Below are 265,816 nucleotides of genomic sequence, written 5' to 3'. Positions count from 1 at the left end.
CTGCTGACTCACCCACGTGGCCTGGCCACCACGGGGACCCCCTCCCACCACACACTCCTGTCCCTTCTGAAGCCTCGTCTGCCTGGAAGCACAAGTGTCATGCGCCCTCGTTCCTCTACAGCGGCCCCAGCCCACACTGCTCGGAAGCGGGTCCCTGTGGCAAGGGCAGGTCACAAGGGCAGCTCAGGGCAGCCCCTCTGCCCACCGGGCGGGAGCCCCCACCCGAGCAGGGCCCTCTAAGGCCTGAGCAGACCCCCCGGCTGGGTGAGCTGTCCACGGAGGCACGCCGGCCCACGGCTCAGGGCTCCCAAGGGGATGACCAGCACGGAGCGGGGCAGGGGCTGAAGGTGGCAGCTCGGAGGTACGTGAGGTCAGAGACCCTCAGTCAGTTGAACCCCTCACAGCTCAATGCCCTCTGTCCCCACACACGAGAAAAGTACTGGGCATGGCTGACCCCCAGAAAGGGCCTGGGACCGCAAGCCTGAGAAATCGAGGTCTGGTGGGATGTCCGCCAATAGCCCCGTCCTGTCCCCAGGCTCTCAGGCCCTCCCAGCCCCTGACTACAGGCTCAGTGAGACTCCAGATCCCCTGGCCACCTCTGCTCCGTCCCCCACAGCCAGCCCAGCTGGAGGTGATTCTCAGTGGACTCCTGTGTTCTCCCCCCGGCCCCTGCCCTAAGGGCTCGTCCTCAGATCTTCCCTCCCTACCAGGAACTCCGGTCCCCCCACCGGGCCCCTCCCAGGGGGTCTCACCCAGGCTCCACGCTCCTCACTTTGAATCCGTAGCCCAGACCCTCCGCTCCCTGCAAGAGCCCTCTTCCACGTACCCACGGGCCTCCCCATCGCTGAACACATCCCTCACATGCAGCCCCACCCCGGGGCCTGGTCCCTTCCACACCTGCCCTGGCAAGAGCCTGACCAAACCCTCTGTTCTCACCAAATCGCCCACCTCAAAAGCACTGAGTGGAAGCCAGCTAGCCACAAACGTTCCAAAATCATTTTATGGGCTTTTTTTCAACAAAGAAATGAAGCTAGGAGAAAAAGGCAACTCTATTTTAAAGTACATTAATGAGATTCTCATCACAAGTGTGTGTGTTTTCGGAGACTGAACGTTGTGGCAGGCACCCCCCAGCGGCCGGCTACAGGCTCCCAGCAGAGCACATTCTAATAGTTGGTTCACTTCTCGGTTTTCAAGGAAACGGCAGGAGCTGCGTTACTTCCCACAGGTGTGGTGAGCCCACAGGGCCCTGATGTGGTCAGTGCCTTCCGCAGAACAGCACCCGGTTCTCAGAAGTGAGATGCAGCAGTCACGTGGGACCCCACGCATGGGGGGCAGCCAGCCCGCAACTGCACCTCGGGACTCGGGCCCGCTCAAGCACATCTGTGACAAGCCTGGACCCACGGCTGTCGGGGCCGCGGGAGGGAGGGAGGCCTCCCGGAGGGGCCAGCTGGCCAAGGCGCATGGGGCAGGAGGCGCGGGCTCAGAACTCCTCGTGCACGTTGCGGGCGTAGTCCATCAGTTTGCTGCCTGTGAAGAACTCGCTGTACTTGAGGACCTCCTCGGGCTCCAGGTGGTGGTTCTGGTTCTCGTCGGCGATGGCGATCATCTGCTTGGCCTCATTAAGGGCGTTGTACTCGTTCATGGGGTCCATGTAGTCCTACAAGGGTTCCGGCCACTGGGTCAGCATGGATCCCTGGCTGCCACGGCCCTCCCCAGCGCACCCACCCCCCAGCAGCGCTGGGGCCCGTCGACCCCGGGTGTCATCCCCACTACAGCACCACGTCCGCACCTGGTGACTTGGCTGTGAGACATGGCCCCCCAGGGCAGACGCCCCCACCCCCACGGATGCCCCGTCAGCAAGGTCGGCACCTCCTGCCTCAGGAAAGTGGCTGCAGGTCTCTGACCCTGTCACCAGCTACAGAAAGCAACGCCTCATTTAAAATACCCCATGGGCTGACAGAACAGAAGCAGCAAGAAGGGGATATGGGCATGTTCTGGAATGTTCTGGAACACAGACACCAGGCTAGATGGGGCTCAGGGCCAGACAGCCTTTGCCTGCGTGGGCGCCTGAGACTCGCCGCCTCCCGTCCTCCTCAGGGCACCCCTGATGGAAGGAAGGGCCGGCCAGAGGGCAAACAGCCTTGAGTGGCCCCCGGGGGCCTGCCTATGGGTCACGTGACGCCCGGACACAGGCCCGGACACAGACCCAAGGAGCCGCTGTTCAATCCTTGAACCAGATGTGCCCACCAGCTATCAACAGGGATCAGAGAATTCTGGTGTAAAGACAATGAGTCACCCAGCAATGGGGAAAAACAAGCCCACACAGCACCTACACAAGACCAGCAAAAACACTTCAGGGGAAGATGGTGGATTCCAACCTAGCCTACAGCCCCCGGCGCCCAAGCCAGCTGCCAGGAGGGGCCGAGGCATCCCAGGCACCCTGACCGGGGGGCAGGCACAGGCGCCTCACTGCGCGCTGCCGGCTCTTCTGCTCGCATCTTGTCTGAGCGCCCCAGGTGACCACGCCGTCAGGCGAATCCCCCTCCCCTGCACGCAGGGAGCCCACCTCCAGGTGCTGTGAAGGGCCGCACCACCAACCACAGCTGGACCAACCAACGCTGCCTTCCTTTCCACCACAGCCCCTTGCCTCAGGCACCCCGGGAAGCCTGGGGACCTGGGCCGACCTCAGATGCCCCCCGGGCACTTGCGCTCACCTCCAGCTCCGCCATGGTCACAATCCCGTCATGGTTGGCGTCAATCAGTTCCTCAAACTCTTTTTTTCGGTCTCTGACCCAACTGTCATCGATATCCTGGCCCTGCTGGTTCTCCACCGTGCCCACAGGCAGAGAGATGAACTCGGGCAGCGAGAGCCGCTTGTCACCGTCCTGGTCTGCCAGACAGGGAAGTGGACGCTCAGAACTCAAGTAGACATGGGACCACCCAGGCCCACCCAGAAGAAAATAAACCAAACAGGATTGCTGCCAAATTTTCAGTGTGTTCAATTTTAGCCTAAAGCAAAACAGGTGCATCTCACCTGACCTGCTCGAGAGCCTGACGGAGGCCAGATGGCCCAGTACAAGGCCTGACCCTCCCTCACCACTGTGCAGCCAGACAGCCTCCAAGACCCCCGGGCCGACCCCTGCCAGGAGGACTGCTGCAGGTGCACATGGGCCCTGCCCTCCAGCCCAGCCTCCAGCAGGGAGGCACCACCCCCTAGAGACTGGGTCACGGGCCAGGCCTCACCCAGGTCCCGGACAATCTCCTTGACCATGAACTTGAGCATGCCACGGCTGTGCTCAGGGTGCAAGAATGACAGGAACTCGTCCTCAGTCAGAAGCAGGTCTGAGGGGGGGTTGTCTGCCTGGTACCAGCGGTCCTTGAGGTTCTCCAGGACTTCCTGTGCTGAGAGAGGCATACCCGTGAGGACCCAGGATCCCTGCATGCATCTGAAAAGTTCTGAGATGTGCTGCCTGGATGGGAAGGCTGGCTCAGGACACTGTGGTGAGTGAGGCCAAGGACCCTGCCGCTCAAAGGAGAGCTCAGCCCTCAGGGAGGCAGACGGTGCAGAGCCCCCCAGACAGACACAGACCCTCCCAAGACACAGGCACAGACTGCTCTCAGACGCAGACACAGACCTCACAAGATGCAAATACCCGTGGACACAGACCCCCCCAAATACAGGGGCCAAACCCCCTCCAGATTACAAACCCAGACCCCCCAAGACACAGATTTTCCCCCCTTGGACAACCCCCCCCCCCACAGACACCCGCCTCCTGCCCTCATACAGCCCCCACCCTCAGCTCACTGCTGCTCTTTGCTCCTCGGGAGAAATGGAAAGCAGGGTGTAGGCGGACTCACCCTCACCGTGCACCTACAGGAACAAAGCACGACCTTGTTCCTTTCCATCTCTTTCACGTGCACCGTATGCAGAGGGCAGGGCTCTGGAGGAAAACCCAGCTTCCAGATATGACTCAAGCGTCCCCCACAGACTCTCGCCGCAGCCCCCACTCTCCCTCCGTGAGAAGGCCCGGCATGGGGAGCGTGGCCCGGAGATTGCCCCCACAGCTTCACAGGCTCAGTGACCATTCACGGAGAGGAAGAGCTGAGGCACGGAGATCTGTCCACACCCTCACTACAGTCACTGGGAACGGGGATGCTCAGGCCTCGGCACATCGCAACGGGGACACAGCTGCATCCCACACAGTCCCCATCACCTCGAGTCTCAGTGCCTTCTGATGAACAGAAGATCCCGTGGTGACCTACTTTTAATGGCAAATCCACTTAGAGGAAGGTGGGAGTGAGAGGTTGCTCCTGCCTGCCACGTATGGGGACAGGCGCAGACTCGCTACATCCGCCTGCGGCCTGTCAACAGCGCCTGATGGAATCAAGTTTGTGGGGCTGCAACTACTCAAGGACCTCGACCCGAGGTCACTGGAGATTTAAGGTGGGCACCGAAGCCAACAGCAGCTGTCCGCACACAGACACATAAGCAGGGACGCTGGTGGCACCAGAAGCTGGAGGGAGGCCTGCCACCGACCCCTGCAAGCCCCTGTCTGCGGTGCCTGGGGCTCGCAGCCCCACAAGCCCCGAGGAGGCAGACTGCCACGTGGGGACTCTTAGCTCTCAGCCCCCACCTGTGCTCCCCTGGCCTCCCAGACCCTTGACACTGCTCTTCACTTCCGATGCCCCAGACCTGCTCACCCCACCCAAACTAAAGAAGGGAATGAGGGGCCTTGAACTCGAGCTGAGATGAAAGAGTCGACAGGCAGGCTGAGGTGACACAGTTCACGTCCCCGAAGGACAGGTCCTGATCCCAGGCACACCCGAAGGAAAGGTGCTAAAGACAGACTAGCTCCCGAGAGCAGGCAGGGAAAGAGGGCCAGCAGCCCGCAGCCCTGCAGCCACCCCAGACGCTGGTACCAAATCACCAATGCTGGCAGGAGGACCGAGGCCCCCCAGGACCCCCAGATGCCTCTAAATACCACCTTCAGGGGACAGCTGGAACCACAGGACAAACCATGGAAACGCAAAACAAACATATGAAAAAGGCAAACAACCATTTCAGGAAAAAAAAAATCACGTCCAAGGACAGAAGTGAGTGGCGCCTGGGTGGCTCAGTCGGCTAAGCCTCTGCCTTCGGCTCAGGGCTTGATCCCGGGGTCCTAGGATCGAGCTCCGCATCGGGCTCCCTGCTCAGCAGAGAGTCTGCTTCTCCCTCTCCCTCTGCCTGCCGCTCTGCCTACTTGTGCTCTCTCTCTCTCTCTGTCAAATAAATAAATAAAATCTTAAAAAAAAAAAAAAGGAAAGACAAGTGAAATCCTGGATGGTTCCCAGGGAACTGGGGAAGGCCGGCTGGCACCCGAGGGCATCCAGAAGCCTCCGTGCTGCTCAGGAAAGGGGTCTGGCGCTGCAAAGTCACACGTGCGCCACAGACCGACTGAGCCGGAGAAACAAAGGTGTGGGACATGGACGAGCTGCCCGTGACGGGCGGCCCCCACGGAGACAGCTGGAAGTCTGGGGACTCAGACCCTACAAGATGCTGCAAGAAAATGGAACTACAGACCAGTGTGTCTCATGCAAACGTGCCCCACAAAAGATCAGCAAATTAAATCCAAAAACACGTAAGAAGAATCCCAGACCACAACCAAGTGGGACTCATCCCAGGTGAGCAGGCTGGTTCGACATCTGAAAATCAGTTAACGTGAGCATCACATCAGGCCAAAGAAAAATCACACGATCATATCAACAGACACAGAAAAAGCATGACATAAAATCCAACAGCCATTCATGATCCAAACTCTGAGCAAACTAGGAATAGAGGAAAATTTCCTCCGCTGGACAAAGAACATCTACAAAAAACCTACAGCTCATATCAAGTTAATGGTGAGAAACCGGACGCTTTTCCTCTAAGATCAGAAGAAGAAAAAAGTGCCCCCCCTCCCCACTGCTTTCCAACACCGTACTGGAAGTCCCAGCCAACGCAGTAAGATAAGGAAAGGAAATCAGAGGCACACAGATTGGGAAGGAGGAAACAAACTGTCCGTGTTCACAGATATCACAGTCACCTGCGTAGAAAGTCTGAATCGTATCAAGACCGCAGGCCAGAAAGTTAGCACAGAAAGGCCAATCACTTCCCTGCATGCCAGCAAGGGAGGTGGGGAATCAGGATCAAGGACGAGCAAGAAAATACAAACAGAAAGAAGAAAGAAGGTATGACTGCAACCGACAGAGGACAGGAGCGCTGGCACGGACAGGAGCGCCCACAGCCCACCCTGCCGGCAGCCATCACGAAGCGGAGGAGAGGGTGCCGGCCCACTCACCACACAGACACATGACAAACAGGGGCTGTGTCATGGGCGCAAAGATGCCGCAGAGAAACTCCCGCACACCCGCGACCACCACAGGAGAAGACACAATGGGACAAGGGTGGGGATGGTGACCCACCACATGGAGGAAGGACAGGACATGACAGGCGGCACACCAAACCTGATGCCCGGCTTGGCAGGGGCCCCCAGGCGAGATCAGTGAAGGGTGTGAGTATCCTCCAGCCGCACTCGAGAAGCCAGCCAACACCCCAGTGCACCCGCACCCGGAGTTTCCCTCGCCCATGAGGCTTTAAAGGCTAAGGGGAGGGCGGAGCTCTGCCCTGCTGGTGGCCAGCCCTGCCCCACCTCCACGCCACCTGCCTCACCGTACTCCCCTCCCCAGGACCTTGTCCTGGCCCCCAGACCGGCCTGCCCCCCAGCTCGAGCCCACAGGAGGCCACCTGCTGCCCCAAGGCCCGCCCTGGCTACAGGCCCCCTCGCGGCGCACCACAGGGCCCAGGCGCTCACTCTCCTCGTCGACTTTCAGCTCCTCGCCATTCTTTATCTTCTCCACAACTTCTTGCTCGTTGTGGCCTTTGCTCACCAAAAACTTCACCTTATATTCGTCCCACGACACACGGCCTGGAAGAGATAACCGACCTGCTAGGCTGTTCCACGACGGATGGTTTTAGGAATAGAGATGTCATGTTTTCATACATCTGTCAATAACCCCGCACTACAGGCAAATGCAGAAGCAGAAGCACCAGAGTAGCTGCAGCCCAGCCCGCAGCCCGGCCCCCCTCCCAGCCCTGGGGCCCAGCCCCGCGGCCCAGCCCCCAGCCCAGCCAGTAGCAAAGCCCCCAAGCCCAGGCCCTCACTTCCTCTGCCCTCTGTGCACACCGCCCTCCTCCTGGCAGCCTCAGGCCCACGGGGTGAGGGTGAGACCGGCCATACCGTCGCCGTCGGGGTCCACTGCACGAAAGTGCACCTTGCTCTCCTCGATGGCCTCCCGGAAATGCTCTGCTGTCTTCTCCATGATCCAGTGCTGCATCTCCTTGGCGCTGATCCTCCGGTCAGTGTTCACGTCCACCCTGCGGGCAGATAAGCGACGTCAGACGAGGCCTCTAGAACGCGGGACAGGACAGACGGACTGACAGACCAAAGCATGGCCAGAGGGGCTCCACCGCCATGAACAGGGACACACTCTACCCAACGGTGACGCTGGGGTGGCTGGGAAGGCTGACGGTTTGCTCTGCAGGGCAGCTCAGCACCACTTCCCCCACAGTCTGGGGGCCGCTGGGGGAGGACGGACAGGCAGCCTCGTCACCCCAAATCCACACACCCAGACGCTTGGGACAGAACTGTGAAGCCAGAGCAGAGTCATGTTTCGTACGTGGGTACAGACGGCTAGATGGAGAAGCAAACGGAGATGCAAGTGTGCACATGCGAGTGAGCAGTGCTCTGTGGATGCGATGGCTCATACACACACGTGTGCAGACTAGTACGTGTGTGCCTGAGTCAACACACCTACGTACACCCATGTTCCTGCACACTCACACGTCATCTAGCCCCGCCCACCGGGGGACCTCAGGCCCGGACACCAGTGCCCAGATCCCAGCTTCTAAACACCATCCTCCAATGAAAGAAACCAGGGCTCCTTGGACAAATGGCTGATTTCAGGGCTGAGGCAGGCACACAAGATGAGCCTGGAGCATCTGGAAGCACCAACAAGAAAGGAAGTGCCCCCAAAACACACAAATGAAAGAGCAAAACCACGCAGGGCTGGATCGCACCCAAAGTACACGACAAACATCCAGGAGCCCCAGCTGACGGAAGGAAATGACCGATAAATCCACACATGGGGGACAGAGAAAGCCTCCTTACGGAATTCCAAATGATACGGTGGATCTCCCCTGCCACCCCCACACACGGGAGGCCCGGCTCATTCCCACCCCCTGCAGGGCGACTGCCTCGCTGAGTGGCCACCAGAGAAGACAGGAGGGAGAGAGGAGACACCTGGCACGCACCACCTGGACCAGGTGGCCAGGCCAACGGGCCCCGTGCTGTCCTACAGACGCCAGCACCCCCGACAGCATGTGATGAGAGGGCCACCTCACCACCGCTGGGGTGTTCTCTCCCAAACCCACGACACCACTCTAAGCACCAGAAAACACAGCAGACAAACCCAAAATGAGGGACATTCGACACAACACCTCTGCAGTCCTCCTCTAAACTGTCAGGGTCATGAAAAAGTAAGAGGGTCTGAGACACCAGCCCATCCTCGAGGGAACAAAGGAGCTGTCACACTCAATGCGGTGTGGGACCTGGACAGGGATGTTGGGAAACCGAGTGAAATCTCACATCTGCGGTGTAGACAATAGGAACATAGCACTGCTGTTTCTCAGTCTCCACAAATGCACCGTGGTGACCTAAACGTCGGTATTAGGGAAAACCGGCCATCTCTGCCACTCTTCTGTAAACCCGAAACTACTCCAAAATAAAAAGCTTATTTAACAAATGTGGTGGTGGGGCACCTGGGTGGTTCAGTCAGTTAAGCACCCAACTCAATTTCAGCTCCAGTCATGATTTCGGGGTCGTGGGATTGAGTCCCGCGTCGGGCTCTGCACTCAGCCGGCAGATTCTCTCCCTCTCCCTCTCCGTCTCCCCCTGCACACAGGCAGGCACGGGTGCGTGCGTGCTCTTTTTCTCTCTCTTTCTAGTAAATGAATAAATCTTAAAAAAAAAAAGAAATGTTGTTGCAACATTACTTTAATCAAAACCAGGTCCTGCGACCACGTGTGACTCGGGCAGGGAGCCAGGGAGGCGGCAGCTGCGCTGCGACGTCTTAAACCAGGAGTGGCTGTAGGCAGAAGTCGGCGTGGAAACCGCTGCGGCGAGGGGCGGCGAGCGGGGTTAGCTGCTCCCCGTGACCCCGCAAAACAGAGCAGGCCTAACAAAAGCGCCTCCCGTGGACAGACACGGCCACACCTGAGAGACTGAAGAGCAAGCAGCCTGGGAGCCAGCCCCGTGCGCCCGCTGGCCCCACTGTCTGCACTCCAGCCAACATGCTCCTAGCACCACAGCCCCGCTGAGCCAGCCCGCCCCTCTCCACCCTGCATGTAGGCCGGCAGGCGCCCAGGAAGAGCAGGCCCAGGTGTGGTCCGGAATTCAACCCTCCCCCCGCCCACGCACAGACATCTGCACACCCGGCCCTCAGAGCCCTGCCAGGTGGGAGATCCAGGGGGCTCGACCTAGAAGGGGCTCTGAGCCACGCCCCCAGCCCCCATGGTCCCAGTCTCACTGCTGAATTTCTGGCTCCATGCTCTGTCATGACACCCGGCTTTGTTCCAACCGGGTGAAGACCTAACCTTCAACAATGAAGATGTAAGCACAGCAGGAAGGTGTCCCGCCTCCCCAGTGCTCCCCCTGCTCCAGTGGGATGCACCTGCTCCTGGCACTGAGCCTCCGGGCCACAGCCCACCCTCTCTGGATTCTGCCCCTCTCCTATCACCTGTCCTAGGGGCCCTGCCTGGTCCCTCCCCTTCAACAGTGCCGGCCCCTCTGGGGACCCCTTCCTCCCAGAGCTCTGGGCCCGTCCGCTGGAACCCCCGTCCCCTGGCAACACACAAAAGTGCCAAGGAAGGCACAGAAGCAGCCCCAGGAAGAACCTGCTGTTGGCTCCAAAGCCGAGTTTGAATCTGTTTGACGGGAAGATCTTCTAACAGATAAGATATTCACAGGTTCAAGGTTCCACAGGGACCTTGGGGCCCCGGGTGAAGCCACCCTCTCTCCCGAGGATGCCCAGGGTAGTCTGGGTAGATCCTCTTGCCTGTGGGCACACACCTCGCCCCTGGCCCAGTGAGTGGTGCGGACCAGCCTCTGCAGGCTGCCAGGAAGGTGGCTCTCAGCGTGGGGATGGATACTCCCAGCAGAGTCCCGGGGAGAGCCAGTGCCCTGTACGTCAGCGGGCCCAGTCATGAGCAGATTATCAAGGCCAGTGTCCGTGCGCACAGCCCTGTGCTAGCACCCACCTGTCTCCTCAGCCGGTCTCGGCCGGCCCACCATCTGCAGACCTTCCTGCCCCCACCTCCTGCCTCCAGCTGGTGGCCCATCTGCTACTCCGCCCGGCCCCCCAGCACCCAGTGCACATAGCACCTCAAAAAGGCAGGCCTCTGGGATCGCCCTGTCTCGCCCACACCCACCCAGGGCAGCCCCGCTGCCCTCCATCTGTTCTCCACCCTCACCCCTGACCCTATGAGTAGACAGCACACAGCACACTTTATTCTCACCACGCCCAAGAAGCGGGGCTCTCGATACCCCCTTTCACAGATGAGGGCGAGGCTGGCGGGCTCAGGGAACAGAGCCCAGGCCCAGCTGCCAAGGGCCTCCTCCTGAGCTCATGCCCTGGCCATGAAGCCCCTCACCTCCCCAGAGGCTCCAAAGCCCCCAGGCCATGGGACCCGCGTGGGTGCTCACAGCCAGCACCACGACCTGTGCCTGAGTCCAAACCTGTGCGACACCTGGGTGCATTCAGGGCGGCTCCACAGGAAAGTCAGCCCCATGAACGAGCTCCTCTCAGTCCACTCCCTGGGACCGAGAGCCGTGAATCCTGGGTCCTGGCACATGGCTGGGCCACCATGTCACCAATACCCTGGGAGCCTGGACCCCACCAGGCCCATGCTGGGCAGAGAAGCTCCTAAGGCATGGGCCCCCTGAGACCTGTGGACCCTGCCCCGCCCCAGCACATGGCCTGTGTGAGGAAACTAGTTAGATTCTGGCAGCGCCCAGGCCTGGGCACCCACTTGGAAAAGATGACCATCAGCTTCCTCCTGCTTCTCCGTGGCTCTGCGTCCTCCTCAAACCCGTCTATGTCCTTCCCCAGGAAGACCTCCTGGTGGAAGTCCTTGTTGAGGTGCCCATCCATCTCCAGCTTCACCCCATTCAGGTGGTCTGGGGGCAGGATCTCACGCTCATCCTTGTTGCCGGCTCTCTCCCGAGCAGATGAGTGGTTGGCAGGCCGGGCAGAAACATCCATCAGAAGGATGACCCCCAAGAGCCAGAGGCAGTGAGGAACCAAGCCGCGGTGGGGGGTCTGCCTGGACGCCATGGCCACCTGGGTCCGGACTGTGGGATGGTCTGCAAGTGTGGCCAGGAGCTGGGGAGAGAGGGGCGGGGCAGGTGAGGAAGTGAGGCCTGGGGTCACAGCCTTCCCACCACCCCAGGCACTGCAGAAGGGCAACAGCCCGTGGCTGCCAGACCCCAGCATGCAGTTAAAGGTCTATAAAGAGGACACAGCCATCGTTCAATGGAGGGTCAGCAAATACTTCACTAAAGAGGCGTTTAGTTTACAACATGAAATGGAAGTTCTTGGTTTACAGGATACATACTAAACATACTACTTTTTCCTTTTCCAAAGATACCCACCTCAAAGGCTGCCCAACACCACTAAACCTACCCCTTTTCAATGCCCACAGTGGGCCTTCCCAGAACAGTCTCTCTCCATCCCTCCTGGCATCGAGACAGACCCCAGAGTCATGGTAACTCACTCTCCAAATCCCAGCTCAGCATTTGTGAGCTCTGTGACCCTGGCTAAGTCACCTGGCCTCCCCAGCTTCAGTGTCCCCCCTGAAACAGGAAGCTCCCTCCCCCACCCCAACGCTTTGTGAGGATGGGCCTGGTGCCAGCAGATGCCCAAACCCACCCAGCAGGGCACCAGCCCCTTCCTACCTTCCCACCTCGACGACGGCTGCAGGCGTGCACACACACATTCTGCAAGGACACACATGCACACAGGCACATACACCACACTCGAATGCACACGTACACACACATGTACGTATACAAATACACACATGTGCGTGGATATACACACCTGCGTGTGTATGCGCGTGCGCACACGCACACACACACACACACACCCTTGCTCGAGTTCACACAGGAGTACCAGGAAGTCTGTCATCCTTGGTATGCCTGGGCCCCGCATGAGGAAATGCCACAGTAAGGATCCCAGGGCCACAAGCACTCATGCCCAGCACTCAGCCATCCCAGCCTTCTCCCACATCTGGCTCCTTCCACCCAGGCCTACCTGCTTTCCCTCACACCTTCCAGGTTCCTCCAGATTCCCTTCTGAAATGGCCTGGAATTCCCTTCTGGCTGGTGCCAGAACAGGGCCCAGCTGCCTGCCCAGCTCCCTGCTCAGCTTCTTCTTTTTTTTTTAAGATTTTATTTATTTACTTGAGACAGAGAGAATGAGAGACAGAGAGCACGAGAGGGGGGAGCGGGAGAGGGAGGAGCAGACTCCCCGCCGAGCAGGGAGCCCGATGCGGGACTCGATCCCGGGACTCCAGGATCATGACCTGAGCCGAAGGCAGTCGCTCAACCGACTGAGCCACCCAGGCGCCCTCTCTGCTCAGCTTCTCACGGACCTTCATGCTCCACACTCCCCAAAAGGAACTCCAGCTCCTTCTTGCCCTTTACTTAACCTGTTCCTCTCACAGTCTGTCCACCTGGCACACACCTGGTGGTCCTCTCAGGTGCAGCTGAGGCCCTCCCCTCCTCTGGCAGTTGTTACAGGGAGGAGCAGCAGAGGGAAGCCCACCAGTACTCAGGGCCCAGGGGTGGTGGCCCTGGACACACTTGCCACAGGCCAGAGTGCCACCTGCAGCCAAGCTGGGGCATGGCAGGAAGCAGAGGGCCCTGCATCCGCAAAGCCGCACACCCACCGCAGCCTGAGGGCACACAGCGCCGGACAGGGGCTCCCGCTGACTGGTCTGGCGGCCTGGCGGCACTCACAGAGGCCACCGCTTATCTGATGCTTCCTTTTGTTTTTTTTGTTTTTGTTTTTTTGTTTTTTTTCAAAGATTTTATTTGACAGAGAGAGAGATAGCGAGAGAGGGAACACAAGCAGGGGGAGTGGGAGAGTGAGAAGTAGGCTTCCTGCAGAGTAGGGAGCCCGATGTGGGGCTCGATCCCAGGACCCCGGGATCATGACCTGAGCTGAAGGCAGACGCTTAACGACTGAGCCACCCAGGTGCCCCTCTGATGCTTCCTTTTGAACCTACCTGCTCCTGAATGGCATTATTCACCTGCCAGGTGACACCTTTATGCATTAGTCTTCTGAACCTGCGCACTCTCTGGGCCCCTCGACAAGACCCTGCTCTCTGAACTCATGTGTCCCATTCCTCTGAGGGAGTAATCCCCCTTTCCAGGTCTGCGGAGCCTGCAATCTCCCCACAAGCACCCGAGCCGTGGCACTCTCGGTGCTGGGACTGCCCTGAATCAGATCTACTGCAACGCCACACCCTTCTCTTCACCGTCCCAGCAGCTGTCACACCGTCCACGCAACCGAACATGTACAGGAGTCTCTGCCACACCGCGATATGCACGTTCCTGAAAACGACAGTGCTCTGCAAAAGTGCACAATAAAAAATACAGGGCCCATGGGAACAACACAAGGGACGTATCTCAAGACCAACACAACTCGATAAAACAGGCCAGGAGGAAACCAGTAAGTGGTGCCTGGCGAGGCACCCGCAGCCCCAGCAAGCAGCTCGGGGGCTATTAAACCGAGGGGAGATGCCGTGCGCAGGTGCCAAGGAGATGCCAGCGGGGCTGCCACTAAGGGGGGCCCAGGAGGAAAGGCAGCCTGCCGTAAGGCAAGGCTTGCACAAGCCTGCGGTCACCAAGGTTTCCTTCCCTGCTGGCGTGTAATTCTACCCTGCGTCCCAGCTCTCCCGCTAGGGAAGTGTTGCGCAAACCAGGATGACCTCCGCTGACATTAGTATCGCCCTCGCTGACCGCGGCCATAAAAACACGTATCACACCCACACAGACTGTACTTTGCTCCTGAAGAAACAAAGTCAATTCCTTACTTATCTTCAGGGGTGGCACGCTCCGTTCTGCGCAAAAGTAACCCCAAATAGCCGCACACACACCAGGAGCTCAAGGGAGACTGACACCAGTTACTCATCTCAGCGAGCGCAGAAGCCGCCGCGTGGCTCAACACGCCAATCAACCGCTCAGTTCCTCGGCCTCGGCCGGCCCCTCACCGCCCGCCCCGCCCGCGCGCCGCCACCCCTGGGCTGTCAAAGGGCAGCGCTCGGCCGGCCGGCCAGGGAATCCCCATCCTCTGCGACGTCAGTGCAGGGCGGCCCCACCACCCCGGGGCCCAGCTTAAGCGCCGGCGGCACTTCTTGGCCTCCCCGGGCATCCGTGCCGGCGAGCCTAATCTCTCGCCGCCAGAAGAGCAAGCGCTTCATCTAGAAGCGCTGCCACCGCTCCTGGGAGCCGCGTTCAGAGCGCCGGTAACGGCGGCCACCGGCCGAACCGGACACCAGAGGCTTTACACGCACGGCTTCAAATCTTCACCCAGTCCTGCCAATTCGGGCGCCTCTGACCGACGAGCGAGCGAGGTCATCTCGCCGGTAAATAGCGGGGCCCACCCGACTCCCCTGCCGCCCACACTCCCTCAGCCTCAGTTTCCCGGCGGCAGCCGTCGCTGAGGGCAGAGCGGACATGAGCCCCAGGCCCAGCGGCCCGAGGGAGCGTCGGCCTCGCGGCGCCCCCCGCCCCGGGGCCCCCACGCACCGGCTTCCCTCCCCTCGCCCAGGATCCGCTGCGGGGGCCCGAGCGCCCGTGACGCCTCCGACGGGCCTCGCCTAGGCCGCGGCCATCTTTCTTCCGGGAAGAGGCGGAGCTGGAACGGTGCGCGCGGGCGCGACGCCGGCGCGACGGCGCGGGCGCCGCCATATTTTGTCCGGGCGGAAGGGGACGCTCGGCCCCTCCAGGGCAACCAATGAGGAGGGCTCGCGTGCCCACGTGCCGTGCGGGCACGTGACGGGCACGTGACGGGCAGCGCCGGGCCCTCCGCCGCCGGTGGACGCGGCCTGCGCGCCGGCTTCGGGGCCTCGGGGGCGCTTCCCGCGCGCGCGCGCGCGCCATGAAGCTGCTGCGGCGCGCGTGGCGGCACCGGACGGCGCTGGGCCTGGGCGGCCTGGCGCTCTGCGGCGCTGGGCTGCTCTACCTGGCCCGCTGCGCCGCCGACGGCCCCCACCCGGCTCCCGGCCGCAGTCCCGCGCCCGCCGGGCCCGCGCGCGCCGCCGCCTTCCTGGCCGTGCTGGTGGCCAGCGCGCCGCGGGCGGCCGAGCGGCGCAGCGTGGTCCGCGGCACGTGGCTGGCGGCGGCGCGGCGCGGCCGCCCGGGCGACGTGTGGGCGCGCTTCGCGGTGGGCACGGGCGGCCTGGGCGCCGACGAGCGGCGCGCCCTGGAGCGCGAGCAGGCGCGGCACGGCGACCTGCTGCTGCTGCCCGCGCTGCGCGACGCGTACGAGAACCTCACGGCCAAGGTGCTGGCCATGCTGGCCTGGCTGGACGAGCACGTGGCCTTCGAGTTCGTGCTGAAGGCGGACGACGACTCGTTCGCGCGGCTGGACGCGCTGCTGGCCGAGCTGCGCGCGCGCGAGCCCGCGCGTCGCCGCCGCCTCTACTGGGGCTTCTTCTCGGGCCGCGGCCGCGTCAAGCCTGGGGGCCGCTGGCGCGAGGCCGCCTGGCAGCTCTGTGACTACTACCTCCCCTACGCACTGGGCGGCGGCTACGTGCTCTCGGCCGACCTGGTGCACTACCTGCGCCTCAGCCGGGAGTACCTGCGCGCGTGGCACAGCGAGGACGTGTCCCTGGGCGCCTGGCTGGCCCCGGTGGACGTCCAGCGCGAGCACGACCCGCGCTTCGACACCGAGTACAAGTCCCGCGGCTGCAGCAACCAGTACCTGGTGACGCACAAGCAGAGCCTGGAGGACATGCTGGAGAAGCAGCAGACGCTGACGCGCGAGGGCCGCCTGTGCAAGCGCGAGGTTCAGCTGCGCCTCTCCTACGTCTACGACTGGTCGGCGCCTCCGTCGCAGTGCTGCCAGAGGAAGGAGGGCATCCCCTGAGCTGCAAGCGCAGCCGACCCGCCACACGTCACGTGGCGCTGGAGGGAGGCCAGGACAGGTGCCTCAGGAGGGGGCCACCGCAGCGAGTCCCTCGGGGTCCTGTGGGGCCGCTGCTGAGGGGCCTCCCACTGGCCTTACACGGGCAAAGCTGGCCGGTTCGGCTGGTTACCCAGAATGAGTCCAGCCCTCGTGGGGGCCGGGTGCATTGGCGACCAGTGGGGTTTTCAGGCAGATGCCAAGCAGCAGTGGACAGCCGCTAGGTCCCAGCTCTGGTGGGCACCCAGGCCTGTGCACCCCCGTGGCCACCATGGGGCCTCACTCCAGACCCCGTCTTGTTCCGGGTCTGGGAGACCCGTGGGTCTTGCCAGGGCGGCACATAATGTCGGGGTAGCAGTGTTCTGTCCCTGGATCTCAGCCGGCATGGGCCTGGACTCGGAAGATGCCCAGCTTTGAGTGTGACGCAAACAGCAGTGGCTTGCAGCCCCGCCCCGCCTGCGCACCTGCTGTCTTCTCCCCAGGTGGAGGAGAGCAGCCAGAGGCTGGAGCCGACAGGCACTTGCGGCCCTGGCCCCAAAGAACGGATCTGGACTAGTTCGGGGGTGGGGGCTTCGTCTCGTCCTGCATCCTGTGTTGACCGTCCACCTAGGAAATCACCACACCAAGAGCTGTGGCTGCAGGGAAGTGACCCCTGGGCTCTTGCATGTTGCCGCTTGACTGTGGGTTGCACCCAGTGGCTTTTATCAAAATCACCGTGGATTTAGTGGGTTAGGTTACCTCTTATGTTCCATGTTGGTGTCATTTGTCACATGGCAGTCTAAGATTTAACTGTGTGTTTTGTTATTTAGCTCCAATGGTATTTTGGTCTGTGTTGCTTTAGAGTGAATCCATGGTAAATGTAATTCAGCGTTAGTCTGTGACTTATAAACATTGTAAATTTGTGTAGGTAAGTTAGGAGTGTGTGGGTCTCCGTATTTTTTAAATTATTTAAGGGAAGACTTTTCTATCAGAATTTGGGCTTTGTGGATTAATCTGTTTTTACAGCTTGAGTTACAGACTTGTTACCGCCTGTGTGTTTAAATGTGGAAGAATTCTAAAAGTGTCCATTTCTCTTTACAGTTTACACAAAAGTCAGTCCCATTGTCTCTTTCTGAAAAGACTTTCCTTTTAAGGCTTCCTCACGGCCATGCAGGGGCAAGTGTTTCTCACACACTCATCTGTTATGTTAGACTCTGGGCCCAAGTTCCAGGAATCTGAACCCTTGGAAGCATCGGTGAGGTTTCCCACATTCTGTCTTAAGAAAACAGGCTCTGCTGGTTGGCGTGACCTTTTGGAGACAGAAAGCATTCACGCGCACCCTCCTGGCTGATCACCTCTCATACCTAACACATCCTGAGAAGATCAGGGTTCTTTTCTCCCCATTAAATGTGAAAAGTGAGTGTTGTGGTCATCACAAAAGTCAAATAAAGAGGCTCCAGGACAGCCATGAGCCCTTCTGTCAGCCCAGTGGTGTGTGATGCTTCACGTTCTTATTCTGGAATCTGGGTTGGGTCGCCTGGCGATGCTGCTGGTGTCTATAGTCCACTTCGGGGCAATGCAGATGCAGGGAGCAAATCTCTTGACTTGCCTTTGCACTGCCTTTCCTTTGTGTTCTCAGGCCGTGGATTTTAGGAGCAGGTGTCCTGGTGCTCTTGGGCTGCCGTAACAACCCCGCAGACAAGCTGGCTTGAGCAGCAGACCTGTCTTCCTCGCGGTTCTGGAGGCTGGCAGTCAGGTCCGAGTGCTCGCAGGGCCGCGTGCTGGTGAGGACCCTCTTCCTGGTGCAGGTGGCCACTTTCTCGCTGCATCCTTAGCGCAAGAGAGAGCCAGAGCAAGCTCTCTGGTGTCCCTTTTTACAAGGACACTAATCCCACCAGAGGGCCCACCCTCGTGACCTCAGCTAACACCAGCTCCAAATACCATCACATTGGGGGTTAAAGCTTCAATCTAAGTTTTGGGGGACACAATCATCCTAGCAGCAGTCTGGGTTATTTGTGTTTAAAGGTAGAAGAGTACCCAGAATTTGGAGTCTTGGGCCAGAAGGAAGGGAGGATGGTCTTGTGGTTGCAATTCTCCTGCCTTTAGAAGGTAGAAGCTGGGCCAGAGAGGTCCCAAGATGTGACAAAGTTCTGATTATAAGGTGACTGTGGGCTTTCTGATCGGCCGCCTCGAGGCAGGCCTGACTGGCCCTGTGAACACATTTCCAAGACAAGGATTCATGAGAGGGTCCAGGTTTGGGGACACTGGGGTGAGCAGAATGGGACCCTGCCAACTGGGGTCAGGTTCCCAAGGGATACTGAGAACAGTGGGACCTGGTTCCTGCTGGCCATTTTCACCCGGATGTTTTGTCTGAACGTCGGGATCGTTGGAGTTGGCGTGTGCACGTCTCCGTTTTTCAGACGAGGAGACAGTGCTTGGACAGACAGCTTGCCGGGGCCACATGCCAGTGGCAGAGCCAGGATCCCACCCAAAGGCTGGACCTCCACATCCCTGCCCAGCATCTACAGTCCTGCTGTAGCTTCCGGGTTTCTCTGGAATGGACCCCATGGAAAGCATGGCACCAATGTCCAAGACCTCCTAGTAAAAAATCTAAAAATCGAGGGCATGTCTCTTTGGAGGAGTGGGGGAGGGTCCCTGAGCGTTAGCACTCACTTGAATCACATGGAAGTGCCCATATGCAGTCAGGTTTGACAAAAATGGAAAGTTCATATTGTTCAACGTAAATCATTAAATTTCAAAACAGAACAAACCAGACGCTGGGCTGACTGCGCATCATTACTGCGGTTGTGATGTCCGCATTCAGACCACACTTTGGGGCTAAAGGCCAGAGGCCCCTTCCTAGACTGACCCTCAGCCATCACCTTATCCGTGACCCCAGGGCCTGTGGATAGAGCCTGCCCTCCTCCAGTCCAGCTGGCAGGTTCTCCAGGTCGGGGTATCCCTCCCCAGACTGTACCTCCCACCCACTGAGGCATGCACTATGGGCTCCACACCATCTGGACACGTGTGCCCTATAGACCAGGGGCTGAGCTCAGGCTCTCCGTGAGCCCAGCACTGGCCCAGGGCCCAGGTGACAGTAGGCTCTTGGGAGATGGGGAATCAGACCACCAAACTGGTTTTTATGGGGGGGTTAGGATATAGGACCACTAACTCTTCTCCCAGCCAAACTAGTATCTCTCTTTAAGTGGCCCGTCAGAGCCCACCTCTGCAGGGCATCAGGACCAGATGGGCATGGGGCATCCGGCACCACCTCAAGGGATGCACCTCTCCTCGTGGAGGGCCCTGGTCCTGCCCCTCCCTCCCCTAAGGCCAATGTGGAGAGCCCTGGCAACAGCCCCTTCATGTTCCTGAGAAAGGAGGAAGAGACGGGGGGCATAAAGCCTGAGTGCCTTGGCCAAAGTCCCAGGGCTAGAAAATGGGAGAAACTTCAATACTGGCAGTAACAGGATGCATCTCCCAAGAATTACGTCAAGCAAGAAAAGTCCATCCCAAAAGGTTGCATACTGGGTACCTCCATTTCCATGACATTCTTGGACGATCATGGTTCTAGACATGGAGGGCAGATCAGTGCTGCCAGGGGTCAAGGAGGCGAGGTGGAAAGGGAGACGGCAGTTGGTTCTGGGACTGCCCCGCATCTGGCTTGGATGTCCACGTCCTGCTTGTGATGTTGTCCAGTAGTTTTGCAAGACTCTGCCACTGGGGGAGACTGGGTGAGGGGCACGGCACCTCTATTTGTCAAAACTGCATTGAATTTACAATCATCTCAAAATTTAAAATTTAAAAATATATACTACAACACTAATTCTAATACAAAAGAGAGAAACGTGGGACCCGAGAGAGACTCTGGAGGAGGCAGGGCGCCCTAGGATGGCCGGGCACCAAGAAGGGACCACACAGTCATGCTAGAGAGAGTAGTGCAACTCCCAGAGGCAAACCATGAGCCCTGTGGTGAATGGGAGTTGGTGTGGTACCCCACCATCTGCCCTGTCCCCCCCAGATCTGAGCCAAGACCTCCCCTGGCCCCTCACACCCCCCAAAAGCCTGGGTCCACCTGGTGGATCAGGGACATGGTAGGGACTGAAGGAGATGGGGCCTACAGTGTGGGGGAGGCTCCCCTGGACACACACCTGCTGGAGGAGACCATGTGCCAACCGGGCTGCAGGTTCATGGTTGAGCCCTAGACTAGCACAGCTCCTGATGCCCAGTGGCCCTCACCCCTCCCAGCTGCGTGGCATCCCTGACCCCTCGGCTCTGGCTGAGTGGGCCTCCCAGAGCTCAGCACAGACCCTGCCTCACAGGGGCAGGCCTCCCTCTGTCCCGCATCTGGGCTGGGAGGACTGGGTCCTGCAGTGGGAGGAAGGGGATGGCTGGGTCATGGCCAGAATCCGCAGGGTCTGACAGGGATGGCCAGTGCGCCCCTCAGCCCCCACCTGACCCAGGCACCTGGTCCCCATTGTGAGACCTTTCGCCGTCTGGGGCCAAGGGAGCACAGGGTCGATGGCCACAGACAGGCCTAAAGCAGGCCAAGCATCCAGCCCCGCTCAGGACCGCCGGAGGAACCACGGAGAACCGCGTTCAAAGGCCCCTGGGCTGCAGGTAGCCCAGTGAAGACCGTATTACACCTAATTTGCTCCTTGGTGCTTGCACTCGGTCCCAGGGGCTTGGAGAGAGGCTTGGGCTGTTTTTCCTCCTCCTAAGTATGCTCGGGGTTGAGCTGCGGGGCAGCTCAGAGCCTGCCCGGAGTCCAGGGAGCAGGCGGAAGGCCTCCTGTGTCTGTCCTAACACCAGGACCCGGCCTCAGAACCAACACTGGGCTCTTAAAGGGTTGCAGTCCAGGCCCTGGGGGTCTCCTCATTCCTGAGACCCTATGGCCCTCCACCCTTGGGTCTCCCCGCCAGGGGTTACACCCCCCCAGCCCCCACCCAGATGACCCTCCCCACAGCCTTGAGAGCTGAGATAACCCCTTCACCTGTCACCTGGCCTCTACGGGCAACCCCCTTCTTCAGGGCCAAGGTGGGCTCACTGCCAGCCGGGGTTACCCCCCGAGTTCCCCCCTCCCCTCACACAGCCGCTCCCACTCACCCCCAACGGTCTCCTCTGACCCAGCCCCATTCCCCGCCCTTCCTGACCCCCATCTCCCCTGTAGATGGTGCTCTTAGCTCCCCATCCTTCCCCAGGCCCCCTCTGAGACCCTCACAGCCTCCAGCAGAAGCCCCAGCACGAGCTTCCACGGGCACACTGCACTGACTGCTTCAGAGCTTTCCCAAAGCAACAGAATAACCCACCACCCACGTGTCCTGGGGCCCGCATGCCCCGGGCAGTGTCCTCTGCTGGGCATCTCTGGAGCCACCAGCCCTTCCTCCCCGAGGACCCTGAGCCTCCCCATTGCGGGGTCACATGGGAGGTTCTGCCGTGGGTGGGGCGGCCTGAGGGGTGGAAGCAGGTAAGGAGAGTGGGAGGGGGGACTGACAGCCTCAGGTGTTTGCTCAGCGCGCTGCTCTGCCCACGGCCTGGGGCTGGTGGGGCTCACAGAGGCTGATGGCCGTCAATGCAGGGCAGCCACCCCAGCTCCTGACCTTCCCCTAGACCCCTGAGGGGCCCAGAACAGGACATGGGAAATGAGTGAAAACAGGACAGATGAGCAGCTCCGTGAGGCTAGGGCAGGGCCCCAGCGCCGGGGGGCCTGTTCTGGGAGGTCCCAGGGATTTGGAAGGCCATTCTGGATGCTAGCCTCAGGTGCCCAAGTCCGAAGACCGGGCAGAGGTGTGGCCCTCGGTCTGAGCACCAGCAGGTGTCCAGGGGTCCATCGAGCCCCGTCCAACTGGTGGGGTCCTGGAGAGAGTACCAAGCCTGAGGGGGGACGGTGGTGTCAGCCAAGTTGCTCTCAGGAGACCCGGCCTCTGCGGAGATGGGGAGAGAGTAGCTCCTGCCCCTCCGCTTAACAGAGACTTGAAGGCTTCACCTGGCCCATCTCGGGAGCGGGGGCGTGGGGGGGACCCAGGAAGTGATGAGGGTCAGGGTCTCTACAGAGCGGTCTCCACCCCAGAACACACCCCCCATCCTAGGAAAGGGACCCTGGCAGCTGGGTGGGCAGCCAGAACTGGAATCTGGGGAGGCTTGGGCAGATGGGAGCGGCGGGGGAGGCAAGGGGCAGCAGCTCGGCGGGCCACTCAGCAGGACGGTCAGGGCCCCTCCCACACACATCCGTGGCCAGCAGGTGGGGGTGCCCAGAGTAGCCTCCACACACAGGTACCCCCGTCTCCCCTGGCCCCAGGTCCCCGCACTTCCCCTGCACATGGCCCCAGGCCCCTTCTGCTACAGCCAGCGGGGTCCACCAAGCAGAGCTCAGCCGGCTGTGGTGCTGGGTGTCGCTCCAGGCCAGGGCGGAGCCAGGGCCACGAGTGGCCTGGACAGCGCGTTGCTCTGTGCACGGGATGGAGGCTGCACCCTGGGCTGTTCTGTGCTCAGCACAGGCAGTGGCCGGCCAGACAGGAAGCCTGCAAAGACCCTCACCCAGCTCCCACCTCCACCGACCCAGGGCTGACCCAGCCTGGTGACCCGAGGAGAAGGAAATCCAAGCCCGGCCCGCTCCTTCCAGCGGCGTCCTTGGATCTCGGCGGCCCAGCCCCCATGCGGTTCTCCATGGTTCCTCCGGCGGTCCTGAGCGGGGCTGGATGCCTGGCCCGCTTTGGGCCTGTCTGTGGCCATCGACCCTGTGCTCCCTTGGCCCCGGACGGCGAAAGGTCTCACATGGGGACCAGGGGCCCCTGCACCCTGACGCAGGCACCCACTTGGTCCTACAAAGGGAGTGATGGAAAGAAGGCCGAGCCAGGCTCAAGCCCGCAAGAGCAAGGCCCCTGTGTCAGGCCCTCCCGCCACGGGAAGAAGGATCAGACAACCCCACGGTGAAGGCGCGTCCTGCTGTGAGCGACCCCAGGCTGCTGGGCCCGCCTGAAGGCGCGTCCTGCTGTGAGCGACCCCAGGCTGCTGGGCCCGCCTGGCGGGGAGGGATTCAGGCCCACAGCAGGGGGCCAGCAGGGGCCGGGAGGCAGGCAAGGGGCTCTAAGGAGGCTGAGTGCTTGCTTCTGGAGATGCTATACGTCAGAAGTGGAGTTTTGCTTGGCCCTCTGACACCCTTCCTGTTCGCTCCTGTTCGCGCTGCCACCCCCTCACATGCCCAGGTTCAGACAGAGCAGCCTGGAGGGGCCGCAAGTGCAGCTGGGGGTCCCTCCTACCCTCGAAGCCGCCTGGGTGTGTGTGACATGCCGGCTGTTGCAAAACTGACGTTATCACACCAGAGGAACCCATGAGTCACTGCCCCGGAGCAGGGGCTGCACCCCAAACCCTCCTGAACAAAGGCCTTTTGTCCCCAAGCTCCACCACCCCCGCCCCCAGGCCTGCCCGTGCACACGGCCAGACTCACGAGCGGGCAGACATGCCGACGGCAGCCGGAGGCAGGGTCAAGGGTAGGGCTGCGTTCTTGACACCTGGACATGCCTCCCAGCCCTCTTGGACCCAGCTGCACGGTCTGGGCTCTGGGAGACCCGGGGTGCTGAAGGCCTCCGCTCTTGGGTCAGCTCAGGTGCCCGGGGCTAGAGCCCCAGCAGCTGGCTGACCCTGGGGCAGGACCCTCAGGTCAGGGAGCGCTCAGAGCCCAGAGGGCGCAATGGCCAAGCCCAGTCAGTGAGCAAGACCCCAGGGAGGCAGCGCCCCCCCCTGCCCCCCAGCTCCTGTCTCAAGAGGGCTCCCTGGCCTTAGATCAGCGCTCTGTGTTCAGGACAGAGACCTCAGGCGAGGTAAGGCTCCCTGCTGCCCGCAGTGAGCTTCTGCCTCAGGGCAGTGTGCTCGGAGCTCCTCCTTGGGGGTGAGGAATCCCTGTCCCTAGCCACCATCCCCCAGAGTCCCCAGCCATCACAGTGAGCCCAGCTTGAGGTTCCCCACCTCAGGGTCCCGCGGTTTTGTGACCATCAGCATGGTCCAGCCAGCTGGCCTCCCTGATGCCAAAGACCCCAAGCACAGCCATTCCCGAGCTCAGTGACCGGCTGGCCAGGGGCTCCAGCCACTAGGTCCTGGACACCTGTCCTGTGTTTGCTCCCAAGGGTCCTGGCAATTCCAGCTTAACAAAGAAAGTCCTTGCCCCAGGCAGGGATAGAGGAGACACAGAGACCACCGCTCCAAGTCAGAGACACCATCCCAGCCACTGCCAGGACAGGGAGCCTGGGGACAGGCAGACCCAAAGAGAGAAGTACAGAAACTGCCCCCCAGACCCCCGCACCCCCAGGCCAAATCTCAGTCCCTGGCCCAGGTCACAGGAGTCAGGACGTCTGGTCTGGGAGTGAGCACCTCCCAGGTGTGCTCGGAGGAACCTGGCTGGGGATAGATAGCCACCCTTGGAACAGCCCCCGCTTACCAGCCACAGGCCCAACCTGAAGGGGTGAAGTCAGACCCAAAGCTGGGCCCTGGCCCGGCTATATGCTAACGTCCACACTTCTGGCAGGGACCCCAGGGCCCAGGTGAGGGTGGGGGGGCCTCTTCTGTAAGCCTCACCCCTACCCTGTCCCGTCCCTCAGCCCCACAGAGAATCATGGTGTGAGGGAACGGGCGGCCTTCTCGCTCAAAGCCTGGAACCGCGCCCCCACAACGCCCCTCCAGGCTCCAGCCCCGCAGACCTAGGGTGGGGCCCAGCTGCTAAGCTATAGCGGTTTCTCCTGGCCCCCGAGAGCACTTCCCAGCTGTCCTGAACCAGACAGCCACATTCCTGTCTGCACTCAAACCAGACAGCGCGCCCAGGGTGCTAGAAGGCCAGGCTATGGCCCGACACTGAGACACCCCAAGGCCTACCGTGGGGCCAAGAGGGGCCAGTCAGTGGCAGTGCAGGGCTAGGGGATCCCAGAGGAAGCGTGCTCCCTCCCACGAGCCCCTACCTAGTAGAGCAGAGCCCCGAGCCCTGCCTGGCAAGCCCCAGGGTCAGATGGAGGTTCTGGGAAGTGAGCCCTAGGGGAGGTCAGTGAGGTCAGCCCATTATTTCCCGCTGCTCCCGGGTAGGGTGCGGGGTCAAGGGTCAACCCAAGGCCATCCAGAGCTGTGCAGCCACTCTGCACAGACGCTCAGGCCCCAGCCAGACGCTCAGGCCACCCCAAAACACAGCTACAAATCCAGAGAGGCCAGGCCGGGGCAAGAACCCCATCTCCCAGGCTCTCCCACTCCCTGGAGACCCCGCTCAGGCTGGGCATCGCCACAAGGGCCCAGGGCCACCTAGGGGGCTCCAGACCCCTCCCCAGGCCACGGGAAGCTGGGCATCACCACAAGGGCCCAGGGCCACCTAGGGGGCTCCAGACCCCTCCCCAGGCCACGGGAAGCTTTTCAAACACCACAGTCTGGGTTGAGGACAACACGGCAGCACTGCTCCACTGAAGCAGGTCCCAGAGTCAGCTACTTGAGAATCTTCATCTTCTCCATGTGCAGAAGACTGCTTTCCCTTGTATCTGTGGGGCCGGTACCCCGGCCCTGGAAGGCAGGCTATGCCTTTGGGAGCCTCACTCTGCACCGGCCCCTTGCTCACACTGGGAGGCCAGGCTGTGTCCTTGGGGGCCTGTCTGAGCCTGGGGCCTGAACCCTGGGCCCCTCAGCTCACAGCCCTGGATGCTGTACAGTAGCCACCATGGCCCACCCCAGCCCCCCATGACTTTGCTCCCACACTCTCAGCCATGGAGGCTCAACCGGAGACAGCACATTCCAAGAGAATTACAGCTAAGTGGCTAATGACCTCTGATTAGGGTGGCAGAAACAGGGAGGAAGACCAGACAGACCTGGAGGCAGGTGCAATCAGGCGGCGGGCCCAGGGCCCTGGCTACCTGCCCACCGTGGGCCCCAAGGGGCTGGCCTGGTTTGTCCTTCTTGTCCTCGCCTCTCACCTGTCATCCCCTGTCTGTCACTCTCTGTGGGCCCTGGGCCCCATCTCTGGGTCTGGGTCTCCATCTCTGTCATCACAGTCCCCAAAGCCCATCTGGATACCATGAGACCTGTCCCCGCCTGGACCTGACCAGGGAGGGGACTGGCTGGCGTTGAAGGACCTGCAGGGGAGTGGGGAGCCCCTGGATGCAGTGAGGCCCCAGGCACAGCTGAGAGTCCGGCTGGGTGCTGGCCGTTATCTTTCAGCATCCCCGTCCCCTGTTTCCCTCTGTAAACGGGTGTCCGGCATGGACAGTGCCCACAGCCAAGCCTAGCGCAGGACCTCAATAATGGGAAGCGGGAGACAGTGGCCCCTCCTGAGTTTCTGCCTCCCCGGTGTGCCCCTCCTCTCCCAACCTCCCCAGAAAGGCACCCGTGCCCCGCCCCCCATCCCCGCAAGCGGCCAGAATATCCCGCTCAGACCGGGCCGGCGCCTGCAGCCACCGCGAAGCACAGACACCCCCAACTCGGCCCCCAGCCCCTGACGCCACCCTGGGGCGACCAGGGAGCGAGGTGAGGACGGGTCATCGGCCAAGTCTGTTGCTGTGGGGGCTGGCGCCAGCCCGGCACCAGCACTCTCCTGCCTCATTACTCAGCGGGCTGCAGGGAGGGTCCCCAAGGGGAGGGGAGGGATAATGGCTCTCGGCTCCGGTCTCTTCCGCCCTGCCTCCCCTCCCTGCCCCTTGAGCCAGCAGGCAGACCCGGGAGCCCTTGTCCTCCCCGCCCCCTGCCCATCCCCGCTCAGCCTTGGAGAGGGGGCTTCAGGCCCTGCCCCCCCTCCCAGGCATCTGTGGAGGGGCCAGGGGCCTGGCCTGGCCCCGGCCCCCAAGGTGGGGCTGCCTGCTGAGGGCCCAGGTGCCAACCAGAGATCGTATCTCCGCAGCTCTGCAGGGGCCCGGACATCCCAAGACCAATTTACATTCTTTGGTCTGGGTTCTCTGGAGCCAAAACAGGGTGGGGGTGGAGGGCCCCAAATCCACAGGAGCCGCAGGCACGGCCTTGGCCACCCCACCTGGGGTTTGTACGGGCCTCCGGGAGTGGAGAGGTGCCCTTGGCTCCGCCCCAGAAACGCATGCGCACTTAGCACACCGGGGGTGAGGCGCACCGCCCTCCGGGTTCACGTGCGCAGCCCTGTGCGTGGCCCCCACCCGCGTGCTCCCTGCGCCTGCCCCCCCCCCGACAAGGCCCTCTGAAGGGCTCCCCACCTTGCTCTTTGCACCCCAGACAGGGACCGCGCACGGTATCCGGCTGCCATCTGACTCACCAACTTCTGGGACTTCTGGTTCCCAGGCTGAATGGGTCTGGGCCCCTGGCCCTGCAGGTGTTAGGGGCCGCTGCCTCCAAGACTGGACATGAGACAGCACGTCCTTCCGGGGCTGCACCCCCACCCCCACCTCCACGATGACTCAGTAACCAGGCGACAGGGAGGGCTGAGAGCTCTTTATTGCTGTGACCACAGGTTTAACAGAGGACAGTGGGTGTGTGAGGGCCAGCAGGTGCTCTTGGCCCCTGTCTGGCCCTCACGTGCCCAGGAGCAGGCCGGAGAAACTGGAGCCACTCTGGATGGTGAGGGTGGTCCCGGAGCCGTTGTCCACAAAGACGGAGGCATACTGTCCGGCCTGCAGACACCCCACAGTGGGCATCACCACCCACGGCGCCCGCCTGCCCAGGGGGCAGCATATGGAGGAATGAAGCTCGAGCCCCACCAGGCAGCACCCACCCAGGGGGTCACGTGGCCGATGTCCGTCCACTCGCTGGGTTAAGCAGTGCCAGGCCAAGGCTCCAGGCGTAGGACCCCTCCCCACCCATCCAAGCCCTCCAGCCTCACCTGCAATTGCAGCAGCCCCTCCACATGCACGGTGAAGACCCTGCCGCGGCTCTCCAGGCCCGAGATGGCCTCCAGGGACCTGGACGCGGCGCCGCAGGGCGAGGGTGAGGGCACGTTGGCTGTGGGGCCAGCCCCCCCGCCACCGGGTACACAGCTCTGTGTCCTGCCCTCTGCCCAGGCAGGACAGTTCAGGCTTGGGCACCATCCCCCACGGCCCCCGCAGCATCAAAAGTGCCCGCAGGGAAGGCCCACTCACGTGTGTCGATGACACAGGGACTCAATGCAGATGAGCACCCGCACTGTGTCCCGAGCCCGCGGCCGCACCCTGCCCTGCAGCTCCCTGTGGTCTGTGGAGACAGGCCCAGCCTGCAGCAGCCCCCAGGGAGGACAGAGCAGAGAGGGGCGGTGGCTAGACTGCCAGGGGCGGGCCCGGGAGCTGCTGAGGGCTGGGGGAGAGTGGGCCCTGAGCGAGAACCCCCCTCCCCTGCGGGAGGTGGGGATGGAACAGGAGGCACCTCTTCAATGGGACCCAGGCCTGGGGGCTGGCCCCCACTCACCCACATGCAGGCTGGCAGAAAACTGGAAGATGGCGGTCACCGGGGCTGTGAACCGGCCTGACGCCAGGCTCAAGCCAGACCCCCGCAGGAAGGCGCCCTGGGCCGTGGGCTGGAGGGATAGCAGGTGAAGAGCCGGCTGCAGGGCCTGGGCCCTCATCTTGCACATCCAGCCTGGGGGAGGTGCCTGTGACCAACAGCTGCCCGCCCCCCCCACCAAGCAGGGCCCAGGTGGGCAGGATGGGGTGGGGGGGAACCTGTGTGTCTTCACCCACCTGGGCCTCTGGGCACAGGCTCCAGGCCCAAAGGGATGGGTGAACCCTCAAGAGCCCCCACCAGGGAGGGCATCCCTGGCTCCTGGCCACCTTGGACCCCACCCTAAGTCGTGGCACATGGGACCTGCTAACCCTGACCCAGGTCACCTCCTCCCTGCCACGCCTGGCTCCCCCAGGCGCCCCCTGGGTGTATGTGCTGGGTGTGAGACCTGCCCAGCGGTGGGGAGCCGACCCAGCACCCGCCCCCCCCCCCCCCCACCGCTGGCCGCTGCTGGCATTGAGGACGGCCTTCAGCAGATGCCCCGAGCAGACCAGGGCTCGCCCCGACGCGCACTCACGGCCTGGAAGCCATGCAGCTCCACCAGCGTCTTCTCGTCCACCACCATGGGGCCCTTCAGTGCACAGTGGAAAGCCTCGGCCACCAGCCGCCCACCAGTCCCCTCAGGCAGCAACGGGCCCAGCAGCCCCAAGAACCGGCGCTCGGTGGCCTCTGTGGGGAAAAGAGTGAGGGCAGCGTCTTGGGGTTGGGGCGGTCACCCCCAGGGCCCAGGCGGGAAGAGTCCAGGACAGCAGCCTCACCTTTCAGCATCTCCTGAAACTCTCGAAGCAGGGCCTCCTGGGTGACTGCGGCACCGGGGGGTCCGGGGGGTCCAGGAGGCCCGGGGGGCCCGGGGGGGCCAGAGAGGCCTCTCTGGGGGGAGGCAGGAGAAAGTGAGGGTCCCAGTGAGAACCACAGCCCCCCCTGCCCTGGGTTCAGACCCCGGGGCTCACCGACTTCTTATCCCGGCCCCGGCACCGTGTCTTCGAGGCCCCCTCATCTGGCCGCCGGACGAAGTTCAGCCATGTCATGTGGGCGTCTGAGAACTCAGACCCCAGGGCCTCAGGTGGCTGCAGGGCCAGGGACAGAGCTAGTGTGCTGGCCACGAGGCCCCCGTGAGTCCTGCCCTACTGCCCCCAGTGGGGAGTGGGGAAACTCAGGGCCCAGGCCACCTTGGGCAGGACTCAGGGCACGCACAAGATACGTGGCAGTGGGGCACCGCAGGCCACCCTGGGGACCCAGGCCTGGACGCATGCAGCAAGGGCTTCCTTTGTGGAAGCCAGGACCTGATGCCCGGGCACCTTGGTTTTGGATCTGTGTTGGAGCACTTGTGTCCCTTCCCGCTGTGCCGGGTTACCCCCAAGCAGACAGGCACACCCATGTACACATGGGGCCAGCCGCACACGCCCCAGCAGGTGGGCGGTAAAGAGCAGGAGCAAATTTCGGTGGGGCGGTGGGGGGGCTTCCCAAGAGCTTCAGAGCCACGCCAAGCTGGGGCGAGGATGGGCACAGGCTCTGCTTTGTGCTGGGCATCAGGGGTGCGAGCGGGCAGCCTTGGCACTCCCGCCGGCCCCGCCCCTCAGGCTCGGACCCAGGCCACAGCTGGCCAGCACACCTGGCTGTTCAAGCAAGGTCTGGGAGGGGCAGAGTGGAGCTGCCTAAGACCATGCCCCCCTCCACCCTCCCAACGACCCCCTCCTAAGCCCAGTTTCTGCACCAGGACAGGCAGGAGAGGCAGGAGCACCCTAAGCCCCAAGGTCAAAGAAGGAGCACATCATGCCAAGTAAGGGGGCGTGGGCTGGGGAGAGAGTCGGCCTGCCTCTGAGGAAGTCTGCATGCCAATAGGAAGCTCATGAAATGGGCAGGAACACAGCAGATGTTGGCCTGGCTGGGAGGGAGCCACGATCATGGGGCTAGCAGAGCCCTGGCCACTCTCGGAGAGCTGTTCCCGGCAGGGCAAGCTGAGAGGTCCTGACTCAGGCAGGTCCAGTCCAGCAGTCTGCCCTCAGTCCCAAACATGGCAAGAGCCAGGTTCCTGGGGCAGGTGCTGCCTCCCGACCCGGGGGGGCCAGGGCCTCTCAGCAGACCAGACAGGCCTCTATCCTGGGGGATGGGAGGGGCAGGAGGGTGGGGTGCCTCCCACCCCTGATCTGGGCCCCACCCAGAGAAGAGAGAGAAGCCAAGAATATTTGAATGTCCTGGTTCCTCGCATATCTGTTATCTGCCTGATCCCCTGGCTGCCACCCGCCCTAGCCACGCTTGAGGGACCCAGGAGCCTGGAGAGACAAGTCCATCAGTGGTGTCTAGGGGCCAAGGGGCAGGTGGAAGATGAGCCCACCCCTAGCAGGAAGAGCAGGGGTCCCAATGTCTGGGGAGGGCTGTCCTGGGATATGTGTCCCATGGCAGCCCCCCACCATGGAGGCCACTCCTGGAATAGAGATTTGCCTGATTGTCCCCAGATGGACCCGTGCCTGCCCCCAGAAGCTGTCGGTAGCCCACCCTTCTCTGGCTGGCAGGGCCCAAGGACTCATTCTCCTCAGCCTGCCCATCTGGAAGATGGGGCCTCGGGCTCCAATGGGCTGCGTGGGCTGAGAGCAGCCGGGCTGGCTGCCGCAGAGACGCCCTTGGGAGGCGGGAGGCCAGGATCAAAGGCATGAGGGCTTGGGGGTGGGGGGCCTGCCCCAGCAGCTGCCTCTCCCTTTCCAGGCCTGCGGCCCCCAGGTGGGCAGCTGTGTGAAACCACCAGGCCTGTGTGGGTGGGGTCAGCGCCTAGACCCCCTCAGGAGATGCTCAAGAGGGTGGAGGACCAGGGCTGAGGCAGCTGCAGGGATCTCTTGTCTCAGAGGGGGCCCCAGGGGCCGACTGAGGCCAGAGGGCTCCCAACGACCAGAACACAGCCCGCGCCAGAGGCCATGGGGTGCTGGCTACACAGTGGGGGTTAGGGCAAGGACCTCGGGCAAGCACAGAGCCCAGGCTAGCCTTAGCCTCTCCAGCCACTCAAGCTGTGGGACACCTGGGCTCCCAACAAGGGGTCTAGAGCTCCCCCCACCCCCCGCCCCACGCCTGAATTAGCAACTACACCCAAGGGCAGCTCGTGGGACCTGGGGCTTCAAAGGTTTCGCTGCAGCCCCTCTGGGAAGCCCCTCCCCTCCCCCACCCTTCCCCTGGGCCCGGGGGACCCAGTGGCTGCCCCAGGAGCCGCTGCTGCAAGTCCTGCCCAAAGCCCCGCTGCACCGAGACAGGATGGGGAGGCCCGGAGAGCCGGGCAGGGCAGAGCCTGCAAGTGGGAGGACGGCCCGGAGCCCAGGGGCCGCCTGAAGCCTGGGAGTGCGCGCACCCCCGCACCCGCGAGCAACCGGCCCGTGCGTACCTTGGGGGAGCGGAGCAGCCCCTCACTGTTGGACGCGGTGGCCGTGGGGGGCTCAGTGCGCTGGCTGGGCTGCCGTGGCCTCTTGGGCTCCCGCTGCGCCCCGACGCCCCCAAGGAGCATGACCTGCAGCCAGAGGGCCATGGCGGCGGCCCAAGCCCAGCGCATGGCGCCCAGCGGCTCCAGACCTTGGTGGCGGCTCAGCGCGGCGAGCGGGGACTCCCAGGTGTGCTCATGGGGGCGGCACTGCAGCCGGCACTCAGGGCCCCCGGGGGAAGACACAGCCCCAGGGGGCACCTAGCCGCCCCCCGTGCATGCGCAGGCAGGGCGAGCCTGGACAGCAGTAGGACGGGCACCACGACGGGCGGACGACACAAGGGACCCGGCAGAGGCAGACGCGCTCCTGAGCCCGCGGGCTGGGGCCGGCGCCGGCCTCCCCTCACACGCAGTGCCCGCCCGGGCTGCCCGCGCACGCCGCCAAATAAGCCTTCCCCTCCTCCCCAAAACTCCAAGGGGGAGGGCTCACACTCTGCTGGTCTGCCAGCCAACAAGGGCTCCCCCGCCAGCCCGGGGGCGTGGACGGGGGCGTTAGGCTGCTGCAAGGGGCTGCGCCTCCCCGGGGCGCTCCCTGCCTTTGGAAACAGCCCCCACCCTTCTCCAGGAGGGCCAGCTCACCCTGGAAACTGTTAACGTGAATTCACTCCACCCGCCTCCCAGCTAAGCTCCCCGCACCTCACACCCAGCCCCTTCAGGGTGGTGGCCCAGGAGGTCCCAGGGTAGGGACAAACTCCATCAGGACCCACAGCCCCATCTGCCCTTCCTACATATGACCCACCTCACTCAGCCCCTCCGGATCCTTCCAGCCCTACCACAGGCCCCCTCCAGGCCCTCTGACAGAGGCCCCCGACCCCAGGGTCCCGGTGATGCCCGGAAGCCTGGTTCCGACCCTGCTCCTGAGAAAGGCAGGACCTAGGAAGGACAGCTGACCTACTGGGCTCCCAGCCTTGTCCTGGCCTAGGTGACCCTGGGCACTGGCCCTCCACTGGGGGTGAGCATGGCTAGCGAGGGGAGGGACTGACTGACCTCAGAGAAAGGCATGGTGGGTGGCCTAGCTGAGGGTGCCTGAGTCCCTCTACCCACTCCTCTTCTTGGGGCACAGGCCAACCCTTACAGCCTGAGGGGGTGCCCTCACCCAACCAGGCCTCTCAGCTTCCTGCTGTCCTAAGCCAGCAGGGGAAAGGGACAGGTCCCCAGGCCTTTGCAATCCGGAGGTCCGCACGACGGTGAGCCCTGCCAGAGGAGCCTGCTGCCTCCACAGCTGTCCAGCCCAAGGAGAGGGAGCACAAGATTTCCCCCCAGCTGGACCTGAAAACCAGTGGGTGGGTCCCCAGGGAGAGTTAGGGCCCTTCCTTAACCACCTGCCCACTGCAGGCAACAGGATGACCCGGGCCAGCTCAAGCCAACAAAACCTTGCAGTCAGTCGCCACAAAACGGGGGCCCGGGGGGGCTGACCGCTGCCCCTCAGTGGACCAGGACTAGGAACGGTCGGAGCCGTGGCTAGCCCCCAGAGGAGCTGCTGCTTGCAGTCCAGTCTAGAGGAAGCGGGCACACTGGTCCTAGTGGACAGCGTAAGAGTCCTCCTCCCGGCACTCCTCAATTTCCAGACGTCCACTAGGAACGATGAAGGCAGACCCCAACCCCAGACCGTGTCCGTGGCCACTACAAGCAGAGCTGCCCCAGAGACAAGCCTGGTGGGGAAGATGTGAGGAGAGTCGGCCTGGGGTCATCCGTCCCCCCTCCCGGTTCAGGCAGAGGTGGTCGGGTCCAGGGACAACAGCGGGCGGTTATGGCAAAGTCTGAGCTCGCTGCTGGAGCCTCAGCTCTTTCGGGTGTCCAGCTGGTGAGCCGGCTCCCAATGCCTGGGTCTTGAAGGGGGCCACGCTGCAGAAGATCCCCTTGTGCTCTGCCCGGATAGAACACTGGATGTGACCTGCACCCACCACCAGGTCAGGAAGGTAGCCCAGGGACTCCCACTGAGCTGCTAGACCCCTCCTGCGGTGCCCAGGAGGCTGGGCACCTGATGGCCCGATCCGTCAGGGCTTCAGTGTGTCAGAGTGCGAGGGCCAGTGCACCATCTCCGACTGGCTGCTGTGTGGGTACCGCCAACTGGCCAGCCTCCAGCACGGTCCTACAGGCGGGTCGACCTACAGCAGACGACCTCTGAAGCTGGACGGGGGAGCCACACGGCAGTGGGCCTCAAACAGGCCCAGCCCCGGCTGAACCATGGGTTCTGCTCCCATCCCCAGGCACCTCGACCGTCAGCAGGAAGCAGGAGCCACTTCGCTGGCCCACTGGTCCATGAGTCTCAGCCAAGCTGTGCTCTGCAGGGGGACGCGGCCCCCTTGGGCTCGGGCCCAGTGTCAGGGAAGCAGCTCTCTGCTCTTCAGTGCCCCCTCCCCTTCTCCCCTGCATCCCATGGTTCCTTCCAGCGGCCCGGCTCCCCCCCGTGAGCACAGGAGCTGCCTGGAAAACCACCAAAGAGACCCTGCTCCCCAGTCCTCCACGCCCTCCCTACTGCCCCTGGAGGGGAGGCCCAGGCCAGCAGCCGCTTCTCTGTACCCAGACACTGGGCATTGTCCCCACAGCAGTCTGCCCCCCATGACGGTCACTCCAGCCTCAGACCCAGACCCAGACCCCTCGGCTGCATTTGCAGTTTCCAGTCTCAGACTTGGGCCTGGGGAAGCTTCCTGGGGGAGATGCTGGCAACGCCCTTTGCAAGACCACTCTCCACACCTCCAGGACTCCTTCACCTGTGTCCATGCAGCCCGAGTTTGGTCAGGGGCTTCCTCCCTGAATCAAGAGACTCCAAACACAGCTTGCACTCAGCGGTTCAGCTGGGACAACTACTGGGGACGTCCAACGTCCACCAGGGACTCCACATAAGAGGGAGGGGCCGGTGACCCCTCCGAGGGAGAGCAACATGGACACGGGGTCAGACGTGTAGACCCACAGGACAAGTTCACCTTTTTTTTAAGCAATCTCTACACCCAACGTGGGGCTCAAACTCACGACCACGAGATCAAGGGTCACCTGCTCTTCCGAATGGGCCAGCCAGGCGTCCCAAGGTCATCTTTCACCTTGGGTCACTGCAGACAGCTTGCCGCCTTGGACACTGGGTGAAGGCTTTGTACAGCACGGATCATTTCTACCGCTGACAAGGGTTTTTAATAGTTGAGATTTCACATACGGCGCGGAAATAACCCACATTAAGTAAAATATTTGCTATGTAATCTGCCTCCTCAAAACCTCAGGAAACATTAAGTGTTTGGATCAGATCCGGCCATGGACAGAGGGTAAGGCCCGGCATCCAGCACAGCAGAGGAGGCCCGGCGGAGCCCGCCCCCGCCTACCACCGCACGCAGGGGTCCAGGCCCAGCAGTGTGGCGCTGCTGCCGGGGCCCATGGCTAGTCACGGGGCGCCCCCCCACAGGCCAAGCCGCTGGCCTGCCCGTGGGCGAGCCTGGCACTGGGCCGAGATGGACTTGCACTTCCACCAAGAGACTCAAACAGCACAACATTTAGGAACAAAGATATAATGAAAGATTTTTTTCACAAGAGTGGGTTAAATACACACAAGTGGTAAATTATAGAGCAATTTTAAATAAACCGATCAAAAACCAAAGAATGTCGAAGATGTACAAGAGTGTGGCTGCACTTGAGGCTGCTGTGGCCCCTGGAGTTCTGAGATCACAGCCCCTCAGCCCGGCACCCACAGACACAGTGCTTTCGAATGACGTGCAAGTGAAATCATCAAACAGGCGCTTGATGGAAGACGTCGGCAGCCAGGGGTCCAGCTCCACCCCACCGGCCCTGCCCTTCCTGGGCAGCCTTCACTTCCCGTGATGCCCAGTCCGTGTGTGATCTTCCAGGGCAGAGCCCATAGCAGACATGGATCAGCTGCGAAAAGGAACATGTGAGCCTACCTTTAGGGTAAAGCAAAGATCTGGACCAAGTGTGAGGGGAGCCCCAAAGTGCACAGAACCTGCCTGTCAGGTGCAGATCCCCGGGGCGCTGCTAGGGTCAGAGGAAATGTCCTGCGGGCACCAGGGGCCACCCCCTGCAGCATCCGGGAACCTGGAGGTGGCAGTGGGGGGCCCAGCCTGGCACGGGTGTGGAGGCAAGGAGGTGGGGGGTGGTGAACTGGAAGCAGCCTTAGGGACCGCACAGGACATGGTGGCTCTTCAAGTAAAGGGTGCCACCTTGTGGTCAGACAGCAAGCAGCTGCTGGATTTCAACTTTAGCAAAACAAAGAACCCACTTTCCTACAAGAGACTGCTGCTTTCCAAGTGAACAAAACACATTTCAAATGCGGAGGCCAAGCCCCACGTCTCCTGGACCCAATCTGTGGCTGTCCTTGGCCAGCCCCTGGGCCCCACGGCCAGGCCCCCTGCCCCTGCCAGCTGGGCGCAGCTGTGGAAACTCCTCCTGCCTGCTGAGCCAGGGCTCCGCTGGACCAAGAATGCACGCAGAGTATTTGATAATCGAGTTTTGTATTTTTAAGTGACCAAATCTAATAAAATGAAAAACATGTTTACTAAAACAGGTCCAAAAGACGATACAGGAGATAAGCTATAAAACCAAAGCGTGAGGCCCCTCCTCCTCGACACCCAAGCTCCATGGTCCCCAACGACCCCAGAGCGAGGACAGGGAGCTGAGAATCTTGCATCTCCTCTAAATCCAAATTACACACTTTGGTTTTTGTTTTCCTTTTCAAGGTTTTTAAAAAGCTAACCCCAGGAGTCAGGCAGGTCCACCCTGCGCTCGGCGGCACGTCCAGCCAGCCCATGGCAAGCTCGGGCCCAGTGTCCCTCGTTTTTGACCACTTCTGCCGGCCGTGGCATGTGGCTCACTCCTGCGCTATGCTTCTCAGCACGTACTTGACCGTGTAGGCAAAAGCCGCAAACCCGACTATAACAAACAAGTTCGCCAGGGCGCCGCCCAGGAGTCCGTGGTGCCGGTTGGCCTGCTGGAGCCCCGCGAGGTGTGGCCCAGCCCCTGGCGCATGCCCATTGAGGAGCTGAAGCCCGTTCTGACCATGGTGTGTTTCCCCATCTGGAACCACATCTGGTAAGGGGAGAGCCTGGGGTCGGCTACTGAGTTCATCTTGGGCTTTCTGTTTTTGTTTAATTTCCTAAGATAAAAACAAAAAGAAACAACGGTTGGTCTAAACAAACGAGTTCCTTTAAGACTAGGGAGGGTTCTGGGGCGCCTGGGTGGCTCAGTTGGTTAAGCGACTGCCTTCGGCTCAGGTCATGATCCTGGAGTCCCGGGATCGAGTCCCTGGATCGAGTCCCGCATCGGGCTCCCTGCTCGGCGGGGAGTCTGCTTCTCCCTCTGACCCTCCTCCCTCTCATGCTCTCTGTTTCTCATTCTCTCTGTCAAATAAATAAATAAAATCTTAAAAAAAAAAGACTAGGGAGGATTCTAAGATCCACCACAAAGACTTGTGGGGCCGGCAGTCGCCAGCCCCATGTATTCGATCCTGATACCCACTGTCGGAGGTGGGGGCTGCTGCTAACTCTGTCTTACAGATGAGGGGGCCCAGGGACTTGTCAAAATCACCAAGCCTGCACCTCTCAGGGCCTAGACCAAGCAGGTCCAAGTGACACGGAATCACCGTGGCCTCAACCTTAGTGCAGCTCACCCTGCCCCTCCTGGCCAAGGGCCCTCCCTGCAGCTCAGCAGCCCACCTGAGGAGCTCCACGCCCTGACGTCCCGTTCCCTTTCCCTGGCCTCTCCAGCTCCAACCCCAGCATCCAAGCCCCCCTGACCCTGGGCACCTGGCGGAGGGGGGCGGGGCTGCGCCTGCCACTTAGCTCCTGCAGGTGCCCGTGGGCACAGGTGCCCTCCGTGCTGTGTGTCTGCAGCACAGAGACGCAGAGCAGCACCGTCTTCTCTTTGGAAGATTCCGGTGTGCAAGGGGGTAGAACTGACTGGCAGCCCCTGTTCCTTACCTCCACGACTTCAGGGAATAATTCACCAAAGACTTTGTCTTTCAAATTAAATGCTAAACTTTGTGCAGCCAGTTGTCTTTTCTAGGAAGAAAGAGAAGGGAAAGAATCAGCCCGAAGATAAACTTCAATTCTTTCAAATTCTAAAGACGGTTTTATCCTCAAAAGCCGCTATCTTCACATTGTTGAAAATACTCAATAAACTCACTCTTCACAACAAACTAATTTAGTCTTATCAAGGCTTATTTTTCTCTCCATTATCATCAATTAGTAACATTAAACTTGAGTCCTACTTAAACAATAGAAAAATAAAACCAGTGGTGTTGCCTGCCCCACCCAAGACCCCTGAGGAGGCTCGGCCTGTTCTTCCCGCTGCTGATGAGAACGAGGAAGCCCAGAGCAGCGGAGCAGCGAGTGTTCCTGGGGAGCAAGGACATGAGAGGGAGCCCCCCAACACGCGACCATGCCCTCCAGCCCTCACCGTGAAGTCCGACGTCTCTATGCTGCCCAGGGTGGGGCCCTTCTCCACCATGAAGCTAAGGAGCCCTGTCAGGATGGTGGAGACAGACCAGGCCGGGTTCCACGTGTCTGGGTGGAAATCCGTGATGGAAAGACACAGCCTGAAAAACAGGGACCCACTCAACAGAGCTCACCCCAATCCGGACCCCACTCAACACTTGAGAAGCAAAAATGCCTTACCTTGTATTGCACTTAAATCTTCCATTGGGCGTTATCATATAAATACTAGGAGGTTTAAAAGGAAATTCTCTGGGAAAAACTAGTTTTCCATGATAATAACCACCTATATCAAAACAGAGAAAGAGCCTTGTCATGGTCCACAGTGCAACTCCTGTGGGGGGAAACCCCTCCCACTCAGCCCCATGCCAGCCCTCAGGCTGGCATCAATACCCTTGGCCTCCCATCCCACCCCACCCGCTCTTCCCCATCTCTGTGCCCACCAGCTGACCACCCCTGGAACACAAGAGTCTTGCTGGAGGTCTCACTGGGGGCACAGGACATCCCCTCTCTCACTCAGAGCACAGCATCAGAAAAGAAGCTGCACCGAGCTCCTCACTGGCCCCCGCCTGCCGCCCTCCCCAGCATGTCAGCGGAGGTCACCCCTATTCGGATCCCCTCCCTCCTGCGCTACTCATTTCTCCTTCCCCACCAAACTACACCCAGCAGCAAGCAAACCTGCCATCATTTCTCCCACCGTAAAAACACAAAAGAACAAAACTCCAGCCACCCCCCCCTGGGATGCCTGCCAATGGCTCACTCTTCTTTCTGTGAAATTCCCGGAGAGCTATGCCCAAGTCCACCCTGCTGAGGCCATGCAGGCAACGCTGCCCAGACGGGTCCAAGAAAGAATTCCAGCTAGCTCCCCCAAACAGCAATTCCATCCTCTTGGGCGTTCAGACTAAAATCTGGGAGGCCCCACTGCCACCCACCCACCCCCCCGGCCCTGCCGCCATTTCACACCTATTCCATTAGCAAATCCTGTTGGCCACACCTTCAAACTGATCCGGACCAACACTCTGGGTGACCTTGCTAGCTTCATGGCCTTCAGCCCTGCCCGCTCAGCTCCCAGTCCCACTGGCCATGCCTACCTGAGGCCTCACACCCTCTCAGGGCTGCACCTGGGAGCCTTTTGGAAACGCAGAGCCTTGGGCCACCACGGGCACGTTAAGTAGAAGTAGGACACGCACTGACGCGATACCTGGGGATGTCTGTATGCCCACGTGCTTGCACAGTGAGGCCTCACGGGCTGCCCTCACCTCCACGTGGTCTCCCCGCTGCCCCCGGGACCCTGGGTGTGGTCCCACTTCAAGGACTGGGGCACACTAGTCCCAAAGAGTCACACATCACTGCTCCAAAGCCACTCTTGGGTAGCCCCCCCCCCCATCTGGGCTCCCCGCCCCCTCACAGGAGTGCGGTCTTCTACTCCAAGCTCTGCCAGTGGTGGACGGATGACATGAGCCAAGTGTCCCTCGTAAGGCCAACCCAACAGGCCAACAAGTCCACCAGTGACAAACTAACACTATAAATGACACTCAGTGCACACACTCAAAATCACTAAGAAAAGAAAACCAAACTGGGAACTAGGCAAGTGACACAAGCAAGGGCTTTTCCTAAGAGGAAGCAGGAAGAGTCAATGCGCGTTTGAAATGGTCTGGCTCAGCGCTACACCAGAAATGGCTGCCCCGTGTAGCTTCGGGGGTGGGGTAGTGGGAAGACACTGCCTCGAGGCACGGTGTGCACCTGCCGGGGAACAGAACTCTCAATACCTGCGCTGACCCGGCGGCTCGACCTCCTGCGATCTACTGGACAGATGCTAGGTGAAAACCTTCCACCGAGGGAAGGGCTCCATGCAGGAGCCAGGCAGAGGCAACACAGGGAGCAAACCAGAGAAGCGAACAGCAAGTTGCACGACATGCGGCAGGCGGCGCACGCAGAGCCACAGAAGCATGCCATCCTCCACATCTCGGTGCCCCTTACAGTGCAGAAGATGAATCCTGGGAGGATCTGTGCTGGAGGGGGGCCCAGGAGGGCTCATCCTGAGAGGTGAAGAGGCCAAGCAGGGAACATGGGAGGACAGAGCGTCCAGGGAGGGCAGGGAAGCAGTGCAAGGCCAGCAGCTCCCACATCCTTCATTCCAAGTGTCCACAGGGCACGGAGCGAGGAGCACAGCCTTGGCCAAGCCCTGGGGACAGAAACTACAGAGAGCACTGTGGCCCTGGAAGGAGGCCAGGGAGAGCACCCAGCACGATGCTGCCCTTCAACACTGCCCTTCCTCCACCGAACTACTTTTGTAACGAAGTGGGGAAAAAAGAAAAAAATCCCCAGGCCACAGCTGTGCCAGACCATTCCTGGGTTCTCTACTGTTCCACTGACCTGCATTTCCACATTTCCCTCCAGTCTGCTCACTGAAACTACACAAGTCTGAAAAATCAAGCAGAGTGACTCCTCCCACTTTATTCTTGTTTTAGCTATTCTAGATCCTCTGCCTTTCCGTGTATGCTCTAGAATAAAAATCTCAGAATAAATCTGTGTATGCCTACAAGAAACTTTTATTACGACTTTGAAAGGATTGTGTAAAATCTACAAATCAATCCAGGGAGAATCTTCAGTGACACCCACACTAGCAGGAGGCCGCTTCAGAACTGTTAGGGTTGGTGCACCTGGAGTGCACTGTGCCAAGCAGACAGGGACAGGGACAGGAGCCATGAGAGACTGAGAAGGAAGGGTCAGGACACCCAGAAGTCAGAGGAGCAAGTGAGGAGAAAGCCAGAGTCGATACCACTAGAGTCCACAGAACCCCAGACACTGAGGCCTGAGATCTGTCCCTCGGACTGGCAGTTCAGAGGGGTCCCTTACCGACCCAGGTGAGAGCGGTCAGCAGAAGGAAGGGCTGCAGGCTGCAGTGTAGCCCTGAACGGAGGAGGGGATGGGCAGCAGGGGAGGGCAGTGAAGGGAGAGGAGGCAGAGTACGAGGAGGAAGAAAGAAAGGGGAGGAGGGGCAGCAGGAAAAGCTCTGTGTCTGAAGGGAATCTTGCTGGCAGCCTGAGGGCCAGAACCAGCAGGGAAATGCACAGGGGAGTACCAGACACCAGGAAGCATTCGTGACAGGCTGGGGCCTGAAAAGAGGGCACCTCTTTCTGCAGAGACAGGAGACCCCATGCTAGCCAGGGCCTGGGGGGTATGGGGGTCTCCTGTAGTCCCAGCCCTGCATGCCTTCGCTCGGGGCCGGCCCTCTCCTCTCCCCGCTGCCTCCACCCCTGTCCAGGCTCATTTCCAGCAGCAAAAGGCCTGGATACAAAAATTAGTAAATGCTCACTATTTATCCGGAAAATACTAAAACTACAAAAAAATAAACTTAAAAACCAGGCACAATGCACTCATGTCCTAGTGTGTCAGAAACACATATTTAACAAGCATTCTTTTTTTTTTTTTTTTTTTAAGATTTTATTTATTTGATAGGGAGAGACACAGTGAGAGAGGGAACACAAGCAGGGGGAGTGAGAGAGGGAGAAGCAGGCTTCCCGCCGAGCAGGGAGCCCGATGTGGGGCTCGATCCCAGGACTCCGGGATCATGACCTGAGCTGAAGGCAGATGCTTAACGACTGAGCCACCCAGGCGCCCCTATTTAACAAGCGTTTTTTTTTTTTTTTAAGATTTTATTTATTTATTTGAGAGAGAGAATGAGAGACAGAGGGCATGAGAGGGAGGAGGGTCAGAGGGAGAAGCAGACTCCCTGCCGAGCAGGGAGCCCGATGCGGAACTCGATCCCGGGACTCCAGGATCATGACCTGAGCCGAAAGCAGTCGCTTAACCAACTGAGCCACCCAGGCGCCCCTTAACAAGCATTCTAACATGATCTGTCCAAACGGCCATAAAGCCCGTCTTTTGCTGCATTTCTAGGAAACCCACTGCAAGCCCATCAAGCCCACATGCCGCTGTTGGGCATTCGGGCAGTCCCCGGCATGTCACTATGAACACACCCAACCTACAAAGAGACTTCTGCACCTGTCTCCCTAGGACACATCTTCCCGTAACAGGGACTCCTGCATCAAAGGAGAGTTAGTGACATACAGGCCAAACATTCTCCTCCAGCAGCCGGGCTCTTTTCTAGTGAAATCTTATGCAAAAGCCCCATGTGGAGGGACATGTCACCTGAAGTGAGGACCCAGTGGCTAGAGAGCTGAAGGTACTGCCCACCTGGCCACAGCTCTGCCCTGGGCTTGTCCTGCCATGGCTCATCTCTCACCCTGGCCTAAACTCTGAGGCTGGTGCCAGGCTCCCTGCAGCCCCCCAATGTGCTGGCTAATCCCAGGTCTACTTTGTAAATGACACCAGAGGACCCTGAGTGGCATCACCGGATCAGCCTCAGCAGCAGTTAGGAGAGCAGAGGTGTCCAGCTGACCCAGAGCAGATCCTCCCTAAGCCTCAGTGCCCCATCCACAAAGGGGCCCAACCACTTAGCTCAGAGGGTGCAGCAGAGTGAGTGCTCCATAAATACACCTTTCCTTCCTCCGACAACATTCATGCTGGTCTGAACAAACCCCGGGAGAAACTGGCCGCACTGTCCTGCTCACCCGGTCTGTCTTCCAGCTCTGATCCTACTGATGTCAGAGGCTGGGTAAACCCTAAGACTTACAGATAGCCCCCAAAGACTGAACACAACGGCAAAACCAAACACTTCTAGGACCTGGAGAAATACTGGGATGGATTCCAAGGAAGTCCAATCTCACTAATGCACATCCAAAATAGGGCGTGATTCACAAATACCAAGTGTTTGACAGGTGAGGTCTATTCAGAAGGTAAAACGGCCTCTTGTTCCTCTCAGATTAAAGACTTACCTTCATAAGGGGTCATCTCTGGGCCTCGGACCACATAGTGCCTGAGGGAGAGAAGAAAATCAGCCAGCTCTGGGGATGACAAATTCTCCAAATTTAGAATCACTCCAAGGCTGGGGTTTGTAGGGTCCAGCCAACACCAGATATTCACAAATATTCAATAGGTGAACTTCTACTGTAGATGGTGTAGTCACTTTGTAACAGAATCTTAAAGACCGTACTTTGTGAGTTTTCCACAAAGTATTTTTATGTCTACAATATGCAAGAAAGGAACCCTCTCTAACCATTACAGCCAAATGACAATTTTTCCAATGTTAATTTCACATACATTCTTGAGGTGTACTTGGAAACCTGCATTTTTCGGTGTGCCCAAGTATTACGAAGCAAGCCAAGCAGGGAACAGCTGGTGACATGAGGTGGCTCTGTGCCCCCAACGTCGATGCTCTGGGAGAAGCAGGCCCGACCTCCGAGGGCTGACCTGCAGCAGGGGGAACAGGCACAGCCCATGCCCGTCACTGAGGTCCCCGCACAGAGACTCCACTTGCCCACGCAAACAAAGAGCTTCAGCTGTCCGTCAAGAGGTGTTTGAACTCAAAGATTTGCAAACAAAACAGAAAAGCACAAAGGAGAAAGTAGAACCAGCCAGAAATGCAAGACCAGACCATCCCTTCACAAACCCCTTGTCCCACAAACACCGTCTTACCGTTGTGGACCATGCAACACCCGCTATCTGCTGGCTGATAGTCTGACTCCAAAAACACTGTTAACCTATGTTGGCAGACCAGGAACAACCCTCAGAGCTAAGCACGTGACATACCCAGGAACATGGCCTTAATTTGTCACTGCTCCCAATTCCGGTGCCCGATTTGAGAACACTGGGTGGGGGCAGTGAGCAAGTGCACCTTTCCCAATGCCATGATGGGAGCCAGCAGAGAACCCAGGTGCCAGTCAGTGTCAGGTGAATGGCAATGCAGAGCCTTACCATTCAAGAATATTAGAAGGGAGGGGCTCAGCACAGATATAAGGCACCGGGTCCTTCTTAATTCGAAGATAGTCCTGTTTCAGCCGCTGGGTCGCTGTTGTTGGAGCTCTTTTATTGCTGTTGCTGCTCATCTATGGAAAACAAACATTTCTGTTTACAACAAAGGAAAAGGCACGCCACTACTTTCCTCACCCGCAGACAGCTTCAGCAGCCCCGCACTTTTGCTTTCATTTCTGCAGCCCATCATCATGCACAGTCAATCCCAGCCACCCAGAACCCAGGCCTGTGGGTTGTCCTGACTTGCCCACCCACTCAGACGCCTGCAGGACTTGCAGATTCTCCTTTCCTGTCTGCCCTGCACAACCTTCATTTGTGTAATATCAGATACAAAAAGTAAGGGAAAAAAAAAAACCCAAAGCCTCACTCCTGTCCTCAAAGAACCAAAATGGGAAGAAAAACATCTCTAATTTATTTCTTTTTAAAGATTTTATTTATTCATGGGCGCCTGGGTGGCTCAGTCGTTGAGCGTCTGCCTTCAGCTCAGGTCATGATCCCAGGGTCCTGGGATCGAGTCCCACATTGGGCTCCCTGCTCAGCGGGAAGCCTGCTTCTCCCTCTCCCACTACCCCTGCTTGTGTTCCCTCTCTCATTGTTGAAAAATAAATAAAATCTTTAAAAAAAAAAAAAAAAGATTTTATTTATTCATTTGAGACACAGACATAGAGAGAGACAGAGAGAGAGCATGAGCAGGGGGAGAGGCAGAGGGAGAGAGAGAAGCAGGCTCCCTGCTGAGCCAGGAGCCTGATGTGGGGCTCGATCCCAGGACCCTGGGACCATGACCTGAGCCGAGGGCAGACGCTTAACCATCTGAGCCACCCAGGCGCCACGAAAAAATCTTATTTAAAGGGTTCTAAGTAGAGGTGTGCTAAAGCCAGCCTGGACCAGTGCTCCTGGATGTGCATATCTCTCCAACTCTGTGCTAATGAAATGTTTATACCATGGAAATCAGGATGCACCCCAAACCAGCCCCCCGCGAAAGCCTGTTGTTAAACATTTTCCAACATATCTACCGCTGCACAAACGTGGATGGGAGGAACAGGGGAGCAGAGAAAGGGCCTCTCCCTGAGACTGGAGAGAGAGGGGACCCTTGAAAGTATGACACCCATGCTGGGAAGAGGGACAGAAGGAGCTACAGGGACTTGGGCAGCATCATGGGTCCGAGGAAGAGTACTGGGCCCCTGTGTACGGAGCCACAGCACAGTAAACGGCGCCTGACGAGGCTGGCCAGGGAGGCAAGGCCAGGCGGCCACGCCGCAGAGCAGAAAGGTTTTTAGGCCCAGGCCTTGAGGGAGATCAGACTTTCTGTTAGAAAGATCACTTGGACACGAGGCGCCTGGGTGGCTCAGTCGGTTAAGCATCTGCCTTCGGCTCAGGTCATGATCCCAGGGTCCCGCATCGGGCTTCCTGCTCATCGGGGAGTCAGCTTCTCCCTCTCTCTCTGCAACCCCATCCCCACCACTCATGTGTGTGGGCACTCTCTTCTCATATAAATTTAAAAAATCCTAAAAAAAAAAAGATCACTTGAACAGTTCAGTGAAGGTCGAATGGGACAGATGAGATGGCATGGGAGGGACAGGACAGCACTGAAGGCTAAGGACCAGGAGCGAGGCCTCAAGAGAAGAAACATGGCCTGGCTTAGGGGGCCCTGGGACACTTCAGCTATGCTCAGAGGCAGAGGGGAGGGATGGTGAGAGAAGACACAGAGCTCCCCACCCTCACAGACATCAGATCAGCTCCAACTCAAACTGCTATATACACTGAAGTTTCCCATAAGATAGCAAGGCAAAAAAGTTCTGCTGCTAAAAATAAAGTGTGAAAGCCACTGGTCTAAAATATGATAGAGACAGAGGACACGTAGGGGTACGCAGGAATGGAAAGGAGACAGTGGTGGCCAATCGGAGCCATACCTGTCCTGCTCTCCCCCGTGCTACGGACACAGCCACTCAGCAATCTCAGCCCATCTTGCCAACGCCCTGCACATCAGCGGTCAGGATCTCCACCCGGACCTCTGACCTGCACAACCCTGAAGTCACTCCACCCCCAACCCCCACCACAGTGCTTGGCCCTCCTCATCTTCACCTCAGGGCCTCTGTGTGCTCATTTCCCTAGCGACAGCTCCATCAGGTCAGAGGTCTGTGGACTCCCGCCCCTTTGCAGGCTGAATTCCCCTCAGAGCACTAAACCCCTAGGCGACAACCAGGGCTCAGTGTGCTCACTCTACACCCCAAGGCCTGCAGAGCAGTCCTCCACACACCACCGCACTTCTCTGGGGCCCCTAAACTTCAGGGTCTCTGTTCTCCTCCTTCTCCCATCCCCACTCCACTCACCCTAATGCAGGGTCCCACTATTGTTCCCATTAACCACCACAACAGCCTCCCAACTGGCCTCCCAGCTTCTAGTCTCACCCCATTTCTGTACACTTAAGTCAGATTAACTTTCTCCACCCACAGTTCTGATCACAGCATTTCAAGATTCCCCCAGAGCCAAGCCCTTGACAAAGAAGCCCCAGCTAGCCCCCTCCTAGTTCCCCACTCCCAAATCCCCTCCTCATCCTAACCAGATGGCTGCTTCTCAGCCTGGTCTCTACTCGCAAAAAATTCACTTAGGTTCCTCCTGGCCTAGCTCTTCTTGGCCTAGCCAAGCTAAGTCCCTCAAAAGCCTCCCTGATTTCCCTTGCCAAATGCCTCCACCAGCCTCCCTGCGATCCAGCTCCACACCACTCAGGTGCCTGCCAGGCCCCAGCAGAGATACTGGTGAACGCACAGCGGGGAAGGCTACAGAACAGCCTGGAGAGGGATGCTTTCCCGTACAGCACTGCCCCCAAGCTCCTGGCCAAGCCAAGTGGGCCAGGCGGCTCACCCGGGACCAACACGTAGTAATAAACAGCAACAACCCCAAAGCAGAACCACCACACTGGACTTGTTTCTTTTAAATGTTCATATAAAGTCAGCACTCCGCCATATACAGAACAATTCACTGGATAATTCAAATACCACTGTGTTGGCACTTAATTACGTGGCCAGGCTGGATGCTTAATGAAGGCTACTGGACAGCCACACAAAATAGATGGATCCTGCCTGGCCAGTCACAAACGTCTCCTCTCATTCTTGCTCCCAAAGGCATAAACTTTAAAGTCACATTTATGATTCAACTACTCAGTTCGTGGAAAGGAAGGGCTTCAGTCAGTGATCTCACAGCCCCTCTAGTCTACAGCACCTACACACAGTAGGAAGCATGTCTCAAGTTCCCTGCAAATCCTACAGACAAGGCCCACAAAAGTGCATTATGCTGAACGAAACAGAGTGCAGACATTTAAGAAAAAATGGCACGAGGGGCGCCTGGGTGGCTCAGTCGGTTAAGCGACTGCCTTCGGCTCGGGTCATGATCCTGGAGTCCCGGGATCGAGACCCGCGTCGGGCTCCCTGCGTGGCGGGGAGTCTGCTTCTCCCTCTGACCCTCCCCCCTCTCATGTGCTCTCTCTCTCCTCTCATCCTCTCTCTCAAATAAATAGATAAAATCTTAAAAAAAAAAAAAGAAAAAGAAAAAAATGGCACGAATAAAACATTTTCACATACAGAAGCTGAAGGAAAGCAGCCTGAACCATTATCACAGGGACGAGTCCCTTCAGCCTCATATGGACACAGGCTTGCCACCTGCCCAGCATCCATTCCCCGTTCCTTTCTTCTCCGCACATCTCTTCTGCTCCGTGTAAGCGTAAACTCAGGTGACAGTGTGGCAAGAGACCTTGGCCAGACTGACCCACTGGGCACGTGACACGTCCAAGCCCAAGACTTTCACGGAAGTTTGTGCACCGGCCTGGGCGGAGAGCTGCCCCAGAGGTCAACCCTTCAGAACAGTGCAGATGACGAACTGCAAGTTCCGTGCCTACTCGACACAGCCAGGCTTTCAAGCAGGCCTCCTTCCACCTAAGCCGGACTACGCTAAGCCCCCCCCACCTGGAATGGACAGAGCACCGCCCTCCCGCTGCTGGAGCGCCTTCTCACGCACTTACCAGCGCTACTCCCCCTAGGCTGTGGCCTTGCCTCGCTCTAGCTGCTCCTGCCTGGGCCCGGAAGATGTCGGGCACTGGATGCGAACTAAACAGACCAGCCAGGCGGTACCGACTGAAACGGGGGCTAGATGCCTGCACCTGGCTGGGCGCTGAGGCTGCAGGTAACCGGCAGACGTGCAAAGTGGGCGGGCACACACGAGCAGCGGCCGGGCCCAAGGGGAGCCACCCCGGCGCGGCTTCCCGCTCCTCCCGCCTGACTTTCCCCTCGGTTATTACCCAACAGGCACAACCCCACGCACGCCCATTCCTGCCGGGGCGCAGCTTAGGGGGCTGCTTCGGGCTGACATTTACAAACCAAGATCTACGCCGGCTAGTCCTGGACGAGCCCGCAAGCGCGCCACAGCGGGGGGCCTCTCCGCAGGAGCCCAGCCGTGGGGCCGACCAAGCCGCCAAGCTGGCCGAGGAGCTCCCCGGCCCGGAGCCCCGGGCGCCCCGCCGTAACCGACCGCAGCTTCCGCGCACGGAAGCTCCAGGCCGGGCCCCTCGAGCGGCAGATCGGCGGGGACAAGCCCTGCGACGGCCCCGTGCCCGGGCGCGGGCCGGCCCCGGCGGAGCGGCCGCGCGGCCGCAGCCCGGCTCGGCCCGCGCCGCCCCTCACCTCTCCCCGTCGCCGCGCGTGGGCCGCCGCCGCGCTCAGGCTCGCCGTGGTCGAGGCCGGAGCAGGGAGGGAAGAGCCTCACCGCGCCGGGACCGAGGCCACCGAACCGCCGCAGCGCCGCCGCCGCCTCAGCTTGCAAGATGGCTGTTCGCGGGGCGGGGGAGACGCATCCCCGCTTCCGATTCCGGTGCACGGCGCTCTGGGCGGCCGCTCTAGCCGGCCGGGCGGTCGTCGCCTGCGTCTCGCTGCCACCTCCCCCCTCTCGGCCCGGAACGCCCGCGCGTGCGCACTGGCGGGCAGCTCCGTGGGGCGGGGCCAAGGGCGGACGGTCGGCGCGTGCGCCCTGGCGGTCAGGGCCGTAGCGGGTGTGGGCGGTGTTGGAGCCCTGGTCTCCCAGGTGATCTGGTCAGGCGGTCAGGGCGCTGCGAAGCATCCTTCCGCCGTAATGCTGTCCGGCGGGCGGCCCCAGGGCTTGTCAGCGGCCGATGCGGTCCGTCCCAGAGCGGGGCGCGCCGTCCCGGGGAAGACAGACAAGCCCAGGCCCAGGGTGACCCCCGAGGTGCCGGCGTGAACTCTGCTTTGAGTTCACTGGGACCCCGACTGTCCCACCGGCTACCTTCCAAAGGATGGGGCCGATCCGGTCTGGGGGGCCCAGTCCTGGGCCATGTAAAGGAGAGCACCCGAGGCACTAGGGTCCCCCGGCCCCATCGGTGACTGAACCCCGCTCGGGCCCCTGAGGGTCACGTCCTGATTGGCCTTGTCTGGCCACCAGTGAGGCGCGGGGACGGGGAGCCCTGCGAGAACCTGTGCCAGGTGGGGGTCTGCCCTGGGCAAGCCTGTCCAGCCCCTGCCCGTGGGGGAGAGCCCGCCTCATAAAAATAGTTCCACTGTTTCCCCAACTGAATTTTCCACCCAGCCCATGAATAGGGTCATTATGCAACAGTGGACGCTGCACTGAGGCTTGCTTTCTGCTCCCACGGTCCCCTCCCTGGCCTAGGGGAGGGGGAGGCAGAGCTGGCCACCTGGCCATGGGAGTATGCCTGAAGCAGGCAGGTGGGGATACTGTTCCAAGGGCCAGTGTCCGTGGAAAGGACCCTGACTGCGGAGGCCTGGAGCTGGTCCCCTCCACCTCCTCAAGTCTGCCATGAGGGAAGGCTTGGAGGGACATGAGGATGACACACAGGAGATCGTAAAGTTGGTGTCTGAATGCGGGGTGGGCGAGGCGGCTGAGCAAGCCAGCATACTGCGAACAGCCCTCCCTGGAGAGAAAATCCAGGACAGGGCCAAGTGGGGTCCTGGAGTGTCCCCTCGTAGGTTATGTCAGGGGGAATGCTGCATATCGACTCTGAGGCAGGTGGTGGTCATCAGTCCAGACAGATCTGGGGAGGCCATTGCTGTGTTGGACTGTCTGGCCCTGTGGGACAGAGCTAGGGTTCTAGACCCTTCACCATTACCCCTGACTGCCTCTCGGCTTGGGCCACAGGTCAGCGAGGTGACTGGTCACACAACCATTGACAGTGGACACCGAGCACCGACAGGTCCAGCCGTGGCCACTGGCAGGAGACAGGCACCATGCTTACCCTTGAGTCTGGCCCACCCAGGGCATCTCAGGCAGGATCTGAGCAGCCCCAGGCCCTGGGCAGAACCCAGAAGGCGTGCTCATCGTCCATCCGCAGCCAGGTAAGTCAACCCGCGGGAATGCAGCCTGCTTCTGCCTCCTACCACATCACCCATTCCTGGCCTGCCTTCCTTCTGGGGGCTGTTAGTTTCCAGAGCTCAGCCGCCTGCTGCCACACTCAGCATGGTGCCTTCACTCCTCCACCTCCCCCAGGGGCTCCGCCATCCCCACACGGGGCGGGCCCGGCTGTTTTTAGCACATGGAAAGTTATGTAAGGGAGGCCACTCCAGGGCACCTGGGGTTCAAGCCCAGGTGCGTCTGACACAAACCCACACACACCTGCAGAGCCCAGGCAGTGACAGTGTGGGGCTGGGGCCTCAGGCAGGTAGAGGCCCTCTCCTGCCTCAGTTTGTCCCTGTGTAAAATGGGGGTGCCAACTCATGTGGGAGCATCTTGATGGGAAGACTCAGCTCAGAACCCCTCAGCATCAGCCCCCAACCTCCTGATCACCAAGCACCCCTGAGTCACACCTAAGGGAGAAGAAGGTGCCCAAGACAGATGTGGCCGGCAGGTGCTGCCAAGACCCTCACCCTACCGGCCCCGCATAGGCTGCCTTCCAGGTCAGCAAGGCCCAAGCTGCCCAGCCCTCTGGCCATAGAGCTGATGGCCTCAGCAGTCGAGACAGGAGTGGGCAGCTAGGCTGGCGGCAAATGACAACTGAGACCTTCTCCAACCCCAAAGCCACCCTTTTGGAGCAGAAGCTGGAGCTAGCGCTCTCTGCCAGACTTCCTTCCCACCCCTCCCACCGCTGCCAATGGCCAGGCTGCAGGAAGAGGATGGCTGTCTTCTCTCTTGAGCATCTTGGGTGGGGGGGCCCACGGCTCTGTGTCGGAAGAGCTATCAGGAAACCAAGAGTGTTAGAATCAAGAAAACATCTCCCTTACCAGTTGCTGCTACCCCCGCCCCAGGGCGGGACTTGAAGGCCTCAGTCACATCTGACTGGGAGGGACCGTCTGGCCAGGCTCAAGAGAGGGTCCCAAAGAGCCAGCCCGGAGGTGACCAGGCAGGAAGTGTGCACACACCCCAGCCCTTCCAGTGGGAGACACCTGGCCAGACCCTGAGCCCCACCGGCCCCCAGCTGGCTGGAGGCATCTCAGGGAGTCCCCTCTGTGCTCACTGGAGCTGCTGCTTAACCCTGTGGTCAGTGTTTGGAGGGGGGGAGAGGTTCCACATTTGCACCAAGAAGGCCCCTCACCCTCCTAGAAGCAGGTGGGCCAGCCTCCAGGCCCAGGGAGGACGACCCCCACCTGCCCACACCCACCAGGAATCCGGTACATACGCAGAGCCCACGGGCTCAGACTTCACTTCTGTCATACCAGAGTCCCCTAGGACCATCTCTAAGCTGCCTCTGAGGAGGGGGGGCCACCCACAGGTGAATAAGCTGAGCCTGGGGGCCCCATGAAACAGGACAGCCCCAGCCTGGAAGGGGATGCCTTGGCACCCCTAGGCCCAGCGTCATGAAGGCTCCCACTCAAAGTCCCAAAGAGGGGTTGTACTCGAGATTGGGGCCAGCCATCCTACTGTCCTTCTGGGGAGAGGGTGGAAGATGTGGGACCACCCACCTGTCCCTTCTCTGAGGCGTCCTCACATCCCTTCACTACAGCTATTGAGGAGCGACCACGTGGGCCTACACTGTGCCAGGAGCTGGGGTCACCCTGTCCTGCCCTAGCCTGCTCTTCCCAGGGCCAGTGAGGCCTGGGGAGGCAGGAGAAGGGATGCACCAGGAAGGGAGGAGGGGGCTGCCAACCTCAGTGCCGCTGGATGCAGTCTCTCTGTCCTGCTGAGGCAGCCAGAGACCTCTCTGCCCTCCCAGAGGTGGGCTCTGGGGTGACCTCCTCCCCTCCCCACTGGTCGCTGATCCCTGGCCCAGGCGCCTTATGCTGGCCCCTCGGCAGTTCTCAAGCTGTTTCCCCAGGAGGAGGGAAGGGAGGTTTGTGCCTTCTGCCTGGATGATCTGTGACTCAAGCCCCTCATCATCACAGGCATGCCTCTGCCCCTGGCCAGGGCTCCCTCTCCCACAGGAAGGTGGGGGCTCCTATTCCCTGTGAGCCGCCCTTGGCTGGAGGGGACTCTGGCCAGACCTGAGCTCCCCAAGCCCGGGGTCTCCAGGCCCCTCCTTCCTGGCAGCTCCCTTCTTCAACCTCCTGAGCTGGGAGCCACAGGTCACTCCTGTTCTCATTACCCAGAGCACCCGGGACCCTCTTCTGCTGCTCACAGGCCTCCCCCAGGACAGTGTGCCGCCCTATCCCACAGAGGAAAATTGCTCAGTGGCAGAGGCCTGAGACACCCCAGGCCTGTGCTGAGTCTGGAGGGTCTGATGCGGGGCTCAGGGAGGGGGTAGCCACACCAGTGATACCAGCTGGCCCCACCCCTGAGCCTTGAGCAGGAAGAGGAAAGTAAGGCCCATTTTGCACTTGAGCTAATGGACTCCGAGAGGTTAATTTGGGCAAGGTCACACGATAAGTGACAGAGCCACGATGCGCATCCACAGCCAGGTGAGCCCAGGGCCTGTTCTTCCCCAGGCGTATGACTTCCTCCTCCCAGACATCACCAGTGACCATCTGCCTCCTTCCAAAGCCACAGGCTGATGACCTCACCCCTCCTCAGAGCCAAGGCCCCACCAGCAGGGCCTACTGGAAGTGAGGCTCCCTCCCTCATCCCAGTCCAGGCCCTCTGCACTGATTTGGGGTGGGGTGTCAGAAACTAGAGCTTGCCCCGGGGGGGTGGGGGGCAGTAGGGCCTGAGCCACACCCTCAAACCTGGGACCAGGCTGAGGGTCTGCTTATTAGGGAGGGTGAGACCGCCGGGTCATCCTGGGGACATGCTGGATCCCCCACTGGGGCCAGAGGTGGTGGGTCATCCTGGGACTGGGGTTAACTGGGTGTCCTGCCTTCAGCCACACTGAGGCCAAGGACTTCAACCCCCAAGACGGTGTGATCCAGACCCTGAATGTGCTGTGTGTTCTTAGCACGTATATGGCCAAGACGTGGGTGTGTCATCTTTGCGGGCGGGGTGTTGTCTTAGTAAGTGGTGTGGTCAGCAGTGGCCTTCTCGTCTGCTGGGAAGAGTGAACTGTGGGCCACATGGCACCAGGTGTCCTCTCCACACCCCGGCCGAGTTGTTCCCACGGTCCGAGCCTGTCCCAGTGGCTGGCCCTACACACCTGGGTTCTGGGACCGGAGGCCCCTGCCCGGCGTCCCTTGGTCACAAACACCTGTGGTCCGCACAGACAGCGTGAGCCGGGCAGGCATCCCTCGCCGCCTGCCGGAAGGAGAGCAGGCAGAGAGGTGAGTGGCCAGGGCACACTGCTGGAGCAGGCAGAGCTGGTGTCGGACCCAGGAGAGGCCTGAGCTTCGGGAGGTGGGAGAGCAGAGGGTCTGCCCGGCGAGAAGCCGCTGAGCCGTGCAAGGGGGTCTCAGCCAACACAGGCCTCTCCTCTCCCTCTAGGAACCAGGAACCGCTCATCCCCAGGGCTCTGGGCAAGAAAATCTCACCCAGGGGCAGGACCCCATCCCTGTCCTCATGGCTTCCCCTTCCGGGTCCAGAGTGGGTGTGTCTGCCCCTGCCAGCCGGGCCCTGCCCTGCCCTGCCTCATCCCACGCCCGGCCAGCCTGTTATAAACAGGAGGCTGCCTGGCCAGTGTCGGCCACATCCCACTTTGTCTTGTCACCTGCTGGAGCTGCCTCACCACGGGAGAAAGGAGGCACCTGCAGAAGGAGGCTCCAGCTTCCAGGTACCAGAGGGCACCTGATGTGGGCTTCCTTTCACATGCTGGGGGCAAGGAGGGAAGGTCATGTCTCTCTCAGGGTCTCTTGGGCTCTCTCGAACCCGAAGTGCAGGGAGTTCTGTCCCACACGTCACCTTGAGCACAAAGGGTGAGAGAAGAGGGTCACGCGGTCCCCACTGACTGAGGGCTTGGTGACAGGAGTGCACCCCTGCTCCTGCTGTGTCTGAACCGAGGCACCTCGGATCCCTCGGTGTGTCTGGGGCCCTCTCTCCCAGGTGTCTGGACCCTGCCCTTCCCTCAGGAGGCCCTGGAGGCTCTCAGTGGTCCTCAAGATCCCCATCTGCAGGGCGTCCCCTTTTCCTACCCTGGTAGCCCCAGCCAGGGCAGGAGGGGGCTGGTCTGGGCTGCACGTCTGGAGGAGGGTAAACATGGTTACTGGAGTCAGAAAGAACCTTCTGGAACCCCTTTTGCCTAACCTATAACACACAGCCGAGGCCTGTCTCACCTCGGAGGCCCAGTGTGATCCTGGTGGACACACATGTGGGCAGAGCTCTGCGCAGTGTGAGACCCAACGTGGGCACCCCCTGCCAGTACCTGCTCCTGGCCAGGCAAGTGGGAGGCCCGCAGACCTGAAGCCGGGCAGGAAGGCCAACCCACCCTCGCCTTGTACCTGTGGCCCCACGCCGCCGGCTGGCCTGCTCCCACACAGTTTCCCAGAGCACGTGGGAGCCGGCTGCTCAGGTGTGCCAGGCTGGGCGTGGGCTGGCTGAGATGCAGCGGGGGCTCAGATGCACCCCCAGGCTCAGCCCCCTCCCCAGGTTCCTCAGGAGGGGGCCAGAGCTCAGGAAGCCCCACCCTGGGTGCAGGAAGGCCCAGTGATTCAGACCAAGAGGCAGACGGTGTGGGAAGTCTCCCGGAAGCCCGTGTGGTGACTCCACACGTATTCGGGAGAGCAGGCGTGGCCTAGTCAGGGTCCCATGTCCCTGTGTGCTGGAGGGACTGGGGGTCCGGGGGCCCTGGGTCTGTGGCTCTACTTCTCTAGGGCCCTCAGGTCCCCACCACTGGCTAGCCCACGGGCCCCCTGCCCACTTTTCCTAAAGCCCAAGGTCCACAAACAGGGCTTCCCTGGGGACAACCTCGGTAGATGATGCCTCACCGGGTGCCCAGAGCACTGAACAGTCCTCAGGCCCGACCCTTGGCCCAGACGTGGCCGGAGCAGCCTGGCTCCGTCAGTCCCAATCAAACGTGGCCATCGTGGCCACTAAGGGTTGGTAGAGGCCATTGAGGCCCAGAGTCTAGTCTTTGTGGGGCCCCTAGACCTTCAACATTGGCTCGAGGCCCAAGGACACAATACAGTCCCTACCCCAAGCAGGTCACCCACCTGGCCTGCCCTTCCCTAGAGTCCCCTGCCCCACTTGAGTGGACAGTAAGCCTGTGTCCAAACAGTACCGGGCAGGGCTTGGACACCGTATTTCCTGCTGTCCCTGTCCCCACCGGCAGACCCAGCTCTGGCTGCAATAAGACTCACGTGCGGAGGCTGCCCAGTGCCCGGCCCAGTGTGGTGTGGGGTGGCTGCAGGGCCGGTCCCAAGCCCCCGATAGGGCCTCTTTTGAACATCAGCGGGCTGGGCGGTGCCGTTGGTGGCCGGGGGACACGACCGTCCCTGGAGTTCCCAGGGACAGAGAGAATGGCAGTCCTACCAGCCCGAGGTGAGGAGGCCTGAGTGGGAGTCAGGCCGGGCAGCAGGCGGGGGCCACACGGCGGCTTGCTCCTTGGCCGCAGGTGGGAGCCACGGCCCATGCAGCCGGTGGCTGCCCGACGTTCCGTGAGGCCCAGCGGCCCCCGCCACCACTGCTGGAGGGCAGGCCCAGAGAGAGGCTGGTGGAGCTGCACACCTCCTTCGGGGAGCTGTTCACCTTCTTCTGCGCCAACGCCACCATCCACGGGGCCATCACCTCGTCTGCTCCAGCCAGAACGGCCTCCAGATGGCGTCCTGGGGGCTGCTGCTGGTGGGCGCCCTGGGGGTGTTCTGCTGGCAGTTCGGGCTCCTCTTAGCACAATACTGGCGTCACCCGGTCATCATGACCGTGTCCGTGCACTCGGAGCTGAGGCTCTTCCCAGCCGTCACTCTGTGCGACATGAACCCACACAGGTGAGTGGTGCTGCCTCCCCACCTGCGCAGCCTGGGGGCACCTCCCCGGTGTGGTCGCAGTGGAGGGCCCACCGGCTCGTTGATGACCCCACCCCACTGCACCCCTGCGCCCAGTCGGGAGCTCTGAGACCTCTGCTCTGGACGGTGGTGGTGGGGAGGGTGTTCAGGGACCAAGAAGAGCCAGCTGGAGCTTGGCGTGGTCAGTGCCCCCCAGACACCAGGTGCTGGGCAGCCTGGGAAGGGTGAGGGGAGGTGGGAGGGAGCTTTCCAGAAGGGCAGCCTGCAGCTAGGCTTCAGGTGGGGGGCGGGGGGCAGGAGAAGGGAGCAGGGCAGCGTTCCGGGTGGGGAGGCAACAGGAGCAAAGACAGAGGGAGCTGTGGCCAAGCCAGGAGGCTGGTGGAGTCCACACGGGGGGCGGGGGGCTTCTAGGCTTGACCGGCTGATTCTGGGGTCAGCACCGCGGGGATAGGCACTACCCTCCCCAGCAATACCTGGGGACTGATGTGGGGGCTCTGACTGAACCCACCCCTCTCCCTCGCCCTGCCACCCTCCAGGCCACGCTCAGCCCGCTCCCACCTGCAGGTACTCGATGAGTTTGCCCAGGAGAATATCCACTCTCTCTACAAATCCAACTTCAGCGAGAACAGGGACGTCCTCTTTGCTGACGCCCGGCTCCCACAGCCTGCCTTCTACCTGGACCGCGGGATCCGCCTACAGAGGCTGAGCCAACCAGGCGGCCAGAACAAAGTGGGTTTCCACCTGGTGAGTGTCCCTAGCCCTGCGAGGTCCCGGCACGCTGTCACCCGGCAGGGCTGTGAGTTGGGCGTGGACGGACGAGGAGGCCATGCTAAGCTGGCCCCGCTCCCCTCAGTGTAACAGCACCGGGGGAGACTGCTTCTACCGGGCCTTCTCGTCAGCCGTGACAGCCATCCAGCAGTGGTACCGCTTCCACTACGTGAACATCTTGGCCCTGACACCCCCCGCCTGCGAGGACGGAGGCCGCTTTGTCTTCTCCTGCCGATTCGACGACCAGGACTGCCAGGCCCGGTGAGTGGGCGCGGGGCAGCGGGCTGCTTCCCCACTGCGGGCGTGGGTGCCAACCCGGGGTCCGGCTGGCTGCACACGGCTTCGCCCAGAGGTAAGGCAGGCCGCAGTCCCTCAGGCCTCACGCGATGGGGTCATGGGCTGCTACGAGTGTGGCCCCTGGTTCCAGGCACTTCCGAACGTTCCACCACCCCACCTACAGTAGCTGCTACAGCTTCAGTGGCGTCTCAGCTGCGCGGCACCCGGGCATCACCCATGGTGAGTGCCAGCCCCAGGCTGAGTGGGGCAGGGGGCGTCCATGCCAGCCGGGCCTCACCCCCTTCCTCTCCCAGGGATCAGCCTGGTCCTCAGGGCTGGGCGGCAGGACCACCTCCCTCTGCTGTCCACGGAGGCTGGCATCAGGTCATGATTCATGGGCATGACCACACGCCCTTCCTGGAGCACCAGGGCTTCAGCGTCCGGCCGGGCACCGAGACCACAGTCGGCATCCGAGAAGTGGGTGGGCCCCTGGGAGCCAGGGCAGAGGAAGGGCCCCAGGCCTCCCACTCCCGACATCCCTGCCCAACTCTGGGGCCCCCAGGGCTGGGACGGTGGGACTGAAGCACGCCCCCTCCCCTCAGGACGAGGTGCACCGGCTGGGGGGCCCCTATGGCCGCTGCACCAAGGGTGTGGAGGGCGTGGACGTGCAGCTGCTCTACAAGGCCTCGTATGCCCTGCAGGTGAGTGTGGGGCCGTCGGGGGGGACAAAGGGAGCGTCTCAGGAGGGACCAGGGGAGGCCAGGAGAGAGGTGGTCAGGGGAGGGGGATCTGGAGTCTGGGGGGGGTGGCCCCGGGAGAGGGAGGCCAGGGGAGGTTTGGGGCAGGGCCCAGCGGAGGTGGAGGCCAGCGGAGATGGAGCTGGGGAATTGGGGGGCAGGAATGCCCAGGGGAAGGGGTGGCCGAGGGGGAGGGGAGTGGGGGAGGGTGTAGGGAGGGCAGGTGCAGTGCTGAGAGGGAGGTGAACCAGGCCCTCCTGCGAGCCCTGGAGGAGGGATGTCCGGCCCCAGGACCTTCAGCTCATGTCCCCCGCTGTCCCCCCAGGCCTGCCTCGTGTCCTGCTTTCAGCAGCTAATGGTGGAGACCTGCTCCTGCGGCTACTACTTCTACCCCCTGCCATCAGGGGCCGAGTACGGCAGCTACGCCAGGCACCCGGCCTGGGGTGAGACCCCCCGCCCCCGGCCACTGGGGTGGAGTGCGGCCAGGCACTGTCAACCTGCAACCTCTCCTCCACCCCACATCGGCCTAGTGGGTTCATCTGTGACACACAAACCCCGCCAGGTCATTGCTTCTACTGCCTCTACAAGGACCTGGGGACCCACCGGCTTCCCTGTACCTCACGCTGCCCCAGGCCCTGCAGGTGAGTGGCAAGTGTGGGGGCTCGGGGTCAGGGGTTACTGCCACAGCACCCCAGCAGGAGCGTAAGGGGGTCTGTCTCTCCCAGGGAGTCTTTCTACAAGCTCTCTGCCAGGACCTCCAGATGGCCTTCCTCCAAGTCAGCCGTGAGTGCCCCGAAGGGGTGGGTAAGGGGCAGGCAAGCAGGTGGGTCTCACAGGTCCCAAAGGCTCACCCTGGACCAGCTGTGCTCTGTGGTCCCTGCTCTTAACACTGGCTGCACAGCGCCCTGAGGGCTGCGAGAAGCTGCAGCCCCAGTGAGCCTTTTCTGTGCACAGGACTGGATCCTGGCCGTGCTGGGCAAGCGACGCCACAGGAGCCTGAGCCAGAGCCCAGGCCTCAGGTGGGTGCACTCCCCCTCCAGAGGCCCCTCCCTCTGCCAACCTTGTCCTCAGTACCCCAAAGAGGGGCCCTGCCGTGTGGGCCCAGGGCCCAGCCCCTCACACCTCTGCCTTGCCCGAGGAGCAACGTGGCCAAGGTGAACATCTTCTACCAGGAGCTCAACTACCGTACGGTGGACGAGACGCCCGTTTACTCGGTGAGCCAGCTGTGAGCCAGGGGCTGTGGTGGGGGCAGGACCGGCGGCTGGCCAGCCTGGGGCACAGCCCCGTGCACCTGCTGACCGCCCACTGGGGCCTGCAGGTGCCCCAGCTGCTTTCAGCCACGGGCAGCCTCTGGAGCCTGTGGTTCGGCTCATCGGTCCTCTCTGTCCTGGAGCTGCTGGAGCTGCTGCTCGACGCCATAGCCCTCATGCTCCTACAGGGCTGCCGCTGGCTCCGCAGAGCTCGGGGGTCCCAGCCAGGGGCAGCCACGGTGCCATCCCACGCCACGCCAGAAGCCAACCAGTTGCCCACTGACCGCAGGGATGACATTAATCATCTGGGGGGACCTGCTGGCCTCATCTCCCACGACGCTTCCCGGAGCTCTGGCAGGAGTCTTTGCTGAAGAGTTAGGCCAAGTGAGGGGCCCAGCCTCCCCACACCTGAGCCAGCCGGACTTGTTCTGATCCTGAGGGACATGGCAGCGGTGGGCTCTCCTGGCTGCCCAGGGTGAACCGGACCAGCCCCACAGAGCCACCCCAGCTAGCCAAGCCAAGCCCAGGGCCCAGGAAGCAGCACTGGGGTCTGCAGGCAGGCACCAGGGTGCCCAGCCACCTGCCCAGTGGCGGCCTCACTCAGGCACCAGGGCAGGGGGAGGGGAGCGAGTGTCCCTACCACTCTGGATTCCCGACTCTAGTCTGCTGCGTAGCTGTGTGTGCGCGTGCGAGGCGGGGGGGGGGGGGGCCTCCACAGGGGAGTGTGCCTGTTTGGTCGGTGTCGTGTAAACGCGTGTACGTTTCTAAGTGTGTCAACATACCTGTGTATACCTGTGTGTAGGTGTATGCAGGCATCTGGTGGAGCCTTCCTCAGCTCGGGGCAGCTGGGAAGAAGGGTCGGGCCAGGCCAAGGCACTTGGTGACCTTGGGCTGCTTTGTAATAAAACCAGCGATTCCACCTGGTGGCTACGGTATGTGTTCCTCCCCGGTTACCCTTCCTGCGTGAGCGGAAAGCCCCGGGCTGAACCTCCACACTCCTTGGAACCACAAACACACTGTGGGGGCTGGGGGGCTGGGGGACAGGAGGACACGGTGCCCACGGCCAGCTTGCAGGGTCAGGGCTTGCCCAGGAGACGGGACCAGCCCCAGACCACCCTCCCTGGTTAGCATCCACCTCTACTACTCCCTCCAAGGGGCACGCTCCAGGCCACAGAAAGGCAGAGGGGCGAGGGGCTGGGGGCTGGGGGTGTAGGGAGTCAGTTTCCATCAGAGAAGCCCCAGGGCCCTCCCAGGCCCCCCCCAGCCCAGCACGCAGGGGCCGGGTTCTGGCGTACTGCATCCTTTTGGGGCACTGGTGCTACCCTACTCAGGGCCACCCCTCAGGGAAGGCAAAGGACCCAGACACCCCCTCCCCAGCTGCGAGAGTGGAGTAAGGCGGGTGAGCCAACGACAGGCAGGAGTGCAAGCAGCAGTTTATTAACCGTGGTCTGGGGCAGGGGGCGGGTCCTGCCAGCCCGAGGCCCTGATGCAGGTAGTGGGGTGGGAGGCAGGGGCAGAGCTCAAGCAGGGAGAAAGGAGGGAGTTAATTCTGCTCTTTAGGGGTCACAGCCGACAGGCAAAGGAGTTGGAGGGGGCCTCAGTCAGCACCCACCTTGCCGCCCATGGAGCCTCCCTGGACAGCTTTTGCATAGTGACCAGCCAACTGGCCTTGGCCAGACCAAGGACGTAAGTTGGGGAGAGGCCCAGCCACTGCCCCAGGGCTCCAGGAAAGGGGACTGCAGAATGAACGCCTTGGTGGGCCCTGGGGAGTGAGCTGAGGGATGTGTGGACCCGCCCAAGGGCCCAGCGGAGAGGTGAGGCCGGCGACGGGCAGGCACACCTGCAGGAGCCTCCCCGGCAGCAGGCAGAGCCAGGGGTGTCAAGGTGGTCCTCGAGAGTCCACGGAGAAGAGACGCAGACAAAGTGAGAAAGAGGTCGTAGAAAATCTGCTCAGTCTGTGACCAAGAATGTCGGATGCAGGGGTGGAAAGTGCCAAAGTCCTTTATGCACCGGCTCGGGGCCAAGTGCCTCTGGAGGAGGCAGGGACAGGTCTCCGGCCGCCCAGCACTGGGGCCTGCGTGGCCAGCCACATGGCCTTGGGACGCCTGCGTCCAGCCAGGGCTGAGGCCCCAGGCCACAGCCCGCCCCCCAGCACCCGAGAAGCCCAGCCTGGATGCCGGTCACTAAGTGAGGTACACGGGTTGATTCCCTGGATGGGCTGCCCTTCTGCCCTCAAAAGGCGCTGGTGGCCAGCCACCAGCCCCAGGGCCTAGCAGAGGGGCTCTGGGGGTGTGTAGGAGGGACCCAACTAGCAGGTCAGTGTTCTACGGCAGTAAAGGTGGGGGCACGAGGTGACACAAGCCCTGAAGGCAGAGGACAGAAGTGACACAGGTCCTAGGATGGACGGAGGGGCACAAGGTGACACTGGGCCTTCAGAGTAGTTTGTGACATGAGCAACCCAGGTGCCCAAGAAAGGGGTCACCTGAAGACACGGGGTCCCCAGGTGTGGTGAGGGGCACCAGGCGACGCAGCACCTCCCAGGGGGGAAATGTGGGGCTTCTTAAGACTCAGTGCTGGGGTCTCTCCCAGCCCGAGGGGCCGGGGCAGCTCCGAGGAGGGCAGAGCAGGCAGCCAGGGCTCCAGGGCCACACAGGCCCTGGGGCTCTCAAGAAATGGGCCCGTGGCCACCACAGGCAGGGCAGGCAGGCGGGGGGACAGGGCGGTCCAGACCCGGGCCGCCCCGCCCTAGCTCTCCTCCAGGTGGAGGCTGATGAACTCCTGGATGCACCTGCGGTACTGGAGCTCCGTGGGGCTGCTACCCGCCAGGGGGCCTGGCTGGCCCGGGGGCGCCTCGGCCTCTCGCATCTCCTCAGCCATGCGCGCCAGACGGAGCCTGGGGGAGGTGCGGTTTGAGGCCGAGCCGGAGCCCCTTCGGCCCCCTTGCCCCGCACCGCCGCGCGCAGCCCCCGAGCCCCGCCCCCAGGGCCCCGCCCACGCTCACAGCGTGACTATGTCTGCGTTTGCCTCCTGGATCGCGATGCTCAGCGGGTCCTGCTGCTCGTGGTCCAAGGCATGCTGGTCAGCTCCCCGCTTCAAGAACAGGCAGACCTGACTGAAGGGTGGGGGGGACAAGTCGGGGCCGGCCCGGGGCGGGTGAGGCGAGCCCCCGCCCCCCACCCCAGGGCAGGAGGGGCGCCGGAGACTCACCCCGTGCGCCCCAGGAGTGTGGCGTGGTGCAAGGGCGCCCGGCCCCGGCTGTCTCTTTGGTTCACGTCTGCTCCGTTTTGCAGAAGGAATTCACAGACAATCAAGGAGCCCTGGGGAACCGAGGACAGTTCAGACTCACCTGGGAAATGGCCCCTCGCTGGTCTCCAGGAGGGGACAAGGGGTCCTCGCATTCGTGCCATAAGAAAGAGCCCTGAAGATGCATCTGTCCCGCGCAGCCCCCGCCCCCCGCGCCTGCTCACCCCTAGCACAGCCTGCACCAATGGCGTCTTGCCCTCGTCCTCCGTGTCCGCCCAGTTGACCTCCGCCCCGTGCGCCAGTGCCGTGGCCAGCGCAGGGAGGTCTCGGGTGCGCGCCGCACGGTGCGCCAGGAGCCCGGGGTGCAGCTCACGCACGTCTGCCAGGCCCCAGGCCTCAGGCTCTCCGTCCGCCTCACCGCTGGAGTCCTCAGACTCTGCACCCTCTACGGGGAGGGGAGGGGTACGGTCAGGGGCTGCGACATGGCCTGGAGTGGGGTTGGGGGAGGGCGGGGGCTGGGCTGCAGCGGAGGCAGGGAGGCGCGCACCCACCCTCCTCGGTGACGCTGTCCACCACGGAGCCTGCGCCGAAGGCCAGAACGTCCGAGCTGCCGTCAGAGCTGCCCCCTAAGCCACTGTCGCTGCTCAGACCTGCGGGGTCCAGGGACAGATGGAGACCCTTAGAGTCCCTGACTCCTCCCAGAGCTCTGCTGGAAGGCTAGAACTCCCATCCATCCTCCAGGGAATGCCCCAGGAACAGAATCAGCCCTCACTAGGGGAGGGGAGCCCTGCCTAGGATGGGGCAAAAGGGGAGAAAACAGCTCAAAGGAGCCAAAGTAATGCACCCAAGAGCCCAGCCCCCGGGGAAGCCCACCCTGTGGCAGGTCGGCCCTAGCAGGATGGATGGGCTGAAACAGAGCCATGCGTAGTCAGTGGGCATTCTGCTCTGTTTGTGGCGAGTGCATGCTGCAAGTTCACTGGGGACACCCCCAACCCCACCCCTCCCCCAAAACACTGAGCGGAATCTCAGATGGCTTACCCAAGGGTAGCCCCAGCCTCAGGAATGGTGAGGCAGCGCCCTCTGCTGCCGGAGGGCACCCCCTGGTCACCGCCCCCAGCCCTGTCAGTTCTTGGCCTGGGTCCATGCCTTCGGCCTACACTGCCCAGGGAGGTTCTACAGGTGCCCCAGACCACTGGGTGCCGATAAATCATTAACAGGAAGCCCTTGGTGGGAAACCCCGCTTGTCGCATTTGGCTCCCAACTCCAAGAGGAGCTGGGAGAGATGCACAATTGTCTCTCACAGGCTGGCTCCAGCACACAACCGTCCAGGCCCCCAGCATGCACGCGCACACATACACACGGGGCCCTCAGCACACACACCTACGTACATGCCTGTATGCACATTCAGCCACGTATCCATATACACCCACGTGCACTCACATACACATACTTACTCTGGTGGGCATACCACACACGCAATTCGCACACATCACTATTGAGGTTCATGGCCTCAGCCTCCAACTCAGTGGCCAAGTAACCCCAGACCCTCGAGATGCTATCTCAGCCTTAGCCCTGCTTGACCCCCAAACTCTCTCCAGCCCCGACCCAGTACTTCCTGCAAGGAACACCGGACCCTCCAGTCTGAGGAACTGAGCCAAGGGAAGAGGGCAGCGGGTGACTAGGGACCTCACAGCACTTACTACGTGGACCAGCTGCAGCAGCCCCTGCGTCGAAGTAGGAGAAGAGGGAGTCCAGCTCATCTGGGCAGAAGAGAGAGTCCCTCCGGAACTTGCGTTCCACAGCACCTGCTGCGGGAGGTGGGGAAACTGAGGCCCAAGGCAAAGTAGGGTGCCCAAGTCCTGCTGGGAGTCCCTGCCTCCCTCCTGCCCTGCCCCACCCTGATCTTCCTGGGGCCTGGGGTTTGGTGGCTCATGCACCTGCAGGAGCCCACTTCCCCACCCTGCACGGGTGTGTGAGCAGAGGGTACGGCCTGCGGGTACCTGAGGACAGAGCAGCCATGGAGGGCAGGACAGGCTCCAGGCGGACCTTGCGGCGTGCAGTGGGGGCTCGGGGGGAGCTGTGGTGGCGCTGGCACTTCTGTGCCCGCCAGTGCCGAGGGGCCTCCCGGGCTGGTGCGGAGGGCGGCTTCCGCAGGAACTTCTTTTCCACATACTTGTCCTTGATCCAGGCCTCCTTGTCCTGCCTGGACCAGGGGTGGACGTGAGGCTGCACTCATGTGCGGGGGCTCCCCTGGGCCCATCTAGGCCGCCCCCCCACCTCACCTGGGGCTGCTGGCTGTGGGCTTCCTGCTGCCTGGCCCCTCGCACTGAGCCTCGTAGATCTGGTTCACGGTGCTGTTTCCCAGCTCACACATCAGCTAGCAGGAGACAGGGGTGCGGGCATCAGCCCCAGCCTACAGTAGGCCCGCCGCCCCCCGGGGCTTGCAGACCTGGCCGCGGTGGCCTGGCAGCCTGTGATGGCCTCGTACACACCTTCAGCAGCTCTGGCTCCCACGAGTCCAGAGTCAGGGACCGTACCTTGGAGCAGTGGACACCCAGGCTCCTGGACAGGGAGGAGGCAGGGTGAGTCAGGGCGCGGCTGTACCCCAGCCCCCCGCCCCCCGGCGGGCCCACCTGTGGACGCCTGAGCACTCAATGCACAGCAGCACACCCAGGTTGATGCTGGCCCAGCGGGGGTCCGGCTGGCCACAGTCCCCACACCGGCTGTTGCCGGCCACACTCTGCACGCGCTGCAGCACGCTCTCGCCCTTGACACTGCGCTCCCGAGAGTCCGTAGCAGAGTCGATGCTGCTCGTGGATGGAGATGCCGTGCGGTCCAGCCTCTGGGGGTGGCGGGAGGGGCCGCTCAGCCCTCGGGAGCGCCAGCCCCCTCGCCCGGCGGGCCCCCCCACCCCCAGCCAGAGGTCCAGCACAGGCTAGGCTGGCTGAAGCATGAGGCCGCGTGCCCGTGTGTGCCTGCATACTCCCACGCGCGCAGTGGGCGCGCCCGCAGGCACACAGATGCTCACATTGCACACGCATCTGCACGCGAGCAGCCTGCAGGGACTGTCCCCCCGCCGCACACAGCCATGCGCTCACACTCGCGGAGGGTGTTGAGAGGGCCACACCTCACTGTAGCAGCTGTCTGGGCTCTCCCGGTAGGCAGAGGCAATGCTGGCTTGCACGGCTTGAACCCAGGCCTGCCGCAGCTTCTCTGAGTCAGCCTGCAGCATGCAGCTCCTGGAGGAAGGGGGCCATCAGGCCAGGCAGGCAGGGGCTCCCTCCCCCACCCTGCCGCGGGGTGGGCCTCCTCACTTGGTGGGTGACACGACCTCAAAGCAGAACCTCCGCTCTATGTCCTCACATGGCTTCACAGAGCACAGACGGAGGTCATCCACCACCACGGTCAGCACATCCTGCGGGCAGCACCACCGTGGCCCTTGTGCCCAGCACCTAGCCCTGGCCCCACACTGACCACCCATTGATTGCTCTACTTTATGGACTCAGACTGAGATCCAAACAGTCTCTGTCCCCTGACCATTGAGGTTCAGTGTCCTCGGCCCTGTCCGACCCCCCCCCGCCCCCACTGAGCAGCCCACCCCAGGGTCCAGGTGGGGAGGGTCCCAGCCGTCACTGACCCAGCCCCAGCAGCCCCGAAGCGCACCTTGAGTTTCTTCTGGTAGACCAGCTGGCTGTTCTGGATGGAGAACCAGCGCCTGGGCAGGTGGATGGGCCAGGAGGGGGTCAGGCAGGGCCAACCCCATGTCTGCCCCACAGACCCCCTGAGAAGGCCCCTCCCTCACCGGTTCCATGTCTTGAAGGCATTACTGGCCCTCTTGAAGAGGTAGCCCTCCATCACCACACCGCTGGGCGCGTCCACATCAAACTCCACTTTGGGCTCATCATAGGAGAAGTCCTGGGGGTGGTTGGAGCCCAGCCTCCAGTGAGTGTCCACCCCTGGTTGTGAGGACGCTGCCGCCCTGCCAGGCTCCCCCAGAGCCAACACTGAGGTGGGGCGCTGCTCTCCACAGCCTCTTCCTGACCCCAGCAGAGACCGTTGCCCCGAAACCCCACTGGGGGCAGACGCCTCACATTACAGCTGAGGGCCCCAAGAGCTCCATCCCCCGCCCCACACCCCCAGCCTTGCAGGGACAGCAGGCTCTGGGATCAGGAAGGAAGCTGCCCCCCCATCCTTAGTCCCCCATTCACAGTGCCAGCTGGGCCTGCTCCAGCCAGCCTGACAGAGCCCCATTCACAGGGACTGAGGAGACACTGAGTGCCGCCCTGTGTGTCCAGTGGTAGGACAGGAGGCCCAGCCACCTGCTCCCCTGGCTGAGCGGGGGCAGAAAGGAACAGCTGCTGCCGTTCCTGTGCCCGCGGGGGACGTGGTCCAGCTCAGCCCAAGTCCTGCTGGTGCCAGCCACCACGGACAGCAAAGGGGTCCCAGGTGCGGGGGGGGGGGGGGGGGCGCCGAGGCCAGGAGGTGTCCTTGGTGCTGAAGCTCTGCGGCGTGGGGCGGGGGGGGGGGGCAGAGGCCCCGCCCTGCCTAGTCCCTTCTCCCCTCACTCCCTCCCCCAGGGTACACGCCCACTCACCTGCAGCAGCGTCTGAGAGGGCCAGGAGCAGGAGGGGGTGTGAGGAGGGAGAGAGAGCCAGTGAGTGACCGCCCACCGCACCACCCGCCGCCAGGCTCCCAGTGCTCTGAAAATAGCCACTCCCACCTGCGGCCCACCTCTACCCTGGGGCTGTCTGGGCCTCTCCTGAGACCACTGCTAGTCTCGAAGGAAGGAAATCCCAGGTCCCAGCTCTAGCCCCAGCCCCAGCATCTGTGAGTTGAGGACGCTGGCCCCTCTGCCCACCCAGGGCTGACCTCTAAGTGACTGTCACAGGGCTGTCCCTCCCGCTCGGCCACGTTGAGGCTCCTAAGGATGGAGACCTCTACCCCTGAGTGCACATTTCAAAGAGAAGCAGCATCAGCCACTGCAGAGTGGGCAGGCCTAGAGAGGGAATAAGGGCGTAGTGGTCTCTTGGGGGCCCCCGAACGTGCAGAGAGGTCAGGAGCTGCAGGGCCTCACCCGCTGCTGGATGGCAGCGTGCTTCCGCTCCATGTCCCGCTTTTCCACTGCTGAGTCGATCACCAGCTGGTCTAGCTGTGGGGGAGGGGCGTCAGGGAGGGAGGTGACCACTCACCCGCTGAGACAGGTCTTGGGCCCCACCCCAGCCCGCAGGCTCACCTCAGCTGCCAACTTCTTCATGTAGGGGTCCAGCTGGTGCAGCAGGCTGTAGCCTTGCTGGAAGAAGCTGTACTGGGCATGCATGAAGGACAGCATCTGTAGGTGGGTGTGGCACAGGGGACGCCAGGCCCTCAGCAGCAGTGACCAGAGGACCCACCAGGTGTACTCACATCCCACATACCTCACAAGCCTGTACTCAAGGCCAGTGCCCCCACCCCAGCCCCTCACCAATCACTCACAGAATCCAAGATTTCAAACTTCTTCTTGGCCTGGAGGACGTTGATCTGCCAGGGGACAGGTGAACAGGTGAAGGGTGTTGGGGCGGAGGTAGCCCATGGCCTGTCCCTTACCACAGAGTCCTCTCGGGCTGTTTGTGGTTCCCTGAGACCCCCAGCTCATCTTCGGCTCCCTGCACCTCAACCGCCCATGGTCATGGAGTCCTTCCCCACGTCAGGACTTTGGGTTCCTCCCATGAGCAAAGACAGAAATTCTCACACCTGCTCCTAGGCCCCCCACGCCCCCCTCAGCCTACCCCCTGTGGTCTGCAGCCTCACGTTTGTCCCCAGCCCACCCCCACTGCTCTGCCTTTGCCTGGGCAACCCCCACCCCGGGCAACCCCCCCCCCCAACCACCACCACGTTCCTTCCCGAGATCTGGCATCTGAGGTTTTCTGGAGCCAGAGGGGCTCTCCCTCTGAAGGCCAGCTCGGTCTGCAGGAACTAAGAGCAGCTTCCCACCCCCTCCAGGCCTGACCACTCCTTGCCCAGTGGCTGACCTGGAGCACATAATCCAGTGCCAGGTGACGGAAGCACTTCCGGGTGAGGGTCAAGGCACCTGTGGCCTCCTCCACCTCATGAGGACGGTGCCGTGGGGCCTGGGCATTCCTCACGAGGGACAGCTCCATGTCCTCTCGAACTTTGTCAAACTGCTTCTTGGTCTCCTTGAACTTCCGCACGTCCCTGGGGGCCAGCAGGTGTCAGGTCGGGGTCTTGGGAAGTCTCCACCTTCATGAACTGCCCTCCCTTCCCTATGGCCCTGTCCCAGCACCCCCACCCCCCAGCCCAGCTCTCCTCCTTTTCCTTTTCCTCTCCCTCCTCCTCCTCCCCCCCCTCTTTCCCCTCCTCTTCCTCATTCTCCCCCTCCCTATCCCTCTTTCCCCTCCTCCCTCTTCTTCCTCTTTGTCCTCCCCCTCCTTTTCTTTCTCCTTCCCCCCTCCTCCCCTCCCCTCCTCCTCTTCCTTATTCCCCCCTCCCTATTCCTCTTCTTCCTCTTCCCCATTCCTCTTCTTCCTCTTCCCCCTCCTCCTCTTCCTCATTCTCCTCCTCCGTATTCCTTTTCCTCCTCCTCCCTCTTCTTCCTCTTTGTCCTCCCCCTCCTTTTCCTCCCCTTCTTCCTTCTCCCTGCTCCCCTACTTTTCTTCCTTCTCCGTTTCCTCCTTCTCCCTCTCCTTTTTCCCTTCCCCCTCCTCCTCTCCCTCTTCCTCCTTCTCCCTCCTCTTCCTTGTCCTCCTTCCCCATTCCTCCTCCACCTCTTCCCCCTCCTCCTCTTCCACCACTCCCCCTTCCCCCTGCCCTTCACCACCTCATTCCCAGGATCAATCCAGCCCAGGGAGACCCCCTACCTCACCCTGGACCCCAGACTCAGATTCAACTCAACATTACTCAGGGGTGAGTGCCACAAACACCCCAGCTGCACATGAGCTCAGACCTCCACCCAGCCCCCACCCTTCCCTCTGCCACCCTAAATCCTTCTACAGCACCCCCTAACCCTCACCCTTTGCCTGAGGCCCTGCTGGCTACCCTGTGTGCTCCCTGACCCCACACCCTGCCCTCCAGGCACTGTTTCCTTGACCCCAGCTCTGTCCCACCACCAAGCCTTTGTTCCTGCTAAGTCCTCCACCCAGAGTCTTGAGGCCTTTGGCCAAGGACGCCCCCCAGTCAAGCACAGCTGTGTCTGCCCCCCACTCCATCATGGGTGTCACCACCAACCCCTCCCAGGGCCTGTAGAGGCCAGGCCTCCCTCGGGGGTCTGAGGACCACTCACTCTTTGACAAAACTGTGGAGCTGCTGCCGCACGGACCTCTGGGCCTGGTCGAACAGGATCTGGGGGCCGAGGGAGGGAGGTGGTGTCAGGGTCTATTCCTCTGCAGCTCCAGGGGCCAAGCCCCTGTCCCTCCAAGTGAGGCCCAGGGAAAGCCCCACCCAGCCCTGCCTGGGCCCCAGCTGGTTGCCCCCACAGAGCCAGCCTCACAGGGCCTAGGGGCGTGGGTGTGGCCCCAGGCCTGGGTTGGTGCCCGGAGGCCACAGCTGTGACCACCTGCCCTCTCCCCTACCTGGCTCTCAGCCAAACGAGAGACCAGAGCTCTCCCAGACGGGTCCCTCTCCTACGGCACCACCCCATGCCGACTCACACGGGCTCCTGGGTGACACCCACCGCCTCCCGACCCTGGAGGCCACCTTAGCATGGCCAGGCCTACAGTAGAAAGATCGGGTCAGAACCCAGAGCTCCCAAGGGACTTGACCTAGGGGACAGGGGAGGGTGGTTTTCAGGAGCTGGAAGGGCCTCCCTACAGCGCTGATTGGGCCCAGAATCAGATGCCCCCATCACAGGAGGAGGGCTGGGCCCTAACTAGGAACAGATAGACAGACAGACGGACGGGGCAGAATGAGCTATCCTGAGCTGGTTTATTTCTAAACTTCCCCTGCAGGGGTGGGGCTCCTTGTTTAGTCTGGGGCTCTGGTTCCCAAGCCAGGGTCTGACCACCCACATGCGCCTTGGGCCCTATTCTGTGTGTTTGTGCTAGGGGCCCTGAGGGGCTCAAGGTCACCCAGATCCAGCCTGGGTAGCAGTGAGGTTGGCAGTCATCCAGGGGCCCAGGGGTCAGCCTGGGAGATACTCCTACTGCCTGGCCAGATACCTCTGCTTAACTGGGGGACCCTGGATGAGCCTCTGAGGTATCCCCCACCCTGAGACCCCAATGCCCTCAGACCTGGGCTATGACGCTCCCTCCTCCCACCCCCAGAATCCAAGTACCTCCCCACTGTCTGGCCCCCACCTGGGACACAGCAGAGCACCTCAGTGACATCCCCCCACCCCCACAGAGCGGAGGAATAGGAACGTGGCTTCCCCGGGGGACTCTGGATGAGCCTCTGAGGTATCCCCCACCCTGAGACCCCAGTGCCCTCAGAGCTGGGCTATGACGCTCCCTCCTCCCACCCCCAGAATCCAAGTACCTCCCCACTGTCTGGCCCCCACCTGGGACACAGCAGAGCACCTCAGTGACATCCCCCCACCCCCACAGAGTGGAGGAATAGGAACGTGGCTTCCCTGGGGGACCGTGGCTTCCCAGCAGTGGCCAGCTCAGCTCCCTCAGAGCCAGCTGAGAGCAGTTCCAGGCTGGGCGGGGCCTGAGGGGAGCCAGTGGGGGGGCTGCCTGCGATGGGAAGCCAGAGGGATGTGCCCTGGGTCAGGCCCCCACACGTCACCCCACTGTGGCCAGGGCTTACCATGTGGTAGTTGACCATCTCCTGCAGGCTGTCTCCAAATCTCTGCAGACATTCCTAGGGGGAGACATGGTAGGGAAGACCCCTTGCTCAGAGGAGACAGCTGTGTTCCCAGGGTGGTTGGCACCTCCTCGTCCACAGGTCTCAGAACCGCCTGCCCCTGCAGCCCAGCACAGACGCCCGCCTGTGCCCACCCCTGTCTAGAGGTCCGAGCTCAGTGCCCCCTCACCGAGATGACGGTGTCGCCCTGGCACTGCTGGGACAGGTCTCGGACACCACTCACGAAGAGTCTGTTGGTGGTGACATAGGCCTTGCCAGCCTCGATCATGCCACTGCACAGCTTGACCAGCTACGGGTGACAGAAGGAGCAACATTCGCGCCGCCTCCAAGTGGCAGCCCTCCCCTCCGAGAGACCAGGCCGCAGAGGGGGGAACCGCCCAGGGGCAGCCAGAATTCAGCTCAGGGCCCACCTGTGCCCAGGACACAGCTGTCCCTGAGGAGCCAGCCCACTCTTTGAAACCCGCCTGACCCACAGCAAGGTGCCGTGAGGGGCTTGGCTCCAGAGCAGAAGGCTGGAGCAGGACAGGGAAGCCCAAAGCGGGGGAACCGAGGGTGGGAGTGGGCACGTGGTCTTGGCCAAGGGCTGGCAGGACCGGCCAGCAAAGGCGCTCGGAGATGCTGCCCCTCCTTTCTCCCTCTTCTCCTCCCCGGCCCCTTCCCTTGGGCGCCCAACCCAGTCCCTGGGAAGCACCCTGGGCACGCCCTGGCCCCACCAAGGCCAACCCCCACTTCATGGGAGACTCACATGTGCAAGCAGCATGTGCACCCTGGGACAGGTATGGTAGGCCACAGCCGGGAGAACGAGGGACAGCCCCAGGTCCTGTGCACCGCACACAGAGGTGGCACGCCCTGCGCACACGCGCGCATGCACACTCTCGCACACACACATGCCTGTGCGTGCACCCAGTCGGGGCCAGGCATGGGGGCAGAGAGGCAGCCCTGGACCCTCCAGGCACCCCGGGCCCTGCCTTCACCTTGTCTAGTTTTGCCTCGATCTCCACCACGTCAGTTTCCACCTCATCAATGGTAGCCCTGCAACAGGAACGAAGGTGGCTGCAGACCAACCCACCGCAAGCCGCAGGGCCCGAGGGTCAGGTCAGGCTGGGGCTTCCTCGCCCCCCTCCCTATGAGGATGTGCAGTGGGTCTGGCTACCTGCTCTGGTCAGTCCCCCTGCTGTCCCATGCTCCTCAGACATGGAGGAAACGGAAGCTGGGAAAGGCAGATGCCCCCCTGGGCAGAGGGTGAGGGACTGGGACCCAGATCCAGCTGACTCCACAGCCACCCAGCACCCACCACCAGCCCAGGCAGGAAGAGGCCCAGTCAGCTGTGATGTCCCCATCTGGGGTCTGGCTGCTGTGGGCCCAGGGACAGGAGGTCAGACAAGCCCCTGAAGACAGAGGGAGGGGCTGCAACTTCCTGGCCACTCTCCTGGCTGAGCCACCACACTTCTCTGGGGCTGAGCTGACCCCAGACCCCACCTTGGGCCCGTGGACCCCGGGGGCAGACCAGTCCCAGGGCCCGTAAGCATGAGCCCGCTGCTTTCTCTGGTCTGGCAGCAGCGTGAGATCCCAGACTAACTGTGGAGGGGTGCCCCCTGGCACCTCCAACCTCAGAATGCTGAACAGCACAGTTTGCCCAAAGGGAACGGTGGGACAAGCTTCAGAGGCGCCCACTCCCACCACAACAGCCTGACAGTGGGGCTGCCTCAGGGAGTTAAGAGTTAAGGAATGACATCACCAGAGAGGCCACAGACGGGAGAATCCCCGGAAGGCGAGGCAGATGGATCGGGCACGTGACCCCCCTCCCTTGTTCTGGGAACAGGAAATAGGGAAAGAGGGCCAGGATCCCAGCGCCACCCCCCCACCCCCCCACCCCGCTCAGCTGGTGAACTGGGCCCATCTGGCCTCCTGGGGATGAAGGACAACTGGGCATGAGGGCCAGGGATGACAACGGGGGCCCAGGAGTAAGAGGCAGGCCTCCAGGGACAGGTCTTAGGTGGGGGTGGGGCAGAGGGAAGCCCATCCAGGTATAGTGGCCCCCCACTGCCCCCATGGCCCGCAGGGGGGCGCTGTGTTCCAGGGTTTCCCAGGCCTGCGGTCAGGGACCTGGTCCCTCACAAGAGATGTATAATTCTGCGTGCCCACAATTGGGAGCCATTGGGAGGGCACCGGGCCACCCCAGCCAGGGACTTTGGAAGCTTCCCACCACCCTCTCTGGCAGGACATGGGCTCCTTCCTGGGCAGCGCCCATCCCTTCCAGTGGAACTAAGGGAACTCTGAGTTCCAGAGAAGGGACAGACCACCCACCCAGGAGTAGAGGCGGCCCTGAGCAGCTGCTGCGCTTGGGCAAGGAGGGGGGTCCCCCCGCAAGGGTGGGGCCGCCCCGCACCAGATGCTGATGAACGTGCTCACGGGGGCAAGGTGGGTGCTCTGTAGAGAGCAAAGAACCAGCACTCTGTCCTGGGAGCCTCAGCCTCCAAGGACCTAAGGCCTTCTCTCCTGCCCTCCCTCCAGGATTTCTTCAGCGGCTTGGATGACAAGGAGGAGGGTGAGGCAGGCTTCCCCACCGAAGCCATGACTCAGCGCCTGAAGCCCCACCCAGGGGAGGGGGCACCAAGAACAAGGGGGCAGCACCTCCAGGCCTGTCTGGAAGAGTCTGGACTCTCCCACATGCCTCCCAAGGCTGTGGGGCTCTTCCCAGGCCAAGAGCATGTAGGCATGGTCCCTCTTCCCAGGGCTGGGGCCACCTGGCCCCACATCACTGCCTACAGCCTCCCAACCCGCCCCACTCTGGCTCACCCCAGGCCTGCCACCAGGAAGTCCCAGGTTACATTTCAGTGGCAGGGTGAGGGTGAGGAGACAGTGGGACCCCAGGAGAACCTCAAACCCCTGTTAAATCTCAGCCCAACCCCGAAACCCACACAGTGGGGCTTCTGTGGCCCAAGGTTCAGATGAATCTCCTCAGCCCCACCCCAGGCCCAGATGGGCACTTTCCTGGGGTAGCCCACCCCTGCCAGAGGAAGCATGGCAAAACCCAGGCAGCCACTGCACCCACTGTGGGCCACAGACAGACCAGGCTAGTATAGGAGGGAAGGCCTGGAGGTGAATGGGGTGCCATGCCCCCAATCCAACCAGGCAAGTTGGGCCTGGAACCCCCACTCAGGGGAAGAAGGACCGACCATGGGGCTTCTGAGCAGGGTCAGGGTGAGACTATGGTACCTCAGTCAGGACCGAGGCCCCAGCTGAGGCCCCAGCTACATCTTCCCCCACAGCCTGGGTCCTGGAGGACAGTGGGCAGTGGTGGGGGCCCGGGATTGTGGGTGGCTGAGTTGCTCACACCCCCTCCCTCAATCAGTCAGCAACAGCAGATGGGAGGAGGCAGAGAATTACCCCAAATCCTCTGCCCGGGGGCCCCTCCCTGGGCCAACCCTTGACCCCTCATCCCTAGTCTCCCCAAGCCTTTGCTGCTGACACCCCTGTGTGATGGTTGTGCAAGGGGCCCAGGGGTAAGGGCACCAATGCCTAGGCTCACCAGTGCATCCACACGCAGGTCCTCTTGCTGGCACACCACAGACTCAGCAGGCACACACACGCATGACCAAACACACGTGCTCGTGTGCAAGCAAGTGTACTCGCGTGTAGTGACACGGTGTACCCACAGACGTGTGCTCACGGAGAGGACATACACACAGGCGCACTGACATGTATGCACGGTGCCGGAACGTACGTGAACAAACTAACGTGGGTGTTTTGTGCTAAAGCGCCCGTGTGCATGATAAACACATAGTACAAGTATGCACCCACAAGAGGGGTTAGAAGTGACACGCACACGTGCACACATCAAGCACGCCAGCCCAGGGGTGCAGCCCACCCACACATTCAGGGTCTGGCCCCTCCAGGGAGGCTCCAGAGGAGCAGAGCTCACACCTATGCACCTGCTACACAGAAGGTGCTCCGTGGTGCACATGGATGAGCAAGCCTGTACTCCCACGAAGGACTAAAAAGACCAACCCAGGGCTGGGCACAGTGCACAGCCCCTACCCGGAACTCCCACCCAGCCTTGCTCAGCCTAGACCCCACCCTCAAGGCCCCTAGGTCACCCCTGCCAAGCAGCTGGCCCCAGGCTGAAAACGTGGCTCCGGCTGCCTGACCCCCATGCACTGCTCTGGTCACACGGATGAAGACATATCCCTGGGACAGACACCCCTCGCACCCAGACCACCCTGGCCAGAGCTGGCCTGCAGGGCCAGGAGGGTCTCAGCCCTGTGCAGGTGGCCAGCACGAAGGTGCGGACACAAAGCGGGGGTGGACACTCCCACGGAGAGGTGTCTATACTGCCGGCCACCCCACCCCCACGCGCACAACCTCCGCGCGAAGTGACCAGCAGAAGGGGCATCTTTTGTTTAAGGCCTTCGGGCCCGGGGCTGCGGGCTTTGTCCGAGGCGGGGTCCTCCAGCTCCCATCACCGGCTCCCGCGCCCGTCACAAAGGCGGCAACGACAGCCCTCCTCTGCGCCCACCCACGGCGGCCCCGGGTGCCCGGAGGGGGCGGCGACCCCCGACGACCACAAAGGGCCGCGCCGCCTCCGGGGGCGCACCTGAAGCGCGGCGAGTCCTTGATGCACTCCTCGAACTCCACCGTCATGGCTGCGGCGGCGGTGCGCTCACTGGCACGAGGACCGCGGCGCTCCGAGCGGCATGCCCGGCCGGCCCGCTCGTCCGTCAGCCGGCCCGCCCGCGCCGCGCTCGGCGCCCGCCCGCCCCGGATTGAGGCCGCCGCGCCGCCGCCCCGCCCCGCCTGTCACCGCCGGGGAATGTCGCCAAAGTCCGCCGCCCGCGCGCGCCGCCGGCTGTCACGGCCGGGGAGCGTCGCCAATGTTCGCCGCCCGCGCGCGCCTCCCGCTGTCACGGCCGGGGAGCGTCGCCAAACGCCTCTCCCTGCGGCTCAGCCACGCCTGGCTCCGGCCCGGACGCCCCGTCGTCCCAACCTCTAGTTCCCAGGCCACCGCGGCCTGGGAAGGAAGTCGGACCTAGCCGCAGTCGGCCCGTCCGCGGGGCGCGGGGAGGCCGCGAGACTGCTCGCTCCAGCGATGCGGCCGTTGCGCAACTCGGCGCATTTGCAAAAACCGCTTGCGCGGAACGTGGGGACGGACCCACTCCAGAACAGTGGGTCGTGGGTGAGCGGGTTGAGAGGATGGATGAATGAGTGCACAGCCGCGGGAGCCCCTCCTGGGCGCCGCTGTCGGAATCCGGCCCACGGGCTCTTCTGCGACTCAGCAGTTTGCACCCAATCCCTTAGTTCGGCCCCGCCCCCGCTCCCGCCCCTAGCAGCCGGAGGGCGGGTGAGGGCCGGACTGCCGAGGCGGGGACCAACGCTAAGGCGCAGGCGCGGGCGCGGGCGCAGCCGGGGGCGTGGCCACATCGCTTGCCCCGCGCGCGCAGGCGCGCGTGCTGGGCCCACGTGCGGCCCCGCTGAACCAGGCCGCGCTGAGCCCGGCCGCGGTGAGCCCGGCCGCGGTCCGCCGACTCCGGTCATGGGCCCTGCAGCAGGCTCGGTGACGGCGCGCTACCTCGTGTACTTCCAGTACTTGGGCACGGACTTTAAGTACGTCTTCCGGACCTCCCATCCGTGCCCGCGGCCCCGAACTGTATCCCGGCGCCCGACGTGGGAGGGGGCGGGAGCTAAATTTAGGACCCGCACGTCTGGTAGCCAGGCCCGACATCTGGGGGAGGGGACAGACACGGAGGGCCGCAGAGGGCGGGGCGGGGCCCAAACTCCGCCCTCTAACCTGAGCCGGTCTCTGCCCACAGCGGGGTCGCGGCCGTCAGAGGCTGCCAGCGCGCCGTCGGGGTCCAGAACTACCTGGAGGTGAGCTCTGCCCGCCAGCCGCCCGGAATGGAAAGAGGCAGACACGAGGGAGGGGCAGATGGGAGCCCCCGCGCCTCTGGGCCCCGGTCTTCGCCCCGCGCTGCCCAGCCCGCCCCAGGCGGCTCTGTCCCCCCAGGAGGCTGCAAAGCGGCTGAATTCGGTGGTGCCGGTCAAATTCACTATCTCCAGCCGCACGGATGCCGGGGTCCACGCCCTGTGTAACGCGGCTCACCTGGACGTCCAGCGCCGCTCAGGCCAGCCCCCCTTCTCCCCAGAGGTCCTGGCAGAGGCTCTCAACGCCCACCTGAAGCACCCGGCCATCCGGTGAGCACGCATCTGCTGTCTCCAGACTGGTCCGTGGTGGGTGGAGGCCGTAAGTCGGGAAGGACCTGGTGTCTGGACAAACTTTTTGGGAGTGATAGAGATACCAAGGTGTCACTTGGGTGAGTGGAGGTATCCTTCTGGTGTGCCTAATCCTGCTCCCACAGGATACTGCAGGCTTTCCGAGTACCCAGTGACTTCCATGCCCGCCATGCAGCCACATCCAGGACCTACCTGTACCGCCTGGTCACAGGCTGCCACCAGCCTGACCAGCTGTCAGTGTTTGAACGAAACCGATGCTGGGCACTGCGGGCAGGGTGAGTGTGGGTGTGCGTGAGTGGGAGAGGGTTGTCGGACCCACCTGGCTGGCTACTCCCTCCTGACCAGTCACCTGGTTCCTTGCAGCTGCTTGGATGTGGATGCCATGCGGGAAGCTGCCCAGCACCTCCTCGGGACACATGACTTCAGTGCCTTCCAGTCAGCTGGCAGCCCAGCCACCAGCTCGGTGCGCACGCTGCGCCGAGCCTCCGTGTCCCCTGACCCAGGCAGCCCCTTTGTCCTTGCCCAGGAGAACAGGTAAGGAAGGGCACCCTGCACACTGGCCAGAGGCTGGGGGAGCTGGATTTAGCACCTTCCCTGGCAAAGGAGGTGCAGAGGCAGGACACGGCTGGGGTTGGGGGCTCCCTGGGCACCCATCAGTCCTCATAAGGGGGGTACTGGTTAGCTGAGTGGCATGACCCCAACAACCATGAGTCTGCAGCTGTGCCCTCCCCCCAGGCTGGGTTCCCGCCCTGCCCAGCTCAGTGTTGGTTGCCTAGCTGCTGAAAAGGCTTTGCTGAAAGAGAAGCACCAGGCTAGCGGTTTGGGCCCTCCGTGGCAGGGGGTTGGTTCCACTGCCCGGGCACTGTCCCTGGCGCCTCTGGCCAGATGTCAGCTGTTGACTTCCAAAACCTTCCCAGTTCGAGCCAGCACTGAAAGGAGGATTTTCTGCATGGTCAGCTGCAGAGCCCCTCCCCTGAGGCTTGGGTCTCTGGTAGATAAACGCCATGCTCACCTCCCTCAGCTGCCCCAGAGCCTGCACCAGGACCTACACCTTAGCAGCACCTCCACCTGAGGGCCCTGTCCCCAGTGCCAAGGTCCCTAGAAGGCTCTGCTGCCCCTCCCACTCAGTGTTCCTCCCCTCAGCTTCACTTGAGGGTAGGGTGGTCAGTGGAAGCCCCTGTGGTGGCAGAGAGTGGGAACCAGTCTCCCCCAGACCCCTCCCCCTGCCCACCTCCTTGTCTGGGGCCACAGTGTGGACTCAGGGGCTGCTCTGGCCCAGGCATCACAAGTGCCTGTATTTCTAGGTTGCAATTCTGGAACCTGGAGTTTGAGAGCCAGTCCTTCCTGTACAGACAGGTGGGCTCTGCCCTAGGCCTCCAAGGGGTGGGGGTGGCCTCCAGGGTTTGGGCCCCTGTGGCACTCTTGGCTTTGGGTTGCAGGTGCGGCGAATGACATCTGTGCTGGTGGCTGTGGGGCTGGGGGCTTTGATGCCTGCTCAGGTGAAGGTGATCCTGGAAAGCCGGGACCCCCTGGGCAGGCACCAGGCACGTGTGGCCCCAGCCCATGGCTTATTCCTCAAGTCAGTGCTATACGGGAGCCTCGGTAAGAGTTCGCTGCCTGGAAAGGTGCCTGCGTGCATCCCACTGATTGACCCCTCCTAAGGCTGGGTGCTTGATGGAGGAGGGACTCTTGGCGACAGCACAGCTACAGCCCTCGTCTGTCCTGCTAGCAGGTGGGAATCCAGCCTCTGTTCAGTGGGAAGGCAAGGAAACCTCAGGTTGGCCAAAAAATCTCCAGCTGGAAACCAGCAAGCCAAAAACAGGAGGCCTGGAGTAAGGTACCTCTTCCCCTGGTTCCCTAGACCTGAGCCATACTCCCGACCTGGGCTCTAGGATCATGTTCCTAGTAGAGGAAGGGGATTGAGGGGGCTCCTCTCAGGGAGTAGGGAGCAGCTTGAAAAGCAGGGGCTCTGCAGCGCAGCTAAAGCTGTGGACCCAAGGCCAGGCCCAGCCTCTGTAGAAAACCTCCTGTGTCCTGCAGCGTTTACCGCACGGAAGCCACAGATCACCCCCAGATGCCCAGCTGAGGTCAGGGTGGCCATGACACACACAGCCCTGCCGCCGGACCCTGCCCAGCTCTGCATGCCACACAGGCCTCCTGCCTCCCGCCACCCCGGTCTGCTACCGGTGAACTGCAGGAAGAGGGTTTGCACGTCGAGAAGGGAACAGCCATGCAGCCTTTGGTGCAGTTTTTACTGGAAATTAATACCTCAGGAGCATCCACCCATCTCTTGGGGGCTCAGGAATAGAAATAAAGGGTGATCAAGTCCCCAGGCCTCTTTCTTTTCTCAGCCAAACAGGCACATGACACTGTGGTCCTGTCCTCACAGACAAGGGCTATGAGCAGCCGGGGGCTCCACATCTGGGGACAGAGGGAAGAGCTGAGGCACAGACATGGCCCTGGATGAAAGCCTAGGTCCCTTTGGTGACCAGCTGACCTCAGCTGGGGGCCTGGGGGAGGCCCTTCTTGAGCAGTGACGTGAGGTAACTTCCCAGCTCTTCATCCTACAACCAGATACAAAAGGAGGCAAGTCATCGCATCTTCCCCAACCACCACAGCTGGGCAGCCCCCGCCCATCCTGACCTGCCAGGAACAGGGCTCCCTGGGACCCACCACTCACCTGGTAGGTCCAGGAGACCAGCAGCACCTTGGTGCCTGGGTCCTCTGAGTGGGCAGCAGCCTGGATGAGGATGGACTCCACGGTCACAGACCCATCGGGAAGGTGCTGCACGCAGTGGTCCTTGAGGACGCTGCGGGGAGGCACAGTGAGACCCCACCTTGTGCCCCACTTCTTACCACCCCCAGAGCCAGGAGTGGGGGCACCCACCTCTTCAGGTGGCTGTAGACCCGCATGGCCGTCTCCTGCTCCTTGCGAGGGTCGTGGAGATGCACACGGCAGGTGAAGCGCAGCTGGTGCTCGGCCAGGCCCAGCTCCTTTAGGGCCTGCTCTGAGGACACGAGCCGGAAGTTCTGCGGGGCAGGGGCAGGTCAGGGGGCATCCGGGCACCCCTCACCCCCACCCAAGCACACACACACTCACACTGTCCTTCATGATCAGAGTGCCATGCAGGAGCCGGGGCTTTTTGGCGTCAGGAAGCAGCCCTACAGAGAAAGGGGCAGGGATGGGAGCTGCCCACCTGCTGCGCCGCTGCCCTCCCCTGCCCAGTGTGCCCTGCCTTGCATACCCTGTGCCATCTCCCGCTTTAGCAGCCCCAGCGAGATGCCCACGGGGATGCTGGGGCTTGTGGGCAGTGTCACCGTCTCACCGTTGGCTGGCATGTAGCAGTTGACCCCTGGGCAAGAGTGGGAGGAGCAGAGAGCCTCAGTCCAGGCCATTGGGCCCTGCCCATGCTGACCCCACGGGTAGACCCTGCACACATTCCCTGTATCAGCGAAGCCCACCCCATGCCTGGGCTGCCTACGGAATTCCTGCTCGATCTTCTGCTTCAGGAACTCCATCTTCTTGGCTTCCCCATGTACGAGCAGCACACTCTCGGGCTCTGCCTGGCCCACCAGCTGCATGATGCCCTTGGCGTCGGCATGGGCGCTGAAGGACATGTACTCCACCTGCATCTTGACCTCCAACTGCAGCATCACAGTGCACACAGGCCGTTACCACGAGCAGCAGGCTCCAAGGGCTCCCCACCAACCCAAAAGGGGCCCACCGAGCTGCTGGGGAAGCGGGGACTCACCACCTGCCGCCCCTCCATCTCCAGCTTGCGCTGCCCACTGAGGATCTTGTGGCCCACAGTGCCCTGCACGCAGTAGCCAGGCATGATGACCTGTGGGGGAGGGGGGACGGAGCTGGCAGCCACCCTGCAACACGGCCCCCCCCAAGTCCGGCTTCGGGGGGCTTCCTCCCTGTAGGTCTCTCCACCCTACCCTTCCTGCCTATCAGAACCTATACCCTGAACAGCCCCTTTCCTTTGCCAGCAGCTCCCTATCCCAGGCCCCACTACAGACCCAAGCAGTCTCGGGTCTTGGCACAAGCCCATCCAGGCCGAGTACCACATCAGCTCGGGGCCAGAAGACTTCACTGCCTGATGGAACAGGCTGACACAGCAAGAGTCTGAACCACGTGGATGAGACACTGGGCCCCAGGATACCGAGCCCTGTCCTGACAAACAGCAGTGTCCCCAAGCCAAGCAGAGCCCCTGTTCCCCCACCTCTGCCCAACCTCACAGGTCCTCCTGGGAGCTACACCTCTTACCATGTTCTTCTCGTTCCCTGCCCACTTCCGGAAGATCTGCAGGGACTGGCCAGCATGCAGCATGCCTGGTGTGGCAAACACGACCTGCAGGGGTGGGGTGGGGGTGGGGGTAGGGGCGGCACAGCACCCGTCTGTCAGGGAACCAGTATTGGCCATGGGTCCAGCCCCTCCTCTGCCCTCAGAGCCTTCTGACCCTGCACCCGCCACAGGCCCTACCTTCTGACCTCCCCTCGTCTTTTCCCCAGCACAGTGCACCCCGCTCCCTGAGGGAGACCTGCAGGCAAGGTCCCCCCGCATGTCCCAGACGTGGAGGAGGTACACACGTGTGGACACTCAGCACTGGCCCCAGATGCCCCAGCGTGGGGCAGGCATGACTTGGCTGCAGCAGGCACAGGATAGCCATCCCCAGCCCCTCCTGGCCAGGACCTCACCATCGGACCCGGGTTGTCCGCAAACGCTCGGTCGAAGGCTTTGATGTGCTTAAACTCAAACATGTTCCTCTGCACGAAGGTCTTACGGATCTTCTGGTTGGTCCAGGTTATGAAGAGCTTATAGTAGTGGTTGGCCTTCTCCGTCAGGCCCGTGGAGAAGTAAATGGGGGCCTTGAGGTTCATGCGCTCCCTGTGGACAGCGCAGGGACACAGTGGAGGAGGCTGCCAGGGAAGGAGCGGCCCATGTCAGCCCTCACACCCGCAGCCTGGGTTGTATCCGGTGGGAGGAACAACTCCCGCATGTCTCCCACCTCAGCCTACTTCCTTCTGTAACACGTTGGTTCTGATGAAGGGACACAGAGCATGGTTGGGGGCCGGGGGGAGGGGTGGAACAGCATGACACAGGCCTCCTGGCTTGGGTGGGCACCGGAGATCAGGCACCCTGACTGTACCTGACAGCTGCCAGGGCTTCAGCCTATGCTCTGCCCAGAGCTGGACTGAGGACCCGGACACCGGCATCCCACTGAAGCCCACTCAGGCCAGGGTTCCCAGAAACCAACCGGGCTGCACCTACCAGAACGTCTCCAGCAGGATGCAGAGCTCCTGAGCTCGGCCCAGCGCAAACACAGGGATCAGCACCTGCCGGGGGACGACAAGGCTGGCTCAGGCAGGAATCCCTGGCCATGCTGCCCACCCAAGTTGAGCCCACATCCGACCATAATGGGCAGGCAGCTGTGCCCTGTGGCTGGCTTCCCAGGGAGCAGCTGCTACAAAGACTGGCCCCGCTGGTCGCTCTGAGGGTCAGAGGCTGCGTCCACCGAGAGGGCATAGCCGGCATCCCTGAGAGCCAGAGGCCCTTTGTGAGCTACAGGTAAGGCGCCCACACTCTGCCCGCAAGTCCTGCTCCCAGCCACAGTCTGTCCCAAAATGACCATGGTGGATACTCCAGCCAGCCCTGGTCTGGGATCTGAGGTGAAGGGTGAATAAACACCCCTCTAGTCTTCGGAGAAGTTTTTCTTCCTAACGCTGAGCAAATCTTCCTCCCTGCATGCCCAGAACACAGAGCACCCATCTCCTGACATGCCGGAGGTTGCCGAAGGACTGTGTAGCATGGTCAGGGTGGGCACATGGCCCAGAGCCCTGCCTGGCACCCTGCCTGCACCAGTTACCTTCCCGCCATGTTCCACGGCCTCGTGGACCTTCTTGAGAAAGTCTCGCTCCCGGCAGCGTTTGGAGTCCCGGATGGTTGTGGCGTATGTAGACTCTGTGATGAGCAGGTTGGGGCGGCATCTGTCAATCCAGGCAGCTCTATAACAGAGGTGGGCGTGGCCGGAGGTGGACAGTCCCCGTGGCTGCAAGGCTAGGAGCAACACAACGGACCCCAGCCACAGCTTCCCTGGACCCTCTGTCAAGCAGCACACTAGGGGAGACAGGAGGAAGAGGCTCTGCCGTGCAGAGGACACGTGGCAGACACCAGTGCACAGACTGCTCAAGCACCCAGCACATCCACGAGCATCACTGCACTCCTGGGGCTACCCCGGGATGAAACAAACACGCCAGCCTACTCACCCCAAATGCCGGTCCGGGGTCATATTATAATCACCCTGGCAAAGAATGCAGCAGTAAAACGGGTGCCTCCTCTCCCCGGCCAAGCAGTACCCCTGTGCCCCAAGTGTTTCCACTGACCGTGTAGACCACAGACTCTGAGCCCACTTTAATCTGGAACATGGCTGCCCCCAGCACATGGCCTGCATAGTAGGCCTTGATTTCAAGTTCATCGTCCACCTACAGAGGAGAGGGCTCAAGTCAGGTCTTCAGGCTATGCTGGGTAGGTGGTCAGTTAGAGGATGGCAGAGGGACCAGGGAGGTGGACACTTGGGAGGCAGAGGGCAGAAAAGAAGAACATGGTTCCAAGCCTTTCATCATTTCCTGTTTCTGACACACAATGTCCAGTTCTCAACCAAAAGCAACCAGACATAAGAGATGAGACAACACCATGAAAAACAAGAGAAACAACAGTCTAGAGAAGCAGACTCAGGACTCCTAGAGTTTTCAGACACAGAGTTTAAGAGTGCTGTGATCAGGGACACCTGGGTGGCTCAGCTGGTTGGGCTCAGGTCATGATCCTGGAGTCCGGGATTGAGTCCTGCATTGGGATCCCTGCTCGGCGGGGAGTCTGCTTCTTCCTCCGACCCTCCCCCCTCTCATGTGCTCTCTCTCTCTCAAATAAATGGATAAAATCTTAAAAAAAAAAAAAAGTGCTGTGATTAATATATTCAGAAAATGGAATTAAGAATGTTAACCAAAAAACTAGAAATTATTTTAAAAAGTAGAAATTCTAAAGCCAGAAACTATAATACCCCAATAAAGAACTGAATGGATGAATTTAATAGCATGTTATATATAATTGAAGAGTATTAATGCACTAAAATATATAGAAAGGACTATCAAGCACAGAGCACAGAAAGACAAATGCATGAGAGAAGGTCTGGGGCCCTGGGTTGGAGGAGGACAACAGGCAGGAGCAACACTGGGAGAACCTGATGAAAGACATCAGGTCACAGATGCAAGAGGCTTCACACCTGGATAGGTTGAATAAGAACAACATGCAGGTCCATCATAGCATACCCACCAAAGAAAAGGGCATAATCCTACAAGCAGCCTAAGATTAAAGATTCTCTTTCAAACAGTGAAAAAAAAGACATATTCAAAGTACTGAGAAGAAGTAATTGCCAAACTAGAATTCCACACGTAAGGAAAAAAGTCCTTCAGGAATGAGGGTGAAGGGGTGCCTGGATGGCTCAGTCGGTTAAGCGGCTGCCTTAGGTTCAGGTCATGATCGCAGGGTCCTGGGATTGAACCCCTGCATCGGGCTCCCTGCTCAGTGGGGAGCCTGCTTCTCCCTCTCCCTGCCGCTCTGCCTACTTGTGCTCTGTCAAGTAAATAAAATCTTAAAAAAAAAAAAAAAGGAATGAGGGTGAAGCAGATCCATCTGCAGACAAAAGCAAATTCACTGCCTACAGATCTATACTGATGTTCTTCAGGAAGAAGGTAAATTATCTCAAATAAGTGAAGAACACAGGAAATAGGGTAAATATAGAGATGACGCCTAGCAAACCTGACTTTATTAGTATTAGTAATGATGTCCTGCTAGATATCACATATACTGAGCACATTAAAATAAGGGCAGATAATAGTCTAAGTCAGGGAAGGGATAAAAAGATTTTAAATGTTCTAAGACCTTTGCATTATTTAGAGGCAAAACCTCCAAATACCTTAGATTTTTGTTGTCATGGATGCATTTGTAAGCTCTACCACTATAAGAATTACAAGAGTATAAAATTACTAACCAAATAAAAGGAGAAATAGAGGGGCACCTGGGTGGCTCAGTCGGTTAAACATCTGCCTTCGGCTCAGGTCATGATCCCGAGGTCCTGAGATGGAGCCCCATGTCGGGCTCCCTGCTCACAAGGGGGGGGTCTCCTTCTCCCTCTCCCTCTGCCCTTCCCCCTGTTCATGTTCTCTCTCGCTCGCTCATTCTAATAAATAAATAAAATCTTTAAAAAAAGAGAGAAATAGAAATTGAAAAAATCAATCCAAAGAAAGCAATAAGAGAAAAAAAAAAACGGAGAACAGGCAAGACAAATAGGAAGCAAATGGTAAGAGAGTAGAGCTAAACTCAAAGTTTTCTTATTAAATGTAGAGTCCAAATGCTCCATCTGGACAAGTTATCAGAATAGATTAAAAACAACAACAACAAAACCCTCTTTTGCTCTGGCCCATGTCACTGGCAGGATGGGCAAGAGTTGCAGTCTTCACACTGCCAGGAAGCTCCGCAGCCACCGATGAGATCAGAAGGGACGTTATGAACAGTATGAGAAAACCCATTTAGGCACAGCCCTGAAGGCCAACCCTTTTGGAGGCGCTTCCCATGCAAAGGGAATTGTGCTGGAAGAAGTAGGAGTTGATGCCAAATAGCCAAATTCTGCCATCAGGAAGTGTGTCAGGGTCCAGCTGATCAAGAATGGCAAAAAAACTGCAGCCTTTGTACCCAAAGATGGCTGTTTGAATTTTATTGAGGAAAATGATGAAGCTGTAGTTCCTGGATTTGGTCACAAAGGTCATGCTGTCAGTGACATTCCTGGAGTCTGTTTTAGGACTGTCAAAACAGCCAACCCTTATAGCTAACCCTTATACAAAGGCAAGAAGGGAAAACCCAGATCCTAAGTTTGATGGTGAAAACATGACAATAATAAATTTTTATATGCCAAAAAACCCACAAAAAACAAGCAAACAAAAAAACAAATTATATGCCACTTAAAAGAGCTACATTTATTTATTTCTTTTTTTTTTTAAGATTTTATTTATTTGACAGAGAGAGACACAGCCAGAGAGGGAACACAAGCAGGGGGAGTGGGAGAGGGAGAAGCAGGCTTCCTGCTGAGCAGGGAGCCCGATGCGGGGCTCGATCCCAGGACCCTGGGATCATGACCTGAGCCGAAGGCAGACGCTTAACGACTGAGCCACCCAGGTGCCCCTTAGAAGAGCTACATTTAAAACATGACGCAGTAAAGTTGGAAGTAAAACAATGGAAAAAGACATACTACGCAAATAACCAAAGATGGGAAAGGTGAGAATGGTGTGATGTTACCAGAAACACAGACTTTGAAGTAAAAGGCATTATTAAGGATAAACACACATACTTCGTGTTGACAAGAAATTCAACCAGAAATAACTGAAAATACATAGATACCTGTTAACAAGCAATACCCGCTAACTCTAAGAAGAAACAGACAAATCTATAATCTTTGTGATAAATTTTACCCAATTTGATTGCATTTGCCTGCTTAAAACCCTTCACTTCCTTGCCGACCCATACACAACAGTTACTGAGACAAAACGCAAACTCCACAGCCCAGGACTGGCTGCCCTTTGGGGCTTGCCCACCTCACCGTCAGTCTCTGCCCCCCACTGCCCTGGCCAGCACACGCTCTTGGATGCACTCAGGCTCAGAGCTGGGTGAGCAGCAGAGGTTCCACATGGGCGCTTGTCAAGCTGCCCTGTGTGCACCTGAATCTGGGCTGGGACCTAGATTCTGGGCTGGGACCCCATGTGCTTGCCCAATGCTGCCTCCTGGTGGACGGTACCCGACAGAGAGCGAGATGGGGTCTGTTAGGACCCTGACCTGGACTGTCTGGTGGAGGTGGACAGCTACCACCTTCTTCATACAGTCCTTGATCATCTGGGAGGTGAAGAAGTTGGCCTCGCCCTTCTTGTCCACAGCAATCTTGCGGTAGTCCTCCAGCAGGATGGGGCAGATGGCCTGGGTGGGGTGGGTCATGTAGATGGGCCCATCATAGCCCACCATCTCGCTGAAGTAGGGAAGTGCCCCACAGTGGTCCAGGTGGAAGTGGCTGCAGGTGCAACACAGGTCAGTCCAAGGCCATTGCTCCCCGACAAGCCTGCCCCCCCACAGCTCCTCCACGCCAGCATAGGCTCGTGGTCATTCCACCCATTCATTCATTTGTACACTGATTGCCTGCTGTGTATCAGATGCCATCCTCAGTACACAGAGTGACGAGTGAGCAAAACAGATAAAAACTACTACCTCCCTGGAACTTAGAATCTAAATGTCCAATAAAGCAGGGAGTGTGGAAGGTAATGCTTGCATCAGACAGGCACATGTTCTGTAGAGTAACGAAAAACAGCTAAGAAGGGGACAGGGCACTGGGACAGTTACCATCTCTGGTGGATGGGCAGGAAGACCCCATGGCATGTGAGCCACAGCAGGAAGGCACGGGGGCAGAGGGAAGAGAGTGCTGTGTGTCCACGAATGGAGCAGACCCGCTGCATGCCAGCCCACGTCCAAGAAGGAACCGAGACCACAAGAGCCTCAGAGCAGCTGAGGATGGGGCTGCCTCATGTCAGCAGCTCCTCTGGTTTGCGGGATGCAGGGAGAAGACCAGCAGGAGGCTGCTGTGGTCATCTGGCCACATGGCAAGGGTCAGGGTCAGGGTCAGGAAAAAGACTGGACCCCACAAACTGTGGACTGTCTGGGTGGAGTGTGAGGAATAGGAGGAAGGCAGAAGCCCCATTCAGCCAGGTTGGGAAGGTCGACTGCCACCGGGGGGGCCAGACCATGAGTCTGGAGGTCAGGGGCAGGGTGGATGGGAATGTACAGGAATCTGGGAGGATCGAGGACCAAGAGGGTGTGGTCACTGCTGCCAAATGCTGTTGAGAGGTTGAGTGAGGAGGCCTGCGAAGTAGCCCAGGCGCTCACACATGAAATGCACCACCTCTGCATGGGTGGGGAGAGGGAGGAGTGGCCTCCCTGCCACAGGCCTGTTGCCCTAATACAGCCTCATCTTCCTGGGGTAGCTGCGGCTCTCATCCATGACACTCAGGGCAGAGCCAACAGGCGCATGCAGCACAGAGTGCCCCCTGGCTCCATGGTGCTGATCGAAGTCCACCAAGGAGCAACCGTGAATACCTACAACCTCATGTAAATATACGGCCTCCAGGACCACTGTCCAGAGGCAGGGAGGGCCAGCCCCAGGGGTGTGCCACGTCGACAACCTGGAACAAAACCCAGGCCTGCAACACCCCGCAGCTGCAGCCTCCCCGGGCCGTGAGTGGCTCTCCTAGGCTCCTGAGGGTCCTTCAGGTGGGGCTAGATGTGAGCCCACACAACACTCTCACTAACAGCCGACAGGTGCCCACCTGATGATCACACAGTCCAGGAAGTCGGTCAGCCGGCCGTTGCGGGTGATGTAGGAGAAGTCAGGGAAGCGCCTCTGACGAGCCAAGAGAAAGGGTCGGAATGCAGTTAGTTGCCCTGGGTCTGCCGGTGCTCTGGAGAACGGCTCTCAGGAGTGGGGAATGAGGGCAGAGGCTGAGCCTGGCCAGCCACACCGGGACCACTGACTGCTCACAGCCTCCGAGTACACAGGGAGGGGTCAAACTGCCAACACCAGTCACCAAGCCAGAGCCCTGCCTGGGGAGTGCCGAGCTGCCCCCTATGACTCTGCAGGAGCTGAGAGCCCTGCTCTGGTACAGACCAAGCCTTCCACAGAGGGCACCCCGTCTGTCAAGTGAGGTGGGGGGACTGCCAGGGAATGCAATGACCCCAGACCCACCTGCCTCCTACCACTGCCCACTTGCCCAGACTCCCTATGCCATGGGTCAGAGCCTGAGGCTCGGAAGCCTGGGATCCTGCTAAGAACAGCAACAAGGAGCAGGCTGAATGAGGTCCCTCCAGGCTACCTTCCCTCAGGACTCACATCATCATTGAAGCCCATGTGCATTCCGCAGTCCAGCATGACGTTCTTGCCCGCGATGGAGACCAGGATGCAGCTTCGGCCCACATCTTGGCCAGCCCCTGAAAAGGAAGATGGGATGAGGTGCTGCCACCCCCACATCCTTCTCCCTGCTGCCGCAAGTGATGGCCCCAGCCCCAAGACCAAGGCCCAGCCGCCTGCCTCGAAGCTCCACTGGGAACGCTGGGTCCCCGACGCTGCAGAGCCCTCAGTGGGCTGGGAAAAGTAGAGCCCCACGGCTGCTGTGCAGATGATGTGTGAGGCACCATCACCAGCCCCTCTACACACAGGCCAGGGAAATGTGCAGGGTAAGGGGCAAAGTGCCAAGACTGCCAAGCCAGTTCTAGGCCACATGCCCTCCCCCACTACACCTCCAGCCTCAGGCCCTGCTACTACCACCTAAGTCAGATGGAAAAAGACCCTCACCTCTTGAGGGAGCAGCCCACCTGCTGCGGCTGACCGGAGCCTTCAAAGGCCAAGGGCTGTGTAACAGGTGCTGGACTGTAGTCCTGGCACTTAATAGGGGTAAGCCAGCGCTCCACAGGGCATCACCAACCCTCTTGAAAACTCAACTGGGGTCGTATCTGCGCTATGGGGCCCTCTTCCCCAGGACCTACTCTCAGAAGGCATCACGCACCTCCAGGTGGCTTCACTGCAGACGGACTCCTGTGAGGCTTTAGACCGACCATGGCGAGAAACAGCCCCAGCGTCCAGCAATGACCAAATACAGTAGCCACAGTGCATATGGCCCACCACCACACCTCCTCAGGGCACCCACAGCCCAGAACTTAACCTGAGTCCTATCCATGTTCCGGACTTCAAGCCCTACCCATCTGCTTCAGCCCCAGCAGGGCATATCCCAGCCAGCTCCTCTAGCCATTTGTCACCTCCTCTGGGGTCTGGAGGCCCAAGAAGAAAGGGACACAGCCTTGTAGGGCCTGATGACAGCAAATGACCTGCTTTCCATCTTGATCCTACAAGCCTCCCTCTGCCAGCCACCCGAACCTTCTGTTAGCGCCACACACATCAAGGTGGCCCAGAACAGGACCCAGGCTGGTCCTTGAGAAGTTTCAGTCACCCGTGACAATAGTTGGTGATCCCAGCCAAGAGCTTCATCTGCGTGCTTCGGGCAGCCCAGCCACAGGCCCGGAGGTCTCTCATAAGCCTGCTCCTGCCCCACCAGGACAATGGCAGGGTCTCAGCTGTCTGCTCCCTACTGCACCTTTAGCCCTAAAGCTGAGCCCAGCGCAGAGGCCTCCAGACATTTATGGCGGGGAAAGGGGAGGGCTGCCCCTCTTTACAGAGGACGTGAAGGCACAGAAGTCATGGGATCAGCCCATGGACACATGGCTCCTAAGCATGGGGCCAGGGATGGTTTTCTGGACTCCAGAGCTCAGCTCTTAGGTGATGGCCCCTGCTCCCAACAGGACTCACAACCATCCCAGGGAGCAAGGAGAGTGGCCCACCCTAGGCAGCAGATATGGAAAACAGAGTCTAGAGCACACAAAAGGAGGCAGAACTCAGGAGAAAACAAAGGTGACTTCATATCCACAAGAGTTTATGTTTCAGGGCAAGGAGACAATGACCATGCAGGTAAGACACACACTGCGTCCATCAGGTAGAGTTTAGGCCCTGGAGAAGATTAAGGCAGGGGAGGGGACACAGAAACTTGCAGACCCACACCCGGCAAGTCCTCCTTAAAATGACTCCTGAGCAGGGTGGAAAGAGACAGCCAGGAGGTGGGAGGGGCAGCTGTGCAAAGGCTGTGTGGCAGGAGGGACCCAGGACTCTCTGTACCTGGCCCACATGACCAGGGAGCCCATAAGCCTGGCTCCCACGCCTCCCCGGACCCAGGGCCCCTGCTGAAGACAATAGAGAAGGAGTTCTGCTTTGATGGTGCTATGGCCTCGGGAGCATGCCCAGGTGCAGACTGGGGTAACAGAAGCGGCAGATAGAACTGTTCAGAGTGAGTGGTGAGAAAGTGGGCGAAATCGTGAAGGGGCAGGCTGCAAAGTGTGATCCAAGGAGGCCCCTGGAAGGGCGCCAAAGGCAGGGGAGTGTGGGGTCACAGCACCCAGAGGGGACCCCGTGCCAAAAGCTAGGAGAAGCTGTTGCAAGGGTGATCTGTATGGCACCGTGGAGATGTGTACCCTGACCTGGAAGGCCAGGAGCAGGGGTGTCCAACAGCTCAGTGTCCACCCTGGGAGCTGGGGGGCGGGGGGGAGGCTATGTGACGAAGAGCTCACACCAGGAGAAAGGATATGGAGTTGTGTGGAGCATCTGTATAGAAAATGCTCCCACACATGGCCCAGTGTAGGAGGCAGGTTCTGGGACAGCCCAGGGCACGAGTGCAGGAAGAGTGCCCAGAGAGCTCTAAGGGCTGGCCACCAGAATGCAAAATGATAACCCCAGTTGTTTCTGGGACCCTGGATTCTCAATGACCCTTCCTCCTTCAGTGTTCTGCACTCTCTGGGCTTTTAAAAGTGTGCATTTATATCTTTTACAAAATGCAATGTTTCTTTAAAAAAAAAAAAACCAACGTTGCCGAGATCCGGTAAGACAAGGCTGAACTGAGAGTGGATGGCTGGACTGGGCAGACGAAGCTGCAGGTAACGGGTGCGACACAGATGCAGGAGGGGGAAGGAAGCAGAGGCGGGGAGCGAAGGCCACCTAAGGCACCAGGCCATGCGGACCGACGCCGGCGCAGCGAGGCGAGACCCTGTGGCTCTCGGGACGGCGTCCGAAGGGCGGACCCCAGGAGCAGCGGCCCGCCTTCGGACCCACCCCCTTTCCACGGTGAGGAGAGCTGGGGACGCAGCAGCACAGCAGCGGGCCGACCCCCGAGCCCTCCCTCGGGAGGGGGAGGCCGGCCCGAGGCCTCCGCTGACGACAGCCGGGGGCTCCGCGGACCTGGCCAGCCCTCTGCGTCCCCGCGGCTCGTCCCCAGACCACCGCCCGGCCCCGCACCCGCGAGGCCGGCCGAGCGCGCCTCACTCACCCAGGGGAGTGACCCTGATCTCGGGCATGCTGCCGGGCGCGCTGCCGGGCCCCGTAGCCTCTGCCCTCACCGAGCCCGCAGAACCACGGCGGCCGGCCCCTGGCCCGCCGCGACGTACCGCGCAGGCGCAGCCCCAAAGGCGCCAGCTTCCGGTGCGCCCGCCGGAAACGCCGGCCCACGCGTCGAGCCTCCGGATTGGGCAGCCGGCAACCAATCCCGGGCGTCAGGGAGGCGGCCGGGGGCGGGGCAGAGAGTCCCCTGGCCGCGATCGCGGCCGCACAGGTGAGCGGGAGAGCGGCAGGCTCGGCCCCGGGGCCGGGGAGCAGAGCCCAACCGAACTGGGCAGGTGGGTCTGGGCATCGCCAAGGGGCCAGGCGCGGGAGGGGCGGCCGAGGGCCTGGCTCCCACAACTCCCCGGACCCGGGGCCCCTGCTCGATCCCTGGGCCTCAGCTGGAGCGGGACCCGCCCAGGACCGGGGCCCCACCCTACCCGAGCCCGGGGTCCGAGCCCGGCGCCACCTGGAGCTCCCTTCCCGAGCAAGACTTGCAGGGCTTCCTGGACAGGGCCTCACTCCTACCCGCTGGGCCTGGGGTGCCAGGGTGGGTGCCCTCTTCTGGGGGCCTTCAGCCTGCTGTCAGCCAGAGAGCTGCGGGGCTCAGGCAGCCCTCCTGCCAAGACTTGACCTTGGGGCTGTAGGCTGACCCTGGGGGAGCCTTGGTGGTGCCCTGCATCACCTCCCGAGAGCTGGCAGGCTGCCTGCCCTGGGCTGCACAGCCAGTGTCCTTCCTGTTGTTTGCAAGTTCTGAAAAGCTCCCAACAGCTCCTCTGCGCTGCTGGCTCAGGTTCTAGACAGGAAGTCCAGGCCCACAGGATGTCTGGTGTCCAGGAAGGTAGCCCTGAAGGCCTCGGAGGCCATCTGCTCAGTGGACGGAAGACAGGCCCCGAGAGAGGGCAGGGGCGTGCCGGAAGTCTCTGGAGCACCGTCTTCCTGAGGCCAGGCACGACTGTCCCCCACACCTGAAGACAGGGTGAGCTCACCTCTGGGAGCTCCGCCCAGTGCCGGGGCCTCCAGGGCCTCAGGAGCCACTAGGCCCCATCAGATGCTCCTGGCATCCTGGGTGGTGAAATGCTGCTGAGTCTCCAGGGACCGTCAAGAGCCCAACCCCAGTGCCCGCCCTGGGCACCCAGGAGGGCAGAGGCTGGGTTGCTCTGTGGCACCCATTCAGCGTGTGGGCCCTTGAATGTTTATGGAGTGACTGCATGAATATGAGCAGAATCCAGGGCAAGCCTCTGGCCTAGAGCACTTCCCGAAGGTTCCTTGGGGCTGGGGGAGGGCCTTGTGGCTATCTTCAGAGTGTAGAAGACCTTTGGCCCAGCCACCCTTTTCTGTGGCACCTGTTCAGTGCAGTAGGAGTGAAAAGATTGGTGTCTGTCAGGCCGTGCTGACCTTGCAGTCTCTGCTGTGGGCCCAGATGCAGCAGTAAAACTAGGAAGGGCCCAGCCCAGCTGGCCACCCTTCCTGGCCCTCCACCTCACTCTACTGTCTCTTTTTTCATAGTACTTATCTTTTTTTACCTACCATGTTGGACTTTCCTGGCTTTCTCCAAGAATAACGCCCTGATAGGCGGGGATGTTTGTCTCATAGGGCATCCACCCTGGAAGGGTGCTTGGCTCTGGGCAGAGACTCAGCAGATATTTCTCCAGCTGGTAAAAACACACACGCTCTGGTGAGAGAGGCAAACGATGAACAAGCAAGAAAACAGGAGTGGAGATGTCTGCCGTAGATCAGATAGAGCAGAGTGGTTTGACCAGGCTGAGTGACTGGGGGGCCGTGCTAAGATCTGTGGACGAGTGTTCCAGGCCCAGGGCACGGCAGCACCAGGTCATTGTGTCCGAGCATGTGGCCCTGGCAGAGTGAAGTAGGCTCCCGGGGAGAAGGGGCTGACCGGGGATGGGGCCCACTGTGGGCTTTCAGTTGCTTTGTGACTCTTCCCACCACCCTGAAATAGCGACCCAGGAAGGGAGCTGACTCAAGGGAGACAGCCCGCCAGCCTGACTTCCCGTGTGTTTCAGTACGAACTGAGAAATGGATGGCTTGGAGTCGGACTTCAACCTGAAAGTCGTCTTAGTCAGTTTCAAGCAGTGTCTCAATGAGAAGGAGGAGGTGCTGCTGGATCACTACCTCGCCGGCTGGAGGGGGCTGGTCAGGTGCTTTCGGGGGGCACTGCCTTGTGGGGTCCCCACGCTTCCCATGTGCCGTGCTAGGTGCCGTGCACACCCAGCTTCCGCCTGCTTGGGGCTGGTCAGCCGTTCTCACGCACAGCTTGGCCGGCAGCACCGAGCCTTCCTACCCCTGCCTGCAGGGAGACGTGTGCCCCAGGAGGTCAGGGGCGGTCTCCCCTGCACCTGGGCTGAACTCCTACTTCCCCTCGAGCAGGTTCCTGAACAGCCTGGGAGCCATCTTCTCCTTCATCTCTAAGGATGTCACCACGAAGCTGCAGATCATGGAGCATCTGCGCAGCGGCCCCCAGCGGGAGCACTACAGCAGTCTGCAGTCCATGGTGGCCTACGAGGTGGGCAACCAGCTGGTGGACCTGGAGCGGCGCTCCCGCCACCCTGACTCGGGCTGCCGGACGGTGCTTCGGCTGCACCGTGCCCTGCGCTGGCTGCAGCTCTTCCTGGAAGGCCTGCGCACCAGCCCCGAGGATGCCCGCACGGCCATCCTCTGCACGGACTCCTACAACGCCTCTCTGGCGGCCTACCACCCCTGGATCATCCGCCGGGCTGTCACCGTGGCCTTCTGTGCGTTGCCCACACGCAAGGTCTTCCTGGAGGCCATGAACGTGGGGTCCCCGGAGCAGGCTGTGGAGATGCTGGGCGAGGCCCTGCCCTTCATCGAGCATGTCTACAATGTCTCCCAGAAACTCTACGCTGAGCATTCCCTGCTGGATCTGCCCTAAGGGCCAGTGGGCCAGGTGGGGCAGGTTTCCCCTGCAGAGCTGGGCTGGGGCAGCCAGCACCCACCAGTCCCACCATTGAGATCTGTGAGTGCCCCAGGAATGGGAAGAACACTCTCCTCTGCCAGCCAAGCCCGATCAGAGCCACGGGCACAGCACGGCCCTCTCGGGCTGTGCTTCTGGCCTGTGGCATGTGGGCCCTGGCAATCTGCTCTGCCCTTATCACCTTGCTCTGCCCAGGGGCATCTTTGCTTTACCCTCAGCTGAGTTTCATATGTGTCCAATCAGGCCTCACCCAGACGGTGAGGTGCAGAAGGCAGGGCGGGGAAGGGGCAGGATCAGCATTCATGGAAAAGCCGGAGAAGCTGCCCGCTGCCTGTGAGCCAAGTCGTGAAATGGGACCAAGTCACAGGTCCCTGTGGCACAGAGACTTCATCCTGCTTGCCAGCAAGCACATTCAGCAGGTGCTTGTCCATCCCTGGCCCACCTCGGTGTCCATACCCAGGTACCCCCGGGCCCTTCCACCCAGGCTGGCCATCCCCAGGACAGGGATAGAACCCTTGGGCAGCCCTTGGCAGTGTAGGCTCTCTCCCTGTCCCTCACATCCTTACTAGCCAGGGGCCCACATGTCCTTGACAGCAACAGCCAGGAGCTGAAGCCCTGAGCAGAGGCCTGCCCTGCCTCTCTGCACTCTCATCAGCTGCCCCCCGCGGCCACACTGTCAGTCGGGTGCCCCCCCGCCCAGGGAGCTGCCTGCGAGTCTGCGCAGCACAGCCCAGAGCTCTACGGAGCCCACAGCTCTGCCGGTCCAGGGCTAGCCTCTCCCTCCCCACCACCCAGGGAGAGGCCGTGTTCCCTCCTGCCTGCCCCTTACTGCCCCAGCCCCACAGAGCTCAGGAGACCCAGGATGAGATGGCACATGGAGAGAGCCTGGACCAGATGCCCAGCTGACAGGCCAGCCGTCACCCAGCACGTGGGGGCCTGGCCTGTCCTACTGGCTCTCCACTGTGAGCTCAGGCCCCTCGATGCCAAGGGGACTGTATCCACTGTGCAGCAGATGTGCATACGTGTCAGCTTGCAGAGACCCTGGGAAAGTGTAACTGTTTTTCCAACATCAATAAATGCCACGGACAGAGCAAGCAGGGCACTCCGGCGGGGGAGCGGGGGCTATCGTGTGTGTCAGGCAGCTGCTTACTGCAGGGAGGAGGGGCGTGACCCCATGGGGCTGAGGCCCTACTGCCAGGCTCACAGGGCAGTGTCAACCACAGGGACGGGTGGCCTGTCCTGGCCAGCATGAGGCGGGGGGTGCTGCCTGTCTGTTTGTGTAGCCTTTAGCTTGGTCCCCCGAACCCCCACCAAGGTCCATGTCACTATCCCCATGTTATAGGTGAGAAAACAGAATTACCCAAGGGACTGGGTTGGAAGGGCAGGTCTGAGGCCAACCGCACAGCTTGTAGGGAGAAGAACGACCTGCAAAGCCTGTGCAGGGGAGCTGCTCAGCCACAGCAGTGGTTGGGACCGAAGGAGGATACGTGTCAGGCAGCGTGCTCTTGGACACCCCAATGTCAGACCCAAAGAGCAGAGTCCACTGCCAGGTCCCCTCCGCCGGCTCCAGGCCTGCCGCTTCGCCCGGTCCCACAGGGACCGCAGCCAGCCCGCCCGCTCTCCATCCTGCGGCTGGAGATGACCATGAGGGCTGCACACGTGTGCACCCAGGTGCATACAGATGTACAGGGGCCACGCACGGCATAGGTGTCATACGTGTGTGGTGTGCAGGTGCAGTGTGTCGAGTGTGTGTGTGGCACACGTATATGCATGCCCCGAGCGTGCCACGCAGCTTGGTCCCTCCCCACAGGCGGCAGAGATCAGATCCCAGACCACCTCCTATAAACATCTGCCAGGGTTAAGACCACCCAGAGCTCCCACTCCCCTCCAGGGGCATCGGTAGCCTCCCCCAGTTCCTCTGGGTGCCTACTGGGCACCCCCACACCTGAGCCCCGTGTCAGGTCCCCGGGGCACCCAGAGGCTAAGTAGGATCTGCTGCTGGCACATCTTTCGGGGCTCACCTGCACACACCTGGTGCTGACCCAGCTTCAGAGGCCCATTTGGTTGTAGCCTTTCCTCCCTGCATGCCCAACTGTGCCCTCTGTCCCCAGAGGGAGGCACCTGCTGGGTCAAGAGCCCAGGCAGGGTGTGGGCAGAACCAGCCTCAGGGTCCCTGAAGTTTCTAGGCAACAGCCCAGCCCTGTTCTCAGACAAGCTGGGAGGCCACAGCCCCCACCCTGGGGCCCTCCCCACCCCAGCCACAGGATGGAGAGCAGGCGGGCTGGCTGGCCGCTGTCCTCCTGGCTGGTCTGCCCCCTGAGCCTGCAGGTGGAGCCACCCCTGCGGCCCACCCCTCACCCCTAACCCCCGGCTACTAACAGTCCTCCCCAGGGCTGGAAGAGGTGTTTCTGTACCTACTCCTCGGGGCACTGGCACCTCCCCCACGCAGCTAGAGACCCCAGGATCCTCTGGCGGAGAAGTCCTGAGTGTCCCTCCTCCTTTCCAGGAATGGGGTGGGTGCAAAGGGGCTTGGGCACAGGCAGGTAACAAGATCATGGTCAGTGGCTGCTCAGAGCCTGCCTGCCCAGGTCACTGTCAGCCAGAGAGCCTGTGGGTGGGTGACATCAGGATAAAAGAGTCCAAGGAGCACAAACCTACAGGGCCCAGGAAAGCAAGGGTGTCCCCAGGGGCCCCTGGGCTTGGCAGATGAGGACAGGTGAGGATTTTGCTAAGCAAATCCTCTGCCCTCCCCTGCCCCAAGTCATCATATCAGGGCCCCCACCCGGTTCTCTCATTTGCCATCCCTGCTGGAAGCTGCCACCTGCCATGCCAGGCCTGACTCTCCCGGGCCTCGTGGCTCTCTCGGGCCTCGGAGCAGGCACCCCACCTTGACACCACAGTGATCCTTGGGCCTGCAGCATTCACCAGCTGCTTATCCCAGCAGCTCAGGATGCAAGGGGACTATGTGCTGGGCGGGCTCTTCCCCCTGGGCGCAGCCGAGGATGCAGGTCTCGGCGACAGGACTCAACCCAGTGCCACCGTGTGCACCAGGTAGGAATGCCAGGGGTGGGGAGTGAGGGGTGACGAGGGTGGAGGTGGCTCAGGTCCAGGGTGCTCCTGAGTGGGGACGAGGTGTCGGCCACCTGCAGCCCTGTGTGGCCCCAGGTTCTCGTCCCTTGGCCTGCTCTGGGCGCTGGCCATGAAGATGGCTGTGGAGGAGATCAACAACGGGTCTGCCCTGCTGCCGGGGCTGCACCTGGACTATGACCCCTTTGGCACGTGTTCAGAGCCCGTGGTGGCCATGAAGCCCAGCCTCATGTTCATGGCCAGAGCGGGCAGCTGCGATGTTGCCGCCCACTGCAATTACACGCAGTACCAGGCCCGTGTGCTGGCTGTCACCGGACCCCACTCATCCGAGCTCGCCCTCGTCCCCGGCATGTTCTTCAGCTTCTTCCTCATGCTGCAGGTGCACCCCCCACCCACCCCCACTGGCCCTGCCTACAGGAGCCCTGCATCAGGAGCTGCCTCCCGGTCACTGCAGGTCAGCTACGGTGCCAGCATTGACCGGCTGAGCAACTAGGAGATCTTCCCGTCCTTCTTCCGCACGGTGCCCAGGGACCGCGTGCAAGCAGTGGTGACGGTGGAGCTGCTGCAGGAGCTCGGCTGGAACTGGGCGGCCGCCGTGGCAGTGATGAGTACGGCCGCAGGGCCTGAGCGTCTTCTCCAGCCTGGCCAACGCCAGGGGCATCTGCATTGCGCACGAGAGCCTGGTGCCGCTGCCGCACACGGGCAGCCTGCGGCTGGGCACCGTCCAGGACCTGCTGCACCAGGTGAACCAGAGCAGTGTGCAGGTGGTGGTGCTGTTCTCCTCTGCCCATGCCGCCCGCACCCTCTTCAGCCACAGCATCCACTGCAGGCTCTCGCCCAAGGTGTGGGTGGCCAGTGAGGCCTGGCTGACCTCGGACCTGGTCACGACACTGCCCGGCATGGCTGAGGTGGGCACCGTGCTCGGCTTCCTACAGCAGGGCGCCCCGATGCCCGAGTTCCCATCCTACGTGTGGACCTGCCTGGCCCTGGCTGCCGACCCCACCTTCTGCGCCTCCCTGGACGCTGAGCAGCCTGGAAGAGCACGTGGTGGGGCCACGCTGCCCCCAGTGTGACCACATCACGCTGGAGAACATATCTGCGGGGCTGCTGCACCCCCAGACCTTCGCTGCCTACGCGGCCGTGGACGCCGTGGCCCAGGCCCTCCACAACACGCTGCTCTGTGCAGCCCTGGCAGGTAAGGGCGGGAGCCCCCGGCACTCCCGAGAAGGAGCTTCAGCGGGGAGTGTGCGCTGGAGGCAGCTACTGGCCCAGCGCCCCCACTGGCTCCAACCCACCCACCAGCTCCTGGGGAACATGTGCACTCGCGGCCTGGAGCTGCGGTTCGATACCAGCGGGAACGTGAACATGGACTATGACCTGAAACTGGGTGTGGCAGGACCCGACGCCCAAGCTGCACACTGCAGGAGCCTTCGATGGCCGCCTGGAGCTGCCCTGGCACACGCCTGGGGACCAGGTGAGCCCCAGCTGTGCTCCCCCCCGCCACGCACAAGTTCTGGCTCTGCCGGGGCAGGGGCTGCGGGGGGGACCATCCCCAGGTCTGGGCAGTGCACCCGGCTGAGCACAACCTGAGCCCCGAGGCCCCATGCCAGGCACCCGTATCCCAGTGCTCCCAGCAGGGCTGAGTGAAGGGCTTCCACTGCTGCTGTTACGACTGCGTGGACTGCAAGGCCGGCAGCTACCAGCGCAGCCCAGGTGAGCCCCTCTCCCAGGCCTGCACAAGTTGAGGACGGGGGGGCGGGCAGGGACCCACAGGGCCTCGTGTCCCGGCTCCAAGGCCAACTCTGAGGCCAGAGCAAGTGGGGTGGGAGTGAGGCCGAGGAGCCCGTGCCCCCCCCCCCCCAGTGTCCCCTCTTTGGTCCCACACCACAGATGACCTCCTCTGCACCCAGCGTGACCAGGACCAGTGGTCCCCAGACCAGAGCACACGCTGCTTCCCCCGCAGGCCCACGATCCCGGCGTGGGGGGAGCCGGCCGTGCTGGTACTGCTTATACTGCTGGGCCTGGTGCTGGGCCTGGCGCGGGCAGCCCTGGGGCTCTTCATCTGGCACTGGGACAGCCCGCTGGTTCAGGCCTCAGGCGGGCCACGGGCCTGCTTTGGCCTGGCCTGCCTGGGCCTCATCTGCCTCAGCATCCTCCTGTTCCCCGGCCAGCCAGGCCCGGCCAGCTGCCTGTCCCAGCAGCCCCTGCTCCACCTTTCCCTCGCTGGCTGCCTGAGCACACTCTTCCTGCAGGCGGCCCAGATATTTGTGGGTTCGGAGCTGCCACCCAGCTGGGCAGAGCAGCCGCGTGGCTGCCTGCAGGGGCCCCGGGCCTGGCTGATGGTGCTCTGCTGGCGGAAGCGGCACTGTGTACCTGGTACCTGGCGGTCTTCCCGCCGCAGGTGGTGACGGACTGGTGGGTGCTGCCCACAAGGCGCTGGTGCATGCTGCGTGCGCTCCTGGATCAGCTTCGGCCTGGGGCATGCCAATGCCACGCTGGCCCTCCTCTGCTTCCTGGGCACTTTCTTGGTGCAGAGCTGGCCAGACCACTACAATGGCGCCCGCGGCCTCACTTTTGCCATGCTGGCCTACTCCGTCACCTGCATCTCCTTTGTGCCCCTCTGCCAATGTGCACGTGCAGATGGGCGCCATCCTCCTCTGCGCCCTGGGCATCCTGGCCACCTTCCACCTGCCCAAGTGCTACCTGCTGTTGCGGGGGCTGGAGCTCAACACCCCTGAGTTCTTCCTGGGAGATGATGCTAGAGGGCAGGGCAGCAGTGTACTGAGGGAAAGGAGACTCGGGGCAAAAACAAGTGACCCCTGACCCAGTGACCTCACCCAGTGAACCCAGACTTAGTTGAGATTCCCCCAAACCAAGTTCCTATGAAGCAACCCCCAGACTGTACCCCAGCTGCTGAGACCACCCCAGCTCTAGATCCTGACTGCAGGCTGACTGCTGACCTTGACACCACAGTGATCCTTGGGCTTGCAGCATTCACGAAGGGCCTCACACCCACCTGGGGCCTGAGAGCAGCTCTATATCTGTCCTAGCCAAGCCTTGGCCAGGGCCAACCCAGGTGATCCAGCCCCACTGTTCCAGAAAGAGGCCCATAAAAAGGTTCCTTGGGGCTCCTGTAGCTCATGCCGAGAGCTCAGGAAAGCCCCCAGTCCGATCACTTGAAGTCCAAGCTGGGCATTACTTGCCTGGCCAGGCCCAGCCTGGAGCCTCCAGCCAGCACCCCATCCAAGCATCACAGGGAAGGGAGGTTGGTGGGTGATGGGAGCTGTTCTGACCCCTTTGCAGGGACATGTGACTGATCGTGGGCCCCAGAGTGGGACGGGAATGATGAACAGAGCAGAGGCCTACTTGCAGGGGGGAGGGGGGGAATGGGGCGCACACCCAAGCTCCTCCTCTCTCCGTGGCCCGGCCCGAGCGGGTAAAATGGGGTCAGGTGGCCACCAGCACCGTGGACAGAGTCCTGGGGGTCAGCACCAAGGCCAGCATCCACAGCCAAGACCCCTGGAGCCAGGAGCTAGCACCACGGACAGAGGACCAGCCGCCAAGGACCCTGCCAGCAGCCAGCACGGGGACAGAGCCTGGCGCTGACCAGGGACCCAGAGGACAGCCGCACCCCAGCCTTCTAAGGTACCCAGCAAAAGAGAAGAGACACAGGCCACACATCAGTCCCATAAAATTAAATGCTTTTTAGTCTTTAAAATAGCATTTACACAGAAGCAGCTCTATTAACTATCTGGACGGACACTCCGACTTGATACAGTATCTACAGCGCAAATGTGTGCAGGCCAGAAACGCCAGGAAGGAAGCGGCGTGAGTTGGTGGGCAATCACCCGAGGACAGCAAGGAGGGGTGGGCTGGCTACCCCCTCTTCCCCACACCCTGCCCCTGCAGCAGCTGTGTGCACCCGGGCCCCTTGCCCCTTGTCACATCCCCACCACCACTAGCTGAAGCACGTCCCCTCCCATCTTCCCCTCACCAACCCTTCCCACTTTCCGACAGGACCTGTGTCCCTGCGTTAAGTCTGAGACCCGGTGGGTGGGGGGACAGCTGACCTGGCCACCACCTCCCCCAGAGCACACAAGGCCAGGCAATAAATAAATAAATTAGATCCCTACCCCAGACGTCCACAGAGGGGCCTGGGGGCTCCGATTCCCCCTTCAGGAAGGGCCAACCCAGCCCAGGCAAAAGTGGTGGGGCCTATGACTTGGGCCAACAGGGGGCCCAGGCCCAGCAGCCTCTTCTCAGCTTAGTCTGGGGCCCTGTGCACAGCTCTGTAGGCATGTGGGGGTCCCTGAGGCACACCCCAAGGGCACAGGGTCTGCACAGACACAAGCTGCTCCAGACAGGAATGAACGGACTGCCAAACTGAGACCACAGTGGCCTGGGCTGCCCTCAGCTCCTCGCCCAGCCTGCTCCCACTCTCCCTCCAGGCCTGTGCCCTGACACGACCCCTTGTGTGCAGACACGCACAGGCTTGCTTGACCCAGGACAGCCGCCAGTAAGGCAAGCCCACAGAAGCCCCAGAGGCGGTGTGCCCTCCTGCAGGAGTGGGTAGGACCACCGGCTCCCCCACTGTGGGGCCGAGCTGAAGGCACTCTCTCCTCAGTCACATGATGTCAACGAAAAACTCACAGGGGTTCCCCATAGCCTTCTGGAAGGACTGGCGGCTGCCCGTCAGCTCTGGGGGGACAGCGGCCAGCTCCCGGACGGGCGGCCCCCCCGGCGGGCCCCCCCCCACCGAGTATGCCTTTGCTAAGGGATACGATGGGGGGAGCCCCGGGGCGGCCACCGAGCCCCGGCTGAGCTGACTAGCTGGACGATCCCGACAGCCACTGCCCCCAACCCCACCCGGTGCCGTGTGGTCTGACTCGCTGCCGCTGCCCCCGCCTCCAGCCGCCCGGCGCTCCTTCTCACGGCCCAGTGCCCGCCGGCTGCTCCCGCCGGCGCTCTGGGTGGACCCACTGCTTTTGCTTCCTGGAGTCAAGGACAGGGAGAGGAATGAGATGGTCAGTGTCAGGCCACGTCACTTCCAGGACGACCAGCCGTTGCCAGGGCAACCAGGGGCAGAACCTGGTAGTCTCAAGCAGGGCGGGTGAGGGGGAGGCAGCCATGCAGACAGGAGAGCAGGGCTGGCCCCACTCCGAGAAGCGAGAACAGCTGCAGCAGGCCGGGGGGCGGGGGCGGGCAGTGGCAGGCAGGCAGGGACACTCTGGGGCCAGCTCAGTGCCCCCCATCTCACCCCAATGCCTGATCTTGCAGCTGAGAGCCTGACGCACAAGTGAGGCCCTGTGTGCCCGGTGCTCCCGTCGGCCATCCTGGGCATCCCCCCCACCCCCAAGACCCACCTTCCGTCCAGCCCCAAGGCCCTGGCCAGCTACTCAGCTCAGCCCCCGTCCTGGGCTCCCAGGAAGAGCGGGGAGCCTGAGAAGGCCAGCTGGCTGGGAACATGCCGAGAGGGACGCCGGGCAGGACCCTAGCTTACCGGCCCGGAGGGTCCACTCCGCTAGTCCTTCAGTCTAAGGCTTGCTCAGCACAAAGCAAGGGATAGCACGAGTTACACAGCAGGCCCGGCCCGGACACCCATTCCCACCTACGGCGCACGCAGCCACCAGCGGGGCCTGTCCAGGGTCCACAGGCGCCCAGCAACAGCTTCCCCTGGGGCACCGCTGCCCTCTGACCTGCTCTCCTCTCTCTCCCATCCCTGTCTGGGTTTACTGGGCTAGCTGCCTGACCTCTGCCCCCTGGCCTCAGTGACACTGACAGCCTCAGGCCACTCCTCCAAGTCCCCTCCTCAGGGACGCCCCTCGATCCTCCTGCTCAGCTCTCCACACATCCCAGGGTGGGTCCACAGTTGTCTGTGGGACTGTCCACCTCCAGCTCCCAGCCGGGCTGCAGGTGCTGGGGGCAGTGTCTGTCCTCCACCGTGGCCTGGGACCTCTCTGCCGTCCTTCCCCATGCCATCTCCTGGCCTTTTGCTTCTGCTGCGCCTGGAACACCAGCACCCCCCAACACACACACACACACACACACACACACACACCCCAAAGTCTGCAGGGCTCTCCCCATCCCCCTGAACCACTCACCCCTTCCAGAAGGAGCTCACCCAGGGCCTCGACACAGAGCAGGGAGGAGCACATGGGGCAGAGGGGGTGGGCACACAGGGCAGAGCCAGGCGGCGGGGACAGCGGGGAGCTGGGCGCCCAGCAGGCTCTCACCTTCACTCTGCTGACTCCCAGCACTGCCGCTGCCATAGCTGAAGCCAGGGTCCTGGTATGCGGGTGGGAAGCAGGGCGGGGGGCCCGGGTACTGGTAGGGGTAGCCCTGACCCAGGGGCCAGGGGGCGGCCGGATGGGGCAGTGGGGCCAGCGTGTCCTGATCCGAGGCCCCACTGGAGCCGCTGTTGAGGTTCAGGGCTGCGAGATCTGGCGGGAGGGGAGGGTGGGTGAGGGCAGTGTGGGCAGGCCCTCTGGGGATCCCCGCCCCCAGCCCCCACTCACTGCTGCACAGGTCCCCGAAGACGTAGTAGCACTGCTCCGAGAAGGTGATCTTGTTGACCGTGTGCCGCAGGAAGCCGCGCTTCAGCATGCTGCTGGCGTACTTGCGAGCCTCGCGCCTTTCCTTGAAGCCTTCCACGTGTGCGTACAGCCAGTCCACCACGTCCGCCCCTGGCCCAGAGCACGCATCAGGGCACAGAGCCCGGGGGGCGCACCCGCCCGCCCGGAGCCAGCCCGGCGGGCCCCTCACCGATGACGGCATTGGCGATGGTGATCTTGAGCCACATGCGGTCCCGGATCTCCAGGCCCGAGTCTGGCAGCTGCATGACGCGCACCACGGCGCCCATGTCGCTCTTCACCGTCAGAGGTGCCTCTTCCAGCTCTGTAAGGCACAGCACCCCCCTCAGCCCTGAGCAGCCGAGGGCAGGCGGAGGCCTTGGGATGGGCTGCAGGCCCCGCTGTGGCAGCCCATCTCAGAGCCCCGGCTCCAGGTCGGGTCTGTGGTCCTGGAGCCCAGACCGTGAGGCCGTCCGGTGACTGCAGGGTCCAATCCCACCACAGGATGGACCCTCACAGCGGCGGGGAGCAGGGGTGGGTCGGGGGGGTTGAACCTTTGTCCCCTACCCCCGCAGATGCTTCATCAGGATCTTGGGCCCAAGCCCAGGTGAGGCCAGCCCCACCCTGAGCCCCACGGGGAGAGGCCTCTTCCCCCCTCCCCGTCCGCTAGCTCAGGGCTGTTAGTCATGTTAGCCGCAGGAAAGCCGGGTGGGGGTCACCCGCGTGCACTGCCTCTCCTCCCCAGGAGAGAGGGGCCCCAGGGCTGGCCTGGCCCGTCTGGGCAACTTCCAGTCCCACCACACAGACAGCCGGCTGGGAGGAGGGTGTGCGTGAGGGCAGACACGTGTGTCGGTGCTCGGTCCGACACACGCATGTCAGCAGCGTCCATCCACGTGTGCGCCCTGGCCACATGGCAGGACGGCCCTTGAGTGTGACCGTGCGGGGCGGGCACTTCGGCCAGGCCCCTCGCCCTGGTGCCTCAGTTCCCTGCGCTCCTGAGCTGCCACTTACGTGGGGCGCCAGGCACGGAGCTGGTTAGTGAGGAGGAGCTGGTGCGCGTGATGCCGCTGGAGCAGGGACTCGTACCGTAGTGGGGCAGGGCTCCAGCCAGCGCCGCCGTGTGGGACAGCCAGGCGGCAGGGTCAATGGGCCGCACCGGGTCAGCTGGTGGCCGCCGGGTGGTGGTGGATGGACGGACAAACAGACGGAGGGATGGTAGCGCACGACGGAGCACGGGGCACAGAGGAAAGGACCTTCAGGCGGGGCGAGCGCCCTCACCCCCCCGCCCAGGAGCCCTGCAGGGTCACTCACCCCTCGGGACGGTGAAGTAGCTCCGGGGGGTCGGGTCCCAGCATTTGGCTACCGTGAGGCTGATGGGCCTGTGGGGTGCAGCAGGTCACACGGGCGAGGCCCCACGGGGCCCCGCCCCATGCCGCCCACCCGCCACGCCTCACCCCGTCTGGGACACGATCTCCCGCAGCACCCGCACTGCGTCGTCGTTGCTCATGTTCTCGAAGTTGACGTCATTCACCTGGGGGGCGAGGGGTTCAGCGTGGCGGGGCAGGCCGGCCGGCCCCTCGGCCCCCCAGTCCCTCCCCACAGCCCCGCACCTGCAGCAGCATGTCGCCCGGCTCGATGCGCCCGTCAGCCGCCACGGCCCCGCCCTTCATGATGGAGCCGATGTAGATGCCACCGTCCCCCCGCTCGTTGCTCTGGCCCACGATGCTGATGCCCAGGAAGTGGTGCCTCTCTGCAGGGGCGAGGGGTGAGCAGGTGCCTGCTGTGGGGGTGCACCCCACCCAGGAGCCCTGCACCCCCCGGGGGACCCCAGTGAGGCCTCACCCATGTTGAGAGTGACGGTGATGATGTTCAGGGACATGGTGGAGTCCGTGATGCTGCTGAAGGAAGAAGCCTGCGGAGGGACGCGAGTGAGGGGACGGAGGCAGGGGCTTCACCGGGGCGGACCCCGCCCCACGCCTGGCTGCCCCCTACACCACCTACACGGTCCGCCTGCCGCATGCGCTGCTTCCGCCGCCGGCGCTTGTGTTTTCGGATGAGCCGGGAGGACGTGCTCTGCTCCGTGGAGCTGCTCAGTCTGGGGGCATGAAGGTCAGGGGCCAGGCCAGAGGCTGCAGGGCTGCGGCAGGGTGGAGAGCAGGGCACCCCACCCCGCCCCACACACAAGACAGGGAGCGCACAGGATGGGCGTCGGGTCCCGCGCCACCCTAGCCGGGCCAGCTGTGGGACACAGAGCTGGGGTAGAGCTGGCTCAGGAGAAGGCTCAGCTCCGTGCTGAACACGCCCTACACACACGACACGTGCGAACCCCACTGCTACGTGCAGCCCTGCTCGGCCAAAACGGAGACACAAACACCGAGGAAGCCAGCATGTGCATGCACACACGCCTGTTCCACACCACGCGTGCACACGCCCATCCACGTATACACGCCCGTGGACTCACACCCCGTACACACCTGCACACCCGTACGTGACGTGACGGCGTGCACGTCTGTTCCTACGTACGCCCACGCACACGTGCGTGCACACCTGTTACACACTCGCACACACATCTGGATGTGAGTCCACGCACACCTGTAACATACCTGCGCACACGCATCTGCACGCACACACACCCACGCACCGGCTCGTGTTGTCATCCTCGTCCGAGTCAATGAAGCTACTGGACTCAAGTTCGCTGCTCAGCACGGTGGACGCACTGTCGGGGGGCAGCCCCAGGTCTCGCCGCCGGTCCCCCCTTGGGTGCCCATTGGTCCGGGCAGCTGTGGGGACAGCAAGAGGGGAGCTGGCTGTGGGGTCCCCTGTGTGGCCTCATGCACCAACTGACCTGGGAGCCAGCCAGGTGACTGTGGGGCTGCTGGGGGGGTCCCTGGGGTCCTGGGCAGACAGGCCTAGGACCTCTACTCTGTAACTGGGAGTAGGCAGGGCCATAGGGTGCACCATGGGGGCCCGGGCAAGTCTAGGGTGCGGCCTCATTACCCTCTTCGCGGTTCCGGCGTCGGGCTCGCTCCCGCCGGTGGCTGACCAAAGACTCCGTGCCGGTCTCATTGTCCATTCCGTCGCGGCTGCTGGCTACATTAGGGCTGTGCCCACAAGATGGGGTGGGCTGGGGCAGGCTGGGCCACCCACACTGCGTGCGACACCCTCCCAGCTCCTTGCCTCCTCTCCCACCCACTCACCTGCCCAGACTGGGCCTCTCTGCCCGCCCCTCCTCCACTGACCAGTTTCTACTGACCACGGGTCCCTGGTTAGTCGCCCCTTCCCCCGACAGGCCTGGTAGGCAGCAGGCCCCTCAGGACCACCAGGCTCAGCCCCCCACACACAGTCCTTACTGGAAGGAGGGGGGCCGGGAGTCCCCGATGCCGCCCGTTCTTTCAAGAGGTGGGGGCAGGTCTGTGTGGCCATCAGTGCTCTGAGAGCCTGCATCTGAGTGTGCGCCCTCGGCCAGGACCAGCTGCAGAGGACAGGAATGGCTCAGGGACACCGCCAGCCTGCAGGCCCAGCCCCCACCCACCCAGCCCAGCCCAGCCCCCACCCTAGCCAAGCATCCTCTGCCAACACCCCATGGACTCACCCAGGAGACCACACGACCATTGAAGCAGGGCAGCTTGGCATTATCGTCGGAGATCTCCTCCTTCACCACCCTGTGGGCAGACAGTGCCGTGAGACCACCTGCACGAGAGATGGCTCCCACCGGTGGGCCCTGGAGGGAAGAGCTCCCCATATTCTTGTCCAGGGTGCATGCCAGCCAAGGCCATCCAACCACATGCCCAGATATCAGTCTGTGTGAATGCCCCTGCCTGGTGCAATCCCTTCCTGGGGACCCTTGTCATCCTCCTGCAGACCACTTCCAGGGCCCAGGTCAGAGGGAGGTCCAAACTCCAGACCCTCGAGTAGCAGAGGGTCACCTCCTATAACACTCTATAATGCAAGTATCTGCCTTGCTGTGTGTCTACGTGCCCCACGGAGTGTGGATCCATGACAGCAGGGCTCTGCCTGGCTTCTTCCCTCCACCTCCCCACCCCCCAAACCTGGCCCCAACCCAGAACAGGGCCCAGTTCACAGCAGACCTCGATACAGACGTGAGGACAATCAGACCACGTGAACACAGGCAGATTAAGATGGGACTGCATGCAGACCCGTACGTGCACACTGAGGGCAGGCCACTGCCCTCCTGCCCCGTCCACCTGGCCGAGGAGACAGAAGCAGACCCCACTCTCTACAACAGCCCAACTCAAGGCCTGAAAGGACAGCCAGGCACAGGGCTGCTGGGCCCACTGAGAAGCCCCAGCCCCGGAGGCCAGCAAACCCCAGCAGCCACACGCCCAGCATCCAGCCCCTGGCTGGTGTCTTGATGTCGCCCCCAGTTAGGTCGGTTGGGGGTGGGGAAGGTACCCAGGCAGGACACAGCCAAAGCAACGCAAACTGGGAGGGAAGCCGACGATGCCGTGGTCAGACACAGGTGGGGGATGGGTCAGCTGTCCGATTCAAAGGCCTGAGGAGGACAGCCGCCAGCATGGTTCGCAGGGGCAGCCAGGGAGGGGCCGTGGGGCAGGGCGGGCAATGGTTATGGCCCAGACGCACCCCACACTGTGGCCCCCTTGAGGCCCAGGGATCAGGGCAGGCAGGGCCAGGCCTGCAGCAGGAGGCACCCCGATGCCCTACCCCGCTGGAGCCCAGCTCTGCCCAACACAGCGGGATTTCCACACCCGGGACTTGGGCCCAGGAGAAAAACAGGAGCCAGGAGAACCGGCAGGAAGCAGCCTTGTGACCTGTTGAGCCTGGACGCCTGGACTCTGCCAGTCCTGGGCAGCAACAGGAGGCCTCCACAGAGTGGGCATCCCATACTCCCCCAGGGTAGCAAGGCCCAGGTCCACCACCCACCACCCAGACCTCAGAGGACAGAAAAGACAGGGCCAGCCAGGGCAGGAGGGGGCATGCCGCCAGCACCCTGCAGCAGCCCCTCAGACACACCCCAGCATGCCAGCCACATAGGGGCAACGAGGTGGACACCCAACAGGAAGAGAAGCCCCCGTGTCTGCTGCCCCAACTTACGCAGGCACCACAGCCCCACAGAACTGAACTCCCCAGGGAGGCCGGGACCCAGCCCAGCACTCAGCTGAAGTCCCCACAAGAGGGGGCCACCACAGGAAGACCTGAGGGGGCCCAGGACCACCTGGGGCTCTGCCAGCCGCAGCCGACAGCCAGCCATGCAGCAAGCCCTCCTGGGGGCCCGGCAGGCGAGAGCACGTCTCTGAGTGAAAGCAGCAACCGAGACTCGGGAGGGACCCGATTCCTGTTTCTCAGCCCGGGTGGCCCAGCCTCCTCTGCCATTCCCAAGCCCCCGCCCTTTCTGACTCACCCCCAGGCAGGCAGAGGAGCTCCCCAGCGCTCACACCACAGGGCCCACCTGGCCCCCCCAGGGGTGGACTGCCCACCTGGCCAGCGCCTCCAGATGACCAATCACCCAATCACAGGGCTGCCCGAGCCTCTGTGCCCCCTACCCCTGCATAAATGAGCCCCCAGGGCCCAGAGCCCCGCCCCCAGCCTGAGGAACCCAAGTCCCCCAACCCAGCACGACAGGACATCCTCCCCTCCATCTGAAGCCTGGACACCAAGACCCCCACCCAGCTAGGCCAAGACAGCCAGGAGGTGAGGGTGGGGGGCGCCAGAGCCTCCAGGACAAGGGCGCAGGTGCTTTCCTCAGGAAAGCCCATCGCTGGCCAGCATAATCTCCGGCAGCTACAGGCAGAGACAAGGGCAGGGGAGGCCTCAGTGGAGCCTGGGGGAAATGCCTCCAAACCGTTCTGGGGTTCCCTCCTGGGCCAGGCCTCACCAGGTGGAAGAGCAGACCTCGGAAGCAGTCTCCACCGACCCTTAGGGGTGGCCACCCAGGGGCACCCCCACTGGCATCATGCTCCCAACCTCAGAATTCCTGGCGAGATCCCGGTTAACCTCAAACTTGTGGCTGTCCGGCCCCGCCCGCCTGCCGCCCCCGCAGACTCGCCCTGGCAAGGAATCTGCTCAGAACAGGGCCCTTAGAGCCAAGCACAGCCACAGGGGGACCCCCAGGACTCCCAGAGGCCAGAGCATGCCACAGGGCAACCCTTGCCAGTGGGTCCCCAGAGGCACAGGGTTCCCCCACTAGACCTCCCCTCCACGAAGCAGGACGATGGCAGAGCAAGCTCATACATGACAGGGGAGATCTCTAAGAGACCCCTCCCTTGTGCCCCCACAAGTCAGGGATCCTCAGCTCCCACCATGCCTTTGGCTGCCCCTTCCCCCCTGCCTCCTGACCCTAGAGCTCCCCCAGGCTGAAGCTCTGCAGGCTCCAGGGCAAGCGGGTCCCAGCCATCTACACCCCGCCATGAGCTCCAAAGGTACCTGTCTGGACTCTCCCAACACCGCTGGGGGCACTGACCCCAGACGGACCGGCTGCAAAGGGCAGAGTGGGCACTCACCCAGGCAGGCTGGGTCAGGCCCAGCCCCCACCCCCTGCCCTGCAGCCCTCACGTGGCCCACAGGCAGGCGGCTTCAGAGACCGGAACTCCTGGCCCAGAGATGGAGGGACCAGGGCCATTGCCAGGCAGATGAGCTAAGTGCCAAGTCTAGCCAGGCCTGGAATCAGCAAGGCAGCCCTGATATCAAGGGACTCCGACCTCTGCCTCACAGTCTAAAAGCTGGGCCCAGACTCCTCCCTGCACCACCGCTCACCAAAGCCAAAGCTTGGCACCCCTGTGCCAACCCGCCATAGGCCCAGGGACCTGCCCCAGCTTTGCCGTGACCCGCATGGGAAAAGTGGGAGGTAGGTACGGGACCCCCCCACACCCACTTGGCCAAAGATGGGAGTGGGACCCGGCCCAGAGCAGGTGGCCACACCTCAGACTCCCCTTTCCCTTACTAGGTGGCCAACTATGGCCAGGAACGGAGGCTCGGGGTACTCAAGGCCTGGCCCACAGTGGGATGGTAGGTTGGGGCAGCAGGCCCAGGCTCACCAGGGTGGTCCTCACAGCCCCTGATCTGAGGGTACCCCTCTCATGGTGGGGCTGGGCCGCTCCCCAGCCTACCCAGGGTTGCGGAGAACACAAGCTCCCTCTCTGCCTCTCCCTAGTGGTGGTGGAGAACAAGAAAGTCTAATTGTCCAAACTTCCCTCAGGCCCCCCAGAGAACTGCTGAATGGCCCCAGCTTGACCTGACCTGGGGCTGCCCAGGGTCCATGCAAATCAGAGGATCCAGGAAATGGCCTCAATGTCAAAGTCCCAAGACACAGTCACACACAAGGACACAGACTCCCTGAGGGCGGCCAGGCACACCTGCTCAGCCCATGAGGCCTCTGAGTAACCACCCCCCACAGCATTGCTGAGCTGGGGACTCAAGTTACCCATGGCTGTGCTGGGTCAGGCCTCGGACAGAGCTTCAAGCGGACAGCCAGCCTCCAGCTCACTGTCCCAGAGGCCCTGCCCAGTGCAGGCGGGAAGTCCCCTCAGCCAAGACAGCCACCACTAAGGCTGGACATGGGGACACTGACCCAGAGGCTGCTGGAGTCAGCAGATGGCCCAGGCTGCTCCCAGGAACCCAAGTACTATGTGGCTCAACAAGAATAGGGACCCAACAGACAGCAACCCTCAGGCAGGGGCAGGTGGAGTGACAACCCATAGTCCCCAGTCCCCAGAGATCCTTGATCTCTGCCCTATCCTCAGGACCCTGGAGGAGGGATCCAGAGAGAGGCTGTCTTGAGCCTCTGGAAACTTCTGCAGACTCCAGTAGACAAATCTGTGCCCGTTGAGATCACCTCATTTCCCCCATACTAACTACAGTGAACCCACTAGGCAGCTACGACCCTGCCCCCATCCCTTACCTTCCCCCCTGACACTCCTCTGACTCCAGGCCCCATGAATCACAAGCCCTCCAGGTAAGCCCTATAAGCACCTGCCCTCCACAGAAGGGAGGCAGTGGGACCCTGAGTCTGACAAGCACCAAGGTGGGACTTCAGTTCACCCTTGGCCACGGACCTTGACCACCCGCAAGTCAAACACACTCGGCCACACAGGCCCAGGCCCAGAGTGGGTGGAGAAACCAGGACCCTCGCCTCCCCACCGTCCAGCGCTCTCAGGCTCCTGGACAGGCAGCCAGGGCCCCATGCGTCCCCAGCTCAGGGCACAGCCAGGTTGGACGCACAGCACCCCCAGGGAGCGGAGGCACTGCCCCGGTCACAGTCCCAAGATTCCCCAAGACCCTGCCCGGGCGCGGACAGGTGCGGACACCCGTCCTCGCGCACAGGCCCCCACGGCCCACTGACCCGAAGTCCTGGTCCATGGACTTGAAGAAGAATTTGTAAGCGTGCACGGGCCGGTTGCTGAGCACATTCTTGAAGTCGGCCAGCGTGACGCGCTCGGGCGCCACGGGCAGCTTGACCAGGTACGGCGTCTCCTCTTCATCCATGTGATAGATGATCTTGGTCTCCGCCATGGCGCGGCGGCGGCGCGGGGCCTGCGCGGCGCTCCCGGCCCGGCCCGGGTCTCGGACGCCGGCGCCTCCCCGCTGCCGGCCTGCGCCCCGCCCGCCCGCCCGCCGCTCCCCGCCCGGCTGCTACCAGGCCCCCGGCGCCCCGCCCGGCCGCCCCGGCCCCACCCGCCCCGCCGACCCCGGCTCCGCTCGCGCCCGCGCTGCTGCCCCGCGGCCCGCGGCCGCCCATCCGCCCCGGCCCGGGGACGCAGGCAGGGAGGGCGTGCGAGGCCCGGCCGCGTCCGTGCGCCCCGCCGCCGCCGCCGCCCCCTCGGGCCGCGCAGTTAAAGGGACCGCCGGCCCCGGGTTGAGCGCGCCCGCCGGGGGGCGCCCGAGGGCGGGCGGGGCCTGACGTCATCGGGCCGCTCGCGGCGCAGCGCGAGGCGGGGTTGCGCACGCGCGGAAGGGCTGGAGGGCGGGGCGTGCGCGTGGGTGGCGGGGCCGCGGTGTCGGCGCCCGCGCAGAACTCCCTCCGCTCTCCGGGGCCCCGCCCCTGACCCCTGCCTCGGGCCCCGGGTGCCCGACCCCGCGCGCGGGCACGCCCACAATGTGCTCGGGCCGTAGCCCCTGCTGGGCCTAGGGTCTCGGCCCGTGCGCGGACAGGGGCGCGTCCCCCGGAGGGAGGCGGCTGAGGACCCTCCGGAAGCAGCCCTGCTGTCAGAAGGGAGACCCCGCCCCCGGCAACGCCGAGGCCCCCAGGGGTCGACTACAGAACCCAGAAGGTTCCGGAGAACCGGAGGGCTCCGGGGTCCGTGGTGCTCAAAGTCGGGGGCGCCCTGGTCACATCCGCGGGCAGCAGGGGGGCAGCACGGGAAGCTGAGGATACTTCGGTCCGGGCCGGGAGCCAAAGACAACTCGGTCTCTGCGCCCCGGCGCCCACTGCGTGCTCGCGCGCCCTCTACCAGGCCCCACGGAGGCTCCGCGAAACACGGGCCAAGTGCCTGCGGGTGCTCGCGTGGAGGCGGGGTGCGAGTGTGAACATGTGTATGTGCGGCTGAAGGTAACAGCGGAGGTCACCGGCAACGGCGCGCACGCACGATGCACAGAGGTGCCCGGGGAAGGTGGTGCTGGCAGCAGGTGAAGATGACCCCCACCCCCACCACCGCCTCTGTCGATCCACCAGCCTGGGGTCCTGTGTGGACCAGGGGAGACCCACAGCAGCGCCCCTCGGGCTGTGGAGGCTCCAACCACACGCTGACCCCACTGGAGGTGGAGGGTCTCCCCCATCCCAGGAGGAAGACTTGAGGCCAGTAGAGAGAATCCCACATTGGTGAGAGTGAAGAACAGGAGAGTCTCTAGGATAGGACCCAAGAATGATGAAGGTGGAGGATGCATGATGCCCCTTGCGACCTGTCCCCAGCACTCCCCCTGAAGCTGGTTGGAGCCTGGAGCTGTCCTAGCTGCCTAGTCATGACCATCCTTGGGCAGTGGATCAGCACAGGAAAAAGCCCATCAGTCCACCACTGACTGGAAGAGCCAGACTTTGAAGGAAAGCCCCTGAGCCCAGGCTAGGGACCATCCCCAGGTCAGCCTAGGCCAAGGGCACTGACCTCCATTCCCCTAGGCTCTGGTGGGGAGAGTGGACAGGGCTCTGTGAGGCGGGCACCCGCTCAGCAAAGCCTGCACCGTCTCCCCTTGGGTCTCGGTTTCCCCAGAGGTAATCTGAGGAAGCCAGGTAGTGGCTGGCTCTCTGCTGGGCATCTAGGGGAGGGAGATAGGCCCCACCCTGAGAGCTCCCAGGGGACCAGCATCCCCCAGGCCAGACATGAATGACTGCTGGTCTCACAGATGTAGGGTCTGATGCCCCATCTGTGCTCTGCCCCCCCCCCCAAGCCTCTCTTTCTCACCTGGCTGCCCTAGTCCTATGAGAGAGGCTGGTAGCCAGAGGCCAGAGCTGACTCTGTGGTCAGGCAGGCACACTGCAACGGGGAGTGAGTTTGTGGTCCGAGCAGTGCAGCTACTGTGGGGCCAGGGGTCACAGGCTGGGAGGGAGGCACATTTTCAAGCAAGCCACAGCTCCCTGGCCCAGCCTCCCTCCCTGCCTTTGCCACTGTGGGACCCTTGCAGGTGTGTAGTGAGGAGACAGCCACACTGAGGTGCTGTCTGAGCATCTCACATCCAGAGTCTGGACATTCAGATAAAAGCCTGAACCTAGGATGCCCACCACAAACTCCTGCCTTGTGTCTCCTGCGGTATCTTTTAAAATGACCACTCAGAATTGAGCCTACAAAAAATTAGTGACCACCATCCCAACCACCTTATAAGTAATAGGAGTATGCTACCCTGCTGTCTCTCTCCTGATCTGGAATGGAGAACTGCCCTTCTGAAGCCTTGCTCACCGCACCCCTGTCCTGGGATCTGTAAGTAACACATCCTTTGACTTTACTCCCTTCACGTGAGTGTCCTGGGCCTTCCTCACAGCCGCCCCGGGGTTTTCACTTCCCCAGAGTGGGAGCTCCGATGCCAGGTCACCTGCTGGCCCTGTGTGGCTGGCTTGTGCCCCTAATTCAGCCAGACATAATCTGCATGTTCTCCACACACCACCCCAGGGTTTCCAGCACAGGGTGACAGACATCCTTTCCCGCTTCCTGCTGCCCTGGAAGAGTTTTGGGGGATGGGGTCAGGGCTGGAGAAACACAAGGGCTTCTTCCTCCTGCAGCCCCCTCCCATCCCCCTCACAAGCCTTTGGTGCCTACTCCTGCTTCCCCCGCTTTATCCTCACACATCTAATCCCATTTTGGCATCTGCTTCTCAGAGGGCTGTCCTCTGAGCATGTCCAGGCTCCTCCCCTCCACGTCCAAATAAGCCCTCAGAAGAGAATCTAGAACTCCTTTACAACCAGGAATAGTGCCATAGGATTGGACCGGATGTTGCTCTTCCCAGGATACCTGGACTCAGACTTTCCACTCAAAGAAGTGGGTGGTGACAGCAGGGCTTCAGATGAAGGAAAGCATTTCGAGGTTCCCAAGGCCCAGACTCTGCCCCCCAGGATATGAAGTAGGAGCCACAGAGGCATACCCGGGGCCAAGTCTAAAAATCATGGAGTCTTTATTGTGATGGTGGCAGTTTCCCAGGAGCAAATGTGGGGTGTTGGGGGTGGCAGCACAAGCCACTCTAGAACCATCTTTACCCCTCCCCTGTCCTCAGGCAAAACAGAAGCCAAATGAGGTCCCAGCCCCAGACTCCAGCCCAAGGAGGGGCTGCGGGAGGGGGGTCAGAGTCAAAAGTCACATGGAGCCCAGTGACTGTCAAGGCACTTGCTGGAAACAAAGCTGGAATAGGGTGGAAAGCAGAGAAGAAGCCCCAGGTAGCCCAACACAGAGCAGAGGGGAATTAGTCTGGGGCCTGGAGTGTGCAATCCTCAGATCCCAGCCGTAGGTTCCCCCTAGAAAGGGGTGAAGAAGGGGCCAGGGTGCTAGCCCTGAGGCTGACCTGAGCTCCAAGAGCCCCACTGAGCCCCAGCCCATAGTGGCAGGGGCCAGGAGAGCCTGAAGGACTGGTGAAGATCAGCAGGGCTGTGCCTGGGTTGGGGGAGGGGCAGGACCACCAGTGAGTGTGGAAGCCAGCAGGCACCTGCTGAGGGCTGGTGAAGGGGCAGCTGCAGCTCCAGCAGAATCCCAGAGCCCGCTGCTGCTTGTGAGGATTGGGATGGCTCCCGGGAGAGGGGTCTGGAGACAGCCTTGCTCTGTGCCAGTCCAGGCCAAGTTCCAGGACAGCGGGACCAGCCGCTGGAAGGGGGTCGGGTGAGCCACATGAGGGTCAGGAGGTCATCCTCCAAGATGGACAGATAGGAGTTGGCAGGGCTGCTGGCCCAGCCAGGAGCCCAGGATCACCTTATTTGCAGTACTCCTTTTGGAACTCTGGAAGCCAAGGGAACAGGCGGGTGTCTGCCCTCTATCCCTCTGTCACAGGGGTAAACACAAGGCAGACATCTAGCAGGACTGCCCAGGGACTCCTGCCCCTGGGGCTGGCTAGTGAGTGTGGGTGGGTGAGGTATGGGCCCAGCCCTCCTAGTCACTCACCTCTGTCCAAGTCAATGTTCTTGATGGGCAGTGGGCTGTGGCCCAGCTCAGCCCTCTCCTTCAGGATGTTGTTTTTGTAATCTGGTGCAGGGAAAGAGCAGGGTGAGGCCCCCCCACCCCAGAGATGTGCCTCCCCTAGCTCAGGCCTGGGAGCCACAGCCTTCCCCCACCTTGGTTCTGGGACCATCCCTCACCTAATTGGATGTCCTCACTCCTGTAAAGAGCCTGGTCTCCTGTGGCCACAGCAAACTCTGCCATGTTCACATCCTTCCTGGAGGTGGGAGGGTGGTGGGCAGTTAGAGCAGAGCGGGGTGGGGGTGGGGGTCTGGTCCCCAGGAGAGCCTGGAGGGGGCACTCACCCCTTCGACTTCCCCGACTTCTTGTTGGAGTATTCGTAGCCTGGGGAGGAAGACTCATGTTGGGCCCAGCCTCACCCCCTCCCCAGCTCCCTCAGCCCTGAGGAAGCCTCCCATCCCTGCTTACTCTCTGCTCAAGCCACCGCACCCCACACCCCGCCTCTGGTCAGGGAAGGCTTCCTAGCTCTGGCCTCCACCGTGCGGGATGGAGCCCCAGCTCACCTCCGCGGCGACGCTGCCGGGTGGCCAGGATGACGGTGATGAGCAGCAGGATGAAGAGGAGCAGGGTGGCCAGCACGTAGCCCAGCTGCTGGAAGAAGTGGGCGCGGCCCTCGGGCACTATGACGTTGATGACGCTGCGGCCGCGCGCCAGGGTGGGATCTGCACGGGCCGTGCGGGGGCGGTGTCAGGGAGCGCGCCCGGGACCCCCAAGGCGTGCGCCCGATCCAGGCCGCCCCTGCGGCGCGGGGCCCAGGAGGGCATGGACGGGAGGGGCCTCCCCTCGGCTAACACCCAGGCCCGGGAGGGGGACAGGGAGGGGCCCCGCGGCACCTGGGCCAGGGGCGTCGCTGTGGCTGGAACCGTTGCCCGGCGAGTCCCGCGGGGGCGGCTCAGCGACGGGCTCGGTGACTCTCAGGTGGAAGATGCGGCGCTCGTGCAGGCCGCAGTAGTGATGGTGCAAGTGGCAGGAGTATGTGCCCTCGTCAGCTGGCTCCAGCGGGTCGATGCGCAGGGAGAAGTCGCCGCGCGCAAAGGCGTCCGCCCCCACCGCCACGCGGTCGCGCAGGAAGGGCGGCCCGTAGGCTCGGCGCTCGCCCGACGCGTACAGGTCCAGCAGGCGGTCAGCGCGGTCGTGCGGCACCCCGGGCGGCTGTCGGTCCCAGTGCACAACTTGCTGCGCCTCCTCCAGGTGCCGGTCGGTCCACACGTGCGCCCGGTTCACGCAGGTGAGCAGCGCGGGCGAGCCGCGCTCCACCACCAGCACCTCCTTCTCGCCGTCCCAGTGCGCGCCGGCCTCCCGGGCTGGGGGTGCAGGTGGGTCAGCGCCGGCGGGCGGGGAGGGAGCCCGCAGGGGCGCGTCCCGGGGCGGGCGGGGTGGGGGGCACACTCACGGTTGTCCGTGACCTCCAGGCGGACGGCCAGGGTCTCGAACAGGTGGCAGTAATGGTGGTGCAGGTTACAGGTGTACAGGCCTGCGTCGGCCTCCTCCACCGCTGCGAGCCGGCGGAAAGCCCGGCGGTGAGGTGTGCAGCCGGCCCGCGCCACCCCGCCCCTGCACCGCCCGCCGCGGTGCCCAGGCCCCTTACCGCGGATGAGCAGCGAGAAGTTGCCGTCGCGGAAGGCGGAGAGCGGCAGCTGGAGGCGGCCGCCGTCGCGGGGCTCGTACACGCGTTGCTCGCCCGCGGAGTACATGTCTACGAGTCTGCGGGCCGGTCCTCCGGCCGGGCTGCCGCTGAGGTCCCAGTGGACCACGCGCTGGCGGTCGTGCAGCCGGTCCTGGGTCCACACCATTCTCGGGCTCTGGCAGCGCAGGACGGCCAGGGCGCCCGCCGCCCAGCTCACGGTGGACTCGGATACCACGGAGCTGGCGGCTGGCACGGGCCCTGAGGGCACTGGGGGGGGGGGAGGTGTCACTGGGGGAGGGATAGGACCCAAGGAGAAGGTGTAGGGTGGGCCTGGCAACACAGGAGGGGAACTGTTGTGGTTTCCAGGGGAGGGTGGTCACTAACCTGAGGACAGAAGGACAGCAGAACCTAGAAGAAGAAGAAGAGAGTCGCACTGGGGAGGGGATGACCTGAGCCTTTGCATCCAGGTCACCCACCCAGCCCCGGGCCCCCCACTTGGCTGCCTGGGTCCATTATAGTCCTTGCTGAGGTGGGTGTTAATGACACCCTCTTTATATACATATATAGGTTTTATTTATTTGAGAGAGAGAGAGCACGCATGCGAGGGCAAAGGTGGGGAGGAGCAGAGGGAGAAGCAGGCTCCCCCCTGAGCAGAGAGCCCAAGGCAGGGCTGGATCCCAGGACCCTGAGATCGTGACCTGAGCCGAAGGCAGACGCTTAACCAGCTGAGCCACCCAGGTGCCCCGTTAATGACACCTCTTTTTTTTTTTTTTTTTTTTTGCATTTACAAGTTTATTACAAAGCATACAACTCAGGAATAGCCAGATGGAGGAGATACATAGGGCAAGGCATAGGTTGAGGGCCGGGGGGCGGGGGGGACAGGCAGGCGCTGTGTGTGCAGCAATGACCTTCTTAATAGGTGGGGATAAAGTCAGAGAAGCCAAGCAGACAGGATGGGGGAGGGGGCTCCTTTAGCCCCACATGGTGCAGGCACGCCTCCCATGGTCCCCACCTAATCCTCAGTGTCACCTGCCTAGACCGTGGGACGGCTCTTCCCCTTTAGGGGGTGAATGGTGGAACCAGCTGTGGAGTGTGTGCTTGTTACCAAGGGCCACCCTCGGGAATGGTGGCCCTTGTCACCATCCTGCAGCAAGGCTACGAGCATGCCAAAGCGTGAAGCTCAAGGCTGGTTTCGGGGGCTCCCGCACATTCGCATCCAATAAGGTACGTGCACCTGCCAAGAGCCATGCCACACACGCCCTCAAGAGTCCTCAGACATCTGGGCACCCTGCCCCACACCCAGGTCTCAGGGCTGGAGCCCCCTCAGCCGTCCTGAAGAGCAGAGGTCTGAAGCACGAGCAGGCTGGACTGTCCGCACCCCACAGGCAAGTTCCTGCTGCAGAGATGGGCTGAGTGCCCGGGACCAGGAGGAATGTGCTGGGTCAGCAGGCCAGCCCAGGAGGCGGGCTCAGGGGGCCTGGGAGCCAAGGGGGGACTTGAGCAGACCCTGTGAGCCCCACCATTCCCAGGCCCCCTAGAGTCCCCAACCTACCCCTCGCCACCTGAGGGGCTTCCTGGAAGAGTGGGGTGGGGGAGAGACCCCAGGGAGAAGCACCCGCCACCTCAGCCTCCCTGCCCTTCTTGGCCCTCTGGCTCCCGAATCCGTGTGGTGGAGATCTAACATAAAACCTCACACCCTCCTGCGTCCTGGGGGCCCCTTATTCCTGGTGAGCGGCCACCTTGAGCCCCCCCACCCTGATCCAGCCCCTTCCCGGCAGGGGGAGCGTCACACTCCTCCCAACTCGAGCTCAGACAGGCAGTTCTGACCAGAACACAAACTCCGAAGATGCTCGGGCTTCCAGTGCAGACCCCCACCCACCCCGCACTCACTCTGCAGAAGTACAAGTTCCCAGACCGTAACTTGGGACCGCAGCTCCATGGCGCCCGCCTGGCCCGCCTGCCTCGCTTTGTCTCACTTCTGCTCCAACTCTCCAGAAAAACAGCCCGGCCCCCTCCCCCTCCTTAGCACCCACCATGACATCACGGAGCCCTGGGCGGGATCGACAGTCTGCAGACCGCCCCCTCTGGCTCCTGCTGGCCCCTAGTCCTCCCCAGATCCTTGGCTGGCCCAGTGGGGAGGGGTAGGAACACGGCCCCGTGTCTGACAAAGTGAGGGGAAATCAGAGCAGAGACCCTGCCCCTCCTCTGGCCCAGGTCCTCGAGAGGGGCCAGGAGCCCAGCCCTTGGAGGGGCAGGAGGGCTGAGGGCATGGTTCCAGACGCCGGATGCCGTGGGGGTGGCTGTGACATATGAGGCCCTTTGGGGCTGCTACAGGGCTGGGGCTCTGGGGTGGACATTACCTCATGTCCACCTCTGTCGGGGAACCCTGGCCCAGGGTGCTCCCCCGTGTGGACAGTGTGGGCAGGACCCCGCTTTGTGCTTGCTGTGGAGCTTGAGGCATCCCTCCTAGCAGAAAGGCATCCGGGGGCTGGGACCCCCAAGAAGCCCAGGGTTCCACACCTACAGCTCTTCCCCTCTTCCTCTCAGCCTCCTCTGGGGGCTGCATTTCTTCATTTGTGAAAGGAAAAGAACAGTCACACCAGCCCTGGGGGGGGGCGGGGGCGGTGGTAAACCGGGCAGGGGGCTCCCTTAGGACAGCATGTTGGACCCTGCTGTCCATCAGGCTTTTTTACCACCCAAAGGGACCTGCCAGGGCATGAGGGTGGGGACCCTGAGCACTGAGGGGCAGCGTTTGACCAGCCCCTCCCCTCTGGCCTGGACCCCCATCTGCCCACCATCAAGGGCAGAGCTTGGTGTCCCTGAAACCAAACCCTGGCTAAGATGCTCCCCGCCCAGAGTGGAGGAGGGAAGGCGGGTATGGGAGCCTCCCCCATGGAAGGCACAAATTTGAAGCTCTGGGAAAACTTACAAAGTCACATAAACAAATCCAAAATAACAGATCACACACTGTGTACCAAACCCACTCTTTCTAGTTAAGCAAACCTCAAAAAGAAAAAAAGGAAAAAAAAAAAGTAAACAACCACCAAAACCCACAGTGCATGTTTTAGACTATTCATTTGAATAGAATTATGGTCACAGGCCTCGCCCTTGAACCCTGTCCTGGTCCCCAATTCCTCAGACAAGCAAGGACCCCAGTCTGGCTGGATTCTCCAGCTTCAGGCAAGGTGGGGAGACTGTCAGGGCTGCAGCAGAGGGAATGAGGACCAGCCATGAGGATGTGAGGAGCACCCCCTAATGGACCCATTTCCTCAGCACGACTCAGGCCCCTGGGGTTGGGGCGCCGTTTCCAAACTGGAATCAGAGCCCATCCTGGTCTCAGCCCCTCCCTGGGCCTTTCATTCTGGAAAAACAAGCCCCGCCTGGCTGGCCTTGAGGCCTGGGCTCTCCTCCTGTTTTTTTAACTGGTTTATATTAGCTGGTGACCTCCCTTCTCTGTGCCTTGCCCATGTCTCTCCGTCTCTGTCCTCTGTTCCCTCCTCTGTCGGCTGGGCTGTCTCTCTCCCATGGATGGAAGATGTCCAGGCAGTGCTGGAGGGAGGCAGAAATGGCCCAGCGCCTGCCCCTCTGTCTGGAAGGGGACGGGGTCAGCTCGCAGCCCTGAGCCAGGAGCCTATGGGCGCCCTCCCTCTCCCAGCAGGTTCCCTGGCCTCGGGCCCTGTGGGGCCCTCACGGTGGAGACTCAGCCCTCAGCTCGGTCCAAATGCATAAGTCTGCGGGGGCTGCCCCTGGGGGGAAGCTGGCCCCCATGCACCACTGGGCAGGAATGGACAGAGGCAGTGGAGAGCTGCAACCCCCTCTTCCCTGCCCCTCTCTGCCTGAGGCCAGCAAAGAGCTGATGTCCTGTCCCCGCTCTTGGCAGTTAGTAGCCACAGATGAGAGTGGAGGTCCAGCGGGCCACCTGCCCCTCCCCTGGCCAAGGCCTGAGACCTCCTGCTCATTTCCCAGTCTCGCCTGGCACGTCCATTCCTCGGGAAGAGAACACACCAGGACAAAGCCACTGACCTCACCATGGTCCCACCCTGAGCTCTGGCCAACCCCCCCCCACCCCCCCGCCAGACTGGAGCCCTGTACCCACCTCCCCTCTTCTAGGAGGCGTGGCTGGACAAGGCAGGGGTCAGCCAACCAGCCCCGCTAAGAATCTGGTTCTGGCTTCTGCTCCCGGGGACTCGGACATTCCAGGCAGCCAGGCTCACTGGGAGGAGAAACCACAGGCACTCAGAGACGCCACCAGACACAGAGACGCGTGCTCACGCCCACTGTTCTGTCACTCGAGAAATATTCGCTGAGCACCTACTGTGTGCCAGGGAACTGGAAGCTGTCGGAGGGAGGCAGGCAGACGGCAGGCCGGCTCACGGACGGATAAGATGGTTTTCATCCCCGGGAGAAGTGTCAAGAGACGGAAACAGGGCAGACTCTCCCTCCACAGGACTGACCGGGACGGCCTCCGAGGGAGTGACACCCACAGGTAAATGTCAGGCCGGTGCCTGGGGAAGCTGTCTCCCTGATGAGAGAGCAGAGCTGGGGGCATGGGGAGGTCTGTGGGGACCCCAGTCTGGCTCTCATGCTCAGTGAGCAAGATAGGGGCCTGGAGGGTCTAAGTGAGGAGGATGTGGTCTGGGGGTGCAGGAGTGTGCGATGGTTAGAGCTGGTAGGGTTTATATGAACACACAAGGAAAACAGTCCTCCAAGGGCCAGGTGGCATGATGTCCGGGCCCCCGGGGGGCACACCCCGTGTCTTCCCCTTTAGTGTGGGCAGGAGCCGAAACAATGCCGGAAGGGCCTTTTGCACCCACATGACGAAGTGCTGGGACGCCACTCTCCGACAGGGTCCCCGTCCTGCTGCCTGCAGTCATCTGGCCACTCTGAAAGGGCCTTGCAGGGACCATGTGGGAGGCCCCCAGCCAAGAGCCAAGAAGAAAGTGGACCTCAGGCCTACAACAACAAGGAACTGGACTCCGCCCGCCCCCCACATGAGCGTGGGAGAGGGCCGCGCTCAGGCCCGGATGCAGCCCCGGCAGACACCGATTTCACCTGGGAGGCCCTGAGCCGAGGGCCCAGAAAACTCGCATCCACATGTCTGACCCAGGGAAGCCGTGTAATAGTGAATGTGTTGCATTAAGCTGCTCAATTTGTGGCAATTTGTGGTACAGCGAGAGAAGACAAACATAACTATCTCCGGAACAGAGCGAGGCCAGGGCTTAACCCAGCAAAAGGCACACATTTCACAAGGAGAAGGGACTGGTTCCTCAGTTTGGGGCTGGCTGCTGGCTGCAGCATGTGGTGTAGGGCAGGCCACGAGGCTGAGGCCACATGGAGAGCCACGTCACAGACTGCAAGCTCGCCCAACTTCACTGACAAGTTTCTGCCAGTTGTGACCATTCTGGGAAGGGCCACTTGCATATGCATTGGCCCTTCCTCTGGAGGCCTGAGGGCTTGCACACCTTGGCCTCTCATGCCACGAGGCAGGGAACTCCGCACATCCGGGGTCTGAAGAGCTGAGTGTGTCCCTCAGGAGAGCTGTTGACTGTGAGGGCTCTGGCTGCCTTCTGGTGAGGACCACAGGTCGATGACATGTCAGGTCGGGCTGAGAGGTCGTCGAGGCATTGAGACACTGATTTGAGAAGACAGGACAGGCACCCGCCTGGCTCGGTCGATGGACCGTGTGCTCTCCATCTCCAGATTGTGAGTTTGAGCCTCGAGTTGGGTGTAGAGAGGACTTAAAATAAAATAGGGGTGCCTGGGTGATTCAGTCGTTTAAGTGTCCGACTCTTAATTTCAGCTCAGGTCATGATCTCAGGGTAGAGGGCTCTGCACTCATTGGAGAGTCTGCCTGAGATTCTCTCTCCCTATGCCCCCACCAACTCATGCCCTCGCTCTCTCTCAAAAAAAAAAAAAAAAAAAAGCTTAAAAAAATAAGCAAAAATACAGACAAGAATATGGAAATATAGAAACATTGTGTCATGGACCAGCCAACTTTCCTTTTTTTTTTTTTTAAGATTTTATTTATTTGACAGAAGAGAGAGAGAGCGCACAAACTGGGGGAGTGGAAGAGGGAGAAGCAGGCTTCCCGCGGAGCAGGGAGCCCGATGCGGGGCTCGATTCCAGGACCCTGGGATCATGACCTCAGCCAAAGGCAGACACTTAACAACTGAGCCACCCAGGCACCCCGTGCACGTGATTCCTTTGAGCATCTCAGCTTTACATTGAGCGTGGGGTCGAGCTCTCCCAGCAGGAATGCTGCAGGAGGAAGGGGTTCTCCTGTGTGTCGGGCTGGGCTGGGTTGGTCAGTGGTGTCATGCCCACGACACACTGTCCCTTGGCCATCTCGAAGCCTTGACCTGGCCACAGTAATCTTCCTGCAGTGCTCTCAACAGGGAAACCAGCACCCCGCCTCCCTCTGCAGTGTGCCTCGGGCCCATGCAGCCTGGAAGGTTCCCATCACCTCGCATGCCCAGCACCCCCACCCATACTCTCACGTACTCTGCCTCATCATGTGGATCTTGGGCTAAGCTGAATGTGTTCCTAGGCTGCCTACTTCGAGCCATGGTGGGGATCAGCCCGAGACCCACAGGGAGGTCCCAAAGAAGCTGAGTCTAGATGAGAGACATGCTCTTCCTGATCCAAAGAGGAAGCAACTGGTACAAAGGGGCCCCAGAGCCCTGACGTGGTCCCTTGAGACAGTGTGGCAGGTGTCCAGGTATGGTCACGTGGCAGCTTGTCCAAGAACGCTGTTTCCCACAGTATCGACAGTCAAAAGTCCCTGAAACAGCCACTCATATACCGGCCCTTTTGATCTTTCTTCCAGAACAGTCCATTTCTGATTTGCAGTTTGTAGCAGGTAAGTGTGAGGAAAGCAGAAACCACCACTGGCTCACCAAGCTGGACAGAACATGCAAAGGTCAGAGGGCAAAATCTCTCTTGAGGTGCAACATACTCTCCAAGGATTTGGTCAACAGTGACTCTGAGCATTACAACACTTAACGGGCTGGGAGGACACTAAAAACTACCAGGCGCTTTTAGTTGGCCCCGTGGTGTCCTGACTGCCCAGCAAGAGCGCGGAAACAGAAATGAAGCTCGTCTGTGGACAAGACTACGCCAGTCCTTCGCTTCAACAGAAACCGGCAAAGCTGCTCAAACACAGCAACGGTAACAGCACGACTTCTGTATATAAACAGCCTAGGAAGAAGGAACATTTCTTACTTGACTTTCCCATCACTCAGGCCTCATACTATGTGATGAGGTGATTAAAATGTTAATAAATCATTTACTTCTCTGTACTAGTCCTCCTTTTGTACAACAAGAGAGGTGGCCTTTGTTTTGCCAACAGAGACAGGTGGGGTTGAGCACATGCTGTTCGCTTTTCCATTTCTGACATGAGGCCTGAATTTTGGGAAGGCAACACTGGGAGTTGTGAGAAGGGGCCTGGTAGGAACACGGTCGTCTCAGCTGTAGTTGGTTTTTTTTTTTAAGATTTTATTTATTTGACAGAGAGAGAGAGCCAGAGCAGGAACACAAGCAGGGGGAGTGGGAGAGGGAGAAGCAGGCTTCCCGCCGAGCAGGGAGCCCCATGCGGGGCTCGATCCCAGGACCCTGGGATCATGACCTGAGCCGAAGGCAGATGCTTAACGACTGAGCCACCCAGGTGCCCCTTATTTTTATTTTTTTTAAGGATTTTATTTATTTATTTGTGAGAGAGAGAGAGAGAGCACAGACGGAGAGGGAGAAGCAGACTCCTCGCTGAGTAGGGAGCCCAACGTGGGGCTCGATCCCAGGACCCTGAGATCACGACCTGAGCCGAAGGCAGATGCTTAACGACTGAGCCACCCAGGCGCCCCAGCTGTAGTTTTAATCAGGGTGGAGATATGTAAAACGAGCACAGGTTTGAAATGATTAGCAGGAGCCTTTGCCCCCTAAGATATGAGGACCATTTGGTAACAGATTTGAGCCGTGGTGGGCATCAGCCCGAGACCCACAGGGAGGGCCCAAGGAGGCCGAGGCTGGGTGAGAGAGATGCTCTTCCGGATCCAAACAGGAAGCAACTGGTTTCCTTCTCTTTATTATTCTAGATACACCGGCTCAGTTAAACAACATCCTTCTGCCTCTCTGTGAATGTGTTTCCATGTTCTACATGACATATCTACGCTGTCCACTTTAGTTCGTCTCTATTCAACTGTATGTGACACAACATATATGTCAAACTTTACCATCCAAACTAGACACAATTTGAAAAAAGAACAAATGTTTTTATATAGTGATCACTATTTCTGTAGTCCCTGTCTATGGGAATCTCAGTATCTTTAAAAATTATCCAGCTAGGGGCACCTGGGTGGCTCAGCTGTTAAGCGTCTGCCTTCGGCTCAGGTCATGGTCCCAGGGTCCTGGGATCGAGCCCCGCATCGGGCTCCCTGCTCGGCGGGAAGCCTGCTTCTCCCTCTCCCACTCCCCCTGCTTGTGTTCCTGCTCTCGCTAACTCTGTCAGATAAATAAATAAATAAAATCTTTAAAAAAAATTATCCATCTATTTCCTGTATCCTTTGATGCAGAACAAACCACCTTGAAACAAACTGGCCTCCAACTATGAGCCGGGGTTGGGGGTTGAGCAGGGAAGCTGTTCCTAGGGTAAGTGGCACCGTGTGCTTATCAAGATTCACGGAACAGCATAGCTTGGTGTGAACCCCAATGGACGCAAATTCTTAAAAGCTCTTTTAGGAAGTTGGGAGAATCAGAATGTGGCAAAAGCAAGCAAGCAAGCAAAGTACATTTCAAACGAAATGACCTCAGTGAAGGGGGTGGGGAAGTGCTGACCCAAGTCACTTTGGGGATGAGAAGAGTTTGCAAGATGAGAGGCTATGAAGTGTGCACAGCCCTGCTCACTAGCTGATAGACTGTTCCCTATGGGCTATGGTTTATCGATTCTGATGTGTCCACCAGAATCAAACAGTTCAGCAAGCGGGTGGCAGACAGTGGCAGCCAGGTTTCTCACTACTTGGGGTTAAGCAAGGAGAGGCGGCTAGAATGACCTGTGCGGTCATGGGTGACAGCTGGAGATCCAGTATCAGCTTGCGTTCAGTGTGGGGTAAACACCGGTGCACACGAGCAGAAGCACAGATGTGCGCGCACGGGACAGCACACGCACGAGCACACAGGACAGCACACGGGACAGCACACACACGAGCAAACGGGACAGCACACGCATGAACAGAAGCACAGACGTGCGCGCGTACATGGGACAGCACACTGGATGGCACACGCAGAGGAGAAGCACAGACGTGTGCATGTACACGGGACAGCACACACACGAGTACACGGGACAGCACACGCACGAGCACACGGGACAGCAGACGCACGAGCAGAAGCACAGATGTGTGCGTGTACATGGGACAGCACACACACGAACATACGGGACAGCACACGCACGAGCACACGGGACAGCACACGCACGAACAGAAGCACAGACGTGCGCGCGTACACGGGACAGCACACGCACGAGCACATGGGACAGCACACGCACGAACAGAAGCACAGACGTGTGCATGTACACGGGACATCACACGCACGAGCACACGGGACAGCACACGCATGAGCAGAAGCACAGCGCGTACAAGGGACAGCACACGCACGAACAGAAGCACAGATGTGCGCGCATACACGGGACAGCACACGCACGAGCACACGGGACAGCACATGCACAAACAGAAGCACAGACGTGCGTGCTTACACGGGACAGCACACGCACAAGCACACGGGACAGCACACGCACGAGCAGAAGCACAGACGTGTGCGTGTACACGGGACAGCACATGCACGAGCACACGGGACAGCACACGCACAAACAGAAGCACAGACGTGCGCGCGTACACGGGACAGCACACGCACGAGCACACGGGACAGCACATGCACGAGCAGCACAGACGTGCGCGTGTACACGGGACAGCACACGCATGAGCACACGGGACAGTACACACACGAGCAGAAGCACAGACGTGTGCGTGTACACGGGACAGCACACACACGAGCACACGGGACAGCACACGCACGAACAGAAGCACAGACGTGCGCGCGTACACGGGACAGCACACGCACGAGCACATGAGACAGCACACGGGACAGCACACGCACGAATAGAAGCACAGACTTGCGCACGTACACGGGACAGCACACGCACGAGCACACGGGACAGCACACGCACGAGCAGAAGCACAGACGTGCGCGCGTACACGGGACAGCACACGCACGAGCACACGGGACAGCACATGCACGAGCAGCACAGACGTGCATGCTTACACGGGACAGCACACGCATGAGCACACGGGACAGCACACACACGAGCAGAAGCACAGACGTGCGCGCGTACACGGGACAGCACACACACGAGCACACGGGACAGCACACGCACGAACAGAAGCACAGACGTGCGCGTGTACACGGGACAGCACACGCACGAGCACATGAGACAGCACACGGGACAGCACACGCATGAGCACACGGGACAGCACACGCACGAGCAGAAGCACAGACGTGCACGCGTACACGGGACAGCACACGCACGAGCACATGAGACAGCACACGGGACAGCACACGCACGAATAGAAGCACAGACGTGCGTGCGTACACGGGACAGCACACGGGACAGCACACGCACGAGCATACGGGACAGCACACGCACGAACAGAAGCACAGACATGCACACGCACATGGGACAGCACACAAACATGTGCATTTACTAACTCTGTTGTCTGGGAAGCAACAAGCTCACCAGCGCCCAGATCCTGGTTTCTAAGACCGTTTTCCAACAAAAGGAACCATGGCTCCTTGGAGAAATGGCTAATTTTAGGACTGGGGTAAGAAACATACAAGATAAGCCTGGAGAATCTGTGGTGCCCGAAAGTAAGGGAGTGCAAATTAATCAATTAATTAATTAATGGAGAACGATGGGATGTGCCGAAGAGCACAGGGGGCAACTGACGGCCCCAGGGACAGAGTCAGTACAGGTGTTCTGGATCATAATCCAAATATAAAGTAAACTGGGCGCCTGGGTGGCTCAGTTGGTTAAGCGACTGCCTTCAGCTCAGGTCATGATCCTGGAGTCCCGGGATCAAGTCCCGCATTGGGCTCCCTGCTCAGCGGGGAGTCTGCTTCTCCCTCTGACCCTCCCCCCTCTCATGTGCTCTCTCTCATTCTCTCTCTCTCAAATAAATAAATAAAATCTTAAAAAAAAAAAAAAAGTAAACATCCACGAGTCCATACTGATTAAATGAAGGCAGGAGAATCCCAGATAATGTATGCAGATAAAGCAGAACCATGGCGTGCAGCATCCCAGGCCCCACCACACAGCACAGTGCAGATCTTTTACCACTCGTGATTCCGTGGGTCAGGAATTCTGGCAGGACAGTTCATCTGTGTCCCACGTGGTGCTGGTTGGCATGGCTCAACTGGGGCTGGAAGATCCAGCCAGCTTCATTCTGGCACCTGGGGCCTCAGAGTGGCCATCAGGTGGGTCCTCTCTCCCTGAGGCCCTCTCTCTCTGTCCACATGGCCCCCCATCCACATGGCCCTCTCTGTGCACGTGGCCCCCCCATCCGCATGGCCCTCTCTGTCCACGTGACCCACTCCCTCTCTGTCCATGGACCCCTTCTCTCCACACAACCTCTTGGTACTCAGTAGTCTAGCCCAGGCTTTCTTCCACTGGTGGAAGCTGCCAGGCCCCTAACACCTAGGCTTGGCAACTTCCACTACACTCAGTGGGTCAGAGCAGGACCCAGCCCTCAAGGGGAGGGGAGACAGACCCCAGCTTTCAATAGGAGGAAAATCAGCAAAATCCTGTTGCCGAGTGTGCACAGGGAAAGAGTGTGCACAGAGATAATTATGACATCTTCAGAGATAATACACCACAGGAGGTGAGAGATACGTGGCATCATGAAATGCAAAAGATTCAGAGCACTGAGGTCTATAAGAAGACATGTTTCATGACAGAGAACACTTATTTTAATATAGTTAAACATATATGTGCACATTTACATGACCTTAAATATTTTTTGGAAACATAACTTACCTGGGGCTCCTGGGTACTTCAGTCGGTTAAGCGTCTGACTCTTGATTTCAGCTCAGGTCATGATCTCAGGGTCGTGAGTTCAAGTCCCATGTGAGGCCCCTGCTGGGTGTGAAGACTACTCAAAAAAAAAAGAGTTCAAGAAAAATAACTTACCTGACCCATAAAACCAGACCAGGAAATTTAGTAAAGTTTAAGTGAGCTTTGCATCATCAGTAAATAACCTAATTTTTCCAGACACTATAACTTCCTATTATCTTATACCCACATAGTTGTTTTAAACCAAAATTATAAAACCAGTCTAATTTGTCCAAGGATTCATCTTGATTAAATATATTACCTGAGGGGCGCCTGGGTGGCTCAGTTGGTGAAGCGTCTGCCTTCGGCTCAGGTCATGATCCCAGGGTCCAGGGTCCTGGGATGGAGTCCCACATCGGGCTCCCTGCTCAGCGAGGAACCTGCTTCTCCCTCTCCCACTCCCCCTGCTTGTGCTCTCTCTCTCTGACAAATAAAATCTTAAAAAAAAAAAAAAAAGACCTGAACTTTTTCTAATAGAAATTGTTAAACTCCACATTTTTCAGCCTGACATTTAAACAACATTGAATTAATGTTTGCATGAAGTCTTCTTGGCATTATTTGCTCCCTGTATGAATTTACATCTCTTTGCTTCTTATCCAACAATCAACCATTATCCCCGGGTTTTTTGGGGGGGAGGGGGTTAAGCTGTGGATTCTACAAGAAAATGACCTTTTTTTTTTTAAGATTTTATTTATTCATTTGAGACACACAGATACAGAGAGAGAGAGAGAGAGCATGAGCAGGGGGAGAGGCACAGGGAGAGGGAGAAGGAGGCTCCCCGCTGAGCCAGGAGCCCGACGTGGGGCTCGATCCCAGGACCCTGGACCCTGGGATCATGACCTGAGCCGAAGGCAGACGGTCAACCATCTGAGACACCCAGGCACCCCAAGAAAATGACCTTTCTTAAAGGGTGAACATTCCTAAGGCATTAGAAGCTCAATTTCTTTTTTTTTTTTTTCCTTTGGAACTGTCATGTTCTCTATTTTAAATCTATGCAAGCGGGCGCCTGGGTGGCTCAGTTGGTTAAGCGACTGCCTTTGGCTCAGGTCATGGTCCTGGAGTCCCGGGATTGAGTCCCGCATCGGGCTCCCTGCTCGGCAGGGAGTCTGCTTCTCCCTCTGACCCTCCCCCCTCTCATGCTCTATCTCAGTCTCTCTCTCAAATAAATAAATAAAATCTTAAAAATAAATAAATAAATCTATGCAAGCATGTATTAGTCTACTTAAGCATCAAACTTCAGAGACTTTATAATCTTATACATTATTTTTGCTTTCCAGTAAGGTAGTTTTACTAATATGCTCATAAAATGTTCCCAGTCATACAATCAAAGAATCTAATCAATCTCAGGAGAGCTAGATGCCTTGAGTCCTCTCAATCAGTCCTCCAAAGTCGTCCAGTGGATCCCAACATGATTTGTGCTTTGACCTAGTGTGGTTAATATTCTCCTGGATAGGGGCGCCTGGGTGGCTCAGTTGGTTGGGCGACTGCCTTCGGCTCAGGTCATGATCCTGGAGTCCCGGGATCGAGTCCCGCATCGGGCTCCCTGCTCGGCAGGGAGTCTGCTTCTCCCTCTGACCCTCCCCCCTCTCATGTGCTCTCTCTCTCATTCTCTCTGTCTCAAATAAATAAATAATCTTAAAAAAAAATATATTCTCCTGGATATTCACTTAACCAGTGAAAGCCTTCCACCCTGACTCCTGAGCCCCCTGGCACACCCACAGCAGTCTTCAACAGCTCTCTTGCCATCTGGTACGAAAAGATACCCTGGCTCTGTACGCTTCCTGCCACGGACCTGGCGTCAGGGTTGCCAGATTAAATACCGCACAGGACATACTTATAATGAAAATTACTATTGCTTATCCGAAATTCCAGTTGAGCGAGAGGGCCTGTATTTTTATTCCTCAAGTTGGCAGCTGCACCTGGAACCAGCCATGTCTCCAAAGCATCCTGGCTTCCACTACAAGTGGAAAGGGTGCTTCGAGACCATTTCTGGGTGTCTTGGACATTTCTTGCTGCTGCTTTGTAGACCACACTCAAACATAAGTAGACAACCGAGTTCTACCAAAGGAAACCCACTAACATGAAAAACAGAGACCAAAGTCAACAAACAGAAAAAAATCAACTGGGAAGCAGAAACTGGACAGGGGTGATGGGGGCAGCATGCTCGAGAAAACACGTATCATTAATACCCTCACAGAAGAGATGACATCACACCTGTGAAACACAAACATGGTGAGTGCTATTAAAAATACCCCCATAAAATACCCAAAAAACAAAAAGTCTCTTAGAAAATAAAAATGGCATAACAGATATTTTTTAAAAAATTCATTAAGTGGATTAGAAAAAAATGTGGAAGATGCCAGTCAGATCGGAGGCGGGAGAGGAGAGAACGCTGATAGCAGGAGCCTCAGAGAGGAGAGCGAGGGCGGGCGGATGACAGCACAGCAGCTCAGGGGGGTTTCCCAGAACTGGAGGTCAGGACTTTCTAGATGGCACCGGGCTCCTCCAGGGTGGGAACAGATCCACACTGAACTGTGTCACTGTGAACATCTGCTGCAACGAAGAAGAGAAGCTTCAAGAGAAAAAGCTGGTCGCTTACAAAGGCTCGGACTCAAAATGGGTCCAGTTTCCTCAGCAGCAACCCTCGAGCTGGGAGCCAGAGACACGGGAGAAATGCTTGCAGAGTTTTGCCGGAAAGAATTTTCAGGCTAGAATTCTAGAATCAGCCAAACCGCCGACCAAGTCACAGGATATGTCTGCTGATACGCAAGGGCTCACATTCTCTGTGCTGCTTCCTGGGCTGACGGCCTGGTGTCAGGGCTGTGACAGCCACTGACGACGGCCCCCATCCCCATGGGCGTCACCGGGGTCGGGGAGGAAGTCCACTGAGACACCTGAAGTGAAAGCAAGTGCAGCCAAACTTCTCAGACCACAGTCAGTTTAGTGGATCGTACATGGTGGTAACAAAATAGAATGTATCTGAGATTACTGCACTTAGGAAGGCTAAGTATAGCTTTTGAAATCTTTCAGTTGTGTGTGTGTGTTTACATACCAGGTCGTGATATCAAATGTATTTCTTATTTTGAGTTTTTGTCAAAAAAATCGAAAAGCCACCAATTTAAAGATATGACAATAAATCGTATTGTCAAAAGAATCATCTAAGAGGGCTAAAACTGCCTCTGGGAAAAGTGGTGTGGTTATTTTTCGTCAGCACTACTGAATTACTAAACTAGTTAGGCATACACAGGCATAGCTTCTATTAAAATAATTTTTAAAAATAAGTTTTAGAGCCAGACAGACTTGTAGCTGAATCATGAATGGCTTTTTACCTACATGACAGCAGGCAAGGTCCCCTCTGGGAGCTGATCGTAGATTTGCTGGGAAATGAAGTCACTCCTGTAAGGACCTAGCACAACACCTGTGGAATCCACTCACACACATCAATTAATCCTTATTCTACCCTCTAGCTCCCGTGCGCCCTTTCTCAGAAAAACATTCCATGAGGGGCACCTGGTGGCTCAGTCAGTTGAGCACCCGACTCTTGGTTTCAACTCAGGTCATGATCTCAGGGTCATGGGATCGAGGCCCTGCACTCAGTGGGGAGTCTGCTTGAGATTCTCTCCCTTTGCCCCTCCACCCCGTCGTTCTCTAATAAGTAAATCTTTAAAAAAACAAAAGAGGGGCGCCTGGGTGACTCAGTCGTTAAGCGTCTGCCTTCGGCTCAAGTCATGATCCCAGGGTGCTGGGATCGAGCCCCGCATCGGGCTCCCTGCTTGGCGGGAAGCCTGCTTCTCCCTCTCCCACTCCCCCTGCTTATGTTCCTGCTCTCACTATGTCTCTCTCTGTCAAATAAATATATAACATCTTCAAAAAAAAAAAAGAAAAGAAAAATGTACCCATGAAAAGAAGGGAGAAGACTGCGCAAGAGGAGAATGTGGTGACCCAGAAACAGGACCCAGCGGGTGGGGCCCAGGGCAGCCCAGACAGGAGACAGCAGGAGAATCATTTGAGAAACTGAACCAAACCGTGACTTTTAAAATTCTATCAGCAAGTCTGGGGCTGAATTTTGATAGATAAAAAAAAACCAAACATGCAAAAACAAAACAGGAAAACAAACAGTTGTATGAGAAAGGAAGTGTGATCTTGCTGAGCCCAGAGGCCATGGCGGGCCACACCCGGGGGCACAGGAGTCCTCTGCAGAAGCTGCAGGCACCGCCTCTGTGACGGACTCCACTGGCTGAGGCAGAGCTGCTGTTTTGTTATTAGCTTTGCATCAACTTCACATGCAGCTACAATCTTACTTGGCTGGAAAGTTAAAAAATAAAAATTTAACTGTAAATACAAAGTAATGCAACCAACAGGACCAATCAAAGTGAATGGGCTCCCCTTGGAGGAGCGGAGGGGCCCAGAGCGCATCCCCCCCAGCCTCCCTTGTCTGGGTGCAGAGGGAAGGGCCCGTGTCTGAGCCCAGAGGACCCTGTGGTTACCAGACCCACCTCAGCTGGGACAGACGGGGGGCAGGAGACCCCTGTCCATGCGAGGGTCTTGGTGGCCTCAGAGGCCCCCTCCACCCACAGCAGATCCTGGAGGTCGGCCAGCTCTGCTCAGCAGGACTCTGGGCTGATCAGTTTCCTCCTGGACCAGACTGTCCACAGCAGCGTGACGCCAGCCCGGGGTGGGCAAGGATGTGGGGCACACAGTGCCAGGTCACAGGGCACTCACCACATGTCCAGTTGTAGCTGAACCCTGTGTTCCCAAATTTGCTGGGACAAGTATACTCTACAATTTACACTCTACAAGATGCATGTGCTGTTAATGCCACCTGGTCTTGGCCACATTTTGGAGGTTCTCTAGGAGTTGGCACAAGCTTGTGCCCGGCCTGAGGCCTCCCCACACCTCGGCCTCAGGGAGCCCTGACAGCCCTGCCATTGCCCCCCCACATTCCCAGAGCCATGCCCCTACCCCACAGGTCACCTGGGAGTGTTCAGTGCTTCCCTCCCCTGTGCATCCAGGAGTGGTCGGTCCTCAACATACACACAGACACACATTGGCCACCCCACATCCTAAAGAGAACCCCAAGCCTCCAGACACTGTTCAGAACCCCCCAACCCCCTGGAAGTGTCCAGGTCTCAGCCTGGACTCTAGTCCCAGCCCTAGCACTCAGCTGTCATGTGACCCAATCCCCCTCTGGCCAGAACCCAAGTCTTTTTTTTTTTTTTAAAGATTTTATTTATTTATTTGAGAGAGAGAGAATGAGAGAGAGAGAGCATGAGAGGGGGGAGGGCCAGAGGGAGAAGCAGACTCCCCGCCGAGCAGGGAGCCCGATGCGGGACTTGATCCCGGGACTCCAGGATCATGACCTGAGCCGAAGGCAGTCGCTTAACCAACTGAGCCACCCAGGCGCCCCAGAACCCGTCTTACCTAAGAATCCAAATGGCCCTGAGGCTGAGGTCAGCAAGGGACAGAATTTGACGGGCGCATGGGCTGGCCTCTGGGTGTGCAGCCAGGTGGCGGGGGTGTCATCCACTGGCCCCCACCCTGAGGCTAACTCCAGACCCAGTTCTGGACTCCTCAGCCCTATCCCAGGGGCCACAGCTCAAGAGCCCTTGGAGGGCTTTTCCCACAACTCAGCCCTAGAGAGGAAGATTCCCTCCCACCCCTGCCCACCCAGGTTCCAGCTTCTCCGTGAGCTCAGCTGGCCGTGGCCAGGCCCGGGGAGCAGGCTTCTTTCTCCAGCCTCTGTCACCCTCCCCAGCCTGCATACTCCTTGGACAGCAGGGAGTGCAGCCGTTCACAGCTCACATGCTGTGTCCTGAGCATCTGCCGTAGGCAGGCCACAACCAGCCCCTCCCAGGACCCAGCATCCAGCCTCAGCATCCTCCCTTGCCTGGAGAGCCTGCCTGGCCCCTTCCTTGGCCCACTGTATGGCCAGGAACACCCAGGCCAGAGGACACTGGCTGGCACGGAGTGGCAGAGTGACAAGGCACAGGGACTGAGCTCAGAGATGCCTCCACATCGGGCCCAAGAGGCAGGGCCCCCAGCAAGGGCCCAAGAACACCCCCAGTAGCTCTGGCCCTGGCTGAGGCCCCCTCTGGCCAGAACCCAAGTCCTACGCGATGCCAGCAGGGCACTCTGCCACACCCCTCCTGCCTCTGCCCTTTCACTGTGGGGGCGCCCGGGGCCAGCAGGGAAAAGGGGCTACTCATCCCACAGGCTGGGGGGCAGGGTGGAGGCCCCATAGGGAAGAGGGAAGGGCAGTTTCTTATAGCCTGGGAGGAACTGCAGAGATAAAAATAAAAGCACATCTGCTTCCACACAATTGCTTCACACAATTGCCTCCTGCAGTTGTGGTTGGGGCCCAGATACATCCAAGCCACAGGCAGGACGAGCTCTGCACAAAGAAGGGAGTGGGGGTCGGGCTGCCTCAGGACCAGACCCCACAGGATCAGTGACATCTGCAGCAGAGATCTCAACCGTAGTACCACCGAGGTTTGGGGCAACTCATTTCAGGTGTCAGCTGCCCTGTGCGTTATGGGGCATGTATTCCCAGCCTCCGCCCACTGTGGTCAGTGGGACCCCCCCACTGAGACAACCAAAAATGTCTCCAGATGTGGCCAGGGGCCCTACCTCCAGGGACCCCCCAAGCTGGCACCCACCCCGGTGGAAGAGGTTGGAGCAAGGGCCCTGTGGGGCTCTGCCAGCTGCCAGCCTCCAGGAGTGTGGGTCTGTGGCTTCCTGCACAGGTCAGCCAGTCATACCTCCCAGATTTGCTGCCCAGCCAAGCTCCCGACAGCGGCTCTGCTTCCAGATGGCAGATCAACTTAGCACCCCATTGCTCCTCTCAGCCACCAGGGAAGGGTGGAGTGAGCCGCGGGGCAGCTACCACGACAGGACTGGGAGGAGATACGGGAGCGGCTACCCGGCAGCCACGGGCACCGGCCAAGGGCAACAGCGGCAGAGACCCAGCTGAGAGGCCAGGTGGAGCAGAGGCCAGCCTTGGTACCAACAGGTCACGGTCCACTCCACCCCAGCAGGCTCCACCACTGGGCCCTGGCGCCTCTGCCCCGCCCCACCCCCAGATGGGGAGACCAAGACCCAGGAAGGATGACTGTGACCCCAGCTGGGGGCCTCCCAGGGGCTCCCTGTGCCCTCCCAGGTGACTGGGCTGGCAGGGTGCTCCGGCTGTCCTGGTCCTCAGCCCCAACCCAGGGGCTGCTGGGAGCCCAACTGCTGCCCCCTTGCAGCCACATGTGGAAGCAGGCCTGCACCCTCAATGGTGTCAGGTGCCCCCCCAGGTCATGGCCAGCGTCACCCTCCTCCACCACACCCAGCACCTCCGCGGGCTGTGTCCCCTGACGGGCAGGGACTCAGACCGGCCCCGTGGTTAGAACCCTGCTTACCTAGCTGGCTGGCTGCCATGCACAGGGCAGGGGCCCGCCTGGCGCACCGAAAGAACGTGGGGTGAGCAACACAATGTGGTCTGTGCCATTCCAGAGAAGCTGCTGGGTAAGCCCTGCTCCAGCCCTCCCCCAAGATCTGCCTGATTTGCAGAGAACTCAACCCCACTCCCAGACACATTTCTGTGACAAGGCAAGAAATCCCCACAGCCTGCTGAGACGTGGTGTTGCCCTTAACGGGGTGGAGGGGATCGAGGGAGGACACCAGCATCACGCGTGTCTCTACTGGACGGCTCAGGAAAGATGCACCACTCTTCCTATCCTCTGAGTCAGCCGTCAGGGAGCAGGGCAGAGGCTGAGCAGAGTAGCGTCTGCCACATTCATGGCACTCCGACCAAGCTCCCCTGCCTGCAGCCCAGCCCTCGCCAAGCCTGGATGCAGTGGTCCACTGGCTCACGCCAAGGCTCCAGGGTTTTTCCAGTTCCACAAACAGCACCACTTTCTCAGCCACCCCCAACCCTGCCAGAGCACACCCTCCCAGCCATCCTTTCCTGATTAGCCCCACTCAGCGTCCCATGAGGTGGCAGAGGCCAAGGAACCCAAAGGAGACCAGGGGCCCCCCCAGCCCTAGCGGAGCAGGACAGCTCAGACAGCCACTTGAGGCCCAAGTCTGTGGGGACCGCAGGGCACCGTCCATCATCTCTGGGGGCAGAGCCTGCCCCCCTCCCCAGTCTTCCCCATGAGGCCCTCCCTGTCCCCTCTCACACTGTAATCATACCCCCAACTCAATCTGGGCGCTCCCTAACCCCCCAGCACTGTCCCTTGGTACTTCTGCCATCAGCGTGTTCAGAGTCTGCCTCCCGCAGTGGAGTCCAAGCGCCTAAAGGGCAGACCTGGGCCTCTGTTTGCAGCGGTCGTAGCATCAGGCATTCATAAATGGGGAGGCTGTCGTTCCTGCGGACTTGGCACCAGGACAAGGGCCCTCTCGGGAAGCCCTTGTGCCTCCTAGAAAACCAGAGGTGGGCACCAGCTCAATCCCAAGATAGCTCACGCTAGGCCGCAGAGGGGCCAGGTCACCCGGGGACAGCTAAGTTCCTAAACATTTATTACAGTGGGTCATCAGCAGCAACAGGGGTGGGGGAGAGGAGCACTGGACTCATTTGCCCCTCAGGTAGATCTTGGGGGTCTGCCAGCCCGCAGGGGCTTCCTTCAGGCCCGCCTTCAGCCAGATGCGCCTCAGGTCTCTCTCGAACTTGATCTGCAAGGGCACAGGAGGGACCACTGACTGGTCTGTGGCACAGTCACACACTTTCAGCCGCCTTGCCCCACCTTAGGCTGAGAGGCCCACCCCCCACACTTACCTGCTTCCGTTTCAGGCGTCCTTCCCGGACCTTCCGCCGCAGGAACCGGGTCCTCTTGACCAGTTTACGGTACTTGTGATGATTCATCTTCCGCCGGCGAATCTTCAGTACGTTTTTGCACTGCACCTGGGGTGCATCCCAGACCTCCTCCATCCCCTGCTCAGCCCCTTCCACTTGGCTAGGTGGACACTCATAGAGCTGAGATGGTGCCACGGTCCCTGGGGTCCTGGCATCTAGTCTGGGTAGGAGGTAGTGGGCGGTCAGCCAGCTCTCCAGAGGACTGATGGACATCTTCCTGGGGACCAGCATCTCCTCAAGCTCCAGCTGGAGCCCCTTGCCAGGGACGGAGGCAACTCCACTTGGGCCTGTTGGCCGCGTGCTGTAGCAAGGCCTGCCTAGGACCCCTGAGATAGGCCAGGGCCGACCGCAACCTGCAGGAAACCAGACAGCAGTTACCACCCAAGCAGCCAGGCCAGGGCTGAGCACAGCCAATGCCGCCTCCCCCACTGGGGAGCAGAGCGGTCATCACGGACCAGGACGACCCGCACCTTATCCCAGCGGGAATTCAGGCTGATGTTCTCAGGCCCGGACTTTCCCTTTTGGCTACTTGGATGTTTACGAGGACTTTGTGTGGCCAGGCCCCCGCCTCCAGCTGGCAGGTGGGGGCCGTTGGGATCACCTACCCCACGTTCCTAACCCGGGGCGCACCCTGCCCAGCTGCCTTGCCCCCACGGGGCCTCTTACCTGCCCGAGGAACAGCCCTCAGCAGCTGAGACGTCAGGCGCACCAGGAACATGGTCCGCGGGTGGTGGCGGCCCCAGGTGCTCAGAGCGGCTGCAATACAGGTGCGCGTGGCGGTCACGCGGGAGTGGCCGGGCGGCGCGTGCAGCAGCCCCGGGGCCGCCAGGACTCCCACACCCATCACCCTCATCGCCCTCTCCCACCACACGGGGCTCACTCCCTCCAGCGACCAGACCGAGGCGCGAGCCCCTCGTCCGCCGCTCCGCGGCTGCGCCCCTCTGAGCAGTCCCCCACCCCTCCCCGAGCCTCAGCTCCAGCCCAGGGACCCACCACCCGGGCGGAGCCGACGCTCGAGGGCGCGGAAGGCCGGGACTGGCGCACGGCGGCCGCGGCTCCCAGGCCCCGACGGTCCGGCCCCAGCCTCACCGACCGCCGTCCCCCTGCAGCCGCGGCCTCGCTCCGACCCTCCCAGACCCAAGCCGGGTGACTGAAACTGACCACTCCGTCGCCCACTTTAGGCACTTCCGGTCCGTCCCCAAACCAGCCCCCAGTCCCGCGTGCGGCCGCCCGGCGGGACCCACTCCCGGCGCCCCCTGGCGCCCCCACGGCGTCCGACTCCGCGTCGGCGCACGTCCCGCCGGGCCCAGAAAGCAGCCGCTTCCGGCCAGAGGAGCGGCCCACCCCGCCCACAGCCCGCAGGCTCGGCCCTCCCTGACGGCGGCGAGAAAACTACATTTCCCACAATCCTAAGGGATGCCCGGGACCAACCAGTGGCTAGTCGTCCAAGGCGGGCGGAAGTGGCGTTAGCCCCGCGGCGGAAATAGAGTTCTCGGGCCGACGGAAGCGGCCGGAGTCCCGCAGGAGGCGCGGCCGGTGCGTGAACGCGGCGCGTTTGGAAGCCGACGACCCCCCTCCTGTGCCTGTGTGCGCGCGGAACTCCCGCAAACCACCAGCCCTCGGTCGGAGTCGGCAAGGGCAGTGGGCCCTCTGCCCCGCGGCCTTCCAGGAGGCGCCGCTCGCTCGGCTCCCCAAGTAGCAAGGCCTCTGAGGTGCCGCGCGCCCCCTGGGCCCCAGGTGCTGGCCCCGCCGCGCGCACAGCCCCACCGCCCGGGCCGGCGCGCCAGCTGCCCTCCCGCTAGTCGCCAGCCCGCCCGCCACGCCCAGGCTGCCCCTCGGACCCATTCTGTCCTGTCCCCGCCCGCCCTCCGCGCCCCCGCAGGAAGCGGCCTTCGGCCCAGGCTCTTCAAGGCCGGCGGGCCGCGGAAGAGCAGCCGCACAGGGCTCGGTACAAAAGCCCACACTGTGATGAGATCAGGGCCGGCCGTGCAGACAGACCACTAGCTCGGGGACTGCAGGCCGTGCACAGGAACGAGCGAGCAGAACGACAAACTACACATTCTGGAACGTTCCAAATGTCCTGAGTAGAGAGAATTGTGTTTATTTAACCACGTAAAATGCATATATAGGAAACTTCTCTATTTGGGAGCTGGTGGCCTGCACTCAGCATCGCACAGATAAAAATATACGACTTTCAACACAGATCTAAATACCTTCACATTTTAAAAATCAGAATTCTCTACACAAGTTTTAAGCCGACAGAATTCAAGTTCTGAATTTTCATATATAGCTTTAACTTGTATTAAACACATGTTTATTTACAGGGCGAATAGAGAATAAGGGGCTATTAAGGCCATTTTCTCATTGTGAAACACTGCAAAATATGTACATAAGTACAACCTAATATAGGCAAAGGTTCTAAAAGTCATTTTCTTGGTTTAACGTAATCGAGTAAAGACGGCCTGTCGTTAGCACCAAGCCACACCACCAGGACGTACACATCTGCTTCCACATCAAGCTGCCACAGGGCTGCTGCCGAGGCGGGCCCTGTGCTGACACGAGTGTACGCGCCGTGCCCAGGCCGGCCTGAAGGGCACCTCGCCGGCCTCTTGAGTCCATCTCCAAATGCATCACAAGGTCCAGAGCCAACAGCCATTTCCAAAAAGAGTTGCACCGCAGGGCCAGTCATGCCACGGGTGCACACCAAGGGGCGAAGGGCAGCACTCTGGGAGCCCAGCGCCTCACCTCCGATGCCTGCTGTGCCCAGGGTGATCCCGCTCATAGCGATGGCTCGTGCGCTCGTACGACCGAGAACGCTCCCTTCGCTGATCTCTATAGTAATGACTTTTTTTCTTATATTTCCCGGAACTATCTGCCCGCTCCCGTGAGCGGCTTCGAGACCGAGAGGAGCTCCGACTCCGGGACTTGTGTGGCTTCTGGGTGGGGTACTTGCAGTCCTTAGACTTCCGGTAGCTCCTCACCTTGGAGCTTTTGTAGGGAACACCTCTGTGCACCTGTCTAGGAGGGGAGTCACTCCTGCTCCGTGAACGGCTCTGCGACTTGGACCCGCCAGACGTGGAGCCGCTGTCACTTTTTCTGTGAGGAAGGACAGCACCACCAAACAGGTGACCACTCACCCCACCACCTGAGGGTGAGGATTGACTTTCCTGTGAGGGGCAGCCACACCACCAATAGCCACCCTGGGGAAAATATCCCTTGCCAGGTGCAGCACCCCGTCCCGGCCCCCCATGAGCCCTGAGCAGCACACACCTCCTCTTAGGAGAAGCAGATCGTGATGGGGACCTTGAGTAGCTCTGCTCACGACTCCCACTCCTACTTCGACTCCCTCGCCCCTTTGGCAAGCTGAGAACAAATGGTGGGAGCAGTTACAGGCTTCAAGTCTCTCCAGCCAACCCCAAAGGCCAGCTGGGGCGCTTGGGTACTCACCCATTCACCGGGCTGTCAGCCTTAACTTTCTTCATGCCCTCCATTTTCCTCTTGGCGTTCTTCACAGAGAGCGGGGAAGGCTTGTTTCCTTTACCTTCTTTAGGGGATTCTGCTAGAATCAAATACAAGAAGTTAAAACCTCACCACCAGGAAAACTGTTCTGAGAGAAAACACATTAGCAGAGCAAGGCAATACCACTTCTATGGGATTTACGGAGACCCCCTGTTCCCGGCCTGGGACTCAGAACGTAAACATGCACCCGAAAGACACAGAAAAGCCACCTGTCTCACTTGCCTTCCTTGAGGGACTGGGGATGTGCATCATACTTAGTTCTAACATGACCCAAAAAACACAATCTACTACCCTAGATTTATAAAATTTTCATCAGAAGACAAGCTAATTAGGTGAGCTGGGTTAAAAAAAAAAAAAAAAAAAATTTTTTTTTGAAAAGCTTGTCCACGTCCCTCACTAATGAAAATATAAAAACAATGGGTGCCTAGCTGGCTCAGTTGGTGGAGTATGCAATTCTTGATCTCAGGGTTTTAAGTTTGAGCTCCACACTGGGTGTAGAGACTACTTAAAATATTGGGGCACCTGGGTGGTTCAGTCGGTTAAGTGTCTGCCTTCAGCTAGGGTCATGATCTCGGGGATCCTGGTATCAAGCCCCATGTTGGGCTCCCTGCTCAGCGGGGAATCTGCTTCTCCCTCTCCCTCCGCCCCTCCTCCCCACCCCACTCGTGCACACTCGCGAGCATGCTCTCTCTCAAATGAATAAATAAAATCTTAGGGAAAGAAAACAAAAAAACGATGAAAACTCCTTTAGGAGTGACCTTCTCACTTCAAAAATCAACAAATGTCCGCTGGGGACCCTGGTGCCTGCAGAGAGCTCAGGTCAGCAGCAGACACAGTTCCAAGAGAAATCTGGAGAAAAGGAGGGCCACACACCCTCACACTCACCCAGCTTGGGGGCAGGTGAGAACCCTGAAGTGCTGTCCAGAACCTGGGTGCCAGCAGGCAGCAGGCCCTTAGCTTGTGCCTTGGCCTCTTCAATGGCGTGCCTTCTCTTCTCGACTTCACTTTCAAGGTGTGTAAGATCAACCTATGGGAGTCAGAATCCAAAGAAATTCAAGACCAGATGTTTCTGGTTAAACACAAATGCATGTATTACATGAAAAAACATAGAACCTTTTTCCGAGTATAAAGCTGCAGGATTTTTAAGCAGATTTCCTGAATTTCGTCTTCAGTTGCTCCAAACAAAAGAAACCAATGGGGACGATTGGGCAAAGGGATCTGTAAACACAAATGCCATCACTGTTAATACTTTCTTTTTTGGCCAACAAGACTCTTAGGGCAATAAAAAACAAGCCTTGCTGGTCACCAAGAGACAGGCTTTTCATTGGCATCAATGAGCATAATCTGAAGAACACTACGCAGAAGTTTACTGGAGGCTGGAGAAAGAATCAGGCCAGGATCCCCTGTGGTGGCGCAACACTGACCTCCAGTGTCCGGGCAGCAAGATAAATGCAGGCACAGGCGATGCTCTCAGGCTGGAACCTCACGAAGACATCTGTGCGAAGGCTGTCATTCATGTAATTCCTGAAAACCAAATGCAGGAAAGACTGCAACGCTCCGGGCATCCCCAGGATACCCGTGTGCATCATCTAGATACAATCACTACTCTACGCAGTCTACTCCTAGGCTTAGAGCTACACAGTCCTGTGAGGCTCAGGATTCCTGGAGAGACATTCTAGCTGCTTTTTGTGAGTACAGGAAAACAGGGAAATTACTGGGAAAAAAAAATCTAAAAAGCTGGCTGAATGTCAGACAACACATGTTGCTATGAAAGAGAACCGACTTTAACTTTACTTTTCCCTCAACTCCTGGCTGTTCTCGTGCAAAGCACAATGCCTCAGAGAGAAAATGTCTACTGTAGTGGTTGAAATGTACTTGATGAAAGAAATCTAAATGCTCAAAATCCATAGTGCAGAGAAACATGCAAACTCAAATGAATGGGCTGAGCAGGCAGCCTGCGAGGGCTCTTCTGAGACAAGCCGTCCTCTTGCATCCCTTTTCCTCGAAGAGGTGCTCAGGGCCTGGCCCTTCTCCTTCCATGAGGGAGTCCACTTGGAAAGGGAAAACACCTCTGGGCGCATGGGAACATCATGCAGAGGAAGGCTCAATGCCCAAAGGGAAGTCCTCTTCTCAGGCATATCAAAGAACCGTTTCCAAACTGTCCCATCTCAATAACGAGTCTTAAAATGAACATTCATAAAATCAGACAAAAGCAACAAAACACTACAAGTTTCATCATAATCAATACATTTAAAAAGCATTATTGTACTTTAAAAGATATAAAAATACAAAACATTTGCATTTTTTAAAAGTTAAAGGGTTTTAAAATTGGCTACATTTTCAACATTTTCCTTTAGATATTATTTGTCTAGGATTTAATAGACCAAAATCAGGATCTCATATTCACATATCTCATCAATATTGCAAAAACAGATTCCATGAGAAAACAGTCAAATAAATGATACATTTGCTGCTCCTAACATACCCCACACTATGGCAACCCCTGAGAGTCAGGCCACACCCACAGGGTAGCCACATCCTGCTGTGTGATTTCACTGATACACCCCCGCCCCAACCCTCTTAACTTTGCCTGAAACCCTGGAGAAGGTGACAACACAAACCCACTCAGACTTCTCAGTGATCTATTCAACATAGGCCAACTTAGTGGCACCTGGCTCTGGAAGCTCTTGCTCCAGGCCTCAAGAGATAATCAAGGAAAAGACCTACATGATGGCCCCAAGGCCATGGGTCTCAGAGCATTGCAAGCGAACAGTTCAAACATGTCATAAACATAAACATCAGAAACTTTTTTGGTTCTAATAAATTTTCAGTACTCAAATAGTGATGCCATTTATCTATTAACTTTTAAATCCCAAAAACAAAACAAATGAAGTCCTTGAAATGTGTATTTAAACGTATTGCTTATCTAAATTACAATATAAAAAGTGTCCATGAAATAATTTAAAGATGCACACCTTTTACTAGAACGTGTCAACACTTAGCTGCTGAAGAGCAACTTTAGGACTTCCGGGAAAACTGGCACAAGCCCGTACTGAAGTGTGAGTCCCCGTCAGCCAATTCGTACAGCTTTCCACAGAAATGTTTTTAGGACACAGGTACTGCATCTTTATTGCACACGTACAGCAGTTTTAAAGGGACAGGATTCAAGTCAAGACAGTGAACTCTCATCAATACAATTACCAAGCACGACAGGGTTAACAAGCAGCGCCACCGTCAGAGAACCACAGCAGCAGTCGGCCAGCACTATACTACCGTGCGCATACCACCATCTAGAGCCGGCCTTCGGTGGAGAGCCTGCGCTGGATTGGCTGAGGACGGCCGCTGTCCCTGCACCAAAGCGCTTGGACAGTAGAGGAGAAGTCTTAGTCACTTACCCTCAGAGGCTACCCTTCGATTGAAAGAGTACAGAAAAGAAAAGTCAAAATAGGTTCTCTATTAGATAGAGCATAGCACCAGACAATTCAGGCAGCAAAAATACGACCCTTACAGACTTAACTCCGTGGAAAAAAATTCACAAAGCACCCAGCACTATTACTTCAGGCTTCCTTTCTAACATATGCATTGTTAAAATCAGTCCCAGAGAAAGTTTACCCGAACCCTCCTTCTCCCACAGGATCCTCTCTAGTAAGAGGCAGTTAGGAGCAACTTCCAAGGAGACATAAAGCCACTACATCGACGCTGGCACCTGGGGGAAAGATCCCGATGTGCCAAGTCACCAGCCCTCAAAGGGAAGCCCAGTGAATGCTCTCCTGGAAGGCCGGGGGAGCGTGTGGGCCACCTTACCGTTACACTAGTGCCTGATATTTTGGGAGGCTGGTTAGAATCTACACAGCAGGAACACTGGGCACTGAGACAACTCCAGCCCACAACCAAGTCATGGGACTGACTACCCACTGCCCAAGTGCCTCAAATCAACATATTCCTGCACTGCCCTTGCTGGTCTCATAAAACAAGGAAGGTCAACTCACCATGAGGTCTGGACCAGGTGCTGGTTACGCTCACACTCTAACACCTGAAGGTACATAACGATTATCTGGAAGATACAGGTCAGCCAGTTATTACCAAGAACCCCGAGAACCCAAAATTCAGATCTTGAGAGCATCCATGCAGTAAATATGAGCCTCATGCTAGATCCCAGGGGTGGCTCCTGGTCATATGCCCGGTGCACAGCTCAGCTGGAGGGGAGCTTTTGCTGAGAGGCCCCGCTACCTGCTTTCGAACCCAGGCTGCACCCACAGCAAAGGCAGCTGCATTTTTCATGGCCATCACAAGGCTGATTCTCATTCTCATCTTCGACATAGTTTCCACCAGTGAGATGAGCTTGTCCTAACCATCTCTGTACCCTAGTCACCACTTTACACAAAACATGGTGTGAAAATACTTTCAGCAAATGAAGAAAAAGTCTAAAATCTATGGTAACTTATCAAGAATTTGAATTAATGCCAGAAAGTCAAACAAGCAAGAGAGAAAAGATAAAAAGAAACCCACTAATTAAAAGGGAATAAAGGAAAGGTGCAGATTGCAATCTTTTTTTTTTTTTTTTAAGTTTATGCGTCACATAAAAGGTTCCCATGGAACTGTATGGCAGCCATGCTCAACTGTCATGCACTGCAAAGCTGCTTTAGTTCATTTCCAAATAAAGGGTTCAGAATCCTTCCAATTCCCCACTAGAGAAAATAAAGCTATCACTAAAGCAACTTTACAAAATAAGCTGTTGAGAAAAAAAACCATAAACTAACAGATTCCATTTTTACAAATTCACTATTTTTTTTGAAAGCCCACACTTAAAAAATAACCGTTCCAAAACTCCTGAAAACATAAAATTAACAGGTAGTATAAAGACAACTAACAAATAAATTACGTTCAGACTTTAGATATAAACTGGAAAAACGAGTCAGGAACACATTTACTCTTCTTCAGAGTTTTCAATCTTGGTGAGAACAGAGCAGTCAGGTGGGCTCCCGTGGCAGCTGGGCCACATACCCACCTTGTGAGGGTGCTTCACGTGGACACAGAAACCCAGCTCTTTGAGAACTCGTCTTTCTGCCTTTATAATCTGATTCTTTAAGTTAACATAATCTTGATCCAACAGCAGAGGCACAGGTTTCCTACACAGACAAAGCACACGTCCACATAAGGGTCAAATAAAACGTCTTTCAAATCCCAATTACCTCCAAATGGTGAAAATCCACTGTAAACACTGCAATATAGATGTAGCCTTTAACGAAACCAGAGCATCTTCCTCAAACCCCAGTGCTACCCTGCTTATCCCTTCTCAACAACATTCTCTTTTCCTTCCAAACAGTTCTCATGTACAACGAACAGGGCGGAAGGTTTCAAAATCTCATCACACAAGTACTAACCGCCCATTACCCGGTTCAAGACAAAAGTGCACGCGTTATGGGTGAATGGAAAACCAAAGAACCAACGGCAGTAGAACATTTAAACAGCCTGAGGCTCTGTTTTCCAAAGGACCGTCCGTCCACCTGAGGAGCATAAAGTCTGGGTTGTCCAGGCAGTGGTTCTCAACCAGGGGCAATTTTGCTATCCCAGGGCCAGCTCTGGGGACGGTTTTGGCTGTCACAACTGAGAGATGAACCGTTAGCATCTAGTTTGTAGAGGCCAGGGATACTGCTCAATATCCTACAACACACAAGACAGTCCTCACAACAAAGAATCACCCAGCCCAAAATGTCAACAGTGCGAAGACTGCGAACCCAGCTCCAGGACATTCGGCGACAGGCATGGGCCAACCGAGGGCCAACCAAGAGACCAATGTCGACAAAACCACAGCCACAGTTCCCGGCCCTTTTTACTGTGGTTCCTTCACTCATTAAACAGCATCCGTTGGGTACCTCCTGGGCAGCAGGCCCTCTCCTGGACACCGCGTAACACCTCACACCCTGAGTTCTGTTTCAGAAACGTCTGTGGAACTTAACCGTAAAAACCAGGAGACTCACTTTTTCTCTCTCAGATGCCGAAGGCGATGAAACACGTTGATGACATCCCGGATCCGTCTTGGGGCCTCCTCTATTTTGGAGGCCAGGTGAACACAAGCCATTGACACATGCTGAAACGCAAGCATTGCAACACACGCATGTGTTCCTTCCACTCATCACGGTCTCCAGCGGCTCAAGAGGAGCGACGAAGAGCGAGGAGCCACGAGCAGGGGCACCAAGGAAAAAGCCGCTGTGGGGAAACCACTCTACGTCCGGGGGGCTAGGATCCCAACCCCTCAAGCGCAGCCCTCCGAGCCCCAGAACAACGAACCCGGGTTTCCCCTCCACGTATTTCCGCGGGAGGGGAATACGCGGGAACCCTTACCTCCATGGAATGCTTCACGAAAGACTTGGTGTAGAAAAACCGCTGGAACAGCACCTGCCCGGTAGCCATGGCCACCTGGAGAGGAGAAACGTTGCCATCACTTCTAAAGGCTCAAGTTGCAGTTACGTCTCTTGCTTCGTGCGCCTGACACGGGCCCAGACACTAAAACGTTCCGCGCGCCCACAAAGCCCTTCGCGTCCCGCCGCCTGTCCCCCTCATCGCCCCCGAAGCACAGCAGCGGTGAACCGCGGGGCCGGCGTCCGCGCCGGGCCCGGCCCCGCCGCCAACAAAGGGCCCGGCCGCGTCCCCCGGCGCCGGCGCGGCGGTTACCTCGGCCCGAGGCTCGCGGCCGCGCCCTCACCTGCGGCAGGCGGAGCAGGATGCCGGCCGCCTGGATGAGCTCGCAGCCCACCACGCGGAGGTCGGTCTCCGTATCGGTGTCGAGGCCACTCGACATGGACGGCGTGAAGCGCAGCTTGTCGTCAGGCAGCAGGCAGTTCTCCAAAGTGATGAGCACGCCGGAGTACAGCCGGTCCCCGATCAACATCCCCTGCGACCCGGGGGCTGCGCTCCCCGAGCCCGGGGCACAGGCCGCTGCGGCGGGAGCCGCCGGCCCCGGAGCGCCGGCCGCGACCGTCGCCGCCGCCGCCGCCATTTTGTGCCGCCGACTCCCTTTCGGGCTCCTTCCCGGCAGGGCGGCTCCTCGCGACGCACTACGTCCGCGACCGCCCCGCCCCTCCACGTCTCATTGGTTCGGCCTGCGGGCGACCCGGCGCCGCCTTGCCGCGATTGGCTGGGCGACCTACCCGTCAGCGTTGCGGCCGACGTCGACGCCGTAGCCCAGCGCGGGCGGGGGCGGGCTCGTTACCCAGAGAGCCCCGCGGCGCCCGGGTGAGCCCGAGGTCCACAGCCCGACCCGGAAGCACTACCTCGGGGGCCGGCCCCGGCGCCCTTAAACTCCGACTTCCCCGGCGCGGCCGTACTTTCAGCAGAGAGACCCGGCAGCTCGTGGAGCTCCCGCCCCGCGACCTCGGCCTGCCCCGAGGGGGTCCGCGAGGGCGCGTGCGGGCGCACGGGTGCCGGCGGGGGTCGCAGGCCTCCCCGGGGGGCCGCGAGCGCGAAGGATTGGCGCGCGCCGGTGAGTTGTCCCCAGCCCACGCCCGCAGCAACGGGATGCGGACTGCCTGCGTCCGTACGGGGCGGCTGGCGCGGTCATGCCTCTCCGGTCCTCACTGAGCCCGGGCTTCGAGGGGCAGATACTAACACGGGGTTCCTGAAGTTCTTGCCTCCAGAACGGAGTCCGCGGGGGAGAGGAGTAACTGAATGCGAGGCTTCTGCAAAGCCCGGGGAACAGCAGGAGTTGCTCCCGGGATGGAGGGGAAGGGAGCTTGGCCTTCGTCCTGCAGTGGGAGCCTTCGGAGGAACCCCTCTGGAGTCCTCAGCAGTCCCACCAGGCGGCCTCAGCGGTGTGCTCACGGAACCGGACAGCAGTGCTGCCTCTCGCACCTGTACAGAGTCCGAGCTGCGGTATTCGTTCTCTGTTGCTGTACGGCTAACCCGGACTTTCAGCACGACTAGTGCAAGAACCCACGTGAGGTGGTGGGAAAGCCTGGGTGGGGTATGCTGGGGAGGAGATTGCAGGGTAGAAGCCTGGGTGGGACAGGTCCAGACACTTGGAGATACTAGCGACTGCACCCACCTCAATTGCCCAGACCGAGAGGCCACCACTGGCTTTCACTCCTGGTGAAACTTACCCTGCAGCTCGTGTAGTGCCAACCAAGACCCAGCCTCTCTTCATCTCCCCTACCCCCAGGCTCTCAGCTCCAGGATGTCCCCGCTCTGTGGACTGAGCAGCATTGTTCGGGAAAGGTGGAACTTTCTCCTCAAGGAAACAGCTTATTTCTCATTGGCCCTGCCTGGGTGGTTCTCCCATCCGCTAAGCAGTGGCCAGGAAAGAGGGAAAAGCTGATGGCTCTAGCCAGTCAGAGCCAGGCTTACCTGAACGAAAACTTGGGTCCTGCTGCTGGAGGGGGAGTGGGTGCTGGGAGCAGCCCTCGGTTGTTTAGCATATCGTTGTGTTCCTTTATTGAGATGGACAAAGGAAAGGCAGCTCCTCTATAGGAGCTCATTGTACAGAGCTCAGTTCCACACACCAAAGGAGTCTTTATGTGCTCCACCTTTGTGTGTATGCCAGACCCACTTACTGATGAGTGGTGTGCTCTGAGCACTTTATGTGCATAGCCAGGCACTAAACTAGGTACAGCCAGGGACACTGAACAAGACTAAACAAGCCCCACACCTCCAAATGGTCTGGTGGTCATCAGACAGAGGGACAAGAGCCAGGAGGAGGGACCTGTTGGGCCAGTACAGTAACTGGAGCCAGAAGAGATGCTGGGCTGTAGTGAGGACAAAGAAAAGTGGACAGATCCAAGAGATCACCAAGTGGTAGGTGGCCAGGATTTGACTGGCTCTCCATGGGTCTGGGAGTGGGTCTTGAGTCTACAATGGGAACCCAGAATGACTTCCAGGGGACTGCTAGCAAAGGATGGAGGACCCAGCATGGGAGCATTAGGAGTGGGAGGGGGGAAGGTGGGCACTGCCAGATAAATGCAGACAAATGCTACTGTGGGCCTCGAGAACTTAGCTGAGGGCAGAGGGTGTGTGTGGAAGGGTGAAGTCAGGGCCGAGCAGAGGGAGATAGTGCAGAGAAGAGGGGAGGAAGTCCATGGTCCTTGGAAGGCAAGGACTGACTCTGTCTGTTGGATTGTGGTTCAGGATGGCTTTGGTAAAAGTTACCTGGGCATGATGGGGCCGACTACAGACCCAGTGGCAGGAAGCAAGAGGTAGAGACCAGAGCTGGCCAAGAGGGGAACAGACTCAAGCTGGAGGGAGCTCAGAGTACATGCGAGAGAAGCCGAGGGTAGAAGCAGCTCACCAATAGGGACCTGGACCTGAGGAGGGGGATGGATGCCCCTGCAAGGCAGCAGGCAGAGATGGATGGACATAAGGGAGGTGCAGAGTTAGAGCTGCTGTGAGTGAGCATGTGGGGAAATTGTTCTTGGACTTGACTCTACACTTAATGAAGTAGAATATCTGGAGAAGGGATCCAAAACCCTTATGTTCAGGCCTCCCCACAGGTGATGTGATCGTCACCTGTGAGCACTCAGGTGAGACTGGAACCAGGAGAGCCACCCAGCTTGCTGCTCTTACTGGCCTGGGGAGTGAGGTAGAAAGCAGAGAAACTGGAAGTGGGGCACTCAGTGGCCAAAGAGCTGAGCAATGGAGTCCCTGCTGGAAGGTGAAGACCAGGGGAGGGCTAGAAGGATGGAAGACTAAGTCAAGCATAGGCAGGGCCAGAGTGGGGCTGGGGGGCTTTGGGTTCTGGACACGCTACCAGCACAGCCCTGAGCGGGGAGCCAAGGTCAGAGTTCACAGAGATCGGGCTCAAACTCCCCCAGCTGTAGAAGATCATGCTCAGCCGACCCCTCACCTCTGACAGGGCACCCAAGGCACGTGTGCTTATGCCAGAAACACAACTCAGAACGCTGAACGCCACACGAGCTTTATTTGTACAGTCCGTAAGATTTCTAGATCTGTCCCAGTGAGGGAAAGAGGAGCCTCTTAAACCTGTTACTAAAATTGTTGAACACACAGTGTTGACAAGTAATTCTTAGCCCCTATTTTAACTACTGTGATTATCGGGGGGGGGAAAAAACCTTTCCTAAGACACTCAGCTGCAAAGGGCAGGCAGTGTTGGAATCCCCCTCAGTGATCCTGCACCACTCTGGAAAATATGCCTTCGGGCTCTTTCCCATCCCCCAGGGCAGCAGCAAATCCTTCCTGTCGCCTCCTTTTGGACAAAGCAGCCAAAGATTTAAAAGTCTTTGGTTCATAGATGGCTAGATCCGCAAGTACTTTCCTGTTGAGCTCCACCTGGCACTGGGAAGAAAATCAGAGCCCGTGTCAGAATCAGAAATATGTTTCAGTGAAAAGCGGCAAGACTGAATGCAGCCGAGAACCCTATGGTTTGAGTTGGCGGGAAGCATCTCCTCTACTGAGCACACTCTGCATGGCTCCAGGGCAGTCTCTGCCCTTAGTCTCATGCCCTCACCTTTGGGGAGGTGGAAAGCATGTGGCGAATGTATCCAGGCAGGATGCTGGAGGATAAATGTGCACAAGGGGAAGGCATCCCTGCAAGAGGTGATGTCACATGAGCAAGGATGTTGGCATCCGGTCCTGGTGCCAGCCATGGAACTAACAACGTTGTTAGGGTCAACAATCGATCATCAATCACCCAGACAGAACTATGACTGCTGGCCTGGGGTAACCCTTTAAGTCAGCTTTGAACAGAAAATCACAATTCCCCTTCTACAAACAATGAGATGCAGGTAGAGTAAGGAACAAAAGCAGGTGTTCTCAATTCCCACAAGGGAGCGAAACCAGATCATCTATCAAGTAAAACTTCATGTGACTTCCAAAAACTGACGAAAAGCAAAAAAAGGATGATCCCTGCGTGTTAACCACAACTATATAGGGGTGGTTCCCGCTCTACTACCTGGGCCTTGTGTGTCTTGGCCAAGGTTCGCTCTTCTGAGCCTCAGGCTCATCAGTAAAATGGCAATGTCATACATGAGGATACTTGCAAAGTACCAAAGACAGGATCTGGTACAAGCTAGAAGCACAACACCCACTCCCCTTTTTAAGAAAAAATTTGAGGGGTGCCTGGGTGGCTCAGTCGTTAAGCATCTGCCTTCGGCTCAGGTCATGATCCCAGGGTCCTGGGATCGAGCCCCGCATCGGGCTCCCTGCTCCGCGGGAAGCCTGCTTCTCCCTCTCCCACTACCCCTGCTTGTGTTCCCTCTCTCGTTGTGTCTCTCTGTGTCAAATAAATAAAATCTTTAAAAAAAAAAAAAAATTTGAATGCACACAAAAGCAGAGGGATTAGCATAAACACTAGATTCAACAATTAACCAAGATTTTGTGACACATGCTTAATCTCTCCTGTCCAAGACAGTCCCCGTGCTCTTTGACTACGAGTTTCAACTTCATCTGCTACCTCATCAGAAATCTTTCAGTGCAAAACTTTGAAATTACACTTTAAAGTTAAAGGCAAGTTTTTTGCCCCTTTTCTCTTGATGGGGAAACACAAGGGCTCATGTCCTGGTATCAGTTGCCCTATTTCCAAGGCAAAGCAATTGTGATGGGTCCCTGAACCTACCAGAACTCTACCTTGAGAACTTGTCAGGGAGCCAACACTCTACTGCCCGTTGTACTGGACGACGTCAGTTGGATCACTTTCTATAGATTTCAACATCTCAACAGGACCACATCCTCAACCATACCTTAATTAAATTGACAATGAATGCTGGGTACTTCAGGCCGTGTTCCTGGGAGGCAGCTGTAATTCGATTAATCCAGAGCTGAAATAAGAAAACATCGAGATGCTTAAGAACTAGTTGTGCATTATGTCCACACCTACCAGCAAAGGTTCTGAGTCAACTAAAAGTCAAACTAAACTCTTTTTGCACAAGTAAATAGAAAAATCAGTGATTTCTCTTCAGGCATGTTGGCCTACAGTACAGTCAATTAGCAAAAATTGATGCTCTTCATTCAAATGCCAGCTTCCTTCTAAATAAGTAGTTAAGGGGCGCCTGGGTGGCTCAGTCGTTAAGCGTCTGCCTTCGGCTCAGGTCATGATCCCAGGGTCCTGGGATCGAGCCCCGCATCGGGCTCCCTGCTCCGCGGGAAGCCTGCTTCTCCCTCTCCCACTACCCCTGCTTGTGTTCCTGCTCTCGCTGTCTCTCTCTGTCAAATAAATAAATAAAATCTTTAAAAAATAAATAAGTAGTTAAGTCACATGCTGTAAAGCATTAATTCAATACATATTTTTAGGCCCTGAGAATACAAAGGTAAGCAAAAGAGTCTGTGGCAGACACAGCTCAGTGCAGAAAGGATCCATGTGAATGAATTACAACAGCCACTGAGATCAGTGCTACCAGGTGGGGATGAAAAACTAGAGGGTGAAGCTTCACCGAGGTGGAGGTAAAATGGTCTTGAGGGAAGAGCAGGGCTGGAGGGGAGGGGAGGCATCAGGAGAACCTTCCTGGCAGGGAGTAGCAGGGTAAGTTCCAGGCACAGCAAAAGGTCTGAAAACTGTAGGGAAATCAAGGCTAGTGGTTAGATCCAGAATGATCTGTCAGAGTGATATGGAAGCTTCTGAATAGATTTGGTCTGTTAAACAAGGGGGTGGATTATAGGGCTCAGTTGGTAGAGCATGCAACTCTCCACCTCAAGGTGGTGCGTTCAAACCCCACACTGAGTGTAGAGGTTACTTAAAAAATAAAATCCTAAAAATAAGGGTTTGGATTCTTAAGCCATTCTTTACTCAAGACAGTACTCAAGTGTATTTTCTTCCTTCAGTGGTTCTAAACTTTGAATATGCATGAGAATTGTGTAGAGGTTTGTCATAACATTTCTAGCCGCCCCCTGCCCCGAGTTTCTGATTGAGTAGGTGTGGTGGGGCCTGAGAATCTGCACTGCTAGCAAGTTCTTAGGTGAGGCGGAAGCTGCACAGGGACTCCAGCCCCACCTCGAGATACTCTGCTCCCGGTAGCAGCAACGTGTGTGCTACCAGACGCTGCTCACGGGTCTTCCCATACCCATGCGGACTGGCCTGATCCCTGCAGGGTCATAGGAAGCAGCGCCACCTCCAGCTTTCTGCGTAAATGAAACGCGTAAAGAACAGGGCTGGGATGCGGAGGTCACTCCTGCCCACGAGACCGTCGTGCACAGGGCTGGTTTGTCATGCGGTGACCCTGATCGACAGTTAATGAAGCATTTCTGACTTTAAAGGGTCAGAGTTCTCCCCTCTTCCTTATTCGTTCAGCCAATATTTACAAAGTGTTACCGATGTAGGCCGGAGGTTACAGCCTTCAACAGAGCGGAGATCCCTCCTAAAACTGACATTGGGGGCGGGGAGCAGTAACCAACCAACCAAGCCAAGCACGTGGTATGTTGGTCGCTAAGGGCACGAGAAGGGAGATCCGCTGCAGGACAGTGAGGCGCGACCCGAGAACGCAGAGGAAACCGCAAGCGCTAGGAGCGAGAGGAGGCAGGCTTGGCTTCTTCCAGGTGCAGATCGGAGCCGAGAGCGGCCATGCAGCCGGTGGGCGAGGGGGGTGGCCAGAGACCAGGTAACCGAGTCGGGCCCAGGTCGGCCCTCGTTAAGGGTGTGAAGGGGCGCCACCACAGGGCTTCAAGCAGGAGAGAGGCGCGCGGCAGAGGGCAGGGCGGCGGAAGCGGGGGCACTGGCGAGGCGGCTTCACGCCGGCCCAGGAGGGATCCGTCTTGGAGCAGGCGGACTCTGCCGGGGCTTCGCGTGTGGCGTGTGAGAGAGAATCACGAGAACCGAGGGTGGTACGGAGAACGGGGAGGCCATCCCCGAGTTGGGCAGAGGGTCCGGACCAAGCGGCCCCCCGGGGCCCAGGGGAAGGGGCGGGTGGGAGTGGCCGGCCGAGCCCGGCCTCCCCGGGGCCGCGCTTACTGTCCTCAGGTTCCTCTTCTTCAGCCTTCGCGCTTTTGTGCATTTCACAAGCGCTCTGGTCACAGCTCTCACCGCCAGCTTGTGGCACCGATTCTTCCTTCCCCGGAAGTGCTGGGTCAAGAAACGGAAGGGAGGGTTGTCAGCGCGGCCCGCAGGCTCCACGGCCCGCCTGCGCGCTCCGCGCCGGGAGGAGACGGCTCACCCGCGCGTGCTGCAGCACCTCCTGGACCCGCCAGTAGCGGTCAGTGAGGCGGCTCCGCAGCCAGAGCTGCGCGGTGAGGAAGACCATGGCGCCCGCCGGCCGGCCTCTCCGCTCCGCCGCGCACGCGCCGCGCCGCGCCGCCTGCAGCGGAAGCGGTGGCGGCGCCCGAGCGCTTCCGGGTCAGCGGCCCGGCGAGGACTTCCGGGGCGAGGGGAGTCTCGTGGCGCGGTCCCTTGCGCGGCTGGTCCGAGGCGGCGGGGCTCGGGCGGGCTGCTGCGGAGCGCCGTGTCCGGAGGCTGGCTGCACCTGCGGGGGTGGGGCTCGCAGTCTGGAGAGCGTAGCGGGTCAGGCGCGGTAGGTACGGCGGAGGAAGGAAACACCAGCGGTTCCGTTCGTCCGAGATGCCCAGGGTACGCCGGCCCGCAGAGGGCAGCGGGCGGGAGGGCTGCCAGCGGGCACGGGTGTGATGGAGGTTCTGCAACAGGACACTGCTGAGGGCTGCCTAACGTTGTGAAGATGCTAAACACCATCGAATTGTACGCTTTGAAATGGCCAGAACGGGTACTCGCTTCGGCAGCAGTTACACAAAATGGAAATGATCGAATGGTAAATTTTATGTGTTTTACCACCTTATCGCTATATTACCATGATAACGAAGTGGGGGGCAGAATGGGAGAGTGCACTTTCTTTGTCACTTTTTAAATTACAGAAAAGTTGCAAGACTACTTCATGGAACTCCCCAGTGCACTTTACCCAATAGCACCAATTGTTTACATTGTTTAAAAAGATTTTATTTCTGTATTTGACAGAGCACAAGCTGGGGGAGCTGCAGGCAGAGGGAGAAGCAGGCTCCCCACCAAGCGGGGAGCCCGATGTGGGGCTCGATCCCAGGACCCTGAGATCATGACCTGAGCTGAAGGCAGATGCTTAACCGACTGAGCCACCCAGGTGCCCTTTACATTTTTTAAATTATTCTTCCTGTAAATGTTTATAAACTCAATAGTAGGGTTTTGGGTGTTTTTGTTTTTGTTTTCTGGACTATCTGCAAGGAGTTTGCAGATATTTAAATACTTAACTATATATTTCCTAAGAACAAGGACATGCTCATGCAAACCATAGTTAAACTATCAAAATTGGGAAGCTTAACATTAATGCTGTTATCTGACCTACAGTCTATATTCCAACTTTGTTAAATGTTCTTCCTTTTTTCTTTTTTTTTTTTTTTAATGGGCTCCACACAGGGGCCACACACTCAGGTCACCTGGGTGGCGCAGTCAGTTAAGTGTCCAACTCTTTTTTTTTTTTTTTAAGATTTTATTTATTTATTTGACAGAGAGCGAGAGCAGGAACACAAGCAGGGGGAGTGGGAGGGGGAGAAGCAGGCTTCCCGCCGAGCAGGGAGCCCAATGTGGGACTCGATCCCAGGACCCTGGGATCATGACCCGAGCCGGAGGCAGACACTTAACGACTGAGCCACCCAGGCGCCCAAGTGTCCAACTCTTGGTTTGGGCTCAGGTCCTGAACTTGGTGTTGTGAGATCCAGCCTTCTGTGGGGCTCCGCGCTCAGTGTGCAGTCCACTTGAGGATTCTCTCTCCCTCTCCCTCTGCTCCTCCGCTTATGGGCTCTCTCTCTCTCTAAAATAAATAAATAGGGGCGCCTGGGTGGCTCAGTCGGTTAAGCTCAGATCATGATCTTTGGGTCCTGAGATTAAGCCCGTGTTGGGCTCCCTGCTCAGCAGGGAGTCTGCTTATCCCTTTCCTTCTGCCCCTTCCCCCCCACCCCGCTCATGCTCTCTCTCAATCTCACTCACCCTTTCCCAAGTAAATAAAATCTAAAAGATAAATAAATAATAAAATATAAATAAAAGAATCACACACTCCACGGATTGAGCTAGCCAGGCACCCCTGTTGAATGTATTTTATTGCTCTTTTCCCTGTCCAGGATCATGCACTGCATTTAGTTCTGTCTAATTTTTAGTTTAATCCTCAACTTTTCTTTATCTTTCTTGACTCTGGATTTCTTGAAGAGCACAGGTTGTTTTGTAGGATGTCTGAATTTGAGTTTGTCTGATGTTTCCTCATTATTGGAATCAGTTATACATTTTCGGCAGAATACTACAGAAATTATATTGTGTCTTTGTCAGTGCATGCTATCACGATGGCAGCTTATTCCAACATGGGTGCTGTCAGCTTTGACCACTTGGTTAAGGTTTTCTTTACCAGGTTTCTCCACCGTTTTTATGCTTGTAAGTAATAAGTAGCTTGTAAAGAAATACCTTGTAACTCATTACAGGGGTTTCTGTAAGTAGACCCTGAGATAGAGGTAGGAATACAGAGGTGTTTTCCAGAGGGAGGAAGCAGTGATGTCCGGGTGGTTCAGTAGGTTTAGCCTCTGCCTTTGACTCTGGTTATGATCTCAGGGTCCTGGGATCGAGCTCTGTGTCAGGCTCCCTGCAGGGAGCCTGCTTCTCCCTCTCCCTCTGCCATTCCCCCTGCTTGTGCTCTCTCTCTCTCTCTGTCAAATAAATAAATAAAATCTTTAAAAAAAAAAAAAAAGGGAAGAAGTGGGATCAGACAGGGAGGGCCTCAGATAGGATGCAGATCAGACAACATGTCAGCTCACCCGGTACTTCTGAGCAAAGATTGCTATTAGAGATGCCTTGTGTTGGGCAGAAATGGGAGACCCCAGTAGCTTTGCCGTGCTCAGCCTGTGTCTGGAGCCACCAGGAGAAGCATACCATCCGGTGAGAGATTCCGCAGTGGACTTGAACCTGAATGGCGAGTGCAGTCTGGAATAGGTACCTAAGCAGCACCCCTCTATGGCCACGCACTTTGAGACAACATAAATATCCTGTTTCTCATCAAATTTGCATTCATTCATTGTTGATTTTCTAACCCCATCATTCTTCCCATACTTATTGGCATTCTACTTAAAGAAGAGCTTTCTCTTTTGGAGGGTACAATTTTAAATAGTGTTAGAGCATGCTCTGAGGGTGGTGTTGAGTGAAGAAGGAAGTGACTGAGGCAGGCAGATATCTGTGGGAATAGGCAGAGGGGTCAGCAAGTGCAAAGGACTAGAGGCAGGAGGACACCTGGTATGGTCAAGAATAGCAGGAAGGCCAGTGTAGGGGCGCCTGGGTGGCTCAGTCGTTAAGCGTCTGCCTTCGGCTCGGGTCACGGTCCCGGGGTCCTGGGATCGAGCCCCGCATCGAGCTCCCTGCTCCGCGGGAAGCCTGCTTCTCCCTCTCCCACTCCCCCTGCTTGTGTTCCCTCTCTCACTGTCTCTCTCTGGCAAATACATAAATAAAACCTTTAAAAAAAAAAAAGAAAAGAAAGGCCAGTGTGGTGGGAGTGAGGCAAATGAGAGTCCCATGGGCCCCTGAACCTCAGTACGCAAGTCAGAGGCCAGAGATGGAAACTGGTGAGGACTTTGATGTTCTGGTCACCATGCTGCATTTAGGCTTCCTCACAGCACGGTGGCTGCAAGGAAGCGATTCCGTACGTAGTGGCTGAAGGGCAAGGTGACGTGGATGCCTTATCGAGCCTCCTTGGCTCACCCTGGAGAGCCGCACAGCGTCATTTCAGCAGCCCAAATAGTCACAAAAGTTCAGTCCATGTCAAGAGGCAGAAACATGGACTCTAGTTCTAGATGAGAGTGTTCACATTAAAAATTAAACTGCCAGGGGCGCCTGGGCTCAGTCGGTTAAGTGTCTGTCTTCAGCTCAGGTCATGATCCTAGGGTCCTGGGATCGAGCCCCGTGTCGTTCTCCCTGCTCAGTGGGGAGCCTGCTTCTCCCTCTTCCTCTGCCTGCCGCTCCCCCTATGCTTGTGCTGTCTTTGTGTCAAATAAGTAAATAAAATCTTAAAAAAAAAACAAACCTGCTCATTGTTTTACCAGCAAAAAATAGGTTTATTTGAAAAAGGAAGAGAATTGCAATCCAGGACAAGCAAGCTACTGCAATACCAGGAGAACAACTAAAGGAGGATCTTTTATAAAGGAAAACAGAATTGGGAGGGGCAGTTGCAAACAAAAAGTTCACTGGAGTAAACTGAGAGTTTGAAATACAGTGACTTCTCATTGGCTAAATTGTGGCAAAAAGATTTTTATTTATTTATTTGAGAGAGAGAGAGAGACATCACAGACAGGGGTTTGGGGTAGAGGGAAATGTAGGCTCCCTGCAGGATTCAATCCCAGGACCCTGGCAATCATGAACTGAGCCAAAGGCAGATGCTTAACCAGCTGAGCCACCCAGGCACCCCCCCCACTCCCCCCCCCCAAGCTGTGGCTGTCTCTCATTGGCTAAGTTGTGACAGTCTCTCATTGGCTAAGTTGTGACTGTCTCTCATTGGCTAAGTTGTGGCTGTCTCTCATTGGCTAAGTTGTGGCTGTCTCTCATTGGCTAAGTTGTGGCTGTCTCATTGGCTAAGTTCTGACAGTCTCTCATTGGCTAAGTTGTGGCTGTCTCTCATTGGCTAAGTTGTGACAGTCTCTCATTGGCTAAGTTGTGACTGTCTCTCATTGGCTAAGTTGTGACAGTCTCTCATTGGCTAAGTTGTGACTGTCTCTCATTGGCTAAGTTGTGACAGTCTCTCATTGGCTAAGTTGTGACTGTCTCTCATTGGCTAAGTTGTGGCTGTCTCTCATTGGCTAAGTTGTGGCTGTCTCATTGGCTAAGTTCTGACAGTCTCTCATTGGCTAAGTTGTGGCTGTCTCTCATTGGCTAAGTTCTGACAGTCTCTCATTGGCTAAGTTGTGGCTGTCTCTCATTGGCTAAGTTCTGACAGTCTCTCATTGGCTAAGTTGTGGCTGTTTCTTAGGCTGAACTGTTGCTGGGCAGATGAGGAAAGCCTTTCTTCCTCCTGCTGGGGTAGTGAAGTAACATCCACCTGCAGAGTCCCTCTCTTCTTGTTGGGTCAGCAGTTGATGAGGAGTGGTAGGGCCTGAGAGCGCCCCCCACCCCCCACCCCCGCCCCAAACCTCCCAACTACATTTTAGTGAGGCTGTTGCTAATTTTCACAGGAGGACATAGAGATCACATTGTAGAAAGAGCATGTGAGCTGGGTGAGGTCCCTGGGGCATCTGAACAATACAATATCCCACATTTGGTTTTCGCTTTCATTAAATGAGGAGTCATTGGGGGCATTTTGAGCAGGAGAGTAGCATCATCCAACTTATTAAATAAGCTTATAGCTGCTGTTTTGGGAAGACTGCAGAGAGGCAAGGGCTCAAGCAGGGAGACCAGTTAGGGTGGAAGCTGGCTTGGCTGTGGCAACATTACATTCCAGGCAAAGCTGACAGTGGCTTGGACCATGGTAGACCCAGTGGAGGAGGTGAGAAGCAGCTGGGTGCTGGGTATGCTCTGTGCTGGCCAGCTGGTGTAGGGCCATCCGGCACCTTTGAAGACCATTCTCACTGAGGATGTCACTGCAGCCCTCACCTTTCCCCCCGTCTCATCCCGTGTGTCTGCTCTCCCCATGGAATAAAAGGTCTAACACCCACCCCCCCAACCCAGGTCTGGGTCTCACTAGGAGTCACTGTTATCCCCCCTCTCTGACCTCCCACGTCCAACTGTCAGCAAGTCCGAAGGGCTCTGCCCTCAGAGTCAGCCCGATTCTGCTTACCCCAACCCCTGCTGCTAAGGTGCCACCATCTCCCTGGTTTCCCTGGACCTCCCTTCCCCAGGTGCCATCTGCTGTGTATTTGGCAGATTCCTGAGCAGATCAGACCATGTCACAGTCACACAAAGGCTTCCTCAAGGCTTCCTGTTACCCTGGATGTAAATCCAAGCATTTCCATGGCCCGTGGGCTGAGGAGCTAATTTGGCACAACTCGCACTTTCGAAAAACGAAATTTGTCTCATAAAGCCGTTCTCTGAGAAAAACTACAGTTTTAAATTGAATAATGGTGATGATTTTCTATGAGGATCCAGAGGTGGGTCATCAGAAACAGCTGTTCCTCTGTTTCAGTTGTGCCACAGGAGTTTTAATTTATGGAGCTGGCTGAGTGATGACAGGGACAGGCTGACATCATTGAAAGGACATGTCTTACCACCTGCATTTCCTGAGAGGAGAGGACATGCCATGCCTTACAGAGCCCCAGAGAGAGGCACCAGTGTTCTCTGGAGGCAGAAGCAGGAAGGAGTGGAAAGCTCGGGCCAGAGCCTTTACTGGGGTTCCCACAGGAAAGACAAGGCAGGGCAAGGGAAACAGTTTAGGACTGGCTTATCTGAGAATCCCAGTGGTCCTCGGTGCATAGGGCCTGTCCCTAGTTGTCTGGTACCTGACCCTAGATAGTTCAGGACAGGGGGAATATCAACTGGGTGTGTGAGAGATAAGACAGCAGTTCTGAGGGCACCGGGGTGGCTCAGATGGTTAAGCGTCTGCCTTCGGCTCAGGTCATGATCCCAGGGTCCTGGGATCAAGTCCTGCATCGGGCTCCCTGCTCTGCGGGGAGCCTGCTTCTCCCTCTCCTCCCCACTTGTGCTCTCTATCTCACTATCTCTGTCTCTCTCTCAAATAAATAAAATCTAAAAAAAATTAAAAAAAAAAACAAGACAACAGTTCTGCGAGTGGGCCCTGGATCACAGGGGAGATGTAAACAACTGTGGCCATTAGTTTGGCCCTGTGATAAATGGATGCCAACAGACAAATCCTGGATATAACAAAACACAGAAAGAACATCCCCATGTACAGCGAGAGCAGCTGAGGGTGACAACCCCACAGTGGACACAAGGGAGACTGTCAGGTTTTAGTCAAATCTATTGCCACGACCTAGTCTCTCTGCTAAAGAGTGTGGAGAAGGCTAGAGCTGCAGGGGTGATGTGCCCCAAGGGGGCAGTGGGGCAGTCCCAGGTCCATTACTGGAGCTCAAGCCACTGCCCCCTTTTCTTCTGGGAACCTCTCAGCTGCCCTCCCCTCAGGCAGGCAGCCTCAGTCCAGAATAGAGGAGCCTGGCACACTCTGAAGGCTGTGGAAGCCCAAAGACTTCTGTCCAGCTCAGGGCCTCTGGGGCTCTGTGCCCCTCCCACTCCTGCTCTCGGCAAAGGGTGGGCAGTACCTGGGGCAGACCCCCTCGGACACCAGGTCCTGGACCGCTTCACCCCATTGTGTCCTCAGGGTGAGGCTAGCCCCTCGGCTCAGCAAAAGCTCTGCGGTGGGGCCATGGCCATGCTCCGTGGCAAGGTGTAGGGGGGGTCTTGTGGAGCCATCCAGCAGCATTGACCTGCGCTCCCCTGTCTAGGAGGTGGCTGGCGACCTCTGCGTGGCCTCCCCGAGCAGCATGGTGTAGGGGTGTGAGGCCCAATGAGTCTCGAGCATCCACCTCTGCTCCCCAGGCTGCTAGCCGCTGGACAGCAGGTAGATGTCCCCCAGCAGCAGCCCTGTGGAGTGCAGAGCGACTGTGCCTGTCCTTGAGGCTGGGGTCTGCCCCATGGTCAAGCAGCACCTCCATGTCCTAGGAGAGGAGCGAGGGAGAGGACAGAGGCTGGCCTCCCCCACCCAACAGCCTCTTTCTCAGTGCTGCTTCCCTGTTGGGTAAAAATGAGCCCGCACCTCTGCCACCCAGGGGGGCGACTCCACTCCAAGACAACCACTTGTCCTAAACATTCTCAGATAAAATCCAAGACTAAGCAGTCCTCGGCCTCCCTTCCCACGCCTAGGGGCTCGCTGGGCTCAAGGACAGCCCTGGTGCTCGCTGTGTATTTGTTGCTGCCCGTCAGCAGGATAAAGTACGAATGCCCGGCCAGGCATCCTCACCGGCCTTCCAAGAGAGGTTACAAACGGGAGAAACGGTCAAGGGGCCCCTGGCAGCCAGGCCCTCCCAGCCACCCTCCCACCCTCCAGTTTCCCTCCACCCGTCCAAGGGGCCCACCTGTCCGCTCCCTCCCCGCGGCCAGGCCGGGACGTACCTGCCTGCGGCCCAGGCTCGCCGCTATGCCGAGCGCCGTGGTCCCCATGCTGTCCCGGGCGTCCACGCGCGCCCCGCGAGCTAGGAGGAGGCGTAGCGCCGCCGTGCGCCCGGCCGCGGCTGCCACCATCAGGGCGCCGTCCAGGCCCGCGCCATCCGCCGCCAGCAGCTCCAGCACCGGCAGCCGGCCGCCCGCGGCCGCCCAGTGTGCCGCCGTCCAGCCGCGCGCATCCGCCGCCGTGGGACCTGGTCCTGGCGCGCCCAACAGGCGCCCGGCCAGCAGCGTGCGGCCCAGCGCCGCGGCCCAGTGCAGCGGCGTGAGGCCGGCCCCCGAGCGCGCCGCCGCTGGGGCCCCATGCTGCAGAAGGAGCTCGGCCACCCGCGAGTGTCCGTGCCAGGCGGCCTCGTGGAGTGGCGTGCGCCCCGCTCGGTCGGCAGCTCCCACCGCGGCCCCGCGCTGCAGCAGGAGTCGCACCAGCGGCACATGGCCGAGCAGCACGGCCAGGTGGAGGGGTGTCCTGCCCGTGTGGTCCCTGTGGGCAGCGAGGGTGGCATGGACTAGGGCAGGAGCGCCAGTAGAGGGGCCCTTGCTGCCCTGCCCAGAGAAAGGACCCCTGCCAGCTCCGCCCTGGTGAAGACTCTTGGTCCAGCCCTGGGGCTCACCTCTCCTCCACACTGGCCCCTTGACGCAGTAGCTTTGTTGCCAGGCCCAGGTGACCCCTCCACACAGCTTGCAGCAGGAGCCCCCAGGCTTGCGGGGCACTGGGGCCCTCTGTCCTGGCTTCCAGGGCCTCCTCTGAGCCCAGCTCCACCCACCGAAGTTCCTGCTCAGCCCCTGCCTCTGTCATGTCTTGCTCCCCTGGCTGGGAGCTCTCGGAGTCCATCTGGGGAGAACAGGAATCCCTCATGGATACTGGAGGCCCCTGGCCATCCCCAGCCCATGTGTCCCCAGCCAATATGAACTGCCCCCCCCCCATCTCCTCAGGGGACCCGACTACCACTGAGCCTTCTGGAGGGTTTAACTCCTAGTTACCCCAAGGGGGAGTCCACCCTGGGGCTCTGTCCTCCAGTTGGGGGTCCTCTCCACGTGGTTCCCGGGCAAGCCACAGCCTGGTAGCCCTCTCATGGAGGCCTTTTGAAAGTGTGGAGGTGGGGTGGGGCTGTCTGCTTCCAGAGGGCTAGAAGGCTGGGACTGCAGCCGTGGGGTAGGGAGAGCAGTGCAGCCTCCTGGGCCAGGCACTGTTTACCCAGCAACTTAAAGGGACACCCTGTGGGCTGGCAACAGCCCCTGCCCCAGCACCTTTCCTCCCCTGCCAACTGCCAGGGCTCCTGGCTTGGCCTCCCTCCTGGGAGACAAAGGCCAGGCAGGCAGAAACAGGCCCACAGCCTTTGACGTGCCATGACTTGCCCCCGAGAGGCACACACGTGCCTTCCCCTGGGTCCCTCCCTCAGGCCCTGCTCCTCACCCCCACTCCTGTCCCTGCTGGGGCTGGAGCTTGGCTTCTCTCCTGATTCCAGGCTGGGGAGATGAACAGGGTAAATGGGACCCCTCCCCCACAAGCAGATGCCACGCCAGGACAGAAGATTTACCATGGATGCCAGGCAACCTGGGTGACCCTATGGAGAGTAGGAAGCCCCTTGGGGTAGGTTGAGGCAACTCAGCAGAGGCTGTGAAAGGGGCAGAGCCCTGCCTGAACACTGGAAGGAGGGAGTCAGGCAAAGAGAGGAGAGCCAAGTCTAGAGGAAGGGAAGTGGTACTTCAGAAGGGGACCTGAGGGCGCCTGGGTGGCTCAGTTGGTTAAGCGACTGCCTTCGGCTCAGGTCATGATCCTGGAGTCCCGGGATCAAGTCCCGCGTCGGGCTCCCTGCTCGGCGGGGAGTCTGCTTTGCCCTCTGACCCTCCCCCCTCTCATGTGCTCTTCTCATTCTCTCTCTCTCAAATAAATAAATAAAATCTTTAAAAAAAAAAAAAAAGAAGGGGGCCTGAGTAAGGCCTCCAGGATTGGTCACCTGGATTCTGGGGCCCTGACCCTGAGGGTACCTTACCATCCCCAGTCTCTGGGTAAGGCCACCTGTCCAGAACCCAGATAGGAGAAGGGGGTATAGCCATCCCCTGCAGCCTGCCTCTGTCCAGCTGCCTCTTGTCACTGTCCGCTGGGAGGCAACATGGCTTTGGGTGGTCATGCCTTTCCCAGCCCCCTCAGCCCCCCATCCCCGCACACACATTCGCAGGGATGAGGTGTCCTGAAGGCCCTGCCCTGTCACACAACACACACACACACACCCGCTCTAGAGGGGCAGGTGAACCTTGACCTTTCCCCCACCTCCCTAGAGGCAGCCTTTCCAGGTGCCAGATCCAGAGGGTGGGTCTCTGGCAAGGGGCTGAGTGGCCCCATCTCACCCCTAAGCCACATGGACTCTATCCATGAGCCTCAGTCACTCTGTTCAAATGTCACCTCCCCGGGGTGCCTGGGTGGCTCAGTCATTAAGCGTCTGCCTTCCGCTCAGGTCGTGATCCCAGGGTCCTGAGATTGAGCCCCGCATCGGGCTCCCTGCTCAGCGGAGAGCCTGCTTCTCCCTCTGCTGCTCACCCTGCTTGTGCGCTGTCTCTTTGTGTCAAATATAATTAATTAATTAAAATTAAATGAAGGTTTTTACTTATTTGTCAGAGAGCGGGAGCACAAGCAGGGAGAGCGGCAGGCAGGGGGAGAAGCAGGGGGGAGGCTCCCTGCTCCCCCCCCCCCCCCCCCCCTGCCGAGCAGGGAGCCCAACACGGGACTCGATTCCAGAATCCTGGGATCACCTGATCCAAAGGCAGACGCCCAACCGACTGAGCCACCCAGGCGTCCCAAGTATCTACTCTATTTTTAAATGCTTGCCTTCCTCTTCTAGAATGAAAGCTCCATGAGGACACACCACACAGGCTGACAGATTCAGCGGGTAAGGAAGCAACATGATCTGGGTGGATGAGCACAATTTACGACCTAAGTAGCCAGCAAAAGCAAGAGAGCAAAGCTGTCCGTTCCCTGACTCCCTTGACAACGGCAGGGGTGGGGGTGGGGGGACAGAGGGGCTGTTGCTGCGACTTCCATGCTTCACTGCGCCCTGGGAGGCCCAAGGGAAACTCTCCTAGCTCCTGAGAGCCAGGGAAGCCTAGAAACCGCCTTCCTGGAGGCAGAAGTCCGTGAGAGCCAGCTGCGTGGCCGTTCTCCCCCTTCTGCCACAGCCTGGAGTGTGGCAGCTCACTCAGCTATGGAACCATGCAGGCCTGTCAGGGCACCCACACAGAGCAGAGGCCCACACTGGCCCCCTTTACCATTGAGTCCACAGAGACCGGAGCAGTCCTGGCACACTGAGGGAGCTCAGCGAGTGTTGACTGCATGAGCAAATGAATGCAAGAGGGACCTGAGCAGGGCGCCTGGGTGGCTCAGTCGGTTGAGCGACTGCCTTCAGCTCAGGTCATGATCCCAGGGTCCTGGGATCGAGCCCCGCGTCGGGCTCCCTGCTCGGCGGGAAGCCTGCTTCTCCCTCTCCCACTCCCCCTGCTTGTGTTCCCTCTCTCGCTGTGTCTCTCTCTGTCAAATAAATAAATAAATAATCTTAAAAAAAAAAAAAAAAAAAGAGGGACCTGAGCAGAGACTGGAGCTTAGGAGATTAGACCGGCACCCTCTCCACCTGAACTGTGCATCTGAACATTATCATTTGCACCTGGCCACCTGTCCAGGTGCAAATGATAGGTCCGTATCATTTTCTGCCCTAAGTTCATTATCTGAGTAAATCAGCAGCTACTATGAGACCTGGATACGTGTGTGCCGGTGAAAATTAAATCGTGTATGTGTGTCGGGCAACAGGGCTTGGCATGTGCTGCAGGGAGCCTCAGCTCACGTCCTCACAGGGACCTGACTTAGGCTTGCGTTCCTTAAACCAGCTGTGCACGATCGCTGCCATCCCCCATTCGGATGTGTCTGAAGGGAATTTACGCGCTGGAAAATGTTAGAAGAAAAGGTGGACGTGATAAAGCCAATGGTGGGAGAAGGTGTGAAAGGGAGACGTTCGTATCTGATGCCGCACAGCTTGTTCATTTAGCTCACAGGCAACCTACTCCAAGTGTCAGCTAGTTATGTAAGTGGTGTTTAAAGTGCCAAGTGCTTCTCTCTGTCAAATAAATAAAATCTTTAAAAAAAATAAATAAGATGCCAAGTGCTATGCAAGAAAAACCTAACATTTGATAGGAGTTAAGAGCATTTCAGTAATATTTGGGGAAATTAGTTGGGGTTTACGGAAGATCGGGGAATGCTTTCTCCCTGGTTGAAATAACAGAGTGCATGCTCCCACTGTTTTCAGGATGGATGAGACTCCAACACAAAGGATGCTTGTCATCGTAGCTGCTATTATTGAGCACCTAGTGTGTGCTGAGTCCTGCAGTAAACACTTCACATGCATTGCCCACATGCCCTCTCAACAGCCCTACAGTCCAGGCACCCAGTGTTTTCCCTGTTTTACTGAGACTCAGAAAGGCCGGGTTTGGGGATGAGAGCACCAGCAGGGACTAAGGCGGGGAAGTGTGGTGAGTGGCCATCTCAACACGGCAGCAACTGTCAAGACCTATGAAATGAAGTCGTTGTGTGGGGGAGCGGGAAGCGGGGCAGAGGGCGGGACCAGGAGGGAGGAGGGCCCCAGTGCCAGGACAGCTGTGCAAGCCCTGACCAGAACACACAGGAGCTGGATGGGGAGACTGACCAGGGCTGGAGCTGCAGTCGCCTGGCAGAGAGAGGCCCAGCCTGGCAACAGGGGAAACTGAGGCAGCGGTGTGGCCCTGGAGACCGAGGGTCAGAGCTGGACCTACTGGGGCCAGGGTGCTGTCCTCCGTCTGGGTCCACAATGGTTGCTGGGGTCTGGGTGGGAGTCTGACCTGGGGACCTAGGTCCTGCCGTCTGACTACCTCTGGGAACCCACCGGGCCTGTTGCCCGGAGAACATGAGTGAACAGGAGAAGGAGACGGAGGAGGATGAGGGAGGGGGCGCTTCTGACACAGCACCCATGCTGCCAGGAAGACTTCCTGACTGCCAGGCCTCAGCCCTGATGTCCCCAGGGTGGGTAGGCCTGGCTGTCCAAGGCTTCGGGACCCTGTTGCTGCCTGGCCAGGCCCTGGCGGGGCTCCTGCTGCACCTGCTGTTGCCCGCCGCCGTGTTCCTGATGGTGCTGCTGCCGGCGGCGGCCGTCGTGTACCTGGGATTCCTGTGCCACTCAAGGGTGAGCTAAACCCGGGGGGGGGGGGGGGGGGGGGGGGCTCCTGCAGAAGCGCAGGGCCCTGGGGCTGTAGGTGAGTCTCACCCTTTCAACATGGCCCCCTTGTCCCCAGAGACATATGTGCCCCTCCCTGGAAAGCCCCTTCTTCTGCCAAGCACCCCCCCCCCCAGCCACAGCAAAAGAAGGGCTTTTGTTTGTCGCTGGAGCTGACAGCTCCCTCCCCTTGCGAGGCCGCCTAGCCTTGTACCAAGGGCCACCAGGGCCTGGACAGCTGGGCATGGTGGGAAGAGGAGGGGCGTTCCAGGACGAGATAAAGCCAATGGTGGGAGAAGGTGTGGTATTGCCCAAGTTCTCCAGTGCACCACCCCTGCCCGTCCCCGCGGCGCCTCGGAGACGCCTCCTGCCCTGGACTGGCTTTCCCCGTGTGGAACGGGCTATGGCTTGGTCTCAGGAAGGGGCGCGTGGCAGACGTGCCCCGGGTCCTCCTTCTGTAGGCATGAGGCGGGGGCGGGGGAGAGAAGGTGGCGCCATCGGAGAGCGGCACGGGTAGGACGCGAGGTCAGATGCCAACACAGGGAAGGGCCCCAGGAGAGCACAGACGGGAGGAAAGCCGGGATGGGACAAACGGGGAACAAGTTTCTGAGCCTCCCCTCAAAGGACTCCTGCTCCGGCCATTTGCCGCTCGGGCCGCGGATCTCCCACTCTCGACTCAGAAGCGCCGGGCCCCAGCCAGCCCCAGCCTGCGCGCCCGCCGCACCTCAGACCCGCGCCCAGGCCCCACCCCGCAGGGTCGCACCGACCACGCGCCCCGCCGGCCCCACCTACTCCCGCCCCCAGGCCGCTGCCGGCCCTGCCTGACCGCTCGCCTCGCCCCCAGGTTCACCCGGCACCCCGCCCCGCGTGCCGCGCGCTCCTCTCGGACAGAGGCTCCGCGGCGCTCATCGTCCTCGGCCTCCTCTCGCTGCCTCCGCTGCTCGTGCTCGCCTCGGCCGCCCGCACCCGCCTGGCCCGGCGCCTCCTCACGCTGCTGCCCCCAGCTTGGACCCCTGGGCCCCGCCGCCACCCGGGGCTCAGCGACCGTGGGCGAGCGGGACACCACGCCGACGGGGAGGAGCAGCTCTGCGCCTGGGTGTGAGCCCCCGAGGCCTCTCCAAAGGACAAGAATCCCAAATCCGGGAAGGCCCCCGAACTCCTCCCCCGCCCCCTAAGAGAGCCCAGGCCTGCGAGCTCGGGGTCTGCGTCCAGGTTCTGTCCTCCAAAATCGCGGGCGTACCTCGGGGCTTCGTACGCAGTGCTTCGAGTGGCCGCGAGATGGCACCAGACTCCCCCGAACCGAGGTCCCCCCTTCCGCAAGGTCTCCCCACCCCCGCGGTCCCCTCTGATGCGGAGGGGCTGGGAAGCCCCCAGGGAGGAGGGAGAGGCCTCTCAGAGAAGGGGCGCCCGGCCAGGCGCAGAGAAAGGGGGCCTCCCTGGCTTCTGTCCGCAGACCTGCGGGCCCCTTGTGTGGTCAGTCAGAGGGCCTCCCGAGGGTTCCAGAAGTGGCGAGACTTGCCCGGGAAGAACATGATTCCAGAAGCTCAGCAATGGCCAGCAGCCCCAGGCCTTGCAGGGCTCAGCCTGGGATGGGGTTGCGGGCCCAGCTTGTGACCCGGGCTGGCATCTAGACAGGTTGGACAGGTTAACTCAAGTCTGTTCTCTGGATAATTTTAAGATCTTCTGTCTTTTCCCATCTTTGGCTTTAAGCATGTTTCTAGTTGTGGGTATGTTCTTATTCATCCATTTGGTATATACGGTGTTTCCTGTTCCTACAGATCCCTATCCTTCATCAGTTCTGGAGAATTCTCAACCGTTACCTCTCCAAGTTGGCCTCCCGTTCATTCTTTTTTGGGAGCATCTCTTCCCCTTCGCTCCCAGTGTCCGCTGGCCTCTCTTTTGTATTTCTGTCTCCCCAACTCTGTGCTGCATTCTGGGCAATTTCTTCCATCTTCTTCAGGTTTCACTAATTATTTGATTGTGTCTAATTTGCCAATTAATGTGTTCGTTTAATTTTAAGTTATTATCATACCTAAAAGTTATACTTGTTTCTTATTCAAATCTCATCATTTTTGATGGTCTCCGTGCATGTTCGATTTTTGGATCCCAGTTTTGCTTCAATTTCTTGAGCATTTCACATATAGTTATTTTATATTCTGTACCTAAAAATTCCAGTTTCTTACTCTTTGGGGGAGGGTGTCCAAATCTATTATTTGTTGTTTCTGATGATTCTCACTAATAGTATATTGTTTCTTTGAAGGGATGCTCATTTCACACTGTCACCCCATACCTGTGAACATCCTGAGGACACATCCCTCCGGGAAGGATTCCCTCTGCAAGGCATGCCCTACCTGGGCCCTGCTCGGGTCCTGTGTGGGCTTTCATAATTGCAAGTTCGCCTCTCCATCCCTGTGTAGAGGGGCCTCCCTGCTGTCCCACCTGTTTCCTTTCATCTTCCTGGGTTTCTGTTCATTACCCTTCTGTTTCTTTCTTTATTTATTCTTAGTGTTTTTAATTTTGGGGGAGCCTTGAAGATATTTACTTCCTTGTAAGCCCAGCAGTGTATTAAAAATGTATTTCTTGGGCGCCTGGGTGGCTCAGTCATTAAGCGTCTGCCTTCGGCTCAGGTCATGGTCCCAGGGTCCTGGGATCGAGGCCCACATCGGGCTCCCTGCTCAGTGGGAAGCCTGCTTCTCCTTCTCCCACTCCCCCTGCTTGTGTTCCCTCTCTCACTGTCTCTCTCTCTCTGTCAAATAAAATCTTAAAAAAAAAAAAGTCATATGCTCTACCAACTTGAGCCAGTCAGGTGCCCCAAGAAATACATTTTTTTTTTTTTAAGATTTTATTTATTTATTTGACAGAGAGAGAGAGAGACAGTGAGAGAGGGAACACAAGCAGGGGGAGTGGGAGAGGGAGAAACAGGCCTCCCGCTGAGCAGGGAGCCCGATGCGGGGCTCCATCCCAGGACTCTGGGATCATGACCTGAGCTGAAAGCAGACACTTAATGACTGAGCCACCCAGGCGCCCCCAGATTATTTTTTTTACAAAGGTATTTGCTTTTATTTATTTTTTTAAAAGATTTTATTTATTTGAGAGAGATTGAGATAGAGAGAGAGAGCACAAGCTAGAGGGAGGAGCATGCTCCCTGCTGAGCAGAGAGCCTGACTTGGCCCATCCCAGGACCTGAGCCAAAGGCAAACACTTTACCAACTGAACCAACCAGGTGCCCCCAAATTACTTTAAAAAAAACCAAAAATGTGTTTCTTGTAATTTGTCCAGAATTAGGGGTAAATGAAAGGCCTCTTAAAGGATCTAGCATACTATTTTGCCATCAGGGCTCTGTGTATGACCAGCAGGATCAGGACTCAGATGTGCCCAAAGATCAGGGCTCAGGGCTCAGGCTCATTCTGTGGCCTTGAGCAGACCCGGTGTGTGGCTGGCTCAGATCCCACAGGAGTTCTTGGGGTTTTCCATTTGTCTGCGCCCAGTCAGACAGGAGCCTGGCTGGCCGCCCAGCGCCCAAGGATATCTTCCCCTGGTCTAAAGCCGCCTTCCTTCCCCTCCTGCCCAAGGTTGGGCAGGCTCTGGCCAGGCTTCGAAGATGAGGACTCTCCTGAGGATCCGCCTGGCCCCAGAGTCATCAAAACAACAGCTGGGCCTGATGTGGGGGGAGGCCTTGGTGGGGAGCTCAGCTGCCAGAGCCTCAAGGGTTCCTAAGGTGTGTCCCAATTTCCCAGGCCTGCCCCGGGGCCCTGCATGGCCTCTAGCTGACCCCAGGGATGACCTGCTTTCAGCCCCAGCTCTGCCCCACCCACTCACAAAAGGAGCACCTGTGGGGGGCCGTAGGGGGTTAACAGAAGGGGCCTATTGGTCTGCTTTTAGAGGGCCAGTCAGGAAAGTCAAGGGCAGAAGCACTGAGTTACTGGTGGGGCAGGCAGAAATCTCTACTTTGGGCAACAAATGCTTTTTTCCCAGGTGCCCAGGCCCCTAGCCTGTAAGTGTGCCTGGTCATGGGGGGGTCTCCAGAGTGCATGTTTGTGTGTGTGTGTGCACTGCGTGTTTGTGTGCATGCATCCCTCTGCTTCCCCTAACACTCCAGGCAGAGACACTGTCCCAACCCCACAGATGGGGAGATTAGCTCTGTAAGGTTCCTTGACCTGCCTGAGGTCATTTATTCATTCACAAAGTATTTCCTGGGATGGGAGCTCAGGTGTCTGCAGGCGCACCCTCAGACACTGGTGGCAGCTAGTAGGCGTCCAGGAGATTCGGCCAGTTCATCCCCCCCAGCCACCCACCTGGTGTAAGCCCTGCCCCCATCCAGGCATGCGGGCTAGGCAAGGGGTGCTGGACTGCAGCTGAGCTGGGTGGGTGAATTGAGTAGCAATAGGCAGTGCCTAGTGCTGGCTCTGAGGGCTGAGTTCCTCCCCCCTGCCCCCTGGGCCCTACCCTGACCTCTGGGGAGCCCCCCACCAAGGTGTTGACACTGGTCTGTTCCTCCCTAGTCTCTACTTACCTATCCCAACTGGTCTGGACCCTGCCTGGGGCTGGGGCTGGGTGTGATGATCATCTCCCTGTTACAGAAGTTTCCAGCAGAGGGAACCAGAGCAGGGGTCCCACCTCAGGAGGGGCACACTATTCAGGTCTCTGCACAGGCCAAAAACGGGTCTGGATGCTGGCCTCCCTTTCTGCCTCCCGCCCCCTGTCCATTAGGATCTACCTAAGACAGCAGCTACCTAGGGGCCCCTTAGACACCTGGCATCAGCCCCCTGGCATCACCCTGCCCCTGCACACACCACGGGCCCTTGCCTCGCCCATGAAAACCCCACAACCGGCCCCACCCCCTCTGCCCCCCAGGCCTCCTTACTGTCCCGACACACCGGCCAGCTTCCACCCTCAGGTTTTGGCACTTCCTGTAGCTCGTGCCCACCTGGTCTGACATGGCCTCACCCTTGTCAGGGAAAATAAGTAGACCCACATCTTGGCAAGCACACCACTGCTTGCCCCCCATCCAGCCTGGCAGCCCTCAGAGGACAGGGTGTCTGCATGTCCCCAGAGCAGAATCTGGTATGTGGCTGACCGCAGCAGAGACCTGATGGGATGAATGCAGACAGGGTGGTACCCACCCCACACCCAGGCTGCCCACCCTGCTGTTGCCAGCTCTGGGATCACAGGGGGCAGGCCTGGGCTCCTGGGGAGTGAGCTAACAGGACCTCCAGACCCTCAGGCCTGGTCCCTTAGGTGCTGGCATGTCCCTGACCACAAACAGGCAGGTGGAGTCTAGAAGGACACGTGGGTGTGGCAGCTGGGTGGGTGGCAGAAGGGGCCTCTGGGCCCTGCTGCTCTGGCCGCCCCCTCCCTCTGCCCCCCTTACTGTTGTGGGTGGGTTCTGGGGGCCTCCGGCTTGCCCCACACCCTGCCTCAGGACCACAGCAACCCCTGTTCCTGTTTCTGTGTCCCCCAGCACGTGCATGGTTGCATATGTAGGTACAAACACATAAAAAAACAGCGGCACAGGGCACCCCACCGGGTGAAGGTGGGGACCCACACTGCTCTGCCCCTCCGGCCCAGAATGTCCTCAGGCTGGGGTCAGAGGCCCCGGGAGCTGCCCTTTTCCCTAGGGTCAACATGACCACAGTGAGCTAGGGACAAAAGGCCCTTCTTCTCTGCAGAGGCCCTGACTGTGCGGAGGAGGGAGTGTTCCTGTGGACCCTGTGGGGGCAGGGGCAGTGCCTTCAGAGAGCAATGTCCCTGGGTTTCACGGAACCCCCTCCACCTGCCTGTGAAGCAGCGGGTGGGGTGGGCCAGTGCCAGGAAGTGATGCTCTGGGGCTCTCAGACTGGGCCAAGGCAGGGGCTGGACCTGGGGGAGGGAGAGGGCGGGTGGGCAGGGCCTGCTGTATCCTGGCTGCCTCTGTCCTTCTCAACCCCCCCAGCCTCCCAGCCTGTCTTTCTTCTGAGAGGAGGCTTCCGGACAATTATATTTGTGCTTCCTCTGGCGTCTGCCTCAAGCGCAGCCATGACCCTGACTATTACACTCCTGGCTGACCCCCACGCTCCCTGGGGACCCTCCATCTGCCGGTGTCTCCCCCTGGGAAGTGCAGGACGCTGGGATGAGACTTGCCAGGATGCTGCAGCAGGAGAGCCTCAGGGCAGAGCAGGGGGCCAGGGGAGTACAGCCGACCAGATGGGGGGTGGGGGGCCTCTCCCAGGGGTCAGGTGAGAGCTCAGCTCAGCATGCGCAGCAGGAATGACGAGCAGAGCTGAGGAAGAGCTCTACCAGGGCTGGTAGCCGAGCTCAGCCAAGTCTGGGCAGAGGCCCTGGCAGGCCAGTCCTAAGACCGGGCCTCTCATTCTTTCTCTCTCTGATGGAGAGGCCGGGGGGAGGAGGGCGGCTGCTTCCTCGAGGGCCTGAGTCATGGCCAAGGAGACCCGCTCAGTTTTTCCAGAAGGGACGGAAACTTCCCTGTCAGCCCTGCTGCACAGGCCCAAGTGTGACTGGCCCGCCTGCTACATAGGAGTAGGGAGACAAGCAGGGGTAAAGCGCTGCCTTATCAGTGGGCAGTCCACCATGGCCCAGCTCCCTGCCCCTGGCAGCGGGTGCCCAGTGAGAGGGAGGATGAACCAAGGAGGGTTTGCACATGTTTACCTGGGTACCTCAACCCCAATGCCCCCTGCCCGGATCAGCTCTCAGCTGGTACCCCAGCCTGCCTGGCCATGGCCTCTACTCACTGTCCCCAGCAGCAGCAGCTGTCCTGGTCAGCCTGGTGTGCTCTGGGGCTGGGGGCCACACCAGGCCCCCCGGGAGGCACACCCTGGACTTCAGGGGCCCAAGCCCATTGCCGCCCACCCCCAACACCGGGGCTCAGGCGGAAGCACCAGGCAGTTTCTGGTCCCAGCAGAGGCCTGAGGTCTGTGGAGCTGAGCCAGCACCACCACTGCCAAGACTCCCTTCGAGGGGGTGGGGGCGGCGGGGACACAGTCCTCGCCTGTTCCTGCCCCAGCTCCTCCAGCTTGGCTGGGCCACTTCCTTTTTTAGGCAAAGTTGGAGCTCCGGCCTGTCTCACAGAGCGTCTCACCCTCACCTGCCATAAAGGGAGGAAGGAAAACCATTGAGTCCCATCCGCCCTTGCTGCTGAGCATCCTCCTGGGGAGGGGGTAAGGGAGGGGACATCCTGGCAGAGATGCCCCTGCCACCTTGCACCGGGGGACCTGTGTCCTCCCAGCTCCACAGAGTAGTGGCTGGGAGAAGGCAGTGGTCTTCTTATAGTAGTGAGAGACCTCAGGATGCCCGGGTGGCTCAGTTGGTGAAGCGCCTGCCTTCGGCTTGGGTCATGGTCCCGGGGGCCTGGGATCGAGCCCCGCATCGGGCTCCCTGCTCAGCGGGAAGCCTGCTTCTCCCTCTCCCACTCCCACTGCTTGTGTTCCCTCTCTCGCTGTCTCTCTCTGCCAAATAAATAAATAAAATCTTAAAAAAGAAAAGAAAAAGTAGTGAGAGACCTCATCTGGACCCTCAGCTCCTGCCCAAGGGGAGGGAATCTGCCCCAAGGCCTGAGTGGTCTCAGGATGCCCCTGCAGTCAGCCACCTCTGGTGCTAATGGGTCCCTCCAGAGGGCTGGGGGCCTGCCCTCGGTCCTGGAGTTGGATCTTGGGTCAAGCCCTGGGTCCCTCATTGGGCAGGGTGTATGGGGACAACAATAGTTCCAGCATGGTCACACTGGACAGGTCCTGAACCAGCTACTCCCAGCTCCTATATGCCTCTTCCTCCAAGAAGTCCGGTAGGGTGGGGGGCTTTGGGTCCCTCAAGAAGCTCCCCTTCAGGCCTCTGCCCCTCCCAATGTCCCATTTTCTAAGTGTCCAGCCCCCAATACCTACCCCTCTCTCAGCCCTGTGGTAGAGGTGAGTCCAGGGCCTGGGCCTTGCCAGGGTGGCCTTGTTCTCCGTGTCACCCCACCCCGTCGCACCCCTGGGTTTCCCTTGGGCCTGATTTCAGAGGCTCTTAGCACTCAGGGGTCACGGGCGGTGGGCCTGGGGATGGTCCAGCTCGATAGCTCCCTGCTCTGCTCCTGGCTGGGGGCAGGAGACAGTGCGGACCCCAAGCCTCCCAACCAGGAAAGAAAGCTGCAGTATCTGTGTCTGTGCACGCCCACGCGTGTGTGCCGCGGTCGCATCCCCGTGAGTGCTGCGTGTCGCAACCCGCCTGGGTCCCTCCGCGCGCGCGCCTCCCGCCTCCCGCCTCCCGGAGTCTGTGCGCCTCAGCACTCGGGGTGAGTGTGCACCGGGGGCGGGGCCTCGGGGACGGGGCCTCCCGGGGGCGGGGTCGGGTCCGGCCTGCGCGGCGGCGCGCCCTGCAGTCCCCGAGCGAGCGAGCGGCGAGCGGAGGCCGAGCGCGCCCCTTCCCGTCGCGCGATGCTGCCCTGGACGGCGCTCAGCCTGGCCCTGAGCCTGCGGCTGGCGCTGGCGCGGAGCGGCGCCGAACGTGGTGAGTGAGGCGGGCGGCGGGCTGGGCTCCAGCTCGGGCGGCGCCCCTACCCCCTGCTGCCTGCGCGGGGCAGTCTCTTTCCCTCCCGCGGCCCCGGGGTAGGGACGGCCGCAGGGCACCCCACCCACCTGCGGTGGGCGGACCCAGGTGCCTCAGGCGGCTAGGCGGGCGCCAGATGTTGGGGAGGGGGCTCTGGAAAGGAAGGGGGTGGTGTCTGTCGGGGAGGAGGTCCCTGCCTCAGTTTCCTTCTCCTGGGGATGACGCTTAGTAGAGGGATGGGATGGTAAGAGGGCTAGAGTCGCCCCACCGGATTGGAGGATACAGAGGCCGCAAGGCACAGATCAGAACCGAGACACCCCAGCTCCTGTCTGCCCTTGGCCCAGCGGTGGAAAGGGTCCTTTTGCCCCCTGGGGTGCCGGGAGCAAGGGGAAGGCCTTGGAGGGGCTGGTGGGCCCTCAAGCTGCTCCAGCAGGTAACCTGCTTCCTGGGTCCAGATGGAGTAGAGGATGGGTCCAGAGGAGGGGTGACATCATCTGTAAGTGGGGTCACGACTCCAGCCTGGCCATATGGGCTGTGGGAGGGGCTGTGATCATGCTCTGTCCCTCTCATCTATCCACCTCAGCTCCCAGTCTCCGCAGGGGCTTTGTGCCCCACCCCCCCAACAAGTAGTTGCTTTACCTGGAGGCTGGGCTGTGGGCCTGAAGCCAAGCCTGAGCAAACAACCCCCCTGTGACCCAGGCCTGTCCATTCACACTCCTGGGTGCTGGGCCAGGACCCTTGACTCCAGCCTGCACAGAGTCTGCTGAGCAAAGGGAGGGTGGAGGGGCTTAGAGGGGTTGGCTCTCCTTTACAGATGAGACTTGAGCCCAGAGAGCACCCCAGGTATATGACCAGGGTGCAGAGTTAGAACCCACTGAGACTGTGGACCACTGTGGCTCAGGACCCCTCTTCCCCTTCCCCCAGGGCTGCCACCTTAAGGACCTTTGGGCGTGGGGCTGAGCAGGCTTTCAGGGCCCACTTGGGTAAGGGTAAGCTCCAGCTTAGGGAAAGCTCAGGCCCTGGGGGTTCTGCCCTGGGTGTGGGGCTGTCTGGGGGCCACCACATGGGGCTGAACCCTTCCCTCTCCCCCAGGCCCCCCAGCATCGGCCCCCCAGGGGGACCTGCTGTTTCTGTTGGACAGCTCGGCCAGCGTGTCTCATTATGAGTTCTCCCGAGTTCGGGAGTTTGTGGGGCAGCTGGTGGGCCTGCTGCCCCTGGGTCCTGGTGCTCTGCGTGCCAGCCTGGTGCATGTGGGCAGCCGCCCGTACACCGAGTTCCCCTTCGGCCAGCACAGCTCAGGCGAGGCTGTCCAGGATGCCGTACGTGCTGCAGCCCAGCGCATGGGTGACACCAACGCTGGCCTGGCGCTGGCTTACGCCAAGGAGCAGCTGTTTGCGGAGGTGGCGGGGGCCCGGCCAGGGGTGCCCAAGGTGCTGGTGTGGGTGACAGACGGCGGCTCCAGCGACCCCGTGGGACCCCCCATGCAGGAGCTGAAGGACCTGGGTGTCACTGTCTTCATCGTCAGTACTGGCCAGGGCAACCTCCTGGAGCTGTCTGCTGCCGCCTCGGCCCCCGCTGAGAAGCACCTACACTTTGTGGATGTGGATGACCTGCACATCATTGCCCAGGAGCTGAGGGGATCCATTCTGGGTAGGTGGGAAGAGGCAGGGCCTGGGGGGACCCCAGCAATGAACCTCGGAAGAGGTGCGGGGAGAGGTACTCGAGTGCCTGTAGCAGGGGCCAGGGCTCCGGGGCCAGTGGCACTTCGTGGGGGTCCGGCAGGGAGGCAACACACATGGCTTCTCTGTGCATGCTCCAGGGACGCGCTCCAGCTGTGTGCCCTGTAGGCCCCACTGCCTGGGCTGTAGTGGGACAGAGGGCCAGGCCTGAGTAAACATCTCCAGGTGGGGTTCTCTGCTGACAGCACCACCCCAGAGTGGAGGGCCTGGAGTGGACCGAGAGACCAAGGGGCTGCCTCTGGTGGGATGTGGTTAAATGGAGAGGAAGAGGGGGAGGGTCCAAGCCTGAGGACTCTGCAGATGGACAGCACAGGCTCCTGTATGTGTGTCAGGTGCTACCATGCCTGGGGGTGAGAGAGCCAGGTCGGGATGGGCTAGGATTGCCTCCCACAGCGCTCGGGCCCTACCACCCTAGGGGTAGAGACAGAGGAGTGGGAGTGGGTTTGTACCAGTGGTGTTTTTGGGAATTGCTAGAGGAGGCTGGACCAGGGAGGGCCCACTGCAGGGGCTAGCAGCTCCCCACCAACTTTCTTACAGACCACCCCCGCACCCCCCATCCCCAGCCAAACCTCACGGTGGGAGGGGCTGGAGATGAAGGGCCTGATTACCGGCTCAGCCGGCTCTATTCACTGAAAAATGCCACTAACCCCAGGGTTCTTCCTGAATTCTGCCTGTGGGTTAATCATCCACCCAAAACCGGAAGGGGTTGGACTGTGAATTGCAGAAAGGTAGAGGGTCCTTCCAAAGGTTTCCCCCAGGGACGCCTGGCTTCTGGTGGCCCCTGAGTCAACCACTGTGGCTGAGCCTGGAGGGGACAGCAGGAGGAAGGGCAGCAGCTGGACAGGAAGAACCCAAGGCTGCAGGGCAGTGAGGCAGTAGGGTGGGGGCTCCTGGGATAGGGGTGGGGTGGGGTCTGAATATGGGGGATGCGTAGGAGAATGAGTGCCAGGCTGACAGCTGGAGCACCCAGCATTCAATAAAGAAGCATCAAGATCCCGATGGGCATAACGCTGCCCGGACATTTATCAACCTTACCTACTTGCGTGGTCACTCACATGGCCATGTGGTGTCATGGGCTCAGGAGTAATGCACACTTGGGGGTCCCACTCTGGAGCCCTCCTCCTAGAAACCTGAGGCAGGTGGTACTGTGACCCCACATCCAGCTACTCCTGGAGTTGCCCCGTCATCACTCCCAGGGTGTCCCCCCACCCAGAGCCTCCCATCTTCTGGCTGCACTGGTGCCCCTTTGCCTTGACTGTCCAGAGCTGAGCTGACCCCACACTCTGTGCAGGCCACTCGGGCTAGGGAGGGTGGCTGGTCCTCTGTTCTCAGATACCACCTTTGAGGGGCCACTGGAGTGGTGGGAAGTGGCCATTATAGCTCCTCACCTGTCTGGGTTTGCAGCTGAGGCAGGCAAGGAAGCACCTGATGGAGTCCCAAGTGGGCGACTGCACTCTTTTCCTAACCCCAGCCCTGTCACCGGTTCGTGTTATCATTAGCACTGCTGGGGCGGCGGAGCCTGGGCTGTTCCCCACGTCTCCCTGCCCCGTCAGTCAGGGCCCCAGGCTGGGCGAGAGGAGACCTGACCCCCTGCACCACCCGCAGACGCGATGCGGCCACAGCAACTCCGTGCCTCTGAGGTCACGTCCAGCGGCTTCCGCCTGGCCTGGCCGCCCCTGCTGACCGCAGGCTCTGGCTACTACGTGTTGGAGCTGACGCCCAGCGCCGAGCCAGGGACCGTGCGTCGCCAGCAGCTGCCGGGGAACGCCACGGGCTGGGCCTGGGTCAACCTCGACCCTGACACCGACTACGAGGTGGCGCTGGTGCCCGAGTCCAACGTTCACCTCGTGAGGCCGCAGCACCTGCGGGTGCACACGCTGCCGGGTGAGCGGGGCGCGGAGGGCGGGCGGGGCGGGGGGGTGGGGCGACCGGGCGGGGCGGGGCCAGACCGAGGCCGCGCCCCCGCTCCGCTCAGGCGCGCGCTTCCCCCCTCCCCCCCCCGCAGAGGAGCCCGGGCCGGAGCGCATCGTCATCTCGCATGCCAGGCCGCGCAGCCTGCGCGTGAGCTGGGCGCCGGCGCTGGGCCCGGCCGCCGTGCTCGGCTACCACGTGCAGTACGGGCCGCTGCTGGGCGGGGCGGCGCAGCGCGTGGAGGTGCCGGCGGGCCGCAACAGCACCACGCTGCAGGGCCTGGCGCCCAGCACCGCCTACCTGGTGACCGTGACGGCAGCCTTCCGCTCGGGCCGCGAGAGAGCGCTGTCGGCCAAGGCCTGCACGCCCGACGGCGAGCGCAGCCGCGCCCCGCGCCCCCAGCCGCAGGGGGCCGGGGGCCGGGAGCCGTGAGCCGGCCGCCCCGCCCACCCGGGGGCCGCCTTCTCCCCACCGCCAAAACCTGGGCCTTGCCCCGCGGCGACTCCGTCCGCACCCCCCCCCCCAAGAACTCTCCTGCGGCGGCGGAGGGCTCCCTGCTCGGGCGTCTGCCTCCTAGGACACAGGGCTCGCCTGACTCCCCGGCCATCGCGACCCCCTGCCCTGCCCGGGCCCAGAGCTGGACACGCGATGCTGTCCTTTGGGCAGGAATAGCAGGAAGATGGACAGGGAGTCTGGGGCGGGCTGAGAACATCAGATGCAGGACTGGCCTCGAGCGCAGGACAGGAGGCAGCTGAGCGGAGCGGCTGGACCTCTCACTTGTGTGAAGGCCCAGTCCCTCTGGTGGCAAGGGCTGGCATCGGTCTGAGAGGGCTTGGTCCGGCTGGCCGCGCTGCGTCCCTGCGGCCTCAGGTCCTAGATGTGGGTGGAAGGTGGATGGGGGAAGGGCGGGAGCTGGCTCCGGCTGGGTTCCAAAGGCTTCCCAGAGGGGACAGGATCTGGAAAAGGTCAGGGAGTTGTGGTGGCAGGTCGATGGTGTGCTCAGCAGCTGGGTCAGCAGAAAGGTGGTCTTTACCAGGGTGTTCAGTTGGCCTGCTGGGGACAGTGGCCCTGCCTTCCTGCCCAGGACCCAGGTGGGTCCAGCTACAGCCCGGGGATGCAGATGGCACCTTCCTGGAGGAACAGGACCCTGGAGACAGGAGGGCTCCTTGCCCCTGCAAGCCCCAAGGCTTGCACTCACAGGGAGCCTCCCCTGCTTCTGGGTGGGGAGCTTCCATGCATGGGCAGGGACAAACAAGGTTCCCCTGGGTGGGTTCACCCCAGCGATTCTCTACAGCATCTTCTGACCCCACCTCCTGTCACCACTGCTCTACTGGGGCCACCAGACGAGTCCTAAGGGCAGTACCTGCTGTCCCTCAGCCCCGTCAAGGCATGTATGTACTCCCGTCTGCACCAACTCCGTGCTCACTTTGCCTCTTCCCCACTAACACCCCAGACTTTAAAATACAGTAAATTAGATGTAAACTGAGCTCTGCAGTCTCAGAGTGCTTTACTCCATCCCAACACTCCAGCCCTGTGAAAGCTCCCAGACGGAAGGCCAGTGTTCTGCGGCTGGTGCTGGGGAAGGGGAGGGGAGCCAAGCCCCTCCTGGTGCTGAGGCTCAGAACACCCTGCCATCTGCACCTCCTCCTCAGAGGGCCCTGACCGTTTCTGTGGGTGGGACTCCGCACTTTGGAGCAGAGTTGCCAGAGGCAGGGACGGGGACCTGGCTGTGCAGGGCTGTCCACACCACCGCTTCAGATCAGGGGTGGGGCTGTGGCGCCCTCTGCTGGCAAGACCACTCCCTCAGCAGCAGTTGGACTAGCCCGCCGCCTGCTAGTGGGAAATGGACACCCTAACCCAAGCAAACTGCAGGGTTGAGAGAGGTGGTCTTCAAGTCCCTGACAGTGTTCTCAGTTTGCCCACTCGGGTTTGGTGGCACGTGTTTGGGGGCAGCCTTCAATCGAGCTGGCCTGCCACCGTTTTTCAAGGACCAGATTCCCAAGAATCACATGGCTCCCTAAGCACCTAAGGCCTGCACCACACTAGTCTAGTGTACTAAACATTTGTGGGGGCCAGCAGTGCACGAGCCCACCATCTGCTTATGTGACAACGGCATGGGAGACAAAGGGCTCCTGCCCTGTGTGACCAGAGCAGGCGGAGTGGGCAGGGGGGCTAAGGTGGTGGGTCCAGGGTCCCCTGGTAGTGCCGGGCCAGGCCAGACTTGGTCAGAGGGTAGGGAGGCACTGCTGAGTGGGCGTTGGGTTTCCCCTACGTGTCCCCACAACCCCTGGGGAATCAGGCCCAGGGAAGCCGAGTGGCCTGTGTGGCCTCTACCACTGCGGGCATCTGCTTACCCCCTGACCGGTGGTTAGCCGGCAGCCCAGAGTCGGCGGACCCCTCCCTAGGCTGGTGGATGTGAACAACAGGGTCTAGGCAGCATCGACCGGAGAGGGAGACCTTCCCCAAGGCTGATCAGAACTCCCCATGTGCAGGCCAGTGTGCCCCACCCTGATGCCCAGGGTACCTGTAGGTCCAAGCCCATTGGGCACCTGGAAAGGTCCCCCTTCCACAGAGCCTCTCAGTCCAGCCTGCAGAGTGCTATGCGGGCGGCAAGAGAAAAAGCAAGAGAATACTGGCAGGTGCTTTCCTAATGGCTCAGTCATGCACTTGAGACAGATGAGCTCCTTCCCCCAAACATACCTACAATCCCAAGCGAGGGCAGAGTGGCCAAAGACACATGGCCCTACTCCCTGGAAGAGGCTCCAGCTTCAGCTCATCACTGCTGGATGCTGAGGGCAGGGAAAGGAGCCCCCACTTCTGTGCCAAGGAATGCCTCTTCTGGAAACCCTTACCTTGGAAGTGCTGCCCTTTGCACTGTTCTAGGCAACTTTTTTTTTCCTTAAGATTTATTTATTTGAGAGCAAGCACGTGCACAGGGTGGGGAGAGGCAGAGGGAGAGGGAGAATCTCCAGCAGACTCCACACTGAGCACGGAGCAGGATGCGGGGGCTCCATCCCACGACCCTGAGATCACGACCTGAGCCAAAATCAAGAGTCAGACCCTCAACTGACTGAGCCACGCAGGCAACTCTTAAAGGTTGGTAAGTCTGGGCCATGTCTGGGAACAACCTCCAGGAAAGTTCTGTCCTGGCCTCCCCCCACACCCCCGCAGGCTGCCACCTGCAGGGACTCACACATGTCACTCTGTGTGAAGTGATACGTGGCACTGTGAGCTTCTGACGCAGACGTGAAAATCAGAAAGGGCTGTGGCTGCTTCTGGTTAAGACAAGGAAAGTGAGAGGTTACATCACGCGGCGTGTGCCCACTCACAGCCCCTCTGAGAACACACCTTCCTCAGGGGCCATGGCTTCAGAGGACACTGCTTCCAAGGTCTGTCCAGACTGCATCTGCCCCTGCTTTTGTTGTGGGAAGGGCAGGCCAGTGCTCGGTGTGTCTCCTGCCAGCCGGGTGGGGGCAGCTGAGTGCCTGTGCACTCATCTGTGGGGCTGTCCTGGTTGTGAGATGGACCCACAGGGGAGAGAACAGCAGGCCAGGGCATCTCAGTAGGCAACTGCCTACCTAGAAGCATATGCTACTTGGGAAGACAAGACTGGAGGGGTAGTGAGCTCTGGGCTCAGTCCTGAGTCACTCTCCAGTCCTGGGCCCAAGGTAGCACGTCTGAGGGCTCAGCACTCTTAAGCCCTCATTACCTCTTCTGACTCTCTGGAGGCACAGGGAAGAGCTGTAGGAGCCCTGTGATCTGGGAGCCCTGCTTGCCCTGCTTTGCTGGCTAGGATGGGGACCAGCAGCCCAGGGCCCCATTTTGGGAGGGCCAGGCTGGGCAGCTTTTCTGTTGGCAGGGTTGGAGTCTGTCAGGTGGGGGTGTGGGTGTGGGTGTGGCCTGCATGTGGGTTTGGGCGACTGTGAGCAACACCAGAACCAGCAGGTCCTTTTGGAAGCGGAGAGAGGGAACAGAAAAGGGACCAGCTCATTACTTTTGAAGGCCTGGCTGTCCTAGGAGTCTTAAATGTGATAAACAGGCAGGCTTCTGCACAAGTGCTGTCCATGGCAGACACCAGGCAGGTTGAGCAGTGGGCAGGTGCAACCTTGGTGATGGGACACCCTGGGGTTTGGTGAGTGGGGGGCTGTGGGCCAGACTGGAAGGCCACAGCTCTGGTGTGCCGTGTGGCTCTGGAGGTCCGGCCGGAGCCAGGGGTCCAGAAACCACACCTGCTGCCTGGGCTTCCCAGGGGCACCTGTCTTCTCTCTTTGGACTCGAGGACAGGCTGTAGGCCAAGCTGTCCACCTGCATCTCCAACTTCTGCAGTCTTTCCTCCAGGTCTTAAATGCTGGAGGACTCCCTCAGAGAAGAAAGCCACATGTTGTGGGGAGGGTGATATCGGGAAATCTGTCAGCAAAACAGCTCAGCACAAGCAGCAGAGAACCCTACATTTGTCAGTTAAATGTGAATGCATTAGGTAAAAAGCATCATCATAATTCCATTTTATTAACTTAGTGTCTTTAGGAAAGGTTTGTCTGCCCTCCTCAGTGGCTCCCAATCTAAGATTTTAAGTGACAAACACAAGTGGATTGGATGTTTTCTATGGCCCATCAGAAATTGGAAAGTACCTGGCCGGTGCCTGACTGGCTCAGTAGGTAACAGCACAAGACTTTTGATCTCGGGGTCGACCTTCAAGTGCCACATTGGGCAAGGATCCTACTTGAAAAAAAGTAAAAAATAAAATAAAATATGTATATAAATAAAAAAAAATAAAATAAAAATATGTATATAAATAAACAAATGAGGGGGGACTGGAAAGTATGGAGCCCACCTAGTCAGATGATGGAGACTGGAGGTGACCCCACTGTCAAAGGGAGTGCCCTTACCTAAATCCTTAAACAACAATCAACTCTGTTTTTCAAATTAAGTCAAGTTAAATGAAACTGACTGTATTTTTTATTTTTTAAAGATTTTGTTTATTTGAGAGAGAGAGCATGTGTGGGGGTTGTGGTGGTGGGTGGGTGGTGGACGGAGTGAGAACAGGCTCCATGCTGAGCACAGAGCCCGATGTGGGGCTCAATCCAGTACTGTGGGATCATGACCTGAGCCGAAGGCAGATACTTGACTGAGCCACCCAGGCGCCCCTGACTTTATTTTTTGAAACTGGCTTTTTAAATGCAGAAATTTATTCTCAGTGATCCCCCCCCCTTTTTTTTTTAAGATTTTATTTATTTGACAGAGAGAAACACAGTGCGAGAGGTAACAAAAGCAGGGGGAGTGGCAGAGGGAGAAACAGGCTTCCCGCTGAGCAGGGAGCCCGATGCGGGGCTCGATCCCAGGACCCTGGAATCATGACCTGAGCCGAAGGCAGACGCTTAACGACTGAGCGCCCCAGGCGCCCCCCAGTGATTCCTTTTTAAATAAACGTACACAAGCTTGCCAATACTGGACTGGGATGGATGGAGCTAGACGGGCACATGGCTGAGCTGTGTTTGGACAAGGACTTCCTGTATCTTACCCATTTCCTTTTCTTCATGCAGCAGAGCCCTGCTAGGGGGGCTGTGGGAAGTATATAGTTTGTGGCTAATCCATAAAAACCTTGATGGCCACTGGTGTGGGGGAGGGGGGCGGCATCTGGCTGGGAAACTCATTTGGCTTTCTCTTCCTTTGAGGGTGAAAGATCACAGAATCATCTTTAATTCTTTCCCCTATTTTTATTCAGCATTAAAACTGTTTTCAGTCCACTGGGGGCAGCTCCATATAATTCTGGGAACTCAACCAATTCCATCAAGGAAAGACTAAAGGGGCAACTTGGATGTTGGCCCTAGAAGCGAACTTTGCTAGCTTTGGGTACTGCGGGTTCTAGAGCGACGCTGGCTCTGCCCATCCTTTCCTCCCTCTGCCCAAGGCGGGGTCAGCCTGCCCCTTTGTCCCGGAAGCAGGCACGCGGCCTTTGGAGGTGCCCCAGAAGGCTGGACCCCTCCTCCAGCAAGGACGCCCTCTTGTGCGACTTTGGGGGGCTGCTCTGTCTTCGCACGCTTCTGGGGTTGAGATCCGTCTCCCTCCAGTTGTGAGCCACTTCCAAGTAGCCTCCGCACCCAGTGTGGAGCCCAGTGCGGGGTCTGAACTCATGACCCTGAGACCCAGAGTCGGATGCTCAACCAACTGCGCCAGCCTGTGAGCCACTCCGGAGCGATGCAAAGGATCGCGCGAGCACGGACCACCGTGGCTTGCTGAGATACCGAAAAGGAGGCCGGGCGAGCTTGTTCTCCGGCCGGCCCTTCAACCTGATGGCGGCCCTAGGGGACGGGCAACGACTGCGTTTCTACCCTTCTAACATCCTACTAAGCGCCGACGACGTTCGCGAGCGCCCAGACCCACTGAGCGCAGCCTCAACCCTCCAGGGGCCCCCGCGGCCCGGGCGCGGGCGCGGGTCCGGGGCGCGGAGTCGAGGCCCCTCCCCGCGCCTGCCCCGGACTGATTTTCCGTCGCGGAGCAGCCGCTTTCCGCAGGCTCTCCCTCCGGCGGCCGCCCCCTCCGTCCGGGGCTCACCGCCCTGTCGCCGGGACCTCGCGTACCAAGGACCCCCGCCCCGGCGCCCCCCCGGCGCCCCGGCACCTGCCTCTCCGTCTCCGCCTCGTCGGGATCCTGCGGGAACCCACGGCAACGCGACCCAGAACTGACGTGTAACCAGGAAATGACGTGAACAAGGGCGCACATGCACCCAACCCATTTTGTCCCTGGTCGGTCCCCGTAACGAGGCGTTTCGGCCGCCCCTCGACGGCCCGCCCCCAGAGCCAGTTGGGCAGTCCTGGCGACGTCGCCGGTGACGTCACGGTAACCGCGGCCAGTCAGGAGGCCGCACGGTACGCGGCCCTCGTGCGCTTCCGTCGCCCGGAGGAAGAGGCGTTGTCGCGCCTGCGCAGGACCTCTGACCCCCGGCTCGCGGCGCGTGGAGGCTGCCCCGGTCCGCGCGCTTCAACTCGGCTTCGGCTCCGGCGGCTGCCGCGCCGCGCGGCGGTCGCGCGCCATGTCGTGGCTCTTCGGGATCAAGGGTCCCAAGGGCGAAGGCGCGGGGCCCCCGCTGTCCCTGCCGCCCGCTCAGCCTGGGGCCGAGGGCGGCGGGGACCGTGGCGCGGGGGATCGGCCGGCGCCCAAGGACAAATGGAGCAACTTTGACCCCACGGGCCTGGAGCGCGCAGCCAAGGCGGCGCGAGAGCTGGAGCATTCGCGTGAGTGCGGCGGCGAGGGTGCGGCCCGGTTGGGGTGGGGCCAGGGGAGCTCGGGCTCCTCCGCGGAGAGCCAGTCCACCGAGCCTCCGGGCATGCCGGTCCTAGGGCGCGTTTAGCTCCGCAGGCGTCTGAGGGATAGGCGGCTATCTGCAGCCCCGCTTGCCGGGTGGGGAAACTGGTCCGCAGGAGTAAACCTGGCCAAAGCCACCTTGGTGCGGGGAGGTTGGGGATGCCAGCACCCTCGGCGCCTTCCAAGCTGTCGAGCGTGCTTCAGTGAGGAGCTGGTGCAGATGGGATTTTGAGAAGTCGCAGGTAGCAGGTGCCCGGGCTGGAGCCCGGTCTTCATTACTGTCGAGTAGGGAAGCTCCTTGGGCCTCTTGCTGCCTCCACGTGGCCAAAGCGTGGCCAGATCCAGTCCGTGCGTGGTGTTAGCAGTTGTCCATTTGAGAAGGAAGTACAGTTGAGGGCCATTGGTTTTATGGAAAATACAGCAGCTTTGTGCTTATTTTTGAAAAGCATTAGCGTTCAGATTGGAGGGGTCTGTAATGCAATGCAGGTCAGTCTGTCCTGGTCCCTCCAGGTAGCCTTCCTGACTTAGGGCCCTCAAGGCACGGTAATTGGCCGGACCTTCGCTAATCCTACCTCCTTTCCTCCCATCTTTTGTCTTATTGGCTTAATGATTTGTTCTAGGATATAGTCTTAAGTGTTTGAGAACCTAGAATGTAGAAGACAGCGAATAAACACTGATTGAAAGGACACAGTAGTTCTCAGATTTCTGCTTAAGCAGAGATGCCCTTTTTTCAGAGGAGGCTGTATTAAGAAGCCATGCTATAAACAGGTATAAAGGAGAATCTGTTTGAGGAGGGAGAGGCCTGGCACTTTGTGGTTCAGTCCCTGCCCTTCCCCAGGGGGCTGCAGGAACATCCTGGTGCAAGGGTGCCTGACTCCCAGATCCCCAGAGGGACATTAAAAACATCTGGATATTTGGGCCTGGGCTTAGGATGGCCTGTTTACTTAGGCCTAGCTGGAAGACCATCCTTCTCAGACTAGGTGTATTGAATTTGCAAGGTAATTTCAGTTATCGGGTTGGTTGAGAAACCCACGTTGGGCTGGGCATCAAGGCACCTCAGATGATGACAGACTTTTAACACGTGACCCAATTTGTTGTTAAGGGCTTAGTGGGGGTGGCACCTTTCTGCCCCAGCTCCTGTGACATTTCATTAACTCAATCGTACACAGAATTTCAGAGTTTTTCCACTTTTGGAAGCTGAATCCTACTATCCCCAAATCCTTGCAGTTATGGGGGCCTTTGTGAATAGCCTTGAGTGTGCCTGAGGGGAGGCAGCTAAGGGGCCTCTCTTCCTCATCTGATCATGCCTCTGAATAGCTCCCATGTCTTTGGTACCAGGTGCTCCACAGCTACTCCCCCAGAATATTCTCCACCTGGCCCCCAGGGGCCACTGTCTGGGGGGACCATACCCATAAATAAAATCTTTAAAAAAAAAAAAGATTTTATTTATTTTACAGAGAGCAACAGAGTACAAGCAGGGGGAGCAGCAGAGGGAGAGAGAGAAGCAGGCTCCCCACTGAGCAGGGAGCCCCATGCAGGGCCCGATCCCAGGACCCTTGGATCATGACCTGAGCTGAAGGCAGACGCCTAACCAACTGAGCCACCTGGGTGCCCTACATCCAATGATTCTGTTCTAAGTGTGAGCTCTACTTCATTTAATTTTTTTTTTTAAGATTTTATTTATTTATTTATTTGACAGAGAGAGACACAGCGAGAGAGGGAACACAAGCAGGGGGAGTGGGAGAGGGAGAAGCAGGCTTCCCGTGGAGCAGGGAGCCCGATGCGGGGCTTGATCCCAGGACCCTGGGATTATGACCTGAGCCGAAGGCAGATGCTTAATGACTGAGCCACCCAGGTGCCCTTCATTTAATTTTTAAAATTTTTTTTATATTTTAAATAATCTCTATACCCACCGGGGGGGCTCAGACTTACAAACGCAAGATCACGAGTCGCATGCCCATCCAGCTGAACTAGCCTGGAGCCCCTCTACTTCATTTTGTTCCTGCCATCCTTCCTGGCCTAATTACTGGCCAGTGGGAGAGCTTTTGCCTTGCTGAACCACCTCTTCCTGTCCCCAGCCCCTTCTTCCCAGGGTGCCTTCTGCCTCTCTGCTCAACAGCCCCTCTCCAAAACCTGTCTTCTTGGTACTCACTGCTCTCTCCAGGCAAACCAGGATGCCCTCAGCTGCTCCCTGTAGTATGACCGCCTGCTCTGTCCTTTGGGTCCAGCCTGATGCTCCTTCATCCCCTAAGTCTCTGGGCCTTCCTTGGAGGTCAGAGCAGCACATTTGGCCTTGAGCTCTCTGAGTGCTCCAGTCCATGTGTCTGTACACTCCATGAAGGTGGAGGTGTAAAAGAGTCCCTTGCCTGTAGTAGGAGCTACATTAGTGCTTTGGAATGCACAGCTCCTGTTAGATGATTTCAAGGTGGTAAGTTACCCTTGGTAGTGTTGAAATTGTAGCTTGTGATTAGTGGGACACGTGGGTGCCAGGCGCTGTGCTGAGGTTACCTGCTCTCACATTTCCCTCTCTCTCGAGTCAGTGACTGAGGGATCTCTAATTGCCCCATTTTCAGGTGAGGTTAACCTGGCTGACTAAAGTCATGTGAGTGACAAGGGCAGCTGGGACCTGGTCTCAGCATTGTTGCCCTGAGGCACCCACGTTCCTATCTGCTGCAGCAGGACGAGCACTGTTGTGCTTTCACTCCCTCCTGCTCAGAAGGGGCTCCTAGAGTCTGTTCGAGCCTTGGCTTTGTGGCTTCCCAAGTTTACGGGGCAGGATGTGGGACCCTGGTGCTTTGTGCTGCCTCTCCTCGGGCTCCTGTGCCTCCGATCGCCAGAGACCCAGGGGAGAGCCTTGTAGTGAGGTGTGGGAGGCCGTGTCAGCCCGATCCTGACTGGCTCTGAAGGTCCTTCCCAGGCTCAGGCACTATGTGCTCTCCACACCACTGGCCCTAGTGGACCATCAGATACCGCAGCTTCCTCCCCGTCCATCTCAGCGTGTGAGGGTGCTCACAGACCTGCACACAGAAGTCATGCTCTAGGTAATGGTGTGTTTGCCGCAGCTTGGGCGTGATGGGTACTGGGGTCTGCAACTTACTTCGAAGGCTTCAGAAAGTAAGGTCACGGGACTCAGGTGGAAGGATAGATGTGTGGTACACAAAGGGAGAAAACCAGGTACATTGTTCCATCAGGGAGCTGGGTTCACAGGGATTTCCTACTTTCCTTCCATACTGCTACGTATGAGGATATTTCTTTATAGTAAAATCTCATGTATGGGAGAACTGTGTCATCACCAAAATATTTGAGAAGCCAGATGCACGGGCGTTTTGGCTAGGAGAGCACCAGAAGTTAGCTTTTTTTTCAGAACACTCAAGTATTGGTGGATATGAATTGCACCTTACGAATAAAATACACACAGAAAACCTTTATAATGTGTGTGTTTGTAACACAAGGTCTGTGAAGAGCCATCATTCTGTGTGCATTGGCTTAATTTTAACTTGTTTATTTCCTATTCATTGTACTACTCGCATGTGTTTGGTAGCAGGTTAATAATAATAGATATCGGGGACTTAAGAGAAATATACTTACCACGAAAAATAAGGTATTCTAGCTACAGGCTGCTTTTTGTTTAATCGGGACCGTGACGGCCATGTTGATCCTCCTACTCTCAACTAGCGTGGGGCAGCCTTTCTGATAGCTCTCTGGGATGTGACAGCTGCTGGGGGGGTAAGGTCTTGTATGTGGGGCTTTCTGTTGGGAGTGGAGCAGACATAGGTGAGGAAAAGGGGGCAGTGGTCTCGGAGGGAGGGGTCACCAAACAAGATCTGGTCCAGGAATGAGGGTGGGCACGTGTGTTTTCTGGTTGAGGTGAGCTGTGGCCTCCCTGAAAGCCCCCTGGCACACAGGAATGCTTGCCTGGTGCCCAAGTGTCCTAATACCCACTCTCTCCCTTTCCCCCACAGGACATGCCAAGGAGGCCCTGAGTCTTGCACAGATGCAGGAGCAGACGCTGCAGCTGGAGCAACAGTCCAAGCTCAAAGTGAGTAGTGGGGCTGGTGCTGGCCGAGGTAGGCCACATCCCTGTGGTGGAGGGACGACCTGCAAAGAGAAAGTGCATGTGGGCGGTGGGCACAGGGCGGGTTCCTCAGACATCTCCTTTCTTGGATTTGCCTTCTTGCTTGTGGTTAAGAGGGAAACAGGAAGAGGTCAAAGATGCGCTGGGTTTGTGGCCTGAGTTCTTGCAGCAGAACCACCTGGAAGGGCTGGTGTGGGTGAGGACCATCTGGTCTCCCCAAGGGAGATTCTTACCTGGTTTCTCTGCATTCGGCAGGACCTTTATGCTGAGCACATAGCAAGCATAGAAAAGACACAGGCTCTGCCGTCCATCGTTGGCTGTTGTAAAGCGTAGTCCAAAAGTGAGCACGTGGGGCGCCTGGGTGGCTCAGTCGTTAAGCGTCTGCCTTCGGCTCAGGTCATGATCTCAGGGTCCTGGGATCAAGCCCCGCATCAGGCTCCCTGCTCACTGGGGAGTCTGCTTCTCCCTCTGCCCCTCCCCCTGCTTGTGCCCTCGCTCGCTCGCTCTCAAATAGTCTTTTAAAAATCTGTATTTATTTGGGGCGCCTGGGTGGCTTAGTTGTTAAGCGTCTGCCTTTGGCTCAGGTCATGATCCCAGGGTCCTGGGATCAAGCCCCGCATCGGGCTCCCTGCTCCACGGGAAGCCTGCTTCTCCCTCTCCCACTCCCCCTGCTTGTGTTCCCTCTCTCGCTGTGTCTCTCTCTGTCAAATAAATAACTAAAATCTTAAAAAAAAAAAAAAACCACACACACAAAAGTGAGCACGTGACATAAGCCACCATGGAAACAATGTTGGGGAAGGGAGTGACAGACACCCCAGGAGACCATCTTGCTCCTTTGGGGCCCAGCCCTGTTTTCCTGGCACTTCACTACTTGTGGTCTGGGCCGTCCTGGGCCTTGGTGCCCATGCAGCTGGGAGCTGACAGGCATGTGGGGTGCTGGTCTAGGCTGTGTTTTTTGGATGCCCCTCCTGCTCCTGTCCAGCCAGTTTGGAGCCTACCTGGGAAAGGGTTGCTGAGGCAGTGTGAGCCCTGAGCCTCAGAGTCCTGAGAGGGAGGCCCCACCAGCTCTGGACTTGCAACCTCTGGTATATTCTGTAGGAATACGAGGCCGCTGTGGAGCAGCTGAAGAGTGAGCAGATCCGCGTGCAGGCTGAAGAAAGGAGGAAGACTCTGAGTGAGGAGACGAGGCAGCACCAGGCTGTAAGGACCACATGGCCCCACGGGCACAGGGTGACCAGGGTGGAGCGCGGCTGGGGCACACCATGGTCCCAAAATTCAGTCTGGGTCTGTTACCCATCGAGACTCTGGGATGCCCTTGTGCAAATATCAAAAGCCCATGGATCCCTCAGTGCTGAGCGTGACGGGGAGTACACGTGTACCAAGTGTGTGTGCTCATTAACAGCAGGTAGAGGTGGGTGGCTTATCTGGGAGCCCAGCACCCAGTAAAGTCTGGATTCAGATGTGGGTTTCAGGCCGTCCACCAGCTTTTTCAGCTGAGCTGTATTCACACTGCCCTCTTCCTCCCTAGAGGGCCCAGTACCAAGACAAGCTGGCCCGGCAGCGCTATGAGGACCAGCTGAAGCAGCAGGTGAGCTTAGCACATTTGCATGGGAGGGGAGCTGCCTCTGTCCTCCCCGAGAGCACATATTTGGGGGCAGCTGTTGGGCCAGAATTCAGAGTTGTTTTACCAGCGGTAGGTGCTAGGTCCCAGGGATGCACACACACATGGGACACACGGGCCTCCAGGCTCTGGCTGTGGGGAGGGTTCTTCTGAGAACCTGGGAACCTGGCTGTGACAAGTTCATGGTAGAGGTGATTTCCAAATGCTTGTACCTGTTTGGGCATTCCAAGGAAACCCAGTCATCAAAAAGCATGAAACCTTACCATTTGCTACGACATGGATGGAGCTAGAATACATTGGACTAAGTGAAATAAGTCTGTCAGAGAAAGACAGCGTGATTTCGTTCATATGCGGAATTTAAGAATCAAAACAGATGAATACAGGGGAAGGGAGGAAAGCAAAGGAGAGAAGGAAACAAACCATAAGAGACTCTGAATGATAGGAAACAAACTGAGGGTCCCTGGAGGGGGGGGAGGGGCTAGATGCGCGACGGGGATGAAGGAGACACTTGTGGTGGGTACAGGTATTGTATGTAAGTGATGAACCACCGAATTCTGGTGAGGGCAATATTGCACTGTATGCTAACTAGAATTTAAATAAAATTTCTTTTAAAAACGTAAATTTAACAGGGGAAAGACAATGTCTTGAGGACAGCTATGAGTCTGGACTAGAGGTGCCCAGAGGTCTATCCTGTGGCGGAACTGTGCCGCCCCCTCCCCCCATGCATGTGTGCATATGTCCTGGGTGGGGTTCAGACCCGCCTGCCAAGGGCTATGGAGTGTGTAGGCCCCGGGGCATCATTCCCAGAGAGGTTTGGAGACCCCGGGGGCAGCAGAAGCTTCCCCCCAGGCTGGAGCAGCTCATCTCTTAGATTGATTGTTGATCCCTTCCTAATATATTTTTTAAGGTTTTATTTATTTGTTTTAACGAGAGAGAGTGCGCGTGCATGAGCGGAGGTGGGGAGGCAGAGGGAGGAGGAGAGACTCAGGCAGTCTACCTGCTGAGTGCAGAGCCCGACATGGGGCTCCATCCCACCACCCTGAGATCATGACCTGAGCCGAAACCAGGAGTTGGATGCTCAACCGACTGAGCCACCCAGGCACCCCAGATCAGTTTACTAATTTTGAAAGCTTTTCCCTTTCCCCTGTGGCTTCTCAGCAACTTCTCAATGAGGAGAATTTACGGAAGCAGGAGGAGTCGGTGCAGAAGCAGGAGGCCATGCGGCGAGGTAGAGTTGGGCTTTGGGGGCTATGTGCTTGGAGCGGTCCTAGGCTCGAGAAGGGCCCCTGGGGAAAGCAGGCTGTAGGCACGGATACACGTTGCTTCAGGTACTTTGATCCCCAAGCAACATTTCCAAGACTCTCGATAGGAGCTCTGCGTTCCTTGGTTGGGACTTTGTAGCAGAAGCCTGGGCAGGCCGGGCATTCCCCCAGGGTCTGGGAGGAGGGTTGCCTGGGCCTCACTGGAAGGATTAGGGGGCCGTGGGCTGAACACCCTCCTCCTGCCCTTTCCCTGGGCAGCCACTGTGGAACGGGAGATGGAGCTGCGGCACAAGAACGAGATGCTGCGGGTAGAGGCTGAGGCCCGGGCTCGGGCCAAGGCGGAGCGCGAGAATGCGGACATCATTCGTGAGCAGATCCGCTTGAAGGCTGCCGAGCACCGCCAGACCATCCTGGAGTCCATCCGGTGAGGGCCGGTCCCCACAGGCCCCTAGCACAGCCCTTCACGTGTGCCAGGAGGCCCTCGGTCAGTGCCTTGGCAGGAGGCGGCCTCTCAGCAGGTCCTCCGGGTGCTGACCTTCAGGGCTGACCTTCAATGCCCTTGCCCTGTCTCCAGCCAAGGGCCTAGGTCGTTCTGCCCGGTCACATCGCTGCTTCCTCTACAGGACAGCCGGCACCCTGTTTGGGGAAGGATTCCGTACCTTCGTGACAGACTGGGACAAAGTGACAGCCACGGTAAACACTGCTGCTGCGTCTCCCTGCTTGTGGCCTGTGTCAGGGTCGCCGTTGGGTCGTGTGCCTGCACTCAGTGGTGGGAGGTGTGCCAGGCAGGTCCAAGGTGTAAGCATGCGCTGCTTCTCTTCCCTCCCGCCCCCCTGCTGTGAAAATCGGAAGCGGCGCGGCCTCTGGGTGTGGGGCGCAGGGAGCAATTCAGTGTTAACACTGGCGGTGGGTTTTTTAACCTTTGGGCTGGACGACGTGGGAAGAGGTGCTAGAGCTTCAGTTTCCCTCTTCCTTAGAAGTGCTGCCCTTTGGAAAGTGTAACTGGAAATCTGCCTGGCAGCCTCAAGGGTGGGGCCCAGCTAAACCTCCAGGGGCGCCCCGGAGATGAACCCCTTTAAACCGTGCTCTGGTAAGGGTTCCCACCCTCTAGCGGGAGGCGGAGGGCAGCCAACAAGGCTGTAGGACTCCAGGCACACATTCCAAGGCCCTGTGGTCTGTGCTGTGCCACGCGGCTGCTTAGCACTCAGGGTAGAGGGGAGGGCTTCAGCCAGGACTGGTTCCCAAAAAGCCCACCAATTCTTCAAGTACTTCCTAATGTCAGCATTGGGCCGGGCACCGCTCTAGGCTGCACAGTGTGACTTGGCACTTGCTCACGTGGTACTGATGCCCTAACAAAGGGTGAGACAAGTAACCATGCTGACCATGAGCGTCCCTGTGCACCCACATTCCTGGCCTGCTGGCTTCTGAAGCCCTTTCTGCAAGTGCCCTGCTTTGGGCATAGTTCTAGCCTCTTTCTGGAGACAGTGAGAAGCAGCAGGGGAGGTCAGGCTGTGCCTCAAGGAAAGCAGGGACTGGACTACCAGGGGAGGGCCAGGATGCCAGTTGAGGAAACCGGCAGCTAGTGAGACTGCTGGCTCTTTTTTTTTTTAAGATTTGGTTTATTTATTGGAGGGAGGGAGCACAAGGTGGGGGAGGGGCAGAGGAAGAGGGAGAAGCAGGTTCCTTGCTGAGCAGGAAGCCCCATGTGGGGGTCCATCCCAGGACCCTGGGATCACGACCTGGGCCAAAGGCAGATGCTCAACCGACTGAGCCACCCAGACAACCCCTCCCCCCAGAGTGTTTTAAAGGCATTCTGACTGCTCGTGTGGTCTGAGCACCCTGTGCACTCAGATCTTTCCAGACTTTTCCAGCTGTTGTAAACATCTATGTTGAATCTCTGTTGAATCTCTCACGTCCATCTTCAGTCTGGGATCCTCACCTTCCTGGGGCAGTGTTGTGGGCTGACAGTCAGTCCTGGCCTGCCCCCTGACAGGAGCTCCTTGGTGGGGAATCCAGGCACAGGACAGGCTGAGCAGGAAAATGCCCTTTGGCCATCCTTCCTATTTGATCAGCTGCTCATGAGTCAAGCGTTTACCTTCCCAGCAAGCCGGGTAGACTCACGGAGGGGTGGTCACTGGAGAGCGCTGGGTGATGTCAGAGGTTGCTGGATTCTTGGGGCCGGCCCAGCCCCACCTCCCCCATCACAGGCCTCTTGTTCCTGTCACTGTAGTCACCACCTGGTCTCCTGGAACCTCATTCCTGTGGTCTTAGAGAGTCCTTGCTTCCCCCTGCAGCAGCCAGGCTGTTTGTCTTGTAGGGAAGACGTTTCAGTTTCGTTTCCAGGTGTTGGCATACCTTCCAGGAATCTCTTGTAGTTCTTGGTCACCTGCCCTGTGATTGTGCTTCCACCACAGTGTTCGGTCTGTCTCCTCTGAGCCTCAGGATCTCTCTGTCTCTTCGTAGCTGGGGCTCCTGTTGCCTGGAAGCTTCCCTAATTCTACTGGAGTGCATCCTCCAGTAGCTTTCTGAGAAAGGGTGGTTATGATAAGCTTTTTGATATCGCATCTGTCTGGAAGTATCTGCGGTCATGCGAAATTGAGCGCCAGCTAGGACACTGCTCTGTGACCCTTGCTGTCACCTTGCATGGGATGGGATGGGGGGAGGGCGCGGTGCCGACTGCTGACAGCCTGGTGCAGGATTGGTGGGTTCCGCCTGCCTTCCCGCTGCCCCGCTCTAGGTGGCTGGGCTGACGCTGCTGGCCGTCGGAGTCTATTCTGCCAAGAACGCCACATCTGTTGCTGGACGGTACATTGAGGCCCGGCTGGGGAAGCCGTCCCTGGTGAGGGAGACCTCTCGTATCACCGTGCTGGAGGCTCTGAGGCATCCCGTGCAGGTAATTGTGGGCCCCGTCCTCCCTGGAGTGGCATGTCCTTCCCAGTTCTTTCTGGCATTTCAGCCAGGTTGTGAACACGTGTCTTCATTTTCCCCTCTTTACCCAAATACTGTCTATTCTCTCCGGCATGTTGGATTTGATTGTGGCTTTTTTCTCTCTGACGCTATTCTGGGAGCCTGTCCACATCAGCACTGAGGAGATCCTCACCCTAGTCCACTTGGTCACCTCTGGATTTGTTAATGTGACTTGGCCCGCTGGGTAGATTTTGGGTTGTTTACAAAATCCTGGGGCTCCTCTGTGCCATCATCCTGTGAGAGAAGGTGCTGGAAGCAGCACAGTGTGAGCTTCCTTCCTCTTCCTCGAGGGGAGCCAGGCTTCCTGCCCGGCTTGATGTCCTCCCACAGGCTGTGGCTGGATCTCCATAGTGATCACTGTGGGTAACTGAGAAAATAAAGATCGGTAAAGAATCTCTTTCTTTCTTTTTTTTTTTAAGATTTTATTTATTTGAGGGAGAGAGAGGATGATGAGCTGGGGTGGGGGGGCGGGGCGTAGGAGCAGAGGGAGAAGCAGGCTCCTCACCGAGCAGGGATCCCGATGCGGGGCTCCACCCCAGGACCCCTGAGCCAAAGGCAGACCCTTAACCGACTGAGTGCCCCAGGCGCCCCTAAATCAGTAAATGATCTGAAGGGGCTCCTGGGTGGCTCAGTCAGTTAGGCATTTGGCTCTTGATTTCATCTCAGGTCATGATCTCAGTGTTGTGGGATCGAGCCCCACGTCGGGTTCCCTGCTGCGGACTTGTCGTCTAGGCCAGTAGCACAGACAGCCTCGCAGGCCCCCCGTCCAGAGTCGGAGTGGGGCCCCGTCACATGTGGCCTGGAGTGTGAGTGCCGCGGCAGTTCTGTTCCCACGTGGCAGTCTAGCTGCTCCCCGTGCTCCATGCCTGGGTCGTGGGCTCTGCTGATAAGCTTGACTGTCCCCATGTTGTGTCCCCCGCCCCATAGGTCAGCAGGCGGCTCCTCAGTAAGCCTCAGGACGCACTGGAGGGCGTCGTCCTCAGTGTAAGTGGTGCTGCCCATCTGGGGGCTGTAATAGGCTTTGGGGTGGGAGGTGCTCTTCTGCCCATGGAGGTTTTCTACAGGATGGGGCTGCTTTTCATTCCTTTTTTTTTTTTTTAAAGATTATTTATTTATTTATTTGACGGAGAGACACAGCGAGAGAGGGAACACAAGCAGGGGGAGTGGGAGAGGGAGAAGCAGGCCTCCCGCTGAGCAGGGAGCCCGATGCGGGGCTCGATCCCAGGACCCTGGGACCATGACCTGAGCCGAAGGCAGATGCTTAACGACTGAGCCACCCAGGCGCCCCGGGAGAGAGAGAATCTTTTTTTTTTTTTTAAAGATTTTATTTGATAGAGACACAGCGAGAGAGGAACACAAGCAGGGGGAGTGGGAGAGGGAGAAGCAGGCCTCCCGCTGAGCAGGGAGCCCGATGCAGGGCTCGATCCGAGGCCCCCGGGACCGTGATCCAAGCCGAAGGCAGACGCTTAGGGACTGAGCCACCCGGGCGCCCCAGCTTTTCATTCCTAGAGTAGAATGCCTGGGGTAAGCTGCCTCTTGGGGCTGCCAGACAGGCAGCAGAGTGTCCCCCAACCTGCCATGTCCCCTGGCAGCCCAGCCTGGAAGCACGGGTGCGGGACATTGCCATAGCAACGAGGAACACCAAGAAGAACCACAGCCTGTACAGGAACATTCTGATGTACGGGCCTCCTGGGACTGGCAAGACCCTGTTTGCCAAGGTGAGGGCACACGGCCACGCAGGTGGGTGGGGTGCCGTGGGCAGAGGCTGCAGCTGTGGCTCTTAGGGATGGGCCACATGGGGGGGCAGCTTTCCAGGCAGGGGGCATCCCAGCAGTACCTGGTGGGGGGCCAGACTCAGTGCATTTGGAGGGGAGGAAAGTAAACAGGCTTTGCCCTCCACCCCCACCCCTGCCCCTCTCTCGCCTAGAAACTTGCGCTGCACTCAGGCATGGACTATGCCATCATGACAGGCGGGGATGTGGCCCCCATGGGGCGGGACGGTGTGACTGCCATGCACAAGGTCTTCGACTGGGCCAGTACCAGCCGGCGAGGGTGAGCCGGGCCCCTCCTGGGATGGCCCCCTGCGTGCATGCGCTTGCATGGCCCGGGTTCCCAGCGGCCACCGGAGCACCAGCTGGGGGGTGGGTTTGGGGGGCGGTGTCGGTGACTTCCCCTGCAGCTTGTCTCCATGGTTGTGCACAAGGCTGGAATACTCTGGGGTTGGGAGTCCAAGGGAGAAATTCACCCCGGGAGTAGATTCCTGGTGGCTTGTGCTCATCACGGGAGCCTCGCTTTTAACACATTGAAGACGAGCGGCTGCCAGCCCCGATACTGAATTTAGTGCCAAATTAGGATGTTTGGCACAAACCAGTCGCTTCCCCGGAGCGCCGGCACTGGGCATTCCCCTGTCGGGTCTGGGGTCCCCAACCACTACTGAGGTTAGCCGGCACTTTGTGTTCCTGAAACAGTTTAGTTTTAGCGTGCTCAGCGCCTTAGCATGCAACTGGGCAGCCCTCACCCACTTCTTGTTCGTCCTTTTCCCTTCACAGCCTCCTTCTCTTTGTGGATGAAGCGGACGCCTTCCTCAGGAAGCGAGCGACTGTGAGTATTCTGGAAGCTTCTATCTGGCCTGCTGGGCCCAGCCGGCTGTAGGTGAGCGGTCAGGAGTGGTGTCCAGCGCCGCGTTTGTGCTTTACGGGGAGGTTGCTGGTCACTCACAATGATGTCTGACCCAGACCTGCTCCTCAGCTGCACTTTTTTCATAAATTTGGTCTGAAAAGCAGGAATTGATCCCGGGGCGTCTTTAAAGTCTTCCTTGAAGTTAAGTCTCATGGAGACCCTGTTGTGTGGGGCTCTCAGAGGGATGGAGTGGCGCCTTTGTTTAACTTCCCCCGGCTGCCTCCCATCTGATGCCAGAACTTTGTCTGCAGGAGAAGATCAGCGAGGACCTCAGGGCCACCCTGAACGCGTTCCTGCACCGGACAGGACAGCACAGCAGCAAGTGAGGGCCACCCGCCAGTGCGAAGTCCCTTTGCAGAGGGAAACTGAGGCTCTGCTTGAGGTCACACGGCTGCTGTGGGGCGGGGCTGGAACAGGGCATGCACACTTGCCTGGGCGATGGGAAGGGCCGGTCGGGGTGCAGGGGGGTTTTTGTGGAGACTTCTGAGAAGATGTGCTGGGGAGTCTCAGGAGAGCCAGGCGCAAGTCTTTGCCCACAGGTCACTGCACTTGGCATCTCTGCTGGCCCTCCATTGATGGGCTGTAGGGGTGGTCACCCTCCGGCCAGGTGCCCTGGGGCATAGGTTGCTCTGGAAAGGGGCTCGCTGCTTCTGAATCGCCTCATCTTGCCCTCTTGCATTGTTGAGGGCCCCCAGTCCTGTGCCCACTAGTCATCCATGGGGTACCTAGCCCCGCCAGTCAGCTGTGTGGCCCCCCAGTCATATGCTTCCCCCTTGCCTGCCATGGCTACTGCCAGCAGAGACCCCCGCCCCTACTCAGACTCCCTGAGAGTCTGGGCCAGGTTCCTGCTGAGTTGGCCCTTCTGCTCAACTAGCTGAACCCCAGACCCTGCAGCTCAGGTTGGGGAGGGGCAGAGGTCTCAGGCCGTGGGGTCCCTGTTCCTCCACACAGCAGAGCTTAAATGGCCACCCCATCAGGCTGGGCCCTTGGTCAGTGGAGAGGTGTTCGAGGGAGGGATGGGTAGCAGGGGGCAGTGCTGTGCCTTCCTGGGTTTTTCAGGTTAAAAAGCTGCCAAATAGATTCTCCTAGAAAATTGTTCTGTGTGAGTTTAAGAGGCTCCCTGCCCTGGGGGCCAGCGCCCAGGTCAGGCAGCCCCTTAGCCCCTGCTCTGTGCTGGCTTCAGGTTCATGCTGGTCCTGGCCAGCAACCAGCCCGAGCAGTTTGACTGGGCCGTCAACGACCGCATTGACGAGATGGTCCGCTTCGACCTGCCCCAGCGGGAGGAGCGGGAGCGCCTGGTGAGGATGTATTTCGACAAGTACGTTCTGAAGCCAGCCACAGAAGGAAAGCAGTAAGTGTGCTGATGGCCTGAGCACTGGGGGGCCCTCTACTCCACCAGCTCCTGGCCCCGGTGCTACACTCCCATCCTAACCCTGTGGGTCCACATGGGGGTCAGGGGTACACACCTGCTGGCCCCCGTGCCTCCTGCTTTTTGCCAGGTTTTTGACTCAGTGGCCCGTCATCACAAACAAGCTAGCATCTCCATCCTTTTCTGCTACGTGAAGTCTCTTAACAGTTTGGGGCTTTTGAGGAGTGGAGGCTGCAGTCAGGCCCTGGAGAGTGAGGGGCTATGGTGGTGGTTGCAGACCTTGGCTGAGCTTTGTTCACTCTGAGGTGGTCGTGGCGGTCTCGGAGGTGACTCTCCGTTGTTCACTACTCACCCCGACTCCCGGGAGCCGGGGCCCCTCGCCAGCACACAGCAAGGCCCCCGTTCTGTAGAAGTCACCAGGCGATGGGGAAGCCCTCCACATTCTGTCCCGGCCACCCTCACTCATTGCTCTGTCCAGAGTGTTCCATATAGGCAAAGGCGGGTCTATTTTTAACCATCTCCGGGGAGCTGGATCTCGCAGCAGCACTGACCTGAATCCCTCCTGTCGCTGGTGGCAGTGAGAGCCGTGTTCTGTTCTAGGACGGGCTTTGCCTGCCCGTGCTGTCCCTCTGCTGCCGGAGCCCTTGCGTTCCACTATCTGGGCCTCCTTTCTCCTTTGCACCCGGCTGGCCCCAGTACCCCCACCCCCACCCCAGCCTCCCAGTGGCCCGTTCTGGCCTGACTACAGTCCAAACACTGGTTGTGGTCTGAGTTTCTGAGTCCTTTTTTCCATGGGTGTTTTGTTTTTTTTTTAAAGATTTTATTTATTGAGAGAGAATGAGACAGAGCGTGGGGGGGTGAGGGTCAGAGGGAGAAGCAGACTCCCCGCCGAGCAGGGAGCCCGATGCGGGACTCGATCCCGGGACTCCAGGATCATGACCTGAGCTGAAGGCAGTCACCCAACCAACTGAGCCACCCAGGTGCCCCTTTTCCATGGGTGTTTGACTGATTGTCCTGGTCTTTAGCCAGACCTGACAGGCATCCTATACTCCACACGGGAGCACCATGTGGGAATTTCTCCTTTACAGGCGCTTGAAGCTAGCTCAGTTTGACTACGGGAGGAAGTGTTCGGAGATTGCATGCCTGACGGAGGGCATGTCGGGCCGGGAGATCTCCCAGCTTGCTGTGGCCTGGCAGGTGAGCTGGGGACGTGCTCCCTACTACAGGTGTGAGCTTGACCAATTGGGAAATACTGAGTCATTGGAAGGTAACCGGTGCTGGCCCCTGCTCCCCCCCCCACCCCCCAGGGTGTTTCTGTTGAAGGGTTTTCTGCACACAGATGTCATGCCCTGTCCTGCATTCTAGCCACCACCTGCTTCTGCCTCCCCGCCCCCCCCCCATGCATGCAGGGAGGGTGTGGAGACGTGTCACTAGCTTTGGGTATTATGGCCTACCTCCTTGTCATTGTGGTTTTGGTCCAAATCAGATAGAGCTCTGAAATCAGGTGGGGTTTCCTGGAAATGAGCCAAGTGTCACATGGGCATCAAGGTCCCACAGGCTCAGGCTTAATGTCTTGGGAACCTCTGGAGTCTGTCCCAAGCTGGGGCCTAGCACATTTGGGGCAGGCGATTCTGTAGTTGGGGGATAGGGGACCACAGGGGCACATGGAGCATCCCATGAGCCAAAGGTGGGCTCACCAGAGGGCAAATGAGATGAGGAACCAAGGAGTGAATCTGATCTGATAAGGGGTTGGGCATCTCCTTCCTAGCTCTTCACCAGGTGGAGACCGTCGGTGTTGAGGATTGTCTGCTCCATGCATGATCGGGTTTGCTGTGGGGCCTTGAGGGCAACCTAGAGCACATGGGTTGAGTTGACTTTATCCTTGTGCTGTGGCCCAAGGCACACGGCCCAGGGTGGTTCTGGTCATTCCCCACACCCAGTTTCCTCCTGAGATGTCCACAGGGCCCCCACCCCCACCCCCCAGGGCAGGGGAGCCGGTTGACCCCCAGGGGTCCTGGGTGCAGACATCCAGAAAGCATTTGCAGGTTGGTGATTGCTGAGAGGGGAAAAGCCCTATCAGGTGGAGGTGCCGAGTAGCTCCTGTCCGCCGGCCAGCCCTCGGCTTTGTGTCGGCATTATGGCCTCTGTGGGGCCTGCGCTCAGATCTGTCTGGGGCTACCTGACAATCCAGCCACAAGAAACGTAACAGTGCTGTTAAGTGAACATGTGTTTGTTAATTGGGCATCTACTTGGATTTGAATGTGGTAGCTTGGATACACGGAGGGACTGTATTAGTCAAAGTGAGCTGGGCTCTGTGCCGTAACAGCTCCAGACTGTAAACTGTGTCCCCACCTGGATCAGCGGGTGCTCTGCTCCGGGCCGCCCTTAACTCAGACCGAGGCCTCATGACGCTGGCTCTGTTTCCATAATCAGCAGGGTGGAGGCTAGGATGTCTGTCAGCTTGGGCTGCTCTAACAGTACCACAGCCCAGGGGGCCTAGACATAGACATTCATTTTCCAAGGTTGTGAAGGCAGGAAGTCCCGGGTCAGGGTGCCAGCATGGTGGAGTTCTGATGGTGGCCCCCTTCCTGCCTTTTGGATGGTGATTTTCAGAGCTGGTTGTTGGGCTTGCTCCTGCCTGTCCTGCCCCTCCTTCCAGGCTGGACTGCCTGGGGGGCCCTCACGCACTTGTTCCCTGAAGCCCATGCTGCTTCCACGATGGTTTTATCAATGGAGTTCCTGCTGCCTCTTACCACTTGGTTGTGGGAATTCACCGCGTTGTTAGCATTATTTTTTAAACAAAATTTACCATTTTAACCATTTTTAGGTACACAGATGAATGGCATTAAGTACATTCACATTGTTGTGCAACCATCACCACCATCTGTCTCCAGGACATTTTCATCTTCCTAAGCTGAAATGTCATCCTGTGAAACACTAACCACCCCGCCATCCCCCACCCCCCCATTTCCTGGCTCCTGCACTTCCACTTTCTGTGAATGTGACTCCTCTAGGTAGTGCATGTGAGTGGAACCGTGCAGTATTTGTCCTTTTGTGACTTATTTCATTCAGCATAATGTTCTTAAGGTCCATCCATGTTGTACCATGTGTCAGCATTTCTTCCTTTTTAAGGTAGAATCATAATCCATTGTGGATATATTTCATTTTGTTAATCCCTTCATCCACTGAGATGGACATTTGGGTGGTTGCTGTGAACGTGGGTGTGCAGGTGAAACCCCACTCTTCATTCCTTTGAGTATATACCCGGAAGTGAAATTCCTAGATCATGTGATGAACTGTTTTTAATGTTTGAGGAGCTGCTATGCCATTTCCTGCAGTGGTTGCACCACTTTACATTCCCCCCAGAAGTGCACACGAGTTGGTGTCTCACCCCCTCATCAACACTTGTTATTTTCTGTTTTTTGGGTAGTAGCCATTCTAGTGGATGTGCAGTGATCTCATTGTGATTTGAATTGCCTTTTCCCTGATGATTAGTGATGTGGCCATCTTGTGTGCTTTTTGGCCACGTCTGTGTTTTCTTAGAGAAATGTCTATTCATGTCCTTTGCCCATTTTTGAATCAGGTGGTTTTCTGTTGAGTTTTAGGAGTTCTTTATGTATTGTGGATACTAACCCTTTATCAGATATGTGATTTACAGTTATTTCCTAGCCTTCAGTGAGTTGCTTTTTTACTCTTTATTTGGTTGATAATGTCCTTTGATGCACAAAAGGTTTGTTTCGTTTTGTTGTAAGATTTTATTTTTGAGTAATCTCTACACCCAACATGGGGCTCAAATTCACCACCCAGAGATCAAGAGTCCCATGTGCCACTGACTGAGCCAGCAGAGCGGCCCCCCTCCCCCCCCCCTTTTTTTAAGATTTTGATGCATAAAAGATTTTAAGATTTTATTTATTTGAGAGAGAGCGCACCAACGGGGGAGGGGCAGAGGGAGAGGGAGAAGCAGACTCCCCGATGTGCAGGGAGCCCAATGCAGGGCTCAATCCCAGGGCCCCAGGACCATGACCTGAGCCGAAGGCAGACGCTCACCCGAATGAGCCATCCAGGTGCCCCTGTACAAAAGATTTTAATTTTGATATAGTCCAATTTGTCAGTTTTGTTTGTCACTTATGCTTTCAGTGTCGTAGACAAGAAATCATCACTAAATCCAGTGTCTGGAAGCTTACCCTATGGTTTTTTTTTTTTAGTAGCTTTGTAATTTGAGGTCTTACATTTAGGTGTGATTCATTTTTTTTTCTTAAATTTTATTTATTTGAGAGTGAGAGTGAGCGAGAGAGAGAGCACGAGTGGCAGGGGGTGGGGGGTGGGGCAGAGGCAGAGGGAGAAGCAGACTGCCCGCTGAGCAGGGAGCCTGACATGGGACTCGATCCCAGGACCCTGAGATCATGACCTGAGCCGAAGGCAGATGCTTAACTGACTGAGCCACCCAGGCGCCCCGGTGTGATTCATTTTTAGTTAAGTTTTGTGTGTGGGATAGGGCAGGTAGGGGTCCACCTTCATTCTTTTTTGCATGTGGATATCCAGTGTTCCCAGCACCATTGTTTGAAAAGACTGTCCTCTCCCTATTGAATGGTCTTGGCATCCTTGTTGGAAATCATCAGACCACACATGTGAGGGTTTCTAGGTTCTCCATTCTACCCCATCGGTCTGTATAACTGCCCTTATGCCAGTACCACATTGATTTTGTTACTGTAGCTTTGTAGTAGATTTTAAAATCAGGAAATGTGAGACCTGAAAATCTTATCCAAGACTGTTTTGGCTCTTTGGCCTCCCTTGAGTTTCTATATGAATTTTAGGATGGATTTTTTTTTTTTTTTTTTGCAAAAAACATCATTGGGATTTTTGGTAGGGATTGCAGTGAATCTGTAGATCACTTTGGACGGTAATGACATCGTAACAAGTTTAAGTCTTCCAACATATGAACATGGATATCTTTCTAATTTTGAGATCTTTAATTTCTTTCAGCAGTATTCTGTAGTTCTTAATGTAGAACTCTTTAGCCTTGGTTAAGTTAATTCCTAAGTATTTTTTTCTTTCTGATGCTATTGTAAATGGAATTTTCTTAATTTCCTTTCCAGATGGTTCATTATTACCATATGGAAAAACAAATGGTTTTTTGTTTTTAAGATCTTATTAGAGAGCGAGAGAGAGCATGCATGCACACAAGCAGAAGGAGCTGTAGAGGGAGAGGGAAAAGCAGACTCCCTGCTGATCAGGGAGCCCAATATGGGGCTCAATCCCAGGACCTAGAGATCATGACCTGAGCCAAACGCAGACGCTTAACTGACTGAGCTACCCAGATGCCCCAAAACACAAATGATTTTTGTGTGTTAATTTTGTGTCCTGCAAATTTGCTGAATTTGTTTATTAGTTTTATTTTTTACTCACAACCCTGAGATCAAGAGCCAGACACTTAACTGACTGAACGACCCAGGCACCCCTAGTTATTAGTTTTAACTTTTGAGGGGAATCTTTAGGGTTTACTACATATAAGAATATATCATCTTCAAACAGATAATTTTACTTCTTCCCTGCCAATTTGGATCCCTTTTATTTCTTTTTCTTGCCTAATTGCTCTGGCTACGACTTCCACTACTGTGTTGAATAGAAGTGGATGAGAGTGGGCATCCTTGACTTGTTCCTTATCTCAGAGGAAAAGCTCTCAGTCTTTCACCACTGATAATATATTTGCTGTGGGTTGTTCATAAATGACCTTTAGAACGTTAAGGAAATTTTCCTCCATCTCTAGTTTATTGTTTGCACCAAGAAAGGGTGTTGAACGTCGCAACTGCCATTTTCTGCATCAATTGAGATGATCATGTGGTTTGGCTTTCATTCTATTAACGTGGTGCATCACGTTGATTAATTTTCCTGTAAGCATCATCCTTGAGTCCAGGGCTTGCCTTTTTTTTTTTTTTTTTTTATGAAGTTTGCTATGTTTCAGTAATTTCAGGCTCACAGGAAAGTTGCAAGAACAGCATGGAGCTTCCCCCACCATGGTGTGACTCCTCTCACTGGGCACATTTGCCATGTCACTGTGGGCTCCACCTCGGACCTGATGTTTTCCGGGACTCCCTCCAAAGTCCCCCATCTCGTTCAGTTGCCATGTCTGCTTGGGCTCCTCTGGGCTGTGACAGTTTTCACATGTCTCTTGTTTTTGATGATCCTGGCAGTTTTGAGGAGTGCGGGTCAGGTGTTACAGAGATTGTCCTTCTGATGTTTTTCTCACAGTTAGACTGAGATTGTGGGTTTTGGGAGAAGACCCCAGAGATGAGGTGCCTTCTGGTCACGTCCTGACAGGGGACACGTGACGTCTGTACAACATCACAGGGATGTTGACCTGGTTAAGGTGGTGCCGCCAGGTTTCTCCATGGTAAAGTTACTGGTTTCCCCTTTTCCTCATTTCTTTGGAAGCCCATTGGTAAGTCCAGCCATCCCTCAATAGGGATCCTGGCCCCCTTGGTCTGCTGGCATGCTGGCATGTGTGTGTTCTGCTGGGAGGCCGCGCCCCTCCTGAGACTGAGCACAGGCCTGTGGTAGAGGGTACGGGCCAGCAATCCTCTTAATGGACTCAACATCCCAGTCTTCGCTGCCACCCCTTCAGGTTCTGGAGGGCATCTCCAAGAGGCGAGCTCATGGGTGGGGCCAGCTAGGCTGCCTTATCCCTGGGTCTGGCCCTGTCCTGCAGGTGGGTGGTTCCTGGTGACCGGTGGGGCCCAGGGTCTGAAAGCCTGGGGCTGGGAGACCCTTTTTCCCCTGCAGGTAAGCCCTCTGCGTGCCCTGCATCAGTGTTCTCTTTCCCTGCCAGGCCATGGCGTATGCCTCCGAGGATGGGTTCCTCACTGAGGCCATGATGGATGCCCGGGTCCAGGATGCCATCCAGCAGCACCAGCAGAAGATGCAGTGGCTGAAGGCTGAGGGAGCCAGGCCTAAGGGTGACCAGCCCCTGCCCCCAAGTACACAGGCTGAGTGAGCTGGGCCTGGATACCCAGGGGGCACACTGGCCAGCTGGCCCTGCCAGGAAGAAGCGCCAAGATGCCCCCTTCCCCCAGTGATGGGCCTACGCAGCTGCCCACCTCAGCATTTTTAAATATTCCTCGGGTCAGGGCCAGCACAGCATTAAAGGCCTCTGCTTGGGAGCCGCTGCAGGTGTAGCGTCTTTGTGGGAGGGCTGGTTCCTCTGTACCCTGGGCTTTTCCCTTCAGGCTGTGGTGCTTGCTGGGTGGTCCAGACTGGGGCCGTCACCTGACCCCCAGGACACTGCTGGGAGATGTGGGTCTCCAAGCCAGGCCCAGTGCTGGGGGGGAAGCGCTGTCCCCATGTGCAGGGACAGTGGTCCAGCTGGTACTGCCAGTTAGGTGCTGGCTAAGCTCTTGTGGCCGCCTGCTGCATCTGTGTCCAGAGCGGGGCTGGGCATGGGTAGGGGCCTGACCTTGCCCAGTCTCACCCAGCGAGCGAGGGCTGAGCAGAGCAGGCCCCTGTGCTGCTGGGTGGGAGCTGCTTCCCCCCGGAACTAGGGAGAGGGAGATGCCCTGCATACGTCTGACTGTGATACACCCAGAGGGTAAGAACTAGTTGCCAGCGACCGGTGGTGGTGCCTGAAGGGCCAGAGGCCCACTGGCCAGGAATGTCCAGTGCTGGGGGCGCTGTCCTAGCCCACAGGATCTGTGGCCCTCCATCCATTGGAGTTGGGGTCTTTTTATCCAGAATCCAATAAAAACTTGACAGGATACCTCACAATGTGTGTATCTCATGGCTGATTCAAGGGGCAGGGGCTTGAAAGGGTCACAGGTTCAGAGATGAAAGAAGAGGCAGAGACTGGAGCTTTCTGGAGAATTTACTGACCAGCAGGGGTGGGGGTCACAGTGAGGCGCCCGACCGGGGATGCCCTGGGCAGGGTGGCCACACTTGCCGCAGTGGGGCTTGGGGGCCTTATTGCTGCTAGGCCGGGGCCTCCACCAGACCCCTGCCCCCCGCCCCCCACCCCCTTTGCGGCCCGCGGACGCACACGCCCCATGCACATGCTCCCGTGTGCAGACGTGGGCGCGGCTGGGCGCCGGCCCCTTCCCTGCCAAGACCCTCTCCCGGCCTTGCTTCCCTACGCCAGAACTGGTCCCGAGAAGCAGCCGGGCGCACAGGAAATAACCGGGTTTAAGTAACAGACATGGTCTCAGCCCAGGTGCGGGTGAGACTACAGTGCGCGGGGGCGAGCAGGTGGTCCCGGCCGCCGGCACAGGTGCCCAAGTCCCCCGCCCGCCCTCGCTCAGGGCCCGCCGCCCTGATCCCCGCGCCCTTTCCGGCCCGGGAGGCCGGGGTCCTCCCCGCAGGCCGGCGGCCTGCCCCGCCCCGACCCCCTTTATAAAAAGAAGAGGAGACAGCACCTTCCGCTGGACACGCCCGGCGGCCGCGGGCGCCCTGGCCCGGCGCGGCCGTCCAGTCCCGTGTGCGTGGGCGCGTTGGCCGAAGGCCCCGCGAGTCTTGCGCGCGGCTCACAGGTGCCGCGGGCTCGGGTGGCCGTTGTGGTAGAGTTTCTGCTTCACGTGCACCATGTTGCCGGCCGCCTCCTCGAAGGGTCTGTGCGGCCGCCGGCCCAGCTCCCGCAGGCTGCAAAGCTTGGGCAGCCAGGTCCACGAGCCGTCTGCGGGGCGGGGGCGCGGTCAGGACGAGGTCAGGGCGGAGGCGTGGGCGGCGCGCGGTGGGTGGGGGGCGCGGCCAAGGAAGGGCGTGGGCGGGTCGGTGTTGGAGGCGTGGTCGAGCGGAGGCACGGCGTGGGAGGGGGCGTGGTGAGAAGCGACGGGCGTGGCCTTGGTGGGGCGTGGCCACGGCGGGAACGTGACCCGGTGGGGGCGTGACCTAAAGGGTTGCGGTGGGGCGGGTGGGCGAGGCGTGGCACCGCGGGGGCGTGGCGATAAGGGCGTGGCCTGGGAGGGAACGCGGCGATCCCTGGTGGGGGCGTGGCGTGGCGAGGGGGCGTGGCCTTGGAGGGGTGGTCCGGGAGGGCGCGGTGGGGGCGTGGCGCCGGGGCGTGGCCAGGGAGGGCCCGGCGGGGCGGGGCCCGGGGCGGGTGGGACGCGGTGGGGTAGGGTGGGACGCAAGGGCCGGGCCGCGCGCCCCCCGCCGCCCTCACTCACCGTAGCGCCGGCCGGCCCTCCAGGCGCGCACAGCGCAGTGCAGGACGCCGTCCATCCACACCAGGAACCAGCTGATGCAGAAGCCGAGCAGCAGCCCCAACATGAGGTCGATCTCCTGCTTGGTGACGTTGTCTGTCACGAAGTAGTTCTCGGAGGCGTCCACCACCGACTGGTCCCCGTCGTAAGGGATCACGTAGTGGATGTGGTGCCTGGGGGCGGCAGGGCGGGCTGGCACCTCTCCCGTGGGGCGGGCAGCGACCCCGGCGGTAAGCGGCACCCGTTCGCCCTGCTGGCCTTAGAGCAGCCCTTGTGCGGAGCTGAGGTCAGGAAGGGGCCCGCCCACCGGGCAAGAGGCTGCCCAGAGGGGGTAGTGTGCGCTGTCAGCGGTCAGAGTGAAGCCTGCCCACGTATCACCCTCCTCCGTCCTCTGCCCCGGGGCTCAGAGGCAACCGTGCCGGGTCACGGCAACAGTGCAGGTGAACAAGCTTCCAGGGCGAAGGCCCGGGGCGGGATGTCCCCATCCAGTCGCAGGTTCACAGCCTCCCCTCCCACACGCCCTCTCATCCTCCTCCCTGCTACCAAATGCCAAGTGGGTCAGCCCTGCCCTGGGCCTCTGGTCTTCCTTCTGCTCCTTCATCCTTTGCAGGCACCTCCCCTTCCTCTGTTCTCTGGGCTGGAGGTCCAGCGGGCTGTCCAGTGTCCATCTCACGCCCCCTCTCCTGCCCATGTCCCCACAGAGGTGCATGTCCATGGCCGGCGCTGCGGCTCCCGGGATGCTCCAGCTGCCCCAGGTTCCCTGGACTCCCATGTGTTGCCTCCCCCACCAAGGCCTGTGCGGTGTTTCTCAGCCTCCCTTCCCCCCACTCTCCAGGCTTGCCTCTGAGGAACTTTGAACTCTCCCCACATGCTTCCCTCCAGTTTCAGGCCTTTCTGGATTCCCTCCTCCAGCAAGCCCTCCTGGGCCTGGGTGGGGTGGCCCTACTCAGGAGATCAGCACCCAGGACAACAGACTCTGGGTCTGTCCCCACTCCCGACCCCCTCTTTGGCCTGCAGGAGAGCCCAGGAGAGGGACCGTGGGGTCCACCCTTCGCCCCTGTCATCCTCCTGCCTGGCAGTGCAGGGGCCTCTCTCGAGCCCTCCTGCCCACGGGGCCAGCTCTCATGGTTCCCCTCCTCCCCGAGCCCCTTTGCTGGTCTTTCCAACTCTAGCCCCAATCCCCTGAAGTCCCCGGCCGCACACACTCCCCCCACCCTCCCCGTCTGCTCTGAGCTCTAGCGCCTGTGTGGCGTCTCCATGTGGGATCTACAGACACCTCAAACTCATACCTAAAAATAGCTCCTCCCTCCCCAAACCTGCTTCTCCCCATCTTCCCCTCAGTTAGATGCTGGCACCTCCGCCTGGTGTTCAGCTGAGATAGGTCCCTACCCCCACGCCCCAACCTCGCAACTGGCCATGTTCCACACTCCCCCACAGGGACCGTCTCAAATACGGAAACCCCACTACTCCTCCCTGATTCCCTGCTGTTCCTTCCCTACCGATGTCCCTGCACCAGCGGGGTCCACACAGCGTCTTCCTCCCAGTAGGAGCCCAGCAGGGATGGCGGCAGGCAGGCCTCTCCTCACACCCCTCCTGCTCCTTCTGGGAACTCTGGAGGCCATCCTGCTCAGCATGTCCAGAGTGTGACCAGTCCCAGTGGTGGGGCCTTGGCTACAGCCCCACGGCTCGGAGTCAGTAGCGAGGACGGCCTGATACGTGGCAGCCATGCTTACTGATCAGTTTGTCAGTAGCCACTGTCAGTCACCAATAAGTGGTGGAAAACTATTAATCACCACCCAGAATGAGCAGCAGCTGTGGGTTCCCCAGGAGCGGACGCCATTCGTGACCCATTCAAGGTCCCCATCACCGGGGGCGCACAAGGCCAGGCAGGCCGCACAGGGGCCGCTAACACAGAGCATCACTGTCCCCTCCCGCTTTACCCAGCCTTCTGGGCCGAGGACCCCTGACAGGGCCTTCCTCAGGACTGCTGCTTCCTGCCCCTGGACACACAGCTGGTCAAGGTAGGGAACTTGAAGGTCAGGCTGCCAAAGAAGCCAGAAACGTGCCTGGTGCTCTGCAAGCAGGGTGAGGCCAGGGCCCCAACCGCCCCCGGCGGCTCAGGACCTCCAGGGGGTCAGAGGTCACAACCTGTGCCCCCGTCCCTGGCCTGGCGCCTGCAGCTCCTCGCGGCCCTCACGCTCGCTCCTCCTTCTCCAAGTCAGGCCCCTGGTCTCAAACGTGCACACGGACTTTCATGACGTGTACATACGCGGGTCTTGCCTGGGCCACGCATGCTGCATGTGCCTACCTGAGGTCCGAAGCATGTTGTGTATACACGCCGGCCGCATGCACAAGACGTGGCGTGTATACCATGGACTCAGGTCCCCGAGCTCCACGTGTGTGCGTGTGCATGCTTCCCAGGCACGAGCGCGGCGTGTCGCATGCGGATGCACATGCACTCAGCCCGGCACCCAGCCGTCCCCACCATAACGCACACCCCGCCTGCCGGCACGCACACTAGGAGCCTTCATCTACACACGTGTCCCCTGCGTGAAGTTCTCCGCATGGCAGGCCGGACGCGTACACGTGTGCGGGCCCCACACGGCGCATGCACACACGGACAGAGCCGCACTTCCTGTGCAGCACTGTTCTCTGCAGACACGCTCGCCGTGCCCACGCGGAGCACACTCGTCGCCGTATGCTGTCTGGGTGCTATGCGTGCACTGTGCATACACATGTATGTTGTCGGTGTGTAAGAATACGTTGTACACTGAATCCACGTATCCTGTGTGAAGTGATGTGGACACACGCACCCAGAAGCTCTACGTCTGCAGCAGGGGCGGCTCTCTGGGTTTTCTGCGTCCCCAGACGCGCTAAGCTGCGCACACAGGACTGGCTTCAGCCGGCACCCAGCGCGCGAGCGTCCTAGCTGAGTCCGCACGGACTCTGGATGCTATGGATGACGCGTCCACGCATCCCGGGCAAATACACGTTGGAAACACCCCCTGTCTGCCCAGATGGGTCCTTGGTGTGAGGTCACAGGCACATACATGCTGGTCACGACACAACAGCCCACACACATGTAAAATGTGCCTCCGGGAGAGTCTCGGGACCACCCCGGTTTAACCTGCTCATAGCCGTGGCTGACCCAGGTGGCCATGGGGCTGACCTTGTGCCCTTCCTTAGTCTGGGGCTCTGTGCACCATGAACGAACACAGGGATCTCTGGGAAAGAGTGCACCCCCCACCCCCACCCCAGCAAACTCTTCCGATGGTCCTTGGGACAGCACATGCGAGGGCCATTACACTCCCTCCCTACCTTCCCTAACGTCTGGGTTCTGCTTCCATACGCTGCTCGGTAGCCATGGCACGTAACTGTCCTGTCTCTCTTACACCCCCCCCCCCCCACAGTGTGTGCACACGTGTCCCTGGGGCAGAAATACAGGACAGGGTTGAGGAACACAGCTTCCGGGCTCGGCCTGCAGTCCCTCACTAGCTGTGTGACCTTGGGCAAGTCTCTATCCACCCAAGCGTCTCTGCTTTCTCTTGGTGCCAGCATGAGGGCTTCCCGTGGAGATGCCGGGCATGCGAATGCATGTGCGCTGTGTGTACGCACATGGATATGCACAGACAGTACACACATGCGCGTCTCATGAGAACATGTTTATTTTGTACATGGACGTACAAACATGCATGGCCAGGAAGACTCCGTCACTACACGTGCACAGAATGGGGGCGTTCACACAGTGGATGTAGGGGGCCTGGGTTCTCCCACGGCTCTCTGAATGACCTTGAGCAAGCCACACCCAGCTTTGCCTCAGTTCCTCCTCTGTGCAATGACAGGGCTGGACCAGATGCCCCTCGAGGCAGGCTCTGCCCACCTTGACCTTCTGCATTTCCCTGTACCTGGCTTGCAGGAAAGTTCATGAACGTTAGTGCAGGGCCCAGGGAGGACGGTGTACTCTGTGGGCACAGCCGTGCACAGGATCCCTCCTGACACACAGGGCTGGGCTGTGGCTCTCCTGGCCTCCAGGCCCTGGACCAGGAGGCCTGGGGCCCATTCTGCCCATCACCCTGGCACAGGCCCTTTCTCTAAAGGCATTTTGGGAGGGGGTCCTAACTACTCAGGCATGCTCCCCCTCCTGGAACCCGATTGGCCAATCCCCAGGTGCCCAGCGGAGGCTGGGCAGTCCTTCCCCCACGGGCCTAGCGCAGTCCTGCAGCCAGGCCTGCTTGGGGCTTGCCTGCGCCCCAGTGGGCCCCGCCGCCGCACATGTGTGATCACGCGTGTGCCCCACCGGGCGCGGACTTACCGGCCACAGTTGCAGTGGCAGACGCGGTCCTCGCCCCGCAGGTGCGGGAGGATGTAGTTGTGGAATCGGTCCAGCAGTGCGTTCATGTCCATCAAGCACGCGATGGCCTGGAAGAGCCCATGACCGGTCAGCGCCGAGAAGCGGGCCTGGCCGGGGCCCCGGGGCGTGGGGTGGGGTGTGGGGGGCGGCGCGCTGGGGGTGGGGGAGCGCAGCCCTGGGATAGGGGTGCCCGGGGCAACCCCAGAATCGGGGAGCTCAGGGCAGTCGAGATGGGAAGCGCAGGCCAAGGATGGGGAGCTCGGCGCTGCCGGGAGACGGGGAGCGCAGCCCGGGGATGGGGAGCGCAGCCCGGGGATGGGGAACGCGGGGCAGCCCGGGATGGGAAACGCAGGCCGGGGATGGGGAGCGCAGGCCGGGGATGGGGAGCGCAGGCCGCGCGGGCCGGTAAACAAGGCGCGGGAGGTGGGGGAGGCGGCGCGCGGGCGCGGGAGGCGGGCGCGGGCGCACGGGAAGCCCCTCCGCTCACCATCACGATCGACGCCCCCAGAATCATGAAGATCATGGTGTTCGCGCTCATGGACATCGGGCGGGGCCGGGCCGGGCCGGAGCGCCGCCCCCCGGCCCCGGCGCCCCCCCGGCCCCGGCCCGATGCTGGGCCCCCGCCGCCTCCGCAGAGGTCAGCCCGCCAAGCACCCGCCGGGGAGGAGGCACGGGGCGGGGCGGGCAGAGGACGCCGCCGCTCCCGGGGTCGCTCGGCCGCCGGGCCGCCGCGCTCGCCGCGCCAGTGCGCTCCGCTCCGCCCTCGGCCTCCTCCCTCCGCGCGCTCGGCGCCGCTCCGGCCTCCGCTGCCTGCCCGCCCTCCGCGCCCGCCTCCCGGGAGGGGCCGCGCCGCCCGCCCGCGGGCCCCGCCCCGCGCCGCGTTGCCGGCCGGACCCCTCCCCGGGGGCCGCAGGGCGGGCTCTCGTCCCCATCGGGCCCGGCCCGGCCCTGGTTCAGCCTGCCAAGCGCCCCTGGACCCTGGGGCCACGTCCAGACCAGACCGAGCGGTCCAGGAGAGGGCACTGGGGTTCGTCCCTAGACCCTCCTCCTGGGCCTCGGGGCCGCCGGCACGTTGGTTGGCACCCGGCTTCCTCCAGCAAGTGCCTGCCTTTAGCGGAGGGCCCTGCAGGGCCGCTGGGGAGCTGCCAGGGAGGTCACTCCAAAGCCATGGCCACATGGCCCAGCAAAAAAACAAAGGATGCCCCACAGTGGTGGCAAGGCCAGCCTCAGTCCCAACTTCCCTTAGGGGTCAGCTCCAGGCACCGGGACTGGGCAGCCTGGAAGCCCAGGCCAGTGTCCATGGTTCTCAGCAGGCTACCCCATGATCCTGGGAGCCTGGGGAAAAGTCCCTGAGCCAAGCTGTCATCCACAGCCCCAAGACAGCACTGCCACGCGGGAGTCCCCGACACTTCCCCACAGGGACCTGAGGTTTTCCACAGCTAGGGGTCAGGAGGGGTCGTGGGGAAGTAAGACTCCTTGGGGGACAACGATCTCAGCCCCAGGAGAAGGTGCCACAGGGAGAAGGGTTCCGTTCTTCCAGCAGTCCCCGTGGGCAGCAGGACCTCAGGATCCTGCTAGGAAGTTGGGCTGCCCCACAGGCCCTGGTGCCCCCATCCCCCAACCTCAGAAGGCCCAGGGGTCCCTCCAGAGGGACCTGTGGCAGTTGGGCAGGAGCAAGCCAGCTGGGGACTCAGGACAAAGCGAAAACGACCAGCAACATGGATTTACTGGACAACTGCAGATTCTTTCCTAGCAAGGTAAAGCCCATTGCTTTATTCAGGTTATTTGTACATTCCAGCAAGTTTGGGAAGCAGAGGGGAAGGGACCACAATGAAAGCCACAAATGCATGGGGGAAATGTACCATAAACCGTTGTTTACTTTTCTGGGTAAAGAAAAAAAAAAAAAAACCTTTACAATCAACATCCCACTCGTAAGTAAAAGCGGGAGGGAGAAAACGTGATTGTTTTGAATCTGGCATCTGTGTGTCCTTGCATTTCCTATGCAGTTTATTGGGTACCACTGCCGTGGCCGGCAGAATACCTAAAAGTAAAGACAAATATCAGGAAGGAAAAAGTATTAACAAAAGGAAGCTCAAAAAGACGGCTTCAGGAGGGTGGGTGGCGCCCCGGGCGCCAGGCCAGGTGGGTCAGTAGAAGCAGACCGTGTGCAGGAAGGCTCTGCCGCTCTTCTCCTCGAACTCCTGGAGCAGCTCATCGATCTCGTTCTCCATGTCCTCTGTGTGCTGAATCTGGGGAGAGCACACAGGCCACCCTGAGCCCCGGCCCCAACCCCGCCCCCAGCAAAAGCGAGGGCAACACCTGATGAGCTTGTGCTGTCCTCCGCTCTGCAGACTCATTCCCACCCACCCCAGGCCGGGGCCTGAGGACAGAGGGTTGGGGGCGATCCCACCAGGGAAGGGAGGCAGGGAGCCTGCAGCCGGGCCTGCCCTCGGACGCCCCCTGTACATGAACTATGGAAGCTCACGGCCCCCCACTCTGCCAAGGTGCAGTCACTTGCTCAAAGGCACCCAGTGACGAAGCCAGCCCAGGCTCTGCAGTGCAGCTGAACATCTGTGGCCTCCATCCTAGTGCTGCCCCTAGCATAACCCCCACGTTGTGAGACCCACAGATGTGTGCAGATGTGGCGGGACGTCCCCTGGTGGAGAACCACTGCCCTAAAGGAGGAGGTGCGGCCAGCGGCCAGCTCAAGGCTGATTCAGGGCTGGTATGGGGTGGACCATGGCTGAGGCTATTCACTGGCCTGAGTCTTGGCCTGTAAGCAGTGCCACTCCGAAGTGAAGAGCAGCCCCTCTGTAACTCGCTTGTCAAGGTGACCCAAATGGAAGTCACATGTGCAACTTCTGGGACTTGTGTTCCTCTTCAGCCCATTCTCCTGCATAATGGCCAGAACATGGGCACAAGTGCTGGAGCTTCAGCAGCCATGCTGGGCCATGAGGCATCTTGGGAACAGGAGCTGTGCTGGATGCAACGAGAGAGGAGGACCTGGGCCCCTCCCGTGGCAAACCAGTCCAGGCCTGCCTGTCTCTGGACTTCTTGGTTAAGCCACGTTTCACTCATTTTTCTGTCACTCAGAGTCACCTGACTTAAATGCAGATCTCACGGGCAGAACCTATAGGACAAGGCATATGGGTCTCTCCTTGGATAGGTCCTTTTGCCAGGCCTAAGAGGAAATGTTTTTGCTCTGAGCATAGCTGCATAGTAGCTGCAAAGCCCCTACGGTTTTCCACACAAGGCAGGATGCCCAGGGCCACTCGGGGAAGGCCAAGGACCGACAGGTCCTGAGGGTGCAGAAGAGGACATGACAGCATCCACAGAGCTCTGGGGGCCCCTGGGCTCTGCTAGACCTGACTGGGATTTTGGCAGAAGCCCTTGGTGGGCACACGGCCAGACACTGAGCAGGACACTGCACTTCCGTCACCCGAAGAAAAAGCACAGAAGTTCTTAAATCAAAGCCACGTGGTCGATGGGTGCCCTGTGCTGATCTGGGTTTGAACATCTGAAATTACCCCAACATGAACACGAACTAAACTGCGGGACAGCCCCTCTCCTGGTAAAACCTGTGTGTCAGGAGGAGATGGTCCTGGTCATCCCTCCGGCAGAGACTGCTCCCGGGGACCCCAGGGCAGGCACACCTGGGCCCCTGGGCCAGAGCAGGCGTGCGGCAGCAACGGGGGCGGGGCACTCACACACTGACACAGCTCGCAGATGAGGAACGCCCCCAGGGTGGCCTCTTCGTGGTTGTCCTGGATGTCCACATTGATCACGTGCACTGGCTGGCAGGTCTCCTGCTCCCTGGAATTCAGATCTAACGGGACCAGGACGACACGGCAGTCAGAGGCCATGGAACCAGGGCACCTGCTCCCTGGCCCCGGGGCGGTCAACCAGGCCGAGCACTCCCAAGCCCGGTGTGATTCAAGGACACCTGGTGATCATCAGCCTCAACGTGCCGACCAGCTGGTCTCACTCACCAACAGCCAGGCTGCCTGGAGTAGAGCATCCGACAGCATTTTCACTCACCAAGTACCAGGCCCCTGGTTCCTTCGTTTCACACATGCTCTTCATGCACCCCAAAGACCCTAAAACCTGCACTATGTGCTCAGCCAACACACAGGTGGTTCTGCATGGATGAACATGACCAGCCAAAGGCTACAATCTCCCACCCCCACCTCCATCCTCAGGTGGGCCCTACAGGCTGGGGGCCTCCTCTCTACGGCCTTGACCACCTTCCCCAGCCCTGGAAGCAGCTGCACGTCCTGCCCAGGGAGGCCACTGAGGCCATGACGGGCGAAGTGGCCCAGGCACTCCGGGCACACTCGGTCTGCAGCCTTACCTTCCACCACCTGATCGTACACTCTCTCTTCACAGGTGAGGATCAGATCAAACAGGTCTCTGCAGTTCTGGAACCTTTCTGGCCGCGGCTTGATCCTCTTATTTCTGTCCAACATATGTAAGATGCCATTCTGCGTATAGCTAAGTGCTAGAGTCAAGGAACTTTAGAAAGACTTTTCTCAAACCCAGGAGCGCCTAAACCCCCGCCCAGCTCAGCGCCTTGAGCAAATACCAGCACAGCCCTCCCCAGCAGGTGCATCGAAGCAACGGAAGGGTTGAGGCAGTTCTGGGGAGTGGGCCGTGCCCGCCCCCTGGGTCCTGCAGAAGACAAGCCCGTGGGGAAGGCGCTTGCCTTAAGCCCTGCAGACTGGCCCTGACCAGCATCTCTACACACGCTCACCTCAGCCTGCCAGGCTGGCCACAGCCTTCACACCAACCCCTTTCCAGAAAGCAGAGACCTGATATCTGCAACCTTCGCTCTCCTTTCTTCAACCTGCTGCTTTGACTCCTCCTGCAGCAACTCGGTGACCATTCACACTGAGCACAAGCTCTTCAGCAAAGACAAAGCCAGTCTCCCCAAATCTGCTCAGTTACAGCAGTACCAGAAAAATCTGGAAACCACCAAGAAAGGGAACTTCAGCAGCAAGAAGAGGGTGCAGGGGGCAGAAGCCCCAGGTTAACTGAAAACAGAGAGTGAGGGAGGCCCAGAGCCTAGAGGGCCCAGAGTCCCGCGGGGCTGAGGGGACACGCACAGCAGAGGTGTGCGGCCTACCCCCACCCAACCCCAGTGGCCCGGTCTATACTCAGGGCCCCAGGGGTAGGGTTCATCGCCCTCAAAGAGACTGGGACAAAGGCCCTAAAGACGGGGCCATGGTCTCTAAAGGTCGTTCCTGACAGCTGGGGATAAGCACCTCATTAATTCTGTTTAAAGAGACATAGACTAGCTGACTGAGGATTTCTGAGTGATACATTTAATGGCTTTCCCAGATGTTAAGTTACAACAATTTGCTTAAGCTCCTATTATTCAAAATACATTTCCTGCCTTTCTAGAGAACTTCCAGAATGTATTCAAGCGGTCTACAGAAGAGTTCTAAGTTGAAAAGACATGTGACTGTTAGCCGGGAGGTGCTTTTCCATCTGGTCATTTTTTAGCCAAGCGTCCCACCCATGATGCATGTCCCTGGGCTGGGCCCGCTGCCGGCCCACCCCCTCCCGCCCCCACCCCCCTGCCCCACTCTGCGCCCACCCGGGGCGGCTGTGAGCCCACACGCAGGCCAAGCAGCACTCGGCCCTTCACGCGCTTGGCGTCCGAGTCCAGTGTGAAGACACGGCTCGGAACAGGCCCCTGTGTGAACAGGGAGGACAGAGGCGGCCGAAGCAGTCAGGAGGGCCCTTGGTCCCGCTGCCCGAACTCCGCCGGCAGGACGAAGACTGCCGAGCTCCAGCGCGTCCCGGGAGACAGACCGCCACCCAGGGGCATGCGGCTTGCAGCTCGCCTCTGGCTCCCAGGCCCCGCCCTTGAGGAGGGATGGGGCCACTAGGCGCTCGCAGCAGTGCCCCTAGGGCCCCGCCAAACTGCCCCTCCTTTACTTAAGCCTCAGTGATTTATATAGAAGAAGAACAAACGAAAGAAAAAGTGCCTAGTTCAGGGATCAAACCCCAACCCTCAGCAGTGGATGAGGAAAGTAGCAACAGTAGCCCATTTGGACTGTCTTCTGGCAAACAACAGTGATGCAAGGCCCGGGCTGGGCCAGGTGGAAGTGGACAAGCTAGGAGCCCTTGGAGATGAACCCACAAACCCACCGGCCGCTCCAGAGCCCCCCTGGAAACCACGCGAGGACAGGAACAGGATGTGACAGCCACCAGAGTGCAGCGAGATACCCCAGCACACACAGGCCTGGACCAGCCACCAGCCTGGCTGCCCGTGTTGAGTGAGCGGCCAGCCAACTCCCAAAGGCAGGACGGCGCCGCCAGGGACGGCAGGGCAGGAGGCCAGAGTCTCACCAGCAGGTCACACCCTCCTGAGAAACGAGCTCCCTTGACCGGACTAGGAAACTGGGTTCCTAGGTGGGTGGGGGCATAGGATGTGGCATGCGGGCGCCCCCTCTCCCCAGCACCCTGACCAAAAGTGCCCTGGGGTGGATCGGGGGGAGGCTCCTAGTGAAGCTTCAGCCTCCACATGAACCTGAGATACCTCCTGAAGGCCGAGGAGATGGGGATGAAGCCACAGGTACGCATTCTGGCTCTTGTGCAATGCAGACCTCTGGGTGAGGCCCCCCACCCCCGCCCCGCTGAGCAACGTGGTCTGAGGCCGAGGAGCCACCATGCTCTCCTAGCCCCTGGCCTTCAGAAGGCACGTGTCTTCATGCTCTCACCTGCAACAGGTGAAGGAGCACGTGAGTCCGTCCGTCCAACCACCCCCTCCCACAGCTGCGAGGCCGGCACAGATCTGGGGGCACCTGGAGGGTGGGAGGGCCCAGGGAGAGACCTGGTGCTCTGTGTCCCACCACAGGGAGCACAGAAAGGATCCTCTTGAAACACTCGGGGGTCTTAACCATCCAACGAACAATTCAGACCTTGTCAGAGTGCCACTGCCCCACAGGCCCCAAGTGTTCCCACTCTGCAACCAGGGGAAGCCAGAAGCTTCACCCTGGGGGGCCCCTGGGCTCCCCTTACACCCACCATAGGGGTTAACATGCTCATGGCGGCAGGGTCAGGCCCTGGCTGGACCAAACTGATTTTCGCCCAGTAAAAGCAAGCCTATTTCAGAGATGCTGAGCGAACAGCCCCGAGGACACACCGGTGGGGTATCACCACCTGCTGTCCCAAACGCTGCCATGCCTAATTCAGGTCTTTCCACTTTCTGGCCTTGGATGTGAACCCAAATCCTATGTAGTTGAGGATTCCCAAGAGTGGGCCACACCTAGAGAACCTGTTCATCTTTTTGAATCCTATAATCTAGTTTTACTTCCGATTTTAGGCTTGATCAAATGGAAACATAAGACATGGAACAAGAATTCTTATGTGGGGACCCAAGTCCCCTCTGGGGAAAGATCCTCAAAGGCAGCTCAGCTCAGAAGTGCCCAAGCGCCAGCCACCTGCCCTGCTGGCTGGGCCACCGGGGCCACTCCAGACACAGCTGTGGGCGTGGGTGACGCTGAGAGGGTTGCCGCTGTGCTGAACCCAGGCCCATGGCCCCGAGACGGACGACAGCCAGCTGTGCCCCAGGGGTGTGTGGAGCTTCTGAAAGCCCCCCAAAGGCTCGAGGACAGAATACAGCATCCAGGTCAGCAGGGCCATGCTCCCGGGAAGCCCAGGGCAATCTCCCAATCCCAAACCCACGACGAGGGAAAACTCCCTGGCCCAAGAAATTAGAACCCTCAGTCAGGAGCCTGCCCTTCTCTCTTCTCTTCTCTGCTGGCCTCAAGAATCCACCGGGACCCCTTCCTGCCCCCGAGGCTTCCCTCTGGAGTGTGCAACACGTGAGAAGGGGGGGAGGCGTCCAGGGAACCCCCTACATGCAGCTGGAGTCTTTTAGGCACCTGCTGCCCTGCAGGTACCCGGTGGAAGGGCAGCCCCTCAACGGGGAACTGGGTCTTCCCACCCATCACAGGAACAATTAGTGTTTAGTTCAGATCTCAGGATCATGTAGTTGCAACATTTCTGCCTTCACTTCAAATCAGCACCAACTGAGGTGTGAATGGGGCGGGCCTGCGGCCCCGCGAGCTCCAGCATTCAGTGGACACACGGGTGGCTGCCCCCCCGACCCCCGGCCCACACAGCGCGGCCAGGACGGTCCGCTCAGGGCCACAGCGTGAAGCGGTGCCCGGCCCCACACGCCCAGGGCCGGACGCTGTGTGGGCCGTGTCACCGAGAATCTGTTGGAACAAAACCTCCCGGGCTTCGTCGAAGGCCTCTTTAAAAACACAACCCCAAGAACCACAGGCAGTGGCAGTCACACGCCTGCCTCCTCGCGGACCTTCCAGGATCATTTCACGTTAGTCAAATGGCCACGTCCCCAAAGCGAACAGTGAGGAACACAATGGACCCTGCAGACACACGAGCTCGGCACCTCCCGGAGAACACAGCCCCCGGGAGCCCGCCAGGAGATGTCAACATCACCATTTTTAGGCACAAATGTTACTCAGGTGAAAAAATAAAGAACATTAGGAAAGCAAGCCTCTGGGTTTGCACATTCAGGGTGTGGGGATCTGAGGCCTCCCGGGGCCACCAACCTGCCACGTGGCGATGCGAGTGCTCTAAGTGGGGACCCAGGCCTGGGAGGCGAGGCCCGCGGGCAGCAGGGACCAACAGCAGGCACACCGAGGCAGAGGCGCCCACGACCGCACACAGAATCGCAGTGGCGGCGAAGTCCCTTTTGCTGGGCTAACATTGGCAGAGAACGTGTTGGGACGAAGGCCTCTGCGTTTGCGATCACGCTGTGCACGTGCCTGTGGCAGCAGCCCCAGTCGCAGCATCGTCCAGGGCGGCCCCCAGCCTCACTGGGGACCGTTCCAGTTCTGAGGAGGGGGCAGCTCTCGTCTCATCTGAGTGATTGGCTCGGGGCGCGCAGAAAGATGCTGCCTGATCTGCCTAAGCTGGCACTTTGCAAGCTGTGCTGCTTGGAACAGATGCTTCTGGGAGGTGCCGGCTGCCCCGCGTGGACAGACTGCCCCCCACGCAGCACAGCAGTTTCTGCTCCCCTCCGGCTGATCTGCACCAAGCATCGGCGACTGTGGAGGGGAGGGTTAAGCCATCCCATTTCTTCAAAGGAAACGCCCCCCTTTGAACGGGGTCTCAAAGTACTGGCCGGACAATTCTTCGATCCTTCGTGCCGGCAGCCACCTGCTCCAAAACCTGGAGATGGGGATAGCGGGGTCAAAGTTCAGGACCTCGCCTGAGGCTCGTCCAGCTTTAGAGAGAGAGAGGGTCTCACTCCTGGCCGCTGTAAGTCGGCAGATGTGAGCAGATGACAAGGGTCCACCGTAATGCACGGTCCAGCAAGGCTGAGTTTAAGTAAGTTATAGGAGACTTTTAAATAACAGAAGTAGTAGATGACCACCTGTCCAGATAGGGTAAAACACTGTATTCACTTAAATTTGAATGGTCGCCAAAAAAACTTTTTAAAATAACATGGCTGAATAAATAAATTACAGTGGGAAAAATACTTTGTGCGTGTGTGTGTTTTTAAAGCAGGCTCTACGCCCACCATGGAGATCAAAGTCTCAACCCGGAGATCAAGAGTCACAGCTCCACCAACGGAGCTGGCTGGGCAACCCCCCCTTAGTCTCTGTTTCACAGACACGCGCACCTATCCCCAGCTGTTTAATTTTATAAAAATTTTAACCTCAAAACAAAAAGCTGAGCCTGAAGATGAAGACTTTTAGTGAACACGTACTTTTTGAAACTTTCTGAAAAAAAGTTTTAAAATTATGAATTTAGTCTGCAATACCATGTCTTTTCTACATAAATGGTTTGAGACTGGACTAAGTCCCAACCAAGCCCCCCGTGGGGAGGAAGGCTGAGTCCAGCAGCAGGGGATGGCGGCCACCGCGGGGATAACGCGCGCGGAGCTCTGCCGGCGGAAGGCAGCAGCCTGCGGGCTGGGAACAGTCTGCAGCAACCCAGACGTCCAACATTACTGCAACCGAGTACAAGGGAAAAGTAAGACCCTCTTCCTCACTGAAATTCTAGTTACTTAAGTGATTTAAAGAAAAATAGTTGTCTTACCACAAAATTTAAGAAGCTTAAAAAAGGGGAAAAAAAAAAAGGTAAGCCAAAAGCCGGAACAGGACACAGTAACTAAACAAAGCCCAGGGTGGTCACTGAGCTGAAACGGTCCCCGCCTGACCCCGCCCCTGCTCAGCTGCGACACCGTCCAAACAACGCATTTGGCACAACAAACCTGTCTACCTCGGAGGGAGGATGAGGAGTCCATCCAAGGGGCCAATGGTCACCGTAAACCAACCCACCTGCCCCCAGCGGACTCCTCATGGGGACCAGCAGGGGAGGCCAGAGCCACAGGCCTCTGGGGACAGCGGGAACAGCCAGTAGGGAGAACATCCGTGGCCGAGGATGAGCGGACGGCGAGGGTCACCATCAGCAGAAATCCAAGCTGAGCAGAGGCCATGGAGAGAGAAGGGCGTCACTGAGCATCTCCCGCTACCTGGGATGCACCCAGAACTGCGTGAAACAGGGCCTGGCAGGGGCTTTTCCTTATAAAGACCTCAAAATCTTACTCTTGGGGGTAATGGTGATGCCCGGTGTGCCCTGAGTGGGGCTGGGACAGGGACGGCTGCTGTCCCGGAAGAGGCCCATCGTCCAGGCGCAGAACGTGTGGCTCAGACCTGCTCTGGGGCCAGGGCAGCAACCAGGCCCACCCCGACGAAGGTGCCGATGACAGTTCTTTCCCACTCTTCACGATGTGTGTCCTCCAAGGCACTCTGACGAGGCTCCTTGTTTTAGAGGTCACACACCCACTGGGAGCCCCTTCTGGACAGAGGGCTGAGGGCATCTGCTGGCGACACAGTGTGGGCAGGACGACGCCCTGATGTGGTGCCTACACTCTACACTCCCAAATGCAGTCGTCTGTACCAAGGGGGACGCAGCTGGAGCAGCGTCTCCACCGGGGCTCCCTCAGTGGGCACTCGGCCCCCGAGGCTGGTGGAAAAGCCGTGCCTGTCGCTGGAAGGACCACTGGGACCCAGACCCACACCTCCTGCTCGGCCTGGCATCTCCCTGGAGCCCTCCCACTCAACCCCCTGCACGTCCTCCCGCTCAAGGCCTGGCCAGGCCCCCCGGCCCTGGGAAGAGCATGCACTCCCACATGCCCACCGAGCCCACCCCCATCAGAGCTCACGGCAGCTGACCTGATTTCCACCATCCAGCGCTGGCTACGTGCCACAGGCCGCGCCAGCCCGAGTTTAGATTCAGGGGCGAAAGGCCAAAGGAGACCACACATGTAGAAGCATGCCAAGTGCTACCAAGCAGAGGGCAAGGAGGAAAGGCCCAAGTAAAGGGGGACACGCGGGAACCCGGGCCACCCCTGACCTGTATGGATACAGGAGACACCCCTCAGCCCGTTTTCAGGGCAAAGCACTAAAGAGTATGGAAGGAAGAGATTTCTTACGGCTGCTCTTAAGCTGGCAAACTGTAGGACAGGAGTGGCACACGGTGGCCTCACCACAGCCCGCAGGTCTGGTCTCCACAGGCCTCACAGGGACCCACTGCACCCAGCACCTCTGACTGTCCCCCTTCCTCCCTGTCCTGAGAGGAAGAAGACAGCTGGAGAGGCAGAGCCCAGTGCTTCCGGGAGGGGGCAGGTTTGGGGCCACCCCGGGGCTGTTGCAGGTCTTCACAACAATACAAACACAGCCCACCAGCCACCAGAGGGAGGACTGGTTGGCGGTAGGTGGGAGCCTCAGACAGAGCCCTTGGCGCACTGAGGGAGAGTGGGAAAGGCAAAGAGCAAACAGCTTTGAGCCTGGCATCTTCTGAAAGGGCTGTGGGGACAGCTGGAATCCCAGAACCACACTCTGAGAACCACTAAATAAAAAGCTTTTGAGCTAGGACTTCCTTCTAGTAAGAAATAAATTCATTTTGGAAATCCAAGCAGTTTTTGCAAAGCACATGGGTTGCACAAACGAGAACCTGGGAACCCCTGGAGGAAATTTCAAAGTCAGCTCCCGAGCCACAGGAACCCATCCTAGCGGCTGCCCCACCATGAGGCTCGGCGGCCAGGAGTCCTGGCTGGTCTACAGTGTCCTCCTCCCACCACCTGTGAGGTTATCAGACAATGTGAAACCACAGGTGTGATCTACTTCACATAACCCACTTTCAACACGCCTGGTGTCAGCATCTCACCTACCGTGGGCTGGGAAGACCAGGTCCGTTCCCTGCCCTGGGCAAGCTCTGGAAGCCGTGGGCGAGGTCAGCGTGGCTCTGTTACGCCCAGACGCGCAAGTGACCCCTGGCAGCTACCCAGCCGTCTCTGTTCAACATCTGGCATCTCCCCAGATGAGACATGATGGCGGCTCTTCTGCCTCCTCTGGAGTATCTTAAGGCCGTGATTTATATTTTTAAAACACGAGTGCTTTCCTAAAACCTGAAAGCTTAAATATCAGCAAAACTAGAAGAGAGTTTCTCTAGAGATCAGTGTTTGGCTTAGGAACATGCTCATTTGTTAAACAGATGAACACTGTTTTCAAAAACTACTTAAAAACGTAGCTGCCAACCAGCGTGAAACAAGATAGGATCCGATGATACGGCGGAAGCGAAGACAGCGCCCGACACCTCAAGGGCGGCGAGCCGTCTGGGGGCAGGTTAACAAAGCACGGGCTTGAGCTGCAGGAACCGTTCCCACGACAGGCCCAGCAGGAGAAGGCACGCTGAGCTTCAAACAAGAGCCCGGGGAGACCCCAACAAAAGGAAAAGGCCAGTGGCCCTACTGCAGAACAACAGGGATCAGGAGGCTGTGGGGATCTACAATCTTAGAAATCATCTTTATTTTCAGCTTTTACCCCAAAGCATGAAAAAGTGCACCGTGAAGAACCGGGTATACATACAGCGGACCCTTGAACAACACCGGGGTGAGGGGCGCCCCCTGCAGACGAAAATCCAAGTATGACTGACTCTCCAAAAACCTGACAGCCCACTGTTGACCAGAAACCTCACTGATAACATCAACAGCGCACGAAGACAGTTTACAGACATCACATACTCTATTCTTAGAATAAAGTAATATGGAGAAAAAATGTTAAGGAAATCATGAGAAAAGACATTTCCAGGGCTGTGCTGGATCATCAAGAGAACTGCCCATCCGTGGCCCTGTGCAGGGCACACCTGTGTCGCTCGGGGTCACCTGCACACATACAGTAGCCCAAGGCCTAAAAGACAGCACAGCCAGAGGATGAAAATGAGTATGTGGTTTAAAAAAGGCTAAATCCCTAAGGTGAGTACAAAAGATGGGAGAACAATTAGGAAAGTGTGCTGGATACAGGCTCCCAAGTGTCTCCTAATTGCGCCGACAAAGTCAGGATCCCAGAAAGTGCTCGTTCTACTTGTGTTTCCAATCAAGAGTTTAAGGAGCAACTGGTCTCTCGTATTAAAAATCCCACTATTATTTAAAGATATAGTTACTTGCTTTTTAAGATAAGTGATTTTGTAGTTCCCAAAGCGATGATCTACTGAAAGCTCTGAGATGGGCTCCCCATCACACCTCATGCAGAACCCCCCCCCCCCGCCTCCGGGGCCCAGTGATCCTGTGCGTGAGGCCCCAGCCGGGCCCTTCATACATGGAGAAGGAACAATGTTCTCGTTCCGGCGAGGGTCCTCCAGGCAGGCTGAGGGTTCAGCTGCAGACTCCGCTCCCTCAGTGAGGGTAGCCCAGGGCAGCTCCAGCCTGGTGCACGGCTCCGGAAGGAAAAGGAGAAAAACTCCAGAAGTCTACCCTGGGAGCTGTGCTGAAGCCCACAGGGCAAAACACCAAGTTTAAGGCTGCTCTGTATTCAAAATAACTCCAAGGCAAAGGAAGACAAAAAGGTTAAGAGAAAAAAGATTACATTTAAAAATAGCTTGATCCTCGCCACCACATGGGTGAGCCTCAAAAACATGCTGGGGGGAGCCCACTCCAGAAGACACCACACGCTGCAGGGCTCCGTGTGTAGGAAACATGTGGGAGAGGCACACCCAGAGACAGAAGGTAGACCGGGGTTGCTGGGGGCAGGGGGTCTTCATGGGGGGGGAGGGGGAATGGGGTGACGGGCATGAAGGGGGGCACGTGATGGAATGAGCATGGGGTGTGGTCTACAACTGACGAATCACTGAACTCTACCTCTGAAACTAATGATACACTGTGTTAATTAACTGAATTTAAGTAAGATTTAAAAATGTGCTAGAATCTGCCGTGGCAATGGCTGCACAGCCCCGTGAGACACACTGGCGCCCACGGACTGCACTTCACCCGCTACGTGGACTCTCTCCCAACACCGCTCTTCTGTATAAAACCCACGGCACCCCTGGCTAGAGAGAAACCGGACGTTTCCGGTGGCCTGCGCAGGGTCAGGCCAACTTGGATTCCCTGTACTACAGTAGATAATCCCCACAGGGAACTGGTAACCAGCCCAGTCTAGCTTCACTAATTAGTTTAGGGTTAGTTTGACAAGGTTTCTAACCCAACTCGCGTCCCTGGCCTCCTCGGTCTCCCAGGGGCAGGTCCTCCTGCAGGGACCGCAGGCCAGCGCTTGCCGAGGCCCACCCTGCTCACAGAAAACCACAGGGAAAACCACCTACAAAGAGCCAAACAGTTTCAGAAATAAGGTGCTTTCACACAAATAGGACCACTGGCCAAAACGTACTGAGAGCTTAATAACGTCAGGGCCCCACACTCAGCCTCAGGAGCGCTGTGCACGCACACACGGGGAGCCCAACGCCTGCCACCAGGCCACTCCGCCTCACCTCCCGGCCTCCACAGAAGCCCCAGTATTCTAGGTTACAGACCTGGCTTCTAGTGCTTCTCTGCTTCTTGTCTCAGATGCCAATGCAGAAGCGACCAAAACACCAGGGCACCCCCCACAGCCATCGCTAGTCAGGTATTCCCCTCCCGTGTCCTCGGGGCACCTCCCAAGCCAGGTGTCGACTCCCAACACACAGCCCATCCTCCTCCACCGCCTCCTTCCCTCTGTTCCCCTCAGGCGTGAAAGACCTGTGCCCCCGCCCCCAGAGTCCTGCCAGTGTGCACACCGACCCAGCTGGAGCAGATGCCCCTTCTTCACTGGCCCAGGGCTGTACTCGGCACCCTTCCTAGAGGACAAAATCCCACCCAAGTGAAGTCAACAAACCGACAAAGGTGTCTCTCTCCCAGAGCCTCATGAGGGGTAATCAAAAGGGGAGGTCCGTGAAGGCGACCTTCCTACGCAGGGTCTCAGGAGGCAAATACTGCTGGTGACAGTGGGAACAGCCATGTCCCCCAACCACCACACCTTCCCCACGATGTGTGGCCGTCTCCTGGACTAGATGCTCCGTGGGGAGACCGTGCATCTGTACGAGGTCAGCCCACAAAGGAGATTCTGAATTCTGAGCATATATATGGTCTCTGCTCCTTCATTCAGAACTGCTAAGACACGCACATCAACCCTTCTACTCCAAATCCCTCTTGTTCCAGTCTTAAAAAGTGGTTAAGTGCTGCCCACTCCTAGAAACAGAAAGATCACGGTCAGCTCCAATGTCAGAAGGCCTCATTTGTAATAACTAAGGTAGTATGATGAGTGCGTTATCATCTGTTGTTTCTCTCGTTGAGTACGAGTTTAAAAATGAATGGTGCTAGCTGAAGAATCTTCAAAAACAGACACAGTCTCGAGATAAGCTTAAAGACACATGAAGAGTTCGTAGCAAGTTAGAAAAACCTGGGGTTAAGGTCACAGGTTTCTCCAGGATAAGGGGCTAGTGGTCAACACTTCCCTGCAAGGCTTAAGGGCGGCTCTCAACACAAAGGAGAATTTCAGGGAGAGCAGCCTTTCCGAGATGCTGCCTCTAGCGGAGCCAGAGCCCGGCCCTCCCTCTTGGCCCAAGGACGTGAGCCGTGCATGGCCCTGCGATACAAAGACCAGCGCACAGCTCACCAGAAATACGCAGGCTCTGCGGCTTCTGGGAAAGGGGGGCACCCAGGACTTCCCAGGACGACCTCGGGGATGCCGCACCGCAAGTCCTGGACTCCCGCCTCCCACAGACAGCCCCACATGCCCCACTACGGCACTTCGGCCTCAACGCCCCGACAGCTCTCTAATTGTAGGAGAGAGAGGAGAGCACCGGGGCCATATGGAGTGACTGTCGGGGTCCAGTTTTACACTTTGCTAGAATGACCTTTGGGGCCACACTCCCCACTAAGTAATCTATAGATTTACAGAAAACACGTGTAGTTTATTAAAAATTGCAAAAGCACCAACATGAGGACAGGGTTTTCTCTCTGGTGTTTATACTCCTCTCACTCGGCGTATGTTTGGGCTCCGTCCTGAGAACCAGAAGTCCCTCACTGTAACAAGGAGACCCAGAAGTCCCAAAGCAGCATGGGCGATCATGAAGCGCCCCAAGCAAAGGCCAGGCAACAATGATCTGAGCCACTGTACGGCCTGATGCCACGTTCATAACACTTGTTTAAAAAATACCTTTCTGGGGGCGCCTGGATGGCTCAGACGGTTAAGCGTCCGACTCTTGGTTTGAGCTCAGGTTGTGATCTCAGGGTCGTGAGACTGAGCCCCACGGTGGGCTCTGTGCCCAGCGCAGAGTCTGCTTGGGATTCCCTCTCCTTCTCCCCCTGCACCTCCCGCTTGGGCACACGCTCTCTCTCTCTCAAAATGAAGAATAATAAAAAAATACCTTTCTTTCACATGAGTCTTAAGTAGCAGATCCAGTCTGTTTTGCCTCTTCCTGAAATGAAGTTCTCTCAAATTATGTGCTTCTAACATGCTTCCTTTGGTAGCAAACATGGCAGAGATGTGTGAGGCAGCCTGCCTACGTGTGCCTTCGCACACCTACCTGCGGAGGGCGGAGGGTGGAGGGGAGCAGCGGGCAGCCCTGCAGTGCGAAAAGCAACTCCACCCTGTGGTTTCTGCCTTCCTCACCTACGCTGCCCTGTTGAAGCTACGCCGGAACCCGCCCTCACCTTGTCAACACAGGCTCCACGTCTGCACCTGCGTGCCCTACACGTCCACCTCCGCGTCACGTGTGCCGGGACTCAGCACACCACGCAGAGGCAGCCGCTAAGCACGTGTCACAGGCACCCCTGAACTGGAGGGCAGAGTGACACACACGTCAGATGACACCTCCAGAGACAAGCATGTGGGGTTTCTGAAAGGGCGACCCACTGGGATACAGTTCTTTGTCCTTCCTAAGGAGATCATTGTACATCTGATCATATGTAGTTTTGAAATCATAAACATTTGGCTTGTCGGGCGCTGGTCCTGGGAGCTTCACGTGAGTTCCTGTTCCAAAGGACCGGACACTGAATCCCCGTTTGCTGAAAGACAAAGAAGCAGAGAAGAAAAAATCACAGTTGGATTAAGACACAAAATTCTAAAACCAAGGAATGTGAAATGGAAAGTAGACAAAACGAGTCACTGTTGATACTACGGACATGTTTTTAAATTCTTAACTTTAAGCATTTTCGTCACAAATTTTTAAAAATCCTATAGCATACTGGGGCGTCTGGGTGACTCGGTTGAGCGTCCGACTCTTGGTTTCAGCTCAGGTCATGGTCTTGGGGTCGTGGGATCCAGCCCTGTGTCAGGCTCTGCGCTCAGCGGGGAGTTTGCTTGAGATTCTCTCCCTCTGCCCTCCCCCCATTCACGTGTGTGCACGTGTGCTCTAATAATAAATAAATCTTTAGAAAAAATCCTGTAACATATTACACAAAAACTGGATGAAACCAGTCGAGACAGAAGACAAAGGGCCTGCTAACGCATTACAAGGTGGCGTGTGAGCACCACAGCTGTTCACTGCATCCCTCCAGAACCTCTCTGACCCTCAGAGGCCCCACAGACATGCAGAGTTAGGCAAGATTTCCTCTGGAACACACCTGACCACTGCCCTGACCTCTGCAGAGGGTTCAGGTTCACAGGACCGCCTAGTGTGTGACTTCTACAAAACTCCCACAGACGTGACAGCCCGCGCCACCACAGGGAGCATGCGCCACGCGTCCAGTCCCGACTTCCTGTGAGCCGGAGCTTGCCGGGAAACCAGAACTGAGAGCCCAGGGGCATCGGGCCCACGGGGGCACCCCCACAGCCTCTTACATGGTCACGTCGGCCACAAGGCTCCAGAACAAGCAGCTCCCAAGCTGCTGTGCAGACTCTTGTAACCTGGAGTCCAAGGGGAGAGAAGGGACCAAATGTGTCTCCTGACAAACCCGGGGAGTGTGCATGAAGTGCGGCCCGTGAGTGACAACTTGCACTGTAACAAATGTCATCTGAAAACAAACCTCACAGACATAAGGGCCTATGGTGCCCTGTCACCACGGATAACCTCTCTCGGGTCGGCTGCAGTCCCGTGCCAAAGTTAGTCTGGCGTAGAACGTGCAAGCTTCCAAACTCAGAGTCAATAAAATTTTTAAGCGTTAAAAGCGTCTGAAAAAGACCAGCCTTCTCATCACAGCTCTCTATCTGTAAACCATGTTAACTTCTGCATCTGAAGGAACTTCCCGGGCGGCAGGACTCGCGGAGAACACACGTTTCCACTGGTGCCTCCATCCTTCTCACAGGCCCATCTGGCTCTGAAATCCCCGTGATAACAGTCTCAAGCTTTTCTAGGTTTTGACTATGTCTGGAGATATTTTTGGTTTTCACAACAGAGAGGTGCTCCTGGCATCCAGAGGCCAGGGAGGCTGCTAAACCACAGCCCTCCAATCTAAAATGTCAACAGCGACAACGTGGAGAACACCCTGACATAGAGAATGAAATGAATAAACCCCACAGAGGGGAAAAGGTATGGGCCTAAAAGTCACAGGGAAGGAAACAGCTTCATCTCACTCATCGTAAGAGATGCACCCTATAAAGGTCAAAGTCTGCTTATGGGTTAGCACTCTCCCACTGCCTCATCAGCGCCACACGGTAAGGACATCGTCCCTTCGGCTCACTGCTCTGTCCCCAGCACCCAGAGCAGCACACAGCAGGCACATAAGTATCGGGCAAACGGCAAATGAGTAACAATTATACACGGGAGGGAAACCTCACTCGGAGGACTCGCGAGCCTCTGGAGAAGGCACCAACATCCAGCAAGTGGAAACCGCTGTCCCCTCCACTCTGCAAGTCCATCCTACGGGACACGTGCAGACACATCTGCAAACGGCCCCACCGAAGGACACTTCCTGCAGCCCCGAATGTAACCAAAGACAAGAGCCAACCTGCGTGTCCCTCCACCCAGCAGGGTCCTGTTGCCAATGTGAAGAAGGTGAGGGGTGCCACACACACCACAAATCTGCAATTATTCACAGGAAAAGTGAAGAGTGGAAACACGTCCAGCTCTAGCAGCACAGAGGCCCGGGAGGCGCCGCGTCCCCGGAGGAGGAGAAGCCCCCACACCTGGCACCTACACGAAGTACCGAGTAAGCACACACCGGAACAGTAATCTTCAAGAGCATTCTTGTCGGGGCGCCTGGGTGGCTCAGTTGGTTAAGCGACTGCCTTCGGCTCAGATCATGATCCTGGAGTCCCGGGATCGAGTCCCGCATCGGGCTCCCTGCTCAGCAGGGAGTCTGCTTCTCCCTCTGACCCTCCTCCCTCTCATGCTCTCTGTCTCTCATTCTCTCTCTCAAATAAATAAATAAATAAAATCTTAAAAAAAAAAAAAAAGAGCATTCTTGTCACGTTTCATTTCAACACCTCACCCAAGTCCTCTGAGGCTGGTAAGAGCTGAGTCACGTGCCTGCGTCGCTAAAGTCCAAGCTGTGCAAGCTGGCCCCAGAACATCACTCGTGACAAAGAGCACAGCTAACAGCAGATTTCTGGTTAGCAAACCAAGGCCCACGTATACCTGAACCGTTGAAACAACCCTCAAGATAACCAATGTTTCTGACACTCGATCACATGCGCTCCTGAGACTAACCCTGGGTCGGCAGCATGACCCTCCTCGAAGCCTGCCAGCCCTCAAGTCTCCTTTGAGTTCCCTGTGTGACTCAGGGAAAAGCAAGGAGCCCAGAAGCGGCACAAGTATCCTGGGCGCTGGTAAGCCAACTCCACCGACTATTTCACCTGCGTCCAGGGCTGGTGTACTTCGAGGGCACTGGGCCAGTCGCACACCCAATACCCGTATGTCAAGGCACTGCCTCTCCAGCAGGCGGGGGAAAGGAGGGACGTGTGCTATGAAGCCACAGAGCCCACAGAAATAAGACCCCCAAGGATGGGACTAAAGCTTCAAAAACTAAAAACCACCACCCCTTCCACTGGTGGCAGGTTTACCATTCCATTTTGATTCAACAATGTTTCCTAGAGCTTACTATGTGCTGGGGATACAACAGTGATCCAAACAGACCCAACTCCCTCTTCTTCGACAGTTGGGGGGGGGGGGCGACAAAGTAGGTAAAGCGTCCGGTACACAGGACAGTGAGAGGACAGTGATGGAAAAAGCCACAGGGCAGGAGCAGACGGGGTCCTGGGGGAGTGGGAAATAGGAGACAGGGCACCTCAGAGTGCTTCACAGCACACACCCCGTGATGCAGAGACCCTGGACAGGGCCCTGGGTGTTTCAGGTTGGGGTAGGGCAGACAGGCCACCTGAAACCTACCCACAGGGCTCCTGGGAGGCTCCAGATGGAGAGCCCCTGGTGCAGGGACTCACATCCCCCATCCTGCTGGGGCAGCCCGAGTCTGAATCTCCTGGACGATGCCACCTGGCAGGCCCACCTATCTCTTCTACACATCTTCTGTCACAGTAGGTTGAGGCTTGCATTAGGTGTCCAAGTGGAAGATTCTCCACTTTAGTCTGTTCATATCCGTAAAAGTAGATCATCCCAAAGATAATCTAGCCCAACATTCCACCTGGCTGATCTTTAACAAGGCTTCCGAGGGGGTGACTGCTGGATCTCCAAAGGGACAGGGGCGACTCTGAATGAAGTCAGCTGACCCCCGACATTAGAAACAGTCTAGGGGCCTCTCACCGCCCACCCCAATTTTCTGAAATGGCAGTCAAGTATATTTAAAAACAAAATGAAGTGCAGTTTGTTCTTCCCCCAAAAGAATGTTCCCAAGTGGGGGCACCTGGGTGGCTCAGTCGTTAAGCGTCTGCCTTCGGCTCAGGTCATGACCCCAGGGTCCTGGGATCGAGCCCCGCATCGGGCTTCCTGCTCGTGGGAAGCCTGCTTCTCCCTCTCCCACTCCCCCAGCTTGTGTTCCTTCTCTCGCTGTGTCTGTCTCTAAAAAATATTTAAAAAAAAAAAAAAAAAGAATGTTCCCAAGTGGCAAAAAGGCTAATTAGCAACAGCAGCGCCGTTTCTTCAAAACTGATGCAACTGACAGAGCAGCCCAACCTGCAGCGTGACAACTGTCTTACATAAAAGCACCACTGCCATAAAAACATTCCTGACAACCTAGAGGCCTCGTCTCAAGGGCCAACTATTTTGTATGTTTAACTAAGCTTCCAGACAAAATGTTTATCAAATGTCTTTACAAGTACCAACAACCCTATCATAAAGAACCTATCACAGAAAATGTCAAATTTTGGGAAAGAGAATTGTTTCCATTGTTATCCCAATGGCTAACGGTAAAATGATGACGTTCAAATGAACATCAAAAAGGATCATAAGCAAACATCCAAGTTAACAGCATGGGTTACGTTATGTTTTCTGTTTCCCATAATGCGATGATTAATCAATTTCAAGCATTTTTTTTTTTTTTTTGGCCAAGACTGAAATCCTAGACCTCCAGCCAAACTGCAGAAAGCACACAGTGACTCTAAGTAGGGCGCGATGCACTCGCAATCCCAGGTCACCTTCCCTACAGGCACATCACTCGCTGCTGCTACGTGACGACCTCACACTTACAGAACACAAACCAACCGCTCACAAGCCATCGCACTCGGGGGCCTACCCACAACGTCACTGTACCACAGCCAGAAGACCGCAAGATGAATTCTTCTGAAATGTGAGTGCGCCAGTAAACTTCACATCATCACCTGCTAAACATGGGCTGTAGACACATCTCAGTACATATTTTCTAGGGTTTACACCTTATTCTTATCCTCCTACAAGGTCAACAACAAAACTGAGCAGCCAAGCATGAGATCATTGTGTCAAGCTTGTGACAAGTGTGCCTTTATGTTTAGCCCCCCCCAGTCAGCACCCCGGCTTAGACATCTCTCCCTCCACAGCTGCTTTTCCTCAACCTCGGCTTCTTGCTGGCCACCTTGCTTTGCTGGTTGCTGTCAGCCTGTCCAGTGTCCCCCCTCTACCCAGGGCCGGCACAGCAGGCCCTCAAGATCTGGTACTTAGGATGGTCCAGCGACAAACGACCACCAACGTGCTGCTTTCCTGCTCCAACCCTAAGTGGATGTGTTACTAACAGGTGTGAAACTGCTGAACAATCTTCCCTGCTCTAGGCTCCACCTGTTCTCATCTGTAAAAGACTGGAGATGCAGCAAAGAATGTTTTAGCTGTTGGTGCTGTTACCCTGGTCTACCCAGTTTTGAATCCATGTTTGCACAAAAACTGACCCCCCTCCACCCATCCTCCTCACTTTAGTTCTGCCTCCTGAAGATAAAAAACAACGCAGTCCCTTAAAACCTAGGAAGGCAAATGTGTTCCTCTGTAGGCGCCTCTTCTGCATTCTCTGCCATTCTTAAAGTCATGATTTCTAATCCTTTCACCTTCTTAAATGGTTCCCAGTTTCCTTTCTTCAAGGATACCTAGAACCAAAATATCAAAAGGTGCAGGCAGAGAGGCTTCAGGGCATAACTGACTATCCCTCCCTAGTAAAGGACAAGAGACTTCCGGAAATGGGTCCAAGACCAGGGCATTAGGTTCGGCACTATGACTGGGCATACTCCTACAGCACAACCAGAAGCAGCCTGAGACTTGGTCCCATCTGAGAGAGGACATCCAATCTTGCCGCAAACACAGTGTGGCTGGGAGCCCACATGCTCTGGTCATGATTTGAGAGCCCTATCCCAAATTGGAGAACCATGGGACCTTAAGCTGATTGTTGCCCTCCCCTCACCCTAGCCCCTTCTTCAGCCCATGCTTTTCCCATCTGGAGTCTCAGCTGTTACTCATCATAACCAGAGCCCTTTATGTCCAAATCCTTACTGTCACTCACAAGCAAGGGCTGCCTGTTCTGGGTACTGTCTTCTCACCTGTGTTAAGTGTGGATGAAATCAAATGGCATTTAGAAAGCACCTGACAGAGAGCAGCTCAAGAGACTGACTCTCAACCTGGTTTCCTCATTTGCAGCCTCTGCTCATGTTCCCCAAATCACACTGCCTTAGGACTGAAAAGAGACTTGAAAACTCAGTTCAGCAATATGCAGAAGTCTGTCTTTAAAATTTGTTTTGAATGGCTACAATCAGAGAACTTCCAAAAATCAACATGCCCTTAACATCTAGATCATTCTGAATAAAAAATAATTGGCTCCAAAGGGAAATCTCAATCTACAGTGTACAAATAACAGAAGCCTGTGTGGAAAACACTCCTAAAAAACCTAAAGAGCTCCCAGGGCTGGTATTTGAAACAATTTAGTCTCAAAAGATCAAAAATGATCACCCCAGGGAACATTATGACTAAAAACGCCAACATTTATTACCATTTGTATTTGACTTGTCAGAAAATAGTCAAAGCTGATTTTCAATAGGGCAAAAATAAAAAAGGTTTCATTAACAAAACTACGCCCCAGGGGCGCCTGGGTGGCTCAGTTGGTTGGGCGACTGCCTTAGGCTCAGGTCGTGGTCCTGGAGTCTTGGGATCGAGTCCCGCATCGGGCTCCCTGCTCGGCGGGGAGTCTGCTTCTCCCTCTGATCCTCCCCCCTCTCATGTTCTCTCTGTCTCATTTTCTCTCTCAAATAAATAAATAAAATCTTTTAAAAAAATAAAAATAAAAAATAAAACTACCCCCCTGTGCAGGTTCAATTAACTGCATTCCTTTTGATATTTGTCTTCCTGTGTTTCACAAACATCCTCTGTAAGGCCCTGACGGTCATAAGGTCTCAGGTAGTACCAAAACCACCATATCAAGTTCCTAAAGATGCTTTTAAATGCTGTAAATAATCCAAATAGAGATAAAGCCACAAATAATTGTCAAAAGTGAAAATGACATGAGAACCTGTTCCATCTCAATAGCTATTTCAAAACTAAAGGAGGGTGAGATCCTCTTTTGCCCTAGCAGCGTGAAAAAATGAAAATAATGCTCAGACTGAGAAAACAGGAATTCTATAAATAGGTACTTTTCTGGAAGGCAGTCTGGCAAAATATATGAAAATGTAAAATATGCCTACCTTTTGACTCAGCAATTCTACCCCTAGGAATTCATCCAAGGAAACCATCAGAAAACTGTGCAAAAATATTTATATGGCACAAGGATGTTGACATTTTAAGAGTGAAAGATAAAAAACAGCCAAAATGTCTACTAGGCTGGGGTTGGCTACAAAATTAATTGCTGCACAGAATTCCTCTGGATTACTGTATCCTGATTTTGTAACCGCTGCCATTACTCAATACGAATAAATGTATTCAAATTCAATACGTCAAAATAAGAACTAAAATCTAACACTATGTGAAGAGAAATTACCAAACATTTTAATGTCCCTTCAGTTTAGGTACACACAGGACACACCCAGAAGGTGCCACGCCGGTCCTGTGAGGAACGGTCGTCGCCTCATTCTTCAACGTATTCTGTTTACAGAGAGATCTTTTTATAAACAAACACTATTTTCTAACAAAGGAAAACATCCCCCAGGTATAGGTATTTTAGCAATTGAAGACTTATGTCTACATTAATGTCACATTCACGATGTCAATAATACAGGCTACCCTAAACTTACCTCTTTTGCCTTCGTTCTGAGTCTTTTTGACTAAATCTGAAACACAGTAAAATGGGTACAAGCACACCTAAGCACTTCGACTTGCCGATTATTTGGAGGGGTTCCTCTGTGCCCCCATTTCCAAAGGAGACCCAGTGCTGTGCCGGCTACCGCTGCTGTGAGCCACACAAGGACATGTCGCCTGTAGTGCCCTCTCAGGGAAGTATCAGATGGGCAAGTTTCGGAACTGGCTTCACTGCAAAGCTGCTTCAAGTCAGAAACATTCTCTTTTGTCAGATTTCATCTCAACTCCGTTATGTCAGCCCGCCAGCCAGAACCAGCAGGAGGAGGCCGTCTCCAGATCACTGTCCTAACTGAGGATGTTAAACCGCATTTTCCTTGAGTAACTTTCCGGGAGTGTTAACCTTACGTTCTTTTCCTTACGTTTACTGGACTTTAAGTGACTGTAAACTTAATACTAGCACATTCCTCGTTTTAAAACAAGTTTGCGATTTTAAAGGTTTCCGTTTAAAAACAACCTTCACACTGAATCGTTAGGTTCAAAGCATCCCATCCTAACAAAAAATGGCATTAACTGAATACCGTGGGCAGCGTGGGGGTAGGTTAGGAAAAATCAGACTCCTAACTAACTAGCAGATCCTGGAACCCGGACACTTCTACCTTCGTTAAAAAAAGGAGAAGGGGGGGATGCCTGGGTGGCTCAGTCGTTAAGCGTCTGCCTTCGGCTCAGGTCATGATCTCGGGGTCCTGGGATTGAGGCCCGCTGTTGGCCTCCATGTTCAGCACAGGGTCTGCTTGTCCCTCTGCTCGTGCTCTCTCTCTCTCTCAAATAAGTAAAATCTTAATGGGGTGCCTGGGTGGCTCAGTCGGTTAAGCGTCTGCCTTCGGCTCAGGTCATGATCCCAGGGTCCTGGGATCGAGCCCCGCGTCGGGCTCCCTGCTCCGCGGGGAGCCTGTTTCTCCCTCTGCCTCTCTCTCTCATGAATAAATAAATAAAATCTTTTAAAAAAAAAAAAGGAGAAGGGGCAGGAAATCCTGGGTTTTCCGAGTTACTGAGCAGAGTTCAAGTTGGAATGTGGTACCGAAGAGGAGCGGCGCCGTCGTCCTTTATGCCATGGGGAAACCTCGGCAAGAGAGGCAGTTTCGGCTCCGCTTTCCCGTCAGAGCTGACCTGTCTACCCAACTTCAACTGTGGCGCAAGCAGTCAATTCCACATTTTGCGAAGTGATTTTGAACGAGAAAACTTACCAAGCGGGGATAAACTTTTATTAAAAACACACAACGCCAGGGTCACAGAAAGACGTCAGGACTGACATACGAACCACAAGGGCAAACCGAACTCACGCGTAGTCCGGAAGCCGGCGGCTGGAGGCTTTGGGGAGGAGGGCGTTTTTCTGCTCACGATTCCGTGTAGACAGGGACAAACACACAATCCACGGAGTTAACAACATCGGCCGTTCCGGTGTTTGGGGGCTTTTGGCTTTTTTAAGACCTGCCTTACCCCGAGGTTACGGAGTGCGGGTTTTCCAGCAGCCCGGAGACCGTCGTCGGACACGACCGCCTCGGGGACTCCTACCCCGGCCCCGGCACTCGGGGCCCCGGGTGGAAATGCCTCGGAAGGTCCGCTGTTTTCGGACGCACAGACATGCCAGCAAAGCGGAGGCAAACCCACCACGCCTTTGGGTTTATCGAGAGTTCTGAGCGACCGGGAACCGCCGGGCTCAAAACCTCAACTTTCCCGCGACGCTGAGAAACATGTGGGGCGCCCCGCGGACGAGCGAGCCTAGTGGACTCCGCGCTGCGCTCGGCCCCGGAACCAGCGAGCCCAGCGCCGGCGGCCGCCTCGCCCCGCCCCGCCCCGCCTGCCCGGCCGCCGGCATCGGGCCTAAGGGAGCGGGGAGCGGGACGGCCGCCCAACACGGGCCCGGGCCGGGAAGCGCGGCCGGGCAGGACCGGGGGGAGGGCGCGGAGGGACGGCCGGCCGGCCGGCGTCCGACAGGGCGCGCCGGGCCAGGGCGGAGGCCCCAACTACCTGAGGATGTTGTGCGCCTCCATGCTCCGGTTCTGGTTGCTCGAGCACACCACCGCCACCCGCAGCGGCGACGACGGCATAGCGGCGGCCTCACCGACCGCGACGCAGCCGCTCCGGAACCCCCACCCAGCGGCGGCGCTTCCGCGCGAGCAATATGGCGGCCGCGGCGCCCGGAAGTCAGGACGCCCAGGCGGCGGCGGCGGCGACGTAGAGCGTCAGGACGCGAGGCGCAGGCGTGCACGCGGCGTCCTGGCGGCCTACCCGCGCCGGCGCACAGCGCCGGGCCACGGGAGGAGGCGGGAGGGAGGCCCCGCCCCCGGGCGCCGAGTCCCCAGTGCGCGCGCTGCTGCTCCGGGCGGGTGCGGCCGCCGCCCGAGCGCTTCTCGGGGGCCTCCCTCGGCCCGGAGCCCCGCGGTGGCATTACGTCACGGAACCCTGCCGCCGTCGCTGGGAGTGACGCGAAGGCGTCGCGCCGTCGCCCGTGACGCCTGGGCTGTGCGGCCGTCGTGCACCAGAGGGACGCGCTGGGCGCCGCGCCCGCCGGGTCGGGAGCCGGGGCCGCCCGGGTGGCGCCGGGCTTCCGCTCCTGCGGCCCGGGCGTCTCGCCCCCCGAGGCCCCCTCTCCGCCCGCTCTCGGCCAGGCCCCGCGCCTCGTCTGCGACAGCCTCACCCGCCTCGCGTCCCCAGGCTCGCCCAAACGTCAGCGCCTCGCCCTCCTCAAAACCCTGCGAAGTTGAACGTTCAGGCGAAGCCGTGGAGGCTGTTGGAGAGAGAAGCGAAGGACCCCCCGGTGGGAGAGCAAGCGGACGAGGGCGTCGGGTTGCTCTGGAGGCACGGGGGCGCGAGGTGAAGCGTCGTGCTGTGACCGCCAGCGAGCGAGCGCACCCGGCTTCGCGCTCCAGCCACGCCCAGCCGCCGCGGGGCGGCTGAGTGGGCAGTGGGTTGCTGTTTCCTAGGGGAGCGCGACAGAGGGGGACGGGAGGCCCCACCGGGGGCTCAGAGCCGAGTACATGAGAAATCGGGACGCGAGAGGATGGCGTCAGTGGAAAGGCGGGCTCGGAGACCGCACTGCGGTGGGAGAAGGCGGCGGCGCCGAGGACGTGGAGGCGGCTGCTCCGGGCTAGGCGTGCCGATGGGCGCGAGGGCGGAGCAGCTCGCTGCGGGAGGACGTGCGAAGCGCAGAAGTCAGGCGGTGAGGGGCCAGCCGTACTGTGACTCAGGGTTCCTGTCATTGCTCCTGTCTTCGGGGAGAAAAAAGCTGAGAATGAGGCCCTCAGATTTTTTTTTTTTTTAAGTAATCTCCACACTCAACGGGAGGCTGGAAGTCACAGCCCCTGAGAACCAGAGTCGCATGCTCTTGCGACGGAGCCAGCCGGGCGCCCCTAGGCTGCCGGAATCTCGCAGGACTGCTGGACACGATTGGTGGGAGCGGGGTTGGGGTGAGGGGAGGACAGTACATGACTGCAACAAGAAAGCCTTTACTTGGAAGGACGCGGGGGTTCGAGGGTGGATCCGGAGGAATGAGGACACCTTCCCTGCCTGCTCTCTATTTGAATATATGCAGAACATAAGAGAAAAAAAAAAGACACCAAAATGTTAATTTGGGGTGGCAGGTATTTACGGGTGGTAGGATTAAGGGTGCTTTGAATGTCCTTTATGTATTTTTTTAATTCCTTGACTTAGTTTTTTATGATGAACATTTTTTTTTTCAAGAATTTTTTTACCCATTTGAGACAGAGGGACCATGAGCAGGTGGAGGGGCAGAGGGAGAGGGAGAAGCAGGCTCTTTGCTGAGCAGGGAGCTGGATGCTGGGCTGGATCCCAGGACCCTGAGATCATGAACGGAGCCGAAAGCTCACCCTTAGCCAACTGAGCCACCCAGGCACCCCTGAACATGTATTTTCTTTTACATTCACAACAAATACTAGAGCTATTCTCATTTTAAAAACAAACACCTTGGGCACCTGGGTGGCTCAGTCGTTAAGCGTCTGCCTTCGGCTCAGGTCATGGTCCCGGGGTCCTGGGATCGAGCCCCACATCAGGCTCCCTGCTCGGTGGGAGGCCTGCTTCTCCCTCTCCCACTCCCCCTGCTTGTGTTCCCTCTCTCGCTGTGTCTCTCTCTGTCAAATAAATAAAATCTTAAAAAAACAAAAAACACCTTGATGGCTTCCCCAGTGTGCTCAGAACATACTAACCTGAATTCAAAGGCATTGTGGTCCCAACAGTACCAAGCTCTCTTACCTCCTTCCTACTCCCTGTTTGGAACTTAATGGCCCAACAACTGAAAACTCCTTGTGTCATGCCTTTCTTACCTCTGCATATATCACCCCCCAAACTCAAGTCTTAGTCCAGGGGTTGAGATTCAGATAAATGTCACCAACTTGAAGAAGGTTTACTCTCTCTCCCTCTCTTCTCCCACTGGCCTTCCTGTGCTCCCAACACCACATTCAGCTAGTTCTTGTGACTCTGAACATTCTTTTTAGCCCTCTGTTCCTCTTATCACCACATTCACAGGCGCAGCTCTAAAGGCCTCAGGCCTCTGTTTCCGGATGAGATGGCTTTTTTGCTTTAGAGCTGTTGTCCCCGTGGAGGCACTTGCTTGTACAGCAGATGTTGCATGAATCAGTAGTGGTTCATTTTATTATGGAAAAGTATTCCATCGTATGTGTGGGCCTTTATTCCTCTGTTGACAGACATTTGGATTTCCACTTTTTAGCTGTTACACATACAGCTGCTTTGACCATCTATATGTGAGTCTTTGTATGGACAGCTTGTTTTATTTCTCCTGGGTTAATACCTAGGAGTAGGATGATGAGATCATGTTTGTGTGCATATTTAACTTTTGAAGAATCTGCCAAACGATTTTCAAAGTGGATGTGCTATTTTGCACACCAGCAGTTGCAGTTACCTTACCAACACTTGGTATGGTTAGTCTTTTTAGTTTTAGACATCCTAATAGCTGGTATCTTACGGTGTCTTAATGTTTTAATGTGTATTTACCTAATGACTAATGAAATTGAACATATTTTAATGTGCTTCTTGGCCATCTCTACATCTTTGGTGAAGTGCCTGAACCATTTATGTATTTATCATCATGTTGTTATTAAGGTTCAAGCTCTCTCTATATTTTGCATATATACACACACATATATACCAGATATGTAATTTACAAGTATCTTCTACCTCTCATTAATGTCTTTTTTTTTTTTAAGATTTTATTTATTTATTTGAGAGAGAGAGAGAAACAGCATGAGAGGGGAGAGGGTCAGAGGGAGAAGCAGGCTCCCCGCTGAGCCAGGAGCCCGATGCGGGACTCGATCCCAGGACTCTGGGATCATGACCCAAGCCGAAGGCAGTCGCTCAACCAACTGAGCCACCCAGGCGCCCTAATGTCTTTTTTTTTTAAGATTTTATTTATTTGAGAGAGTGAGAGAGCACGAACAGGGAGAGAGGGAGAAGCAGGCTCCCCGCTGAGCAGGGACCCCCCCCCCCCGATGCGGGGCTCCATCCTAGGAACCTGGGATCATGACCTGAGCCAAAGGCAGATGCTTAACCGACTGAGCCACCCAGGCGCCCCTCATCAATGTCTTTTGAAGGACAAAAGTTCTTAAGCTTGATACACTACATTAATCAATTTGTTTTATGATTTGTGCTGAAATATCTATATGAAAAATACACTGGGTGGAAATAATGGTAGATTAGACATTACGGAAGAGAAAGTTGGTGATATTGAAGATGTACAAAGAGAACCTATAAGCGGAACAGAAGAAAGGATAAAAACAAACAGCATCAGTGAACTGCACAGCAATATCAAACAGCTGATGAAATGTGTTATTAGGCCCCAAGGAGCAGGTGTGCACTCTGGCTGCTTGTTCGAGGTGCTGCTCCTGGCCCTGCTTGAACTCTGGGAGTTTTCCCTCCAATCCTTTTTGTTGGTTCTTTTCTTGGCCTCATAATTCCCTCACACAAATGCTAGTTAGTACTAAGCTACACATCCATGTGTCCTCTTTATTCTTCGGTGTTTTGCTGTGAACTCGGCCACATTGGCCTCCTGGCCTCCCAGATCCATGCACTCAACTCACAGAGACCACTGGGCTCTGCCTGAGTTCTCCCTCCTTGCTGTGCATTCTGAACACCAGATGGAAAGCTGGAGCAGTCCTAGAACTCAACTCAGTTCCTTTTTCTCGGGGGTCATGGGCCTTCAGTGTTTAGAACTGTTGTTTCACATATTTTGTGTTTTTAGTTTTCAGGTGGAAAATAATTCTAGTTCCTGTTCCTTCATCTTGGCTGGAACCAGAAGTCTCATTAAATCCTTTTTTTTTTTTTTAAAGATTTTATTTGAGGGGCGCCTGGGTGGCTCAGTCTTTAAGCATCTGCCTTCAGCTCAGGTCATGATCTCAGGGTCCTGGGATCGAGTCCCACAATGGGCTCCCTGCTCAGTGGGGAGTTTGCTTCTCCCTCTCTCTCTGCTGCTCCCCCTGCTTGTGCTCTTTCTGTCAAATAAATAAATAAAATCTTAAAAAAAAAAAAAGGATTTTATTTGAGAGAGAAAAGGGGCAGAGGCAGAGTGAGAATCCCAAGCCGACCCCACGCTGAGTGCAGAACCTGCCACAGGGCTTGATCCCATGACCCTGAGATCACGACCCAAGCTGAAACCAAGAGTCAGTCGCTCAACCGACTGAGCCACCCAGGTGCCCCTCTTTAAGTCCATTTTTATTTATTTATTTTTTTTAATTATTTTTTTAAAGATTTTATTCATTTATTTGACAGAGAGAGAGAGAACAAGTAGGCAGAGAGGCAGGCAGAGGGAGAGGGAGAAGAAGGCTTCCCGCTGAGCAGGGAGCCCGATGCGGGGCTGGATCCCAGGACCCCGGGATCATCACCTGAGCCGAAGGCAGCGGCTTAACCGACTGAGCCACCCAGGCGCTCCTTTAAGTCCATTTTTAAAAGCATAAAATGTGGAAACCCACCCTACAGATACTAACATATTAAAGTTATAATAATAAAGATAATATAGTGCCATTGTAGGAAAAAACAAACAGACCTACAGAATGCAATAGCCCATAAACAGACCCATGTAAATGTGGGAATGTGGTAAATGATATGGGGGCACCACATACTGGAAAAGAATGGATTGTTTTTGTACACTGGGTTAGGAAAATTGGCTCAGTTTACGGATACAAAAAGCTGAATCTCGACTTCACACCATATACAAAGTGACCTCTACATAGATTAAAGACATATATAAAAGGTAAAATCATAGATACAATTAAAAAAACATAGGAAAAAATATTTTTTTAAGTAAGCTCTACACCCAACAAGGGGCTTGAACTCATGACCCTGAGATCAAGAGTTGCATGCTCTACCAACTGAGCCAGCTGGGCGCCCCAGGAAAATATTTTTGTATTCTTTGTGTGTGCAAGGATAGCTTAAGACCAAAAAGATGCATACAACACATAGAAGAAAACGATAGGTCTCATGTCACCAAAATTACGGATTTCTTTTCAACCGAAGCTTAAGAGCAGCGGGAAACAGATTTTCCCTCAGAGCCCTCAGAAGGAACCAACCCTGCTGACCTTTCAATTTCAGACTTCCAGCCTCCAGAATTGTTAAAATGTCTGCTGTTTTTACCAAGTTTATGGTGATTTGTTACAGTAGCCAGCACAGATAAAGAAGAGTTTCATAATTTCAGAAACTCCTATTGGACAGCGCTAATTTAATTTAATTTTTTTTTTTTTTTTTTTTTTTTTGAGAGGAGAGAGGGAGAGAGCATGAGGGTGGAGGGGCAGAGGGAGAGGGAGAAGTCGACACCCCGCTGAGCAGGGAGCCCGACCGGGGCTCGATCCCAGGACCCTGAGATCATGACCTGAGCTGAAGGCAGAGGCTTAACCGACTGAGCCACCCAGGCACCCCTGGACAGTGCTGATTTCGAATATTTGTGGAACTCTTGAAAATCCAGAAGAAAAATTCATAGCAATGGAAAAATGTACAAAGAATAGGAATAAACAGTTCATTCAGGGGGAAATTTAAGTGTCTAATGAGAATAGTAAGTGGGGCACCTGGACGGCTCAATGTCAGACTCTTGGTTTCGGCTCAGGTCATGATTTTGTGGTCAGCTGTAGGATCAAGCCCCAACTCAGGCTCTGCACTCAGCAAGGAGTCTGCTTCAGATTCTTTCTCCCTCTCCTTCCCCCACCCCTCCCCGCTCACTCTCAAATAAATAAAATCTTAAAAAAAGAAAAAAGAATAGTAAGTGACTTGTGGCCTCTCCTGCATGAGAAGAAAGCAAATTCAAATACAACTGGGTCACTGCTAAACAGCTAGCAGACTGGCAAAAAACCCCACAAAAAACAAAACCTGATACTCAGTATTTGTGAGAAATTAGGGCAATAAAAACCCAAGTGCACTGCTGGTAGGAATGTTAGCTGCTTTAGTCATTCAGAACAAACTGACAATCTTGGTGAAATTAAGTATGCATACCCCTCAATTCTCACACACATCCCTGAAGAGCATGATTGAGGGTTTTCATGGAGAATCATGACTAGTACTGCAGCTACCTGTGTTCTTCCCAGGGGTGAGGACAAGCGAGTGGGGTGGGTGCATACACTAGAAATCCTATGCGACGGAGAGAAGCGATTAAATATTTGTGCTTTCTGCAACATGGATAAATCTCAGATGTGGTGTTGAGTAAAGACAATAAAGATCGCAGCAGAACTTTGAGGTAAGTTAAAAAAAACACAGATGTATCTGAGAACACATCAAAGTGGTTGCTAATGAGGGAAGAAGGGGATGGGCATGAATGAACTTGTGGGACTAGAATCCAAACTGAGCAGGATGGAGACAACAGGGCAAAGGACAAGGAAGTCCAGATAAAAGTGGATGAGGGGAAAGGCAGATCCCAGACACCGCGAGGCCACATGTTTAACGATGCAGGGAAAGGGCATCTGGGTGGCTCAGTCAGTTAAGTGTCTGCCATCAGCTCAGGTCATGACCTCAGGATCCTGGGATCAAGCCCCACATCGGGCTCCCTGCGTGGTAGGGAGTTTGCTTCTCCCTCTCCCTCTGCCCCTCCCCACAGCTTGTGCTTTCTCTCTCTCCTCTCTCTCTCAAATAAATAAAATCTTTTTAAAAAAATGATGTAAGAAAATCATTATGGTTTGAAGCCAACTGCCAATAAGGAATTCTTGAGACGTCTTTGGTGCAAAAAGGTGATTTTATTAAAGTACGGGGACAGGACCCGTGGGCAGGAAGAGCTGCAGTGGGGTCATGAGGAGTGGCCCATTATATACTTTCAAGTTGGGAGGGGGTTAGGGATAGAGTAAGTCTCTAAGGAATTTTGGAAGCAAGTTTTCCAGGATCCTGAGGGGCCTAGCTGTTGTTGGGAAAGATCGTTTATTACTATCTAATAAAACCTGAGTCATGAGACCCTTCAGATGTGTATCAGTGGGTCACATGCTTGGGAGATGATTGCCAACATGTATCTTGGGGGGTAGAGATAAAGGAAGTTTCGAAAGGAATTTTTTTTTCTTTAAGGTTTTATTTATTTGACAGAGAGACACAGCGAGAGAGGGAACACAAGCAGGGGGAGTGGGAGAGGGAGAAGCAGGTTTCCCACCAAGCAGGGAGCCCAACGTGGGGCTCGATCCCAGGACCCTGGGATCATGACCTGAGCCGAAGGCAGATGCTTAACAACTGAGCCACCCAGGCGTCCCTACAAAGGAATTTCTATATGTTAAAGTAGATTTACAGGGTCCTGGGGGTCGGCCTAAGACCGCCTTTTGCCCTTAGCAAAGTACCAACACCGAGGCAGCTGCGTCCCTAAAGGAAGGTCACTCTGCCTGTTTCAAGGACTTGTCGATGGGCTGTTAACGGGCTGTAGGTAGTAGGAAATTTAATAATTTTTCTTCTGCCTTTGTTTCCCACATCACTTAACAGTGTTAGAGTTGGGAAGTCAGGGAAGCTATCTCGGCCCACCCACTCCTCACCTAAGAGCCTAGGGAAACCCGTCTCTGTTACACATGACCAAAAGAACAGAGTGGCAGTTGAATCCCACGCAGACTTACGGAGAGAAAAGCATAGTAACATCCCTACAGATAAGAGAGTCATGGCAGAAATCCATGCCCAGAAACAGATAAAAACCGTAACCACCTTCTATCAAAGCTAAACAGGAAATGGCCGCAGTTAGGAAAGAAATGGATGCACCAGAGGTGTGGCAAGGCTGGGAGGCTGGGGGTGTCAGGGGCCCAGCCTCTCTCTAGACCCAGGTTGAAGCGGCTAAAACTCCGGTCCCCCAGGCCAGTGTCCTTGGCAGCTCCTGGCTGTCTCTGAATGCCAGATCCAACAGCCCTAACACCCAATCCTGAGATGAGCAGGGAAATGCCAGCTCTACAACCTGGTCCTCAAGAAACTTTTCCTCTCTTTGCCTTTGATCCTGTCTGCCCCCTTTTGTTGTCCTCCCCCACCCCACTCCAGCTTAGCAGCCTCCAAGAGCGGGAGGTCTTCCCAAGGGCCAGCACTGAGGAAGCCCAAGGCCTGAATGGCCTCCCAGCGCGGGAGGACCTGGGCTCACCCTCAGTGACCAGGGGAGCAAGCAGTTGCCACAGGCTGTGGGGAGGGGTCTAGGTGGGCCGGTCAGCATCCCGCAGTCACTGCTGGGGCCCCAGAGCCGGCCACACAGGGCGTTCAGCATGAGTTCGTACAGGCTGTGAATGAGCTTTGGGGAGAGAGCAGGGAATCAGTTCTGTTTTGTACACAGAAGCCATCATAATGAGAATTTCAAGAAAGGCCACATGTCTAGATTTTGCGTAGGGTTAGGCTGGGGATGTGGCTCTGGGGGTCTCGGCCCAGAGGTTACTTCCAGTGGTGGCATGGACAGTAGTAACGACGGCTGTGTTGTACTTATCTCTACCTGCCTGACCTCATGTAAGCTTTGCAACAAGCCTGTGCATTCGGTTCCATCACTGTTACTTTTTTACGGGTGAATAAACAGGCTTTCGAAGGCCGCATGGCTCTTCAAAGGCAGAGCGGGGCTGAGAGCCCCGGAAACCCGTCAGTGTTTCAGGATCAGACCGGTGGTTTCTGTTCCACGTCAGAAAATTGTAAGCTGAAGTATCTTCGGGCACCAAGGAGAAAGGCAAAGTCTCGACCAACAACTGAGGCATCTAGAGCCCAGCTGCAGGGCACAGGGAGGCCATGAAGATGCTCCAGGAGAGTGGTGTGTCCATCCACTGGCCACACAGAGCCGAGACCATGATGAGAAGAGAAAGGGAGAGAAGGGGGCAGGAGAGGGAGGCTCCTCCAGAAGGTGGTAGGGATGGAGAAGGTCCACTGGACAGGGACACAGTCAGTCTTTCAGGTGGACTGGGTGGGCTCGGTGGGCTAAAAGCCTGGGCGTCCCCAGCACCCTTGGGAGAATGGTGGTCCACGGGGGGAAGGAGCAGCTTCTGAGGATGGCAGTGAGCTCAAAAGCAGACGTGCTCGGCCTGGGTACCAGCTCCAGGGCATCTCCCAAGCCCAGGCTCACTTACTGGACCATGCTGGGGCAGGGCTGCTCAGCTCTACCTCTGCAAACCCAAAGCTGGACTCAAGTCCTTCAAGAAGCCCCTGGAATGAAACCCTATGGAGCAGAAAGGCTGCAAGTCCATGCTGACCAGCCCTGCAGAGCAGCTGACGGGACAGGCTTGTGGCTCCAGCTGGTCTGAGCACAAGCCCACAAAGAGACCCCAAACCTGGTGGGGGGCCAGGGGAGGGCAAGAAAGAGATGAGATCAGGCCTCACAGAACCTCACAGTGGCCCCAGTCCTGGAACCTAGCTGCACCCAGGAGCTGAGACGCCTGGGTTTCTCAGGCCAGGGCTGCCAAGGGCTCCCACTTCTATCTGTGGAGGACACCCCACGTGCACGACAGGTCAAGAGGGGTTGCAGCAGGCATAGTGCCCCTAGGAAGCCAGAGTGAAGAACCCCTCCCGCTTCTGCCCTGCTGTCTAGACACACTGCGGCGCCCCACCCCCTCCAAAGGGATGAGTCACTCCTCAGAGCCTGGCCCGCCCCAGCTGTTTTTGATCCTCAGGGTCACAGCCAGCTCCAGGATCTCAAGGACAGCCAAGGAGGGTGAGGGCTTTTGGGAGGGTGGGTGGTGGCCGAGTGCACACCCCACAGGGGCCCGGGGTCCACCTTCTCCCTAGCTCTAGCACTGCACGGGGAGGCCCAGGCCGGGGAGGGGGCCCACCTGGAGCTGCCTAATTACCGCATGTCACAGCTCAACTGGGTCACCCAGGAGACTGAGCTATTTCTAACTGCAGCAAATACCGTCCCCACAGACCCTACCCAACGCAGCAGGCCCAGGAAAGATGCTTTCTCAAGGTCTGAGGGTGGACAGAATTGCCTGTCCCTCTGCCTGAAACAGGGAAAAAGGGGCCCACTTCGCCCCCCTCACCCTGTGCTCTTCCCTCCCCTCTCCCCAGTAAGCACACAAGACAGTGGTTTTGGTCTAAAATGATGGACATTTAGACATTGACGCCAGGCTCCTGCCTGACCAGCGCCGTGCTGGGGCAGGCCAAGCAAAGACAGAGAGGTAGGGAGCGGGCACTGTGGGGGCACCAGCCAGGACCTGGGGTCGCTGGTGGCCGCCGGGAGGTGGGGTGGGGAGGGGTTAGCCACAGAGACTCCACAAGTGCCAGGTCCAGGATGGTCGGTCAGGGACTCACGGAGAGCCGAGTGCGCCTTACCCCTCCTGGTGATGCCAGGTGCCCGGCTCAGGAAGCAACCCTGGCCAGGGTGCTCAGGTCTTCCTGGGAAGGGACAAAGCCAGCCTTCAGTCCAGTGGGTAGCCGCATCACCAGCCAGATCCTGGGCTCCTGGCTGCCAACGCGAGTAAGGGGTGGGATGGTGCTGTCCATCGTGCTGTGGTTGAGGCTTGGGATCCAGGCCACAGCGGCAAGGTATGCTGGGCAACGCTGGCCTCAACCCTTCTGTTCTCTGGATACAACACTGTTGTCTGAGACGAGCCCTCTCCTCCCAGCCACTTGCCCGCACTCACCATGGAAAACCCTCATCAGAAGCAGCACCCACAAAAGAAAATGAGAGGCAGCCCCGGATAACTGCCAGCTTCCCCCAAGATCAGGGGACACTCGCCCCGGGACGCGACGATCGGAGGCTGGGTCCACCCGCCACGCCACATCATGGTTTGCAGCATGTCAGACGCCTAAGCAGGGAAACACCACCAGACGCTGCTTACCCACACTTGAGGCTCCTGCAAAGCTTGAAGGGGGGTTTCCCAGGAGGCTCTGGCCGGAAGCACACACTCTGGCCCGGAAGCCAGCCAGTGCCAGGGCCACAGACCCCCTCGGACAGCACTGGACGGGTGGCTGGCTCTAGCAGTGGGCCCAAGACACTAAGGCACGACGCTAATCTAAGCCCACTGGGGTGAGGTGGGGAGAAGACCGGCTCCAAGGCGCCTCCTCGAGTCGGCAGAGCACACGGTGACCAAGCAATGACGACAGCCTGTTTTTTCCAACGTGGCACAGGCTGGACGTGGAGGGCGATGACCCGGGGATGCCAGTGGCTCTTGCCAGAAGGGGCTGTATGTCCTGGCGGCCCCTGGAAAGGCCTCTGGAAAGCAGGGAGAGCCCCGGACGAGGCTGGCACCCCTGCGCAGGCCCAAGGGCCAGTCCCGAGCTGGAGTCTGGGAGGCGGATGCCGGGCTAGGAAGGTCGTGCAGTGACTCCAAGGCCCTGGCGGGCCGGGGCCCTACCGGTCTCCAGCAGGCCCCGCGCGGAGATCCTAAGGAGGGAGCAGGAGCAACGAGTGGGGAGCGGGCGCCGATCCCCGGCAGGCAGAGCCCCGGTGGGCCGGCCGCCTGGTGCTTCAGGGCTGCCTGCGCAGGCCCGGGCGCCCGAAAGCCGGGTGCATGAGGTTCTCGGTGATGTAGGCCACGAGCAGGCAGATGACCACCAGCATGACGCAGATGGAGCCGCCCACCGCCGTCATGGCCACCACGATCTCCCGCATGCCGGCGGGCTCGGCAGCGAACTCCACGCACTCGGCGGGCCCCGCGGGCTCCGGGGCGGCGGCGGGCTCGGCGCGCAACGGCAGCGGCAGCGGCTGCAGGCACAGGCGGTAGCGCACGCCGTCGTGCACGTCGGGCAGCAGGTAGTCGCGGCAGGAGGCGCCGAGCAGCACGCGCTCGCACGGGAAGCGCGTGTAGGCGCCGCGCCACGAGCAGTTGAGCGCGAAGGCGCGCACGCGGCGCGCCTCGGCCGGCGCCAGGCGCCACTGCACCAGCACGCTGCGGTTGCGCAGGACGCTGGCGCGCAGCGAGCGGCCGGCAGAGGCGTGCGCCGCGCAGCCGGGCGCCTGGCAGCGGAAGCCGCGCGCGGGGCTGCGGAAGCAGAGGCGGCCGCCGCCCGCCTCGGGGCCCTCGGGCAGCACCTTGTAGGGGCACCAGGGCGCGTCGGCCGCCGGCTCCCAGCCCGGCGGCGTCGGGGCGGCGGCGCAGGCGGCCAGCAGCAGCAGCAGCGGCGGGGCGCGCATCCTGCGGCTGGGCGGCGCGGCGGGGCGCGGGCTCGCGGGCGCGGCGGAGGGTCACGCGGGCCGCGCCGCCGCAGCCGCCGCCGCTCCCCGCGCTCCGCGGCGCGCCGCGCCCTCCGCCGCCGCCGCCGCCGCCCGCTCCGACCCGCCCCCGCGCCCCGTGCGCGCTCGGACCGGCTTGGCGGGGGGGGCGGGGCCGCCGCGTGCCCCGCCCCCCTTAACCCTCGCCGGCCCGCGGGCCCGGGAGGGCGGATCGCGAAGGGGAGGGGGCGCGGCACTGCAGTCCCCGCGCGCGCGGTCCACGCCGCCTGTCCCTTCTTTTGTCGCCGAGTGGGCGGATTCCCGCCCCTTCCTCGCCCCCGCCGGGCCTTTCCTGAGGCTTTCCGGGGGACCGAGGCCCCAGTCATGGCCCCCGAGGGCAGTCCCTCGACTGCCCTTGGCCGTGGCTCCCGATAGGGAGGGGAGACAGCGGCCTGGAGCGCGCAGGACTCCGGGTCACTGTGTCCCGGGCCGCGCCCTCCCAGATCCGCGGTGGGGACCCAAAGTAAGGGTCGGTCTGCCCTGACGAGGAGAGGGCGAGGACGGAAACTTTCCTTCGCCGGTTTAGAGACGGACAGCGCCCACATGGGAGGGGCGCCGGAGAGAGGAGGATTCCTTTGGTGAAAACCTGAATCGCTCTTCTCGTCCAAGAGCATCCTCTGCTCCAATCAGCCCTTTACTCCTCTCTTCCCTGCACAGATAACGCCCTGGGCTAGCCCTCCCGATATCCCGCGAAGGGGGTCAGGGCGGAACAAAAGGAAAAGTCTCCCACAAGTTCACGTGGTGCACCGACCGGGGAAGGAGGGACACACACCCTCTCCTACTCTTGTCTTCAGGACCTGCCCAAGACCGCCCCGTTCCTCAGTACCACCCCTGCCTAGAGCACCGGGCTCTCAGGACACCCCTCCAGGGCCAGGGGTCCGCCTGACCCGACTGGACTTGATGCAAAAACACCTCAGGTGCAGGGGGCTTGTCTCTGGCTGAGGGGGGCCACTCTGTGCCCTGGGCAGGGAGGTGAAGAGTGGTCCCCGGCAGCTGTCCTGTGGGCCCTGGGTTCCCTGTAGCTCCTCCCAGGTGCGGTTTTCACTGGGGGGGTGGGGGGGTGGGGGGGGTGGGATGCGGGGTGGAAAGGACCGGGATTATGTAGCCTGCACAGATCGTTGAGTCCACACCCACGCCCAGCCTTACTAATTCCTGGTCATCCCAAAAAATTCTGGATCAGGTCAGCACCAGATCTCAAGGCCTCTACCGAAGCTGGAGGCTGAGGGTCAGAAGCCCTTTACCCAGGCCCAGCATGCCTCATTACGGCCTAGAGGACCCTGACCCCAACACCCTTCAGTGTTGGGACCCTTCAGCTAGCTGGGACCCTGAATGGGGGTCTCTGCAGGCCTCTGTATCTAGTGGGGAAGGGTTGGGGGTAAAGATTTGGGGAGGGGCACTCCCTGACCCTGGCTTCTACCCCACTCTCAGGCCCAGAGATCCCTGGGCTTAGACTCCTGCCCCAGCTTGGTGGGGGGACTCAAGAGCTTCCATAGGGAAGCAAAAAGTGATGGTGATCTAGGGACCCCCATGTCCCTACCCTGAGCTCCCTGGACCTCAGTTTCCAGTGGGAGCCTGAAGCAACTGCATCCGCCCCAGGTGACAGGATCGGGGAGAGGGGAGGCCCCATAGTCTCCAGTGGCCCAAATTACTACTATGGCATCTCTGGACCGGAGGAACCCTGGGTGGTCAGTCTGGCAGCCCACTCCAGAGAGAAGAGCCAGGCAGAAACAGGAGGGCTGTTCAGGGTTTTGCAAAGCTGGCGAAGTAGAGATCCACTTAAATCCAGCCTGATGCCTCCCTGGGGAATCTGGTGCCCATACCCTGAGCCTGTTCTGAGGCTGGGGCTCACCAGTGCGGAGCTTTTCCTGGTCAGGGCAACTCCTGGCCGGGTGGAAGGCCTTACCATGAGGCTGAGGGCTCTGCTGTCCGTACCCCCCCCAACCCGTCGTGGGCATTTGCTCTGTCCAGGGCATCTTGCCTACTGGGGGCACAGAGCAGGTGACAGTGGGGAGAGAGTTGTGCCCAGGTGTCCCTGTGCCGGTTCTGTGGGGCTGCAGCAGGACTGGGGAGAAGAAAGCCTTTCTTCCCACATGAGGGTTCTGGGCTAATGAAGCAAAGGAACTGTTCTCAGAGACCATGAAGGACTCCCCCACCCTTTACCCCACATCAGCCTCCATACCTGTCCCGACAGCTGTCCCTGCCAACGGCCAGTAGGGATACCTTCTCTAGTCCTACTGAGGCCTGGTCCCAGCGCTTGGCTCTTTGAGGGCCTGGAACCCGCATGCCACCAGCCACAGCCCGAAGGGAACGTGGGAGGATTGGCACCCTTTCATCTGGGGCCACAGAGACAGTCCTTCTCTGATCCTGGATCCAAGTCCTGAGAACCTCCAGCGAGAGCCCCTTCAGCAGCCCCCTGCCCAGAAATATAAGGGCTAGTGGGGATTACAGGAGCATCTGAGCCTGTTGTAATCTCTGCTCTGTTAAGGGGAGGGGAGGAGGAGGTTGAGGGTCAGCTTCCCCAGGTAGCTGAGTGTCGCGCTGGTGGCCTCCCTCCCACCAGAAAGGGCATGTGGGCAGGACTGCAAAGATGAGGGCCCCCTGCACACCACTCAGCATGGACCGCCTCCCCCGTGCAGAGAATGTGTGGTGCACTGTTCCAAGTTCACACGCGCACCAGCAGCTTTTCCTTCATCCGCCTCCTTCAGGACCCCAGAGGCGAGGTGGAGGTGGGCTGGAAGAGGTGGCCCCCCCACTTCTGCCTGGAGTCACCTTCCTGGGCAGTCCCACTGGAAACCAGAGGCGGGAGCCTGGGTTGTGCCGCACGGCTGGTGGCTGAGTGCTGGGGTTCCGCCAGGCTGGCGTAAGAGAGGGAAGGCGCAGCCTACCCGCCAAAGCTGACCCCAGGGTCCTCCCGCAGCATCATGGCCAGGGTGGTGCCCACTTGCCCCGCAACCATTCCAACTTCCAGTAGCAGTGACCCCCGTTTCTGGGAACCTCCTTTCTCCATCCTCAGTCCATGGGGGTTTGGGTGGGGCTCACCCACCCTTGCCCAGGGGTCGGTGGGGCCCCCAGGTCTTGGCCAGTGAGACCATTTGGTTCCTTGGCCTTGAGCCTTTGCTGAAGCTCACAGGGAAGAGGATTTCCCTGCTGGAGGGGTGGACTGCTCGCTGTTGCCTAAAGATGTTGTGTGGGAAGAGCTGGTCTGAGAATGAAGCCAACCCCTGAGAGGGGCAAGGAACCCGGCCAGAGTGTTTGCTCCAAACGTCTGGATCCAGCCTCGCCTGAAGCAAAGAATCCCCTGAACTTCAAAGTCACCAGAGCCAGGAAAACTTCTTTTGTGTAAACGTTGAAACACCAGCTTTCCAACTGTGGAAAGTCAGAGTCCCACTGGACACATGACCTACAGGCCCTAAGTAGGCACCACCAACCTTACCCACTTCTCCCACTCCTGCACCCTGACCCCTTCTCTTTCCTAGAACCCCCAGGTCACTCTCTCAGCCTGATGGGCCCTCCCTGCAGATCTAAGCATCTTCCCCCAAACCCACCCCCACACTGTGGCTGGGCTGGGGGGCGGGTCGGCTTGTCCCTCTCCTTCTGCCCCTCCCGTGCTCACTCCCTCAGTCTATCTCTCTGCCTCTCGCTTGTTCTCTCTCAAATAAAATCTTTAAAAAAAATCCATTCACTTTTTCACTTACAGTTTTTTTTTAAATGACACTTCATACCATGAATATAAATAGAAGATGTCAGAAAAATAAATAGCAGACAGTCATCTTGTCTGGCTTGGATGCACCAGACTGACCTTAAAAAGGGTGTCCCCAGGGGGTGCCTGGCTGTCCCAGTTGGTTAAGCATCGACTCTTGGTTTTGGCTCAGGGTCCTGATCTCAGGGTGGTGGAATCAAGTCCCACTTCAGGCTCCCCATTCAGTGCAGAGTCTGCTTGGGACTCTTTCTCCCTCTCCCTCTGTCCCTCCCTGTGCTCGCTTGCTCGCTCTCTCAAATAAATAAAAAAATTTTTTTTAAGATTTTATTTATTTATGTGACAGAGACATTGAGAGAGGGAACACAAGCAGGGGGAGTGGGAGAAGGAGAAGCAGGCTTCCCGCTGAGCAGGGAGCCCCATGTGGGGCTTAATCCCAGGACCCTAGGACCACAACCCAAGCCAAAGGCAGATGCTTAACTGACTGAACCACCCATGCACCCCTAAATAAATCTTTAAAAAGGGGTGTCCCCACCCCCATCTCTGCACCCCCAGTGCTGCCCATCCCTTTGCTGCATGCAGCCTGAGAGCCTCCCAGGCCTGTCCCATAGCCTGCTGGGCCATGGCCACCCATAGGATCTCTTTACTTGCCACTCCTACCTGGGGAGGGAGCCTCCAGGTGAACCCACCCAGGTCACATCCTGGCTGCCCGGGGTTGGTGTCTGTCTGAGCTCCTGTGCAGAGTGGGGGCCCAGCCCTCATGGTCCCCTGCCCAAACTCCAGGGCCTGTCAGAAATGCTTCTGCCCATTGGGACAGCCAGACCAGCCTGAAGTAACAACTTCCAGGGACCAACCCCCCCCCCCGGGGGGTGGGGCTTGCAGACAAGGCCTTCACCCTGGCCACGGGCCTCCCTGAGGCCAGCATTGGGCCTGCTGGGACGGGGAGCACGGAGACATGGGGACCCGGGCTGGCTGCTCTTCAGGCTCTGGGAGGGCAGCGGCTGCCCATGTCCACGGCCCCCACAGCCCTCTGGGCCTCCCGGGCACAGCAGTTTTGGTGTGTGGCACATACCATCCTCGGGACTCTGAGGACCACCATCCCACTCCCTTTTTCCAGCGGCAGGGACATCTTTCTCTTCTGGAGAAGCATGGCCCTGAGAGCTAACCTCTAGTCAAAGCCCAAGCACCAGGGCGGGACCGTGACCTTGGCGAGGCGAGAGGTGGGCCCTGTCTCCCTGGGGAGGGCCCTGGACCCGAGTCAGGGCAGAGGGGCCTTTGGTGGGAGCCATACTCCATTTGGGCTCCCAGAACTCGGCAAAGCCTTCACCTCAAGGGGACAGCAAGTCCCAGTTCCTCTCTGTGAGGTGGCCTCCCTCCACAAGAGCGGACAGTGGCCCAGTTACCCTGCACGTGCCTCGGCCACCACTGGAGACCACGCTGTGGCCTGGGCATCTATGTAGCCTGAGCTAGGGGAGGGGATGGTCTACACGGCTCTCCCAATGTCCTGTCCCCGGCAGGCATCCACAGGGGGCATCAACATGTGTGACAGGTGAACTTGGGAGAGGTGCCCCACAGACCTCAGGCCCAGGGCATGGTGGCCTCTAGTGGCCAACAGGGGCGGGGGGCGGTGTGCAGAGAGAACACTTTCTGAGCGGCTGTTCACGTCCCTGGATGCCAGGGCCCCAGGGCCAGTCCTCAGTGCCAGGGCCACCTCCAGGCCTGAGGCACGACTATTTACAGCAACAATAGGTGCCCTGGCGCCTGATGATGCTCTGAGGTTGTGCGTGCGAGCCTCTGCCCACCTCGCCCATCACCTTTGCTTCTGCATGGGAGGAAGCTGGTGCAGAGGGTGACCACTCTTGCCGCCGTCCCTGATGGGTGGGGGCACACCAGCACCCCAGCCTGGACATAGCTGCTTCTGTGCTCCTCGTGGACAGAGATGTGCTGGGCGTTTGCAAGCACCTCTCCAGGGCCATATGTGCAGCAGGCTGGCATCCGCTGTCCCCACCACCACCTAGTCCTGTTTTGTCACTTGTAGGGCAATTCCCCACTTCCAGGGTCCCTGTGGTCTGCCCAGCCCTGAACTCTGGGGTTTTGGGCAGCTGCTTCGGGTTCCCAGAGACTTCGTGAGACATGGGCAGGTGGGAGCATAGCACTTTGTGGAGCTTTAGGGGAGGAGTGCATGCCTGAGGCTCCCAGGACATGCAGGAGTGTGAGCCTTGCCTGTGACCCCAACCCCTTACTCCCGAGTGCAGGCAGCCAAGAACCAGCAGTGTGAGGGGGCAGCAACTGGGTCCAAAGGGCCACCTGACCACCAGCTGGGCAAGCAGGCAGGTGCCCTCCAGTGCAGAAGGGAAACTGAGGCTCGGAGCGTCCGTGAGGCTGGAACGAGGAGCCAAGTCCCACCCAGGACCACGTGGAGGGAGTCAGGAGGTGCAGGGACCTACGAGGCTCCCTGGCAATTCCTTCCTGTGGCTCTCTACCTTCCAGCCCACCTTCCAGCACAGATTAGGACAGGCCTTGGCAAGATGGCTGCTTTTGCCTCAAATGCCTGAAATTGAGCAAAAAGAGTGTGGTGAGCAGAGTATGATCTGTGTGTGTTGTTTCCAAGGATCAGGAAGAAGGCACATGCAGAGGTTACCCGGGTTCCATTTGGTTCATTTCTGCTCTTTTTTTTCTCCTTCATATAGGATTTTGTTTAAGTCGAAGTGTAGCCGACGCACAATGTTACGTTAGGTCCAGGGGTACAATGTAATGATCTGACAAGTCTGTAGTTATCCTGTGCCCCCACAAATGTAGCTACCATCTGTCACAGTTGTTTCTGCTCTTATACAAAGACCCTTATGGAGCCAGTGGTGGCCCAGGACATCAGGAAGATAGGACAAGGGGTCAGGGCTCAGCGGCTCGGCTGGCCCTGACCAGCCCAGCCCCTCGCTGTCCCATCTTAGGCCCCTCTACTGACTTAAGTCTACTTAGCTTCTCTAGGAAATTGTCCGTTTTCTTTTAAAACGTTTTGGCATAAAAATGTCTACAGTGTTTTCGCTCCGGCTGCGTATGTAATTGTACGCTCGTTTCCACTCCTAAATGTGGCAGAAAACCATTGCGTGCCCTGTTCTTGCCAAGAAAGTTCTACTCTGCCCTTTAGTGCCCTTTGGTAAGTTTGAGCTCTGCAGGCCAGTCTTTCTGGAGGTTTGCTGGGGGAGTTCCTGCCTCCGGCCTCACTTCATTCCCAGCTGCTGGAGGAGAGGGGTCTCGGGGGACCAGCAGGGGAGACCTCACCGGCCCTGCTCTCTCCGGGTACTGGGAACGTTCGGAGTCTCTCCTCCCGCGTCGTGTAGAGACGGGAGAAGCCTCTCCTGTTTTCCTTCTGATGCTATAAATCTGCTCTTGATCATGCTCTCTGCACAAAGGCACGCTCTCCAGCACCTGGACTTCTAAAAGCGTGACCTGTCACCCCCAAATCCAACATTCTGGTTGGACCTGTCTTGAGTGACGTCATGCCATGATACCACTATCTACATTGACGTGTCTTTTCTGAAGGGCGTCTGAGCCATTTCCCTGTGAAGCCAGAAGAAAGCTCTGGAACCTCCCTCTTCCCCCTTTCTGCAAAAAGTTAGGCTGAATCTCATAATTTTGTTGGTTTCACTACTTGAAGAGTCGGAAGTCTCTTTTTTCTCCAGCGCGTCCTCCTCAGCATGCCCCCCCCCAGGGACACGTCTAGGTCGGGGGGCACAGGCAGACCGCCTGTTGCAGCCGCAGCTCCCCTGCAAAGCGGCAGTCTTCCCAGCCCGACGTGGCCACGCAAGCCCGCGTGCTGGAGGCTAAACAAGCAGGATCACTCGCTTGTCCCCGCCGTGCACGCAAGCGGGCCCTGCCGGCCCGGAGATGGGCGAGGAGGCAGAATCCCTCCGCGATGCCGAG

At 58.7% G+C, this 265,816-nt stretch overlaps 22 protein-coding genes, 4 long non-coding RNA genes and 1 pseudogene across 102 annotated transcripts in view; 10 read left to right on the top strand and 17 right to left on the bottom strand.

Moving 5' to 3' along the window:
* TNFRSF4 (TNF receptor superfamily member 4) overlaps positions 1-636 on the bottom strand; it is a 5,838-nt gene extending 5,202 nt beyond the window's left edge. The window contains exon 1 of the mRNA XM_045895538.2: positions 1-636. This exon is cut by the window's left edge and continues 2,404 nt beyond it. The gene's annotated coding sequence lies outside the window, so the exon portion shown is untranslated.
* A 346-nt stretch (positions 637-982) lies between these two features.
* On the bottom strand, positions 983-15,025 carry SDF4 (stromal cell derived factor 4). Of its 3 annotated transcripts, none has more exons than XM_045898954.3 (7): positions 14,892-15,025; positions 11,108-11,460; positions 7,260-7,396; positions 6,834-6,947; positions 3,244-3,402; positions 2,715-2,890; positions 983-1,657 (listed from the first exon to the last, which is right to left on the bottom strand). In XM_045898954.3, exons 2-7 carry the CDS (start codon positions 11,410-11,412, stop codon positions 1,481-1,483), a joined length of 1,068 nt encoding a protein of 355 aa, XP_045754910.1. In that variant the 5' UTR covers positions 11,413-11,460; positions 14,892-15,025; the 3' UTR covers positions 983-1,480. The 3 variants fall into 3 exon arrangements, with proteins under 3 accessions (XP_045754910.1, XP_045754911.1, XP_064446240.1); XM_045898955.3 differs by lacking the exon at positions 14,892-15,025 and adding an exon at positions 14,177-14,288; XM_064590170.1 differs by lacking the exon at positions 3,244-3,402.
* A 30-nt stretch (positions 15,026-15,055) lies between these two features.
* B3GALT6 (beta-1,3-galactosyltransferase 6) lies at positions 15,056-19,023 on the top strand. Its single transcript, XM_045898956.3, has one exon. It carries the CDS (start codon positions 15,244-15,246, stop codon positions 16,231-16,233), a length of 990 nt encoding a protein of 329 aa, XP_045754912.1. The 5' UTR covers positions 15,056-15,243; the 3' UTR covers positions 16,234-19,023.
* Positions 19,024-27,434: 8,411 nt separating this feature from the next.
* On the bottom strand, positions 27,435-35,491 carry C1QTNF12 (C1q and TNF related 12). The gene is made up of 8 exons (XM_045895537.3): positions 32,066-35,491; positions 29,649-29,765; positions 29,457-29,568; positions 29,216-29,367; positions 28,606-28,714; positions 28,305-28,395; positions 28,049-28,127; positions 27,435-27,839 (listed from the first exon to the last, which is right to left on the bottom strand). The coding sequence occupies exons 1-8, from the start codon at positions 32,228-32,230 to the stop codon at positions 27,741-27,743; spliced, it is 924 nt and encodes a 307-aa protein (XP_045751493.2). The 5' UTR covers positions 32,231-35,491; the 3' UTR covers positions 27,435-27,740.
* A 148-nt stretch (positions 35,492-35,639) lies between these two features.
* On the bottom strand, positions 35,640-49,376 carry UBE2J2 (ubiquitin conjugating enzyme E2 J2). 4 transcript variants are annotated; one of them, XM_045898952.3, is made up of 7 exons: positions 49,222-49,376; positions 44,410-44,540; positions 43,431-43,471; positions 38,773-38,875; positions 38,555-38,693; positions 38,077-38,157; positions 35,640-37,253 (listed from the first exon to the last, which is right to left on the bottom strand). In XM_045898952.3, the coding sequence occupies exons 2-7, from the start codon at positions 44,538-44,540 to the stop codon at positions 36,969-36,971; spliced, it is 780 nt and encodes a 259-aa protein (XP_045754908.1). In that variant the 5' UTR covers positions 49,222-49,376; the 3' UTR covers positions 35,640-36,968. The 4 variants fall into 4 exon arrangements, with proteins under 4 accessions (XP_045754908.1, XP_045754907.1, XP_064446202.1 ...); XM_045898951.3 differs by having other exon boundaries at positions 49,140-49,349; XM_064590132.1 differs by lacking the exon at positions 49,222-49,376 and adding an exon at positions 48,837-49,068.
* On the top strand, positions 48,514-60,664 carry SCNN1D (sodium channel epithelial 1 subunit delta). Its single transcript, XM_064590169.1, is given in 16 exon segments — positions 48,514-48,642; positions 50,623-50,819; positions 54,265-54,550; positions 56,327-56,495; positions 56,498-56,696; positions 57,251-57,458; positions 57,568-57,743; positions 57,910-57,998; positions 58,073-58,141; positions 58,144-58,235; positions 58,361-58,459; positions 58,821-58,938; positions 59,058-59,136; positions 59,221-59,387; positions 59,390-59,709; positions 59,814-60,664. Coding segments are annotated over 16 exon segments (2,604 nt in total). The 5' UTR covers positions 48,514-48,609; the 3' UTR covers positions 60,117-60,664.
* Positions 60,665-61,161: 497 nt separating this feature from the next.
* On the bottom strand, positions 61,162-76,920 carry ACAP3 (ArfGAP with coiled-coil, ankyrin repeat and PH domains 3). 4 transcript variants are annotated; one of them, XM_045898948.3, is made up of 24 exons: positions 76,382-76,920; positions 72,759-72,816; positions 71,954-72,073; positions 71,728-71,781; positions 70,265-70,323; positions 68,997-69,180; positions 68,461-68,505; positions 68,222-68,317; positions 68,063-68,137; positions 67,583-67,594; positions 66,791-66,903; positions 66,652-66,703; positions 66,303-66,403; positions 66,116-66,227; positions 65,622-65,830; positions 65,481-65,550; positions 65,271-65,365; positions 64,989-65,191; positions 64,689-64,796; positions 63,540-63,638; positions 63,213-63,433; positions 62,953-63,062; positions 62,747-62,857; positions 61,162-62,638 (listed from the first exon to the last, which is right to left on the bottom strand). In XM_045898948.3, the coding sequence occupies exons 1-24, from the start codon at positions 76,426-76,428 to the stop codon at positions 62,491-62,493; spliced, it is 2,502 nt and encodes an 833-aa protein (XP_045754904.1). In that variant the 5' UTR covers positions 76,429-76,920; the 3' UTR covers positions 61,162-62,490. The 4 variants fall into 4 exon arrangements, with proteins under 4 accessions (XP_045754904.1, XP_045754905.1, XP_064446189.1 ...); XM_045898949.3 differs by having other exon boundaries at positions 64,689-64,793; XM_064590119.1 differs by lacking the exon at positions 67,583-67,594.
* Positions 76,921-76,925: 5 nt separating this feature from the next.
* PUSL1 (pseudouridine synthase like 1) lies at positions 76,926-82,717 on the top strand. Of its 6 annotated transcripts, none has more exons than XM_064590128.1 (9): positions 76,926-77,388; positions 77,595-77,652; positions 77,789-77,976; positions 78,141-78,290; positions 78,379-78,549; positions 79,320-79,371; positions 79,455-79,617; positions 79,745-79,852; positions 82,531-82,717. In XM_064590128.1, the coding sequence occupies exons 1-8, from the start codon at positions 76,982-76,984 to the stop codon at positions 79,849-79,851; spliced, it is 1,296 nt and encodes a 431-aa protein (XP_064446198.1). In that variant the 5' UTR covers positions 76,926-76,981; the 3' UTR covers position 79,852; positions 82,531-82,717. The 6 variants fall into 6 exon arrangements, 5 of the variants coding, with proteins under 5 accessions (XP_064446198.1, XP_064446199.1, XP_064446200.1 ...); XM_064590129.1 differs by having other exon boundaries at positions 76,927-77,388; positions 79,748-79,852; XM_045898941.3 differs by lacking the exon at positions 82,531-82,717 and adding an exon at positions 80,056-80,343 and having other exon boundaries at positions 76,929-77,388.
* Positions 80,251-93,160, bottom strand: INTS11 (integrator complex subunit 11). Of its 2 annotated transcripts, XM_045898938.3 has the most exons (17): positions 93,031-93,160; positions 89,997-90,094; positions 89,437-89,510; positions 87,902-88,130; positions 84,403-84,501; positions 84,286-84,320; positions 83,886-84,024; positions 83,291-83,355; positions 82,717-82,906; positions 82,286-82,369; positions 81,768-81,857; positions 81,498-81,660; positions 81,261-81,368; positions 81,116-81,177; positions 80,903-81,045; positions 80,696-80,825; positions 80,251-80,579 (listed from the first exon to the last, which is right to left on the bottom strand). In XM_045898938.3, exons 1-17 carry the CDS (start codon positions 93,056-93,058, stop codon positions 80,514-80,516), a joined length of 1,803 nt encoding a protein of 600 aa, XP_045754894.1. In that variant the 5' UTR covers positions 93,059-93,160; the 3' UTR covers positions 80,251-80,513. The 2 variants fall into 2 exon arrangements, with proteins under 2 accessions (XP_045754894.1, XP_064446194.1); XM_064590124.1 differs by lacking the exon at positions 81,116-81,177.
* Positions 86,512-86,943, top strand: LOC123860184 (small ribosomal subunit protein uS12-like; annotated as a pseudogene).
* On the top strand, positions 92,683-97,127 carry CPTP (ceramide-1-phosphate transfer protein). Of its 4 annotated transcripts, none has more exons than XM_064590133.1 (3): positions 92,683-92,828; positions 95,105-95,239; positions 95,469-97,127. In XM_064590133.1, the coding sequence occupies exons 2-3, from the start codon at positions 95,118-95,120 to the stop codon at positions 95,989-95,991; spliced, it is 645 nt and encodes a 214-aa protein (XP_064446203.1). In that variant the 5' UTR covers positions 92,683-92,828; positions 95,105-95,117; the 3' UTR covers positions 95,992-97,127. The 4 variants fall into 4 exon arrangements, with proteins under 4 accessions (XP_064446203.1, XP_045754902.1, XP_045754901.1 ...); XM_045898946.3 differs by lacking the exon at positions 92,683-92,828 and adding an exon at positions 93,170-93,312; XM_045898945.3 differs by lacking the exon at positions 92,683-92,828 and adding an exon at positions 93,220-93,376.
* Positions 97,128-97,267: 140 nt separating this feature from the next.
* TAS1R3 (taste 1 receptor member 3) lies at positions 97,268-102,663 on the top strand. The gene is given in 14 exon segments (XM_045898947.3): positions 97,268-98,917; positions 98,958-99,084; positions 99,199-99,716; positions 99,719-99,733; positions 99,736-100,156; positions 100,158-100,315; positions 100,393-100,417; positions 100,419-100,502; positions 100,504-100,594; positions 100,731-100,833; positions 101,011-101,460; positions 101,463-101,553; positions 101,555-101,740; positions 101,742-102,663. Coding segments are annotated over 14 exon segments (2,649 nt in total). The 5' UTR covers positions 97,268-98,739; the 3' UTR covers positions 101,944-102,663.
* A 141-nt stretch (positions 102,664-102,804) lies between these two features.
* DVL1 (dishevelled segment polarity protein 1) lies at positions 102,805-114,285 on the bottom strand. Of its 7 annotated transcripts, XM_064590123.1 has the most exons (16): positions 114,007-114,283; positions 109,282-109,351; positions 109,040-109,161; positions 108,687-108,790; positions 108,331-108,469; positions 107,691-107,784; positions 107,532-107,601; positions 107,300-107,439; positions 107,144-107,220; positions 107,001-107,068; positions 106,701-106,853; positions 105,883-106,041; positions 105,636-105,803; positions 105,354-105,560; positions 104,621-104,660; positions 103,973-104,112 (listed from the first exon to the last, which is right to left on the bottom strand). In XM_064590123.1, the coding sequence occupies exons 1-15, from the start codon at positions 114,174-114,176 to the stop codon at positions 104,650-104,652; spliced, it is 1,752 nt and encodes a 583-aa protein (XP_064446193.1). In that variant the 5' UTR covers positions 114,177-114,283; the 3' UTR covers positions 103,973-104,112; positions 104,621-104,649. The 7 variants fall into 7 exon arrangements, with proteins under 7 accessions (XP_064446192.1, XP_045754890.1, XP_045754892.1 ...); XM_064590122.1 differs by lacking the exon at positions 104,621-104,660 and having other exon boundaries at positions 102,805-104,112; positions 114,007-114,282; XM_045898934.3 differs by lacking the exon at positions 104,621-104,660 and having other exon boundaries at positions 102,805-104,112; positions 105,883-106,014; positions 114,007-114,282.
* An 85-nt stretch (positions 114,286-114,370) lies between these two features.
* Positions 114,371-127,227, top strand: LOC123860178 (uncharacterized). 4 transcript variants are annotated; one of them, XR_008507927.2, is made up of 3 exons: positions 114,371-116,572; positions 124,047-124,422; positions 124,705-127,227. It is a non-coding gene; the product is annotated as an uncharacterized LOC123860178 (long non-coding RNA). The 4 variants fall into 4 exon arrangements; XR_006794666.3 differs by lacking the exon at positions 114,371-116,572 and having other exon boundaries at positions 122,459-124,422; positions 124,705-125,639; positions 126,484-127,227; XR_008507926.2 differs by lacking the exon at positions 114,371-116,572 and having other exon boundaries at positions 122,459-124,422; positions 124,705-126,654; positions 126,763-127,227.
* Positions 117,238-121,941, bottom strand: MXRA8 (matrix remodeling associated 8). Of its 3 annotated transcripts, none has more exons than XM_045898932.2 (10): positions 121,827-121,941; positions 120,321-120,344; positions 119,898-120,203; positions 119,703-119,804; positions 119,143-119,613; positions 118,813-118,971; positions 118,594-118,633; positions 118,429-118,505; positions 118,235-118,315; positions 117,238-118,114 (listed from the first exon to the last, which is right to left on the bottom strand). In XM_045898932.2, the coding sequence occupies exons 1-10, from the start codon at positions 121,873-121,875 to the stop codon at positions 118,107-118,109; spliced, it is 1,317 nt and encodes a 438-aa protein (XP_045754888.2). In that variant the 5' UTR covers positions 121,876-121,941; the 3' UTR covers positions 117,238-118,106. The 3 variants fall into 3 exon arrangements, with proteins under 3 accessions (XP_045754888.2, XP_045754887.2, XP_064446197.1); XM_045898931.2 differs by having other exon boundaries at positions 117,238-118,072; XM_064590127.1 differs by lacking the exon at positions 119,703-119,804 and having other exon boundaries at positions 117,238-118,072.
* Positions 126,916-132,333, bottom strand: LOC135364236 (uncharacterized). The gene is made up of 2 exons (XR_010411156.1): positions 132,010-132,333; positions 126,916-127,133 (listed from the first exon to the last, which is right to left on the bottom strand). It is a non-coding gene; the product is annotated as an uncharacterized LOC135364236 (long non-coding RNA).
* An 8,236-nt stretch (positions 132,334-140,569) lies between these two features.
* AURKAIP1 (aurora kinase A interacting protein 1) lies at positions 140,570-142,251 on the bottom strand. 3 transcript variants are annotated; one of them, XM_045898929.3, is made up of 4 exons: positions 142,082-142,251; positions 141,587-141,676; positions 140,843-141,273; positions 140,570-140,739 (listed from the first exon to the last, which is right to left on the bottom strand). In XM_045898929.3, exons 2-4 carry the CDS (start codon positions 141,636-141,638, stop codon positions 140,638-140,640), a joined length of 585 nt encoding a protein of 194 aa, XP_045754885.1. In that variant the 5' UTR covers positions 141,639-141,676; positions 142,082-142,251; the 3' UTR covers positions 140,570-140,637. The 3 variants fall into 3 exon arrangements, with proteins under 3 accessions (XP_045754885.1, XP_045754886.1, XP_064446204.1); XM_045898930.3 differs by lacking the exon at positions 142,082-142,251 and adding an exon at positions 141,914-142,058; XM_064590134.1 differs by lacking the exon at positions 142,082-142,251 and adding an exon at positions 142,010-142,033.
* Positions 142,252-142,998: 747 nt separating this feature from the next.
* Positions 142,999-151,492, bottom strand: CCNL2 (cyclin L2). Of its 6 annotated transcripts, none has more exons than XM_045898923.3 (11): positions 151,146-151,490; positions 150,785-150,859; positions 150,421-150,530; positions 149,448-149,568; positions 148,429-148,493; positions 145,864-145,963; positions 145,553-145,657; positions 145,325-145,466; positions 144,368-144,479; positions 144,191-144,283; positions 142,999-144,016 (listed from the first exon to the last, which is right to left on the bottom strand). In XM_045898923.3, the coding sequence occupies exons 1-11, from the start codon at positions 151,437-151,439 to the stop codon at positions 143,662-143,664; spliced, it is 1,572 nt and encodes a 523-aa protein (XP_045754879.1). In that variant the 5' UTR covers positions 151,440-151,490; the 3' UTR covers positions 142,999-143,661. The 6 variants fall into 6 exon arrangements, with proteins under 6 accessions (XP_045754879.1, XP_045754880.1, XP_064446195.1 ...); XM_045898924.3 differs by having other exon boundaries at positions 144,368-144,476; positions 151,146-151,489; XM_045898925.3 differs by having other exon boundaries at positions 143,873-144,065; positions 151,146-151,492.
* A 106-nt stretch (positions 151,493-151,598) lies between these two features.
* Positions 151,599-154,725, top strand: LOC135364237 (uncharacterized). Its single transcript, XR_010411157.1, has 2 exons — positions 151,599-151,922; positions 152,064-154,725. It is a non-coding gene; the product is annotated as an uncharacterized LOC135364237 (long non-coding RNA).
* Positions 154,331-158,690, bottom strand: MRPL20 (mitochondrial ribosomal protein L20). Its single transcript, XM_045898922.2, has 4 exons — positions 158,530-158,690; positions 158,328-158,438; positions 156,127-156,204; positions 154,331-154,723 (listed from the first exon to the last, which is right to left on the bottom strand). The coding sequence occupies exons 1-4, from the start codon at positions 158,614-158,616 to the stop codon at positions 154,550-154,552; spliced, it is 450 nt and encodes a 149-aa protein (XP_045754878.1). The 5' UTR covers positions 158,617-158,690; the 3' UTR covers positions 154,331-154,549.
* On the top strand, positions 157,382-174,496 carry TMEM88B (transmembrane protein 88B). 36 transcript variants are annotated; one of them, XM_064590151.1, is made up of 7 exons: positions 157,382-157,915; positions 159,014-159,135; positions 159,339-159,477; positions 169,328-169,375; positions 170,364-170,557; positions 170,780-171,688; positions 172,563-174,491. In XM_064590151.1, the coding sequence occupies exons 6-7, from the start codon at positions 171,413-171,415 to the stop codon at positions 172,818-172,820; spliced, it is 534 nt and encodes a 177-aa protein (XP_064446221.1). In that variant the 5' UTR covers positions 157,382-157,915; positions 159,014-159,135; positions 159,339-159,477; positions 169,328-169,375; positions 170,364-170,557; positions 170,780-171,412; the 3' UTR covers positions 172,821-174,491. The 36 variants fall into 36 exon arrangements, 34 of the variants coding, with proteins under 34 accessions (XP_064446221.1, XP_064446216.1, XP_064446224.1 ...); XM_064590146.1 differs by having other exon boundaries at positions 157,382-157,977; XR_010411151.1 differs by lacking the exon at positions 157,382-157,915 and having other exon boundaries at positions 158,742-159,135; positions 172,563-173,353; positions 173,979-174,496.
* On the bottom strand, positions 165,526-167,681 carry ANKRD65 (ankyrin repeat domain 65). Its single transcript, XM_045871293.3, is given in 4 exon segments — positions 165,526-165,720; positions 165,722-165,982; positions 166,437-166,968; positions 167,099-167,681. Coding segments are annotated over 4 exon segments (1,302 nt in total). The 5' UTR covers positions 167,413-167,681.
* Positions 174,497-180,041: 5,545 nt separating the features above from the next.
* Positions 180,042-212,918, top strand: LOC123860169 (ATPase family AAA domain-containing protein 3). Of its 5 annotated transcripts, none has more exons than XM_064590113.1 (17): positions 180,042-180,196; positions 181,328-181,885; positions 195,150-195,226; positions 196,361-196,462; positions 196,791-196,850; positions 198,042-198,111; positions 198,404-198,569; positions 198,769-198,838; positions 200,883-201,038; positions 202,040-202,096; positions 202,705-202,830; positions 203,040-203,164; positions 203,662-203,713; positions 204,043-204,113; positions 204,975-205,142; positions 206,249-206,357; positions 211,987-212,918. In XM_064590113.1, exons 1-17 carry the CDS (start codon positions 180,124-180,126, stop codon positions 212,149-212,151), a joined length of 2,205 nt encoding a protein of 734 aa, XP_064446183.1. In that variant the 5' UTR covers positions 180,042-180,123; the 3' UTR covers positions 212,152-212,918. The 5 variants fall into 5 exon arrangements, with proteins under 5 accessions (XP_064446183.1, XP_064446185.1, XP_064446184.1 ...); XM_064590115.1 differs by lacking the exon at positions 211,987-212,918 and adding an exon at positions 211,410-211,965; XM_064590116.1 differs by having other exon boundaries at positions 180,064-180,196; positions 181,525-181,885.
* A 111-nt stretch (positions 212,919-213,029) lies between these two features.
* TMEM240 (transmembrane protein 240) lies at positions 213,030-220,293 on the bottom strand. Of its 2 annotated transcripts, XM_045898919.3 has the most exons (4): positions 219,184-220,293; positions 218,658-218,764; positions 214,310-214,518; positions 213,030-213,816 (listed from the first exon to the last, which is right to left on the bottom strand). In XM_045898919.3, exons 1-4 carry the CDS (start codon positions 219,871-219,873, stop codon positions 213,668-213,670), a joined length of 1,155 nt encoding a protein of 384 aa, XP_045754875.2. In that variant the 5' UTR covers positions 219,874-220,293; the 3' UTR covers positions 213,030-213,667. The 2 variants fall into 2 exon arrangements, with proteins under 2 accessions (XP_045754875.2, XP_064446187.1); XM_064590117.1 differs by lacking the exons at positions 213,030-213,816; positions 214,310-214,518 and adding an exon at positions 216,440-218,250.
* Positions 220,294-220,438: 145 nt separating this feature from the next.
* On the bottom strand, positions 220,439-245,851 carry SSU72 (SSU72 homolog, RNA polymerase II CTD phosphatase). Of its 2 annotated transcripts, none has more exons than XM_045898917.3 (5): positions 245,592-245,851; positions 235,915-236,058; positions 223,048-223,187; positions 222,404-222,522; positions 220,439-220,945 (listed from the first exon to the last, which is right to left on the bottom strand). In XM_045898917.3, exons 1-5 carry the CDS (start codon positions 245,669-245,671, stop codon positions 220,844-220,846), a joined length of 585 nt encoding a protein of 194 aa, XP_045754873.1. In that variant the 5' UTR covers positions 245,672-245,851; the 3' UTR covers positions 220,439-220,843. The 2 variants fall into 2 exon arrangements, with proteins under 2 accessions (XP_045754873.1, XP_064446188.1); XM_064590118.1 differs by lacking the exon at positions 245,592-245,851 and adding an exon at positions 244,904-245,490.
* Positions 223,447-235,908, bottom strand: LOC135364235 (uncharacterized). The gene is made up of 2 exons (XR_010411147.1): positions 235,419-235,908; positions 223,447-227,903 (listed from the first exon to the last, which is right to left on the bottom strand). It is a non-coding gene; the product is annotated as an uncharacterized LOC135364235 (long non-coding RNA).
* A 10,220-nt stretch (positions 245,852-256,071) lies between the features above and the next one.
* Positions 256,072-258,146, bottom strand: FNDC10 (fibronectin type III domain containing 10). Its single transcript, XM_045898916.3, has 2 exons — positions 256,826-258,146; positions 256,072-256,379 (listed from the first exon to the last, which is right to left on the bottom strand). Exon 1 carries the CDS (start codon positions 258,118-258,120, stop codon positions 257,455-257,457), a length of 666 nt encoding a protein of 221 aa, XP_045754872.1. The 5' UTR covers positions 258,121-258,146; the 3' UTR covers positions 256,072-256,379; positions 256,826-257,454.
* Between the last annotated feature and the right edge of the window lie 7,670 nt (positions 258,147-265,816).

This window comes from Mirounga angustirostris, unplaced genomic scaffold (assembly GCF_029215605.1).
Source record: "Mirounga angustirostris isolate CCGP_5_RB_7025 unplaced genomic scaffold, mMirAng1.0.hap1 SCAF_4, whole genome shotgun sequence".
NCBI classification, from domain to species: domain Eukaryota; kingdom Metazoa; phylum Chordata; class Mammalia; order Carnivora; family Phocidae; genus Mirounga; species Mirounga angustirostris.
Note: the sequence above shows the minus strand (reverse complement) of the source record. Positions and strands in the feature narration are given on the sequence as shown.

What these genes read in the sequence shown, in the direction of transcription:
- PUSL1 (XM_064590128.1), top strand. Translation starts at nt 76,982, where the DNA reads ATGAATGAGTGCACAGCCGCGGGAGCCCCTCCTGGGCGCCGCTGTCGG. An exon ending in TGCTGGGCACTGCGGGCAGG is followed by an intron (nt 78,291 to 78,378) that starts GTGAGTGTGGGT and finishes GGTTCCTTGCAG; the next exon opens with CTGCTTGGATGTGGATGCCA. An exon ending in AGTCCTTCCTGTACAGACAG is followed by an intron (nt 79,372 to 79,454) that starts GTGGGCTCTGCC and finishes TTTGGGTTGCAG; the next exon opens with GTGCGGCGAATGACATCTGT.
- B3GALT6 (XM_045898956.3), top strand. Translation starts at nt 15,244, where the DNA reads ATGAAGCTGCTGCGGCGCGCGTGGCGGCACCGGACGGCGCTGGGCCTG.
- TMEM88B (XM_064590162.1), top strand. Translation starts at nt 171,413, where the DNA reads ATGAGTGAACAGGAGAAGGAGACGGAGGAGGATGAGGGAGGGGGCGCT. An exon ending in GATTCCTGTGCCACTCAAGG is followed by an intron (nt 171,689 to 172,562) that starts GTGAGCTAAACC and finishes CCTCGCCCCCAG; the next exon opens with GTTCACCCGGCACCCCGCCC.
- ACAP3 (XM_045898948.3), bottom strand. Translation starts at nt 76,428, where the DNA reads ATGACGGTGGAGTTCGAGGAGTGCATCAAGGACTCGCCGCGCTTCAG. An exon ending in AGTTTGAAATCTTGGATTCT is followed by an intron (nt 68,318 to 68,460) that starts GTGAGTGATTGG and finishes ACCCACCTACAG; the next exon opens with ATGCTGTCCTTCATGCATGC. An exon ending in GCCTTCAAGACATGGAACCG is followed by an intron (nt 66,704 to 66,790) that starts GTGAGGGAGGGG and finishes CCACCTGCCCAG; the next exon opens with GCGCTGGTTCTCCATCCAGA.
- SSU72 (XM_064590118.1), bottom strand. Translation starts at nt 245,010, where the DNA reads ATGTTGTTAACTCCGTGGATTGTGTGTTTGTCCCTGTCTACACGGAAT. An exon ending in CGCCGGCTTCCGGACTACGC is followed by an intron (nt 236,059 to 244,903) that starts GTGAGTTCGGTT and finishes TTTGTCTTTCAG; the next exon opens with CAAACGGGGATTCAGTGTCC. An exon ending in CTTAGGAAGGACAAAGAACT is followed by an intron (nt 223,188 to 235,914) that starts GTATCCCAGTGG and finishes TCTAGCACTTAG; the next exon opens with CTATACGCAGAATGGCATCT.
- MRPL20 (XM_045898922.2), bottom strand. Translation starts at nt 158,616, where the DNA reads ATGGTCTTCCTCACCGCGCAGCTCTGGCTGCGGAGCCGCCTCACTGAC. An exon ending in AGAAGAGGAACCTGAGGACA is followed by an intron (nt 156,205 to 158,327) that starts GTAAGCGCGGCC and finishes TTCTTATTTCAG; the next exon opens with CTCTGGATTAATCGAATTAC. An exon ending in TCATTGTCAATTTAATTAAG is followed by an intron (nt 154,724 to 156,126) that starts GTATGGTTGAGG and finishes TTTTCTTCCCAG; the next exon opens with TGCCAGGTGGAGCTCAACAG.
- FNDC10 (XM_045898916.3), bottom strand. Translation starts at nt 258,120, where the DNA reads ATGCGCGCCCCGCCGCTGCTGCTGCTGCTGGCCGCCTGCGCCGCCGCC.
- INTS11 (XM_045898938.3), bottom strand. Translation starts at nt 93,058, where the DNA reads ATGCCCGAGATCAGGGTCACTCCCCTGG. An exon ending in CCGTGGAACATGGCGGGAAG is followed by an intron (nt 83,356 to 83,885) that starts GTAACTGGTGCA and finishes GTCCCCCGGCAG; the next exon opens with GTGCTGATCCCTGTGTTTGC. An exon ending in GTCTACAGCCACCTGAAGAG is followed by an intron (nt 80,826 to 80,902) that starts GTGGGTGCCCCC and finishes GCCTCCCCGCAG; the next exon opens with CGTCCTCAAGGACCACTGCG.
- LOC123860169 (XM_064590113.1), top strand. Translation starts at nt 180,124, where the DNA reads ATGCTGCCCTGGACGGCGCTCAGCCTGGCCCTGAGCCTGCGGCTGGCG. An exon ending in GCAGGAGGCCATGCGGCGAG is followed by an intron (nt 198,112 to 198,403) that starts GTAGAGTTGGGC and finishes TTCCCTGGGCAG; the next exon opens with CCACTGTGGAACGGGAGATG. An exon ending in CCAGCCACAGAAGGAAAGCA is followed by an intron (nt 205,143 to 206,248) that starts GTAAGTGTGCTG and finishes TCTCCTTTACAG; the next exon opens with GCGCTTGAAGCTAGCTCAGT.
- CPTP (XM_064590133.1), top strand. Translation starts at nt 95,118, where the DNA reads ATGGATGGCTTGGAGTCGGACTTCAACCTGAAAGTCGTCTTAGTCAGT. An exon ending in GGCTGGAGGGGGCTGGTCAG is followed by an intron (nt 95,240 to 95,468) that starts GTGCTTTCGGGG and finishes CCCCTCGAGCAG; the next exon opens with GTTCCTGAACAGCCTGGGAG.
- AURKAIP1 (XM_045898929.3), bottom strand. Translation starts at nt 141,638, where the DNA reads ATGTTCCTGGTGCGCCTGACGTCTCAGCTGCTGAGGGCTGTTCCTCGG. An exon ending in GAGGGCTGTTCCTCGGGCAG is followed by an intron (nt 141,274 to 141,586) that starts GTAAGAGGCCCC and finishes GGTTTCCTGCAG; the next exon opens with GTTGCGGTCGGCCCTGGCCT. An exon ending in GACGCCTGAAACGGAAGCAG is followed by an intron (nt 140,740 to 140,842) that starts GTAAGTGTGGGG and finishes GTGCCCTTGCAG; the next exon opens with ATCAAGTTCGAGAGAGACCT.
- DVL1 (XM_064590121.1), bottom strand. Translation starts at nt 114,176, where the DNA reads ATGGCGGAGACCAAGATCATCTATCACATGGATGAAGAGGAGACGCCG. An exon ending in CACCGTCACTCTCAACATGG is followed by an intron (nt 107,440 to 107,531) that starts GTGAGGCCTCAC and finishes TCGCCCCTGCAG; the next exon opens with AGAGGCACCACTTCCTGGGC. An exon ending in CATCGCCAATGCCGTCATCG is followed by an intron (nt 105,804 to 105,882) that starts GTGAGGGGCCCG and finishes GCTCTGGGCCAG; the next exon opens with GGGCGGACGTGGTGGACTGG.
- C1QTNF12 (XM_045895537.3), bottom strand. Translation starts at nt 32,230, where the DNA reads ATGCGCTGGGCTTGGGCCGCCGCCATGGCCCTCTGGCTGCAGGTCATG. An exon ending in GTTTCAGGAGATGCTGAAAG is followed by an intron (nt 29,368 to 29,456) that starts GTGAGGCTGCTG and finishes TTTTCCCCACAG; the next exon opens with AGGCCACCGAGCGCCGGTTC. An exon ending in TCCCTGTGTCATCGACACAC is followed by an intron (nt 28,128 to 28,304) that starts GTGAGTGGGCCT and finishes CGCCGCGTCCAG; the next exon opens with GTCCCTGGAGGCCATCTCGG.
- MXRA8 (XM_045898931.2), bottom strand. Translation starts at nt 121,875, where the DNA reads ATGGAGCTGCGGTCCCAAGTTACGGTCTGGGAACTTGTACTTCTGCAG. An exon ending in CAGCGACGCCCCTGGCCCAG is followed by an intron (nt 118,972 to 119,142) that starts GTGCCGCGGGGC and finishes CGGCCCGTGCAG; the next exon opens with ATCCCACCCTGGCGCGCGGC. An exon ending in AAGTCGGGGAAGTCGAAGGG is followed by an intron (nt 118,506 to 118,593) that starts GTGAGTGCCCCC and finishes TCCCACCTCCAG; the next exon opens with GAAGGATGTGAACATGGCAG.
- SDF4 (XM_045898954.3), bottom strand. Translation starts at nt 11,412, where the DNA reads ATGGCGTCCAGGCAGACCCCCCACCGCGGCTTGGTTCCTCACTGCCTC. An exon ending in CTGATGGTCATCTTTTCCAA is followed by an intron (nt 7,397 to 11,107) that starts GTGGGTGCCCAG and finishes ATCTGCCCGCAG; the next exon opens with GGTGGACGTGAACACTGACC. An exon ending in AGTGGACCCCGACGGCGACG is followed by an intron (nt 6,948 to 7,259) that starts GTATGGCCGGTC and finishes TATCTCTTCCAG; the next exon opens with GCCGTGTGTCGTGGGACGAA.
- UBE2J2 (XM_045898952.3), bottom strand. Translation starts at nt 44,540, where the DNA reads ATGAGCAGCAACAGCAATAAAAGAGCTCCAACAACAGCGACCCAGCGG. An exon ending in CCTTCTAATATTCTTGAATG is followed by an intron (nt 43,472 to 44,409) that starts GTAAGGCTCTGC and finishes TCTCTCCCTCAG; the next exon opens with GCACTATGTGGTCCGAGGCC. An exon ending in AGAGATGACCCCTTATGAAG is followed by an intron (nt 38,876 to 43,430) that starts GTAAGTCTTTAA and finishes GTTTTGATATAG; the next exon opens with GTGGTTATTATCATGGAAAA.
- TMEM240 (XM_045898919.3), bottom strand. Translation starts at nt 219,873, where the DNA reads ATGTGGCCATGGCTTTGGAGTGACCTCCCTGGCAGCTCCCCAGCGGCC. An exon ending in TGCCACTGCAACTGTGGCCG is followed by an intron (nt 214,519 to 218,657) that starts GTAAGTCCGCGC and finishes TGCCGCCCCCAG; the next exon opens with GCACCACATCCACTACGTGA. An exon ending in GAGGGCCGGCCGGCGCTACG is followed by an intron (nt 213,817 to 214,309) that starts GTGAGTGAGGGC and finishes CCCGCCCCGCAG; the next exon opens with ACGGCTCGTGGACCTGGCTG.
- CCNL2 (XM_045898923.3), bottom strand. Translation starts at nt 151,439, where the DNA reads ATGGCGGCGGCGGCGGCGACGGTCGCGGCCGGCGCTCCGGGGCCGGCG. An exon ending in TCGTGAAGCATTCCATGGAG is followed by an intron (nt 150,531 to 150,784) that starts GTAAGGGTTCCC and finishes CTTGCGTTTCAG; the next exon opens with CATGTGTCAATGGCTTGTGT. An exon ending in CACCTGGTCCAGACCTCATG is followed by an intron (nt 145,964 to 148,428) that starts GTGAGTTGACCT and finishes TTTGGTTTTCAG; the next exon opens with GAATTACATGAATGACAGCC.